A 288,358-nucleotide genomic window follows, 5' to 3' on the forward strand; every position below is an offset into this window, starting at 1 on the left:
ATGCTGAGTGAAGCAACCCAGGCATTGAAGGACAAATACTACATGACCTCAATGATATGAAATAAGCAAGCTGCCTCAGAGAGCTAGAGACTGGAAGATAGGCTTACAGGAAATTGGGGGGGTGGAGGAAGGATGTGAGCCAACATCTGCAGGGGTGGAATCTATGATGAGCTGGCGATAAGTATGAGCACAAAGAAGAGATAAAAAGGGGGCAAGGGGTTGCCTTTGGGTAGGGCTTTGCGGGTTTGAGGGGGGCTGGGATGGGCGGATGGGTAATAGTGCCCAAAAAATGGGGGTGAGGGAGGGGCAACATACGAACATAGGAGAGTATCAGGTGTTGTTTGAGAGTAAAATGCTGAGAAAACCGTATCAAAATATAATTAAGAGGGTTACCTGTTTAGGATGCTGAGAGGGGATGGTCCAACATGGGACGAACTCCGGGGGAATGTCTGAATGCTCATTTTGCCACGGTGGGTTGTACCATTGGATAGAGACCCAAGTAGTGAGAGTGGGGGTGGACCCACATCCTGGGAAGGACTAATGCCATCAAAAAAGAGGGAACTGTATCTCTCGAGAGAAAGGATGGCTCCCAGGGCATTAGGGCAGTTGAGCAAGTAAGGCCCTGAACACTCTTGCAAGTATCTCTGGACATGGCTCCTCGGGAAATGGAGATTGGCTGTCGCTGTAGGCCCCAAGGGGAGGGGATAATGGATGTTAAAGAGATGGAACCAAGGTAAATGTAGGGGTAAGAGAGGAGTTTCGTGAGAGTACACAAGGATGGATACAAAACATGTAATATTACACCATAAACATAGAGGGGATGACAGACTAATAATGTAAACCATAATGTAAAACAGAGGGTAACTAAAAATTTAGAAAACTGTATATCCTAAAGTATGGACCACAATGTAAGCACAGATGTCACCTTGTCTGAAAGCTATTGTCTCAGAGTCTGTACATCAGTTTAAGTAAATATGATATGAATAAGTTATAAGAATATCGCTGTGGAAGGGAAAAGGTTTTATGGTGGATGTGTGGGAGTACTGTATATTGTATATATGAATTACTGTGATCTAGGGCTCTTGTGAAGAGAAGCTCAATAATTAGGAAAAAAGAAAAGAAAAAGATAGGGCATAGAATTTTTCCAAATCAATACGTATTCTATATCTAACCTTTAAACCCATCAATATATTCCATTTTACTAGTAAGGGATCCTGACATTATATTGGGCTTCACTTTTCAGGAAGTTTTGGATCACAGAGTGGTTCAACAATGGCGGCAGAGGAATACTGGTATGGGATGTTATTGACAGGCAATATATGGTTGACAGGGAGTTATACAGAGCATATGTCCAGGGTGCATGGTAATGTTTGGATATACTATAGTGGCAACAATTAAAAACAACAGCTGGGGCTGTACTGGCTTCCTGGCCAGGGGTGCTCTGTTGTGGTCCCTAGGGGTCAGTGGCAGTCCCCCAGGTGCAATGGTAAGGACCAGGAAGGAATGAGGGTCCAACAGTGAGCCCCTGATACTAATGACTATGCTTGTGAGCCTATACACCTGAAATAAGAACAAGGCCTAGAGCAGCACTGTGCCTAGGAGTTTCCTCCTGACAGCCTTCATGTTATTCAAATGTGGCCAGTCTCAAAGCCATACTCAGCATGTAAATGCAATGCATTCCCCCCAGCATGGGGCATGACACCCGGGGATGAGCCTCCCTGGCACTGAGGGATCACTACCAAGTACCAGCTGATGATGCAACTAGAAAATGACCTTGAATTAAAGGTACAACGTGGACCAGCAGAATATCCCTGTCTACACATAATAACAGGAGTTTAAAATGCTGTTTGACCTAATGTAAGGGGGAAATGGAAAAGAGAAATGAGTTTATATGGCTATGAGTCTCTAAAAAAGTCTGGAGGATGTCAGCAGGATTGCCCTTATGCACACCTGAGCAGAGTCTCAGAGACAGATAAAGTAGATACAACCCCAGGTATTGGTTCTTTTGAGGGCTAAAGAGACCCACAGGTTCTATGGTCATGACAGATGCGGTTCACTGCCATGTCAGTTGGCCCTTCTTTGGAGCTGGTGTTTCTGTGTGATGGAGCTGGACACAGATGGGATCTCTTTTCACAAGACTTTCATGCTACTTTACTGGAATTGTAGTCGGTGCTGGGGTTTAAGTTATATCTAGGGGATGTGAATCTCTGGGCTGACAATATGATAGCCAGGCCCTGAGCCTCAACAGACTTCAGCTCCTACACTCTGATTTATTGGACTTACCCCACTCAGCTAACATGGAGTTGAAGAATGTCAACCACCACACCATGGAGCCTAGAGTGCCTACAAGTGAAAGCAGGAGGATTGAATCCAGTATCCATGTGGAATCTAAGCCTCCTCTTGACATAGATGTGCAATGGACACAACCAATCCAAGGTCCACAGAGAAAATGTGGCATTGGTGTGGGAAAAGTGGCCATGGTGGCTGCTTGGTGCGGGGAATGAGAGGAAGAGATGAAATGTGGAGGCGTTTTTGGGACTTGGAGTTGTCCTGGGTTGTGCTTCAGGGACAATTACTGGACATTGTAGATCCTCCCAGGGCCCACTGGATGGAATGTGGGAGAGTATGGGCTATGATGTGGACCATTGGCCATGAGGTGCAGCAATGCCCAGAGATATACTTACCAAATGCAATGGATGTGTCATGATGATGGGAGAGAGTGTTGCTGTGGGGGGAGTGGTGGGGTGGGGGCAGTGGGGTTGAATGGGACCTCATATTTTTTGAATGTAAAATTTTTAAAAAATGAATTAAAAAATTAAAAAAAAATCATTAGGGGGGAAAAAGATGTAGACACTGAGGAATAAATGAAAGAACTGACCTTGCCATGGTACATAGAGGGCAACACCTATTGCAGTGATGAAAGGTGAAATGTCAAAAACAAAGCTTTTTCATTTTTTCATTTTTGATACCCCTATTTATTTTTTCTTAATTCTTCTAAAATTAGTATGTATTCTATATCTAGCCTTTAAACCCATCATTATATTCCATTTTATTATTAATAGAACTTGGCAATATATTAGGCTTCATTTTTTAAGAAGTTGTGGACCACAGAGAGGTTCAACTATGGCAGGATAGGAACACTGGTGTGGGGTGTTATTGGTGGGGGGTACATGGTTGGGAGGGAGTTCTCCAGGGCATGTATACAGGGTATACAAACATGTTTGGATATTTTCATAGTAGTTACAGTTAAAAATGACAACTGAGGGAGTGCTGAGTTCCTATCCAGGGGAACCCTATCACATTGCCCAATGGAACAGCAACAATCCCCCAAATGTAATGGCAAAGAAAGATGGTCCAACAATGAGCCCATGATAAAGATGACTATGCTTATAAGCCTGTGCACCTGAAATATGAACTAGGCCTAGAGCTGCAGTGTGCCTAAGAGTTAATTCCTGAGAGCCTCCATGTTGCTCAAATGTGGCCACTCTGTAAGCCAAACTCAGCAAGTAAATACATTACCTCCCCCCAGCATAGGATACTACTCCCTGGTTCTGAGGGATTGCTACCAAACACCAGCTGATGATGTATCTAGAAAAAGACATTGAATAAAAGGGTCAACTCAAACCAGCAGAATATCTCAGCCTACATGTAATATCAGGTGTTAAAAACTGCTTTTTGTCCTTGAATAAAAGGGGGAAATGGAAAGGAAAAATGAGTTTATATGGCTATGAGTCTCCAAAAAAGAATCAGGAGGTCATCAGAGGGATTGCACTTATGCACATCTCAGCAGGGTCCCAGAGACAGTAAAAGTAGATAAAACCCCAGGTGCTGGTTCTCTTGAGGGCTACAAAGACCCACAGGTTCTATGGCCATGTCAGTTCGCCCTACTTTGGAGTTTGTGTTCCTGAGTGTGATGGAGTTGGACTCAGATGTGACCTTTCTACACATGCCTCTTCTGTCACTTTTACAGGACCTGTGGTTGGTGCTGGGGTTGGTGTGTACTCAGGAGAACTGAACCTTTGGATGGTCCATGTGACAACTGGCCCTAAGCCTCAGCAGACTTGCAACTCCTACCCTCTGGTTTAATGGACTTACCCTGGCCAGCTAACAGGGAGGTGAAGAAGGACAACCACCACACCAGGGAGCCAAGAGTGCCTACAACTGCAAGTAGGCGAATTGCATCCATCATCCATGTGAAATCTAAGTCCCCTCTCAATATAGGGGTGGACATAACCATCCCAGGGTCCACAGGATGGAGAAATAGAGCATGGATTAGAGTGGACATACTGATATTCTACTATGCAACTATTGTGATTAGTAATGGAAGAAATGGTAGCATTAATGTGGAGAAAGTGGCCATGGTAGGTGCTGAGAGTAGGGAGAGAGAAGAAGAGATATGATGTAGGGGCATTTGTAGGACTTTGAGGTGTCCTGGGTGATACTGCAGGGACAGATCCTGGACATTGTACGTCCTGCCATGTCCCACTGTGTGGACTCAGGGAGTGTGTAAACTGCGATGTAAACCATTATCCATGTGGTGCAGCAGTGCTCCAAATTGTATTCACCAAATGTATTCATGATGATGAAAGAGGTTGTTGATGTAGGAGGAGTGGGGTGAAGGGGATGGGGTTTATATAGGGACCTCTTATATTTTGTGAATTTAACATTTAAAAATAAATAGAGAAAAAAAAAAAAAGGAAAGAAGGGCAATCCTGCTTCTCATTTTGTAAGTTAAGCATAACTCTTATAAGTGGGCCCAGCCAATATTGTACCTGAAAACAAATGGTAAATCTTATTTCACTAGCTGATTGAGTTTGTACTGGGATTGCTTTAAGTCTGATTTTTAATGATATTTCATTTTCTAATCCATTAATATGGAATGTTCTTTCATTTATTTAGATATGCTTTGCTTTCTCTTAGCAATGTTTTGCCATTTGCGGTATGCAAATCATTTATATTCTTGTTTAGATTTATTCCTAGATATTTCATTCTTTTAGTTGCCATTGTGAGCAGCATTTTCCCTTGATTTCTTATTCTGATTGTTAATTGCTTGTGTACAGAAATATGCCTGATATTTTGATGTTATTATTGTACCCCACCACTTTGCTGAATTCATTTTTTAGCTCAGTGAATATTTTTGTGGATTTCTCAGGATTTTCTGAAAATAGGATTGTAGCAGTTTGGGATTATTTTCTGCATCCCAAAAAGAGAAAGTGTATGTTTGTAAACTAATCTGTAATCTACATATGTTAAGCTTCATTTGCAGTAAATTCAGTTGAGGGGTCTTTTATTAGACTACCTGTCAAGATTGCTCTAGGGTTTTACTGACCAAGTCAGTAAGGCTTGACTCAGTATGAGTCCCAGTCCCCATGCTGGGTCTGATATAAACAAACTCACATGGACAGAGACACAAGAGACAAGAAGAGAGAGTTCTGTCATTTTTGTTCCTGCTATGTGACAGAAGGAAAAGGCTTAAGTGAGTGAGTCCACAGGGAGAAATGAGCCATTTGCCTGATAGCTTACAGCTGAAATTGGGAAGACAGCAGAACAGTCATGACTGATATAGGAAGCCCAGAAAGAAACAAGCCCTGTGCCAGGTGAGAAAGGATGGAAGGATCATTTAAGCATGAAACCTGAAAGGGATGGGCCCTTGGAGCTCAAGAGGAAAGGGTGAACTGTGGGAAAAGAGAATCCTGGCAGAGATCAGCAGCCATCTTCTTTCATCACATCACAACACACCAGGATAAACAGTAGGTGACTGGTGAGAAAGAAGCTCTGATGGTTCCTCTGGACTTTTTATGGGCTTGGAACTATAAGCTTTTGTCCCCAAATACATCCCCTTTATAAAAGCCAACCGGTTTCCTGTATTTTGCCTCAGCAGCCCTTTGGCAGACCAAGATAAGGATCATGCCATTTGCAAATAGGAAAACTATTACTTCTTCCTTTCCAATTTGGATGTCTTTTTTTTTTCTTTTTCTTGGCTATTTGCTCCATAAAAATCTCACAATGCAGGAGTAAATAACAGTGGTATTAGTAGGCATCCTTTTCTTCTACCTGATCTTAGAGGGAAAGTTTTCTGTCTTTCACAGTTAAATACAATGTTAGCTGTGGGCTTTGCATATATGCCCTTTATCATGTTGAGAAAGTTTCCTTCCGCTCCTAGTGTTCTAAGTGGTCTTTTTTTTTTTAATCAAAAAGAAATCTGGATTTTGTGAAATGAATTTTCTGCATTCTGTATCATTTTGAAATGAATACGTGGGTAATTTCCTCCTTTGTGTTAATGTGGTGTGTTATATTAATTGACTGTTATGTTGAAATAACAATGCATATCAGGGAGAAATCCTACTTAATCATGATTTCTATGTTTTTTTTAATATGCTCTTTGATTTATTTTGGTACTGTGTGATTGAGAATTTTTGCATCTATATTCATAAGAGATATTGGTTTGTAGTTTTCATGTGGTATCTTTATCTGACTTTTGTATTAGGGTGATGTTTGGCCTCATTGAATGAATTAGGGTATGTCCACTCCACTTGTATTTTTTGGAAGAGTTTGAGCAGAATTTGAAATAAGTATTCTTGGAGTGATTGGTGTATTTCCCCTGTGAAATCAACTGGCTCTGGACTTTTATGTGATTGCAGGTTATAATTACTGATTCAATCTCTACTATTTGTTTGTTGAGATCTTCAATTTCTTTTGAAGTCAGTATAGGAAGTTTGTTTTTCTAAGAATTTGTTCATTTCATCTAGGTTATCTATTTTATTGTCACATATTTATTCATTGTATTTTCTCCTATATATATATTTTTTTACTTCTGATGGATCAGTGGTGATGTTCCCATTTTCATTTCTGAATCCTCTCTCTTTTTTCTTTTCAGTCAACTAAAATTTGTCAACTCTATTGATCTTGTCAAGGAACCAACTTTTGGTTATGTTGATTCTCTATTGTTTTTGCTCTGTTTTCTATTTCATTTGTCCCCATTCTAAATTTTGTTATGTCCATCCTTCTGCTGGCTTTGGGTTTAATTTGCCCTTCTTTCTCTTGTTCTTCCAATTTAGAAGTCAGCTCTTTGATTTGATATATTTCCTCTTTTTAACTGGAAGCATTGAGAGCTAAAAATTTCTCTCTCAGTAGTGCCTACTGCTTCAGCCCATAAGTATTGATATGTTGATACTGATTTTCATTCACCTCAAGATATTTTACAATTTTGCTTCTGTTTTTGAGTTTCACCCATTGTTTTTTAAAAATATTTTATTTCTATATATTTGTAAATTTCCATTCGACTCTGTTTTGATTCTAGCTTCATTCCATTGTGATCAGGGCAATTATATTATGTTAATATTTTGAATACATTGCAACTTTTTTTGGTGGCCCAGCATATGGTTAGGTCATTCTCTATCCAGAGAATGATCCATGTGCACTTGAGAAGAGTATGCGCAGTGCTTTTGTTGTGTGAAGTGTTCTATACATGTCTGGTAAGTCTAGTTGATTTAGAATACCACTCAAGTCTTGCATTTCCTTACTGATCTTTCCACTAGATGTTCTATCCATTATTGCAAGTGGTATACTAAAAAGTCTCCTACAATTACTGTAGAATCATCAATTACTCCCTTCAAATCTGAAAATACTTGTTTCATATATTTTGAGGCTGTGCTATTAAGTGCACACATATTTCTAATTGTTGTATCTTCTTACTGAATTGTCTCTTTTATCAGTATATAATGATGGTATTTGTACCTTATAATTGCTTTTGACTTAAAGTGTATTTTATCTGATTTTAGTTTATAAATGTTATGATTTTAGTATAGGCTAATGTGTCAATTTAGCCATCTAACAGTGACCAGTTGTTTGGTCAACTACACATTAGGCTAACAAATTTCCTTGAAATACAAGAACATTTCATAGATTTTAATTATCAGTGAGTTGATTTATCAGTGAATTGATTGCATAGATGGCTGATTACACCTACAATCACCCAAGGAGATTGCCATCAGCAATGTATGATGTCTTTTCCAATCAGTTGAAGGCCTTAAAAGGAGAATTAATTTCAAGATTCAGGCAAAGACTTCCCAGCTCCACTTCAGACAGTCAGTGTCTCTTGGAAACTATTCAAGAACCTCCATTGGAGCCCCAGGTTTGCAGTCTGCCCTGTGGAATTTGGGCTTGTGCATTCCCATGGTCATGTGGGAGAATTTTATAAAATCTCATACTATTTACATATATTCCAGTTGGTTCTGTTTCCCTAGAGAACTCTAATATAGCTTGGTCTCAGGAAAGGTTCTTGAGAAACAGAATCTTAAAAAAGGGATATCTGAAGTGGTTCTGGCATTTCTGCATTTGGCTCTCTACTCAAATTGGATTCAAGTGCACTAATATCATCCTTTCCAATAATTGAGAGGCACTGACAATCCATGGCATGAGCTGGCAATGGAAATACACAAAATATCACCACTGGACTTGACTACTACTATGCTTATAAAAGGCAAGGATCTGGGTTAGAGTGTTTTCAACTCCTTAACAGAGTTATGCAGAGACAAAAGTTACAATGATATTAGCTGGATGTTCCTAAATACTCTGGATACAATTACACAATAAAGGGATGAACTAAAGTTTCAAATTTGCAACTTAAGCACTTCATGAGTGATATGAGAGTTTGTGTACTCTGAAAGAAAATCTTGGATTGTGCAGTCGAAGACTTGAAATCTCTGAAAACCAGACTCAGAGTTTCAGTGTATGAGTAACAGAATTAAAATGGAAACTGAAATCTCAACCTTGCATGGTGTCTTCTGTTAAAGTGAAGGCACTGATTGGAACAGAATGAAACCCTGAGGATTGGGATGTACACAGTGAAACCCTAAATTCTGCTGAGACTTTGCCAGATAAACCTGTAATGGTCTGCCCTATGGAGACCACACAATGTCGAGCTTGTTATCAGTCAGCCTCCAGCCTACCCCAGGAAGTCTAGACTTCCTCCTAGCCCTGAGGTGGGTGCAAGCCAATCTCCAGGCTGCTCTGCCAACCTACACTCTGCTCTGAGGAATCTACAATCCAACCTCCAAATGGAGATTAATCCTGTCTCACCAGACAAAAATGCAAAGGAATGCCCTGAGATCAGTAACTTACAAGGTATTTCTAATCATTCTACTTTTCCACCCTGCCACTCCTCTTTTTCATACCTATTTCCAGACTAATATCACAGCAAACTCCCAAAGGTGAAGTACAAAGTGTGATCCAGAGGAAATATGCTATACTTTAAAAGAACTGCATCAGTTTTCCAATTTATATAGACAGAATTCAGGGGAATATGTGTGGGAACAGATATTAAGGGTATGTGATAAAGGTTGAAGGAACATAAATTTGGATCAGACTGAACTTACTGATATGGGCCCATTAAGCAGAAATTCTGAATTCAGTGCTGTAGCTTGTAGTTTGGATGGCTGACTGCAACATGAACCAAAAGATGGCCCAGAATGTCTGAGGTGGTAGATGCCTGATTTATCCTGGTTTACTGTAAAAGAGGCAATTGAAAGTCTTAGAAAGATTGGAATGCTAGAATGGATTTACCAGTTAAGATCTACACACCCACCCCAGAAATATACAGAGAGCACACCTTTAACCAGAGTTGTGAGGAATAAATTTGTAAGATTAACTTCATCTTCCCTGAAGAGCTCTGGGGTTGCTCTTCTCTGTAGTCCAGTTATTACTGTGGGAACTGCTGTCACGAAACTTGAATCTTTAAACCTTATTGGAATCATAGGGTGTGGGGCTGGTAAAACCCAAGTATCAGCAGTTCATCACCAAAGACAAGGTGGGCATGGCTACCACAGTGAAAAGCAGATTCAAAGCAGAATCAAAAGAGCCAGAGTCCCATTGAGCTATGGCATTAGCTACTAGAATCATGGAGTACTTAGAAGTGAAATAGATGGGCAGTCTACTAAATTCCTACTTGATCTGTATAAATAGAATAGTTCTAGGTAGAATGAACAAAACACTAACTTTAATTAGAGACAAAGAGAATCATGCCCCTTAATCAAGCCCCTGAACTGAGACTGTTTACAGATCCAGAGCCCCTTGAATGTGGAGAAAGCCAGGACCTCTTGGGGGAGGATCCTCTTACACTGTCAAAAATTTATACTGTTAATCTTCCCAGTTTTTCTCAATGAGACCTACAGCCTTTTGTCAGAGTAACTGTGCATTGGGGAAAAGGAAATGATTTTCAGGGATTATTAGACACTGGTTCAGAAGTGTCATTAATTACAGGAGACCCAAAATGTCACTGTGGTCCACCAGTAAGAATGGGGGGCTTTTGGAAGTCAGCTGATTAATGGAATTTGAGCTCAGACCCATCTCACAGTGGGACCAGTTTGTGCCCAGACCCATTTGGTCATTATTTTCCCAGTTACAGAATGAGTAATTGGAATAGACCTACTCAGTAACTGGAAGAATCCCCACATTGGATCTCTGACTTGTGGAGTGAGGGCTATTAGGGTTGGACAGGCCAAGTGGAAGCCACTAGAACTGCCCCTATCTAGCAAAATAGTAAACCAAAAGCAATACTACATTCCTGGAGGTATTGCAGAGATCAATGCCTCCATCAAGGACTTGAAGGATGCAGAGTTGGTGATTCCCACCACATTTCCATTCAACTCTCTTATTTGGCCTGTGCAGAAAACAGGTGTATATTGAAGGATGATAACAGATTATCATAAACTTAACTGGGCAGTGACTCTGATCACAATGCTGTCCTGGACATTGTATCCTTCCTTGAGCAAATCAACCCATCCCCTGGTACCTGGTATGCAGTTAGTTATCTGGCAAATGCTTTTTTCTTGACTGTCATTAGTAAGGACCAGCAGAAATTGTTTATTTTCAGCTGGCAAGGCCAGCAATATATCTTCACTGTCCTGCCTCAGTGTATATCATCTCTCCAGACTTTAAGGTATAATATCCTCAGGGACCTTGATCATCTCTCCCTCCCACAATATATCACACTGGTCCATTACATTGATGATAGCATGTTGTCTGGACCTAGTGAGCAAGAAGTAGCAATGACTCCAGACTTTTTGATAATGCAGTTGCATGATCAAAGAAGGTAGATAAATCCAACACAAATATATGTACCTTCCACCTTGGTGAAATTTCTAGGTGTCCAGTGGTATGTAGTATTTTTCTGTAACATTTATGTTATCTAAGTATCATTTTTTTAAATTATATATATAAAGAGACTAAAAAAAAAAGGAAGAGAAAAAAAATAAAGTGAAGGTTAAGTTGTTGTATCTGGCCCCACCTATGACCAAAAAGGAGGCATAACACTTAGTTGGTCTCTTCATATTTTGGAGAGAGCACATTCCTCCTTTGGGTGTGCTACTCCAGCCCAATTACCAAGTGACCAGAAAAATTGCTAGTTTTGATTGGTGACTAGAACAAGAAGAGACTGCAACAGGTCCATGCTGCTGTGCAAGCTGCACTGCCACGTGGGCCATATGGTCCAGCAGATCTTGGTAGCAATAAGTGTCAGTGTTGGAAGTGTCAGTCACAAATAGAGATACTGTTTGGAGCCTTTGGCAGACCTCTATAAGAGAATCACAAGGCAGCTCCTTAGGATTTTGGAGCAAAGCCATGCCATCCTCTTCAGATAAGAGCTTTTGGCCTGCTCTTAGGTTTTAGTAGAGATTGAACACTTAACCATGGGCCACAAATTTTCCATGAGACCTGAGTTGGCTATCATGAGCTCAGTATTGTCTAAACAACCAAGCCATAAAGTTGGGCATGCACAGCACACTTCATAATAAAGTGAAAGTGGTATATATGAGATAGGGCTTGAGTGCGTCCTGAAGGGACAAGTTAGTTACATGAGGAAGGAACCCAAATGCCTGTGGCAGCAGCTCCACTTCAGGCAGCCAACATCTCCTGTGAACTCATCAGGGACCTTTATTGGAGCCCCTGGTTTGCAGCCTGCCCTGCAGAATTTGAACTTGTGCTTTCCCACAGTTGTGTGAGAGAATTTTTAAAAATCTCATACTATTTACAGATCTTGCTTTTCAGTTCCATTTCCCTAGAGAACACTGACTAATACACAATTCCAGCTCTTTTTTAGTTACTACTTGCATGGTATATTTTTTCCATCCTTTCATTTTCAATGTACTTGTACCTATATTTAAACTGAGTATCTTGACCTCAACATATAGTTGGGTCTTGCATTTCTATCCATCTGCCATTGCTTGCATTTAGACTAGGGAATTTAATCTATTTCCATTTGACATCAGTACTGATAATATGAGACTTGATTCTGCCATTTTGCTCTTTAGTCTTTCTATGTCTTACACTTTTTCTGGCCCTCATTTCTTCTACTAATACCTACTTCTATATTTATTTGAATTTTTGTGTTGTACAACACTGAGTGTCTTTGGTTTTCTATCCTGTGTATTTTTCATCTATTTTCCATGTAGCTTCCATGTGTTAAAATATAACATCCTAAGTATACAAGAATCACATTTGTATTGATACCAACTTAACTTCAATAGCGTATTTTTTTCTAAACACATCATACCCCCATTTTTGTTCGAGTTACCACTTACATCTTTGTACATTGTTTATCCAAAAGCATAGTTATCATTGCTTTCTATGCATTTGTGTTTTATCACCTGAAAAAAGTAATAAGTGGAGTTATATACCAAGCAGTGCACTACAATAATACAGGCATTTATAATTTCCCAAATGGTTAACTTTACCCCACATCATTATTTCCTTATATTGCTTTCGACCAGTGCCTAATGCCCTTCTTTCAGTCTGAAGAAGTGCATTTAGGATTGCTTTTAGGGTAGGCTTAGTGGTGGTGATCTCCCTCAACATTTGTTTATCTAGGAATGTCTTAATCACACTCACATTTTTTCAAATAAATTCTCATTGGATATAAGATTCTTGGTTGGATTTTTTTCCCTTTCAGAACTTTAAGTACTTCAACACAGTGCCTTCTTGTCTCCATGGTTTTTGATGAAAAGTCAGTACTCAGTCTAATTGGACTCACTTTTACATACTCCTGCTATTCTCTTGCAGCTTTTGAAACTCAATTCTTGCCCTTTGAATTTAATATATGTGACATGGTGTATATTTTTTTCCTGTTTGGTGTTCTCTGGACATGTTGGTTGTGCACATTCACATCTTGTGCTAAGTTTGGGAAATGCATTGACCTTATTTGAATATCCCTTGTGCAACTTTCTAACTTTCTTCTCCTCCTGGGACTCCCATAATGTGTATATAGGCATGCTTGGTGGTGTCCCAGAGTTGTCTCAGGGTATTTTTGCTTAATATATTACTTCTTTTTTTTTTTTTTTTAACTTTCTGTTCCTCAGCCTGAATCAGGTGTATTGTCTTCAAGTTCACTGACTCTTCTGCTGACTCCAATCTGCTCTTGAAACCCTCCCTGAAACTTTTTGTTTAAGATACTGGTGGCTTTTTTTGTTTAAGATACTGGTGGCTGTATTTGTCAGTGTGTATACTCTACATTTTGTTTATCCATTCATCAGTTGATGTTCACCTGGGTAGTTTCCAACTATTGGCTATTGTGAATAATGCTGCTATGAACATGCATGTGCAGATGTATATTCATGTCACTGCTCTCAGTTCTGAATATGTACCTCACAATGGTATTGCTGGGTCCTATGTCAAGGTTATATTCAACTTCCTTAGGAACTACCAAACAGTCCTCCATAATGGCTGTACCATTCTACATTCCCAGCAACAATGAGTAAGCATTCCTATCTCTCTACATCTTCTCCAACATTTATAGTTTTCTAATTTTTTAATAGTGGCCAGTCTTTTATAAGTGTGAAATGATAACTCGTAATTTTGATTTGTATTTCCTAATCACTAGTGATGTTGAACTTTTTTTCACATTTCTTTGCCATTTTTATTTTTCCTTTGGATAGTTGTCTTTTTAAGTCTTTTTCCTATTTTTTAATCAGATACTTTGTCTTTTTATTGTTGAGCTGCATGATCATCTCCTTATATATCATGGATATTAAATACTTATCAGATACGTGACTGCCAAATATTTTCCCTCATTGAGTCAGCTGCCTTTTCACCCTTATGACAAAGTTCTTCAGGGTGCAAAAGTACTGAATTTTGAGGAGGTCCCATTGATCTATTTTTTCTTTTGTTTCTCATGCTTTGGACATAAGGTTTAAGATACTACTGCCTACCACAAGATCTTGAAGATGTTTTCCTATATTTTCTTTTAGGAGTTTTAAGATTCTTGTTTACATGTCCTTGACCCATTTTGAGTAAATTTTTTTATAAACTGTGAGATAAGGGTCTTCTTTCTTTGGCTATCTAGCAACATTTTTCAATAGACTGTTCTGGCCCAGCTAATTAGGCTTAAAATCACTTGACTATAGATGTGAGGGTCAAGTTTCTGAGTTCTCGATTCAGTGCCATTGGTCAATCTGTCTGTCATTATTCAAGCACAATGCTGTTTTTACCAATGTAGCTAAGTAATAAGCTTTAATTCAGGAAGTGAGAGTCCTCCACTCTTTAAAAAGTTCTTCTTTTTAAAGACATTTTTGGCTATTTGGGGCTCCTTACACTTCCAAATAAATTTAATTAGCAGCTTTTCAATTTTGGCAAAAAATTGGTGGGATGTTTACTGGGATTGCTTTGAATCTGAAATCATTTTGGGTAGAATTGAAATCTTTGCAATATTTAGTCTTCCAATCCATGAATATGAAATGTCTTTCAATTTATTTAATTCCTCTTTGGTTTCTCTTTGTATCCTTGGTTAAGTTTATTCCTATATATTTCATTGTTTTAGTTGCTATTATAACTGGAGTTTTTTTCTGATTTCCTCCTCAGATTGCACAACAGACGTGTATAGGAACACTATTGATTTTTACATATTAATCTTGGGTGACACCAGTTTGCTGAATTCTATTAATTCTACTAGCTTTCTTGTGGATTTTTCAGGATTTTTTAGATATAGGATCACATCATCAGTGAATAGTGAAAGTTTTACTTCTTCCTTTCCTATTTGAGTGCCTTTTATTTCTTTGTCTAACCTAATTGCTCTAGCTAGAACTTCTAGCACAATATTGAATAATAATGGTGACAATGTGACCCAGCCTGCTGGTCAAACGAACCAGCACCTGAAAGAGGGAGTGGGAATTGGGGGACAAGAGGTGAGAGAAACAGAGACAAGACAGGATTCTGATCAAGTCTCCGTTTATTGAGGGTAGAGCATCAGACTATATACTAAGGGGAGGGTATTAGCAGGGGGTGATAGGCTGATGAAGTGGCTCTTCCATATAAGGCAAGAAAATGCTGTTACACCACTTGCTATAGGTTGCGAGTCTTCAGTGCTGGTCATGGCTTCAACATCTTGTTGCGCATGCACAACACTTTTTGCCCGGGAAACTGGGGAAAGGGGAAGAAGAAGGCAGAAGCACAGGGGTGGAGTAGGCGTACTTATGAAAACCGCCATGTTGCTGGAGACCGCAAATGCACGTAGCTCTGGGCGGCTCCCCACAGGTCCCCCTTCTTTATTATATATTATGAAGCACCCTGAGTTCGGGGGAAACTGTGCCTGTCTTAGGTCGGGGTGTGCAAACGGTTAGGCGGATTGCCTTACCCGTCATGGAGAATGCAACAGTGGCGAAAGGCTGTGTCTCTGTCTTAGGTGGCTCTGCCATGGAACCAATCATGCCCAGTTGCCTGTCATTGGCTATCCAGTTCATCACCTCAGAACCTGACAGGGTTCATATGAGAACCGCTGCCAGCAGTCAGGGTGCTCCCATTTTGGTTATAATGTGTGGAGGCCAGAGGGAGGTGCCGTACACACCACGTTCTCTTACTGCGGTTTCATAATGGAAGTTTGGGGAGGTGAAAGCAAGAGGGGGAGAGAGAAACATGAGGGAGCTGTAGCAAGGATGGGCTCTTCAGTCGCAAGCAGCTGGCGCTGGCGGATGTGGTGTGCAGCGTTGGCCGATACACTCTTAGGTTGTCGGAGTGCCGGCATCACAGAAGGATTCCAGGGGGGCTGTACAGCCGCATGGGTTTTAGCATTGGTTGCTCTCCTGCAAGAAAGCAGAGTTCATCTCAGAGAGAGTTCTCTACCCTGGATAGGTTGTTATTATCTATTTGTTTTACCAATCATTCCGGCAGCCACCTGGCTGTGTCTAGTTCTTTGGAATAGATGCACACTGATCCTCTGCCCCATATTAGGATGGGGATCGGGTCCATGCCAGGTATTATCCATTGGGTCTTTTCATAGTATGGTGGCATGGTTTGTGCTGGTATTAGGGTGCCAGAAGCGGTCAGCCACAGAATGTCCTTTTTGATCTAAGCTTAAAAAATTTAGAATAAAGAGAGAGTGGGATAATAGATTTTTTGGGGATCCTTTGACGGGGTACCACTCCCCCTTTTTAATTTTTTCTATGATGTTTTTTAGAGACATGCGCTCTTTCGACTATACCTTGGCCTTGGGGGTTATATGGAATGCCTGTGATGTGTTTTATGCCCAGATGTTGGCAGAAGGTGGCAAACATGTGACTGGTACAACCGGGGCCATTATCTGTTTTTATTTGTTGTGTGATTCCTAATACTGACATGGCAGTTAACACATGTGAAATAACATTTTTTCCTGCTTCCTCTGTTTGTGGGGTGGCGAAAATAAAGCCGCTAAAGTTATCAACAGTAACATGCACGTATTTTAGATTACCAAATTCAGGAATATGAGTTATGTCCATTTGCCAGAGGGCATTGGGTATGAGACCTCGAGGATTCACTCCTAAATGAGGTGTAGGTAAAAGGGTTACACAGGAAGGACATCCTTTAACAATCTGATGAGCCTGTTCTCTGGTAATTTTGAACATAAGCCTTAAAGTATGTGCATTAATATGATGTAATTGGTGAGCTTTAACAGCCTTGTTAAGGTTATCCGAGTTGTTATGCATGCCCTGGTTAACATACCACAGTAGCCGAGTGGCTTGATCGGCTAAATGGTTTCCTCGGGTAAGGGGACCGGGAAGATTGGAATGAGCTCTAAGGTGACCAATAAAAAAGCGGTGATTTCTTTTTTGAATCAGAGATTGTAGTTGAGTAACTAAGGTTGTCGCTTCTGAGACATTCTTTATTTGAGCGGCAGTTTCAAGCAAAGGGACTGACTGAGCTATATAAGCGCTATCTGTGAAGAGATTGAAAGAAGCATCTCGGAATGCAGAGAATACAGCTATGGCAGCTTGTAGCTCTGTAAGCTGCGCAGATTTGGAGTGGGTTTGAAACCAGACAGTTTTGTTATTAAAGACATAGCAGCCATTCCCGAGGAGGACCTGTGGGTGAATACTGATAGGGCTCCAGTGATGGGTTGGAGAGAAGTGGTGAAGGGGAAAATGAAGTCATGCGTACTCAAAAATTGTAGTAGCTTATCATTGGGGTAATGGTTATCTATTTGTCCGGCATAAGATGCACAAGCAATAGGCCAGCTTGTCTGCAACAGCCAGCTGATTTGTTCCTTAGTATAGGGCTGAATAATGGTATCGGGTTCCTTACCAAAATAACGTTTGCCTTGTTCTCTCCCTAGGCGGACAATATCTGCGACAGCTTGGTAGTAAGGATAAATTACTTTAGCGGGTGACGTGGGTAAGTGCACCCACATTATGGGGGCTGTTTACCAGAATACAGCCGTGGGAGTGAGAGAAGTTTTACATGTGACAAAAAACAAGGGCTGGCTATAGTCCATGGTAGTGACAAATTGTGACTGTATAGCTTGCTCGACTATTTTAAGGGCTTGGCGTCCTTCTGGAGTAAGACTTCTAGGGGAGTTGGGGTTAGAGTCTCCTTGTTATATGTTAAATAGGGGTTTTAAGTCTCCTGTGGTTAATTTTAAGTAGGGATGGAGCCAATTTACGTTGCCTAAGAGCTTTTGGAAGTTGTTTAGGGTTTTTAGTCTAGTCTGAAGTTGGCCTTCTGGGTGGTTATTTTATTTCCTGCCATATGAAACCCCAGGTAGGTATAAGGGTCTTGTAATTGTACTTTATCAGGGGCAATTTGAAGCCCGTGTGCCTTTAAGGCTGTTTTCATATCATGGTAACATGTTAGGACATCTTGTTCCTTTTTACCAGCCATTAAAATGTCATCCATGTAGTGAATAACATAAAGGTCTTTCCACATTGCCCTTACTTCTCTTATGGCGGCAGCCACAAATTTTTGACATAAGGTAGGGCTGTTTGTCATGCCTTGGGGTAAAACCTTCCAGTGATATCTCATGGGTTCTTTGAAATTCACAGAGGGGAGGCTAAATGCAAAGCATTTTTGATCAGCCGGGTGTAATGGGATAGTAAAGAAACAATCTTTTAGATCTATTATAATTTTATAATATCCAAAGGGGATGGCTACAGGGGTTGGAAGACCAGGCTGCAAGGCTCCCATAGGTATCATTGCTTTGTTTACTGCTCTTAAGTCTTGCAATAATCACCATTTTCCAGATTTCTTTTTAATGACAAAAATAGGAGTATTCCAGGGAGAGTCACTTTCTGTAATATGTCCTGCCGCTAGCTGTTCCTGCACTAACCGCTGGGCGGCCTGTAGCTTGTCTGAGGATAAAGGCCATTGATAGACCCATACAGGTTCATCTGAAAGCCAGGTGATTTGGTCTGCATGGGGTACAGGAAGATCAACGACCCTTAGGCTAAATTTCCCAGGCCTTTTTGTGGGTGTGTCCTGTGGCCGGTATGGGTTGAGTAATGCCTGTCTCAAGCTTTCCTAAGCCTTTTCCTGGCTTAAATCCCTGGGAAAGCATTTGAGCTGTGATTATATCATTGGGGCTACCCATACAGAGTCCCATTTGGGCAAGTAAGTCTCGTCCCCACAGATTGACAGGGAGCCCTTGGAGGACATAGGGCTGTATAGTTCCTTGATTTCCCTCCCTATGTTTCCAAGTCAAGAGCTTGGAACTTCTTTCAGGGTTTCGGGTTTGCCCAATGCCCTGTAAGTTGGTTAAGGAGGGAGAAAGGGGCCAGGTGGATGGCCAATCAGCCTTTTTTAAGATGGTAACATCTGCCCCTGTATCTATTAGGCCTTCGAATTGTTTACCGTCAAGCCAAAGAGACATAGTAGGTTTGTGGGTGGTGATGGGGTGTATCCAGTATGCATCAGAGGAGCCGAATGCTCTATCCCTGCGGTCACTATCAATGGCAGTGTTGTTGGTGGGTATTAGGGGGAGTATTAGTAGTTGAGCGACCAGCTGTCTGGCAGGGAAGGAAATAATGCTTTTTGGAGCAGAAGCCATAATTTTTATTTCTCTGGTGAAATCATTATCCACAACTCCAGGGGAAATGTGGAGGCCACTAATAAGGGAGCTGCCTCACCCAATGATGACGCCAAAAGTGCCTTGTGGTAGTGGGCCAAACACGCCTGTAGGCAGGACTTGAACTCCCATAGGCGGTGTTAGTACTGTGTGGGAGGAGGTACAGAGGTCCAATCCTGCGCTCCCTGAGTTGGCTCTACAGAGGTCAGAAATAGATTGCCACTGGCAGGAACAAAGCTGATTGCCCCGTAAGTCTGATTGTTTGTCTGGGCCTGGGGCTGGCCCCTCCTCCCGTTTCCCTGATAAGGAGGGAGTGGGCGACCTGAAGAATGGGTTCTTGATTTGCATTCATTAGCCCAGTGTCTGCCCCTGTGGCAACGGGGGCAGGAGTTGGGAAGGGGGGGTGGCTTTTGGCTAGCAGAGGGGCAGCGATGACAATCTCTGGCTAGATGGCCAGGGTTGCCACAAGAGAAACAGGCCCTAGGTGCACGGGGCACCGGGGATGGAAGCACTTCTCTCAAGGCCACGGCAAAGGCTTAGGCCTGTTCAGAGATGGCCTCCCTTATGGCGGCAGCTATAGCCAGGCCCTGCTGCTTTGTGGGGCCTATGTCTGAGCAAAGCTTAATGTAGCCAGAGAGATTTTTCCCTTTTTCTATAGGGCCGGATAGCCACTTGGCAGGCTGCATTAGCATTTTCAAAGGCAAGTTGTTTTACATAGTCAGCATCAGTATTTGCATCACCAAACATTCTCTCAGCGTGGTGCAAAGTCTACCTACAAAGTCGGAGAATAGTTCCTCGGGGCCGACGGATAGAAGTTAAGGAGATAAGGGATTGTCCCTTGGTAGGCAGTCTTTTCCAGGCCTTAAGGGCTGCAGCACAGACTTGTTCGAAAAGTCTGGCATCATAATGCAACTGATTTGAGTTCTGCTTAAAATCTCCTGCACCGAGAAGCATGTCCTCGGTCCACCCATTCTCAGTTCTGAGATTCCGCTGTGTGGTTTCCTTGCAAAACTCACAATATTCTGACTTCCAGAGGAGATAATCTCCTGCACTGAGAGTGGAGCGGGCAAGGGTGTGCCAGTCATGGGGGGTGAGTCACCCATCAGCAATGTGTTCTAACAGAGAGAGGGTGTGTGGAGCAGTAGGGCCATAGGTGGTGACCGCGGACTTAAGCTCCTTCAAGGTTTTGAAAGGGAAAGGGTTAGAGATGCTCTCCAGCTCAGGTTCAACAACAACCTCGCTCCTCTCACCAGCCTCATTAGGGCTCCCAGGCCTCTTGATAACAGGGAATGAAAAAGGGGTGGTTTGCTGAAGTTGGCAGTTAGGGGATTTTTTAGAGGAGGGGTTAAGTTGAGCTGACGCTGCAGAGTTGTGCATTGAGATTGTAGATCCTTTCTCTCTTTTAAAAGAGAGAGCCATAACTTTAGATCTGCATTGGGGTCTAGGGTAGCAGGGGCGGAAGCGGGGGTGCATCTGGGGGTGGGTGGAAACCAATAGAGCATTCTTCAGCCTCAGGGTTGGAGTTATTGGAATCCGTACACGGGGCGTTAGGGTTTGGATTACTAATAACTCTCCTCCTCTGATTAGGGCCGGCTCTTCCCTTAGAGATATTATTTTTGCAAGGGGAAGGGGCACTCTCATCATTGCTATCTATTTTAATAGACACCGAGTCTGAATGGAGGGGGTATTTAGCAGGACTTTTTGCCCGGGGGGATTTATATCTGTCCTGTGCTAGGAGTTCCTCGCCTTTAGCAACTACTTGTGCAGCCAATACGTTGGTGTGGCGGATTGCGAAGAGGTCATTGATAACATTCCAGTAGAAGAAAGTGGTTACGGGAACTCTCTCAGGGCCAAAGGTTTTATAAAAGTCTTGTAGAGCGTCCCCAACTCTACTCCACCACCTTTCATTTATGGTCCCTTCCTGAGGAAGCCACGGACAGACTTCTCTCAAAAATCAAAAGAATTCTATTAGCTCCTTAAATTTAACCTTTATTCCTCTCACATTTAACGCCTCTTCGAGGCTCTTAATAAAAAGTTCCGTGCTCACTCATTGCTTGTCCCATATTCGCCGATCACTTACCGAGGCTTCGCAACCGGGAGGCAGGTTCCCTCGCGGCGTCCTCTTATTACTCTCTGATTCTCCTTTTTGATTTCTGGACGTTACACTTGGTCTGGCCAGACTGTCTGTTGGCGTTCCTCACTGGATCCCTCGTTTTCAGGTCCCTGTGTTTGGGCGCCAATTGACCCAGCCCGCAGGTCAAATGAACTGGCACCTGAAAGAGGGAGTGGGAATTGGGGGACAAGAGGTGAGAGAAAAGAGACAAGACAGGATTCTGATCAAGTCTCCATTTATTGAGGGTAGAGTATCAGAATATATACTAAGGGGAGGGTATTAGCAGGGGGTGATAGGCTGATGAAGCGGCTCTTCCATATAAGGCAATAAAATGCTGTTACACCACTTGCTATAGGTTGCAAGTCTTCAATGCTGGTCATGGCTTCAACATCTTGTTGCACAGGCGCGACACTTTGTGCCTGGGAAACTGGGGAAAGGGGAAGAAGAAGGTGGAAGCACAGGGGTGGAGTAGGCATACTTATGAAAACCGCCATGTTGCTGGAGACCGCAAATGCATGTAGCTCTGGGTGGCTCCCCACAACAGTGGGCATCCTTGTCTTGTTCCTGATGTGCGTAGGAAAGCTTTCAGTCTTTCGCCATTGAGTACAATGCTAGCTGCAAGTTTCTTATATATGCACTGTACCATATTGAGAAAGCTTCCTTCTATTCCTATCTTTTGGACTGTTTTTATCAAGATAGGGTCCTGTATTTTGTCAAATGCTGTTTCTGCTTCAATAGAGGATCATATGATTTTTTTCTTCCATTTATCGATGTGGTTTATTACACTAATTGATTTTCTTGTGTTGAACCATGCTTGCACCCATGGGATAAAACCCACTCAATCATGGTGTATAATTTTTTAATGTGCTTTTGCATTATGTTTGTGAATATTTTGTTGAGGATTTGTGCATTTTTATTGATTAGAGATATTGGTCTGTAATTTTATTTTATCTGGTTTTGGTTTATCATGATGTTGGCCTCATTGAATGAGTTTGGTAGCATTCTTTCCTATTCAATTTTTGGAAGAGCTTGAGCAAGATCAGTATTACTTCACCTTTGAATGATTAGTAGAATTCCCCTGTGAATCCATCTGGTCCTGGGCTTTTCATCTTTGGCAGGCTTTTTATGACTGTTTCAACCTCTTCACTTGTGACTGGTTTACTGAGGTTTCCTATTTCTTCTAAAGTCAGGGTAGGTGGTTCATGTGTTTATAGGAATTTTTCCATCTCTTCTACATTTTCTAGTTTTGGGCATAAAGTTGTTCAAAATATTCTCATGATCTCTCTTATTTCAATGGGGTCAGAGGTAACACCCCCCTCATATCTGACTTTATACGCTTTTTCCTTTCTTTTTTCTTTTTCAGTCTAGCTAAGTGTTTGTCAATTTTGTCGATCTTCTCAAAGAACCAAATTTTGGTTTGGTTGATTCTCTCTATTGCTTTTTTGCCCTCAGTTTCACTCATTTCTGCTCTGATATTTACTATTTCCTCCCTTCAGCTTGGTTTGGGATTGGTTTGCTGTTCTTTTTCTAGTTCCTCCAGGTGTGCAGTTAGATCATCAATTTTAACTCTTTCTTCTTTTATGAAATAAGCAGTAAGGGTTATAAATTTCCCTCTCAGAACTGCCTTTGCAGTGTCCAATTGTCGGAGTCTTGTTTGGTGACCCGAGGTATTGGGAATGAAAGACAAAGAAAGATTGGGTTCAGGGGATCTGAGAGCATTGATTTCTCAAGCTCATCAGACAAGTTTATTGAGTTGGGGGGCTAGTATATATACCCCTAACCTACGTGACATTCAGCACAAAATCAAGTTACCTATTACCCTTACCTCATACTATATTAACTAGTGATTGATGAAAACCCAACAAACTTTACTGGAACTATTATTATAAGAATCAGTAACTATACTCATAAATCCTGTTACCCAGGTTGTTCTGTTCTATATGTATTGTTCTGCCTGCAGGTGTGCTTACCCAGCCAAGACTGTGCTCTGCACCGATAATCATAAGGGACAGCTTGACTCAGTGGTCAAGGAAGTAACTTGCTTCCATGGAAACAACATGCCTTTGTTTCCCATATTTCCCCCTTTTTGTTTTAGTCAGGGTGACTGTGTCTGTCTTAGGTTGAGGCTACGCGCAATCAGCCTTACCCGTCATGGGGAAGCGTGGCAGCGAAAGGCCACGTCCCTGCCTTAGGTTGACTGAAAGGCTAGCCAAGTTGCCCATCACTGACTACCAGCCAAGTGCACTGACTTCGGGGTACTATTGTAGAGTTTTAGCAAGTACTATGTTGTTTGCTTGTCCCATGGTGTCCACACGGTGCAATCTCTGGCAAACACCTTTTCCCAGGCAAGCGACAACCATGAGCACCAGGATTAATACACATATCCCTATTCCTAAGGCAGATAAGAAATGTTGAGATTTCCACCAATCAACAGGATTAAACTTATTCAAATGTGAAATCAAATCATTAAAGATGTCCTTATCACTATCTACGTATATCTGATTATGAGACATTTCTAAAATCTTTTTCTGCAATTCCTCAATTTCTAATGACATATTTCCTTTATGTCCTAACAAATGATTTCTGATCTTATTCCATTGAAACATAGAAATGTTATAATCCAAAGGAGTAATACAAAAATTACTTTCATTCCAATCACATTTCAATTCTCTTAACAAATTCAAATTATAAACTTGATCTCCTTAGTGTAAAACAGCAGACTCCAAATCACTAACTCTGTTATTAAGTCCTTCATCAATGTGCTCTTGACTATGCCATAAGTCACTTGCATTCTTGTGCCAATCATGCACGTATTGCTGGGTCTGCACCGTCTCATGCAATGCAACAGCAGCAGTGGCAGCGGCAGTGATGACACCAATGAGGCCAAGAATGCCAGCTATGAGAAGACCCAGAAATATCTTAGATCGTTTCAACAGTCCTTTAGCCAGGTGGAAAAGAAGATGACTTTCAGGAGATGACTGCCACATCCGATTCATTTTCACCGGGATCCACACTCCTCGTCTTTGGCGAGCCATGGTGATATCTCCATTCTGTAAAATATTCTCAGACAAGCAAGTATACAAAGTGCCATCCTTATAGAACAAAGCATTTTCAGTAATGGTAGCCTTCCCTACCACAAACACATGTGGGTCTCTGACACATGATTGAAAATGATGAATTTGATCTAATTGTAAATATTGTCTATCCATACTTTTATTACCTTTCCATACAGAATTAGATGCCACTCCTAAGAAGACTTTCCATATTTGTTTTTGATCATGGATTCCAGTGCTATTGCACCATGGAAAAGGAACCCATTTCCCTATATTTTTCCAATCACTATTATTTTTGGTAAAGATTCTTTCTCATCCATATCAAGAGAATCATGAAAAGGATACTGCATATTACTAATTTGTTGTCCCAAGCTATTTATACCATACCAAATAAATCTGCCTTTATATTTGTTGGGATTCCCCATAGGGGCACTTTCCCAAACTATTCCATAGGAATCATTAAAAATGACAGATCCTCTTCCCATATGGCATTCATACCATCTTTGCATATCACCAGCATTCCTCTTAGGACAACTATAACTTGGATACTTATATTCTTGGTATTGATAGGATGGGAATAAAGTTACCACAGATTTAGTATTATTATGGTTAAAATTGATCATATTTCTATTTTTCACAGCCATACATGGTGGGCGATTGCCAATGCAAAGAGGTCGGAAATCAAAAAGATTATAAATCCTTTGTCCTTCTTCTCGTGGCTTAAGTGGTAACCTATCATCCACGGGTCCAGGAAATATAATAGTTTTATTCAAATAGACAGGAAAAGAAGGATCTTTCCAGGTTAACACTCGAAGTAATGGGGGATTAGGGATATAAACCCAATATGTGTAATTACCATTGCCGGTTTCACTCACTTTCAGTAGGATCCACATGTGTAGAAGACTCCACCTCTTCAGTCCTAGGTTTAATCCTTTTTGCCGGAAGCCAGATTTCTTCTCCATTTTCTGAAATGATAAGAGCATAATCTCCCCCCCATACTTTAACCCTGCCTTTTTTTTTTTTCATTCATTACTTAAAACATCTTTCCAAAATACTGATTGATTCTCAGATTCTGCAATTTCTGTGGATTTTTGAGAATGTTCAAAATGACATTCAGCTGGTGTCATAGAATCATAAACGTTAAGAAAATTTAAGGTAAATAAAGCTTTAGCCAATTGGTCTTTAGGTGATAGCATACCATCATCTCCCCCTTTTTGTTTTAAAAGCATAGTCTTGAGAGTATGATGGCATCTTTCAACAATAGCTTGACCTGTAGGATTATGGGGAATGCCGGTAACATGTTCAATAGCATATTTCCTACAAAAGGAAGCAAAGGATTTACTAATGTAAGAAGGTCCATTATCAGTTTTAATCTTTAGAGGGCATCCCATCACAGCAAAAGCAGACCAGAGATGTGAGCGAACATGATGAAACCATTCCCCACTTTGAGCAGTAGCCCACATGAAATGAGAATAAGTGTCAATACAAACATGAACATATTGTAATTTACCGAAGGATGGAATGTGAGTAACATCCATCTGCCGTAATTGATTAGGAGTCAGGCCTCTGGGATTAGTTCCAGCCTGAAAAGGCACTGCTGTCAGTGGTCCACAGGTGGGACAAGTACGAATAATTTCCTGCGCTTGTAGTCTAGTAAGCTTTTGATATTTATTTTACAGGCCTTTAGCATTAATGTGAGTTAAAGCATGGTAATCATGAGCACTTTGTAAACACCCCACTAATAAATCAGCTCGAGCATTACTTGCTGTCATAGGACCAGGCAAAAATGTATGAGAACGTGTATGTGTAATGTAAATAGGATGCTGTCTTAATCTAATGAGATGTTGCAAATCAGCAAAAAGTTGAGATAATTCATCAGTAACAAAGATATGAGCCGTTTCAATATGCTTAACAGTAAGGCATACATATTTAGAATCAGAAACAATATTCAAAGGTTTCTTAAATATTGTTAATACCTTAATGATGGCAGCAAGTTCAGTATGCTGAGCAGACGTGAATGGAGTCTGCAAAGCCTGTTCTTTTTGAGAAGTAACGTATGCTGGTTTTTTATTACTATTACTATAGTAAATACTGTACAAGATAGTTGGGCTATGCACATAGCCCTAAAAAGCACTGCAAAAGTTTATTGTTGGGTTTTTTACAAATAGAGGAATGTAGTTGATACAAATAGAGGAATGTAGCTTGATTTGTCTAAGAAGACACTAAAGAAAGTCTTAGCAAGTTTTAAAACAAAGTGATAGCAACACAGCTGGACATTAATTTTTTACAACAAACTAGCAGTGTTTGGGATTGCTGCATACTACAGTGTTGTTACTTTAATCTATGATAAGAGGTTGTTTCTGTGACACACACTCTTTTATAATAATTAAAACCACAATACTTTCTATAACTTGCCACATGCATTTAAGTTCCAAGAGTTTATGAAAATTAGCCATCCTACTTTAGGGCAAAACACACTTTTTTGCAAAAACTTATTAAATTTCAATTAGCATTCTCACAAACTTTTAACCTTTTTAATATTCATTTAAGTTTTACAACCTTCATATTATCCTGTGAAGAAAAATAAGCTATTCATTTCAATCTAGGCAGGAACAACTTTTTATAAAAAGACTTATAGTAATTTTGTTAATCAAGACTCACAATTTTTATCATTGTAGAGATCTTATTAACATTTAAACTTATGTATTAATATAAGCGCTTATTTAATTTTTGGCCATTTGAATAGAGCTCTTTTATAAATTTTTATTAATTTATATTACCATCCGGAGGTATCAAAATACACACTGACATTGAACGAATAAACACAGAACAATCACAACACAGTAACAGAAACATACAATTTATAATTAACTCATAATTCTTACTTTCTTGGTATAGCTGCTTTTAAGCTCTCCATTATATCACATTTTAAATATCACTTCTTAAGATTTCTTCTGGAATACATGTTACCTGTAACATGCAAGCTTGTGCTTGGAAACATTTTTATTAGTTATCAGCAATCAGTTAAGATAACTTGAGGAGCATAAATGTAGTTAAAACTCTAATTTAGCAGTTTAGACAGACTGTTAACACACATTTTTGGATTATTACTCTGTAAGACTATACTGAGACTTGAAGTTCAGGAGTAAACTATTGATTTAAAACTGAAAATTCCTTTTTAAACCTTGATAAAAATTTTGTACTAATTTTATTATCTTGGTTAAATAAGCCCAATTAGAATTAGCATGGAAATAAAACAGGACACCAATGTTGCCGTGTTTTTCTCTTTTTTCAGTGGCTTAACTATATTAACCCCCACTAGCCCACAGCTACATTGTCCTGTAGACAGCAGGGGGGTTGCAGAGTTGCTGCCTTATCTTAGTTAACACTTTAACAGAGAGTTTTCTTACAAGCCTGATTTCACTAACAAGGACATTATTTAGTATCTTTGCCTGTTTTAAATCTTTCAATAGTTTAAAAGTTTTTGGCTCAGGATGAAACTTGACACCCCCTTGTGGGTGTTAAGCATCAGGAGGAATTTGTTGAATAGTTACAGGAAAAGCTGCTACAGTTTGCATAGCCAGAGGCTCACCTTGACTAGATCCCGATAAAAGACATCTCATTAATGGAGTAACAGGCACAGGATTTGGCTTAAAGCTGCTATGAACATAAGGCATGTCCATAGAGAAAAGTCCACTAGGTACTTTTCCAGGTTCTGGAGGTGCAGAAGGAACCTCATGAGTCAAATTAGGATATATGTTTGCCTTAGAAATATTTAGCTCCGACATGGATTTAGTTAAGAATGGATTTGTGTCTCTAACTTCAAATAGCTCCTCTTCTTCCTGATCCTCCTCCAAATTCCTATCTTTACCTGTATCATTCATAGCCATTTCCTCCCTTGAGAAAAGAACAATCTCTTCCTCTTCGTCAGACTGCAAAGGATCTAATGCAGCAGCAATATGCTGTCCTAAGGCCCAAACTGATACGGCTATATTCTCTCCTTTCTGATATGCTCTCCTCAATTCTTTTATTACTTGCCTCCACTGCTTAACATTCATCAAATTCTTTCCTTGTGGTTGAAACCAATAACAATGCTTTTGAACCAAAACAAACAATTCTAACAAATCTGCAGTCTTAACTGTGGCACCTACACTGTGCAACAGTGTTTTCAAAACCTGTGAATATTCTTCCAAGCATCCTGGTTGATTACCCATACCCTGATGCTAACGGAAAGCAAAACTTAATAATATGAAGCAGCAATTTACCCGGGTTAATTAATTTCGATGCTCCTTACCTTAAAAAAGGCTTTTCAGCTTTCCGCATTCCCAATCCAGGGGTGGAAGATCCTACGCTGCCGTGTCTAGATGAATCCTCTGCCTCGAGCCCCACGTCTGGGCGCCACCTGTCAGAGTCTTGTTTGGTGACCCGAGGTATCGGGAATGAAAGACAAAGAAAGATTGGGTTCAGGGGATCTGAGAGCATTGATTTCTCAAGCTCATCAGACAAGTTTATTGAGTTGGGGGGCCAGTATATATACCACTAACCTATGTGACATTCAGCACAAAATCAAGTTACCTATTACGCTTACCTCATACTATATTAACTAGTGATTGATGAAAACCCAACAAACTTTACTGGAACTATTATTATAAGAATCAGTAACTATACTCATAAATCCTGTTACCCAGGTTGTTCTGTTCTATATGTATTGTTCTGCCTGCAGGTGTGCTTACCCAGCCAAGACTGTGCTCTGCACCGATAATCATAAGGGACAGCTTGACTCAGTGGTCAAGGAAGTAACTTGCTTCCATGGAAACAACATGCCTTTGTTTCCCACATCCAATAGGTTTTTATATGTCGTATTTTATTTTCATTCATCTCAAGATATTAGCTGAATTCTCTTGAAATTTCTTCTTTGACCCATTGCTTGTTTAAGTGCATTGTTTAATCTCCACATATTTATGAATTCCCCCTTTTTCTGTGCATTATTGATTTCCAGCTTCATTCTGTTATGATTAGTGAAAGTGTTTTGTATGATTTCAATTATTTTAAATTTATTGAGTCTTGTCTTGTGACCCAACATATGGTCTGTCTTGGAGAAGGATCCAGGAAGCCTTGAAAAGAATATATATTCTGTTGTTTTGTAGTGCAGTACTCTATAAATGTCTATTAGGTCTAGTCCATTTATTATATTATTCAAGCTCTCTGTTTCTTTATTTATCCTCTGTCCACATGTTCTATCCAATACTGTGCATATCATATTGAAGTCTCCAACTATTATTGTAGAGACAGCTTTTCCAGTGTGTGCCTCTTATATCTTGGGGCACTGAGGTTGGGTGCATATTTTGATTAGTTATTTCTTCTTATTGAATTGCCTCTTTTATTAATATGTAATGACCTTCTTCATCCCTTAAACAATTTTTAATTTAAAATCTATTTTGTCCAATTTGATTATTGCTGCTACAGCTCTTATTTGGTTACTATTTTTGTGGAATATCTTTTTCCATCCTTTCACTTTTAACCTGTTCATGTCCTTACATCTGAAGTGAGTCATCTGTGAACAATATATAGCTAGCTCATATTTTTTCATCCATTCTATCAGTCTATGTCTTTTGATTGGGTAGTTCAAGCCATTAATATTCAATATTATTACTGTAAAGGCATTACTTACTTGATCCATTTTGACCTTTGGCTTTCTGTTGTCATATTATAATATTGTCTTTCTAGCCTTTAATTTATCCTTTCTAATAATCATCATTTCTACACTCTACTCCAAGTCTCTTACCCTTGTTGTTGTTTTTTTTTTTTTCTTTTCAGGCTGCAGCAATCTCTTTAGTATCTCTTACAATTCTGGTCTTTCAGTAACATATTCTATCAATTTTTGTTTGTCTGTGAAGACTGAACTCCCCTTCATTTTGAAGGACAGCTTTGCCAGCTATAGATTTCCTGGTAGGCAGTTTTTCTCTTTCAATACCTTAAATACAGCATACCACTTTCTTCACTCCTCCCATGGTTTCTGATAAGAGGTCAGCACTTAATCTTACTGAGTTTCCCTTGCATGTAATGGTTTGCTTTTATCTTACTGCTTTCAAAAACTTCTCTTTATTGCTGATATTTGTCATTCTGAATAGTAGGAGTCTCAGGGTAGGTCTATTCAGTTTTATTCTATTTGGTATGTCTTATCCTTCTGGAATAATCATTTTTATCTTTCATAAGGGAAGGGAAGTTTTCAGTCATTATTTCCTCAAATATTTTTTTCTCTTTTCCATTTTCTTCTCCTTCTGGAACATGTGTATGTGTTTTTGTATTTTGCATCGTCATTCAATTCCTTGTAACCCTATTCCATTTTCCCCATTCTTTTCTCTTTCTGTTCTCCTGTCTTTTCCAGTCAGATGTTCTTTCTTTGAAATCACTAACTCTGATTTCAAGCAATTCAAAACTGTTTTCATGTGCCTCTAATGTGTTTTTTTTAATTATTGAAGAATATCACTCATACATAAACATACATAAACAATAAGTATAAGGTAATAGTTGTGAACTTACAAAACAAACATATATAACACCATACAGTGTTCTGGGAAAGCAGTAGGAACATGGTTTGAAGTTGAAACCTTTCCAAAATGCAGACAAAAAGTGCAAGTTTAGGAACACCTGGCCTTGACTAGATGGAACACTGTCTGGTCAGCACAAAAAGATGTTTGCATAAGAAGGCATTTGAACTTTGTATGACCTATACCTTATTATTGTAAATGTTGCATCTGTCCCTTACTATAGGAAATAAAAAACAGTTACTTGTTGGTACCTAAATAAGTATGATGTGGAAACTAGGGTTGGGGCTCTCAGTTTCAGAAGCTGTGAGTCCCTGGTCCCATCTTTATCTCCTCTCTTGTGTCTCTCTCTGTCCTTTATTTTGTAGTTTTTTCGTTGCCTTCCCTTCCAGTCAAACTATTGTGAGCTGATTGCAGCAATTGGAGCCCAACGTGAGGCCTGAAGGAAGAAGGATCACTTGGAGCAAAACCAAAATGTGGTATTATGGCATAAAGCCCCAAGTAGTACAGAAAGCCTTCCAAGTCCTCAATAAGTAAGGACACTCTTGGGTGTTTTTGCAGGGTTGTGATGAGAAACAGAGGCAGTTCAATGAAACATTGCCCATACATCTGTCTTTTGAAACAACTCCTCAAAGCTGGAGGAGTTAAGGTCGCTGAACCTTGTATTTTAGAACTCTTACAGATTATAGAAAAATATTGCTCATGATTCCCAGCAATAGGAAATTTAGAATCAGAAGACTGGGAAAAAGTAGGAAATGAGTTAGAAAAATTACTTGTACAAGGTATTCCACTCCCTGCTACTATTTGGCCCACTTTAATCATAATTAAATCTATTTTGGACCCTTGCAAACAGAAAAGGGTGAATATAAAGAATGTGAGGAAATTCCTTCCATTGAATCTTTTGATGATAACAAATCTAAAGTTGTTTTGCCTTCAGCCCCTTCATTAACTGACTTTAGAAAGTCATTTTCCCCTCCACCAACATCCCCTCCCCCTCCCATATCTGGAGATGCTCAGCCAAAGTTGTCAGCTTTACAACAGGGCATCTTACAGGGTAAAAGGGAGGGTGATTCGGAGGCAATTCAAATGGCCTTTCCAGTTAACATATGAGAATGAATAGCTCCCGGGGTAGAACCTCAAAACCCAAATGGGGTTTATGAGTTCACCCACAAACCTTTCCCATTTAAAATTTTGAAAGCGTTAAAAGCAGTCATGCAACAATATAGTCCAAATTCTCCTTTTACCTACTGAATGGTGCAAAGTCTTGCTGAAGGCTCTAGGCTGATCCCTGTTGACTGGTCCACCATTGGCATGCATCACCCTAGGGCCTGCAGAATTTTTACAATTCAAAAGCTGGTGGACAGATCATGCAGAGACTTAGGCTGCTCACAATAGAGCGCATAATATCCCCATTTCCTTGGATCAGTTAACTGGGGGTGGGGAATTGGGTGGGAGCAGATCAGCAATTAACAATGAAGGACCAAGTCATTGCACAGGTTAGTCACTGTTGCTTAAGGGGCTGGGGAAAAATTGAGGCTAAAGGCCAGCCTCCAGTGTCATTTCAAAAAATATTACAAGGACCTAAATGTTCTTTATCACTCAGCTACAAGATGCTATCAAAAAACAGGTCAATAATTGAGAACCTGCTGATACTATTTTGCAGCTAATGGCTTATGAAAATGCCAATCAAGATTGTCAGAAAGCTTTTGGGATTATGGAAAATAAAGTGGATTTGACTGGATATATTAAATTGTGCCAGAATGTAGAGATGGAGGGCCACTGTGCCACAGTGATGGCTCAGGCTATGGCAGGAATGAAAATCAATAAGAGGTTCTCTGGAAAATGTTTCAATTGTGGAAAAATTGATCACATGAGAAAAGATTGCTGGAAAGTCTGAGAGAAAAACAATCCTGCCTGGACAGAATATTTCTGCTCAGAAACCATTTGAGCCCTGCCCCTGCTTTGGTAAAGAAAATCCTTGGGCTAGCCACTGTTGGTCTAATTACCATAAGAATGAAACTCCCTTTTTGGGAAACTTCCAGGGGGACCTGCCTCTGGCCCTGTTCCAAAAGGGGGTTTCCTGGTTCAGCAGAGCAATCTCGGCACTCCCCTATAAAATTCCACCAGGGAATTGTTAAACCAATCAATTCCACAGCTCATGATAATCATACTGTAATGGCCACTGCTCAGTCTAGCCTCCTTGGATCACCCAAACCCATCCCTCTCAAGTGGACTACAACTTCTCCAGTTTGGGTTGAACAGTGGCCATTAACTCAAGACAAATTGGAGGCACTTAATAAATTAGTTAAGGAACAGACAAGGGGCATATTGAAGAATCTTTTAGTCCTTGAAACTCTCCAGTGTTTCCTATTAAGAAAAAAATCAGGCAAATGGAGGCTTGTAACAGACCTCCAAGCAGTAAGTGCAGTCATTCAACCGATGGGTGCACTGCAGCCAGGTTTGCCCGCACCAGCTATGATCCCTGGTAGCTGGCCACGTGTTATTGATTTAAAGGATTGTTTCTTTACAATACCTGTGGCTCCCCAGCTCTGTGAGAAATTTGCATTCTCAGTGCCTTCTTTCAATAACAACCCATGAAATGGTTTCAATGGAAATACCTTCCTCAAGAATGCTTAATAGCTCTATTATATGTCAAAATTTTGTGGCTAAAGCTTTAGATCCAGTCAGATTGCCTTTTCCTTCTTGTTATAGTATATATTACATGAATGATATATTGTGTGCTCCTCCCTCTTCCCAGACTCTAGTCTTAGCATATCAGGCCTTAGAAAAGAGCTTAACTGTAGCAGGGTTAAAACTTGTCCCTGAGAAAATTCAAAAAGTTACTCCCATTTCTTATCTTGGGACTACTGTTGATAAAATTACAATTAAGCCTCAGAAGGTTCAGATTCATATGGACTCTATTAAAACTTTGAATGATCTGCAGAAATTATTAGGAGATATAAATTGGCTGAGGCCCAAAGTGGGCATTTCCACAAATGAACTCTCTAAACTTTTTTCACTATTACAAGGAGATCCTCAATTAAACAGCCCCCAGGGTCTAACAAGAGAAGCAGAACAAGAATTAAAACTCATAGAGAAAAAAATTCAAACTGCCCAAGTTGAGTGCATTAAACTGAAACAACCTCTGCAATTGCTTATTTTGCCTTCCTTACACTCCCCCACGGGAATCCTTATGCAAAAGATCATATTGTAGAATGGATATTTTTACTTAACAATGTTGTTAAAATTTTATCTCCTTATGTGGATTTTATGGCCCAAATTATACTTAAAGGCCATGAATGCATTTGTGCCCTTCACGGCCAGGACCCTTCTCATATCATTCTTCCACTTTTGTGCAAGGAAGTTGAGGCTTGCCTACAAAATCACTTATAATGGCAAATAGCCTTTGCTGATTTTATTGGACAGATAGATAATCATTACCCTAGATATCATATATTACAATTCATTTTAAGCATTACCTCGCATAACTAAGTTTCAACCAATACTTCACACCCCTACAATCTTTACTAATGGGTCTGGAAATGGCACAGCAGGGTATACTGGTATAAGACTAGGAAAATTACTACTCCTGGATTTTTGGCTCAGCAAGCTGAATTAACAGTAGTTACTGGTTTCCAAGACATACCAGAGTCCATAAACATCCTTTCAGACTCGGCGTATATTGTCCAGGTTACTCAATTGATTGAAACAGCTCTTAGCAAACCTAACGTAAATCAATTTCTTTTCTTTTTTTTTCAAATTCTACTCAATTTATTCATTTTTTTAAAAAAATATTACATTCAAAAAATATGAGGTCCCCATTCACCCCCAATGCCCACACCCTACTATTCCCCCCACAGTAACACTCTCCCCCATCATCATGACACATCCATTGCATCTGGTGAGTACATCTCTGGGCATCACTGCACCCCATGGCCTGTGGTCCATACCATAGCCCACACTCTCCCACGTTCCATCCAGTGGGCCATGGGAGGACATACAATGTCTGGCAATTGTCCCTGGAGCACCACCCAGGACAACTCCAAGTCCCGAAAATGCCTCCACATCTCATCTCCTCCTCCCATTCCCCACACCCAGCAGCCACCATGGCCACTTTTTCCACACCAATGCCACATTTTCTTGATTATTAACCACAATAGTTCATGAATAGACTATCATTAAGTCCACTCTAATCCTTACTGTATTCCTCGTTCCTGTGGACCTTGGTTTGGTTGTGCCCATTCCACATCTATGTCAAGAGGGGACTTAGATTCCACATGGATACTGAATGCAATCCTCCCGCTTTCACTTGTAGGCACTCTAGGCTCCATGGTGTGGTAGTTGACATTCTTCAACTCCATGTTAGCTGAGTGGGGTAAGTCCAATAAATCAGAGTATAGGAGATGAAGTCTGTTGAGGTTCAGGGCCTGGCTATCATATTGTCAGTCCAGAGATTCACATCCCCTAGATATATCTTAAACCCCAGCACCAACTACAATTCCAGCAAAGTAGCATGAAAGGCTTGTGAAAACAAATAACATCTGAGTCCAACTCCATCACAGAGAAACACCAGCTCCAAAGAAGGACCAACTGACATGACAGTGAACCCCATCTGCCATGACCATAGAACCTGTGGGTCTCTTTAGCCCTCAAAAGAACCAATACCTGGGGTTGCATCTACTTTATCTGTCTCTGGGGCTCTGCTCAGGTGTGCAAAAGGGCAATCCTTCTGACAACCTCCAGACTCTTTTTTAGAGACTCATAGCCATATAAACTCATTTGTCCTTTCCATTTCCCCCTTACTTTAGGTCAAACAGCATTTTTAACTCCTGTTATTATATGTAGACAGGGATATTCTGCTGGTCCATGTTGAACCTTTAATTCAAGGTCATTTTCTAGTTATGTCATCAGCTGGTACTTGGTAGTGATCCCTCAGTGCCAGGGAGGCTCATCCCTGGGTGTCATGTCCCATGCTGGGGGAAAGCATTGCATTTACATGCTGAATTTGGCTTTGAGACAGGCCACATTTGAGTAACACGGAGGCTGTCAGGAGGGAACTCTTAGTCACAGTGCTGCTCTAGGCCTTGTTCTTATTTCAGGTGTATAGGCTCACAAGCATAGTCATTAGTATCATGGGCTCACTGTTGGACCCTCATTCCTTACTGGTCCTTACCGTTGCACCCGGGGGACTACCGCTGCTCCCCTAGGGACCATGACAGAGCCCCCCCCCAGCCAGGACCCAGTACCCCCCAGCTGTTGTTTTTAATTGTTTCCTCTATTAGTATAACCAAACATTTCCATGCACCCTGGACACATGCCTTGTATAACTCCCTGTCAACCATATATCACCTGTCAATAACATCCCATACCAGTATTCCTCCACTGCCATTGTTGAACCACTCTGTGATCCAAAACTTCCTGAAAAGTGAAGCCCAATATAATGTCAGGTTCCCTTACTAGTAAAATGGAATACAGCAATGAGTTTAAAGGTTAGATATAGAATACGTATTGATTTGGAAAAATTCTACATCTTATCTTTTTCTTTTCTTTTTTCTTAATTATTGAGCTTCTCTTCACAAGAGCCTTAGATCACAGTAATTCGTCTATACAATATACAGTACTCCCACATATCCATTATAAAACCTTTTCCCTTCCACAGCGATAATCTTTTAACTTATTCATATCATATTTACTGAAACTGTTGTACAGATATTGAGACAACAGCTTTCAAACAAGGTAACATTTGTGTTTACATTGTGGTTTATACTTTAGGCTACACAGTTTTCTAAATTTTTTAGTTATCCTATGTTTTACATTATGGTTTACATTATTAGTCTGTTGTCCCCTATATATTTTTGGTGTAATATTACATGTTTTACATCCATCCTTGTGTACTCTTGTGAAATACTTCTTTTGCCCTCACATTTATTTGGTTCCATCTATTCAATATCTATTTCCCCCTCCCCTTGGGGCCCACAGTGACAGTCAATCTTCATTTCTTGAGGAGCCATGTTCAGAGATACTTGCAACAGTGTTGTGGGCTTGACATGCTCAACTGCCCTAATGCCCTGGGAGCCACCCTTTCTCTTGAGAGATACAGTTCCCTCTATTTGATGGCATTAGTCATCCCCAGGATGTGGGTCTACCTTCACTCTCATTATATGGGTCTCTACCCAATGGTACAACCCACTCTGGCAAAATGAGCATTCAGATATTCCCTAGGAATCTGTCCTGTGTCAGATTATCCCCTTTGATTATCTCAAACAGGTAACTTTCCTAATTATATTTTGAAAAGGTTTTCTCAGCATTATACTCTCAACCAACACCTGACAATCTCCTATGTTCATATGTTGCCCCACCCTCCCCCCAATTTCTTGGGCAATATTACCCATCTGCCCATCCCTAGCCCCCCTCAAACCCGCAAAGCCCCACCCAAAGGTAACCCTATGCCCCATTTTATCTCTTCCTTGTGCACATACTTACCTCCAGCTTATCATAGATTTCACCCATGTAGATGTCAGCTTATATCCTTCCTCTACCCCCTGATTTCCTGTAAGCCTATCTTCCAGTCTCTAGCTCTCTGAGGCAGCTTGTTTATTTCATATCATTGAGGTCATGTAGTATTTGTCCTTAAATGCCTGGGTTGCTTTACTCAACATATGGGTCTCAAGATTCATCCATGTTATCACGTGCATTTGTGGTGTATTTGTTCTTAAAGCCGAGTAGTATTCCATTGTATGTATATACCACATTTTATTGATCCACTCATCTGTTGATGGGCATTTGGGTTGATTCCAAACTTTTGGCTATAGTGAACAATGCTGCTATGAACATTGGTGTGCATATATCGGTTTGTGTCCTTGTTTTCAGTTCTGCTGGGTATATACCCAGCAGTGGTATTGCTGGGTCATACGGTAAATCTATGGTTATTTTTTGAGAAACCGCCAAACTGTACTCCAGAATGGTTGGATCCTTCTGCATTCCCACCAGCAGTGGATGAGTGTTCCCATTTCTTCACAACCTCTCCAGCATTTGTATTCTTCTGTTTCTTTCCTACCTGCCAATCTTATGGGAGTAAGATGGTATCTCATTGTAGTTTTGATTTGCATTTCCCTGATAGCTAAAGATTTGGAGCATTTTTTCATGTGCTTTTTAGCCATTTGTATTTCTTCTTTAGAGAAGTGTCTGCTTAAATCTTTTTCCCATTTTTTAATGGGTTGTTTATCTTTTAATTTTCAAGATATAGGAGTTCTTTATATATGCAAGTTATAAGTCTCTTATTGGATATATGGTTGCCAAATACTTTCTCCCATTGTGTAGGTTCCCTTTTTGCTTTCTTGACAAACTCCTTTGAGGTGCAGAAGGCTTTAATTTTGAGGAAGTCCCATTTATCTATTTGTTCTTTTGCTGCTTGTGCTTTTGGTGTGATGTTCATGAAGCCATTTTCTATTACAAGGTCTTGTAGATGTTTCCCTACACTGCTTTCCAAGGTCTTTATGTTCTTGGCTCTTATATTTAGGTCTTTGATCCATCTTGAGTTGATCTTTGTATAAGGTGTGAGATGGTAATCCTCTTTCATTCTTCTACATATGGCTATCCAGTTCTCCAGGCACCATTTGTTGAATAGGCCATTCTCTCCCAGTTGAGAGGGTTTGGTGGCTTTATCGAATATTATATGGCTATATATATGAGGTTCTATATCCGAACTTTCAATTCGATTCCACTGGTCTGTGTGTCTCTCCTTGTGCCAATACCATGCTGTTTTCACTACTGTAGCTTTGTAGTATGTTTTGAAGTCAGGTAGTGTGATTCCTCCAATTTCATTTTTCTTTTTCATTATGTCTTTGGCTATTCGGGGCCTCTTTCCTTTCCAAATAAATTTCATAGTTAGTTTTTCTAGTTCGTTAAAGAAGGCTGTGTTGATTTTTATTGGGATTGCATTGAATGTGTAGATCAGCTTTGGTAGGATAGACATTTTAATAATATTTAGTCTGCCTATCCATAAACAGAGAATATTTTTCCATTTATTTAAGTCTTCTTTGATTTCCTTGAACAGTCTTGTATAGTTCTTGGTGTATAAGGTTTTTACATCTTTTGTTAAATTTATTTCTAAAAATTTGATTATTTTATTTACTATTGTGAATGGTATTTGTTTCTTGATTTCATACTGATCTTGCTCATTGTTGGTGTACAGAAATGCTACTGATTTTTGCGCATTGATCTTATAACCTGCGACTTTACTAAACTCATTTATGAGTTCTAGAAGCTTTGTTGTAGACCTCTCAGGGTTTTTATGTATAGGATCATGTCATCTGCAAATAATGAAATTTTGACTTCTTCCTTTCCAATCTGAATGCCTTTATATCTGGTTCTTGCCTCAGTGCTCGAGCAAGTACTTCTAAGACAATGTTAAATAGAAGGGGAGAGAGTGGGCATTCTTGTCTTGTTCCTGACTGTAGAGGGAAGGATTTTAGGATTGCTCCATTGTAAATGATGTTGGCTGTAGGTTTCCCATATATAGTCTTTATCATGTTCAAAAATTTTCCTTGTATTCCGATCTTTTGGAGTGTTTTTATCAAGAAAGGGTGCTGTATTTTGTCAAATGCTTTTTCTGCATCTGTGGATATAATCATGTGAGTTTTTTCCTTCAATCTGTTTATATGGTGTATTACATTCATTGATTTTCTTATGTTGAACCATCCTTGCATACCTGGAATAATCCCACTTGGTCGTGGTGTATAATTCATTTAATGTGTAGTTGAATACAATTAGCAAATATTTTGTTAAGTATTTTTGTGTCATTAGAGAAATTGGTCTGTAATTTTCCTTTCTTGTGGTGTCTTTGTTTGGCTTTGGTACTAGGGTAATGTTGGCATCATAGAAGGAGTTAGGCAATGTTCCTTCTGTTTTGATTTTATGGAAGAGTTTCAGCAGGATTGGTGTTAATTCTTTCCAGAATGTTTTGTAAAATTCACCTGTGAAGCCGTCTGGCCCTGGGCCCTCTTAGTTGGGAGGTTTTTAATGACTGATTCTATCTCTTTACTTGTGATTGGTTTGTTGAAATCATCAATTTCTTCTTTCGTCAATATAGGCTGCTTATGTGTTTCTAGGAATTTGTCCATTTCCTCTGAATTGTCATTTTTGTTGGAATATAGTTTTTCAGAGTATCCTCTTATGATCGTCTTTATTTCTGTGGGGTCAGTGGTGATATCTCCTTTCTCATTTCTTATTTTGTGTATTTGCATCTTCTCTCTTTTTTTCTTTGTTAGTCTCGCTAAAGGCTTGTCAATTTTATTGATCTTCTCAAAAAACCATCTCTTGGTCTTGTTTATCTTTTCAAGTTCTTTCTTATTTTCTATTTCATTTAGTTCTGCTCTTATCTTTGTTATTTCCTTCCTTCTTCTCCCTGTGGGATTACTTTGTTGTTGTTTTTTTTTCTAATTCCTCCAAATGTGCAGTTAGTTCTTCAATTTTTGCTCTTTCTTCTTTTTTGATGTATGAATTTATGGCTATAAATTTCCCTCTCAGTACTGCTTTTGCTGCATCCCATAAATTTTGGTATGTTGTGTTATCATTATCATTTGTTTCAAGGTAGTCATTTATTTCTTTTGAGATTTCCTCTTTGACCCACTTCTTTTCTAAGAGTGTGCTGTTTAATTTCCATATCTTGGTGTGAGATCTGGGCCTCTGGCCCTTGCAGATTTCTAGCTTCACTCCACTGTGGTCAGAGATATTATTTTGTATGATTTTGATCTTTCTGAATTCATTAAACCTTTCTTTGTGGCCTAGCATATGGTCTGTCCTGGAAAATGATCCATGTGCACTTGAGAAAAATGTATATCCTGCTGTGTTTGGGTGTAATGATCTGTATATGTCTATTAGATCCAGCTCCTCTAATATACTGTTCAAATATTTCATTTCTTTAGTAATTCTCTTTTGAGATGTTCTGTCCAGAGTTGATAGTGGTGTATTAAAATCCCCCACTATAATTGTAGCTGCATCTATTCTTTCACTTAGTTTTTCCAGTGTTTGCCTCACGTATTTAGACGCACCCTTGTTAGGAGCATAAATATTTATGATTGTTCATTCTTCTTGAGAGATTGTCCCTTTCACTAAAATGTAGTATCCTTCTTTGTCTCTCACAATTGTTTCGCATTTAAAGTCTATTTTGTCTGATATTAATATAGCTACTCCTGCCTTTTTTTGGTTATTGTTTGCTTGTAAGATTGTTTTCCAACCGTTCACTTTCAGCCTCCATGAAAATCTGGGTCTAAGATGTGTTTCTTGTAGACAGCATATAGATGGTTTGTATTTCCTTATCCAATGTCCCAGTCTGAATCTTTTGGTAGGTGAGTTTAATCCATTGACATTCAGTGTTATTACTTTCAAGGAATTATTTATGTTAGCCATATTTTGATTGGACTTGTGTTTGTCACATTTTGTTTGTTTTTCTTCTCTTTTTGTCTTTTTTGTTGCTCTTACACTCTCCTTCAACTCGGCCTGTCCTGTTTCTTCATTTCTTCCTGCAGAACTCCCTTTAGAATTTCATGACGGGGAGGTTTATTGTTGGCATACTCTTTCAATTTCTGTTTATCAGTGAATATTTTGAACTCTCCATCATTTTTGAATGCTAGTTTATCTGGATAGAGTATTCTTGGTTGGAAATTGTTTTCTTTTAGTACCTTGACTATATCATACCACTGCCTTCTTGCCTCCATGGTTTCAGATGAGAAATCAGCACTTAATCTTATGGAGCTTCCCTTGTATGTGATGGTTTTCTTTTCTCTTGCTGCTTTTAGAATTTTCTCTTTGTCTTGAGCATTGGATAATTTGACAAGTATATGTCTTGGGGTTGGCCTGTTGGGGTTTATGACAATTAGAGTGTGCTGTGTTTCTTGGATATGTACATCTGTCTCTTTCAGTAGATTTGGGAAGTTTTTAGCCATTATTTCCTGCAACACTCCTTCTGACCCCTTTCCCTTCTCTTCTCCTTCTGGAATGCCTATAATACGTATGTTTGAGCGTTTTGCATTATCATTCAAGTCCCTAATTCGTAGCTGGATTTTTTCTATTTTTATCGTCCAATTCTACTATCTGTTTGATTTTTGATGTACTGTCTTCCACATCACTAATTCTGTGCTCTGCCCCTCCTATTCTGCTGATATTTGCTGCAAGTGTATTTTTGATTTCTTGAACTCTGGTGTTCATTCCCATCATATCTGTTATTTTTTTACGTATGTCTGCAATTTCCCCTCCAAGTATTGTCTTCATGTTGTTAACCTCTTCCTTTACTTCATGAAATTTGTCTGTGATATATGTTCTGAGATCTTTCATTACTTGTGCGAAGTTCTGCTCCCCTTCCTGGTTTTTAGTTTGTTCATTGGATTCAGCCATGTTTTCCTGATTACTGGTTTGGTTTGTAGATTTTTGTTGCTGTTTGGTCATCATTTTATCTTGATGCATTTTATCAGTTCCTTAGCTTCTTTGTCTAGTCTTGGGGATTAAGTAGCTGTTGTTTTTGCGTCAGTGTTATATCTTCTCTTTGTCACTTTGTTCTTCTTATTCTAATTTCTTGTTGCTGCATGAGTTCACTTTAAAGGAAAGTATTAGGGCCAGGGAAAGGCAATTGTGTAAGAAAGGAAAATGTGTAAAGTAGTATTGGTAATAAATGTTAACAGAGCAACAATATGAGATCTGGGAGGATGGATATTAGATTCATGTAAGTTTTGTAGAGTTATAGCAGTAAGTAGAGTTCCTATAATGAGGTAGTCGCCTGAATATGGGAGGAATATGGTATGAATTAAAAAGCTAGTGTTTTCATGAGATAGGGATAGAGAAAAGAAAGGCAATAGTTTTGAGAGTGGATAAAAGACAGAAAACAAAACAAAGGTATTAGAAATTAAGTGTTCGACAATTTGGGGATCAAAGAAAGGGAACTGGAATATAGGAAAGACAGTAGATGATGGAGGATATCAAGATGTGGGGGATAGTGTAGGTAGCCAAAATCAACTCACACAGAAATGAGGCAATGGAGGATGAGGAAACCCAGCAAATGTGAGGTGTTTCCTGCAGCACCTATTGTATAATTAAGATAAAATAAAATAAGAAGAAAATGAGGGACAAGAGAGAAAGGAAAAAAAGAAAAAGATAAAAAGGTCTTGGGGGATATAATGGGAGAAAAGACTAGGAGATAATGCAATGTTAATATTCAAGGACAATAAAAAATAAAAAATTTAAAAAAGCAAAACAAAAGAAAACAAAAAAGAAAAAACGCAGACGTTGAGGGTTAGGACATTCAATGACCTCAGATGAACCTCAAGGCATGGTGGATTCAGGGATGGAAAGTCTGTGATATTGCAGACTCAAGAGGTGTGAGTCTTTGGGGTGAGGGCCACCATGGTTTAGGGGACACAGACCTGGCAACCTCAAATCTGGTTAACAGGGAGCCTGGGAGCACCACAGTGCAACACAGTCTTCAGGGATCCCCGCAGCTGGGTGGCGGCCCTATGGGGGACCTATGTGTCAGAATCCCACAATTCACCCTCTCACTAGGGTCTGCTCTGTGGCTGTATCACCAATTCCACTTCAGGACACCTCCCGCCCTGCAATCACCTGAAACAGCCACCTGGGAGCGCCTCTACAGTGTAGCCAATTTAATGATCCTGCAGATCAGCAGCCAGGCGCAGGGGGCGGGGCTCCAGCTGGAAGCACCGATATCAGTGTCTGAACCCGAAATTCCCACGCTTCGCAAAATATTCCCCTAATCGGCTTCCAGATGTCTCCCACCCTGCCAGCTCCTGAAACAGCCTCCTGGTGATGTCTCTTTATTGTGAATGATTTAAGGCCGCTGCAGATCAGCAGCCGGCCTTGGGGGCAGGGCTCTAGCTGGAAGCGCTATTATATGTATCAGAAATAAAAAATTTCCTCACCTCACACAAAACTCCCGTCTGTCTCCCCAAATCGGTCTGTGAAGGCATCCTGCCCTGTTAGCCCCCTAATAGCCCACTCAGGGCTTATGAATTCCCCAGTACCGCAGAGCCTCTAGGAATTGCCACCGTGGTGCCGGTGCCCGCTCCGCCCACCCCAGGAGGGAGCGTCCTGCATGCAGCCCCCACCTCCATGTAAGAGAGCCTCAATTTTATCTTATACACGAATTTTCTCTGTTACCCTCCCACCAAATCGATGTCCAGACACCTCCTGCCCTGCAAAATCCCGAAACACCCTGGTCCTGAAGAATTTCCAACGCTGCCCAGCCGCTTCTTTGCAGGAGAGACACTCAAGTGCGCTCACTCAACCACCATCTTGCTCCGCCCCCTAATAAGCCCCCCTTGATGTAGTGGGGAACTAGACATAACCATCTCAGGGTCCATAGGATGGAATAATAGAGTATGGATTAGAGTGGACTTACTGGTGTTCTGCTGTGGAACTATTGTGATTAGTAATGGAAGAAATTATAGCACTGATGTGGAGAAAGTGGCCATGGTAGCTGCGGACGGTAGGGAGAGGGACGAAGAGATACGATGTGGGGGCATTTTCAGGACTTGGAGTTGTCCTGGGTGGTGGTACAGGGACAGATGCTGGACATTGTTTGTCCTGCCATGGCCCACTGGTTGGACAGAGGGAGAGTGTATACTACAATGTAGAACACTGTCCATGTGGTGTAGCAGTGCTCAAAAATGTATTCACCAGGTGCAATGAATGTGCCATGATGATTGAAGAGGTTGTTAATGTGGGAGGAGTGGGGTGAGGGGGATTGGGAGTATATGGGGACCTCATATTTATTTTTGGAATGTAACATTTAAAAGAAAATAAAGAAGAAAAAAATTGAAAAAAAAAGAGAAAGGAATGAAGAAGGAAATGCATGTGGCTCAAGTGATTGAGCTCTTGCCTACCACATGGGAGGGCCAGATTCAATTCCCCTTGCCTTCTAAAGAAGATGAGCAAGACAGCAAGCTGATGTGGTGGGCTGGCCTGGTGAGCTGACACAAGATGACACAACAAGAGACATAAGGAGGAAAAAATAAGGAGAGATAAAACAAAGCAGGGAGTGGAGGTGCTTAAGCAACTACATGTCTCCCTCCCACATGGGAGGTCCTGGGTTCAGTTTCCAGTGTCTCCTAAAAGGAAGACAAGCACACAATGAACAGACACCCCAAGTGAAAATAAGGTGGGGTGTGGGGGGAGCAGAAATAAATAAATCTATCTTTAAAAATATAGAATGAAGTCTGATTCATGCAACAGTATGGGTGATCCTTGAACACATCATATTGAGAAAAATAGGCCAGATATAAAAGGAAAATATTATTTATGACTTAACTTATATGAAATAATTAGAATACACAAATTCATAGAGTCAGAATCTAGAATAAACATTACCAGGGGCTAAGTTAGAGATAGGGAATGGAGTTAATACTTAAATTGTACAGAATTTCTATTTCAGGTAACTGTAAAGTTTTGGTAATGGATGGTGGTGACTGTAGCACAACATTGTGAATGTAACTAACAGCATTGAATTATATATGTGAATGTGGTTAATAGGGGAACCTCTAGTTCATATGTATACTATTAGAATAAAAATTAAAAGATAAAATGTAGAACTGTACAACACAGTGAATGAGTTCTATTTGTAAATAATGGAATATAGTTAATAATATAATTATTAAAATGTTCTTTCAGGAATTATAACAAATGTACTGCATTAATGCAAGATGTTAATAATAGGATGATAGAAGGAAGCTGTATTTTATATATTTTACACATGATAGTTCTGTAAACCTACTTTTCTAACAAAAATTATTAATAAAAATATCATGATAGAAAAGAATTCAATGTAACTGTAATCACAATCAATATAAACAACCTAAACTTTCCAGTCAAAGATAATGATTATCAAATTGAATTAAACAAAATGCACGATATTCTATTCACTAGAGACTTACCTAAAGCAAAAGAAGGTTGAAGATAAAAGAACGGAAAACCAGAACAGTCAAATACACATCATTAAGGCACTTGCCTCCCAAGAGCCATAGAGCAGCTCTCCCCTTAAAAAAGAGAGAAAGAAAGAAAAATCCTAAGATAAGGTGATCCCTGACTCTTTAGGGGCAGAAGGATTCATAAAGTTTAGGGTGCCTCTTGTTGGGGAAACCAGAGTAGCAGTGAGCTACTGAACTTTGTGTCTTAAACTCCACTGGGCTCTTTTGGGTCTCTTCAAATGCCTCCTTGACTTTCTGCACAACTGCATTAGCAGCTACTGATTTCTAGAAAATATAAGTAGATGAAAACAAAACAAGGAAAATATTGCCATAGAGTATCCATCTCTAGGTACGCCCCACACACAATCACAGGCATCTAGCCAGTTAAGAAATTTAATGCCTATTTTCTTTCTTTTGAGAAAAAAAGGAAATTAGCTTCCAAGATTATCAATTAATAACATCCTTTTATTTACTATAAGGATGATTTTGCCTTCCTTGAAGTTTGAACATTAATTTTACTAATTTATAGATGAGGTTTTGAGAAGGAACAAAGGTCGAGTCTTATAATGGAGTCTGTGTCTTAAACAAGTTTGGGGCTACATATTTATGCTTACAAAATTACCTATGCTTTACATCTATAAAAGAAGATCCTTCACTTTATGAGGTATGATAGCATTTCAATTCATACTTTGAGTTGCAAAAATTCTGTTTATAAACAACTTTCCAAGACCCCACAGGCTGCATAAAACAAGGCATACCTGCATTACTGTCTCATGGCTGTCCAACTCTCAGCTTTAAGAATCCTTATTTAGACCGTTCCCTGCATTGAACTGGACCTACCAGCTGTCAGATTACAGAGCCAGCTCTAACAGGAAGTTACATATCATGGGCGACTGCTTTAGGGGCCAGCGACCTCCTAGCACTTGAACAGCTCAGTGGGCCCCAGCAGCGAGGCCAGGCAGAGCTCAACTCCACTGAGTCAGACGGAGTTTCTGTGTGTGCTGAACGCGACTGCTTCACGTTCCACAGGACGCTTACTTATTCCTAAACAGCTCTGGAGAAGTTTTAAGAAGAGAGCACCACTCATCTATGAGTAAAAATACCCTTAAAACAAAAGTCTCTGCTTGGCATAGTATTTATCTCTAAACCCAGCCATTGTCCTACTTGGTCAATCAAAATTCTACACAATAAAATTTCAGGGCAACAAAGGCATTTGGATGTTCCCTTGGAGTGTACAACCATATTTGGCCTGCATATACTCACTATATAGGAACTGAAGCTTAAACATATTATAATATGAAAAACAGATGCTTTTAAGGGGGATAATGGCTTGCTTAACTCAATGGTTCAGTGGAAGGAATCAGTCTTCAAAGAATGTTTTGAAATTCTCGAATTTGAAATAATTTTTTCTGATTCACCTTTTGTTAATTAAAGAAAGGGAAGCAACATTTATTGAACAACCCATATTTGCAAAGGACTGTTAGCCACTTAACATTCATTTCTACATTTAATAAATGTCCCCAACCTTATGAAGGAGGTATTAGTCTCATTTTCCAAATGAAGAAACTGAGGCTCAGAAGGTTTAGGTGATTTCTCTGAGGTCACAGGGCTTATTATAGACCTGGGATTAAAACCCTTTCCTCCAATTACTACCAGTCACTAACTGGTGGTGCAACTAGAAAGAGACCTTGAGTAAAAGGGTCAACTCAGACCAGCAGAATATCTCAGCCTACATAGTGGATCAAATGTTAAAAATTGCTTTTTGACTTGGAATAAAAGGGGGAAATGGCAAAGACAAATGAGTTTATATGGCTAAGAGTATTCCAAAAAGAGTCAGGAGGTCATCAGAGGGGTCACGCTTATGCACACCTCAGCAGGACCCCAGAAAGAGCCAAAGTAGACACAACCCTGGGTGCTGGTTCTCCTGAAGTCTGTGGAGATCCAAAGGGTATATGGTCATGGTAGATGGACTTGGAGTTCTGTGCCATTTGGAGGGCCCTACTTTGGAATTTGTGCTCCTGAGTGGGATGGAGCTGGACTCAGATGTGACCTTCCTACACACACCTCTTGTCACTTTTACTGAACCTCTGGGTGGTGCTAGGGATGGTGCATACTCAGGGGACTTGAATCTCTGGACTGCCCATGTGCCAGCTGGGCCCTGAGCTTCAGCAGAGTGGCAACTCCTACTCTCTGGTTCATTGGATTTACTCAGGTTTGCTAACAGGGAGGTGAAAAAGTTCAACACCACACCAGGGAATCAAGAGTACCAACAACTACAAGCAGAGGAATTGCATCCATCATCCCATGTGGAATTGAAGCCCCCTCTTGATCTAGAGGTGGAGTGGACATCACCATCCCAGGGACCACAGAATGGAGGAATAAAATATGAATTAGAGTGGACTTACTGATATTCTACTATAAACTATTGTGACTAGTAATAGAAGAAATTGTAGCATTGAGGAGGAGAAAGTGACCCCAGTAGTTTCTGAGGGCAGGGAGAGGGAAGAAGTTGTCCTAAATGATATTGCAGGTCAGATTATGGACTTTATCTATCCTGCCTTAATCTACTGAATGTTCTGGGGGAGAGTGTGAACTACTGGGTAAACTATTATCGATGTGGTGCCCCAGTGCTCCAGAATGTGTCCACTGATTGCAATGAGAGTGCCACAATGGTGGCGGAGGTTGTTGGTGTGGGAGGAGTGGGGTGGGGGGGGTATACAGGAACCTCATATTTTTTAATGTAACATTTTTTTGTGATGTATATATCTTCAAAAACTACAACTTACAAAAATGATGGGGTTGGGGGTGGGGAGCAGGGTATATGGGAACCTCTTATGTTTTTTATGGTTTTTGCTTGTGTTTTTTAATGTATCATTCTCTGTGATCTATTAACTTTAATTAAAAAGTATAAAAAATAAAATAAAATTGAGTATATCTTCACTAAAAAAAAAACCAAAATACCTTTTCTCCCTGAGTCACTACAGAACTTTCATAAAGAATAATGGTGTCCTTTAAAGACATAATAATAAATACCCACACACAGGGTCAAGCAGTTATAGGGGATGAGAAACTACTATGTTATGAAAAAAAAATCCACGTCACATTTTTTCATCCTTCAAAATGGCCCCATGACATACATCATCAATAATGGAACCAAATTAAGGTTTCCAACTTGTCCATGAAGCAGTTCCAAAGATATTTCACTGCCCAAAGCCCAACAGAGTTGAGGCTTTTTTTTTTTTCTTTAAACAAGAACCTTCTGGTAATTTGTAAAAGAATACCTAAATTGTGTTCCATCCACTTTCCCAAACTCTTATCCCCTATATCCCCCATGATTGGACAAAAATGCTAATAATGCATTTCCTTCCCTAAATCCTTGTACAGCACATCTCTCCCTGTGAAGACCCGGCCGAGGGCCACACCTGAGCTGCAGTCTTTTCTCCCAGTGTCTGATGACGTCAGACACACTGAGTTCTGTGGGAAAGTGGGGTGAACCGCCAGAGACAACCCCTGAACCACAGAACCAGACGGCCACCCCCAGGAGCTCACCCCTCTTCAGGATACCTTATGCCCTGGGCTTGGGGAGTCAGACTTCTCAAGATTCTGAAATTGGGCATACGATAAGGCTAGAATTGCTGAAAAACATTCTTTCCACAGCAGTGGTTCAAACGTGAAATTGGCAAGGGGAGGTTTTCTGCAGGAAATCATGTAGCATTACCCACCGTTCCACCCACAGATGTAGGACTGTGTTCTGGCATTTCCGAGGACTCCCAAGCAGGTCATAGCTATGACATAGAACTTTCCATTCCCCTGATTTATAACTCACTATAATTAGTGAATGCCAAAGGAAACAATAATGATAAAATGGAATAATTCATATCTATTTGGTGATAAAAGGAAAATAATACATGAACAGGTTTTGGGTAAAATCAGACACAGGAGAAATAGTCGCAAATATAACCTGCTTTCTTTTTAAACTGGGTAACCTTACATTTCCAAATAAAGAAATGCACAATATTAAGCATAGCATAATTATGGATACAAATAACAGTACAGGAATGTCACCCTGAACTGATGATTTTTAAAATTATTATGTGAAATGACATGACAGTCAATTAAGTGAGCAAGTGAAGATCCTACCAGAGCTGCTTAAAGAAATGGTTCATAATTGAATTAATATGATCAGAAAGTGTACTTAAAAAGTTATTTACCAAATGCCTGAAACCAGATTTCCCTCTGCTAGGAACTCGGCCACTTATAGAACCTCCCACCCAGGATTGCCTGGAGGATGAAATGACTTAAAACATATTAATCATGTAGAATAGGATGTGGCACATACTAAGCATTTATGGTCATGTATGTATAAACTCAAATAAACACTTTAGTAAAACCAATGTTAGGTATAGACTACCATTGTGTGTGAGCATAAAAATCTTACAGATGGAAAATCTATGGGTTCATCCCACCTTAAATCATGCAACAAATAATCTACCAGTGCTAAAACTATCCTATTTCTCCCAGTACTATGTATTTGCCAACTGACAATTATTCGATTTGGTTTTTTTTAGTCCAATTACATAATTCCCAGTTATAAGCAAACTTTTCTGATATAATCTTTCATTAATCATTCATGAAAGATTTAAATACATGTGGAAAAGGTTGAGTATTGGAGGAGGTAGAGCTCATTCTCTGCAGATATAAAGGTCCCATATCAGATGCAGAAAAACAGCTCTTCAAAATTTAAGTTTGCAAAAGAATGCTCTGGTGACAGAAGAAACTGTGTTCCTTAAACATTTAGATATTATTTTCAGTTAAAGATTAAAAAACCACGAAATTTTAGTCATATAAAAAAAAGATGAATGAGTAAATTTAACTCAACTCCTAATGCAGCGAAAGGTCCCCTAACAAGGCAGCTATTTCGAGACACCAGTGTGCATTTCAAAATCAATATGCAAGCTGCAGCAATACCTCTGTCCAAAAAATCTATCAAAAATAGCCCCAACACTAAATCTCTAGTAGATTAGATATGGAACGGAGAATCTTCATTCTCTACCCACAGGGAGATGGGTAAAATGTCGGGACAGGGAAGCGGATAATCAGATTACTTTTTAAATCGTTTTTCTTTGAAAACACAGATTTTTAAAATTCCATTTTGGAGCCACGGGCTGAGATCATCTCAGGTGTAGAATAATCTGATTAAACACCCGCCCGTGAAACACTGAGATTTGGGGGCGCTCAGGTTTGCCGAGCAGAGCAAGCGCATCAGCACAGGAGAAGCCAGGCTGCGCTGCTGCTCAGAGCTGACCCGCCCCTGAGATCCCCGCGCAGCAGAGGCCGCGCTGAGCTCCACGACGAGCGCCTCCCCCCGCAGAGGCCGCGCTGAGCACCACGACGAGCGCCTCCCCGGCCCCGGATCCTCACCACGCCCGGCGGCAGAAGGACCCACACGGCTGCGGGGACCGCCCAGCTCCCGCCCACCCCCGCGCCCTGGGGCTGCCTCCCCGGGGAAGTGCCCCCGGCCGCGCCCTAATCTGCCCTGTAGGCCCCCAGCTTTCCCTGGTTGGATAAAGGAAAATAAAGGACAGACGCCCTACTCGGGAGCCGGAGCCGGGATCTGGGAGGCGGCTTGGGAAAGGCTGGGTCTGCGTCTCCCCGGGTCGCTGTGGGTGGGGGGAAAGGGGGGTGACCTCTGCGAGTCTCCTCCGAAGGCAGGACCTGCCCCGCGCCCCCACCAGCAGCCTAAAGGAAGGCTGGCTGGAGGGAGAGGTGGGGGCCCCGAAACCGCGGCGGGAGCGGAGAGAGGCAGCTGCGCGCCAGCCGGGCCTGGGGGCGCAGAGCGGAGGAGCCACCTGTGCGCCTGCGCCAGGAGGGGTGTACGCAAAGGGGCCCGGGGACAGCGACCACCACCGCCACCAGGCCTGGCAAGCGAGGGAGCCGTGGCTGCCCACGGGAGTCGTGGCTGCCCACGGGAGTCATGTCCCTTGGGGGGGGGGCGGGGGAGGTAATGCATTTACATGCTGAGTTTGGCTTAGAGAGTGGCCACATTTGAGCAACATGGAGGCGGTCAGGAGGTAACTCTTAGGCACCTGCAGCTCTAGGCCTAGTCCCATCAGGCACCCAGGGGCATAAGCATAGTCATCAGTATCAGGGGCTCATCATTGGACCATCCTTCTTCACTGTTCTTTGCCCTTGCTCTTGGGGGGTTGTTGCTGTTCCATTGGGGAACGTAATAGAGCTCCCCTGGGTAGGAACTCAGCATTCCCTCAGTTGTCATTTGTAACTGTAACTGATATGAAAATACCCAAGATATATCTGAATATTTTAATGTACCCTATATACATGCCCTAGAGAACTCCTTTCTGACCATGTGTCCCCCATCAATAACACCCCACACCAGTGTTCCTCCCCTGCCATAGTTGAACCTCTCTGTGGTCCAAAACTTCTTCAAAAATGAAGCCTAATATATTGCCAAATTCAACTATTAGGAAAACGAAAAATAGTGATGGGTTTAAATATTAGAAATAGAATACATACTAATTTAGGAAAACTAAAATAAAGTAAGGATAAATTGGGGTATTTAAAAAATGAAAAATATTATAAAGCTTTGTTTTTGGCATTTTGCCTTTCATCACTGCAATAGGTGTTGCCCTATATGGACAGTGACAAGACAATTTCTTTCCTTTTTCCTCAGTGTCTACATCCTTTTTTCTTCTTCTGATTTTTCATTTTGTCTTCTCCAGAAGTTTTAGATCCCTGTAATTCAGATATGCAGTATAGGGGACACCCATATATCCAGCATCAAACCCTTTACCCCTTCCCCAGCAATGATCTTTTTACATGTCCATGTTACATTTGCTGCAGCTGATGTACAGATGTTGAGGCATAGCTTTCAAACATGGTTCCATTTTGGTTCACATTATGGTTTATATTTTAGACTATAATTTTCTAAATTTTTAGTTACATTATGTTTTACATTATGGTTTACATTTTAACCTATAGACTTTATACATTTTTTGTGTAATTTAACATGTCCTATAACTATCATTGCATGATCCTGTGGAACACTTCCATTACCCCCCAGTTACCCTGATTCCATCTATTCTACACCTCTCTCTGCCTCCCCTCAGGGCCCACAGTGACAATCAGTCTTCAAAATTGAAGGACCATATTCACAGAAACTTGCAACAGTGATGAGGGCTTGGCATACTCGACTGCCCTAAACCACTGGGAGCCACCAATTCTCTCGAGAATCACAATTTCCTCTGTTTGAGAACATCTGGCCTCCCCAGGTTGTGGGTACACCTTCACACTCACTGTATGGGTCTCCACCCAATGATATAATACAGTATGACAAAAGGGGCCCTCACACACTCCCTAGAAGCCTGACCCTATGCCAGATGCACCCCCCTTATGCACCTTAAACAGGCAATCCTTCCTTATATTTTCTAAAGAGTTTTCTCAACATTATAGTTTCAATCACATACCTGACAATCTGCCATGTTCAACTGTTCCCCCCAACCCTCCGCCCAATTCCTTTAGCCATCTGACCCATCCTCCCAACCCTAGCCCTGCTCAAGCCTGCAAAGCCCCAACCAAAGATATCCCTATGCCCCCATCTTATCCCTTCCCTGTACAAATAATTACTACCAGCTTATAGATTTCACCCATGTAGGTATCAGCTCACAACCTTCCTCTCCCCCAGCTTCCTTTAAGCCCATCATCCAGTCTTTAGCTCTCTGAGACAGCTTGGTTTGCTTGTTTCATATCATTGAGGTCATGTAGTATTTGTTCCTCAATGCCTGGCTTGCTTCACTCAACGTAAGGTCCTCAAGATTCATCCATGTTATCACATGTGTTTGTAGTGTATTTGTTCTTAAAGCTGAGTAGTATTCCATTGTATGTCTATACCACATTTTATTTATCCATTCATCTGTTGATGGGCCTTTGGGTTGATTCCAATTTTTGGTGATAGTGAACAATGCTGCTGTGAACATTGGTGTGCATATATCAGTTTGTGTCCTTGTTTCCAGTTCTTCTGGTATAATCCCACCAGTGGGATTGCTGGGTCATATGGCAAATCTAGTTAGATTTTTGAGAAACTGCTAAACTCTCCTCCAGAATGACTGGATCCTCCTGCATTCCCACCAGCACTGGATGAGTGTTCCCATTCCTCCACATCCTTTCCAACGCTAGTAGCGTTCTGTTTTTTTGCTGCCTGTGTATTGGGTATGAAGTTCATGAAGCCATTTCCTATTACAAGGCCCTGTAGATGCTTCCCTACATTGTTTTCCAAGGTCTTTATAGTCTTGGTTTTTATATTTAAGTCTCTGATGCATCTTGCATTGATTTTTGTGTACAGTGTGAGATGTTAATCCTCTTTCATTCTTTTGCACATGGATATCCAGTTGTCGAAGCACCATTTGTTGATGAGGCCATTCTCTCCCAGTCTAGTGTGTTTGGTGGCCTTGTCAAATACCATATGACTGTATATATGAGGATGTATATCAGAACTCTCAATTTGGTTCCATTGGACAGTGTGTCTATCCTTGTGCCAATACTATGCCATTTATAGTACTGTTGTTTTGTAGTGTGTTTTGAAGTCAGGTAGTGTTATTCCTCCAATTTCATTTTTCTTTTTCAATATGTCTTTGGCTATTCAGGGCCTCTTTCCTTCCCAGTTAAATTTCATAGTTAGTTTTTCTAGTTCATTAAAAACTGCTGTGTTGGTTTTTATTGGGATTGCATTGAATGTGTAGATGAGTTTTGGTAGGATAGACGTCTTAATAATATTTAGTCTTTGTATCCATGAACAGGGAATATTCTTCCATGTATTTCAGTCTTCTTTGATTTCCTTGAACAGTGTTGTGTAGTATTTTGTGTATAAGTCTTTCACATCTTTAGTTAAATTTATTCCTAGGTATTTGATTTTTTAAATTTACTATTCTAAATCATATTTGTTTCTTGATTTCCCCCACATATTGATCATTATTGTTGTACAGAAATGCTATTGATTTTTGCACATTAATCTTATAACCTGCGACTTTACTGAGGTAATTTATAAGTTCTAGAAGCTTTCTTGTAGACTTCTCAGGGTTTTCTATGTATAGGATCATGTTGTCTGCAAATAGTGAAATTTTGACTTTTTCCTTTCCAATTTGGATGCCTTTTAATGTCTGGTTCTTGCCTCAGAGCTCGAGTAAGTATTTCTATCAAAATGGTAAATAGAAGGGGTGATAGTGGACATCCTTGTCTTGTTCCTGATCTTAGAGAGAAAGACTTTAGAATTTCACCATTGTAAATGATGTTAGTTGTGTGTTTTTCATATATAAATAACTTATCAAGTTCAGAAAGTTTCCTTCTATTCCTATCTTTTGCAGTGTTTTTAATCAAGAAAGGGTGCTGTATTTTGTCAAATGCTTTTTCTGCATCTATAGATATGATCACGTGATTTTTTTCCTTCAATCTGTTTATGTGGTGTATTACATTAATTGATTTTCTTATGTTGAACCACTTGGCCATGGTGTATAATTTGTTTAATGTGTTGTTGAATATGATTAGCAAGTATTTTGTTGAGGATTTTTGCATAGGTTCATTAGAGAGATTGGTCTGTAATTTTCCTATCTTTGGCTTTGGTATTAAGGTAATGTTGGCATCATAGAATGAGTTAGGCAATTTTCCTGCTCTTTTGATATTTTGGAAGAGTTTAAGCAAGATTGGTATTAGTTCTTTCTGGAATGTTTTGTAGAATTCACCTGTGAAGCCATCTGGCCCAGGGCTCTTCTTAGTTGGGAGGGTTTTAATGACTGAGTCTATCTCTTTACTGTGATTCATTTGTTGAGATCATCGATTTCTTCTTTCATCATTGTAGGCTGCTTATGTGTTTGTAGGAATGTGTCCATTTCCTCTAAATTGTCCTTCTTGTTGGAATATAGTTTTTCAAAGTATCCTCTTATGATAGTCTTTATTTCTGTGGGATCAGTGGTGATATCTCCTTTCTTATTTCTTATTTTGTGTATTTGAATCTTCTCTATTTTTTTCTTTGTTAGTCTAGCTAAGGGTTTGTCAATTTTATTGATCTTCTCAAAGAACCCGCTCTTGGTTTTGTTTATCTTTTCAAGTGCTTTCTTACTTTCTATTTTATTTAGTTCTGTTCTTATCTTTGTTCCCTTCCTTCCTTCCTTCCTTCCTTCCTTCCTTCCTTCCTTCCTTCCTTCCTTCCTTCCTTCCTTCCTTCCTTCCTTCCTTCCGTCCGGGTTGCTTTGTTGTTTTTTTACTAATTCCTCCAAGTGTGCAGTTAGTTTTCAATTTTAGCTCTTTCTTCTTTTTTGATGAATGAATTTATGGCTATAAATTTCCCTCTCAGTACTGCTTTTGCTGCATCCCATAAGTTTTGGTATGTTGTTTTATCATTTTCATTAGTTTTAAGGTAGTTATTAATTTCTTTTGAGATTTCCTCCTTGACCCACTGTTTTTCTAAGAGTGTGCTGTTTAATTTCCACATCTTGTTGTGAAATCTGGGCCTCTGGCCCTTGCAGATTTCCAGCTTCACTCCACTGTAGTCAGAGAAATTATTTGTATGATTTCTATCTTTCTGAATTCATTGAGTCTTTCTTTGTGGCCTAGCATATGGCCTATCTTTGAGAATGATCTATGAGAATGATTCAGGATGCACATGGGTGTATTTGAGTGTAATGTTCTGTATATGTTTATTAGGGCCAGCTTCTGTAATATATTGTTCAAAGTCTTTGTTTCTTTATTGATTCTCTTTTGAGATGTTCTGTCCAAAGTTGATAGTAGTGTATTAAAGTCCCCTACTATAACTGTAGAGGCATCTATTCTTTCACTTAGTTTTTCCACTGTTTGCCTCACGTATTTGGAGGTGCCCTTGTTAGGAATATAATTGTTTATGATTGTTCATTCTTCTTGAAAGAATATCCCTTTCACTAATATGTAGCGTCCATCTTTGTCTCTCACAATTGTTTTGCCTTTAAAGTCTATTTTGTCTGATATTAATATAGCTACTCCTGTCCTTTTTTGGTTATTGTTTGCTTGTAAGATTGTTTTCCAGCCATTCACTTTCAACCTCCTTGAATCCCTGGGCTTAAGATGAGTTTCTTGTAGACAACATATAGATGGGTCATATTTCCTTATCCAATCTTCCAATCTGTGTCTCTTAACAGGTAAGTTTAATCCATTGACATTTAGCGTTATTACTTTCAAGGAATTACTTATATTAGCCATATTTTCTTTGGATTTGGATTTTTCTTATGTTGTTTGAATTTTTTTTCTCTTTTTGTAGTTTTAGTTGTTCTTACACTCTCCTGCAACTCTGTCTCTCCTGTTTGTTTCTTTCCTACTGCAGAACTCCCTTTAATATTTCTTGAAGGGCAGGTTTCTTGTTGGCCTATTCTCTTAGATTCTCTTAATCTGTGAATACTTTGAACTGTCCATCATTTTTGAATGCTAGCTTTGCTGGATAAAGTGTTCTTGACTGGAAATTCTTTTCTTTTAGTACCTTGACTATGTCATACCACTGCCTTCTTGACTCCATGGTTTCAGATGAGAAATCAGCACTTAATCTTATGGAACCTCCCTTTTATGTGATGGTTCTCTTTTCTCTTGCTGCTTTTAGGATTTTCTCTTTCTCTTACACAAGTATATGTCTTGGGGTAGGCCTGTTGTGATTTATGCTGTTTGGGGTGCATTGTGCTTCCAGGACATGGACATCCATCTCCCTCAATAGATTTGGGAAGTTTTCAGCCATTATTTCATCCTTCTGGGATGCCTAGAATGCATATGTTTGTGCGTTTTGCATTGTCATTCAGGTCCCTAAATCCCTGCTGGATTTTTTCTACCTTTTTTATCAATTAATTCTACTATCTATTTGATTTCAGATGTACTCTCTTCCACATCACTGATTCTTTCCTCTGCCTCTTCAAATCTGCTATTATTTGCTGAGAGTGTATTTTTGATTTCTTGGATTGTGCTATTGATCCCCATCATCTCTGTGATCTTTTTGTGCATGATCACAATTTCTTCTGTATGCTCTCCAAGTGTTTTCTTAATATGCTTAATCTCTTCCATCACTTCATTGAATTGGTCCATAATACATGTTTTGAGAGCTTTAATTACTTGTTCGGTGTTCCACTTCTCTTCCTGGTTTTTAGTTTGTTCATTGCATTGGGCCGTGTTTTCCTGATTATTGGTATGGTCTGTAGTTTTTTGTTGCTGTCTGGTCATCATTTTATCTTGTTGGGTTTATTCTGTTGATTATCTTCTTATTCTAGCATTGGGGTTTAATTAGTTGTTTTCGTGTACATGTTAAGTCTTCTCTTTGTCACTTTTTTCTTCTTATTTTATTTCCTTGTTGTTGGCTAAGTTCCCTCAAAGGAAAATATTAGGTCCAGAGAAAGCAAAAGCAGTAAGAAAAGAAAAATATAATGGTAGTATTGATAGTGATTGTTAGCAGAAGAACCATGTGAGATCTAGGAGAATGTATATAGAACTCATGGAAGCTGTGTATAGTTAAAACCGTAAAAAAGTGGAGTACCTATAATGAGCTATTAAACTGAATTTGGGGAGCAATATACTATGAATTAAAAGGTCAGTGTTGTCAGGAGAAAGGGAAAAAGAAAACAATTACATAGAGAGTGAATAGATGATAGAAAAACAGATTAGAGGTATTAGAGATTAAAAAGTCAGAAATATTGGGGATTAAACAGAGAGAGGTAGAATGTAAGAGAAACAATAAATGATGGAGGAGAGAATGATGTAAAGGAAAAGGGATAGCATTGGTAGCCACAATCAGTACACATAGAAAAGAGAAAATTGAGGATGAGGAAGCACAGCAAATAAGAAATGTTGCCTGCAGCACTAATATAAAAAAAGAAAAAGGGGAAAATAAAAGGAGAAAGAGAGAAGAAGAAAAAGCAGAGAGAGGGGAAAAAAAAGAAAAAAAAACGGGTGGTGGGGGGATAAAGAGGAAGAAAAAACAAGAAAACAGACCAAGAGAAAAGACCAGATAAGGCCCCAGGAAAAGAATCCTCTTTGCAATTGAATAAACTGCTTAGGAGTATGACCTTCCCCCTTTCTCCCTTCCTCACTTCCTTCTCTCCAAGGCAGCAGGAAGGCTACATGAGGGCTCCTGTAGGAAATTCAAATGGGTTCCTGGTGAACCAGCTCACCTGAGAAAATAATGACTCTTAATTTCTTGAGAGAGCACCCACTCCTTGCCAGGAACCCTAAATATGCTATTGGAAGCTTGTCAAGCACGTCCTACTGTCCCTCTCCCTTAGGTGTGCTACAAGGGGGCTGGTTAATTTTCTGACTCCACCTTCTCCCAGACCAAGTTTCCTATCCCAGAGCGTTTAGGTAAATTGGGCTCTCTCACCAGATTTGCCTCTTTTCTATTCCTAGGCTCTCCCCAAGTCAGCTAATATCTCCTCCAAAGTCAATAAAAAGGGGAGGGGGGTTCCAGAAACTTGAACCTGCACTCCTTGGCCCCTCTTCACCTCCCACCTAAACTCTCTCACTTCCAGAGTTAGACCGCGTCCAGAGGGGTAGGACAATGCCAGATTTCCGGGAGTGCTGGGTTCAGGAAAGAGAGGCCTGGAAGAATGTGGACTCGGGGTATTTAGTGTGGGCTGTGGGGGTTCAGGGAACACAGGCTTCAGGTTCACGCGTTTGGGGGACACAGGGTTTGGAAACTCTGTCCCATGACTGGCAGTTCTCAGTGAACTCCGGGGCTCTTAGCCCTACGGGGGCCTTCCCACGGCTTCTGCGTTCAGTGTTAGAAACCGGCAGTTCTACCTTGAGCAAACACCAATTCTGCTGCAGTTTCTCCAGATTGATGTCCAGACACCTCCTGCCCTGTCGGTTCCCGAAACAGCCTGCTCTGCTAGGACTCTGTCACCACACAGCCGGTCTCTTGTAGGAGGGATGACGACGGTGAACTTACTCAGACACCATCTTGCCCTGCCTCCTCTCCATCATTTTTGAATGCCGGTTTTTCTGAATGGAGTATTCATGGCTGGAAATTTTTTTCTTTTAGCACCTTGACTATATCATACCACTGCCTTCTTGCCTCCATGGTTTCAGATGAGAAATCAGCACTTAATCTTATGGAACCTCCTTTGTATGTGATGGTTCTCTTTTCTCTTGCTTCCTTCCATATTTTCCTTTGTCTAGAGCATTGGATAATTTGACAAGTATATGTCTTGGGGTAGGCCTGTTGGGATTTATGCTGTTTGGAGTGTTGTGCTTTCTGGACATGTACATCCATCTCCCTCAATAGGTTTGGGAAGTTTTCAGCTATTATTTCCTCCAACATTCATTCTGTCCCCTTTTCCTTTTCTTCTCCTTCTGGGATGCCTATTTGTTGAAGAGGTCATTCTCTCCCAGTTGAGTGGGCTTGGTGTCCTTGTAGAAAATGAGGGACTCTATATGTGAGGATCTGTATCAGGACTCTAAATTCAATTCTTTTGGTCAGTATGTCTATCCTTGTGACAACACCATGCAGTTTTTACCTCTGTAGCTTTTTAGCATGCTTTATGGTCAACTAGTATGATTCCTCTGATTGGATTTTCTGTTTTCAATATGTCTTTGGCTATTCTGGTCAACTAGTATGATTCCTCTGATTGGATTTTCTGTTTTCAATATGTCTTTGGCTATTCAGTGCCTCTTGCCCTTCCAAATAAATCCCATAGGTAGTTTTTCTAGTTTATTAAAAAGTGCTGTGTTGATTTTTTGGGGGATTGTATTAAGTCTGTAGATTTGTTTGGGTAGGATAGACATCTTAATGATATTTATCTTCCTTTCCATGAACAGGGAATATTCTTCCATTTATTTACGTCTCGATTTCCTTTAACAGTGTTATGTAGTTTTCTGTTTATAAGTCATTTACATCTTTAGTTAAATTTATTCCTATGTATGTGATTTTTTAAATTAGTATTTAAATGTTATATTTTTTCTTGATTTCCTCCTCAGATTGATCATTATTGATATACGAGTTTGATTTTTGCGAGCATGTCGGACAGCACGTGATTGGGTGCCTCCATCTGTCCCTCAAGGGTACGGCTCCTCCCCCTTAGGGGCGTGGAGACCCTGAGTGGGCAGGACCTCATTGGCCCAGGCGCTGGTGTAGAAGTCCGCCCCTTAAGTCCCGCCCAGTTCACGTCGTGGGGGCTCCTCTAAGACTCGCGGTGTTTGGGGAGCTCGCGAGAACCTGGTGGTGTGTTCCGGTCAGGAGAGACGTGTAGGCCGGCGTGGGACTGCGGGAGAGCTCAGCCCGCGCCCAGGGACCCCGCCTGTGGACCCACCCCACGGTAATGGTAGCTTTGGGCACCCAACTTGGCGTCGAGGCGGGGCGCAGGTGGGCGGGGACCCCCAGAGGCGCGGAAAAGCGGGCGAGTGAGCCTCCCCTTGCTGCGTCGAGGGGGCGCCCGTGCCGTGACCCCTAAAGTTCCTGCTGGCTCGCCTGCGGGGGGCGGGGGGCGGAAAGTTGTGCGCGGCTCCCGGTGCCGGAAAGTTGTAAGGGGCGCCCGGGTCCTGCGCGCCCTCAGGGCCTGTAGGGGACCAGGCAGGGCCGCGCCGGGTGGGGGCGCTGCTGCCGAGGGCGGCGCCGGGCGGGGGGCGCAGGGTGCAGTCGGGGGTCCCGGCCCAGCCCGACTGGCCTGCGGCGCGGGGCCCCGTGTCAGAATAAGGGGCCCACGGCCCACGGAAGGGTGGCCCGCCCCTCCCTCCCTCAGTCCCTCCCTCCCTCAGTCCCTCCTTTCCCCCACCATGGTCATCTTCTCCCCCACTGTCCCCCTTTCCCCCCCACGGTCCTCCTGCCCTCACCACGGTCCCTCTTGTCCTCCTCATGGCCCTTCCTGCTCCTCCACCTACTGTCACTCCTCTCCACCACGGTTCCTGTTCCCCCAAGGTTCCTCCTATCCTCCAGGATCCCCCTACCCCCATGGTCTCTCCCCCCCACGGACCCTCCTGCCTCCTCCAAGTTCCCTCTTCACCCCAAAGGTGCCCTCCTGCCTCCCCATAATCTGTCCCGCCTTCCCCCCCCCCCCCCCCCCCCGTGTTCCCTCCTGCCCCTCTGGTCCCTCCTCTCCCCCCACTCTCCCTCCTCTCCCACCGCCATGTTCCCTCCTGCCACCCATGCTCCTTTTAACCTCATGGTCACTCGCACTTCCCCAAGGTCCCTCCTCACCAAGGTCCCTCCTCATCTTCAAGGTCTTTCCTGCCCCTTCAAAGTCCCTCCTCTACAGCTTCTTACCCTCCTCCACCATAGTCCCTCCTGGGTTCCCCAAGGTCCCTCCTGCCCTCCCGAAGTCCCTCCTCCTCTCCAAAGGTCCATCCCTCCACAATTACTTTTGCCCATGGTCCACCCCCCCCCCCCAAAGGCCATCCTCCTCTATGGTCCCTCCTTCCCATGATCCTTCCCACCCACACTCCTCCCCCACGGTCCCTCCTGCCCCCTACCATCCTTCCTCTCTCTCACTGCTCTCTTGTCCCCCCATGGCCCCTCTTCCCCCCCATATCCCTTCCTGTCCCCCAACAGTCCCTCTTGCCCTTCCAAAGTCCCTCCTCCTCTTTGAAGGTCCCTCCCCCCCATGATATCCCTGCTCTCTGTCTCCTCCTCATTGGTCCCTCCCTCTCATGATCCCCCTACCCCTGTTCCCCCCATGGTCCCTCCTCCCTCCACACTCACTCCTCCCCCCCACAGTCCCTCCTGCCCCCACCATTTTTCCTACTGCCTCCCCTTGGTCTCTCCTGCCCCCCACAGCCCTTCCTGCCACCCCATGACCCCTCCTCCACCCCTGTGGTCCCTCCTCCTGTCCATGGTCCCTTTTCCCCCTCCACAGTGCCCCTTCCCTCCCTGCATTTCCCAAGGTCCCTCCATGGTCTACCCCTTTGCCCCTCCCTCCACCCTCCTGGCCCTCCCAGGTGCCTGGGGTCCTTCCCCTTTCAGCATCCCCTTCCCAGGCCCTACACTTTGAATTTTCCTCTGACCAGGCAGAGGCTGCTTGGCTTTCTTTTCCCACCTGGGAAGGTCAGGCTCAGGGCGTGGCCTGCAGCAGTGGCTCTTAAAGGGGTTACTGCTGAGGGGAATTGATCGCTCCCAGGGGAAGGGTTCTTGGGAAGGCCCAGGGGGAGCATGACTGACACCTGGTGTGTGCCTGCAGGGAGCACAGTGAATGGGGACCCCTCCCAGGAGGGGCCTCTGGGTGCAGGTTTGTGTCCAGCCTGAGAGTTTTGCAGGGATCACAGCAGTTTGCAACTAAAAGTGTGTATCCTTCCCCAGCAGTCTGCAGGTGTGGGCCCCTCCTCCTCTTAGGCACTTGCATTCTTTGGGTCAAAGCCCTGGTGAGTCACTTGAGCCTTTAATTGTCTGTCTTTCCTGTTTCACTCCTTTCTGCTCTCCAAGATTACACAGGGCAGGTGAGGTCTGGGTTCTAGGGGCTCACTCCCACTGTGTCCCCTCCTGGCTGGGGCTGCACTAGAAGCCCTGGGACAGCTTCAGCCTTGGCTTCCCTCAGAGCTCCCCATGGTCCCAGGGACACTCTTTTCCTTTTGGTAGTGGTTACAGCTTTTGTTAAAAGTTTGACTTCTTGGAGTCATGCTGGGTGGAAATGGTTGGTGAACTCTTGCTAAGGTGGTAGCTTGCTAGGGCTGGAGGAGGGCAGCTGGCCAGCGGGGGCCACTGGATTTGGGTGCCTGCTAGGACCCTCTGCACAGACTGGGGAAGGGCGCCTGCTGGTCAGGCCACCTGCCCGAGGCTGCTGAGGGAGCCCAGGGGTGTGCTGAGCATTTCCAGGAGCTCCAGGGAGCCTCTCCTTGGCAGGGGGTGACCTGGGTGACTTGGGGACACCATTCTTGCCCTGCTTTGTCTGCCAAGAGCAGTCACCCAGCCGGCCTTAAAGGAGCCGGGCTGCAGAGGAAGCCTCTGTGTTTACTGTTCTCAGCCTCTTAGAAGAGTTTTTCCCATTCTAGGGGAGCAGTTGAGGGCTGTGAAGCAGCTGCTCTTAGGACAGATGGGCTGGACATTCTCAACCCCCAGCCCCTTCTTTTGTCCCCTGCCCTTCCCCCTGAACTTCTGCAGGTGGTTTTCACAGTGTTGCCACCCTGGAGGGGGTTTGCCAGGCAGGGCTGCTGGGTGCCCTGTCACTTCCATGCAGATGCCCACACTGTTCTCCTAATGCACTGTCACTCAGCAGATCCTAAGCATGACCAGGAAGAATATAATGCTATTCTCAGTGGAAAAATCCGGGAAAGTTTTATACCAAAACCTTAGCAATGACATTTTTGGATGAGGATTAGCAGTCTTTTTTTTTTAATTTTTCAAAGAAATTAATTTTATTGATACACCTATATTTTTTAACAAATCAGTTTTATTGATAAATGTTAATAAAGCATACAATTCATTTCAAAGTGTCCAGTGCATGGCATTTGTATAATCACATAGATGTGCATTCATTACCTCAGTCATCGGAATATTTTTTTTATTTCAATAATAAGAAAAATAAACTAATAAACTTCTTCACCCCTCTATCTGTTTTCCCTGCTGGAAATAGTTTCTATTTCTGCCTTTTCTAGCACAATTATTTATACTTTAAGCAGTTTTATTGAGATATATTCACATACCATACAGTCTATCCAAAGTGTATAACCAGTGGATTTTAGTATTATCACAATGTTGTGCATCCATCATCATAAAATACTTTAGAACATTTTCAGTACTCTAACAAGAAAAACCCCATGCCTCTTAGCAGTCCTTCCCCAGCCCTACATAACCACAAATCTAACTTCATTTTTATAAACTGATTTGCATTTTCTATAAATGGAATCATGCAATATGTTGTACTTTGTGTCAGGTTTTTTTCACTTAGCATAAGTGATATTATATTGACATTTTGTAGTGTGAACATACATTTGTTCAGTTTCATATACAGATTATCTCTTTTGTTACCTCTTTTTCTTGAGTAACAAATCACATTTTAAGTCTCCAATTCTCAACTCTTCAATGTAACCTCACTTTTTTCTTTTTTAACTTTATTTTGTACATGTAATAATTGACTATATAAATAATAGTTTCTTAAAAAAGAAAACATGAATAAAAACATACATTTCTAAATTACATATATTGGATACATATAAATTTTTTTTCAGTCGTACAATATATTACACGATATATTTGGTTCATAGTAACGCAGTCATATAGTCCTTTTGTGTCTGGCTTGCTTCCCTCAACATAATGTCCTTTAGAGTCATCCATGTTGTCACATGCTTTCTGACTTCATTTCTTCTTACTGCTGCATAATGTTCCATCACGTGAATACACCACAGTTTGTTTATCTATTCATCAGTTGATGGACATCTGGGTTCCCAACTTTTGGCAATTGCGAATAACGCTGCTATGAACATCCGTGTGCAGATGTCTGTGTCCCTGCTACAGATTTTCTGGCTATGTTCCAAGTAGTGATATTGCAGCTTCATGTGGGAAGTTTATATTCAACTTCTTTGGGAACTGCCAAACAGTCCTCCACAGTGGCTGTATCATTCTACATTCCCACTAACAGTGAATAAGTGTTCCTATCTCTCCACGTCCTCTCCAGCACTTTTGGTTCTCTGTCTGTGGCAGGGGAGGATCATTGGGCCAGGTGTCAGTGATGGGATAACATGGAGGAAGCTCACCTGGGCTTACATATAAGGCATATAAATGTGTGTTTATGGAGCATTGCCACGGTGGATGGAGATACATACAATAACCGAAGGAATATCAAATTCCCATCCTGGGGAACTCTGCCACTTTTTCTAAGGTCAGCAAGAATTCCCCGAGTACAGGAGCAGTGACTAGTGAAGGAGGATGTTCTACTGATGGACACTTGATATTGATGACTGTGCTTATGAACCTTTACACTCGAAACTGAAACTTAGCCTAGCGTTACAGGGTGCCTGAGAATTGCCTCCTGGTAGCTCCTTGTTGTTCACATGTGGCCTTTCTCTAAGCCACATATAGTATAAATACTATACCTTCCCCCCAGTGTGGGACATGACTCCAGGGTATGAGACTCCTTGGCACCGAAGGATTACTACCAAGCACCAACCAGCAATGCAACTGGAAAAAGACCTTGATCAAAATGGGGAAAAGATAAAGACAAATGAGTTTATATGGCTAAGGTACTTCCGAGTGAGGTGAGTCCAGAGGTCATCCCAGAAGTAATGTTTATGTATGTCTCAGCAGGATCTCTTTGACTGCCAAAGTAGATTCTACCCCAAATAGCTGGGCTCCTGAGGGTTCTGGAGGCATCCAGACACTTGAGTGAGGGCAGATAGCTCAGGAGTTTGGTGCCTTGCCAGTGGTCCCTACTTTGGAATTTATGTTCCCCAGAGTGACAGAACTGGAATCAGTTGTGGTTTCCCTACACATGGCTCTTCTGTCCTTCTATTTGAGTCTATAATCAGTACTAAAGTTAGTCCTGTAGAGGCCTGCGTACTCTTCAGGTAGGGTGCGGACAGGCCCTGTGGGGTTACTTTCAAGGATAGCATGGAGCGGGGGTATGTGCTTGAAATTAGATAGTTGAAGGTGCAGATCTATTTATGGATGTACCATCTTTTGTTATCCATGCACCAGCTAATAGAGATTTGTGGGGGTTTTTTTTCCAGTTTTGGCTGCCATGCTCTTGCCCTAGGAATCATTGCATGGATATGATTTCATTTGTCTTGGGTAGTTTTTTTTGAAGTGGAATTAGCAAGAATTATGGTGTTTATATTTTTAAGAAACTGATAAAATCTTTCCCAAAGTGGCAGCACCATTTTGCATTCTCACCAGCAATGTATGAGGGCTCCACTTTTTCCACGTCTTCTTTAACAGTTGCTATTATGTCTCTTGATTTTAGCCATTCTAGTAAATATAGCAGATTTTAATGTGTATTTCCCTTGTGATTAAAAGAATGGAACGTTTGTTCTTTTGCAAATGTGTATTCACATATTTTCCCATTTTTAAGCGCTGTTTGTCTTTTTTTGTTTTTTTTTTAAAGCATACAGTTCACCCACAGTGCACAATCAGTGGTATTCGGCACTGTCACATAGTTGTGCTTTGATCACCTCAGTCATCATTAGAGCATTTTCATTATTTCAATAATAATAATAATAAATGAAATATCAAATAAGAAAATCCATCACCTGTCTATCTCTCTATGCTTCTGCTGTCTAGAGATCCCATAGCTATTTTTGCACAAATACATTTTTTCTTCTATAAATTGATTTATATTGACATTTCATATAAATGGAATCCTACATTATGTTACACAATACATGCAGGCCATAGTAATGCAAGGTTCTTGTATTTGTCCTTTGGGTGTGGCTTGCTTCACTCACCATACTGTCCTCTAGGGTCATCCATGTTGTCACATGGTTTATGACTTCATTTCTTCGTACCGCTGCCTAATATTCCATCATGTGAATACATCATAGTTTGTTTATCCATTCATTGGCTGATGGACACGTAGGTTGTTTCCATGTTTTGGCAATTGTGAATAACGCCACTATGAATGTAGGTGTGCAGATGTCTGTTCATGTCACTGTTCTCATATTTCTGGGTGTATACCCAGTAGTGGTGTTGCAGGGTCACGTAACAAATCTATATTCAACTTCTTTAGGAACTGCCAAATAGTCCTTCACCATGGCTGTACCATTCTGCATTCCTATTGAAGTGAATAAGTGTTCCTATTTTTCCACATCCTCTCCAACACTTGTAGTTCTCTGACTTTTTAATAGTGGCCATTCTGATAGCTGTGAAATGATATCTAGTTTTGATTTGCATTTCCCTAATCATTAATGACATTGCATATTTTTTCATGTGTTTTTTGCCATTTGTATTTCTTCTTTGGACAAATATCTATTCATGTCATTTGCCATTTTATAATTGGATCATTTGTTTTTTTATTGTTGAGTTGTAACATCTCTCTATATATCCTGTATATTAAACCCTTATTGGACATGTAATTTCTAAGTATTTTCTCCCATTGAATTAGCTGTCTTTTTACCCTTTTGACAAAGTCCTGGGAAGTGCAAAAATGTTTAATTTTGAAGAGGACCCATTTATCTAATTTTTCTTTATTGTTTGTGCTTTGGATGTTAAGGTCTAAGAAACTTCACATACCACAAAGACTTTAAGATGCTTCCCTACATTTTCTTCTAGTAGTTTCATGGTCTTTGCTTTTATATTTAGGTCCTTGATCCAATTTGAGTTGATTCTTGTATAGAGAGTGAGATAGGGGTCCTCTTTAATTCATTTAATTATAGACAACCTGTTCTCCCAGCAGCATTTGTTGAAGAGTGTTTTTCTCCTATTAACACAGACTTCGTAGGCTCGTCAAAAACTAGTTGACTATAGATGTGTGAGGGTTTATTCCTGTACTCTCAGTTCTTTTCCACTGATGATGTCTCTCTCTCTATGGCAGTATCATGCTGATTTGTCCACTGTAGCTTTATAATATTTTTCAAGATCAGGCAGTGAAATTCCTCCTATGTCGCTCTTCATTTTAGAATGCTTTTGGGTGTTCATATGCACTTTCCCTTCCAAATGATTTTGTAATTGTCTTTTTTGATTCTTTAAAGTAGGTTGTTGGAATTTGGATTGATATTGTAGTGAATCTATCAATCAGTTTGGGTAGGATTCACAACTTTATGAGGTTTAGTTTTCTAGTCCATGAACATGGAACTTCTTTCCAATGATTTACGTCATTTTAACTTTATTTTGGCATTGTTTGGTAATATTCTCTATATAGGTCCTGTACTTCTTTTGTTAAATTGATTGCTATGTATTTGAGTCTTTTTCTTGCTATTGTAAATGGAATTTTCCCCTGGTTTCCTCCTCAGATTGTGCAATACTAGTGTAGAAAAATATTACTGATGTCTTCATGTCGATCTTGTTGCCTGCACTCCAGTAGCTTCATTGCAGACATTTCAGAATTTTCTAAATATAAGATCATGTTATCCACAAGTAGAGTTTTACTACTTCTTTTCTTATTTGGATGCCTTTATTTATTTTTTGTTTTCTAATTGCTTTACCTAGAGCTTTTGTTACAATGTTGAATAACAGTGGTGGTAGTGGGCATCCTTGTCTTACTCCGGTCTTAAGGGGAAAGCTTTCAGCCATTCCCCACTGGGTAAGGTGTTAGCTGTGGGTTTTTCATCTGTCCTTTTAATCATATTCAGGAATTTTCCTTCTATTCATCTCTTTTGAAATGTTTTTGTAAGAAAGGATGCTGGATTTTGACAAATGCTTTTTTTGCCTCGATTGAGGTGATCATGTTTTTTTCCCCTCAGTTTATTAACATGGTGCATTACATTGATTGATTTTATGTTGAACCAGCCTTCCCTAACAGGAATAAATCCCACTGAGTTGTGATGTATGTCTTTTTTTTTTTTTTTTTAAGATTTATTTATTCATTTCTCTCTCCTTCCCCCCACCCCCCCACCCTCCACCCCGGTTGTCTGTTCTCTGTCTATTTGCTGCGTTATCTTCTTTGTCTGCTTCTGTTGTTGTCAGTGGCACGGGAATCTGTGTTTCTTTTGGTTGCGTCATCTTGTTGTGTCAGCTCTCCGTGTGTGTGGCATCATTCCTGGGCAGGCTGCACTTTCTTTCGCGCTGGGTGGCTCTCCTTATAGGGAGCACTCCTTGCGCATGGGGCTCCCCTACGTGGGGGACACCCCTGCATGGCAGGGCACTCCTTGCGTGCATCAGCACTGTGTATGGGCCAGCTCCACACGGGTCAAGGAGGCCCGGAGTTTGAACCGTGGACCTCCCATATGGTAGACAGACGCCCTAACTGCTGGGCGAAGTCCGTCGCCAGTATAAGTCTTCTGATATGCTGCTGGATTTAATTTATAATTATTTTGCTTAGAATTTTTGCATCAGTATTCATTAGAGAGATTTGCCTGTAATTTTATTTTCCCTACAGTGTTCATATTTGGCTTTGGTATTACGGTGGTGTTGGCTTCCTAAAAAGTGTTGGGTTATTTTCCGTCTTCTTCAATTTTTGGGAAGAGTTTAAACAGGATTGGTGTTAATTCTTTTTGAACTGTTTGGTAGAATTCACCTGTGAAGCCAAATGATCCTGGAGTTTACTTTGTTGGGAGATTTTTGAAGACAGTTTCAGTGTCTTTAAATGTGATTGGTTTGTTAAGTTCTTGTATTTCTTCTTGTAGCATCATTGTAGTGTTCTTGTAGTCAATGAAGGTTGTGCATTTCCAGGAATTTGCCCGTTTCATCTAAGTTGTTTAGTTTCTTGGCATACAGTTTCTCAGAATATCATTTTATGATCCTTTTTAGTTCTGTGGGGTCAGTCATAACTTCCCCCTGTCATTGGAAATTGTATTTATTCGGTTCTTTTTTTTTCTTTGTTAATCTTGCTAGGGGTTTGTGAATTTTACTGATCTTCTTGAAGAACCAGGTTTTGGTTTTGATTTTCTATATTTTATTTTTCTCAATTTCATTTATTTCAAATCTAATCTTTATTATTTCTTCTGTTTGCTTTGAGGGTTGGTTTGCTGTTCTTTCCTAGTTTCCCTTATTCATTTTATTCATTTAATTCTTTGAGTTTAGCTCTTTCTTTTTTAATATAGACTTCTAGGAGTATAAATTTCCCTCTCAAGATTGCTGTTTTAGTCAGCCAAAGGGGTGCTGATGCAAAATACCTGAAACTGGTTGGTTTTTGTAAAGAGTATTTATTTGTGTTAGGAGCTTACAGATACCAGGCCATAAAGCATAAGTAACTTCCCTCAGCAAAGTCTATTTTTATGTGTTGGAGCAAGATGGCTGCTGATGTTTGCGAGGGTTTAGGCTTCCTGGGTTCCTCTGGGCTCAGGTCCTCTGTTTTCTCCACAAGGTCAGCTGTAGACTGTGAGGCTCTCTAGCCTTTGCCTCCCTCCACAAGGTAAGCTCTATTCTATCAGATGAATGGCTCTGTCTCTGTACCTGGGGCTCCAGCTTCAGCATCAATCTCTACCATCAAAACTCGAATAATAAAAACCCCCAAGTCTGTCCTTTTCCATGCCTTTCATCTGTGAGTTCCCATCCCCTGGGTGGGGGCCATGCCTAATGACATGGCCAAATCAAAGCCCTAGTCATAACTTAATCATGTCCAGGTACAGACCAGATTACAAATATAATCCAATATCTATTTTGGAATCCGTAACTGTTGGAGAAAACAGCGCTTACTGGGACATGGAGACTGATATGACCATAGGCAGAGAAAGAATTTACTGGAAATCTCTCCCAACAGAGGGGGTCTGAAGAACAGACTTCAGTCCCCCACCAGCATGGTGGAGTTCTGAAGAGAGACTTCAACCCACACCTGGAAGGGGGGACTTGAATTTATACAGACCTTTTCCAGGTGGGGACATGGTAGTTGGTGGGAGGGGGTTGAGGGTCGGAGTGAAGTGCAGGGATCAATAGGAAGCCTTAGAGGTGAAACTTTTCCCTGATAGTGACTAGGAGATAGTGGGTTAGGGAGTTATGGTTTCTTGGCATGCTGCAGGAGCAGATGTTTCTTTGATCTGTAGGGATTTTATCTCCCTCTGATATGCAAGTTGGAAAGGTTTCATTTCCCTTTACTCCTGTCTCTGCTTTCTTCGTTTAACCTGTGGGGAAATGCCATGCCCTTAGATACATAAGCTTATGGGGGATGGGGCTAGCCTTTCCCCAGTGCATATCAGGGGAAACTGAGCTATAGCTTGCTAATTATTGGAAGCCTCTAACGTTTCTAACTCTTTATATATATATATATATATATATATATATATATATGTAGGGGAACCTCGGTTTTGGGGTATGTGGTACTGGGCAGGATGGGAGGGTGAGGGGATTTGGGGTGTCGGCTTGATCTGGCTACTTCCTGCTGTCAAGGGGTGGAGAAAAGACGTTCCCTTCCATCTTGTATAGTGGGCTGTTGTTTCACGTCCCGTAGGGGTTGATATTGTTCATGCAGCAGAAAGACACCATTTACGTATTCCTGGGTTGTTGGCTGTATGATTCAGGGTATGAATCGGAGAAGAAGATGATCATGGGTGACATCTTGGATGGCTGTCTGGATAAACTGAGTTATTGCATGGAAGATGTATGGATCTGCTGATAGGAGGAGTATGAGAGTTAAAATTGTGGAAAGGTTAGGAATTAATTAGGAAATTTGGGTGGTCTGTGAGATTATTGCCTCCAGGAGTCTGAGGAGAAGGAATAATAAGATTATACTTTCAGCATTAAACATTAGTGGCAGTAATGGTTGACAGTGAAATTACATGGTTTGATGGGCTTATACATATAGAGTTTTAGTTGGAATAAAAGACTTCTGATTATTAACTGTGGTTTCATAACAGTGTTTTTGAGTGATTTTTTTTTTATGGATTTAAGAGTCCTAGCCAGCAAGCTGCATAGACCAGTACGGTGATCAAAATTACTACATTTCCCCCAGTTTATATAGTTTGAAGCATAGGCAACAACAACAATTATTACTTTCCCTTTTGGGCTTGGAGCAGCTGGCACTTTAACTTGTAGGTTAGACTTAGTTGATTGCTGTAAGGATCTGGTTACAGGAGTCCTGTTGCAGGGTTTGCAGCACTGAAAGCATATCTTGTGCCTTCTGAGAGGAAGGGGACGGATGTCATCCACTTGCCATCGTGGTGCTGGAGTCTGTGCTCAGCCAGTATGTTTCATCCAGTGAGGTGATTGTTACAGTCATTGGAGTGAGCGCGATGGACACTCATGGGTGATGTTCATGAGCTGCTGGCAACTGACAGGCACTGCCAGGTCTGGTATCCATGATACTTGTTTTTTTTGGTGGATTCACTCTGCTGCCTTTGGGTTTCAGTGGTATGGCTCTGGATTTTCACGAGGGCATCTGCCTTAACAGTCTCATGAGATGTTAGAGGAGGGGCAGGGACATGGTAGACAGTTGCCTGTTACTGCTGGCAGGTGTTCCAGATGTTTTTTCACAGATTTTTCTTTTCCACAGAGGCAGTTTACAACAGTTCATTGTTCTTGTTTTGTGCTTTGTTTTCTTCTCGTAATTGTGACTAAAACTCAAGTGGTATTTGTTTAGAAAGTTGCCTTTGCCACAAACCCCACCCAAAGCCAATATTGGTACTGGCTCCATCCAGTTCACAGGGTAGGGTAAGATCTACCCCCTTGCTGCTTGAGCCTCTGTGATTGTTTTAAAAGCAGCCTGCTGAGGAAGGGGCGGGCTTTCATTTCCATGCACAACTTTTTCTGATTAACACATATAATGGTTTTAATATCTGAGCTGAATGAGGGATGAATTATTTTCAGTACCTTAATAATACGAGAAAACATTGTACTTCATCAGTTACAACAGAGGGTACAGTTTTTTTGTTTTATTTAACTAAACAGCATTTAAGAATGTGATAGACAGTCAGGACTTTGTAGTTTGTTTTAATTGTTTGCCTATTTAAGGCTCTGAAGAGCCTTAATAATAAAATACATTCTATACACCCTACTTATATAAGTTACTAAATGATTTTGGAAACTGTTTTAAAGTAAATTTTTTAGAACATCTAATTATCATGATTACATTAATAGATATTTTATCAGTGCAGAAAAAAACTCCTTTTTTATTTTATGAAAACTTAAGATTTTTAATGGAATTAAAATTATTTTTCCCTATTACCACTGTAATATGCAGATTGAGGTGGCTTTTAATCATCAATTTAGTTTCTGTTTAATAATGATTTTTGTAATTAGCCATTTGAATATTTCAGTTTTAGCAATGCTTTTACAAACTTTTATAATTATTTATAACTGCATAGAGTATAGTTACTTCATTTCAAGACAAACTCTGCCTTTACAGAACACATTATTTTACTTAATGCTACCACAATACCTTCTACAACTTGCCTTGTGCATTCAAGTTTTGTCTTATGTACTTCCATTCTGACTTCATGAAAACCAGCCATCTTATCTTAGGACAAAACACACTTTCTTGAATAAGCTTATTAAATTTCAGTCAGCATTCCTACAAACTTTTTACTTCTTTTAATACCTTACATTTTATTCTTTGAAGAAAAATAAACTTCCTTTTAATTTATGTGAGAACCATTTTTCATGAAGAGACTTGTAGCAGTTTTATCAGTTAAGGCTTAGAATTTTCATTACTTATACCTGGATATTAATATAAGTGCTTGTTTAATTTTTGGCCATTTGAATAGAGTTTTTTTTTTTTGTTTTTTAAAGATTTATTTATTTTATTTAATTTCCCCCCCTCCCCTGGTTGTCTGTTCTTGGTGTCTATTTGTTGCGTCTTGTTTCTTTGTCCGGTTGTCGTCAGCGGCACGGGAAGTGTGGGCGGCGCCATTCCTGGGCAGGCTGCACTTTCTTTTCACGCTGGGCGGCTTTTCCTCACGGGCGCACTCCTTGCGCGTGGGGGCTCCCCCACGCGGGGGACACCCTTGCGTGGCACGGCACTCCTTGCGCGCATCAGCACTACGCATGGCCAGCTCCACACGGGTCGAGGAGGCCCGGGGTTTGAACTGCGGACCTCCCATATGGTAGACGGACGCCCTAACCACTGGGCCAAAGTCCGTTTCCCATGAATAGAGTTTTTTTAGGAATTAACATTACCATCCAGAGGTATTAAAATATATACTGCCAGTGAACAAACAGACAAACACAAAAAGAGTTATGGCATGCAGACAGGAACATAGTGGTCATTAATTTGACTCATAATTTTTACTCCTTTGGTATGGCTATTTTTATTGCTTTCAAGATTTTTTTGGAATCAGTGTTCCTTGTAATATGCAATCTTATTTTTGTAAACATGTTTATTAGTAATCAGCAACAGTTAGGAATATTTGAGCACAATAAATGCAGTTGTCTGCTCTCTCTGTCCATTTGTTGTATGTTCTTCTGTGACCTCTATCCTTATCAGTGGCACCGGGAATCTGTGTTTCTTTTTTGTTGTTGTTGCATCATCTTGTTGTGTCAGCTCTCCGTGTGTGCAGCACCATTCCTGGGCAGGCTGCACTTTCTTTCGCTCTGGGTGGCTCTCCTTATGGGGTGTACTCCTTGTGCGTGGGGCTCCCCTACGCGGGGGACACCCCTGCGTGGCCGGGCACTCCTTGCGCGCATCAGCACTGCTCGTGGGCCAGCTCCACCCGGGTCAAGGAGGCCCGGGGTTTGAACTGCGGACCTCCCATGTGTTAGGCGGATGCCCTATCCATTAGGCCAAGTCCGCTTTCCTAGACAGTTATTTAGCACATATATTTTGGTTTATTACTTTTTTAGGAGGGCACTTAGATTTAAAGTTCAGGAGTAATCTAGAGGTTTATTTGTAAGAGGTGAGTAATTGTAGGTTTGATACTTTGCAGGGTATCACGAGGGACAGAATATTGGGGTTTGAATGGGATGTGGGTAGAATTTCTTAGTTGAACTGTGACTGGTTTGTGATGGGCAGCAATGGTAGGAACTTTAGTATTTTAGATTTTAGGACTGACAGTTTGATGGAAAAAAGGGGAGCAGAGGAGGGAGTGAGTGGGTGAACAGGTGACTTTTTACTGGATTCAATAAAAGATGGGTTGTGAAACTATTGACTTTCACCATTGAGATTGAGGAGCAAGTTAAGGGTTTAGGGATTTTGGGAAGGGCAGAGTAAGTGGTTTTCATATTAATAAGAAATGAAATTGGCTTACCTGCTACCACCAGAGTTACCTGTAGTTCTGCTGTGGAGATGGGTGTGGGGGTCTGCACAGTTTCTAGGGTACCTTTAATCATCTGTTGCTGGTTCCAGAAGGTCTGGGAGGGTGAAGCCAGGGGTTGGTTTTGACTGGGTAACTGATGCCCTTTTGCCTTGAGAGGCCTGGGGACAGTCAGACTGTCGGTGGATTTCTTGCTTGCACAGTGGGAACGGCCTTGGAGGAGGCTGTGGTTTGGGCACTGCTTGGCTCAGTGCCCAAGCTTTTTGCCTTTGAAGCATGGCCTTGGTGGGTTTTTTGGTACTTGCCTTGAGAGGGGTGTGTGTCAGGAACTCTGGAGGGTGGAGGATTTACAGCTAGGTTTTCTGGGGAGACTACTGTGGCTCTGACAGGGCTGTTGGCAGCATTTTGTTGGTTTAGGGTATTTGCAAGGGTTTGGGCTACAAATCAAATGCGTCCTTTTTTCTGGGGATACACAGGTAGAAAGAATGATGTAGAGGTTGCAAGACAAAGATATTAACGGGCTCTGTATCAGGTCTTAAATCTGAGAGTGAGAAAGGATCATGTATTCTGGGTATTCTTTCACCTCCCAGAGGGATAAGAGAGGAGCTGGCGTCTGTGTGGAGTTAGGAGCCTGCGTGCTGATGGAGGTGGAGGGCTGCGATGCAGAATAAGGGGAGATATTCTCTGCAAGCACCTATGAGGAGGGGAGAAGGCAGCATCGACGAAGGGAGGGTAGGAAGAAGGGGTGCAGGGTGAGTCCAGACATAACCCTGGAGGATTATATGGAGGCGGTAGGGGGCTTGTGATCTAAGGGATCAAAGTTGGAGTTTTCAGAAGTTTTAGTGGTTGGAAGTGATGAGGAAGATTTCTGAGGAGTTTTCTGGTATAAAAGAAGAATTTGGTAGGAAGAACAGTATTGGCAGAAGAAGGGAAAGAAGGAAAAGGAATGTCTGAATGTAAGGGATATCTGACCATCTGTCAGTGCACTGGATAAAGTTCTCTAAGTCTAGGAGAACTTGGAAATTGAAAGTGCCATTTTTTTTTGGCCATTGACTTTCATTGTCCAATTTGTAGTGTGGCCACACAGAGGTTGAATAGAAAATGAGTTTTTAAGTCTGATGTCTCCTTCCAGGTACAGAGTTTTAAGGTTATAAAGGAGACAGCCCACAGGCGTGGATTTTGGGGGGGCCGAAATTGAATTCCCCAGTTTAGGTGGCTGGGATGAGACTAAGGGTCTCTAGGACAGGGGAGATACTGAGTGAGACAGGCGTCCCTGAATCAGTCAGGTATCTCCAAGGAAACGAGGAACCGCACTTGGAGCCAGACGTCTCCAGAGCCAAGGGGTTTCTTCCCACAAGGATGCAGGCATACTGCCTGCTGTGGCCCTTAGGAAATGGTGAGGATCCTGACCTAGCACTAGGTTTTCCCACTGGGTTGTCCTGGACAGTGGAAAAGGAGAGAGAGAGATAGCAGGATCCTCCAGTGGACAAATCCTTAACTCACCTAGCTGAGATTCGATGTCCGGTGTTGGATGAGCGTTCAGCCATGGCAGAGGGGAGATTCCTCACCAGTCATTCGGTCTCAACATGACCCCAGTCCCGGGCTTTCGGCACCCAATGTTGGAGAAAAATGGCGGTTACTGGGACGCAGAGACTGATAAGACCGTAGGCAGAGAAAGAATTTATCGGGAAGCTCTCCCAACAGAGGGGTTCTGAAGAACAGACTTCAGTCCCCACACCAGCATGGAAGGGGGACACTTGAATTTATACAGAACTTTTCTAGGCGGGGAAATGACAGTTGATGGGAGGGGGTTGAGGGTCCAAGTGAGGTGCAGGGACTAATGGGAAGCCCTAGAGGTGAAACTTTTCCCTGATAGTGACTAGGAGGAGATAATGGGTTAGGGAGTTATGTTTTCTTGGCATGCTGCAGGAGCAGATGTTTCTTTGATCTGTAGGGATTTTATCTCCCTCTGATATGCAGGTAGGGAAGGTTTCCATTTCCCCTTACTGCTGTCTGTATGTGGTGTCTTTGTTTATCCTGTGGGGTAGTGCTGTGCCCTTAGACACGTAGGCTTATGGGGGATGGGGTTAGCCTTTCCCCAGTGCATATCAGGGGAAACCGAGCTATAGCTTGCTAACTATTGCAAGCCTGTAACAATAACCATATCAAACTGCTACAGGTGCCTTGGCTGTATCCCATAAGTTTAGATAAGTTGTGATCTCCTTTTCATTTGTTTGAATACATTTACTGATTTAACTTGTAATTTCTTCTTTGACCCACTGATTTATTTAGGAGTGTGATTATTTAGGAGTGTGTTGTTTAGCCTCCACACATTTGCCAATTTACCTTTTTCCTGTCTGTTATTGGTTTTCAGTTTCATTCCCTTATGATCGGAGAAGATGCTTTGCATGATTTCAATCTTCTTATATTTATTGAGAGCTATATTGTGCCCTGACATGTGGTCTGTTCTACAGGAGGATCCATGGGCACGTGAAAAGAATGTATAACCCACTGAGTTTGGATGCTGTGTTCTGTATATGTCTGTTAGGTCTAACTTATCCTATTGTTTAAGTTCTCTATTTCCTTGTTGATCTTCTCTCTAGTTCTACCTTATGATGTGAGAGGTATGTTGAAGTCTCCAATGATTATTATAGGGATACCTATTTCTCCCTTCAGTTTTCCCAGAGTTTGTTTCATGTATTTTGAGGGCCCTTGGTTAGGTGCACAGATTTTTTTTTTTCCTCTCCTCTTCCCCTCCCCAGTTGTTTATTCTCTGTGTCCATTTGCTGCGTGTTCTTCTTTGTCCACTTCTGTTGTTGTCAGTGGCATGGGAATCTGTGTTTCTTTTTGTTGCGTCATCTTGCTGCGCCAACTCTCCGTATGGGCGGCGCCATTCCTGGACAGGCCACACTTTCTTTCCCGCTCGGCGGCTCTCCCTATGGGGCGCACTCCTTGTGCGTGGGGCTCCCCTACGCGGGGACACCCCTGCATGGCAGGGCACTCCTTGTGCGCATCAGCACTGTGTGTGGACCAGCTCCACATGGGTCAAGGAGGCCCGGGGTTTGAACTGTGGACATCTCATGTGGTAGACAGATGCTCCATCCACTGGGCCAAGTCCGCTTCCCTGATTTTACTTTAAATGCATTATTTATTTCTACCATTTTCTTCTTTGGTTATCATATGTCATGTCAGATTTCAGTCTGTCTTTTTACTCTTGTTATCCTTTCTGCTATTCTTTCTTCTCTACTCTCTTCCGAGCCTCTCTCTCCTGTCTTTTCTTTCAGGTTCTAGGGCTTCGTTTAATATATCCTTTGAGATGAATTCTTTATTATGAACTGTCTTAGGTTCTCTTTGCTTGTGAATATTTTATACCCACATTCCTATGTGAAGGACAGTTTTGCTGGATGCAGAATTCTTGGTCGCCAGTTTTTCTCTTTCAGTCTCATAATTGTGTCATTCTACTGTCTTCTCACCTCCATGGTTTCTCATGAAGAATCTGTATGAAGTTTTACTGGGTGTCCCTTGTAAGTGATGGTTGCCTTCTCTCTTACTGCTCTCAGAATTTTCTTTTTATCTCTGACCTTTGTGACCTTCTGAGTAGAATAGACTAGGTCTATTTGGATTTCTTCTGATTGGGGTACAATGGGCTTCTTGGACGTGTAGGTTCATTTCTTTCATGAGAGTTGGGAAATTTTCAACTATTTTTTTCCTCAAAGATTTCTTTTCCCCCTTTTCCTTTCTCTTCTCCTTTTTGAACTCTTATGACATGCTTTTTGAGTTATCATTCCACTCCCTGATCTCATGCTCACTTTTTCCCTTTTTCTCTCTCTTCAGTTTCACCTGTTCTGTCTTCAGTATCACTATTCTTTCTTCTGTCATTTCAAGTTTGTTGTTGTGTGTCTTTAATGTGTTTTTGATCTCACCTATTATGTCTTTCATTCACAGCAACTCTTTTTTTTTAAGATTTCTATTTATTTTTATTTATTTCTCTCCCCTCCCCCCCCGTTGTCTGTTCTCTGTGTCTAGTTGCTGCATCTTGTTTGTCCGCTTCTGTTGTTGTCAGCGGCATGGGAATCTGTGTTTCTTTTTGTCGCGTCATCTTGTTGTGTCAGCACTCCGTGTGTGTGACACCATTCCTGGGCAGGCTGCACTTTCTTTCACGCTGGGTGGCTCTCCCTATGGGGCGCACTCCTTGCAAGTGGGGCATCCCTACTCAGGGGACACCCCTGCGTGGCAGGGCACTCCTTGTGCGCATCAGTACTGCGCGTGGGCCAGCACCACATGGGTCAAGGAGGCCCGGGGTTTGAACCACAGACCTCCCATGTGGCAGACAGACGCCCTAACCACTGGGCCAAGTCTGCCTCCCACATGAGCTCTTGTTACTTTTTTTCCCTGTATTTCAAATATTTCTCTGTGCTTGTTCAGTATCTTCTTGATCTCATTCATTTCTTTACCCATATTGTCTTTCATCTCATTAATTTCAGAATTTGTACACATCTTGGTAACAGTTATCTCAAATTCTGCGTCTCTTTTGGGGCTTTGATATATTCCTTTCCTGGGCCATTCTTCCATTTTCTTAGTCTGGCTTGAAAAGTTTTGCTGATGTCTAGGCATCTGGTTAGGATGCAGTTTATTCAAATGTTCAATTTCTTTCTCGTTTTGGGATTTAGTGGCACGAGGCTGTGAGTTAGTCCTGCTCTTTGATTCTTGGTTCAACCTGGATCGTTAGGGTTGTCCAAGTTAGTTGTCAAAACTAGGGTCTGGACCCAGTGTATTAGTCATCCAAAGGGGTGCTAATGTAAAATACCAGCGATGTATTGGACTTTATAAAGGATATTTATTTGGGGTGTAAGCTTAGTTACCAGGCCATAAACTGTAAGCTACTTTCCTCATCAAAGTCTTTTCCAACATGTTGGAGCAAGATGTTTGCTGATGTCTGCCAGTGTTCAAGCTTCCTGGGTTCCTCTCTTCCCATGGTTCATTTCTGTCCAGGATCAGCTCCTCTGTTTTCATGAGAAGGTCAGCTGTAGACTCTGAGGCTCTCTAGGCTTTGCCTCTTTCCACAAGGTCAGCTGTAGACTATCAGGCAAACAGCTCTGTCCTCTCCTTGGGGCTTCTGCTGTGTCTAAGGGGCTGTCTCTATTCCTTTGGTGGTGTTCTCCTGTGTGTTCATTTCCTGGGCTCCAGCTCAAAACTCCAGCCATCTTTTCTGCCATGTTGTTTTCTCTGTGAGTCCCCGCCCCAATGGGGCAGGGATGCAACGTCCTTCTGATGTGGCCCAATCAAAGCCTTGATCATTATTTAATCATGTAAACCTCTGAATCCAATATAATCTAATATGCCCAGAGGAAAAGACCAGTTTACTAACATAATCCAATATATTTTTTTGGAATTCATCAATAATATCCAAGTGGTACACCCAGTAATGGGTTGCAGACTTGCTTCCTAGGGCCTTGGGAGGGAAGCTATAAAGGCCAATAAAAGCCTCTCTAACATGCTTATTTTCATTTTCTCCTGTGTACTACCTAGTTCTGCTAGCAGATGGCACTCTTTGGCAGCTCTTTCAGTTCAGTGCCTAGTTGGAGTGTTCTTGCTGTAACACAGACTGGATCAATGTGATAAAAGTTCCTGCCTGGAGATTTTTCCTCAGAAACAGTTCTCCAGCCTTCTCTGGCAGCCCCCTCCCTTTTCCTGGGTAGGAAATGATTCCACTCCCCTCTGTGTCCTCAACAGTCATTCCTGTTTAGTAGAGAAGTAGATTGAGAGGGTCAGATCTCTTTAGTCCTTTGCTGGCTTCCAAGGCAAATGATGGGATGGCTTCTCCAGCCAGGTGGGGCTCATGGGACAGTGCAGACCAAATTTGTGGGCCAAAAGCTGAGTTAGCCTTAGGCTGTGTCCCTTTCTCTCGTTTCCTGCAGATGTGCCTCCTCAACAATCAGTCCTGGCCATAAGAGGGAGACTGAGTGTCAGATTTCTCCATTTCACTTGGGGTCCCAAGGTAAACAATGGGCCTTTCTCACCCAGCCTGGAAAGGGTGGTGGGACACAGCAGACCAGATTTGCGGGTGAGAAGCTGTCAGCCCTAGGCTGTGTCCTTCTCTCTCTCTTCCAGGGGTGGTAGATCCCTGGAGACCCCTTTGTGTGTGGCCAGCTCAGAGCCTGAGTATTCTGGTGTCTTTAGTGTGGGGAGGGTGTCAGCAGTAGTAGCCCCTCCTTCGTCCCTCTCTGTTCTGGGTGGTGCCTGGCCTTCACCTGCTGTCCTAAACCCTGGAAGATCTTTTTCTAGTGCATTTCACTCTGTCCTCCACCTAATTTTCTGGAGGAGGAGAGAGTCCCATGTCTTTATAATCCACCATGTTCCCAGAAGTCCTCAGTAGTATCTTCTTTTTTTCCCCCCTCCCCTGCTCCCACCCTGCTGTTTTTGCTGTATGTGTCCATTTTCTGTGTGATCTTCTGTGTCTGTTTCTGTTTTTGTCTTCCTTTCTCATTTTCTCTTCTAGGCTTCACCAGAATTCAATACTGGGTACCTTGGATGTGGAGAGAGGTTCCCTGTCACTTGCACCACTTCAGTTCCTGGTTTCTTTTGTGTCTCACCTTGACTCTCCCCTTCATCTTTCTTTCCTTGCATCATCATCTTGCTGCGTGACTCACTTGCTCAGGCCCTTGGCTTGCTGTGTCAACCCTGGCTCACCACACGGGCACTTGGCTGGCTGCATGGGTGCTTGAATTGCCACGCAGGTACTGGCTTAATGCACAGGCACTTGGCTCCAAGCACTGGCACTCCTTTCCCAGGAGGCCTTGGGGATTGATCCCAGGTTCTACCATACGTTAGGGAGAAGCCCTATCACTTGAGCCACATCTGCTTCCTGTTAGTATCTTCTTGACATCGTCAGTGAATTCATTCTCCATGGATCTGTGTAAACTGACACTGCATTTACCATATTACTACAGGAATTTCTATTTGATTGGAAACAACCTTTTTTTGGTGGAATCAGTTCAATCCTAGGCAATGCGTTCTAACACATTTATTCACTAATGTTTGTATTAAATATAATAATTACAGGTATGAAAAGATACCTTCATTTAAAAATGGTCACTTAATAATAGTGTATTTTTCCATCCAGTCTTCCTTTTCTCCACCATGTGTGTTTGTTCATTGAATTACTGGCCATTAACGGTGGGACAATCATTATGGAGGGATGCAGAGGGTCAATGCTGACTCCCTCTGAAGTTGCTCTTTAGTTGTATTTCAACCAAGGTTTTGGACACTATCTTAAGAACTGAGTGGAGGGAAGCAGACTTGGCCCAGTGGTTAGGGCATCCATCTACCACATGGGAGGTCTGTGGTTCAAACCCCGGGCCTTCTTGACGTGTGTGGAGCTGACCCATGCACAGTGCTGATGTGCGCAAGGAGTGCCGTGCCACATAGGGGTGTCCCCCACATAGGGGAGCCCCATGCACAAGGAGTGCACTCTGTAAGGAGAGCCGCCCAGCGTGAAAGAAAGTGCAGCCTGCCTAAGAATGGCGCCGCCCACACGGAGAGCTGACACAAGATGATGCAACAAAAAGAAACACAGATTCCCATTTCGCTGACAACAACAGAAATGAACAAAAGAAGAGACACAGCAAATAGACACAGAGAACAGACAACTGGGTTGGGGGGGGAAGGGGAGAGAAATAAATAAAATACATAAAATCTTAAAAAAAAAAAAAAGAGCTGAGTGTAATCAAAGTTCTTATTTGCCACAGACCCTACTGTGTGACTCATAGGATTTTAGCATCTAGAGGATCCGTGGCAATGATATAATCCAGTGCACTAACTTTTCTTTCCAATACCTATGTGCTGTGGCAGAGCTCCTGGCTGTGACGTCAGCATGAGGGTTGACAGGTCATTCTGTGTGATGCTTCACAACTCTCAGGATTTTGATGTAACCCAGAGTCCTATGAGCTTTCTTTTCATTTTGGACATCAGAAACTATGCTAGAGTCTGAGGTGATCTGCTCAGCTAGCTTCCCTAGGCCCTGTGATCCTGGATGGACAGTTTGGTCTCTGTAGACTCAGGTAATTGTAAGCACATGCACAGATGGTGGAACTCCCTTGCATGGTTTCTTTTTTTGTTGTGGTTGTTTTAATGGTTTTTTGGTTTCTTTTTGGTGATTTTTAAAAAAATTTCTTTTCATTCATTTATTTCTCCCCACCCCCTCATTGTTTACACTTGCCGTCTCTATGTGTCTTCTGTTGTTTATTTAGGAGGCACTGGGAACTGAACCTGGGATCTCTGATGTGGCTGGGAGGCATCTAATTGCTTAAGCCACCTCCATTCCTTGCCATTGTTGTGTCTCTCATTATGTTTTTCCTTTTGTGTCTTTTGTTGCATTGTCTTGTTGTGTAAGCTTGCCATGCCTGCCCAATGTGCCAGCTCACTATCTTTTTTAGGAGGCACTGGGAACCAAACCATGAACCTCCCATATCATAGGTGGGAGCTCAGTCCCTTGAGCCACCTCCACTTTCCTGGGTGGTTGCTAATAGTCCCATGACTGAGTGATAACTGCAGGTCTGTAGTGCAGAGCATTGGAGCCACATGCCTGCGTTCACATTAAGGCCAGTCCCCTTGGAGCACAAGAGCTTGAGCAGTCCATCTCACCTGGGAGAAATGTACACAGTCACCCCACAAGCGCACACACAGTCTCACAGTCACACCACAGAGACCACACATGGATTCCCTTAAGCCTCCACACAGCCTAACCTGTAACTCCCAAAAGGAACAGATCCACTCCTGGGGACTGTTAGGAAGGACAGACGTCCTTAATAGAAAACCTTTCATCATATCCGTATCCCCATTTTACAGTGAGGATGGGATCAGGCTAGGTCTACACCTTAAGGCTTGCAGGAAGCCCCCTATTTTATGTCAGTTTTTCCCACATTATTTGGATAAGCCCAGAATACCTACCATTTTCATTTGCTCTCAAGGTTACCTGCAAAGGCAGAAGAGAAAAAACTGAGGATAGGATCATGTTGTGTTGTGTGTTTTCAAGTCTTCATGATTTTAAAAAACAGATGGGAAGCAGTGGTAAATTCAAAGACCCCATGAATAAGCTTGGAAACACCTGTGGGAAAGGCTCAAGCTCTTCCTGGAGGATGTGATTTCCAAAATAGGCCATTACAAAAGTCTAAGTCAAATAAGGGAAAATGTTGTTCTGATAATTAAAACAACCTTTCTATTTGGTTTATAACCAGATGCTGCCATTTTTAAAGCCCTCTTGTGTCAGGGATCTGTTCATAGGATTCTCCCTTTCAGTTCTTCCTTCCCCAAAACAGCAGCTAATGTCTATAGGTACAACATATAGTAAGATCTCTACTCAATGTGAAAAGGAATGTGAGAAAGAAACATTTCTGTCTTAGACAAAACCAGGTGGCCTTACCTCAGCATTAGAGGGAGTCTCCTCATCTGCTCTGTCACTAGCAGCCCCTCCATCAGGTCTTCCATGGGAGCTAGAGGGACACAGAGGAGCCGTCAGTACACTGGGTGCAGTTCATGCATTACCTGGGGAACTTTAACTAGGACAAGGGGCTACAGTGATCAGGGCTGGTTGGGTGGAAAGCACACGTGATGCTACTCAGACTACCTTTGTGCAAGAAAGAGAGACTAATGAGAACAGGAAAATTAGAAGTAGAGTCCTTGGCTTTGGAGCTTAAAGGCAATCTAAATTAATGTGAAATAGTTCATCTAATATTGGTTCTAAATTACACACTGACTCAAACACAGAGCCCCTACCCTTCTGCCCATTTTGAAGCCCAACTAAATTTCCTGAATCTCCTTGACATCAAGTTCATTACTGATTTGCCTGTCCCATGTATTTTATAAGATATTGTTAAATTTCATAGGTTGACATGAGCATAATGAAAATTCCCATTTTAACCATTTTCTACTGGTACAATTAACTCATTCACCTTAATTACATTAACTATTTTTTAATATCACCATTAATCTCCAAAATTTCTTCATGACCTGAAACAGAAGCTCTTTATCTATTAAATATTAATCTCATTGCCTTTTCCCCAAATTCCTATTAATAATCCTTAATCACCTTCCTTCTTCTGTTTTCTTTTTGTAGATGTTTCACATATGCAGAATCATACACTCTTTGTCTTCTGTGCCATCTAATTTCACTGAGTATAACCATGTGGATGTCATCCATACAGTAGGAAATCTCAGATCTTCCATTGCTTGCTATGGCTGAATTCCCTTGTATGGATGTAGCAGTTTTTCCTTTTTTATCCATTCATCTGTTGATGGACACTTGCGTAGTTGTGAGCATTGTCTGTTGTGAATAATGCTGCTATGAACATTGGATTGCAAGTTATGTGTGGTCCTGTTTTCCAATACGTAAATATATATCTATGTGTATATATGTATGTATATAGATTTGTTAAATGCTGGTTATATGGTTACTCTATATTTCACTTTTTGAGGGATTGCTCAAACTGTTTTCCACAGTACAGGACAGTATGCCTTGGTCAAAGCCTGCAGAGCTTTTCAACAGATATTGAACCTTCATAGGGATGTATTGATACTGGCCCTTGAATTGTGCTTCCAACTAAACAATTAATGCAGTATGCTGAGCAAGAAGAGGAAAGATAGGAGGGGAGGATGCAGGAACTTTAGAACTATCTTTTCATTTTTATGTGAATCTAAAACTGCTCTACATAAAGTCTGTTAATTTTTTCAAAGTAAGCATTATTTCAGGACGTGTTTTAGTCAAAGGGTTGCTGAAGCAAAGTGCCAGGAATCTGTTGGCTTTTATAAAGGATCTTTATTTGGGGTAGAAGCTTACAGTCAGAAGGCCCTGAAGAGTCCCTCTCAAGTTACTCTAGAAGTACTTTGCCACTCAAAAGTCATTTGTCATGCGTTGAAACAAGATGGTGGGCACGTCTTCAAGGGTTGAGCCTCCCTCCTTCCCCTAAGGCTCCATGATCCCAGCTTCCTCCCATCTCACCTGTAGGCTGGCATGAGGCTGAGCTCACAGGGCTTCTCAGCTGCTCTCTTCTCTTCAGTTCCAACTATCAGGCTCATCTCTGTATTCTTCTTTTCTGCATTTTATTCTGTGTTCTCCCAGAGCGAGCATCTACCTAATCTTGATTTAATAAAGTAAAAGTGAAACCTTTGAATTTAATATAGTCAGAAGGCTATCTGGGAAGCAGATTTTGCTCAACTGACAGAGCATCTGCCTACCATAGAGGAGGTCCAGGATTCAAACCCAAGGCCTCCTGACCCATGTGGTGAGCTGGCCCATGCTCCGTGCTGATGCGCGCAAGGCATGCCGTTGTATGCAGGGGTGTCCCCTGCGTAGGGGAGCCCCACGTGCAAGGAGAGCTGCCCCATGCAAAAAAAAAGTGCAGCCCACCCAGGAGTGGCGCCACACACATGAAGAGCTGATGCAGCGAGATGATGCAACAAAAAGAGACAGAGATTCCCGGTGCCTCTGATAAGGATGCAAGCAGACACAAAAGAATGCATAACAAATGGACACAGAGAGGAGAGAATGAGGGAGGTTGGGTGGGGGTAAGGGAAGAGAAATAAAAAATACATCTTAAAAAAAGGAGGAACAGACCAATTTACAACCATGATCAGTATCTCTTTTGGAATTCATAAATAATATCAAACTGCCACAGGAGTGATGTATTTCATCTAATGTTCAAAAATAAACTAATGGGGGGCGGACTTGGCCCAGTGGTTAGGGCATCCGTCTACCACATGGGAGGTCCGCGGTTCAAACCCTGGGCCTCCTTGACCCATGTGGAGCTGGCCCATGTGCAGTGCTGATGCGCGCAAGGAGTACCCTGCCACACAGGGTGTCCCTCGCATAGGGGAGCCCCACGCGCAAGGAGTGCACCCCATAAGGAGAGCCACCCAGTGCGAAAGAAAGGTCAGCCTGCCCAGGAATGGCGCTGCACACATGGAGAACTGACACAAGATGACGCAATAAAAAGAGACACAGATTCCCGTGCTACTGACAACAGAAACGGAAAAGAAGATGCAGCAAATAGACACAGAGAACAGACAACCGGGGTGGGGGGGAGGAAGGGGAGAGAAATAAATAAATAAATAAATCTTTAAAAACAAACAAAGAAAAAAATCTAATGGCCAAACTTTAATTTAAAACCGTGTCCATTATTAGATGTGAACCAATCTTGAGTTGTAGATGCATCCTTAATTCTGTGATTGTGGTGCTTCTGATTTAATTAGTAAATTAAAATGTTCACAGGTGAAAGAACAATATGGCTTATGCATTTTATGGATTTTCCCTATATGTAGGACTGAATAAATTATAGTCATTATTCTTGAATCAGTGTATTGCATTTCCACATTACCATCTGTATTAGTCAGCCAAAGGGGTGCCGATGCAAAATACCAGAAATTGTTTAATTTTTATAAAGGGTATATATTTGGGGTAGGAGCTTACAGATACTACGCCGTAAAGCATAAGTTACTTCCCTCAGCAAAGTCTATTTGAAGCAAGATGGCTGCTGACGTCTGTGAGGGTTCAGACTTCCTGGGTTTCTACGTTCCTGGGGCTTGCTTTTCTCTGGGTTCAAGATTCCTTTCTTCCTGGGGCTGGCTTCTCTTTCCTCTGGGAGCTTACGTCCTGGGTCTCCAGCTTAACATCTTCAGCATCAAACTCCAACATAAGAAAACCCTTGCATCAAAAGCTCCAACTCTATCCTTTGCCATGCCTATTATCTGTGAGTCCCCACCCACCAAGGTGTGGAGACTCAACACCCTAATGACATGGCCCAATTAAAGCCCTAATCATAACTCAATCATGCCCAGATATAGATCAGATTATAAGCATAATCAAATATTTCTTTTTGGAATTCACCAATTATATCAAACTGCTACAGTGTCCATAGGGCAGTTGCTTGGTGATATCTTCCCGAGCTCCCTCTTCTTGAGCAGATAGTGATTTTCATGCTACTGAGGGTCTGGGTGTCATGGGCAGTAGGTTTTTTGACTAAGAAACAAATTTTCGGTTTTTAACCCTGAGACAAAAACCTGGGAAAATCATTCATAATTGAAAGAACTGTTGACAGCTTACTCACAGTAAAAGGTAGGAATATTGCTAATACTTTTTTTTATAGTTCAAACTTTTGATCCCCTTATTCATAAGTTTCCTAGTAGATCCATGTTCAATTAAAGTTGGGTTTCAAGAAAATCTTGTGATTTTATGTTTACTTAAAACAACCAACAGACAGATATGAAGGCATGTGAAAGTTGCAATAGGTGAAATGACTTAGCTTACGTTATAATTTGGAAACTGTAGGCTTGGGAAATTTCAGCAATATGCACAGATGCTAGATCTCCCTTGTATAGTATCTAATATTCCTATTTCACAGTTTAAGGGTAGGCTTGTTGTATCAACATTGAGGTTACTTGAGGTTACATATTAGGCTCTTCCATATGAGATTGGAAACATTTTTCTCTATGCCTGGGATCCTCTTTCTGAGTTGTGTGTATAATAAGCAAACCTATTACATATGGCTGTGATAAGGACTGAATGAGTCCTATATGTAAACTTTGCAGTGGTAAGATGAGATTATATTTTTGACATCATTGACAGTGGCAATTGCCCTGTGTAAATAAGAACTATGTCTAGGATAAATGCACAGTAGCCCATGTAGACACAAACATGTACAATAGACTTACACACTGACAAACTGCAACTCCACTTTATGTTAAGCCAGACCACCCAATGGGAACCCAGGTGATTTCCAGGAAGTGTAGAAACATAATCCAAGATCTTTTCCTGGAAATGAGTTTCTCTCACCACACCCATAATCCTTGTTCCCACGTGGGATGCAGAATCATTGTGCTATCCAATTTAAAACCAACATGGAAACCCCATCATAGTCAACTAGATTTCTTTCCTCAGCCAGAAATATCAGAATACACACCTTTTTCTCTTGTACTTGGGCCACCTGTAGTGAAGGAAAGGAAATGCTGTGAGTTTGTATGATGGTGGGTTCTGTTTGCTCTGTTTTTTGCTCCTGAAAACCAGATGGAAAACAGTGGTCATATCAAAGAACACAAAAGCAAGATTGGTAATTTATAGAAGAGGCTTGAGGAATTTTATTTGAAGTCCATCTGGTTGACAATTACAAAATTCTTAATCAAAAGAGGACAAATATCACCAATTAAAAGTCTTACCATGCACTTTCCTGTCTGGTGCTATCAACATTAAATACCCTTGGAACCAGGCATCAGCTAGTAAGAGATTCTACTCTCACACACACACATATGTACACACTACACACACAAGAGGAAGGTACCTAAATTCTGTCATCTACATGATATTTTCAAGTCTGAACTTGACTGAAAACACAAAAACCAAGAAAGCAACAAAACTATTTCAAGCAAAGAAAGGCAATCTTGCCTTGGTGTTGGATGGGTTTTCCTCCTTTGCCTGGCATTAGGAAGCTCCTCCAATTAGTCGCCAGGTGAAGGTGAGAGGTGAGAGGACACAGAATAATTGTCAGTACGTGGTTCTGCTCATGAATTACTCAGGGAAACTTTCTTGTTGCACAAAGGGCCTCTATTTATCACTGTTGTTTAGCAAGTATGAATTGAGCATTTTGTCTTCAAAGAAGCTTTAGGTTACAGAAAAGTCATGTACAGAATAGAGTGGATTCCCATATACCCAACATTGTCCCCCATTCCCCATTCCCCTTTTAATAACATTTTACTTGTGAATGTTACATTTGTTACAACTGATGTACAAATATTGAAATATTCATACTAAACGTTGTCAGTGACTTACATTATGGTTTATATTTTAGCCCATACACTTAGATAAAATTTGATGAAATTTAACATGGCCTGTATCCATCATTGTAAGATCCTATAGAGAAAAATATTAAAAACAATAAAAAAAATAGAAAGGAAAAGAAAAAGATCATAATGGACACTTCCATTGCCCCCAAAATGCCCCATGTTCCATCTATTCTATTCCCCCTTCCCCCGCCCCTCGGGACCTATGGCAACCACCAAGCTTCACTCATAGTTACTTGCAACAACATTTAGAGCTTGACATACTGACATGTCCTCCACTATTGGGCACTGCCTATGCTCTCAAGAGTCTCCCACCCCTCTCTTGGAGAACATAGCAGGACTCCTCAGGATGGGAGTCCAACACTTTCCCACTCACTATTTGGGTCTCAACCTAGTGATACAACATACTATGACAAGGTGAACACTTGCACACTCCCTGAAAGTCTGCCCCAGGGGTGTATTCTCCCAAATGTCCCCCACAACCAACACCCTAAACCAGTAACCCTCCCCTACCATGTTGCCAAAAGAACATTCTGAACTCTATAGTTTCAAGCAGGTATCTCCAAATACTCAGATGGTATGTGGTCCCTCCTCAAATGACTCCCATTGCATGGATAGTCCAACCCACCCTCTTCACTCTACTCTGCCCACAGACCAACCCCATGTATCACTTTACTACTGTCATGCCCATCTGCTGCACAACTGCATACTTCCACCTTATCCTAGATTTTTCCTGTATGGGCATTTGCTCATAACCTTCTTCTCCCTGTCTCCTGTAAACCTGTTTTCCAGATTTTAGATCTGTGAGTCTGCTCAATTTATTTAATTCCTCTCACTGAGGTCATGTAATATTTGTCCTTCAGTGCCTAGCCTGCTTAATGCAATGTAAGGTCTTCAAAATTTATCCATGTTATCCTATGTGTTCTTACTGAATTCCTTCTTACAGCTGAGTCATATTCCATTGTATGTATATAGCACAATTTGTTTATCCATTCGTAGGTTGATGGACATTTGGGTTGTTTCCAACTTTTGGCAATGGTGAATAATGCCACTCTCGACATTGGTGTACATATATCTGTTTGTCCCTGCTTTCATATCTTCTGTATATATACCCAGAAGTGGGATTGTTGGATCATATGTTTGTTCTATAGTTAGCTTTCTGTGGAACAGCCAAAATGTATTCCACAATGGCCGCACTATTCTACATTCCCACCTGCAGTGGATGATAGTTCCCATTCCTTCACATCCTCTGCAATATTTGTAATCCATTGTTTTTTAAATTGCTGCCAGTCTAATGGGTGTAAGATGATATCTCATTGTAGTTTTTTTCTGATTTAAATATTTTTTTCTCTATTTTTTTAAAATGTTACATTCCAAAAATATGAGGTCCCCATATACCCCCTACCCACCTCACCCTACTGCTCCCACATCAACAACCTTTTTCATCATCATGGGACATTCATTTCATTTGGTGAATACATTTTGGAAAACTGCTGCACCACATGGATAATGGTTTACATTGTGGTTTACACTCTCCCCCAGTCCACCCAGTGGGCCATGGCAGGATATATAAAGTCCAGCATCTGACCCTGTGATATCATTTCACACAACTCAAATTCCCAAAATTGCCCCCACATCACATCTCTTCTTCCTTCTCCATGCCTTCAGCAACTACCGTGGCCACTTTCTCCACCTCAATGCTACAATTTCTTCTATTACTAGGTCACAATTGTTTTATAGTAGAATATCAGTAAGAATATCAGTAAATCCATATTTTATTCCTCCATACTCTGGACCCTGGGATGGTGATGTCCACTCCACCTCTGTATCAAGAGGGGGCATAGATTCCACATGGATGATGGATACAGTTCTCCTGCTTGCAGTTGCAGGCATTCTTGATTCCCTGGTGTGGTGGTTGACCATCTTCCCCTCCCTGTTAGCTGGCCTGGGTAAGTCCAATAAACGAGAGAGTAGGAGTTGCAACCCTGCTGTGGCTCAGGGCCCAGCTGGCACATGGCCAGTCCAGAGATTGAAGTCCCCTGAGTATACACCATCTCCAGCGCCAACCTGCTGTGGGTAGTATTGATATTAGAAAAATACAGTGTTATCAGCCTTGAACAATGGATATCTTGCCATACGTTTATGTCTTCTTCAGTTGCATTCAGGTATGTTTGTTAGTGTTCAAGTGTTTCATCCTTTCATTAAATTCATTCTTAGGTATTTTATTTGTTAGCAACTAATTGAATATACTTTTAAAAGAATCCATTTCAGTTGTGGTTTTTTTGCTGTACTATATAAACAAAACAGACTTTTGTGTGTATATTTCATACAATGCAAGTTTGCTTAAAGTCTTTATTGTTGCATTAGTTATGTTGTGGATTCTTTGGAATTATGTGTTTAAAAGATTATGTCAGCTGTGTATAAGGATAGCTTTACTTCTTTCATTCCAATTTGGATGACTTTATTTCTTTTTCTTACCCAATTGCTTGGCTAGAACTTCTAGCACAATGATGAAAAGCAGTGATGAAAGTGAGCTACCTTACCTTGTTCGTGATCTCTTGGGAGAGACTTTCAGTATTTCACTATGAGTATGATTAGCCATGGGTTTTTTAGATCCAGCTATGAACAGAGTAAAATGACTTCCACAAATGACCATTCACTTCGTGAGCAGCAGAAAGTCCCCAGGTTATAGGCTTCCTGTGGGTGCATTTCTGAAATCCTGGAATGTGAGTTAATTGTAGGATATCTCCATTTTTATGGTTTTGAAGAACTTAATTCTTACTAATGTCCACACATTCAGGTTTTAATAATAAGATCATGGTAGACTATGCCTGAAATATTTTGATGTGTTCTTAAATTTTAAAAATTCAGTAAACCCTATTAAATGAATTTTTCTTTTTAGAGGTTATTTAAAAATAGTACTTTTACTGGTGCAAGGGCAAGTATTAAGCACAATCCTCAGGGACCATGGGAAATATAAAGATTACCTTGGGGGGTGTTGGTGTGTGTGCCTGATGATAGATTTTAAGCCATACAGTGGTAATATTGTAGTTCAGATATAAATGACTCTGAACCTATGTGATTGAATCTAAAGCAGGAGAAATTTTAAAGAATTTGCTGAATATGAACTGTGATTGCTAACCCCAAATATGTATAATAGATTGATATAAAACTAAATAGAAAATTAATAACTCTTTAGTATTATAAAATATGAGAAACTAAAATGTAATGATTGTAGGAATACAATGCATATAAATACACAATATTAAGGTAATTCACAAATGAAATACATTGTAAGTTATTCAAATAACTTATCGATAATTGATTTTTAAAACATTTAGACATTTATGGATAAATGATTTTGAAAATCGATAGACATTTATAGGGAATGATTAGATTTTGGTAAATGTAGTAATGTTTTTCTTCAATAGAGGAGTACATGTAACAGGAATATTTGGTAGTCTGATGGAGTAAGAAAATAGACAAAAAAGATTCAACAGAGGTAGTGAGAGTGAAGACTCAGTTTTAAGAGTGGTAGAAGTACAGAATCCAGAAATAGCAGCAAGGAAGTTTTCATACCTTAAAATATTTCATAAAAAATGTAAAGAGAGAAGCAGATCAGTGTTGTTGGGAAAGCTGTTTTCAGTCTCACTTCTGTGTATAAAATTTTTTTAATCATAGGAAAACTAACAAAATTCATCTTATTTTCAAGAGTAAAGGAGTAAATGCAGAGGAATTCACAAAAATGAATGAAGGCTCATCATTGTGATCTACATTATGTACTGAAATACGCTTTTCCTTTTGGGAGGTTTTTGCTTTTATAGGTCTGCTAAGCTCTTTTATTTCTTCATGAGTCAGTGTAGGTTATTTTTATGTTTCTAGGAATTTGTTCATGTCCTCTAGACTGTCTAGTTAGTTTGCATATGATTGTTCACAGTATTCTCTTATAACCCTTTTAATTTCTGCCAGATCAGTGGAAATGTTCTCACTTTCATTCCTTACATAATTACTTGCTTCTCTCTCCTTTCTCTTTGTTTGTCTGGATAAAGGTTTGTCATTTTTATCAATCTTTTCAAAGAACCAAATTTCGGTTTCATTGATCCTTTCAATTGTTTTTCTATTCTTTATTTCACTTATCTCCACTCTAATCTTTATTATTTCTAGTAATGTTAAGTTTGGCTTAGTCTTCTTTCCTCGAGATACGAAGTTAGGTTATTGATTTGATATAATTCTTTCTTAATGTAGCAATTTATACTATATGTTTCCCAGTGAGCAGTGCCTTGCTCCTTCCCATAGTTCTTGGCATGTTTCTTTTTTTTTTTCCTCTAAGAATTTTCTGATTTCCCTTGTAGGTGAATTTCAGAAAATTATCCTATTGTTTATTTAAAATGGGTCATATATTTTCCACTTAATAGTACAATTCCAGTTTTCCTTCTGTTATTTTTATATCATTCAGTTGTGGTAGGAGGGAAACTTTGTGTGATTTTAATCTTTTAATTTTTATTGTCTTGTTCCCTAACATATTGTCTAGCCTGGAGAAGGACCCATGGACACTTTAGAAGAATGTGTATTATACTGTTGTTGAGTGATATTCTGTATATGTTTTTTAGGTGCCATTTTTTTTTCTTTTGTATTATTGTTCACACCCTTATTTTCCCTCCTGATATTCTGTCTTGATAATTGATTCATTCTTGAAAGTGGTGTTTTGAAGTCTTCAACTGTTATTGTACAAGTATTTCTTCTTTCAGTTTTGCCAGTGTTTCATGTATTTTGTGGCTCTGTGCATATGTGTTGATTGTTTTACTTTCTTGGTGGATTGACCCTTTTATTAATACATAATTTCCTCCATTTTCTTTTTTTGTAGTTTCATACTTCAAGGTTATTTTTTTCTGATATAGCCACCCCAGCTCTCTTCTAGTTACTCTTAATATGTAATATTTTTATTCATCTTGAAACTGTTTGTTTCTTTGGATCTAAAGTGAATCTCTTTAAAATAACATAGGTGTTCCAAATAATTTTTAATATGTTCTGTCAATATCTGTCTTTTAATTTGTGAGTGTAATCTATTTTTTAAAAGATATTTAGATTACGTGATATATAAAAAACATAGCAAATTGCCATATGCCCTGCTCTAAATCTTGCACCTTTTCTCACACTAATGAAGATGCATTTGTTAATGTGGTGCATTTGTTACAATTGATGAACATACTTTGGTGTGTTCCCTCTAAGCATGGAATATTAGTTCACATTGTAGTTCATGCTCTCTCCTGCACAATTTTGTAGGTTATGGCAAGATACATACTGGCCGGTATCTGTCATTGGAGTGTTATTCAGAGCAATTCCATGTCCCAAGAATGCCCCCCCCCCCCCATATTACACCTATTTTCCCCTCTCCCTTCCCTCAGAACCTCCAGTGGCCACTGCCTCAACATCAGTGACACAAGTTCTTCAATTGCTTAGAATCATAATAATTCTATAGTAGAATAACAGTAAGTCTACTTTAATCCATAGTTCATTCCCCAGTCCTGAGGATTCTGGGGTGGTGATTCCCAATCCACCTCTTGTTAAGAGGGGGCTTCGATCCCATAGAGCAGGTGGATGGGACTATCTTGTTTGCAGTTGCAGACTCTCTCTGTTCCTTGGGATGGGCATTGTCCATCATCATCTCCTTGTTATTCGTCCTGGGTGAGTCCAATGAACTGGAGAGTAGGTGTTGCAACTCTGATAAGATTCAAAGCCCAGCTGGCACATGGACAGCCCAAAGATTTAAGTGCTTGTATGTACCCCTTTAATCTATTTATTTCCACGCAATTACTTTGAACATCAGGATTTATTTAACCATTTTAATATTCATTTCCTGTTTATCTTTTTAACCCTCTTTTCCTCCATTGCTGCCTACCTTTGTGTATCGTTGACCTTTTGTCATAAAACAGTTTGTGATTCCATCCTTATTTCTTTCTCTGTATATTTTTTAGATATTTTCTTTGTGGGGTTATATTGTAGTTTATATTTAACATTAGAAATTCATAATAATCTTGCTTGTGTTGACACAAACTTACCCTCAATTTCAACACTAACAATAGAAGCTAAAAGTTAATAATTCTTAGATAAAATACTTATAAACAAAATTTAATTCAGAGATGAATTACATTTTAAGATAAGTGAAAGTACCTTTAAAGCTAATGTATTCTGAAAATACATGTGCATTTAAAGGCAATGACTAGATTTTGTCAAGGTGGTGGTATTTTTTTCCTTTTGTAACAGAAACTTAGGGGTAAAATAATCAAATGCAGAATGAAAAAAGAAAAGGACACGTAAAATAGAGGTAATGTGAATAAAGACCCATATTTAAGGTTGGGAGAGGTACAGAACCAGGACATACCCAGAACTAAGTGGCCATATTTTTGAGCATTTTACAGAAAGAACAGGAGAGTCAGCTTTGTGAGGTTGGGAACGCGCTTCTGAGTCATAGTATTACCTACAAATTCAAGGAAAAAAAAATCATATAAAATAACCAATAGAAAAAATACTGATATCAATTGGCAGAAGGCAAAAATGGAGTAAGTGCAGAGTAACAGCACCACAAAGAAATGAAAAATCACCATTTTGATGTACTTTTATGCTCTACCTTTTCAAAAATAAGGTATAAGGTATTCAGAAAATGAAGCTAGATGTGAAAAGACATCAGATAAGAAATACTCAATGAAGGGACAGGAATGAGGAAAGCATATGAAAAAAAAAATAGGAAAAATCACTTCAAAATATAATGTAAGACTAGAAGAAACACAGTGACTGATAATGCTTTATAAGAAATAGAAGTTGAAAAAAGAAAAAAATATTCAAGAGAAATTAACAAAGATTGAAAAGATTTGAGGAAAAGTGTCAGAAGTTAATGATAGGTACAGAAGAGCCAATATGTAAATAACTGGAGTGTATCTAAAGACAAAACCAAAGCAGAGACCTCAAAGAAATTTCAAAGTTATCCTTTTTTTCTGGAAGTGGGAGGAATGCGTTGAAGCCATTTAGGAAAAGTGCAAACTGAGCACTGGAAGAGAATGATTATAAGGGCAATATATATTCTAGTCAAATCAATGGGCTTTAAGGAAAAAGAGAAATCCTTTGTGCATTTAGGAAAAAGCAAGTGGCATAAACAGAACATCAGAATCTCATCAAGGATTTTGAAACAATGCATCATGTCAAAGGAAAATGGAGTCATTAGTTTTGTATCAAAAAAATTGACCTGCAAGTATAAAAGTCATGGAAGTTCCAAGTTTTATAATCAGACCATGGGCCATGTGTAGTATTGTTCCAATGTTCCCTTCCATGTGAGTGAGCGGAGTTCAGTAAAGGAAGTGTTTTAACTATGACTAAATGAGGGTTCTATGAGAGAGGGAGTGTCCTTGGTGGAAGCCACTAGGAAGACTGACTCAGGATAATTCAGGAAGTTCTAACTCTCTTTAGGGTGCTTATCTGTATATGTGTTTATTTTATTGATAAATATTAAGAAAAACAACTAGTAGGGCCTATTTCTAAAACTCACTTTAACCTATCAGACTAAAAACTAAACTTTCACTGAATTGGCTGGTTAGAGAAAGGGTTTAAGGGGTTGAGTCACGAGACATCTCCATTTCTTTGCTTTTATGCCTTCTTTCAGTCTCCAAACACCAGCTCCTCTGAGGCTCCCACAAAGACTTTCAGTTCATGCATGGTTTTTGTAGCTGTCAGTACTAGGACCTGCAACACAAACACAGGTTCTGGAATCTGAGAAGGCAGAGAGATGACGGGAGGAGGAAGCTGTGCAAGTTGACCCTATAGACACTTATAAGCCCTCGTCTCTATATTGAGGAGCTCTTGGATGGATGACCGAGCACCCTAGGGGCTTGCATGGAAAGGGTTTCTATCCCCTGGGTAGAAGAAGAAGGTTGGACATCCTTCAATTCCTGTGCCTGTTTTTACCAGCTAGTTCTTATCTCCACTTGCATGTTCACATAAAATATTAATAGCAGCTACCCTTGGGTCCCCCTCAGTTTTGCTGAATTTCCTGAAGTACCAAAAAGAGAGCTAGAAGAGCACTGGATTCCATATGCACTTGTTTCCCTTCCCCTCTTCTGACCTGCTCCACATTTCCTCTTCTTTCTCTTCAGCTCTTTTTACTTCCCAGATCTCTTCTCTTGAACCTAGTACAGGATAATTTCTGCAACCACACTTGTTCTGGAAAAGTGTTGACAGCTGGGGGAGGGAGGGAAGGAAACATTTATGCGTGTCCCAGTGACCCAGGGCAGGAAAACACCCAGTGGCCTGAGGAAAGTTCACAGGGAGGGGCATGAGTAGAGTTTGGGGGACAGGGCAGACTGTCTCACTGGAGCTGTGGGTTCTGAGAGAGCAGGGGGCCCTCAGCCCTGTGGTCCAGAGATGCTGTGGTGGGCCCGGTTGATTCCAGGAGACCAGGTCAGCAGTGTTGTGGAGCCAGTGTGTGAAACAAGCCAGTCAGTAGCTCCTTCACCAAGTCCTCCAGAAACCCTGCCAGGCCTTGGAAAGTACTGAGGGGCAGCTGGACAGCAACCTCTCTCAAATGGGAGCCAATTCAGGTTTTATTCCTAACCCTGGAATTTTGGATTTGGGAGAAGAGTGGAGGCTAGAAGTGAGTTCAAGGATATGCATCCCCCTGTCCTGTACCAGGACACACACTCACACCCCTCCCCTGCCCTGCACACTCACCAGCACACCACACAGACTTAGGCAGACTCCCCAGTCCCTGCACACAGAATCCATGCCACCTTAGGGAAACACTGATGCTTACAAGAACTGTAGTTCATTACCTGGAAAATGACTTTCTTTAACCATACTGGAATCATTGTTTCTTCCAGGAGATGGAACCGGAATGATTGTCCAGACAAAGCCAGCAAGAATTCTCTGATTTTCTTATGCAGAATTTTCCTCAAAAGTGAGTGATTTCAGAAAATGTACTGTTTTTGCTTGTTCTTAAGTCATGCCAAATTACAGAAATGAAAACTCCATGTCAGATCATGCTGTGTAGTTTTTGCTCAGGTACTTTGTTTTCTTGGTGCTTTAGAAGAACAGATGGGAAACGGTGGTCAAGTCAAAGGCCCAATAAGGAAGTATAGGGACATCTGTGGAAGGGCACATGCTTTGCTTGAAAATAAATCTCTCAAGTTCGTTTTGCTTTGCAATTGCAAAATTGTTAAGCAGTGGAGAAACTAATGCTGCTGAGGTAACGATCCTTACCATGTAGTTAATAATCTACTGTTGCCTTTTGTGGATGCCCTTTGCAAAAAGGGGTCAATTTGAAAATGACCCCACTCAACATTTATCTCTCCTACAAAATTGCTTATATCAAAATAAGACATATGATTAGATATTCTTATCTGAAGTAAATGGAAAGAGAAAGAAAGAAAAAAGGTAAAATTTATCTTAGAAAAGAATAGCGACCCCACCTCAGCATTAAATGGTGCTGCCTCATCTTCTCAGTCATTGGGAAGCTCCACCATCATTTATTCCTTGGGAGCTAGGAGGACACAGAGTTTCTCCAAGCACATTAGGGTTTTAGCCATGAATTACTCAGGGAGTATTCTGGCCTTGGACAAGAGGGTAGACTGGAGTGTGTGGTTTAACAAGTACAATATAAGCTACTGCTGGGCCATCCTTCTTACTATAAGAAGAATAGCAAAGACAGTAGGATGAAAGAATTGTGAATCAGAGTGCTTGGTTTTGTAGTTAATGGCAACCTAAAGTAACTTGTAATAATCAGGTTACAAATGGTACTAAAATTCAATGACAGTATCCCTTGGTGCCTTCCATTTTTTCTGTATCTCACCTAAATTTCCAAAATTGCCAGTGTTTTCTTGACATCTTTCAGATCATTTCAATCTCCATGTATCCACATATGCTGACCACGCATTTACCATATGTTCTGCCATTTTGGTGGACTGCATTCAATCCTGGGCAACATAAATGCTCTGGATTTGAAATCATCTCGTTTTTTTCCCTCAAAACTGAGTGGTTCCATAGTATGTACTGATTTTGCTTGCTCTTGAGGCACCTGCATTTACATAGAAGAAAATGCTGTGAGAGTTCATTCTGTATAGTGTTTGCTCAGATCTTGGTGATTTTGGAAAACCAGATTTTGGTGATTTTAGAAATCGTGGTAAAGTCAAAGACCAGAAAAATAAATGTAGAGCTGTTTCTGTCCATTTGGTGGTAATTATAAAAGTCTTATTCAAGGAAGAAAAATTACTTCTGAGGAAAAGGCTCCTTACCATACAGTTTATAAGCTGAGGCTGCCTGTTTTATTAGGAGTCCCCTCTCCAAAATTTCTCCTCCCCAAAAATGGTAACTAGCATCTGTAGTGTACGTAGTCATATTTTCACGTCTGTACTCAATTGAAAAAGAGTGAATCCAAGGAAGGAACATATCTATCTTAGAGAAAAACAGGTGACTTTATCTTGGCATTAGATATGGCCTCCTCATCTGCCCTGTTAGCCCAAAGCTCCTCTAACATGCCTGCCAAGAGAGCTGGGAGGCAAAGAAACTGTTACCTTGCTCAGAGAACTTGACTTGATTTGGGCAAGGAAGGAGCTAGAGTGTGTGGAAGCTGTTGGTTAACAAACATGGACCGACGTCCTACTCAACCTTCCATCGTAGAAGAAAGAGACCAAGGAGAGGAGCAGGAAAGAAATAAGAAATAGACTTCCTAGCTTTGTAGTTAAAGACAATTCGTATTAGTGTAAAACAGTCAGCAAATAGTGCTGTGGTGCTGTGCTACACTATGATTCAATGACAGAGTCCTGTTACTCCTGCCCATTTTGAAACCCAGCTAAATTGCCAGTATCTTTTTTATTCCATCTAAGACGGTTTCTGCCAACATTGCATTTCTCATATATTATATAGATTTTTAAGAATTACAAAGGTAGCATTTAAATAACATGAAATTTGCCATTTCAACCACCTTTTTAAGATTTATTTTATTTCATTTATTTCTCTATTCCCCTCCCCCGCATTGTCTGGTCTCTGTGTCCATTCACAGTGTGTTCTTCTGTATCTGCTTGTATTCTCATCAGGCGTCTGTGGGAACAGGTCCTGGGACCTTCAAGAGTGGGAGAGAGAAAATCATTCTCTTGCTCCACCTCAGCTCCCTGATCTGCTGTGCCTCTTATTGTCTCTTCTCCGTGTCTCATTTTGTTGCATCATCTTGGTGCGCCACTCTCCACATGGGCCAGCATTCCTGCCTGGGGCTGCACTCTGCTCAGGCCAGCACTCCGCTCCGGCCAGCACACTCTACCTGGGCCAGCTCACCACATAGGTGAGCTTGCCTTCACCAGGAGGCTCTGGGTACTGAACCCTGGACCTCCTATATGGTAGACGGGAACCCAGTTGCTTGAGCCACATCCGCTTCCCTCAACCATTTTTATGCATGTAATTCAATGGGATTAATTACATTTACACATTGTGTTTCCATCACTACTGTCCAATACTAAAGCTTTTTCATCACCCATACATGAACTCCTTATATAGCATGCCATTCCCCCTGACCCAAGAACTTCAGTCTGCTTAGAAGTCTTTGTGAATTTGTTTATTCTAGAAATTTCATATAAGTGGAATCATACAATATTTGTCATTTTGAGTCTACCTTATTTTACTTAGTATAATGTTTTCAGGTTCATTCTTGTATTAGCATGTATTAGAACTTGATTATTTTCAAAGACTGAGTAACGTTCTATTATATGTATAGAACACACTTGGGCTGCTTCAACTGTTTGGCTGTTGTGAATAATGCTTCTAGGGATATTGGTGTACAAATATTGTTTGGGTCTCTGTTTTCAATTCTAATATACCTTAGTAGGGTTGTAGGTCATATGGTAATCCTTTTAAGTTTTTGAGGAAGCGCTATGCTGTTTCCAGAGTGGCTATAAAATTTTTCATTCCCACCAGCAATGTATGAGGACTCTTAGTTATTCACATCCTAGCACTTGTTATTTTCCTTTCATTTTTTTTTATTGGCTATCATAGTATCACACATTTTCATTTTTGTTTCTCTAATGTATAACGTCTTTGAATATCTTTTCATGTCCTTATTAGTCATTGGTGTATCCTCTGGAGAATTATCTATTCAAGTCCTTTGCCCATTTTTAATTGCGTTGTTTTTCTTTAAGTTGTTGTGTTTTTTTTTAAATTTTTATTCTCTTTTTTTTAAAGATACATAGATTACACAAAATGTCATATTAAAAAATATGAGGTTCCCATATACCCTCACTTTCCATCCCCCCCATTCCTCCCACGTCAACACATTCATTGCATTTGATGAATACATTTTTGAGCACTGCTACATAGCATGGGTTATAGTTTACATTGTAGTTTACACTCTTTTCCAGTGCATTCAGTGGATTATGGCAGGATATATAACATCCTGCATCTGTCCCTGCAGTGTCATTCAGGACATCTCCAAGTCTGAAAAATGCCCCATGTCACACCTCCTTTTCCTTTTCCCTGCTGGTAGAGTCACAATAATTCTATAATAGAATACCAGTTAAGTCCACTCTAGTCCATATTTTATTCCTCTATCCTGAGGACCCTAGGATGGCGATGCCAACTCCTCTTGATTGAGAAGGGGCTTCTTTCCCACGTGGCTGGTGGATGTGACTCTCATGCCTGCAGGTGTATGCTCTCTTGGTTCCTGGGTGTAGTGGTTGTCCATCCTCACCTTCGTTTCAACTGACATGGGTAATTCCAATGAACTGGAATGTGGGTCCTCCAACACTACTGATGCTCAGGGCCCAGTTGGCACATGGACAGCCCAGAGATCCAAGTCCCCTGGGCATAGAGCATTCCCAACCCCAAGCAGAGGTTCAATAAAAGGGACAGAAAAGGCATGTGTAGAAAGTCACATCTGAGTCCAACTCCATCACACTTAGGAGGACAAGTTCCCAATTAGGGCCCACTGTTGAGGCACTGATCTCTTGAGCTATCTGCCATGACCATAGGACCAGGGTGTCTTCATAGCCCTCAGGAGCACCACTACTTCAGGTTGTCTAGTATCATCTTTTGCTGTCTATGAGCCCTGCTGAGACATGCATAAGCACAATCCCTCCGATGACCTCTTAACTCATTTTATAGTCTCTTAGCCATATAAACTCATTTGTCTTTACCATTTCCCCCTTTTAATCAAGGTCTTTTTCCAGTTACATCACCAACCTATGCTTGGTTGCAAGCCCTCGGTGCCAGGGAGCCTCATCCCCAGGAGTCATGTCCTACACTGAGGAGAAGGTAATGCATTTATATGCTGTTTGGTCAGAGAGTGGCCATATTGGAGCAACATGGAAGCTCTTAGAAGGTAAGTCTTAGGCACCCTGCAACACTAGACCAGGTTGAAATTTCGATGACAAGAGGTCCACAAGCATAGGCATCAGTATCAAGGTCCCATCATTGGACCATCCTTCTCTACTGGTCATTGCCTTTGCCCTGTGGGGATTGTTGGAGTTCCACTGGGGAATGTGTCAGAGCTCTCCAGATGGGAACCCAGCACTCCCTCACTTGTCGTGTGAAACTACCCACTGTGTCAATACTCAATGAACATACAAACATATCTATACCCCCTATATCCATGCCAAGGTGAGCTGCCTCCCATACATTCCCCATCAATGACACCCAGCACCAGTGCTCCTCCCCTGCCATAGTTGAACCCTCTGTGATCCAAAAGTTCTTCAAAATGAAGCCTAATATATGGCCAAATTCAATTAATAGGAAAATGAAATAGTAATTCTTAGTTTAAACATTAGAAAGGAAATACATATTAATTTAGAAAAACTAAAAAAGCTTAGAATTTGGGGTATTAAAAAACGGAAAATATTGCAAAAAATATTTTTTGACATTTTGCCTTTTATCACTGTAATAATAGGTGTTGTCTTATATGTACAGTGGCAAGGCTATCTCTTCCATTTCTTCCTCAGTGTCTTACCTCTTTTTTATATTTTTTTCATTATATCTTCAAAGAAATTTTAGGTTACATTAAAGTCACATACAGAATATAAGGGACTCCCATATACCCAACATTCTCCCTCTTCTCTCCCTTCCCCACCAATGATATTTTTACATGTGGATGTTCCATTTGCTACAATTGATGTATAAATATTGAAACGTAGCTACTAAGCATGGTCAGTAGTTTACATTATGGGCTACATTTTAGAATGTACACTCTTTATAAGTTTTTAGTGAAATTCAACATGGCCTTTATCCATCGCTGAATGATCATGCAGAACACTTCCATTGCCCCCCAACTGCCCCTCTTCCATCTAGTCTGTTCCTCTCTTCCCCTCCCCTCCTGGCCCACAGTGCCAACCAAGCTTCAGTGCTTGAAGAACAAGATTCATAGATACTTGTGACAATGCTGAGGGCTTGACATACTAGCCTGTCCTCCCCCGTTAGGAGCCACCCCTGTTCTTGAGAGACACCATCCCCTCTGAAAACATCAGCCTCCCCAGGATCAGGGTACAACAACTTCCTACTCATTGTGTGGCTCTCCATCCATTGATATAACACACTGTGACAAAATGAGCACTCACACACGCCCTAGAAGCCTGCTCCAGGTGCATCCTTTTTCAGATGTTCCCCTTCCAAACCCCTAAACCAGTAACCCTTCATTGTCATATTGCTAAAAGGTTTTCTGAACATAGTAGTTTGAACCACAGACCTGCCAATCTCCTGTGTTCACCTGTTCCCTCCCCCAACATTCCCTCTAGTTCCGTGGACTTCTGACCCATCCTCCCCAACTTAGCCCCTGTCAAGCTTGCATTGCCCAACCCGATAGTATCCCTACGCCCATCATATCCCTTCATTGCCCAACTACTCACTTCCTCTTTATCTAGATTTTGCCTGTGTGGGTATTTGCTCACAACCACCTTCTACCTTTCTATTTCCTGTAAGCCTGTCTTCCAGACTCTAGCTCTCTGAGTTGGCTGGATTTGCTTAATTCACATCAGAGAGGTCATGTAATATTTCTCCTTTAATACCTGGCTTCCTTCACTTAACATAAGGATCTCAAGATTCATCCATGTTATCCCGTGTGTTCATACTGTATTCCTTCTTACAGCTGAATAGCATTCCATTGTATGTGTATACCACATTTTGTTTGTCCATTCGTCTGTTGAAGGGCATTTGGGTTGATTCCAACTTTTGGCAGAAGTGAATAATACCACTACGAACATTAGTGTGCATGTATCTGTTCATGCCCTTGTTTTCAGTTCTTCTGGTACTGGACAATTCTGCATTCCCACCAGCAGTGGAAGAGGGTTTCCATTCCTCCACATCCTTTACAACACTTGTAGTCCTCTGTTTTTTTAATAGCCGCCAGTCTATTGTGTGTAAGATGGCATCTCATTGTAGTAGCATTTCTGTAATTGTGATGTTCAGCATCTTTTCATGTGCTTTTTAGTCTTTTATATTTTTTGTTTGGAGAAGTGTTTGTTCAAATCTCTTGCCCATTTTAAAATCATTTTGTTAATCTCTTTATTTTTGAGATATAACTTTTCTTTATATTTGCTGGATATTAGGCTCCTTTCAGATATATGGTTACTGAATATTTTCTTTCATTGAGTAGGCTGTCTTTTCACTTCCTTGACAAAAGTCCTTTGAGGTGCAAAAGGTTTTTATTTTGAAGAGGTCCCTTTCATCTGTTTTTTTCTTTTTTCTTTTTCCCACTTTTAATGTGAAGTTGATGAAGCCATTTCCTATTACAAGTTCCTGTCGATGCTTTCCTATATTACCCTCCAAGGTCCTTATGGTCTTGGCTTTTATATTTAGATCTGTGATCCATCTTGAGTTGATTTTTCTATAAAGTTTGAAATGGTGTTCGTCTCTCATTCTTTTGCATATGGATATCCAGTTCTCCAAGCACCATTTGTTGAAGAGGCCATTCTCTCCCAGTTGAGTGGGCTTGGTGGCCTTGTCAAGTATCAGGTGACTGTATATGTGAGGATCTGTATCAGATCTCTCAATTCGGTTCCATTGGTCAGTATGTCTATTCTTGTGCCAATACCATGCAGTTTTGTAGCTTTGTGTAGTATATTTTAAAGTCAGGTAGTGTGATTCCTCTGATTTGATTTTCCTTTTTCAGTATGTCTTTGAGTGTTCAGGACCTCTTCCCCTTCCAAATAAATTTCATAGGTAGTTTTTCCAATTCAATAAAAAGTGCTGTGTCGATTTTTATTGGGATTGCATTAAATCTGTAGATTAGTTTGGATAGGATAGACATCTTAATGATATTATTCTTCCTTTGCATGAACAAGGAGTATTCTTCCATTTATTTACGTCTTCTTTGATTTCCTGAAAGTGTTGTGTAGTTTCCTGTGTATGTCATTTACATCATTAAATTCATTCCTAGCTATGTGATTTTTTAAGTTACTACTATAAATGGTAGTTTTTTCTTGATTTTCTCCTCAGTGATCTTTACTGGTACATGTGTTAGAATTTTGCACAAGTGGTGTTCCGCTGGCCAGTCTGAGAGCACGTGATTGGGTGCCTGGCGCTGTCCATCAAGAGTAGGGCCCCTCCCTCTTAGGGGCGTGGAGACCCTGAGTGGGGTGGGCCCTCATTGGCCTACGCGCAGGCGCAGAAGCTCCGGCCCCTCAAGTCCCGCCCAGTCCGCCACGCGGCCCCTCCTTTAAGAGCTCGCGGTGTTTGGGGAGCGCACGAGGACCTGCCGGCTTGTTCGGGGGTGCAGCTAGGGACCCCGAGTGCAGGAGGGACATGTGTATGCCGGTGTGGGGGCTGCGGGAGCGCTCGGCCCCGCGTCCAGGGACCCCTCCTGTATCCCCGGCCCGCGGTAGCGGTAGTGGTAAGTTTGGGGACCCGATTTGGCGTCGGGGCGGGGCGCAGGCGGGCGGGGACCCCAGAGGCGCGGAAAAGCGGGCGAGCGAGCCTCCCCTTGCTGCGTCGAGGGGGCGCCCGTGCCGTGACCCCTAAAGTTCCTGCTGGCTCGCCTGCGGGGTGCGGGGGGCGGAAATTTGTGCGCATCACCCGGGTCCTGCGCGCCCTCAGGGCCTGTTGGGGGCCACGCAGGGCCGCGCCGGGTGGGGGCGCTGCTTCCGCGGGCGGCGCGGGGCAGGGCTCGCAGGTTCCAGTCGGGGGTCCCGGCCCAGCCCGACTGGCCTGCGGCGTGGGACCCCCGTGTCAGAATAAGGGTCCCGCCCCTCCCGCCCACAGTCCCACCTTTCCCCCACCATGGCCCTCTTTCCCCCCTGTCCCCTCTGCCCCCCCATGGTCCTTCCTCCCCCCTCACAGTCCTCCTGCCCCCCCCAGCATCCTCCTGTACTCCACATGGTCCCTCCTACACTCTCCCCCTCCCGCCGCAGGTTTCCTCCCCCCCCAACAGTCCCTCCCATCCCCGGAAAGTCCCTCCCCCATAGTTCTTCCAACCCCAAGGCCCCTCCTACTCCCACACAGTCTCTCCTGCTTCCCCATAGTCCCACCCCCTGCAATGTCCCTGCCCCCCCACCTTTCCTCCCCCCCCCCACGCTTCCTTTCCCCGCACACTGTCCCTCCTGCCCCAACAAAATACCTCTCCCTTCCCTAAGGTCCCTCCCTGCAAATTGTTCCTTCTCCCCCCCAAAGTTCCTCCTCCTCGCTTACTGTCCCTCCCCCACATGATCACCCCTCCCACTGTCCCCACCCATGGTTCTCCCCCCTTTGGCCTTTCTGCCCCCCCTTGGTCCCTGCCCCTCCGAAGTCTGCCCTTTCCCCCTACATTCCCCCCGCACCATGATCCCTCACCCGCACAATCTTTTCTGCCCCCCCATGGCCCTTCCTGCCCCCCCACTCCTGTTCCTGGATGGTCCCTCCTGCTCCACCATGCTACCTCCACCCCCACAGTTCCTCCCACCTCCGCAATGTCCTTCGTGCCCCCCCAAAGTCCCTCTTCCATCCCCACAGTCCCTGCTGGCTCCCCGTCCCTCCTGCCCTCATGGTCACTCCCACCTCTGGAAGGTCCTTCCCACCCAGGTCTCACCCTCAAGGTCTCTCCTGCTCTTACAAAGTCCCTCCTTCCCCCTTACCTTCCCTCTTCCCCCACAGTCCCTCCTGCTTCCCCAGGGTCCCTCCCCCCCTCGGTCCTTCCTCCTCCCCATGGTCCCTTCACCCCACTGTCCCCCCTTCCTCCCCATAGTCCCTCCTGCTCCCCCCACAGCCTCTGCCTCTTGTCCCTCCTCTCCCCCAGTCCCTTCCCCCCAAGGTTCTTCTGGTCCTTTCCAGCATCCCTTTTGTTCCCCCCCCCCAATAGTACCTTCCTCTTCCCCCCAAGGTCCTTCCTGCTCTGCCATGCTACCTCCAACCCCCACAGTTCCTCCTGCCTCCCCAGGGTCCCTCCTTGCCCCAAAGGTCCCTCCTGCCCCCCCTAAAGTCCCTCCTCCACCCCCATAGTCCCTGTCTCCCATGGCCCTTTCTGCCCCGCATGGTCTCTATTCTCCCCCACAAACCCTTCAGCCCCCCTCCCCAGTACCTTCTCCCTGCCAAGGTTCCTCCTGTTCCTCCAAGGTCCCTCCTGTTCCCACAGGATACCTCCTGCTCTGCCATTCTCCCTCCACTCCCACAGTTCCTCCCGCCTCCCCAGGGCTCCTCCCCCCACGGTTCCTCCTTACTGCCCCATGCTCCCTCTTCCACCCACCCTGCATCGCCTCCTGTCCCCCGGGTTCCTCCCCTCCACTGTCCCTCCTGTCATCTCACAGTCCCTCCTCGCCACCATGGTCTCTCCTGTCCCTCCTTGTCCCCTCCTGCCCCCCTCTGCCCCCCTCTACATTCCCTCCTGCCTCCCCTTGGTCTCTCCTGCCCAACACAGCCCTTTCTGCCCCCCCCATGACCCCTTCTTCACCCCTGTGGTCCCTGCTCCCCTACATGGTCCCTTCTCTCCCTCCGCAGTCCCCCCTCCCTCCCTGCATTCCCCTGGGTCCCCCCCATGGTCCACCCCTTTGCCCTGCCCTCTGCCCTCCTGATCCTCTGAGGTCCCTGGGGTGCTTCCCTTTCAGCGCCCTCTTCCCAGCCCCTGCACTTCATATTTGGCTTTCTCCTCCCACCTGGAAAGGTGAGGCTCAGGGTGTGGCCTGCAGCAGTGGCTCTTAAAGGGGTTACTGCTGAGGGGGAATTGATCGCTCCCAGGGAACGGGCTCCTGGGAAGGCCCAGGGGGAGTGTGACTGACACCCGGTGTGTGCCTGCAGGGAGCCCAGGGAATGGGCACCCCTCCCAGGAGGGGCCTCTGGGTGCAGATTTGTGTCCAGCCCAGGAATTTTTTAGGGACCATAACAGTTTGCAACTAAAAGTGTGTATCCTGCCTCAGGTCTGCAGGTGTGGGCCCCTCCTCATCGTAGGGACTTTGCCTTCTTTGGGTCAAAGTCTGGTGGGTCACTTGGGCCTTTCAGGCCTTTCATTTTCTGACTTCCTCCCCTGTTTTACTGCGTTCTGCTTTCTGGGAGTACACAGGGCAGGTGAGGTCTGGGTTCTAGGGGCCCACTCCCACTGTGTCCCCTCCTGGCTGTGGCTGCACTAGAAGCCCTGGGACAGCTTCAGCCTTGGCTTCCCTCAGAGCTCCCCATGGTCCCAGGGACACTCTTTTCCTTTTGGTAGTGGTTACATACCATATGATCTCTCCAAAGTGTATGATCCGTGGCTTTTAGTATAATCACAGTATTGTGCATTCATCACCACAAAAATTTGAAGACATTTTCAGTACTCTAAAGAGAAAACCCCCACGCTCCTTAGCAGTCCTTCCCCAGCCCTACATAACCACTGATCCAACTTCATCTTTATAAACTGATTTAATTTACATTTTATGTAAATGAAATTATATAATATGTAGTACTTTGTGTCAGGTTTCTTTTACTTAACATAAATGATATTATGATATTATTTTTTGTGTTAACATACATTCGTCCAATTTCAAAGAAAACAGTCATATGCAGTTTTTTCCATATTTAAATAATTTTTATTCGCTTCTTTAAAGATAAATAGATCACAAAATGTTACATTCAAAAACATAAGAGGTTCCCATGCCACTCCCCATCCCCCGCCCCCACTTCTCCCACATCAACATCCCCTTTCATCAGTAAGAAACATTCATTGCATTTGGTGAATACACCCAGTGAATGCCCCATATCACAGCTTTTCCTCCCTCTTCTTGCCATCAGCAACTCCCATGACCATCGTCTCCCTATCAATGATATATTTCCTTCCATTTCTATAGTCACAACAGTTATATAGTAGAATACCAGCAAATCCACTCTAATCCTTAATATATTCCTCCATCCTGTGGACCCTGGGATGGTGATGTCCACTCCACCTCTAAATCGAGAGGGGGTTAGATCCCACATGGCCAGTGGATGCGATTCTCCTGCTTGCAGTTGTAGACACACTCGGTTCCCTGGTGTGGTTGTTGACCATTCTCATTTCCCTGTCAGCTGACCTGGGTAAGTCCAACGAACCAGAGAGTAGGTATTTCAACTCTGCTGAGGCTCAGGGCCCAGCTGACACATGGATAGACCAGAGATTCAAGTCTCCTGAGCATACACCAAGCTCAGCTACGACCACAGGTTCAGTAAAAGTGACAGAAGAGGCATGTGTAGAGAGGTCACATCTGAGTCCAGCTCCATCACACTGAGGCCTGCTGGCAAGGCAGTGAACTCTAGAGCCAGCTGTCATGACTGTAGAACCTGTGTGTTTCTGTAGCCCTCAGGAGCACCAGTACCTGGGGTTGTATTTACTTTGGCTGTCCCTGGGATTCTGCTGAGATGTGTGTAAGCATGACCCCGCTAATGAACCCCTGGCTCATTTTGAAGTCTCCTGGCCATGTAAACTCATTTGTCTTTACCATTTACCCTTTTTATTCAAGGTCTTTCTCTAGTTGAATCAGCAGCTGGTAGTGATAGTAATCCCTCCCTGCCAGGGAGGCTCAGGGTGCCTGAAATTAGGTAGTTAAAGGTGCATATGTATTTATGGATGTACCACCTTTTATCCATACACCAGCTAATAGACATTCGCATTTTTTTTCCAGTTTTGGCTGCCATGCAGTTACCCTAGGAATCATTGCATGGATGCACTTTCATTTGTCTTGGATATATTTCTTGGAGTGGAATTAGCAAGAATTACGGTAAGCTTATAGTTTTAAGAAACTGACAAAATGTTTCCCAAAGGGCAACAACATTTTGCATTCTCACCAGAAATGTAATTAGGGCTCCAGGTTTGCCACATCTTCTTTAACAATTGGTATTATGTCTCTTGGTTTTAACCATTCTAGTATGTATAGCAGATTTTTTTTCTTAAAGATTTGTTTATTTATTTATCCCCCCGCCTTGTGGCTTGTTTTTTTATTTTTTTGCTATCCTCTGTGTCAGTTCACTGAGCTTTTTTTTTTTTCTGTCTGCTTGTCTCCCTTTGTTGCGTCACCTTTCTGTGTCAGCTCTCCATGGCGCACGGGCTGTCATCTCTCCGTGGCACATGGGCCAGCTCACCTTCATAAAGAGGCCCTGGAATGGGAACCCAGGACCTCCCATATGGTAGATGGGAGACGGGAGCCCAACTGATTGAGCCACAGCCGCTGCCCTGTATGGCAGATTTTGACATGTATTTTTCTAGTGATGAAAAGAATCAAATGTTTCTTCTTTGGTAAATGTGTATTTACATGCTTTCCCATTTTTAGGAGCTGTTTGTCCTTTTTTAAAAAAAAAAACAAAAAAACAAAACCAAAACATATAATTCATCCAAAATGGTCAGTCAGTGGTATTTGGCACAATCACATAGTTCACTGATCACCTCAGTCATCATTAGAGTATTTTCATTATTTCAGTAATAATAATAAGAAATGAAAAACAAACAAGAATTCCTCACCTCTTGATCTCTCTATGCTTCCCCTGGCATCAACAGATCTCATTTCTGAATACTTTTTATTTCCTCTAAAAATTAATTCATGGTTTACATTTTATATAAGTGGAATCATACATTATGTTACACTATATTTAGGTCATAGTAAAGCAAGATTCCTGTATTTGTCCCTTTGTGTCTGGCTTGCTTCACTCAACATGCTGTTCTCTAGGTTAATCCATGTTGTCATATGCTTTACGACTTCATTTCTTTTTACTGCTGCGTGATTTTCTATTGTGTGAATACACCACAGTTTCTTTATCCATTCATTGGCTTATGGACACTTGGGTTGTTTCCAGCTTTTGGCAATTGTGAGTATGCCATTATGAATGTAGTTGTGCAGACGTCCATTCATGTTACTTCTCTCAGTTCTTCTAGGTATATACCCAATAAAGTGGTATTTCAGGGTCACGTGGCAAATCTATATTCAACTTCTTTAGGAACTGCCAAGCAGTTATCCACAGTGGCTGTGCCATAATGGTCCTACCAATAGTGAATAAGTGTTCCTATCTCTCCACCTCCTCTCCAACACTTGTAGTTCTCTGACTTTTTAATAGTGGCCATTCTGATAGCTGTGAAATTCTATCTTGTTTTGATTTGCATTTCCCTAATCATTATTGGGGTTGGATATTTCTTCATGTGTTTTTTGCCGTTTGTGTTTCTTCTTTGGATAAATGTCTACTCATGACTTTCGCCCTTTTATTTTTTATTCCCCCCCCCCCCCGCCTTGTGGCTTTTTGCATGCTGTCTGTTCTCTGTGTCCATTTGCTGTGCTTTCTTCTGTGTCTGTATTTATTTTATTTATTCCGTCCCACCTTGTGACTTGCTTGCTGTTAGCCCTCTGTCCATTTGCTGCTCGCAGCGATTGCGGGCCGGGTGGCACTCTGCAGCACCCGGGCTGGTGGCTCTGCACAAAGTGTGGGCGAGCCTGCTTTCACCAGGAGGCCCCGGGACGTGAACCCAGGGCTTCCCATATGGCAGATGGGAGCCCAACTGATTGAGCTTCAGCCGCTTCCATTTTGCCCATTTTTCCATTGGGTCATTTGTCTTTTTATTGAGTTGTAACATCTTTCTTTATATCCTGAATATTAAGCCCTTATGGAACATGTACATTTCTAAATATCTTCTCCCATTGAGTCAGCTGCCTTTTCACCCTTTTGACAAAGTGCTGGGAGGTGCAAAAATTTTAAATTTTGAGGAAGTCCCATTTATTTTAATTTTTCATTTGTTGTTTGTGCTTTGGGTGTAAGGTCCAAGAAACTACCATGTACCACAAGGTCTTTAAAATGTTTCCCTACTTTTTCTTCTAGTAGTTGTATGGTATTTGCTTTTATATTTAGGTCTTTGATCCATTTTTAGTTGATTGTTGTATAGAGCGTGAGATAGGGGTCCTCCTTAATTCTTTTGGTTATAGATAACCTGTTCTCCAGCAGCATTTGTTGAAGAGTCTGTTTTTGTCTGATTAGCACAGACTTGGTAGGCTTGTCAGAAACTAGTTGACCATGGAAATGAGGGTTTATTTCTGTACTCAGTTCAATTCCACTGATCGTTGTCTCTCTTTATGGCAGTATCATGGTGATTTGTCCACTGTAGCTTTGTAATATGTTTTGACATCAGGCAGTGAAATTCCTCCTATGTCGCTCTTCTTTTTTAGAATACTTTGGTCTATTCATGTGTACTTGCCATTCAAAATGATTTCGTAATTGTCTTTTCTATTTTTGTAAAGTTGACTGTTTTAATTTTGATTGGTGTTGCTGTGACTCTATAAATCAGTGAGGGTAGGATTCACATCTTCCTGACATTCAGTCTTCCAGTCCATGAACATGGAATGTCTTTCCAGTTGTTTAAGTCTTTTAAAATTTCTTTTAGCACTGTTTTGTAATTTTCTCCATGTAGGTCCTGTACTTCTTTTTTTAAATTGATTCCTAGGAATTTGTTTTTTTTGTTGCTATTGTAAATGGAATTTTCCCCTGATTTCCTCCTCAGATTTGTGCACTACTGGTGTATAAAAACATTACTGATTTCTCCATGTTGGCTTTGCTGCCTGCCACTTTGCTGAACTCATTTATTAGCTCTAGTAGCTTTGTTGTAGACCTTTCAGAATTTTCTAAGTATAAGATCATGTCATCCGCAAACAGAGTTGTACTTCCTCTTTTCTTAATTCTTTTAATTCTTTTTTCTTATTGCTCTACCTAGAGCTTCTATTAGAGTGCTAAATAACAATGGTGCTAGTGGGCATCCTTGTCTTCTTTCTGGTCTTAAAAGGAAAGCTTTCAGCCTTTCCCCAGTGGTTATGATGTTATATGTGGGGTTTTTCATATGTGTCTTTTATCATATTAAGGAATTTTCCTTCTTTTCATCTCTTTTGAAATGTTTTTATGAGAAAGGATGCTGGATTTTGTCAAATACTGCCTCGATTGGGGTGATCATATGTTCTTTTTTTTTTCCTTTCTTCAGTTTGTTAATGTGGTGTATTACTTTGATTGATTTTCTTATATTGAACCAGCCTTGCCTACCAGGAATAAATCCCACTTGGTTGTGATATATAAGTCTTTCGATATGCTGCTGGATTCAATTTCTAAATATTTTGTTGGGAATTTTTGCATCAATGTTCCTTAGAGAGATTGGTCTGTCATTTTCTTTTCCTTGCAGTGTCCTTATTTGGCTTTGGTATCATGGTGATACTGGCTTCTTAAAAAGCGTTGGGTTATTTTCCTTCCTCTTCAACTTTTTCTAAGAGTTTAAAGAGGATTGATTTGATTCTTTTGAAGTGTTTGGTAGAATTCCCCTGTGAAGCCACATGGTCCTGGAGTTTTCTTTGTTGGAAGATTTTTGAAGACAGAATCGGTGTCTTTAAATGTAACTGGTTTACGTTCTTGTATTTCTCGTAGTGTCAATGTAGGTTGGTTGTGCATTTCTAGGAATTTTCCCATTTCATCTAGGTTGTCTCGTTTGTTTGGCATACAGTTTCTCAGAATATCCTGTCATGATCCTTTTCATTTCTGTGGGGTCATTCATAACTTCCCCCCTTTAATTTCAAATTTTATTTATTTGTTTCCTTTTTTTCTCTCTCTTAATCTTGCTAAGGGTTTGTGAATTTTACTTATGTTCTCGAACCAGCTTTTGGTTTTGATTTTCCCTGTATTTTTAATTCTCAGTTTCATTTATTTCTTCTCTAATCTTTACTATTTTTTTCTGCTTGCTTTTTGAGGATTAGTTTGCTGTTCTATTTCTAGTTTCTCTTGTTGTTCAGTAAATTCTTTGAGTTTAGCTTTCTTCTTTTTTAATATAGGCTTTTTGGTCTATAAATTTCCCTCTCAAGACTGCCTTTCCCGTATCCCATAAGTTTTGATAAGTTGTAATCTTGTTTTCATTTGTCTGAATACATTTACCAATTTCACTTGCAATTTCTTTGACCTACTGATTATATAGGGGTGTGTTGTTCAGCCTCCACACATTTGTGAATTCACCTTTATCCTGTCTGTCTTTGTTTTTCAGTTTTATTCCCTTATGATCTGAGAAGGTGCTTTTTATAATTTCAGTCTTTTTATTTCTTGAGAGTTGTATTGTGCCCTAGGCTATGGTTTATCCTGGGGAAGGATAAATGTGCATGGGAAAAGAATTAATAACCCACTGAGTTTGCCTGCTGCATTCTGTATATGTCTGTTAGGTCTAACTCATTTATTATATTGTTTAAGTTCTTTATTTCCTTGTTGATCTTTTGTCTCATTCTATCTAATGATGTGAGCGGTGTGTTGACGTCTCTAATGATTAAAGTAGAGATGCCTATTTCTCCCTTTAGTTTTCCCAGAATTAGTTTCATGTATTTTGGGGGACCCTGGGGACCCTGGTTAGGTGCATAGATATTTATGTCTGTTATATCTTCCTGGTTGATTGTCCCTTTTATTAATATTTAATGTCCTTCTGCATCTCTTATGACTTTTTTGCATTTATAATGTTTTGTCCAGTATTAGTATAACTACCCCTGCTTTTTTTTTGGTTACTTTTTGCATGGAGTATCTTTTTCTAGGCTTTTACTTTGAGACAGTTTGTATACCTGGGTCTAAGGTGTTTCTCTGATAAGCAGCATATGATGGCTCATGCTTTTTCTTTAATACATCCTGTCAGCCTGTATCTTTTGGTTGGTGAATTTAATCCATTCACATTCAGTGGTATTACTGTAAATGCATTGTTTATTTCCACCATTTTCTTCTTTGGTCATTATGTGCCATATCAGATTTTGGTCTTTTTATTTTCTTGGTTATCCTTTCTTCTATTCTTCCATTCTCTCTTCCAAGCCTCTCTCTCCTGTCTTTTTCTTTCAGTTTCTAAGGCTTCCTTTAATATATCCTTCAAGATGGATTCTTTATTAAGAACTGTCTTAGTTTCTCTTTGCTTGTGACTATTTTATACACACCTTTATATTTGAAGGAGAGTTTTGCTGGATGCAGAATTCTTGGCTGGTAGTTTTTCTTTTTCAGTATCCCAATTGTATCATACTACTGTCTTCTCACCTCCATGGGTTCTTTTTTTTTTTTTTTTAAAGATTTATTTATTCATTTTATTTCTCTCCCTTTCCCCACCCCCACCCCAGTTGTCTGTTCTCTGTGTCTTTTTGCTGCGTGTTCTTCTTTGTCTGCTTCTGTTGTTGTCAGCGGCACAGGAATCTGTGTTTCTTTTTGTTGTGTCATCTTGTTGTGTCAGCTCTCTGTGTGTGCGGCACCATTCCTGGGCAGGCTGAACTTTTGCCCTGGGTGGCTCTCCTTATGGGGTGCACTCCTTGTGCATGGGGCTCCCCTATGCGGGGACACCCCTGCGTGGCACGGCACTCCTTGAGCACATCAGCACTGCGCTTGGGCCAGTTGCACACGAGTCAGGGAGGCCCAGGATTTGAACCGCAGACCTCCCATGTGGTAGGCGGATGCCCTAACTACTGGGCCAAGTCCGCTTCCCTCCATGGTTTCTTATGAGGCTTCCGTACTAAGTCTTACTCGGTGTCCCTTGTAAGTGATGGTTCCCATGTACTGTTCTCAGAATTTTCTCTTTATCTCTGACATTTGACCTTTTGAGTAGTATGTGTCTTGGAATAGGTCTGCTTGCGTTTATTCCGTTTGGGATATGGTTGGCTTCTTGGAAATGTAGGTTCATTTCTTTCATGAGAGTTGTGAAATTTTCAGCTATTATTTCCTCAAATATTCTTCCCCCCCCCCCCTTTCCATTCTTTTCACCTTCTGGAACTCTTATGACATGTATGTTGTTGCTTTTTGTGTTGTCATTCCACTCCTTGAGCTCCTGCTCATTTTTCTCCATTCTTCTCTCTCCAATTTTAGCTCTTCTGTCTTTGGAATCACTCATTCTTCTATCATTTCAAGTTTGCTGTTTTATGACTTTAATGTGTTTTCTTAACCTCACCTATTGTGTCTTTCATTCCCATTAGCTCTGTTACTTTTTTACTTTGGATTTCCAATTTTCCTTTGTGCTTGTTCAGTATCTTCTTGGTGTCGTTCATTTCTTTAGCTGTGATTTTTTCATCTCATTAATTTGATTTCAGAATCTGCACGCATCTTGTTAATCAGTTTTCTCAAATCCTGTATCTCTTTAGGGGCTTTGATATATTCCTTTTCCTGGGCCATGTCTTCCATTTTCTTAGTCTGGCTTGTAAATTTTTGCTCATAAGAGGCATCTGATTAGGATGCAGGTTACTCAGATGTTCATTTTCTTGCCCTTTTCTTGGGAATTTGGTGGCGGGATTCTGTGTGTCACTGCTGCTGTTTGATTCTTGGTTCAACATGGATCATAAGGCTTGTCCCTCTTAGTTGCTCAAAACTGGGCTCTGGACCCACTGTTTTTGCCAAAGCAGTGCTGATGCAAAAAGCAGAAGTCTGTTGACCTTTATAAAGGGTATTTATTTGGGGTAGAATCTTATTTATCAGGCCATGAAGTGTAAGTTACTTCCCTCACCAAAGTCTTACCATGTGTTAGAGCAAGGTGACTGCTGATGTCTGCAAGGGTTCAGGCTTCTTGGGTTCCTCTTCTCTTGGTTCATTTCCAGGATCAGCTCTTCCGTTTTCATCACAAGGTCAGCTCTAGACTATGAGGCTCTCTAAGCTTTGCCTCTCTCCACAAGGTCAGCTTTTAGACTATCAGGCAAACAGCTCTGTCCTCATACCAGGGCTTCTCCTGTGTCTAAGGAGCTGTCTGTCTTCCTCTGGTGATGTTCTCCTGTGTGTTCACCTCCTGGGCTCAAGCTCAAAAGCTCCAACCATGTTTTATGCCATATCGTTTTCTCTGTGAGTCCCACCTACCAAGGGGCAGGGATGCAACATTCTTAATGTGGCCTGGCCAAATCTTTGATCATTATTTCATCATGTACATCTATGAATCTTATATAATCTAATTGCCCAGAGGAAAAGACCAGTTTACATGCATAATCCAGTATTTCTTTTTGGAATTCATCAGTAATGTCCAACTGCTATACCCAGTAATGGTTTGCAGACCTGCTTCCTAGGACCTTGAGAGGGAGGGTAGAAAGGCCAGCAAAAGCCTCTCTAACTTACTTATTTTTAATTTTCTCATATGTACAATCTAGTTCTGCTAGCAGATGCACTCCTTGACAGACCTTTCAGTTTAGTGCCTGGTTGGAGTGTTTTTGCTCTGAGACAGACTGGATCTGTGTGGTAGAGGTTCTTGCCTAGAGATAAAGAGACTTGTAATTTAAACTTTCTCAGAAACAGTTCTTCAGCCTTCTGTCAGCCTGCTCCCTTTTCCTGGGTAGTAAATGATTCCATGCCCCTCTGTGTCTTCAGTGATCATTCCCACTTAGTAGAGAAGTAGATCGAGAGGGTCATGATCTCTTTAGTCCTTTGCTGGCTACCAAGGGAAACGATGACATGACCCCATCCTGCTTGGTAGAACTCATGGGGCACAGCAGACTAAATTTGTGGGTCAAAAGCTGTCCGCCTTAGGCTGTGTCCCTCTCCCTCCCCTTTCTGGGGGTGGTGGGTCCCTGGAGACCCCTTTTTCCAAAGTTGGTCAGAGGCTTGAGTGTTCTAAAGTCCTTAGTGTGGGGGAGGGTGCCAGCAGCAAGAGCTGCTGCTTTCAACTCACGGTTTTGCTGTCGCGATTCCCCTCCTTTGTCCGTCTCTGTCCTGGGTGGTGTTCAGCCTTACCCTGCTGTCCTAAACCCTAGAAGGTCTTTTTCCAGTCCATTTCAGTCTGTTCTCCAGCTGTTTTTCTGAAGGAGGAGAGAGTCCCATGTCTTCCTAGTCTGCCATCTTCCTGGAAGTCCTCACAGGTGTCTTTTGACATCTCCAATGAATTCAGCCTCCATGGATCTGCATAAACTGAAACTACATTTACCAAATATGCTACAGGAATTTCTACTTGATTAGAGGCAACCTTTTTTGGTGGAATCAATTCAATTCTCGGCAATGCATTCTGTCATGTTTCTTCACTCATCTTTGTGGTATAAGATAATAATTATAATATGAAAACATCGATAGCTTACCATTTAAAAATGATAATTTAATAATACTGTATTTTTCCATCAGTCTTCCTTTTCTCCACCAGGTGTGTTTATTCATTGAATTACTGGCTCTCCATTTTCAGTCTTTGACAGTGGGACCGTCATTATGGAGGGACACAGAGGGTCAATGCTGACTCCCTCCAATGTTGCTCTCTAATTGCATTTCAACAAAGGTTTTGGACACCAGGTTAAAAACCAAGTGGAATCTGAGTTCTTATTTGTCAAAGACCCTCATAGGATTTGAGCATCTAGAGGGTCCAAGGTAATGATATAATGCGGTGCACTAACTCTTCTTCCCAATGCCTGTGTGCTGTGTCCAAGCTCCCGGCTATGATATCATTATGAGGGTTGACAGGTCATTCTATGTGATGCCTCACAACTCTCACAATTTTGATCTAATGAAGAGTCATATGGGCTTTCCTTTAGTTTTGAACACCAGGAACTATGCCAGCGTCTGAGGTTATCCACACAGCTAGCTTCCCTGGGCGCTGTGATCTGGAGGCCACCTTGTAAAGATGGACAGTTTGGTTTCTCTGTAGACTCAATTGTAAGCACGTGTGCAGATGGTGCAACTCCATTGCATAGTTTCTTTTTTATTGTTGTTGTAGTTGTTTTTTTAAAAGATTTGTTTTCATTTCTTTATTTCTCCCTACTCCCGCATTGTTTATACTTGCCGTCTCTGTCTATCTTCTTTCATTTCTTTAGGAGGCACTGGGAACTGAACCTGGGACCTCTGATGTGAGAGGTAGGTGCCTAGTCACCTAAGCCGCCTCTCTTCACTGCCTTTGTTGTTTCTTTCATTGTTTTTCCTCTTGTGTCTCTTGTTGCATCATGTGGTGGTGTCAGGTTGCCATGCCTGCCTATCATGCAGGCTCACTGTCTTCTTTAGGATGCACGAAGAACCAAACCATGAACTTCCCGTATGATAGGCAGGAGCTCAATCTTATGAGCCACATCCTGGGTTCACATTAAAGCCACTCCCCTTGGAGCACCAGAGCTTGAGCAGTCCATCTCACTGGGGGAAGTGCGCACAGTCATCTCCACAAGCTCATACAGTCTCACAGTCACACCACAGAGACTCACACATGGAGTCCCTTAATCCTCCACACAGCCTAACCTGTAACCCCCAAATGAACAGATCCACCCCTGGGGACTGTGGAAGGAAGGACAGAACTCCTTAATAGAAAACCTTTCATCATATCCCATATCTGCATTTTACAGTGAGGCTGGGATCAGGCTAGGTCAACAGCCTACAGCTTGTAGGAAGCCCCCTATTTCATCTCACTTTTTCCCACAATATTTTGATGAGGCCAGAATACCTACCATTTTCATTTGCTCTCAAGGTCACCTGCAATGCAGAAAAGAAAATAGAATGATGATAGGATCATGTTTTGTTGTGTTTTTTCAGGTCTTGGTGATTTTCAGAAAGAGATGGGAACCAGTGGTAAATTCAAAGGCCCCATGAATAAGCTTGGGAGACACCTGTGGGAAAGGCTCCAGCTCTTCCTGGAGCAAGTGATTTTCAAGTCTATTTTCCAAAATAGGCCATTACAAAAGTCTGAGTTAAAGGAAGGAAAATGGTGCTGAGATAATTAACACAACCTTTCTATTTGGTTTATAACCAGATGCTGCCATTTTTTTTTTTTTGATTTTTTTTAAAAATTTTATTGACTTTGTAATAATATTACATTAAAAATATATATGTGAGGTCCCATTCAACCCCACCCCCCCACCCCACCTCTCCCCCCCCCCCACCCCAGCAACACTCCCTCCCATCATCATGACACATCCATTGGATTTGGTAAGTACATCTTTGGGCACCTCTGCACCTCATAGTCAGTGGTCCACATCATGGCCCATACTCTCCCCCATTCCATCCAGTGGGCCCTGTGAGGATATACAATGTCCGGTGATTGCCTCTGAAGCACCATCCAGGGCAGCTCCATGTCCCAAAGACGCCTCCACCTCTCATCTCTTCCTGCCTTTCCCCATACCCATCAGCCACCATGTCCACTTTTCCCAATCCAATGCCACCTCTTCTATGTGGACATTGGATTGGTTGGGTCCATTGCACCTCTATGTCAAGAGGAGGCTCAGATTCCACATGGATGCTGGATGCAATCCTCCCACTTTCAGTTGTAATCACTCTAGGCTCCATGGTGTGGTGGTTGTCCTTCTTCAACTCCATCTTAGCTGAGTGTGGTAAGTCCAATAAAACAGATTGTAGGTGCTGGAGTCTATTGAGGCTCAGGACCTGGCTATCACATTGTCAGTCCAGAGATTCAAATCCCCTAAATATATCTTAAACCCCAACATTAACTGCACCTCCAGCACATTAGCATGAAAGTCTTATGAAGGGAGATCCCATCTGAGTCCAGATTCATCACACATAAACACCATTTCCAAAGAGGGGCCATCTGACCTGGTAGATGCTGCCATTTTAAAAGCACTCTTGTGTCAGGGATCTGTTCATAGGATTCTTAGTTTCAGTTCTTCCTTCCACAAAACAGCGGCGAATGTCTATAGGTATAACATAATAAGATCTGTACTCAATGTGAAAAGGAATGTGAGAAAGAAACATTTCTGTCTTAGACAAAAACAGGTGGCCTTACCTCAGCATTAGAGGGGGTCTTCTCATCTGCTCTGTCACTAGCAGGCCCTCCATCAGGTCTTCCAAGGGAGCTAGAGGGACACAGAGCAGCCGTCAGTACACTGGTGCAGTTCATGCATTACCTGGGGAACTTTAACTGGGATGAGGGGCAACAGTGATCAGGGCTGGTTGGGTGGAAAGCACACGTGATGCTACTCAGACTTCCTTTGTGCAAGAAAGAGAGATTAATGAGAACAGGAAAATAATCAGAAGTAGAGTCCTTGGCTTTGGAGCTTAAAGGCAGTTTAAATTAATGTGAAGTAGTTCATCTAATATTGGTTCTAAATTACACACTGACTCAAACACAGAGCCCCTACCCTTTTGCCCATTTTGAAGCCCAACTAAATTTCCTGAATCTCCTTGACATCAAGTTCATTACGGATTCGCCAGTTCCATGTATTTTATGAGATTTTGTTAAATTTCATAAGTTGACATGAGCATAATGAAAATTTTAACCATTTTTATTGGTACTTAACTCATTGGCATTAATTACCTTAACAATCTTTAACATCACCATTGATCTCCAAAATTTCTTCATGACCTGAGACAGATACTCTTTGTAACTCTTAATCTCATTGTCCTTTTCCCCTAATTCTTACTGATAATCCTTAATCTCCTTCCTTCCTGTTTTCTTTTTCTAGATGTTTCACATATGCAGAATCATACACTCTTTGTCTTTTGTGTCATATGATTTCACTCAGTATATAATCATGTTGATGTCATTCATGTATTAGGATGTCTCAGAACTTCCATTGCTTTCTATGGCTGAATTCTGTTTTATGGATGTAGCAGTTTTTCTTTTTGTATCTGTTCATCTGTGGATGGACACTTGCATAGTTGTGACCATTGGCTATTGTGAATAATGCTCCTATGAACAGTGGTTTGCAAGTATGTGTAGTCCCGTTTTCTAGTACATAGATATATATCTATTTGTATATATGTATGTATATAGATTTGTTGGACTGCTGGTCCTATGGTTACTGTGTTTCACTTTTTGAGGGATTGCTCAACTGTTTTCCCCAGTACAGGACAGTATGCATTGGTCATAGCCTTCAGAGCTTTTCAACAGATACTGAGCCTTCATAGGGATGAATTGATGCTGGCCCTTGAATTGTGCAAACTAATCGACTACTGTAGTATGCTGAGCAAAGAGGGGAGAGATGGGAGGGGAAGATGCCCGAACTTTAGAAGTATCTAAAGTATTCATTTGTGAATCTAAAACTGCTCTGAATAAAGGGTGTTAATTTTTTTAAAATGTGGAAGCATCATTATGTCAGGTGTATTAGCCAAAGAGGTGCAGATGCAAAGTACCAGGAATCTGTTGGCTTTTATAAAAGGTATTTATTTGGGGGAGAAGCATATAGTCAGAAGGCCCTACCTAAAGATCCCTCTCAAGGTACTCTAAGAAGTAATTGGTCACCCGAAGTCATTTACCACGCATTGAAACAAGATGGTGGGCATTCTGCAAGGGTTGAGCCTTCCTTCTTCCCTTAAGGCTCCGTGATCCCAGCTTCCTCCCATCTCACCTGTAGGCTGGCATGAGGCTGAGCTCACAGGGCTTCTCAGCTGCTCTTTTCTCTTGAGCTCCAACTATCAGACTCATCTCTGTATTCTTCTCTGCATTTTATTCTGTGTTCTCCCTGAGTGAACATCTGCCTATTCTTGATTTAATAAAGTGAAAGTGAAGTTTCGAATTTAATATAATCAGAGGGGTATCATGTCCACAGGAATAGACCAGTTTACAACCATGATCAATATCTCTTTTTGGAATTCATAAACCATTTTAAACTGCCACAGGAATGATGTTTTTCATGTAATGTTCAAAATTAAACTAATGGCCAAACTTTAGGTTGAGACACTGGCCACTATTAGATGTGAACCAATCTTGTGTTGTAAATGTATCCTTAATTCTGTGATTGTGGCACTTCTGAGTTAATTAGTAAATTAAAATGTTCACATGTTAAAAAAAAGAATATGGCTTAGGCATTTTATGAATTTCCCTATATATGGGACTGAATAAACTGCAGTCATTATTCTTGAACCGACATGATTGCATTTCCATATTACCATCGGTAGGGCAGTTCCTCGGTGATATCTTCCGTGCTACCTCTTCTTGGGCAGGTAGTGATTTTCATGCTGCTGATGGACTGGGTGTCATGGCAGTAGGTTTTTTGAGTAAGAAACAAATTTTCACTTTCTAACCTTGAGACAAAAAGCTGGGAAAATCATTCAGGATTGAAAGAGCTGTTGACAAGTTACAGTCAAAGGTAGGAACGTTATTAATACTTTATTTACAGTTGAAACTTCTGATCCCCTTATTCATAAGGTGCCTAGTGGACACATGTGAATTAAAGTCAGAGTTCAAGAAAATCTTGTCATTTTATTTTTACATAAAACACCCAACAGATCGATTTGAAGGCATGTGAAATTTGCAATAGGTAATATGCCAACTTAGCTTACCTTATAATTTTGGGCAGTATTTGGAAACTGTAGGCTTGGGAAATTTCAGCAATATGCACAGATGCTAGATCTCCCTTGTACAATATCTACTACTCCCATTTCACAGTTTAAGGGGAGGCTCATTGTATCAACATTGAGCTTACTTGATAGGTGTATGTTAGACTCTTCACATGAGATTGGGAACATTTGTCTCTACGCCTGGGATCCTCCTTCTGAGTTGTGTGTATAGTAAACAACCCTACTACATATGGCTGATGAGGACTGAATGAGTTCCTGTATGTAAACTTTGCAGTGGAAAGATTATATTTTGACGTAGTCAAAAGTGGCAGTTGTCCTGTGTAAATAAGACCTATGTTTAGGATAAATACACAGTAACACATACACAGCATACATGTGTAATTATACGACTTAGACTTAAACATTGACAAACTGCAACTCCAATTTATGGTAAGCTAGACCCCCCCAAAGGGGATCCAGCTTATTCCAGGAACTGTAGTAATGTGATCAAAGATCTCTTCCTGAAAATCAATTTCTCTCACCACATCCATAATCCTCACTCTACAAGTGAAACGTTATCACTGTGATATCCACTCTAAAGCCAACAAGGAAACCCCATCATAGTCCTCTGGATTTCTTTCCACAGCCAAGAGATAAAAGAATTTCGTCTGTACTTGAGGCTACCTGTAATGAAGGAAAAGAAATGCTGTGAGGTTTGTATCCTGGTGGGTTCAGTTTCCATGGATTTTTTTGCTCTCTTCCTTGCTCCAGAAAACCAAATGGAAAGCAGCGGTCGTGTCAGAGAACACAAAAGCAAGATTAGAAGAAGTCTCTAGAAGAGACCTTGAGGAATTTTATTTCAAGTCCATCTGGTTGACAATTACAAAATTTTTAATTGAAAGAGGATAAGTGTCACCCATTAAAAGTCCTTATACCATATGCTTTCCTGTCTGGTCCTATCGACATTGAATGCCCTTGGAACCAAACATCAGCTAGTAAGGGATTCCACTCACACACACACACATGTACACACTACACACACAAGAGGATAGTACCTAAATTCTATGATCTACAACATGTTTTCAAATCTGAACTTGACTGAAAACACAAAACAAGAAAGCAACGTAAGTATTTGAAGCAAAGAAAGTAATCCTTATCTAAGAATTGGATGGGTTTTCTTTTGCCTGGCAATCGGAAGCTTCTGCAATGTGTCCCCAGCGGTAACTGAGAGGACACAAAATAACTGTTAGTACATTGGTGGTTGTGCTCTTGAATTACTCAGGGAACCTTTCTTGTTGAGAAAAGGGCCTCTGTTTATCACTGTTGTTTAACAAGTATGAATTGAGCATTTTATCTTCAAAGAAGCTTTAGGTTACAGAGAAGTCATGTACAGAATAGAATGGATTCCCATATACCCAACATTCTTCTCCATTACCCTTTCCCCTTTTAATAACATTTTACTTGTGTATGGTATATTTGTTACAATTGATGTACAAATATTACAACATTTGTCAATGATTTATATTATGGTTTACATTGTAGACCATACACTAATATAAGTTTGATGAAATTTAACATAGCCTGTATACATCATTGCAAGATCATGTAGAGAAAAAGAATAAAAGCACAAAAAATAAAAAGGAAAAGAAAAAAAGATCATGTAGAACACTTCCATTGCCCACAAAATGCCCCATGTTCCATCTAGTCTGTTCTCCTTCCCCGCCCCTAGGTACCCATGGCAACCACCAAGCTTCACTCCTTGAAGCACAAGAGTCATAGTTACTTGCAGCAATGTTGAGAGCTTGACATACTGGCGTGTCCTACACTATTAGGCACTGCCTATGCTCTCAAGAGTCTCCCTCCCCACTATTTGAGAACATAGCAGTACTCCTCAGGATGGGAGTCCATCACTTTCCCGCTCATTATGTGAGTCCCACCCACTGACACAACACACTGTGACAAGGCACTTACTCCCTAGAAGCCTGCCTCAGGTGTGCATTCTCCCAAATGCTCTCCAGAACACCCTAAACCAGTAACTCTCCCCTACCTTATGGTCAAAACAACATTCTGAACTTTGTAGTTTCAAGCAGGTACCTTCAGATACCCAGATGTTACCTGGTCCCTCTCCAAATGCCCCCCCATTCCGCGGATCGTCCAACCCACCCTCCTCACTCTACCTCACACACAGACCGTCCCTGTAGTGTCACTTCACCACTGACATGCCCATCCACTGAACAGCTACATACTTCTACCTTATCATAGATTTTTTTCCCCATGTGGGCATTTGTTCACAACTTTATTCTCCCTGTCTCTTGTAAACCTGTCTTCCAAATTCTAGCTCAATTTATTTAGTTCACTGAACTAAACTTTATTTAGTTCACTTATTACACTGAGATCATATAATAATTGTCCTTCAGTGCCTGGCTTAGTTCACGCAACATAATGTCTTCAAAATTCACCCATATCATCCCATGTGTTCTTACAGCATTCCTTCTTACAGCTGAGTAATATTCCATTGTATGTATATACCACAATTTGTTTATCCATTCATTGGTTGATGGACTTTGGGTTGTTTCCAAATTTGGCAATAGTGAATGATGCCACTCTCAACATTGGTGTGCATATATCTGTTTGTGTCCTGCTTTCAGTTCTTCTGGGTATATACCCAGCAGTGGGATTGTTGGATCATATGGTTGTTGTATAGTTAGCTTCCTGTGGAACAGCCAAAATGTCCTCCACCGTGGCTGTACCATTCCACATACCCACCAGCACTGGATGACAGTTCCCATTCCTCCATGTCCTCTCCAACATTTGTAATCCACTGTTTTTTTAATCACTGCCCGTCTAATGGGTGTAGATGATATCTCATTGTACTTTTGATTTGCATTTCCTTAATAGTTAGTGATGTTGAACATCTCTTCAAGTGCTTTTTAGCCATTTGTATTTCTTCTTTAGAGATGTGTCTGTTCAAATCACTTGCCCATTTTTAAAACGGGTTGTTAATTTTTCTATTTTTGAGGTGTAAGTCCTTTATATATGCTGGATACTAGGCCTCTATCAGATACATGGTTACCAAATATTTTCTCATTGTATAGACTGCCTTTTCACTTTCTTGACAAACTCCTCTCAGGCATGTAAGTTTTTTTTTTTTTTTTTTAAGGAGGTGTAGGATTCCTTTATATATGCTGGATATTAGTCTTCTTTGATGTCCTTTAACAGTGTTGTGTAGTTTTCTGTGCGTAAGTCATTTCTATCTTGGGCTGTTCAGTTCATCTTTCTTCTTTCATCAGTGTAGGCTGCCTGTCTGTTTCTAGGAATTTGCCCATTCCCTCTGAATATCCTTTTGGTTGGCATAAAAGTTTTCAAAGTATCCTCTTATGATACACTTTATTTCTGTGGCGTCAGTGGTGATATCTCCTTCCTCATTCTTATTTTATGTATTTGCATCTTTTTTCTTTTTTTATTAGCATAGCTAAGGGTTTGTCAATTTTATATATTTTCAAGAACCAGCTTTGCTTTTGTGTATTGTTTCTAGTGTTTTTTTCTAGTGTTTTCTTATTTTTTATTTCATTTATTTCTGCACTAATCTTTGTTATTTCCTTCTTTCTACATCATTTGGGGTTAGTTTGTTGTTCTTTTCTAGTTTCTCCAGGTGCGTAGTTAGGTCTTTGATTTTAGCACTTGTCTTTTAATATAGTCATTTAAGGCTGTGAATTTCCTTCTCAGTACATCTTTTGCTGCGTACCATAGGGTGTGATACTTTGTTGTAATTTTCATTTGTTTCAAGGTAGTTATTGATTTCTTTTGGAATTTCCTCCTTGACCTATTGATTGTCTAAGAGTGTGTTGTTTAATTTCCATATCTTTGTTCCTAATCTGCTTCTGTGCCCCTTGCTGATTTCCAGTTTCATTCCATTGTTGTCAGATAAATTATTTTGTGTAATTGCAGTCTTTTGGAATTCATTGAGGGTTGTTCTGTGGCCTAGCATGGTGTCTATCCTAGAGAGTGATCCGTGTGCACTTGGGAAGAATGTACATTCCAGCGTATTTGGGTGTAATGTTCTGTATATGTCTATCAGGTCCAGATCCTCTAATGTATTATTCAAGGCCTTTGTATATTTATTGATTCTCTGTTGAGATGTTCTGTCTAATGGTGTTAATGGTGTATTAAAGTCCCCCACAATAATTGTAGAGCCATCTGTTTCTCTACTTGGTTTTTCCAGTGTTTGCCTCATGGCTTTTGAGGCACCCTGGTTAGGTGTGTAAATGTTTATGATTATTCTTTCTTTTTTATTGATTTCTCCCTTTATTAATATATGTGTCCTTTTTTCTCCCTTACAATAGTTTTGAATTTAAAGTCTATTTTATGTGCTATTAGTACAGCTATTCTTTGCCCTTTTCTGATTGTTTGTATGTAAAATTGTTTTCTAACCATTCACTTTTAATCTCCTTGTGTCCCTGGATCTAAGGTGAGATTCTTGTAGGCAGCATCTGTACCATATGTGTTTATTTCTCTTTTTATCTTTTCAGTTATTCTTATACTGTCTTCTACCTCTTTCTCTCCTGTTTTTTCCTTTCATCCTGCAGAACTCCGTTAGTATTTCTTGAAGGGCAGGTGTGTTATGGACAAACTCTCTTAGTTTCTGTTTATCTATTAATATATTGAATTCTCCCTCATTTTTGAATGCCCTTTTTCTGGATAGAGAAATCTTAGCTGGAAGTTTTTTCATTTTAGCACCTTAACCATGTCATACCACTGCCTTCTTGCCTCCGTGGCTTCAGATAATGTAGCAGTTTCATATAATTGATGAATTCCAAAAAGAAATATTGGATTATGTTTGCAATCTGATCTGTACCTGGGCATGATTGGGTTATGATTAGGGCGTTGAGTCAGATGAGAAATCAGTACCTAATCTTATCGAGCTTCCCTTGTATGTGATGGATCTCTTTTCTATTGCTGCTTTTAGTATTCTTTCTTTGTCTTGAGCATTAGACAGTTTGACGAGTACATGTCTTGTGTTATGATTTATATGTTTGCATGTGCTGCACTTCCTGGGCATGTACATCTATGTCCCTCAATAGAGTTGGGAAATTGTCAGCCATTATTTCCTCCAACACTCTTTCTGTCCCCTCTCCCTTCTTTTCTCCCTCTGAGATGCCTGTAATGGATATGTTGTGGATTTTGTGTTGCCTTTCAAATCCTTAAGTCCCTCCTGGAGTTTTAAAATCTTTTTATCTATTTGTTCTACTATCTGATTTCAGATGTACAGTCTTCCACAACACTGTCTCTCTTCTCTGCCTTTTCAAATCTCCTGTTACATGCTACTGGTATATTTTTGATTTCCTGCATTATGCCATTTGCCACCCTTGTATATGGTATCTTTTTAGGTATGTTTACAATTTCTTTAGTATGTTCCTTCAATGTTTTCTTAATATCCTTAATCTCTTCTTGCACTTCATAAAGTTGATTCATGATATTTGTTTGCTCATCCATGTTCTGTATCTCCTCCTGTTTTTTAGTTTGCCATTAGACTGGGTCATGTCTTGTTTCTTAGTATGACTTACAATTTTTGTTGCTTTCTGGGCATCTCTTCATCTTGATGGGTTTATTCATTTGGTTAGCTTCTCTTTTCTAGGGTTATATTTTGTTCTTTTTGTGCATTGTAAGGTTTCATTTTGATTCTTCATTTCATTTACTCTGTTTTGTTTTATGTTGTCTGTTTCTTTGAAAAAAAATATGACCAGAGAAAAGGAAAGATACAAGAATAGAAAAAGAAAAATAGTAGTACTAATAATAAAAGGTAGCAGGGGTGCTGTAGAAGACCTAGGAAAATAATTGATATGAGTAAAAAATCATAAGTACAGAAGAATAAGGTTTAAAAAGTGGAATATAAAAAATGAAATGAGAAATAAAATAGAGAAAAATATATAGAATGAATTAAAAGCCTGGGATGATGAAAAGAGAGGGAAAAAAATAGAAAAGGAAAAAAAAAAGGAAGTAAAAATATAAGGAAAGGAAAAGAAAAAAGAGAAATAAAAATTGAGAACTATTGAAGCCCAAACAAAAAGTGGTGGGATGAATGAAAACAATGGTAAACAAAAGATAGAAAAAGGAAGGAAAGAAAAGAAACAACGTAGATAGACAAAAATAAGTAAAAGTGAAAAAAGAGGGGACAAAGAAAGGGGAAACACAACAAACGAAAAAAAACAGCAGCAACAACAAAACAACGGAGGAAACACTGCCTTCCATTTGGGCCCCTAAGGAGCTCCTCAGGCTGCTGGTGTTCATCATTCACCCTACAGCCTGCCCTCTGAGGGTGATGTCTTGGGTTTTTGCAATTACAGTTTAAAAAGTTAAAATTGGAAAAAGTTTTGTTTTTGTTTTTTAAAGAAATAAAAGATCCAAGAAAGCCTAAAACAAAAAGAATGTATGTTCCTTGTCATAAAGTACAAGCTGGATGCCTGTCACCCAGGTGGCTCATGCTCTTGACTGACCTGGGAATGAAACCTGGGGCCTCCTGTATGCAAGTCAGGAATTCCTCAACTGAGCTGCCTTGTCTCCTTAGGTTAACTGGTCTTTAGAGAGCTAGCTGCCACCTTTCCCAGGTGTGTTTAGACTTGTGTAGCTTGCTAGAGTCCTGCTGATGAGGTGCCTGTGCCCCACCCCTCTCCACTGTCATTGCTTTCTCGCTCCAGGTGGGCGGCTGGGTGTTCCAGCCGGCCTGAGGGGAACCCCCATCCCTTCTCCCAGTCAGGTCCGGGTACCCTATGAGATTCAAAGGTGCCGTTGCTAGACCAAGTCCCCACAAAGAAACCACCTGGCTGTGCCAGACCCCTCTTCCTCCCAGGACACTCCCCCTCCCTGTCTCTTGGCAGCAGCAAGCAGGGCCATGCTGTTACTTGCTGTGATTTTGGGGTATATGTGCTGTTTCCAGCCACAGGGGTAAGCAGCTTAGTTTTCTTTATCTTTCTAGTAACTTCCTAGATGACTCAGGGCACCTTCCTGTTCTGTGTAACTCCAAAGCGGCTCCTCTAGATAGGTCCCTGTCTTCTCCCCTTTTTTTCTTAGAGGATATGTCTGGATTTTCATGCTGCCCCCACCCTCTGCCACCACAGAACTCATGCTTCATCCTTAACTCTCCAATCTTTCCTTATTTAGAAATCTATGAATACTCTTAGGCTAAAATCACCTTGTTTCCACAAACCTTAGATGAGATTTTTGTGTCATGGTCATCTGCGGTTTGTGGAATTAAAGCCTTCAAACATGGATATCTATTTTCTACCTTGTAAATTTCTAATATTCTAAATAAGAAATTTTCTAAATTTCTACCATCTAATTTCTAAATTTGGAGTTCAGAAATAGAGCCTCATGTCTATAGATGCATGGCAGGAATAATAGTCTTTAATAAATTGGGAAAGAATGGTCTTTAACAAATTGCTTGGAAGAACTGGCTATTCATAGGCAAAGGAAAGAAGGGGACACCTGTCTCTCACCCCATATTCAAAAAATTAACTCAAAATGCTTAAAAAACCTAAATATATGAACCAGGACTATAAAATAAGAAGAAAAATAAAACATAAAGAAGCATCTTCAGATCACTATATTCGGCAATGTTTTCTTAGACTTGACACCTAAAGCACAAGGAACAAAAGAAGGAAGAGCTCAGTGAGACCTTATAAAAACTAAAAATTTTGTGCATCAAAAGACCTTATCATGAAAGTAAGAAAGAAAATTTATTAGTGTAAGAAAATACTTGGAAATCACATATCTTGTAAGAGTTTAATATCTAAATTATATAAAGAAATCCTACAAATCTGAAATAAAAAGACAAGCAACCCATTTTAAAAAGGGCAAAAGTCTTGGATAGACATTTCTCCAAAGAAGATATATAAATGTCCCAAAAGTACATGAAAAGATCCTAGAAATCATTAGCTATTAAGGAAATGCAAATCAGAACTACAATCTGATTCCAGTTCATACCCATTAAAAAGACAACTACTAAGAAAATGGACAGTTACAAGGGTTGGAGAGGATGTGGATAAATAGGAATATTCACCCATTGGTGGTGGTAAAAAAAAAAAATAGTTGTAGTTGCTGTGGAAGACTAACAGTTCCTCAGAAAACTAAGTATAGAATTACCATATGAACCAGCAATCCCACCAGGATGGAACCAGGATCTGAAAGCAGTTCCCACTCTAAGCCTTAGGCCTCTTGGCATTTGCACCACAGCTTTGAAGAACTCCGTGGTACTGGCCTTCTCTGGCTGAAGTTCCTTTAGATTCACATGGTCAGAGTCTGAGTCACCATTTTAACATTTTTTGTTCTTAGAAAAATAAAATATTTTATGTAACCGTCATTACTCCAGCACTGATGCCCCAACTTTCATTCAGAAGATGAAATTATCTCACTTTATCTTTTTCCTTCTCCCTGACAATTTTTGAAGGTTTCTTTTAGGACGTGGCTGTTAGCAATAGGCTTCTACATTTTTTTTTTACCTAGGAAAGTATTTATTCTTAAGATTTGATGCGTAATGTCTCTAAATACGGAGAACTTGAATATATAGTGTTGGAATTTTTTAACATTATATATTACAAGTAACCGTCTTCTTAGACTCTTCAGGATTTTTTTCCTGTAATTCTGTCATTGTTTTTATAGAGGTAATTTATTTGTTTATTTAACTTTCTTTCAAGTCTTTGAAAACTTATACAGGTTGAATATAATTTGCTTAGATAGCACTTTTTTTTTTTAATGCATTTCAGTTTTTTTTTTTTTAAAGATTTATTTGCTTATTTAATTCCCGGTCCCCCCCCCCCCCCCCCCCCCGCCCCATTGTTTGTTCTGTGTCTATTTGCTGCTGTCTTGTTTCTTTGTCGGCTTCTGTTGTGGCTTCTGTTGTCGTCAGCGGCATGGGAAGTGTGGGCGGCGCCATTCCTGGGCAGGCTGCACTTTCTTTCGCGCTGGGCGGCTCTCCTTAACGGGCGCACTCCTTGCGCGTGGGGCTCCCCTACGCGAGGGACACCCCTGCGTGGCAGGGCACTCCTTGCGCGCATCAGCACTGCGCATGGGCCAGCTCCGCACGGGTCAAGGAGGCCCAGGGTTTGAACCGCGGACCTCCCATGTGGTAGACAGACACCCTATCCACTGGGCCAAGTCCGTTTCCCTAGATAATACTTTTAAAAATATTTTTTATTTACTTTTCAAAGACACATAGATCACACAAAAAAACATTACATTAAAAAATATAGGAGGGGGAAGCGGCTGTGGCTTGCTTAAACAGTTGGGCTCCCATCTACCATATGGGGGCCCTGTATGGGCATTCTGGGGCTTTCTTGTGAAAGCAGGCTTGCTGGCAACCTGGGATGTGCTGCCAGTCCGGGTGCCGCAGCCTGCTGCCCAGCCCACATGGCCACGGAGTGCGACTGGCCCCCAAGCACCACAGAGAGCTGACTTAGCAAGGGGACACAAAAAAAAGGGAGACAAGCAAAAAAACCGAAAAACCAAAACACAGAAGAACTTGCAGCGAATGCACAGAGAGGAGACAGCAAACAAGCCACAAGGGAAGGGGAATAAATAATTAAAAAAAAAAATTAAATACCGACACAGAAGTACACACAGTGAATGGACACAGAGCAGACAGCACACAAAATGACACGGGGGGTGGGGATTAAAAAAATACATTATTCTAAAAAAAAAATAGGAGGTTCCCAGATGCCCCAACTCCCCACTCCCCCCACTTTTCCCACATGAGGAGGTTCTTTCATTAGTGTGGTACATGCATTACATTTGATGGATACATTTTGAAGCTCTGCCACACAGCATGGACTATTATTTTACAGTGTAGTTTACACTCTTTTCCAGTACATTCACTGTGTTATGGCAGGATTCATAATGTCCTGCATCTGTCCCTGCAGTATCATTCAGGACATCTCAAAGTCCTCAAAAATGCCCGAGTCCAGTCAGTGATATAATTGTTTCCGTTGCTAGAGTCACGATGATTCTATAGTAGAATATCAGTTCCACTCTAGTCCATATTTTATTCCTCTATCCTGAGGACCTTGGGGATGGCGATGCCATGTCCTTCTCTTGATTGAGAAGGGGCTTCTTTCCCACATAGCTGGTGAATGTGACTGTCATGACCACAGCTATAGGCTCTCTTGGTTCCTTGGTATGGTGGTTATCCATCCTCACCTCCGTTTCAACTGACCTGGGTAATTCCATTGAACTGGAGTGTAGGTGCTGCAACACCACAGAGGCTCAGGGTCCAGCTGGCACATGGGCAGCCCAGAAATCAAGTCTGTACATACTGCAATCCCAGCACCAACCACAGTTCAGAAGAGGCATGTGTAGAAAGTCACATTTGAATCCAACATCATCACACTTAGGAGTACAAATTCCAAATTAGGGCCCACCATTAAGGCACTGATCTCTCGAGCTATCTGTGATGACCGTAGGACCAGGGTGTCTTCTTAGCCCTCAGGAGCACTACTACCTGGGGTTCTCTAGTATCATCTTTGGCTGTCTATGAGATCCTGCTGAGACGTGCATAAGACATGACCCCTCTGATGACCTCACAACTCAGTTTGAAGCCTCTTAGGTCTCTCCAACCTATCTTCCAGACTCTAGCTCTCTGAGTTGGCTCGATTTGCTTAACTCATATCAGAGAGGTCATGTAATATTTGTCCTTTAATACTTGCCTTGCTTCACTCAACATAAGGTTCTCAAGATTAATCCATGTTATCCTGTGTTTCTGTACTGTATTCGTTCTTGGAGCTGGGTAGCATTCCTTTGTATGTGTATAGCATATTTTGTTTATGCACTCATTTGTTGAGGGGATTTAGGTTGAATCCATCTTTTGGCAATAGTGAATAATGCTCCCGTGAAACATTGGTGTTCGTATATCCGTTGATATCCTTGTTTTCAATTCTTCTGGTTATATACCCAGCAGTGGAGTGCTGGGTCATATGACAGATCTATAGTTAGTTTTTTGAGGAACAGCCAGTCTCTCCTCTACAATGGATGGACCATTCTACATTCCCACTGTCAGTGGATGAGGGTTCCCATTCCTCCACATCCTCTCCAACACTTGTAGTCCCTCTGGCCTTTAATAGCCATCAGTATATTGGGTCTAAGATGGTATCTCATTGTAGTTTTGATCCCTTATAGTTAGTGATGTTGAGCATTTTTTTCATGCGCCCTTTAGTCATTTGTATTCCTTCTTTGGAGAAGTTCAAATCTCTTGTCATTTTTTAGAATGCGTTGTCTCCTTATTTTTGAGATAAAGGATTCTTTACATATGCTAGATATCAGGCTCCCATCAGATATATGGTTACCAAGTATTTTCTTTTATTGGGTAGCTTGTCTTTTCACTTTGTTGACAAACTTCTTTGAAGTGCAAAAGGTTTAATTTTGAGGACTTCCCTTTTCTGCTCCTGCCTTGAATGTGAAGTTCATGAACGGATTTTCTGTTACAAGTCCCTGTAGATGTTTCCTTACATTGTCTTCCAAGGTCTTCATGGTCTTGGCTTTTGTGTTTAGAACTTTGATCCATCTAGAGTTGATTTTTTAATAAGATTTGAGATGGTGTTGCTCTTTCAGTCTTTTGCATATGGATATACAATTTTCCAATCACCAATTTTTGAAGAGGTCGTTCTCTCTCAGTGAGTAGGCTTGGTGGCCTTGTCGAATACCAGGTGATTCCATTGGTCAGTCTGTCTATCCTTGTGAGAATACCATGCAGTTTTTGACCCCTGTTGCTTTGTAGTATGTTTTAAAGTCAGGTAATGTGAGTCCATTGATTTGATTTTCCTTTTTCAATATGTCTTTTACTGTTCTGGGCCTTTTGCCCTTCCAAATACATTTCATAGGTAGTTTTCCCAATTCAGTAAAAAATGCCGTTTTGATTTTTATTGGGATTGCATTGTCTGTAGTTTAGTTTGGGTAGGATAGCCGTGCTAATGATATTTATTCTTCCTTTCCATGAACAGGGAATATTCTTCCATTTATTTACATCTTCTTTGATTTCCTTGAACAGTGTTGTGTAGTTTTCTGTGTACGTCGTTTACAGCTGTAGTTAAACTTATTCCGAAGTATGTGATTTTTAAAATTTACTATTTTAAATCATAGTTTTTTCCTTCATTTCCTCCTGAGATTGGTCATTATTGGTGTACATAACTGTTGTGATTTTTGCACAGGGTGGTGTCCCGCGGGCAAGTTCGGCAGTAACTATCGTTGGGTGCCTGACGCTGTCCGTCAAGGGTAGGGCCCCCTCCCCTTTAGGGGCGTGGAGTCCCGGAGCGGGGCGGAACCCTCATTGGCCCAGGCGCAGGCGCAGAAGCTCCGCCCTTCAAGTCCCGCCCAGTCCACGTTGGTGCGGCTCCTCTAAGAGCTCGCGGTGTTTGGGGAGCGCGTGAGGAAGTACTGGCGTGTTCCGGGGGTGTCCGCCGGGACCCCCGAGGGCTGGAGGGACACGTGTAGGCCCGCGTGGGGAGCTGTGGCAGCGCTTCAGGGCCCCGCCTGTGTACCCGGACCCACAGTAGCGGTAAGTTTGGGGACCCGACTTGGCGTCGGGGCGGGGCGCAGGCGGCGGGGACCCCCAGAGGCGCGGAAAAGCGGGCGAGCGAGCCTCCCCTTGCTGCATCGAGGGGGCGCCCGTGCCGCACCCCCTAAAGTTCCTGCTGGCTCGCCTGCGGGGCACGGGTCCCGGAAAGTTGTGCGCAGTAAACCCTCAGACCCTGTTGGGGACCAGGCCGGGCCGCGCCGGGTGGGGCGCTGCTTTGCGGGCTGGGGGGCGCAGGGTGCAGTCGGGGGTCCCGGCCCAGCCCGGCTGGCCTGTGTCGCGGGGCGCCGTGTCTGAATAAGGGTCCCACGTCCCACGGCAACGGCGGCCCGCTCCTTCCCCGTGCTCCTTCCTGTCCCCCCCACAGACCCTCCTCACCCCCTTCTTCCCCTGGCCCCTCCTACAACCCCCCCCCTACTGTACTCCCCCCCCCCCCCCGAAAAGGTTCCTGTTCTCCCAAGGTCCCTCCTCCCTTCCAGGGTCCTTCCCCACCTCCAAGGTCCCGTCCCCCCTCAGACCGTCCTGCCTTCCCCATGGTCCCTCCTCACCCCCAAAGTCTCTCCTGTCCCTCCAAGGTCCCTTCTCTTCCCCCCACAGTGTCTCCTGTTCTGGATGGTCCCCTCCTGCTCTGCCATGCTACCTCCACCCCCACAGTTCCTCCTGTCACCCCCCACAGTTCCTCTGTCACCCCCACAGTTCCTCCTGTCACCCCCCACAGTTCCTCCTGTCTTCGCCACTAAGGTCCTACTCGCTCAGAGGTCCCTCCTGCCTCCCCGCAGTCCTGTCCGCACCCCCCCCAGTCGTCCCTCCTTACCACCCACTGTCCCCCCTCCCCCCTTCCCTCCTGCCTCCCAGGCTCCCCTCCACCCTCATGGTCACTCCCACCTCCCCAAGGTCCCTTCCCACCAAGGTCTTTCCTCACCCTGGAGGTCTTTCCTGCCCCTTCCAAGTTCCTCCTCCACCCCTACCTTTTCTCCTCCCCTCAGTCCCTCCTGCTTCCCCAGGGTCCCTCCTGCTCCTCCACCATCTCTTCTCTTGCCTCATGGTCCCTCCTTCCCCTCATGGTCCCCCCCCCCCATTGTCCCATCTGCCCCCCACAGTCCCTTTGTTCCCCCAAGGTTCCTCTCCAACATCCCTTTGTCCACCCGCCCCCGTCCCTCTTGCTCCCCCAAGATCCTCCCTGTTCTGCCAGGCTTCTTCCACCCCCAAAGTTCCTCCCACCTCCCTAGGCCCCTCCCTCACCCCCATGGTCCCTCGTCCAGCCCACATTCCCTCCCACCAAGGTCCCTCCTGCCACCCCATGGTCTCTACTCCCCCCGACCAACCCCACAGTATCTCCAACCCCCCAAGGTCCCTCTTGTCCCCCACCGGTCCCCACCTGCTCTGCTGCACTCCCTTTATTCCCAGAGTTCCTCTCACCTCCCCATGGATCCCTCCCCCTCAAGGCCCCTCCTACCACCTCTATGCTCCCTCCTTCCCCCCATGCTCCCTCTTGCCCCCCATGCTCCCTCTTAAACTCACCCCACGGCCCCTACTGCCCCCCCACGACCCTCCCCACCATGGTCCCTCCCGTCCCCCCCTGCCCCCCATGCTCTCTCCACTCTCACATTCACTCCCTGCCTCCCCACAGTCCCTCCCCTACATGGTCCCTCTTCTCCCCCAGTGTCCCCTCTCCCCTTCCAAAGTCCCTCTCCCTCTCTTGTGGTTCCCCTCCTCCATGATTCCCCCACCCATGGTCTCTCCCCCCAAAGTGTGTCCCCCACATTCCCTCCTGCCTCCCCTTGGTCTCTCCTGCCCCCCACAGCCCTTCCAGCCACCCCATGACCCCTTCTCCACACCTATGGTCCCTCCTCCCCTCCATTGTCCCTTCTCCCCCTCCACAGTTCCCCCTCCCTCCCTGCATTCCCCTGGGTCCCCCCATTGTCTACTCCTTTGCCCCTCCTTCCGTCCTTCCATCCTTCTGACCCTCCCAGGTGCCTGGGGTCCTTCCCCTTTCAGCGACCCCTTCCCAGCCCTACACTTTGAATTTTCCTTTGGAGCCAGGTGGAGGCTGCTTGGCTTTCTTCTCCTCCACCTGGAAAGGTCAGGCCAGGGCCCTGGCCTGCAGCTGTGGCTCTTAAAGGGGTTACTGCTGAGGGGAATTGATCGCTCCCAGAGGAAGGCCCCCCTGGGAAGGCCAGGGGGAGCGTGACTGACACCCTGTGTGTGCCTGCAGGGAGCACAGTTAATGGGGACCCCTCCAAGGAGGGAGCTCTGGGTGCAGGTTTGTGTCCTGCCTGCGAGTTTTGCAGGGATCACAACAGTTTGCAACTAAAAGTGTGTATCCTTTCCCCATTGGTCTGCAGGTGTGGGCCCCTCCTCCTCTTAGGTGCTTTGCATTCTTTGGTCAAAGCCCTGGTGGGTCACTTGAGCCTTTAATTATCTGCCTTTCCTGTTTTACTACTTTCTGCTCTCTAAGATTACACAGGGCAGGTGAGATCTGGGTTTTAGGGGCCCACTCCCACTGTGTCCCCTCCTGGCTGGGGCTGCGCTAGAAGTCCTGGGACAGCTTCAGCTTGGCTTCCCTCAGAGCTCCGCATGGTCCCAGGGACACGCTTTTCCTTTTGGTAGTGGTTACAGCTTTTCTTAAGAGTTTGATTTCTTGGAGTCATGCTGGGTGGAAAATGGTTGGTGAACTCTTGCTAAGGTGGTAGCTTGCTAGGGCTGGAGGAGGGCAGCTGGCCAGCGGGGGCCACTGGATTTGGGTGCTTACTAGTACCCTCTGCACAGACTGGGGAAGGGCGCCTGCTGGTCACCTGCCCGAGGCTGCTGAGGGAGCCCAGGGGTGTGCTGAGTATTTCCAGGAGCTCCAGGAGCCTCTCCTTGGCAAGGGGGTGACCTGGGTGACTTGGGGACACCATTCTTGCCCTGCTTTGTCTGCCAAGAGCAGTCACCCAGCCGACCTTAAAGGGAGCCGGGCTGCAGACGAGGAAGCCTCTGTGTTTACTGTTCTCAGCCTCTTAGAAGAGTTGGTCCCATTTTAGGGAAGCAGTTTAGGACTGTGGAGCTACTGCTCTTAGGAGAAGATGGGCTGGACCTTCTCAACCCCCAGCCCCCTCTTTTGTCCCCTGCCCTTCCCTCGGAACTTCTGAAGGGTGGTTTTCACAGGGTTGCCACCCTGGAAGGTGGGGAGCCAGGCAGGGCTGCTGGGTGCCCTGTCACTTCCATGCAGATGACCACACTGTTTCTCCCAATGCACTGTCCCTCAGCAGACCCTAAGTATGACGGAGGAAGATAATGCTACTCTGAATGGGAAAATCTGGGAAGGTTTTATACCAAAACCTTAGCAATGATATGTTTGGATGAGGATTAGCAGTCCTTTTTTTTTTTTAATTAAACAAAACAATTTAATGATATATGTATATATTTTTAACATCGGTTTTATAGATACATATTAATAAAGCATACAATTCTTTCAAAGTATACCATCCATGGTATTTGGTATAATAACATAGATGTGCATTCATTACCTCAGTCATCATTAGAATATTTTCATTATTTCAATAAGAAAAATAAACTAATAAGACAGTTCTTCAGCCCTGTATCTGTTTACCCTGCTAGAAATCACTTCTTTTTCTGGCTGTTCTAACACAATTATTTATGTATTAAGCAGTTTTATTGAGATATATTCACATACCATACAATCTATCCAAAGTGTATAATCAGTGGCCTTTAGTATAATCACAATGTTGTGCCTTCATCACCATAAAATTTTTTAGAACATTTTCAGTACTCTAAAAAGAAAAACCGCACGCCCCCTTAGCAGTCCTTCCCCAGCCCTCCATAACCGGAAATCTAACTTCATCCTTCTAAACATATTTACATTTTCTGTAAATGGAATCATGTAATATATAGTACTTTGTGTCAGGTTTCTTTCCCTTAGCATAAGTGATATTAACATTTTGTAGTGTTAACATTACATTTGTTCAATTTCAAAAAATAGAGTCTTGTATCTGCAGTTTTATCCATATTCATATTTCACACGTGGTTTTTGCAATGCTGAAAAATAACATTTTGGTTACTCTTATCTCTTTTTTGTTACCTCTTTTCTTGAGTAACAGATCACATGTTAAGGCTCCAATTCTCAAATCTTCAGTGTAACCTCACTTTTTTTTTTAATACTTTATTTTGTACATTTAATAATTGAATATGTAAGCAATAGTTTCTTAAAAAAGAAAATACTGTTGAATGAAGATACACATTTCTAAATTAAATATATTGGATACATATAAGTTTTTTTCAGTCATACATTACAATATATTAGTTTCATAGTAATCCAGTCATATAGTATTTATCCTTTTGTGTCTGGCTTGCTTCCCTCAACATAATAGCCTCTAGATTCATTCATGTTGTCACACGCTTTCCGACTTCATTTCCTCTTATTGCTGCATAATGCTCCATCATGTGAATACCTCAATTTGTGTATCTGTTCATCAGTTGATGGACACCTGGGGTGTTCCCAACTTTTCACAATCGTGAATAATGCTTCTGTGAACATCTGTGTGCAGATGTCTGTGTCCCTGCTACAGTTTTTCTGGATATGTACCCAGTAGTAGTAGTGATATTGCAGTGTCATGTGGGAAGTTTATATTCAACTTCTTTAGGAACCACCAATCAGTCCTCCACAGTGGCTGTACCATTCTATATTCCAACCAGCAGTGAATAAGTGTTCTATCTCTCCACGTCCTCTGCAGTACTTGTGCTTCTCTTTCTGTGGCAGGGGAGGATCACTGGAGTGGGATGTCAGTGACAGGGGATAACATGGCAGGAAGCTCACCTGGGCATACATATAAGGCATGTAAATTTATGTTCATGGGGCATTGCCATGGTGGATGGAGATTCATAAAGTAACTGAAGGAATATCAAATTCCCATCCTGGGGAGCTCTGCCACATTCTCTAAGACATCAGCCTGAATCCCCCAAGTACAGGGGCAGTGACTAGTGAAGGAGGATGTTCTACTAATGGACACTTGATATTGATGACTGTGCTCATGAACTTTTACACTCGAAATCGAAACTTAGCCTAGTATTACAGGGTGTCTAAGAATTGCCTCCTGGGAGCCTCCTTGTTGCTCAAATGTGGCCTCTCTCTAAGCCAAACTCAGCATATAAATACATTACCTTTCCCCCAGTGTGGGACATGACTCCAGGGTATGAGACTCCCTGGCACAAAGGGATTACTACCAAGCTAGCAATGCAACTGGAAAAAGACGTTGGCCTAAATGGGGAAAAGATAAAGATAAATGAATTTATGTGGCTAAGAGATTTCAGAGTGAGGTGAATCCAGAGGTCATCCCAGAGGTAATGCTTATGTATGTATCAGCAGGATCTCTTTGACTGCCAAAGTAGATACTACCCCAAACAGCTGGGCTCCTGAGGGTTCTGGAGGCATCTAGACACTTGAGTGAGGGCAGATAGCTCAGGCGTTTGGTGCCCTGCCAGTGGTCCCTACTTTGGAATGTATGTTCTCCAGAGTGACAGAATTGGACTCAGTTGTGGTTTCCCTACACATGGCTCTTTTGGCCTTGTATTTGAATCTATAATCAGTACTAAAATTAGTCCTGTAGAGGCCTGTGTACCCTCCAGGTTGGTTGTGGACAGGCCCGTTGGGCTGCCTCCAATGGCGGCTTGGGGGGACGGCAGGTTGCCTGAAATTAAATGTTTAAAGATGCAGATCTTTTTATGTACCACCTTTTCTTATCCATGCAACAGTTAGTAGACATTCGTATTTTTTTTTCTAGTTTTGGCTGTCATGTACTTGCCGTAGGAATCATTGCACAAACACAATTTTGTTTGTCTTAGATAGATTTTTAGAGTGGAGTTAGCAAGAATTATGGTAAGTTTATATTTTGAAGAATCTGACAAAATGTTTCCCAAAGTGGCAGCACCATTTTGCATTCTCACCAGAAATGTAGGAGGGCTCCAGTTTTTCCACATCTTCTTTAACAGTTAGTATTATGTCTCTTGATTTTAACCATTCTAGTATATAAAGCAGATTTTAATGTATGTTTCTCTAGTGATGAAAAGAATCATTCGTTTCTTCTTTGGTAAGTATGTATTCACATTTTTTCCCATTTTTAAGTGCACTTTGCCTTTTTTTTAAAAAAGGCATGCAATTCATCCACAGTGCACAATCAGTGGTATTTGGCACAATCACGTAGTTACGCTTTGATCACCTCAGTCTTCATTAGCGCATTTTTATTATCTCAATAATAATAAATGAAAAAACAAATAAGAAAATCCATCACCTCTTGATTTCTCTGTGCTGCTTCTGCTGTCCACAGATCCCATTTCTAGCTATTTTTGCACAAATACTTTTTTCCCTTTATAAATTGATTTATATTTACATTTTATATAATGGAATCATACATTATGTTACACAATATATTTAGGTCAGAGTAATGCAAGCCTTCTGTATTTGTCCTTTTGTGTCTGGCTTGCTTCACCGTACTGTCCCCCAGGTTCATTCACGTTGTCAAATGGTTTATGACTTTATTTCTTCTTAGCACTGCATGAGATTCCATCATGTGAATACATCACCGTTTGTTTATCCATTTACTGACTGATGGACACTTGGGTTGTTTCCAGCTTTGCAATTGTGAATAACACCACTATGAATGTAGGTGTGCAGATGTTTATTCATGTCACTGCTTTCAGTTCTTCTGGGTGTTTAGCCAGTCGTGGTATTGCAGCATCACATGGCAAATCTATATTCAACTTCTTTAGGAACTGCCAAACAGTCCTCCACAGTGGCTGTACCATTCTGCATTCCTACTGACAGTGAATAAGTGTTCCTACCTTTCCACATCCTCTCCAACACTTGTAGTTCTCTGACTTTTTAATAGTGACCATTCTGATAGCTATGAGATGATATCTCGTTTGATTTGCATTTCCCTAATCATTAATGATGTCGAATATTTTTTCATATATTTTTTTCATTTGCATTTTTGGACAAATGTCTATTCATGTCTTTTGCCCATTCTATACCTGGACAGTTTGTCTTTTTATTGTTGAGTTGTAACATCTCTCTCTATATCTTATATATTAAACCCTTATCAGACATGTGATTTCTAAGTTTTTCTCCCGTTGAATTGACAACCTTTTCACCCTTTTGACAAAGTCCTGGAAGGTGAAAGTGTTTATTTTTCAGGAGGTCCCACTTACCTAATTTTTCATTTGTTTGTTCTTTGGATGTAAAGTCCAAGAAACCACCATGACAAGGTCTTATGTTTCCCTACATTTTATTCTAGTAGTTTTATGGTACTTGCTTTTATATTTAGGTCTTTGATCCATTTTGAGTTGATTCTTGTATAGAGAGTGAGATAGGGGTCCTCCTTAATTATTTTCGTTATAGGTAGCCTGTTCTCCCAGCAGCATTTGTTGAAGCGTCTGTTTTTGTCTGATTAACACAGACTTGGTAGGCTTGTCAAAAACTAGTTGACCGTAGAGCTAAGGATTTATTCCTGTACTCTCTATTCAATTCCACTGATTGATGTATCTCTCTTTATGGCAGTATCATGATGATTTGTCCACTGTAGCTTTGTAGTATGTTTCAAGATCTGGCAGTGAAATTCCTTCTATGTTGCTCTTTTTTTTTAAGAATACTTTTGGCTGTTCACGTGCACTTTCCCTTCCAAATGGTTTCTTAATTTTCTTTTCCATTTCTGTAAAGTAGGCTGTTGGAATTTGGATTAGTATTGCAGTGAAATCTATAATATAATCAGTTTGGGTAGGATTCACATCTTTATGCTATGTAGACTTCCAGTCCATGAACATGGAATGTCTTTCCAATTGTTTAGGTCTTTTAAAATTTCTTTTAGCATTGTTTTGTCATTTTCTCCATATAAGTCCTGTACTTCTTTTGTTAAATTGATTGGTAGGTATTTGAGTCTTTTTGTTGCTCTTGTAAATGGTATTTTCCCCTGATTTCTTCCTCAGATTGTGCAACGCTACTGCACAAAAACATTACTGATCTCTCCGTGTTGATCTTGCTGCCTGCCACTTTGCTGAACTCATTTATTAGTTCAAGTAGCTTCGTTGTAGACATTTCAGAATTTTCTAAATATTAGAGCATGTCATCCACAAATAGAGTTTCACTTCTTTTCTTACTTGGATGCCTTTAATGTTTTTCTTCTCTAATTGCTGTACCTAGAGCTTCTATTAAAAGTTGAATAACAATCGTGTCCAGGTCTTAGAAGGAAAACTTTCATCCTTTCCCCACTGGGTAAGATGTTAGCTCTAGGTTTTTCATATGTGCCTCTTTTATCATATTCAGGAATTTTCCTTGTCTTCATCTCTTTTGAAATGTTTTTATAAGAAAGGAAGCTCGATTTGGTCAGATGCTTTTTCTGTCTTGATTGAGATGATCATTTTTTTTTTCCTTTAGTTTGTTAATGTGGTGTATTACATCAATTGATTTTCTTATGTTGAACCAGCTTTGCCTACCAGGAATAAATCCCCTTTGCTTGTGATGTAGAAGTCATTTGATGTGCTGCTGGATTTGATTTATAAGTATTTTGTTGAGAATTTTGCATCAATGTTCATTAGAGAAATTGGTCTGTAAGTTTCTTTTCCTTACAGAGTCTTCATTTGATTCTGGTATTATGGTGATGTTGGCTTTCTTAAAAGTGTGGGTTATTTTCCCACCTCTTCAATTTTTTTGGAACATTTTAAACAGGATTGCTGTTAATTCTTTTTGAACTGTTTGGTAGAATTCACCTGTGAAGCCATATGGTCCTGGAGTTTTCTCTGTTGGGAGATTTTTGAAGACAGATTGAGTGTCTTTAAATGTGATTGGTTTGTTAAGTGGTTGTATTTCTTGTAGTGTCAATGTTGGTTGGTTGTGCATTTCTACGAAGTTGCTTCTTTCATTTAGGTTTTTTTGTTTGTTGGCATACAGTTTCTCAGAATATCCTCTTATGATGCTTTTTAGTTCTGTGGGGTCAGTCATAACTTCCCCCCTTTCATTTCAAATTGTATTTATTAGGTTCTTTTTTTTTTTTCTTTGTTAATCTTGCTGGGGGTTTGTGAATTTTATTGAACTCAAATGATCAGCTTTTTAAAAAAATTTTTATTTTTTTAATTCTTATTTTTTTAATTTTTCACTACCCCCTTGCTGGCTTACTGTCTGCTCTTTCTGTCCATTTGCTGCATTCTCTTCTCTGTTTTTGCTAGTCTCCCTTTTTTTTGTTGTCACCTTGCTGAGTCTCCGCTCCATGGTGTCTTTGTGCCGGGCAGCGCACCGTGGTGTCTGTGGGCTGGGTAGCTCTCCTCCGCACTTGGGGGCCTGGCGGCTCTCCACAGCATGCAGGGGAGCCCGCCGCCACAAGGAGGCCCTGGGACGCGATCTGAGGGCCTCCCATATGGTGGACGGGAGCTCATCTGATTGAGCCACAGCTGCTTCCCTCAAATAACCAGCTTTTGGCTTTGATTTTCTCTATTTTTTTCTTCTCAATTTCATTTATTTCTAGTCTAATCTTTATTATTTCTTCTGTTTGCTTTGAGGATTGCTCTGCTGTTCTTTTTCTAGTTTCTCTTGTTCAGTCAATTCTTGGAGTTTAGCTTTTTCTTCTTTTTTACTATAGGCTTTTAGGTCTATAAATGTCCCTCTCAAGACTGCCTTTGCTGTATCCCATAAGTTTTGACAAGTTGTGATCTTGTTTATTTGTCTGAATACATTTACTGATTACACTTGCAATTTCTTTTTTTTTTTTTTTTAATTTTTAAGGATTTATTTATTTCTGTCTCCTTTCTCTGCTTCCCCCGTTGTCTACTCTCTCTGTCCATTCGTTGTGTGTTCTTCTGTGTGCACTTGTATTCTCATCAGGCTGCACTGGGGTCTGTGTCTCCCTTAGTGGGCCAGCACTCCTTGTGCGCAGCAGCACTATGTGTGGGCCAGTTCACCCTATGAGCCAAGAGGCCCTGGACATCGAACCCTTGGACCTCCTGTATGGTAGGTGGACCCTCTATCAGTTGAGCCCCATCCGCTTCCCATATGTCGTCTTCAACCCACTGATTATTTAGGAGTGTGTTGTTTAGCCTCCACACATTTGTCAGTTTACCTTTTTCATGTCTGTTACTGATTTTCAGTTTCATTCCCCTATGATCTAAGAAGATGCTTTGTGTAATTTCAATCTTTTTATATTTATCAAGAGCTGTATTATGCCCTAACATGTGGTCTGTCCTGGAAAAGGATCCATGGGCAAGTGAAAAGAATGTATAACCCACCAGTTTGGATGCTGCTTTCTGCATATGTCTGTTAGGTCTAACTTATTGGGCATATTGTTTCAGTTCCCTATTTACTTGTTGATCTTCTGTCTAATGATGTGAGAGGTGTGTTGAAGTCTCCAGTGATTATTGTAGAGATGACTATTTCTCCCTTCATTTTTCCCAGAATTTGTTTCATGTATTTTGAGGGACCTTGGTTAGGTACATAGATATTTATGTCTGTTTTATCTTCCTGGTTGATTGTCCCTTTTATTAATATTTAATGGCCTTCTGTATCTCTTCTCACTTCTTTGGATTTATAGTCTGTTTTGTCTAGTATTACTCTTCGGTTATCCTTTCTGTTATTCTTGTTTCTCTACTCTCCTCCAAGCCTCTCTCTCCTGTCTTTTTCTTTCAGATTCTAAAGTTTCCTCTAATATATCTTTCAAGATAGATTCTTTATTACGAACTGTCTTAGTTTCTCTTTGCTTGTGAATATTTTTTACCCACTTTCATATGTGAAGGACAGTTTTGCTAGATGCAGAATTCTTGGTTGGGAGTTCTTCTCTTTCAGTCTCCAAATTGTATCATACTACTGTCTTCTCATCTCCATGGTTTCTCTTGAGGAATGTGCACTCAGTCTTACTGGGTGTCCCTTGTAAGTGATGGTTCTCTTCTCTTATTGCTCTCAGAATTTTCTCTTTATCTCTGACGTTTGACCTTCTGAGTAGTATGTGTCTTGGAATAGGTCTATTTGGATTTATTTTTTTTTAAGATTTATTTTTTATTTATTTCTCTCCTCTTGCTGCCCCTCAGTTGTCTGCTCTCTGTGTCCGTTTGCTGTGTGTTCTTCTGTGACCGCTTCTATCCTTATCAGCAGCACCGGGAATCTGTATTTCTCTTTGTTGCGTCATCTTGTTGTGTCAGCTCTCCGTGTATGCGGCACCATTCTTGGGCAGGCTGCACTTTCTTTCACACTGGGTGACTCTCCTTTTGGGGCGCACTCCTTGGGCGTGGGGCTCCCCAACCCTGAGTGGCAGAGCACACCTTGCGCACATCACTGCACATGTGCAAGCTCCACACGGGTCAAGGAGGCCCGGGGTTTGAACCGCAGACCTCCCATGTGATATGCAGACCCCCAGTCTATTGGGCCAAGACCACTTCCCTGGATTTATTCTGATTGGGGTTTGGTGGGCTTCTTGGCATGTAGGTTCATTTCATGAGAGCTAGGACATTTTCACTTACTATTTCCTCAAATACTCTTTTTTTCCCCCTTTTCCCTTCTCATCTCCTTCTGGAACTCTTATGACATATATGTTGTTGCTTTTTGTGTTGTCAATCCGCTCCCTGAGCACTTGCTCATTTTTTTCCCTTTTTTTCCTCTCAATTTCAGCTGTTATGTCTTCCTTATCACTTCTTCTATCATTTCAGATTTGCTGTTGTATGACTTTAATGTTTTGTTTTTTTTAAAGATTTATTTCCCCCTCCCCCATTGTCTGCACATTCTGTCCATTCGGTGTGCATTCTTCTTTGTCTGCTTCTGTGTCATTAGGCAGCTCTTGGAATCTGAGTTTCTTTTTGTTGCATCATCTTGCCATGTGTGCTTTCCGTGTGGGTGGCACCACTCCTGGTGGGGCTGTACCTTTGCACAGGGTGGCTCTTCTTGCGTGGGGAGACACTCCTTTGGGGGGCACCACTGTGCCAGGCAGCACTGCTTGAGCGCAATAGCACCCCACGTGGGCCAGCAGGCCTTAGGTATCCAACTTTGGACCTCCCATATAGTAGGCGGAAGCTATCAATTGAGCCACATCTGCTTCCCTTTAATTTGTTTTTGATCTCACCTATTGTGTCCTTCATTCCCATTAGCTCTGTTACTTTTCTTTTTCTAGTTTCACATTTTTCTTTGTGCTTATTCCGTAAGTCCTTGTTCTCGGTCATTTCTTTAGCCATATTGTCTTTCATCTCATTAATTTGACTTTGGGAATTTATATATCTCGTTAATTACTTCTCTCAATCCTGCATGTCTTTTGGGGCTTTGGTATATTCCTTCTTAGTATGGCTTGTAAATGTTCACTGATGCTAAGCATCTGATTGGGATGCAATTTACTCAGATGCTCAATTTCTTTCTCTTTTATTGGGATTTGGTGATGGGAGGCTGTGTGTTACTCCTGCTCTTTGATTCTTGATTCAACCTGGATCGTTAGGGTTCTTCCTGTTAGTTGCTCAAAACTGGGTTCTGGACCCAGTATATTCGTCAGTCAAAGTGGTGCTGATGCCCAATACCAGAAATCTGTTAGCCTTTCTAAAGGGTATTTATTTGGGATAGTTGCTTATGTACCAGGCCATGAAGTATAAGTTACTTCCTTCACCATGCCATGTGATGGAGCATGATGGATACCAGTGTCTGCCAGGGTTCAGACTTCCTGGGTTCCTCTCTTCCCAGGGTTCCTTTCTCTCCAGGATCAGCTCCTCTGTTTTCTCCACAAGGTGAGCTCTTGAATGTGAGGATCTCTAGGCTTTTCTCTTTCTACAAGGTTGGTTATAGACGATCCGGCAAACAGTTCTGTCCTCTCCCTTGGGCTACTGCTGTGTCTGAGGAGCTGTCTCTAATCTCTGGTGATGTTCTTCTGTGTGTTCACTTCTGGGCTCTAGCTCAAAACTCCAACCATCTCTTCTGTCATATTGTTTTTTCTGTGAGTCCCCACTCACCAAGGAGTCGGGAATGCAACGTCCTAAAGATGTGACCCTATCAAAACGCCTTGATCATTATTTAATCATGTAAACCTCTGAATAAAATATAATTTAATATGCCCAGAGGAAAAGACCAATTTACAAACATAAGCCAATATTTCTTTTTGGAATTCATCGCTAATATCAAACTGCTAATATCAAAACCAGTAATGGGTTGTAGACTTGCTTCCTAGGGCATTGGGAGGGAAGCTATAAAGGCCAGCAAAAGCTAATCGAACTTATTTTTAATTTTCTCATGTGTACTACCTAGTTCTGCTAGGAGGTGGCATTCTTTGCAGCCCTGTCAGTTCAGTGCCTGGTTGGAGTGTTCTTGCTGTGACACAGACTGGATCAGTGTGGGTAGAGGTTCTTGCCTAGAGATTAAGAGCCTTGTAATTTAAACTTTCTTAGAAAGTTATTCAGTTTTCTCTGGCAGCCCCCTCCCTTTTCCTGGGTTGGAAATGATTCCACTCCCCTCTGTGTCCTCAATATTCATTCTGTTTAGTAGAGAAGATTGAGAGGGTCAGATCTCTTTAATCCTTTACAGGCAAATAATGGCTCGGCCCCGGGCTCATGTGATGCAGCAGACCAAATCTGTGGACCAAAAGCTGAATCAACCTTAGGCTGTGTCCCTCTCTCTCCTGTTTCCTGCAGAGGTCAGTCTTTGACAATCAGTCCTAAGTGTAAGAGAAGGAGATTGAGCCTGGAAAGGCTGGTTGGAGACACAGCAGACCAGATTTGTGGGTCAGAAGCGTCAGCCTTAGGCTGTGTCCCTCTCCCTCCCCTTTCCAGGGGCAATGGATCTCTGGAGACCTCTTTGTGTAAATTTGGCTCAGAGGCCTGAGTATTCTAAAGTCTTCAGTGTGGGGGGAGGGTGCCAGCAGTAGCAGCCTCTGCTTTCAACTCACGGTTTTGCTGTCAGGATTCCTCTCCTTTGCTCTCTGTTCTGGGTGCTGTCCAGCCTTCACCTGCTGTCCCAATGCCTAGAAGATCTTTTTCCAGTCCATTTCAGCCTGTGCTCCAGCTACTTTTCTGGAGGAGGAGAGAGTCCCATGTCTTCCTAGTTTGCCATCTTCCTGGAAGTCTTCACCAGTGTCATCTCCAATGAATTCAGCCTCCATGGATCTGCATAAACTGACATTGCATTTACCAAATATACTGCAGGACCTTTTGATTGATGAGAGGCAACCTTTTTTTGGTGAAATCAATTCAATTCTAGGCAATTCATTCTATCACATTTATTCACTAATCTTTGTGGTAAATATAATTATAGGTATGAACATATTGGTATCTTACCATTTAACAATGATCACTTAATAATAGTGTATTTTTCCACCTAGTCTTCTTTTTCTCCATCATGTTTGTTTATTCCTTGAATTACTGGCCCTTAACAATGGGACAGTCATTATGGAGGGATGTAGAGGGTCAGTGCTGACTCCCTTTAAGGTTGCTCTCTAGTTGGATTACAACAAAGGTTGTGGACACCAGGTTCAGTACCAAGTGGAATCTGAGTTCATAGTTGTCAGAGACCTTACTATGTGACTCATAGGATTTTTTTTTTAATTTATTTTTACTTATCCTCTCCCCCTTGCTGCTTGCTTGCTGTCTGCTCCCTGTGTCCATTCCCTGCGCGTTCTTCTGTGTCTGCTTGTATTCCTTTGTTGCATCATCTTCCTGTGCCAGCTCTCCATGGACACAGGCTGTCAGCTCTGTGCAGGTGCGGGTCAGCTTGCCTTCTCAAGGAGGCTTTGGGAAGCAAACCCAGGGCCTCCCATATGGTAGACGGGAGCCCAATTGATTCTCATCTTCTTCCCTAACTCATAGGATTTTAGCATCTGGAGGGTCCGTGGTAACGATATAATCGAGTGCACTAACTTTTCTTCCCAATGCCTATGTGTCGTGGCAGAGCTCCTGGCTGTGACATCAACGTGAGGGTTGACAGATGATTCTATGTGATGTCTCACAACTCTCAGGATTTTGATCTAAATCAGAGTCAAAAGGCCTTTCCTTTAGTATTGGACGTCAGAAACTATGCCAGAGTCTGAGGTTATCTGCACAGCTAGCTTCCCTAGACCCTGTGATTTGGAGGCCACCTTATAAAGATGGACAGTTTGGTCTCTCTGTAGACTCAGGTAATTGTAAGCACATACACAGATGATGGAAGCTCCCTTGCATGGCTTCTTTTTTTGTTATTGTGGTTGTTTTTTTGGTTCCCTTTTAGTTGTTTGTTTGTTTTAAGATTTATGTATATTTCTTTATTTCTCCTTATCCCCTCACTGTTTACATTTGCTGTGTCTGTCTTTTGTTTTTTTAATCAGAAGGACCTCTAATATGACAGGGAGGCGCTTGATTGCTTAAGCCACCTCTCTTCCCTGCTTTGTTTTTTCTCTCATTGTTTTTCCTTGTGTCTCTTGTTGCATCATCTTGTTTTGTCAGCTTGGTGTGGCTGCCTGCTGTGCCAGCTTGCTGTCTTCTTCAGGAGACACTGGAAACCTCTTCTCTCTGCTTTGTTGTGTCTCTTGTTGCATCATCTTATTGTGTCAGCTTCCCGTGTCTGCCCATAGTGCCATCTCACTGTGTTCTTTAGGAGACACTGGGAACCAAACCACGGATCTCCCGTAAGGTAGGCAGGACCTCAGTGTAATGAGCCACATCCGTTTCCTTGTGTGGTTTCTCCTGGTCCCATGACTGAGTGATACCTGCAGGTCTGTAGTGCAGAGCATTGGAGCCACATGCCTGGGTTCACATTAAGGGCCCTCCCCTTGGAGCACCAGAGCTTGAGCAGTCCCTGTCACCTGGGGGAAATTCATACAGTCACCCCCCCACAAGCTCACACACAGTCTCACAGTCACCCCACAGAGACTCACACATTGATTCTCGTAAGCCTCCACTCAGCCTACCCTGTAACCCCCAATTGAGCAGATCCATCCCTCGGGACTGTGGAAGGAAGGACAGAACTCCTTAATGGAAAACCTTTCATCATATCCTCATTCTACTTTGAGCCTGGGACCAGGCTACGTCTCCAGCCTACAGCTTGCTGGAAGCCTCCTATTTTATCTGTTTTTCCTGTTAAATGCTTTGATGAGCCTAGAATAGCTACCATTTTCATTTACTTTCAAGGTCTACTACAATGGCAGAAAAGAAAATACAGTAAGGATTGAACCATGTTGTGTTGTGTTTGTTCATGGCTTGGTGATTTTAAAACACAGATGGGAAACAGTGATAAAGTCAAAGTCCCCCTGAATAAGCATGACAGATACCTGTGGGTAGTATTGGTATTAGAATAATATTGAGTCTTACCACCCATGAACAGTGGATGTCTAGACATACGTTTAGGTCTTGTAAAATTTCATTCACCTATGTTTGCTAGTTGTTGAATTGCTTCACCCTTTCATTAAATTCATTCTTAGGTGTTTTGTTTGTTAGAGCCTAAATGAGTGGATTTTCTTTAAAAAATCCATTTCATATTATTTTTGGCTATATAAACAAAACTGACTTTTGAGTGTATGTGTAGTACAATTCAAGTTTATTTAATGTCTTCACTTGTTCCAGTAGTGTTGTGGATTCTTTGGGATTGAGTATTTAAAACTCTATGTCATCTGTGTATTAGGACAGTTTACTTCTTCCATTCCAATTTGGATGACTATTTCTTTTTCTTGCCCATTTGCTCTGGCTGTAACTTCCAGTATAATGTTGAATAACAGTGATGAAAGTGAGCTAACATCTTGTTCCTGACCTAATGGGAAAGACTTTCAGTCTTCCGCTTTTGAGTGTGTTAGCAGTGGGTTATGTCGATGCAGCTGTGAACAGAGTGGAATGTGTTCCCCCAATGACTGTCCACTCAGAGAGCAGCAGAAAGCCCCCAGGATGTGGGGTGCCTGTGAGTGCATTTCTAAAATCCTGGAATATGAGCTAATTGTCTAAGACCTACATTTTTGTGGTTTTGAATTACATATTTCTTACTAATATGCATGTGTTCAAGTTTTAATAATAAGATAATGATAGTATGCCTGAAATGTTTGTGTTCTTAAACTTTAAAAATTCCGAAAACCCTATTAAATGAACTTTTCTTTCTACAGGTTATTTATAAAATAGTACTTTAACTGGAGCAAGAACCAAGTACTCACCGGAATCCTTGAGGTCCATGAGAAGTACAAAGATTATTTTGCAGGATATTGGTGTATGTTCCTGATGATAGATATAAAGCCATAAGGTGGAAATATTTTATTCTAGATATTAATGACACTGAACCTATGTGATAGTGAATCTAAGGCAATGGAAATTTTTTAAACATTTGCTGAATATGAACTGCCATTGCAAACACTAAGTATGTATGAAAAGATTAATATAAAATTAAATAGAAAATAACTCTGTAGGCAAATGACTCAAAGTATAAAAACAAAAAATTTCATCATAAAATAAATATAAGAAACTAAAATCTAATGATTGTAGGAATACAGTACATATAAATTTACAAAAAGAACATAATTTAGAAATGAAATCCAGTGTAACTCATTGAAACAACTTACTGATAATTGATTTTGAAAATATATGGACCTTTATAGAAAATGACTAGATTTTGGTGATGTGGTAATGTTCTCTTCAAGAGAGGAGTACATGTAAAAGAATATTCAGTAGTCAGTTGGAGAAAGAAAAAATAGATAACAAAGGGTGCAATAGAAGTAATGAGAGTGAGGGCCCATTTATAAGAATGATAGAAGTACAGAATCCAGAAATATCAGCAAGAAAGCTTTCATCCTTTCAAAAATTTCATGAAATATCCAGAAAGAGAAATCTGTGTTGTTGAGAAAGCTGTTTTGAATCTCACTTTCATCCACAATTTTTTTAAAGTGTACGAATACCAACAGAAAAAAATGCATGATACTTTCAAGTACCTATGTAATACAGGGAGAAAGGGAGTAAGTGAAGAGTATCCTACCACAGTGAAAGCTCTTTGTCATGACTACATGATGTTCTGAAATATACTTTCTGAAAAGGAGATAAAAGGCATTAATAAAATGAAACAATGTATGGTAAGACATCATAAGTTGAAAAAACTCAAAGTCAATGAGAATAAGATAATAAGAATAATGGGAAAATAGTTCAAAAGTGAAATGTAATCTCTAAGAAATAGGGCGACAAGATGATGCTTAAGTAGAAAGCTAAGGTTAAAAGAGTATAGAAAGGGCTAACAACAAATTAAATGGAGAATGTTAAAATTTGTAAAAAAAGCAAAAACAAAAAAAAACCTTTCTGTAAAGATGAGGAATGGTACAGATGGTTCAGTGTCTGCACCCTGGAGTGCCTGGACCAGGAGGTGGGCGGGGCCATCCCAGTCCCTAGGCCCTGGCTGGGCCCTGTGGTCTGGGTGGGCCTGCATGTGGGTGGTCCTGGAAGCTGCCCCCCCCCCCCCATGATGCTCAGCTGCAGGCTGCAGGCCTTGGCAGGTGGTGTCCAGGCTTCAGCGGCCAGGCCTTGGGTGATGGCTGTGGCTCCTCAGGTGCCAGGCCACCTTGAACTCTGCAGCCTGGGGATGTTTGTGGGAGGTGTTAGTCCTGTGCACTGGGGAGGGAGCCGACCCTTCTGCTGAGTTTCTTGTCCTTTACTGCACTGAACGTCCCCGCGGCTGGAGTGGGAGGTGGTGTATTTGTCTGCCGTGGACCTGAGGGGACTCGAGAGCACCAATTTCTAAATTAACGTGGTGTGATCCTGCTTGTCCAGGGCAGTCCTGGTTTATGTCTGTTGTCCTACCTTTTCATGTCACCCCTCTCACTAAGTATCCTGATGTGACTTTATGTTATACGGTCATGTTATTGGGTGTATAATGAAATTTACTTAAGAAAATTCGACTTAATGACTGAATAACTTAATAATTTAGGTAAAAGTTTAAAAATGCACACAAAAACGGGATGTACAATTAACCACAGACATACATGCTTGTACCTGGCTGGCCTATTCATTCAAGGAGGTGAGAGAAATTGTGAGAGAAATTGTAAGTGGGTGTCTAGGAGGGGGTCGAACTGAGGGAACAGACTGGAGAGAGGGAGGCTTACCTTTAATTGTGTACTTGTTTCAACATTTGATTTGTTTTTTATTAATATGAGCATGTGTTTCTTTTCCACAAAATACAAAATAATAATAAATATAGATTATGGGGAGGGGTCACTATAGGCATTTGAAGTATGTCCTGTTGTGTGCATTTTCCTTCCAGGAGGCCCCTAGCAGCTAAACATTCCCAGACAATAGGACAAAATTTTGGTTTTATGTTCATGTCCTTTGTTTTTTGAAATGTCATTAATTATTGATTGAGAAATTTAAGGACTATAGAGTTATTCTAATTACACTTTTGTTCCTGTATGAGTTTTGATAATTTGTATCTTTGAAGGAGTTTTGGGTCATTACATGTAAGTTATCAGACTCTTGGACGTAGGGTTGTTCATAGTCTTGTTTGAGTATCCTTTCAGTGTTTGGGGAACTACTAGTGATGACCCCTCTTCCATTCCTGGTATTGGTAATTTGTATCTTCTCTATTTTATGTTTGGTTAGCCTAGAGGTTTATCAGTTTGATCTTTTCAAAGAACAAACTAATGCTTGATTTGGGCTTAGTTTTCCTTTTTTGTGAGTAATGTGCGGGAGTGCACTTGCTGGGCTGTATGATAAGTGTATATTTAGTTTTAAAGAAACTGCTAACTAGTTTTCAAAGTGACTGTACCATTTTTGAGCAATATGTGAGAGATCCACCTTCTCTGCATTCGCAACAGCATTTGGTATTGTTCACTTTACATTGTCTTAATAACATGTAGTTATACCTCATAATGGTGTAATTTGCATTTCCCTGATTGTTAATTATATCATGCATCTCTTCATGTACTTATTTCCTATCCGTGTATCTACTGTGGTGAAATGTTTGTTCATGTATTTTGCCCACTTTCTAATAGTAATGTTTTTATGTTTGAATTTTGGAAATTCTTTTAATATATTCTAGATAGTAGTTCTTTTTTTTCCCTAGAACCATGTCTGGAGTTTGAACCTGGGATCTCAAAAGTGGGAAGCCAGCATTCAACCATTGAGCCAAATTGGCTTCCTCGAGTTGTTTTTTTTTGTTTGTTTGTTTGTTTGCTGGTTCTCTGTTGTTGTTGTTTTAAAAAGAGGTATTGGAACTGAAGCTGGAACCTCCCATATGGGAAACAAGCACTCTCGCTTGAAACACATCCACTCCCAATTTTCTAGATATGTGTTCTTTCTTTGTTATAAGTTTGCAAATATTTTTCCCCATCAGTAGTTTGCCTTTATAATTTATCTTTTGCAGATCAATATTTTAAAGTTTGTTGAAGACCGATGTGTCATTTTTGTTTTTTATGGATCTCTCATTCAGTGCACTCTTCCTTAGGATTCTGTCTCCGTGTTTTCAAATGTCAAATAGTTTCGATGATGCCCCAGTATTTCTATTGCCTATTCTGACCACTCCACTGATTCTGCTTCTATGTCAAAATTAAAAAAAAAAAAAACCTTTTGTTTTTCAAGTAGTTTTAGATGACATAAATGTTTCATCAGAAATATAGGGGATTCCCATATGCTCTACCCCTTCCCCCTATCACACTTTACCCCATGAACAACATCTTTCATTAGTGTGGTCCATTTGTTACACAGCTACTGCTTTGTCTAATCCACCATGTATCTTGCCTGGACTACTGTGATAGCTGCCTACCTGGTCTGCATTTTGATCTGCTTGCCACTGTGGTCCGTTCTTATCTTGTAGCCAGAATGATCCTGTTAAAGCCTGAGTCAGGTCCTGTCCCTTGTTATTCTTTACTGAACCCCCCATATATTCCCAGCTACAGTAAAATATGAAGTTCTTATACTGGACTACAAGGACCCTCCACAATGTGTGCACCAAGTTTTAAAAACCGTTTTATTGAGAGATATTCACATACCATACAATCTGTGAAAAGTGTCCACAGTTACTTTTAGTATAATCAAAGAGCTGTGCACTCATCACCACAATCAGGTTTAGAACATTTTCTCACTCCAAGAAGAAAAGCCCCATATCCCTTAGCAGTCACCTCTCGATCCCTGTCATCCCTCAACCCCAGCCTTAGCCAACAACTAATCTTACTCCATCTCTATAAATTTATTTATCCTGACATTTTATATTAATGATATAGTAGAATATGTTAGTACTTTATGTCTGGTTTCTTTCACTTAGCCTATTGCTTTCTTAAATTGTTGAAAAGTTTTAATAGTGAAGTTGTATGTTTATAGAAAATTCATGTGAAAAATACAGTGTTCCCATATATCTCTCTGTTGACACTTTGCATTAGTGTGGTACCTTTGTTAGGATTGATGAAGGAAAATAAGATATTACTGATACCTGTAGTCCATAGTTTTCATTAGGTGTTTTTTTTCGATATAGCATCCTATTATTAACAACATATAATAGTGTCATACATTTGATATAATTCATGAAAGAATAGTCTTATATTTGTACTATTAACCCCAGTCCATCATCCACAACAGTGTTCACTTAAACAGTCCCATGTTTTGGCTTCTAACTTTCCTTTCTAGTAATGCACATGACCTTAAACTCCTCCTCTCAACCACACTCATAAACATAATTCTGCACAGTTAACTACATTCCCAATAATGTGCTACTATCATCACTATCCATTCCCAAATATTTACAATCACCCTAAATAGAAATTGTGCACAATATAAGCATCAACTCTACATTTGCTACACCCATTCTGTCCCTTGGTAAGTTATATTCTAGATTCTAAATCTCTTGAGTTTTCTTATTATATTATTATAATTAGTTAATATCAGTGAGATCATACTGAGATTATTTGTCCTTTAGTGTCTGGCTTATTTCACTGAATATAATATCCTCAAGGTTCATCCATGTTGTCACATGCATCTGGACTTCATTCTTTCTTAAAGCTGAATAATATTCTGTTGTGTGTATTTACCACATTTTGTTTATCCATTCCTCTCTTGGTGGATATTTGCTGTTATCTTTTGTCTTTTGTGCATTAACATTGGTACAGAAATACTTGTCTTAAATCCTGCTTTCATTTGTTTTGGATATATATCTAGAATTGGGATTGCCAGGTCATATGTTAATTCTAATTTAACTTTTTGAGTTACTGCCCAACTGTTTTCCATACTTGGATCCATTATTTATATTCCTGCCACCAGTGTATAAGGTTTGCTATTTATATACATCCTCACTAGCACTTGCTATTTTCCAGTTTTTAAAATAATAGCCATTTTAATGGGTGTGATGTGATAACTCATCATACTTTTAATGTGCCTTTCCCTAATGGCTAATGAACGAGCATCTTTTCATATGTTTATTGGCCTTTTTATGTCTTCTTTGAAGAAATGTCTGTTTAACTACTTTGCCCATTCCTAATGGGTTTGTTTGCCATGCCCCCTCCCTTGGAGGTTAGCTGGTGACTGTCTTCCTTGTCCACTTGTCACTGGCTATTTCTTTGATGTGGAAATAGCCCCTCACCACTTGGCTGCTTCCTCCTCCTTTGATCCCCAGCTCCAGTCTTGTCTCCTCTGACTTAGGTAAAAAAAAAATTCTTTTGCGATACCAGGGCTCGACATTGAATCTGGGACCTTGTTTGTGGGAAGCTGGCACTGAACCACTGAGTCAGTTGGTTTATTCATTTGCTTGTTTGTTTTTAGGAGGCACCAGGAACTAAACTTGGGACATCCCGTATGGGAAGCAGGCATTCAACTGCTTGAACCACATCCACTCCCAACATCTTTCTTACCTGCTCTGTTATCCTACCACTGACCCCTCACGTTGTATTTGCTGATTTTTTATCTCTTGGTCACTGGATTGTAAATGACTTCCTATAAGGTTTACATTCCTCTCTCCCTGCCCTGGGCCTCGCACAGGGTCACATACACAGTCCTCACTCACTCACCATTTAGTAGAGTGGAAAGAGTGGAGGACAGTGCCTGGTGCCTGAATCTTTCCACCATCTGTACGATGCCTCTCCTGGCAGGGGAGGTGCTTTCAGACCATCACATTTGCAGGACTTGGATGTAGTTGAGACTCGCCGTGGACTGTGAGGTCAGCCCAGCTAGGGTGGAATTGTGACTCCTGTGAAGTCATATTCACAGGGTGTAGCCTAACGTTAGACTTCCCTGTACCTAGATCCTGACATGTACTTGCTGGGTCACTTCGGGGAGAGTACTTGAGATCTTTGTGCCTATCCCTCATCTGTTAAATGGTGATTAATAAACATACCTAAGTTTTAGACTTTGTTTTATAATTAAAATCTAACATTAACTTGCCTGCCTCCTCAAGCAGCCTCCTTTCATCCTTATTCCTTCGAAAGGAGAGTCATGGATTCAGTGGGTCCTATGTGTATTTTAAGATAAATTGTCCAGAAATATGTCATATCTTAGACCTATGCATTATACTGTTTACAGAGCGGAGGTGACTTTCCATCCTTTGTTCAGTCTGGTCCTAGGGCCTTGATGTCAGTCCCACACTCTCTAGGTGAGCTGTGATTTGTCTAAACCTTAATTAAAAGCAAAAATAATCACCAGCTTCAAAGCACTAGATATATCAGATGTGTTTTATTGTGTGTACTAGCGATGACCCAGCCCATTCCACTGTCAGACTCCCCTTCCCTGGGCCCACCCTCTTCACCCCAGGCTCCCCATCTACCAGTACCTTCCCCCAGGCCGCTTTTACCCTGGGCACCCCATCTGTCCTTTCCCTGAATCCACTATATCTTTTTTCTTTTTTTTAAGATTTACATTTGATTTCTCTCCCCTTCCCTCCCACCCTTGTCTGCTCTCTGTGTCCATTCACTGTGTGTCCTTCTGTGTCCGCTTGCATTCTTGTCAGCAGCACCAGGAATCTGTCTCTTTGTGTTGAATCATCTTGCTGTGTTAGCTCTCCGTGTGTGTGGCGCTGCTCCTGGGCAGGCTGTGCTTTTCTCATGCGGGGCAGCTCTCCTTGCAGGGTCGCACTCCTTGTCCATGGGGCTTCCCTACATGGGGGACAGCCTGTGTGGCAGGGCACTTCTTGCATGCATCAGCACTGCACATGGGCCAGCTCCACACGGGTCAGGAGGCCCTGGGTTTGAATCCTGGACCTCCCGTGTGGTAGGCAGGTGCTCTATCTGTTGAGCTAAGTCCCTTCCCAATCTTGAATTCCCATTCCTTAAAGTCAAAACACGTTTTTAATATTTCTGGGTCAGGTTTCTACTCAGGTTTCATCTGCTGTGCTGCTTTCCCCACCATATTAACTGGGACATCAGAACTTTAAAGAGTTAAGTCTGGCTTCATCTGTCTCCAAGTCTACACATCAGTGGCTTCTCTATACTTGATTTACAGAGGATAGATAAATTATATAAAAGAAAAAGAACCAGGTTTTTAAATTTTATTTCTCTCCCCTGCCCACCCCCCCCCCCACCACCACATAGTCTGCTCTGTTTCCATTTGCTGTGTGTGCTTCTGTGACCACTTATATCCTTATCAGCGGCACCGGGAATCTGTGTTTCTTTTTTTTGTTGCATCATCTTGCTGTGTCAGCTCTCCGTGTGTGCAGCGCCATTCTTGGGCAGGTTGAACTTTCTTTCGCGCTGGGCAGCTCTCCTTACGGGGCGCACTCCTTGCACGTGGGGCTCCCTTACACGGGGGACACCCCTGCGTGGCCGGGCACTCCTTGCGCGCATCAGCACTGCGCGTGGGCCAGCTCTATACGGGTCAGGGAGACCCGGGGTTTGAACTGTGGACCTCCCATGTAGTAGGCGGATGCCCTATCCATTAGGCCAAGTCGCTTCCCAGAATCAGGTTTTATTTATAAAACATCTGGAAGACTGACAAGAAAAATGGGAAGGGCAGGAGGCACCCATGGGTAGAGTGGGCTCTGCTGGCTCCACTTCTGGAAGGAACAGGCCGAGGCTTCCTCTCCTGTCTGAGTAATCTGACTGCTGGGATCCTGTCAGATGACAGCCCCAACCTCCAACTTCTGGAACAAAACAGCAGGAAACACAGAGGAGATGGAAACCTTTGTCTTTGGGGCTCCATTTGGCTCTAGGAGTGCAGAGAACAGGCGTTGATTTGTATAACACTTTTAAAGTTGACAACCCCTGGTCCAGCCTGCAGGAAAGTGGACAAGGCTGCTTCTTGAGGTTCCGCTGCCTCAGGCCAGCATTTGCCTCAAAACTTGTCATGGTAGAGCCGCACCTGGAGAGAAGTGAACGGGCTGATGGCCCAAACAGTTCTCTCTCCTGCAAAGCCCTGGCTTGTGGTGACAGAACCCTGAAGGCAAGGCTCCTCCTGGTGGGTTCATGAAATTAAAGGCTGGGATGGACGTGAATGTAAATCCAGTATGTCTCTGAGAGGCGCCAGGTCCTCCACAGGAAATAAGGGGGCCCAGCCGGGGCAGACCCCTGGGTGTTGGGCAGCATGTCGGGCATTAGTGCCTTCATCCACAGGGTTACTCTTCAGGGTGCTGGCCCCTATGTTGGCCATAGGGTGCCACAGGTCTTTAGGCCTAAGCTTACCCCAAAGTGATACGTGGTGTGGGGGCTCCACTCCTTTCTCCTCTTACACTAAGTGCATCAGTGTTGGAGCTCAGATCTGTGACCTCCACTTGGCTCCCAAAGCTCTTATGTGCTGGTGAAACCCCCGACCTGGAGACGACTGGGGTGCTGCTGCCAGATGCTGAGCATCGCTGCCTCGTGCTGGGGTTGAACTTGGTCACAGCACAGGGCATGTTGGTGGTGGCTGCAAAGCCAGAGGCATTGCCTGTGCTGGAGGAGGACATGGTGGGGGTGGACCCAGAGGCCAGCTGGAGCCTGGCCTGGCTGCCCAAGGTGAAACCTCTAGGTATCCACCCACCAAAGCTAGCAGTGGTGATGCGCAGGGGTGCCTGGCCTTCAGCAGAGTTGAGGTGGGAGTTGCCAGGTTTTCAAATTGGAAAGAATGGTCAAAGCCGAGGTTTCCAGGAAGCTGCCCACCAGGGACTCCACATAGGAGCTGGGGCGCTGCTGCAGGGTTAAAGGGGAGTTTACACTTTGGGGTCGGGCTGCAGAACCCACGTGTGTGCAGGCTGGGGGTGTCTGTGGCTGAGGCAGCGCTGCTGCTGGATGTGCCTGAAGGGCCTGGTCAGATGGGAAGAAGCTGGCACTGCAGCCAGCAGGAGGCCCACAGAGCAGTGGAGGGGGGAGTGATGTGGTATTCATCAGGTGACCCGAAGGCCAGAGGAAGGTGGGAAGTCAAGGCTGCAGGTGTGCTGGTTGAGGGGCTGGAAGTGGCTGCAGAAGCAGCCTCTGGAAGGCCCGTGGAGTGAGGGTCCCCAGGCCCAGTGGTGGAAGGGGTGTCCATGAGAAGGAGTCAGGAGAGTCCACACACACCGGAATCGCTGAGCTCATTCTGAATGTGATGAGATAACTGGGGAGGAAGGAGGTGCTGGGAGCTGTTGGGAAGGCAGAACCAGCATCAGGCATCAGCTGCAGCCATCACAGAGACTCGGGGATGCAGAGGGACTCCTCCCTCCCTATTCAGGGGTCTCCCCGAAATGGGTTTTACCATGAAGGAGGAGGACCCTCAGCAGCAGCTGCAGGAGCAGGCTCTGGGCTTCTCCTTTCACAGTTCCCATCCCCTGTGGGGCCAGGATCCAGGGCAGAAGAGAGTCTAGCACACAGCCTGGCCTGGTTGGTATCTGATGATGGGTGGCAGCAGTGCTCAGCGAGGTGGAAGAGGCTGAGGGGAGAGGGTGTGCCAGCACATCAGGTGGGGCTGGGACAGTGAGGAGAGGACGGGTCTGCTGAGCAGCGTTTCTTCTGAGGCAAAGGACCCACCGAGGTGGCCACTGCAGTGGATCCCAGGATGAGCCCTGGGCCTGGGGAGTCCTTCCCACACCTCCTCAGCTGTGAATTATTGTGGGGGATGCAGAGGCAGCTGGTGGAGGAGCAGTCCAGGAGCAGGCCAGGGGATGTACTAGAAGGCTCTGAGGTGCTGCATTCTGGGGTGCTTCAGTCTTACCTACCACCTGGGAACTGTTGAGTCATCCAGCGCACTGCTTCGTTTTGCTGGGTCTAGATCCTCAACAGTGATCAGAACCCTAGCTGGTGTGTGTGTGTGTGAGAGAGAGAGTGTGATGGCAGCCACAGGTGGGCCCCTCACCTGTGTGACAGCAGAGGAATCTTGCGTTAATGGTGCCTGGAAATGTCAGATGTGGGTGAGCCTAAGTTTTTTCTGCTCTGAGGTAACTGGAAGCCTGGTTAATTTGGATCTTTCTCGGGGTTTTCATGGAGGCCGAGGAGATCCGAAGATGCCCATCCTTGCTCACATTCTTTGTGTATCTGTAGAGCAGCTGGGAGACAGACAGGCCTGGATCTCTCTCCTTCTCAGGGGCAGCAGACCTGGAATGGAGCTCTCTGAGCTCCTGACAGCATTCCCTGTGTGCATGGTTCAGAGAGATCCAGGAGTTCTGGGTGGAGCTGCTTTCTGTGCTTTGGCAGGGAGTTTTCTCTTAAGGTCCAGGTCTGGGCAGGAGGGAGGCCAGGCCTTCCCTGACCCTCAAAGGCCTAATGCAGACTCTGCAGTCCCAGAGCCATCGGAACCCTTTTTTCATTGTCCTGAGAGGTCTTTCGCCTTGTGAGGAGTACAGCTTGCCCAGGAAACTGCACCCCTAGGATTAGGAATGCCTGAGAATTCAAACTAGGGGGCCCTGAAATGGAAAGTCATAGGTAGGTTCCTCCAAGAAACCCAGACGCCAGTGACGACCACAACCAAAATCTCTTTAAGTTGTGTCTAGTTCAGGGACATCGTTTGTTTGTCATTGGTTAGGATTCCTCTCTAGGCCACTAGAATTAGCAACATATTGTCAACCATAGCTATTTATGTTCTTTTTCTTTTTTGTAAACTTTAACCTCTGAGTACTTAGTGTGTGATTTCGAAATATGTTCTATGACTGAAAGTACGAAAAGAAAAAAACAAAACCAATCTCATGCTCTAGCCAAGAGAAACGAATATTTTTGTTCACATAAAAACCCTGTGTGCCACTCTTTTAGCTTCTTAATTGTGTCTCCTAGATAAAGGCTGTTATGGTTCTCCTCTTTTTTTACTTTGTTTGGAATTGTTTTCAGTGTTTGTTCTGGGGATAACTTCTCACATACTAATCAGTTAATGTTTTAACAATTCAAGTAAAACGTAGATTCCTCACAGTCGTATAGAGTATTTAAACCCCTACTCTTGGTTATACTTGTCATATGCGTTCTCTGTACATGTGGTATGGCCATCTACCCCCAAAATCGTCTAATTTCTGCCAAATATTCATTCATATATTAACGAATTTAATGGTGTCTGTTCCTGAAGATGTTCCTTTCGCATCTTTATAGAGCAAGTTGTTTAGTGATGAATTTAGATTTCTCTGTCCTCTCCATCTTCTGTTTTGCCTTGAATCCTTGGACAGTTTTTGGTGTATGTAGTATTCTGGGTTGATATTATTTTATTTCAGCACTTCAAAGATCCTGTTTTACTCTCTTCTGGCCTCTATTGGGTCTGAGGAGAAATGACAGGCCTTCAAATTGTTATTCTCCTATAATGTGTCATTTTTCTTAGGGTCCTTTCAGAATTTTTCATCTTTGATTATCAGTGGATATCTTTAATGATGTGTCAGGGTGTGGTTTTCTGAGCTTCTCAGATCTGTGTATCACAAGGTGGGGTAGTGTTCAGGCTGTTTTAGCCCATATTTATTCTGAACCATTCTGTGTCATCTACCTTCAGCATTTAGCATGAATATTTACTGTGCTACAGGTTTCTGAGGTTCTGTTAACTTTAGTTTAACCTTTTTGCCCTCTCTGTGTTCTTCATTATATCACGTTACTGCTCTAAGTTCCATGTCACTGATTCTTTCCTCTGTTACCTCCATTCTCTTATTTACCCCACCCAGGGAACTTCTGAATTGTGGATTGTTGTGAACTTAGAAAACGAACATACATAGCATCATACAGGGCTCTCAACCTCACCCTACCACCAGTGCCTTACAATGTTGTCAGACGTTTTTAATCATTAAAGAGCATCCTCAGAATATTACTAGTAATCAAAATACCTTATGATGGTGTATTTTTCCCCAAACCCACCCTATTACCATTATTTTTATATGATTTATATGTGAATATGCATAAACAATAAGTGTGTAGTGAAAGTTGTGAACTTAACAAAGCAAACATGCATAACATCATAAAGGTGTCCCATACATCATCCCACCACCAGCAGTGTTCATTTGTAACAAAATATGAAAGAATGTCATCAAAATCTTACTACTAACTGTAGTCCTTATCTTACATTTGGTGTGTTTTTCCTCCACCCTACCCTATTATTATTTTTAAAATATATTTTTTTGACAGAAGTTGTAAACTTAGGAAACAATCATGCACATGTGTAGAATTCCCATACAACACCCCTCTATCAACATGCCACTGTGTGGTGGCACATTTGTTAAAGATTATGAAATAATATTGGGTTATTACCAGGTTCATAGCTTATATTTGGCACATTTTTTTCCATACTAGCACATTATCAACACAGTACATCTTTGGCATATAAGCATTAATATTACGCTATTATTGATAACCACAGCCCATAGGTCATTTCAGTTGTATTTTTCTCATGCTTCTCCACATTCCCACCCCCCCTGCAACAGTGCTGTATATCTCCTCTAGATCACAAAGGACACTATGTCCTCTGTGCCATCAACCGAAATTCTACTCCACCTCTGTGTTTACTGTGTTAGTCCCTAGATTATTCCCTAGCTTTCTGTCAATTTGCCTTTATATCCCTAGACTACACTTTTCACATTCCCATTTATATAACAAATGTTAATCACTCTAACGTATTACCATCAGCTATATATGTTTCTACCCTTTTACAGTACAGTTAACTAAAACTTCTACATAAATTAAATATCAGTAGTCCATGTCAGTCCTGCTCTTATCTCCTTTAAGCATCCACTACCTACTACTGAGTCTTCAAGATACTTTACTACATTTTTTCCTAGAAGCTTTATGGTTTTTGCTTTTATATTTAGGGTTTGGTTCTCTTTTGAATTAATTTTTGTATAAGGTGTGAGGTAGGGGTCCTTTTTCTTTCTTCTGGCTGTGGATATCCAGTTCTCCCAGCACCATTTGTTGAATTGACTGTTCTCCCTGAACTGGGTGCATCTGACAGGCTTGTCAAAAATCTCTTGACCCTTGATGTGAAGAATTGTTTGTGTTCCTTGAGAGAATCAGTCACTCTCAATAGTTTGGGAAGTCTAGTATTCAAGCCCTTCAGCATTGCTGCAAGTATCTGTAAATATGGTCCCTGAAGTAGTGAAAATTGATTGTCACTATGGGCCTTGAGGAGAAGGGGGGAGAGGTATAGAATAGATGGAATCAGGGTAACTAGGGGGCAATGAAAGTGCTCCACAAAATCATGTAACGATGGATATAGGACATATTAATGTACACCAAAAATGTATACAAGTCTATAAACTAAAGTGTAAACCATAATGTAAACATAGGGAAACTAAAAATTTAGAAATTTTACAGTCTGAAATGTAAACCGTAATGTAAACCAAAATGGAACCAGGTTTGAAAGCTATGTTTCAAAATCTATACATCAGCTGCAACAAATGTAACATGAACATCTAAAAAGATCATTGCCAGGGAAGGGGGAAAGGGTTTGATATTGAATATATGGGAGTCCCCTCTATTGTGTATGTGTGATCTAAAACTTTTTTGAAGACAAGGTTAAAAATTAGAAAAAAAATTTTAAAAAGGAATGAATGTAGACACTGAGGAAGAAATGAAAGAAAGTGCCTTGCCACTGTACATACAGAGCAACACTTCTTACAGTGATGAAAGGCAAAAAGTTAAAAAACAAAGCTTTATGATTTTTTTATTTTTATTAATACACCAGTTTATTTTTTCTTTATCTTCATATTTCTAAATTAGTATGTGTATTTCTAATCTTTAAACCCATCACTATATTTCATTTTCCTATTGATTGCATTTGGCAATATATTAGACTTCGTTGTTGAAGACATTTTGGACCAGAGAGAGTTTCACCTATGGGGAGGGGAGGAGCATGCGGGTTGCATGGTTGGGAGGGTGTTCTCCACGGCATGTATATAGGGGCCATAAAAATGTTCTGATATGTGTTGGGTATTTTTATAGTAGTTACAGTTACCAGCGACAACTGAGGGAGTACAGAGTTCCTACTCAGGGGAGCGCTGTAACATTCCCCAGTGGAACACCAGTAATCCCCTAAGTGCGACAGCAAAGACCAACAAGGAAGGATGGTCTAACGATGAGCTCTTGATAATGATGACTATGCTTTTGAGGCTGTGTGCCTGAAATGTGAACTAGGCCTAGAGCTGCAGGGTGCCTAAGCGTTACCTCTTGAGAGCCTCCATGTTGCTCAAATGTGGCCAATATCTAAACTAAACTCAGCACGTAAATGCAATACCTTCCCCCCAGCTTGGGACATGACTCCCAGAGATGAGCCTCCCGGGTGTCGATGGATTCTTACCAGTCACCAACTGGTGATGCAGCTAGAAAGAGCCCTTGAATGAAAGGTCAACTAAGACCAGCAGAAATCTCAGCCTACATATGGGATCATGTGTTAAAAACTGCTGTTTTACCTTGAATAAAAGGGGGAAATGGCAAAGAGAAATGAATATATATGGATGACGGTCTTCAAAAAAGAGTTAGAAGGTCATCAGAGGGGTCGTGCTTATGCACGCCTCAGCAGGACCCCAGAAACAGCTTAAGGAGATACAACCCTAGGTACTGGTTCTCCTGAAGGCTATGGAGACCCACAGAGTATATGGTCATGGCAGATGGATTTTGAGTTCTGTGTCATGTCAATAGGCCCTACTTTGGAATTTGTGCTCCTGAGAGTGATGGAGCTGGACTCAGATATGACCTGTCTACACATGCCTCTTCTGTCACTTTTACTGAACCTGTGGTTCATATTATGGATGGTGTATACTGAGGGGACTTGAATCTCTGAACTGCCCATGTACCAGCTGGGCCCTGAGCCTCAGCAGAGTTGGCAATCCCTACTCTCTGGTTCATTGGACTTACCCAGGTCAGCTAACAGGGAGGTGAAGATGGTCAACCACACCAGGGAACGAAGAGTACCTACAAGTGCAAGCAGGAGAATTGCATCCATCAGTTATGAGGAATCTATGCCCCTTCTTTATATAGAGGTAGAGTGGACATCACCATCCCCAGGGTCCACAGAATGGGGGAATAAAACATGGATTAGAGTGGACTTACTGATATTGTACTATAAAACTATTGTGACTAGTAATAGAAGAAATTGTATCATTGATGTGAAGAATGTGGCCACAGTAGTTGCTGAGGGCAGGGAGAGGGAAGAAGAGATGTGATGAGGGGGCATTTTTGGGACTTGGGATTTTCTTAAATGATATTGCAGGGTCAGATGCTGGACATTATATATCCTGCCTTAACCCACTGAATGTACTGGGGGAGAGTGTGAACTACAGGGTAAACTATTATCCACGTGGTGCTGCAGTGCTCCAAAATGTGTTCACCAAATGTGATGAGTGTGGCACAATGATGGGGGAGGTTGTTAGTGTGGGAGGAGTGGGGTGGGGGGATGGGGGGTATATGGGAACCTGTTTTTTAATAATATAACCTTTTCTTGTGATGTATCTTCAGAAAAATACAGATTACAAAAATGATGGAGTTGGAAGTTGGGGACTGCATTATATTGGCACCTCTTACATTTTTTTAATGTAACAATCTATGTCATCTATTAACTTTAATAAAAAGAAATTTGTTAATAAAATAAAAACTGATGCTTTGCGAAACCATCACTTCATTTCCATTGGGCTGTGTATCTGTCTTTATTTCAGTACCATGGTGTTTTCACCAGTATACCTTGGCAATATGATTTAAAGTCCAGAAGTGAGAGTCCTCCAACTTCACTTTTCTTCTTTAAGGTGTTCCTGGTATTCAGGACCCCTTAACCTTCCAAATAAATTTGATAATCATTCTTTCCAATTATTTTTAAAATGCTTTTCGAAGTTCTATCAGAATTGCATAGAATCTGTATATCAATTTGAGTAGAATTTACATCTTAATGATATTTAGTCTTATAATATGTGAGCATGACATGTTCTTCCAATTATTTACATGTTTTTAAATTTCTTTTAACAATGAGTTGTGGTTTTCTGAATACAAGTTCTGTATAATGTTCGTTAAGTTGATTCTTAATATTGGTGTTTTATCTGTCATATTTTATTTTCACCACTCTTTTGACACTTTCCGTTACTTTTTCTTACATACTCTATATTTCTATACTCTCTCCTGATTTTTCTTTTCAGGCTGTATCATACCCTTTAATATTTCCTGCAAAGCTGGTCTCCTGGTTAGAACTCTCTCAGTTTCTGTTTATCTGTGAATATTCTAAACTCACCCTCAATTTTGAAAGACAGACTTACTGGATATAAGATTCTTAACTTGAAATTTTTCCCTCACAGTATCTTAAATATATCATACCAATGTTGTCTTCTTTTTATGTTTTTTAAGAATACCCAGTTTATTAAGGCGAACTTAACTTTATTGTTAAATATGGGGAATGTGGGAAGCACATGTGACTCATGTGGTAGGGGCTCTGCCTACCATAGGGGAAGTCCCAGGTTTGGTCCCTAGTGTCTCCTGGTGAAAAAGAAGAAGAGAAAGTGTGCCTGTATGGTGAGCCATTGTCCACGAGCCAAATGTCTGCAGTGAGCCAAGTGCTCGTATGGTGAGACGAGTGCCCTCTATAAAGTGAGCTTAGTGTCCACATGGCAAACTGAGTCCCCACTTGGTGAGCCAAGTGCACACGTGAGTGCCTGGGTGGCATACTGAATGCCCACACGAGTGCCTGTATGTCGAGCCAGTGCCTGCATGTTGAGCTGAGTGCCCACACAGTGAGTCAGCACCTGTGTGAGTCATGCAGCAAGATGATGATGCATTGAAAAAGAGACAAGGGAAGAGTCAAGGTGAAGCGCAGCAAGAGACCAGGAACTGAGGTAGTAGAATTGACAGGGAACCTCTCTTCACATTAGAGTTCCCCAGGATGGAATCCTAAAGGAGAAAGATGAGAAGACAAAAAAGAAATTGATAAAGAAGATCACACAGCAAATGGACACAGCAATAACAGCAGGGCAGGGGATGGAAAGAAAAAAAAATATGGGGAAAGTAAGGGTCTTCCAGCAAGAGCCAGAAGACCTACTGAGCAAATTCTAAAAGACCTGTAACACTCACCACTCTCTCTTGCCTCCATGGGAACTCTGTACTTAATCTTAGTGGGTGTCCCTTACATGTTAAGCATTGGCGCTCTCTTGCTCAGAATTCTCTGTCTTTGGTATTTGACATTATAATTAATATGTCTTGGGGTTGTACTCTTTGAAATTATACGTAAGGGAGTACATTGTGCTTGGATATGGATATCCATATCCTTTAATAGGGTTGTGAAATTTTCTACCATTATTTCTTAAAACATTCCTATTGCTCTTTTCCCCTTTTCTCCTTCTTGGACATCTTTTACACATATGTTTGCATGTCTTTTGTTGTCATTTAGTTCTCTGAGACCTTGTTCAATTTTTTCCATTCTTTCTTCCACTGTTCTTTTTTACTTTTGCTTTCAGAAGCTATTTCTTCAAGCTCACCAGTCCTTTTTTCTGCCTCCTCAAATCTGCTGTTATATGGCTCCAGTATTTTTTAAATTTCATTTATTGCACCTTTAATTCCCATAAGATCTCCAGTTTTTCTGTGTGTACTTTCAAATTTGTGCTCTTCCAGTGTCATCTTTTTTTAATTTTTTATTAAGTTGTCTTCTTTTTTAAAAGATACATAGATCACAAAAAATGTTATATTAAAAAATATAAGAGGTTCCCACATACTCTACACCCCATCTGCCCACTAGTCCCACATCAACAACCTCTTTCATGATTGTCGCACATTCATTGCATTTGGTGAATACATTTTGGAGCACTGCTGCACTGCATAGATTATAGGTTACATTGTAGTTTACACTCTTCCCAGGCCACTCAGTGGTTTATGGTAAGATACATAATATCTAGCATCTGTCCCTGCAGTATCATTTAGGATAACTCCAAGTCCGAAAATGTCCCCACATCTCATCTCCTCTTCCCTCTTCCTACCCTCAGCAGCTACCGTGGCCACTTTCTCCAGATCAATGCTCCAGTTCCTACCATTAGTAGTCACAATAGTTCTGTAGTAGAATACCTCTAAATTCACTGTAATCCATATTTTCTTCCTCCATGCTGTGGACCCTGGTTTGGTGATATCCACTCCACCTCTATATCGAGAAGGAGCTTAGATCCCACATGGTTGATGGGTGTGATTCTCCTGCTTGGAGTTATGGGCACTCTCGGCTCCCTGGTGTGGTGGTTGACCATCTTTACCTCCTAGCTGACCTGCGTGGTAAGTCCAACAAACTGGAGAGTACAATTTGCAGCTCTGCTGAGACTCAGGGCTAGGCTGGCACATGCCCGGTCCAGAGATTTAAGTTCCTTAGTATATACCAACCCCAGCCAACCACAGGTTCAGTAAAAGTGATGTAAGGTCACATCTGAGTCCCAATCCATTAGACTCAGGAACACAAATTCCAAAGTAAGGCCCATTGGCAAGGCAATGAATATATTAGGCTTTATTTTTGAAGTAGTTTTGTACCATAGAGGGGTTCAAGTATGGCAGGCGAGGAGCATCAGTGTTGTCTTAATATACCTAATCTCTTTAGTCATCTCATTGAATCTGTTAAGGTGATTTGTTTGAACATCTGTGATTAGTTGTCTCAACTCCTTTATGTCATCAGGAGGCTTACCTTGTTCCTTTACCTGGGTGATATCTTCCTGTTCTTTGTATGGATTGCAGTTTTTGTTGGTGTCTTGCCATCTGGCTTACTAGGTGTACTTATTCTGGGTGCAGTTTCTCTCTTTAGTTTAGGGTTTTTTTGCCCTTTCTGCCTTGCCAGTTGTGTAGTAGGAGCCAAGGATATAGTTGGTGTTGAACACAGTGGAGACTCAAGCTGCCCTTGTTTCCCAAGGACTGACGAATCTCCTCCTTTCTCCTTTGCAGGGTATGGATAGTGCCACAGCTGTGTGGAATGATCCAGGGTGTGCAGACCTAGACTGTAGTCACCTAGAGATTCTGAGGAAGCTTAAAGTCCCTTTCTCCCCTGCATTGGCAGGGATAGAGCTGCAGGTGTGGGCAACATGCTATGCTGTACATGTGCAAAAATGACCGTAGTTGCCCTGGTAGTCTTCCCACTATTCAGTCTGCCAGCCGAATGTTCCTGCAGTTACCCAGAGAGGCTGGTGCAGGGCCCGCCAGCTTCCTCCCTGGTAGAGGTGGGGCTGATGCCTAGGCTAGGGCTGCAGGCTGATCTCAGTACAAGAAGCCAGTCCCTATGATCACTATGATTTTTAGCCAGCCCAGCTTCCCCTCATGCTGGGGGTAAAGTCAAAATGGTGTCTACTGGCCTCTTTCTGACTTGGACAGGTTCAAACTTTACCTGTTCTTAGGGTTATATTTCAGCCAGCCATATTTACTAACCACTAGTTGCAATTGGTGGCCAACCATCCCTTCCTTTCCTGTTTTTTGGGAAATGGAGCTTCCAAATCCAGAATAGCTCCTGAGGCAGCCAGAGTAGAATGATTACAGTCCTCTGAGGCATGGCCTGTATTTTCCTGGAGAGGCTGGTGCAGGGCCCCACAGCCTCCTCCCTGCTGGAGGTGGGGCTGGGGCTTAGCCTAGAGCTACAATCTGATAAGGATGGAAAGAAGCCTGACCTTACCATCACTGGAATTTTCTCCTTATGCCAGGGGCAGAGTTAAAATAGTGGTTACCAGCCTCTTTCTGACTTGGATGGGTTCAAATTTTAGCCATTCTAAACATTATACTTTAGACTGCCTAATTTACTTTACTAATCAGTATCTGAAGCTGGTGCCCAGTCTTCTCTTCCTTTGCCATTTTTGGGAAGTGGAACTTCTGATTGCAGCTGAGGAATAGCTCCAAGATGTCTTGTGCTGCCTCTGGAAGATGGGCGCCAGCCTCTGGGGTGTGGAGTGTTCTACTTAGAAATCTTCTCTGCAGATGGGCATTGTCCTCCTTCCATGCTTTCAGGGATGTTGCAGCATGCTCTTTGGGTCTCTTGGAGCCCCCAAACAGGTGCTTTAGTCGATAGCTCAGTGTGATTACTAACTGTCCTGTAGCATGAACTGACTCTCGGAACTCCTTCCTCTGGCCACCATCTTGCTGGTTTGTCCTTGAATTTAGATGTTTTATATCTAGGTCTAAAGTTTCCCTTTTACATCTTTTTGTTGTTTGTTTCTTTGTTTTGAACTATCTTCTCTTTCACTCCAAGAAGAGTATTTACCTTTCTCATTGAGCAGAGACTTAATAACTGCTTTGTCTCATCATTCTTTCTGTGGTTCCTTTGGGGCTGTATCTGCTGATTGTTTTTTTCCCCTGGAGAGCAGACCAGATTTTTCTAGTTCTTTATATGTCATGTATGATATGGCATGATATCCTGGTTGCATGTGCTTGTTATATAGTTGTGAGACTTCTGAAAGAATGATTTTGCTAGTTGGGGCCTCTTGCTATTCCATATGAATTTGAGGGTGAACTCTCCATTTCTCAAAAAAAAAAAAAAGACTGTAGAGATTTTGAGAAGTATTGCATTTAATCCGTAGATCACTTTAGGTAATATCTTGCCATTTATTAGGTCTTCTTTTATTTCTTTCAGTAGTGTTTTGTAGTTGTCATTGTACAGGTCGTTCATCTCTTTGTTTAAATTTATTCTCAGGTATTTTTTTTTTTCTTTTAGGTTCTGTAGTGAATAGAATTGCTTTTTTCTTAAATATATTTTTTATTTTTTTAGAAGATAAATAGATGACACAAAATTTTATACAGAAATATAAGGGGTACCCAAATGCCCCACTCACCACACCTCCCACCCTTCTCCACATTTAACAACTTCTTTCATTAGTGTGGTAAATTCACTGCAGTTGATGAACCCATTTGGAGCATTGCCACTAAGCATGGTTTGTAGTTTATATTTAGTTTACACTCTCCCACTCAATTCTGTAGGTTATGGCAGGGTATTAATGTCCTATATGTGTCATTGCAATGTGATTCAGGACTATTTCATGTCCCAACAATGACCCCATATTTTACACCTCCTTTTCCCTCTCCCTGCCTTTTGCTCCTATAGTGGCCAGTGTTTCCACATCAATGATATAATTTCTTCCATTGCTTGAATACCAGTATGTCTGTAGTAGAATACCAGTAAGTCCCCTCAATTCCATATTTTATTTCCCAATCCTGAAGATTCTGGGATGGGTGATGACCACTCAACCTCTAATTGAGGGGAGGCTTCAATCTTATATGGCCAGTGAACTGGAGGGTAGGTGTTGCAATTAATGGAAATGGTGTTTTTTTCCCTTAATTTTTAAAAAATTTATTGAAGTATATCACTCATACAGAAACATATATAAGCAATAAGTGTATGTTAATAGTTTTGAGCTTACAAAGCAAACATATATAACATCAAAAGGACTCTTATACCTACCCTGCCACCAATACCTTGCATTCTTGTTAAACATTTTCGAGTAATGATTAAAGGGCAACATCAAAATATTTCTACTAACCAAAGTATTTTTCCCCCAACCGACCTTATTTTGTTGTCTTTATCTCATTTATATATGAACATACATAAACAAGTGTGTAATAAAAATTGTGAACTTACAAAGCAAACATGCATATCATCATACGGGATCTCATATATCGGCCCTCCATCAATACCTTTCATTATTGTGAGACATTTTTTATAGATTATGAAAGAATATCGGGGAAATTTTACTGCTAATTATAGTCCTTTTCTTATATTTGGTAGGTTTTCCCCCAACCCACCCTATTATTATTTCTTAATGTATTTTTATGACAGAAGTTGTAAATGTACAAGACAATTGTGCACATGTGCAGAATTCCCAAACAAATCCCCTCTATCAACATACCACACTGTGGTGGAATATTGTTTACAGATTATATGATAATATCATCCAGTTGTTACCATATCCACAGTGTACATATGGCACATATTTTCCATACTGCACCATTACCTACACAGTACATCTTTGGCATAAATGCAAGAATACTACATTATTACTGCTAATCACAGTCCATCTACCACTCCAGTTGTGCTTTTCCCATGTTTGTCCTCTCCCACCGTATTGTATATGATCAAATAGTGATGTGCCTTTGCTCCTCCTGACAAAGGACACTTGAATCTGTACCATCAACCACAATTCTCATCCACCTCTTAGTTTTCTGTGCTATTCAGTTCCTAGTTTATTCTTTAGGCATTTATAAATGTAGACTGTTGAACGAGGGGCTTGTTGGGTTAAGGATGACGGAGACAGACTCACTCCAGAGATGGGTTCATGATGCACGTCTGCTTTATTGAGGAAGTTGCAGAGTTTATATAGCGGTTTGGCTTACGGGGCATAGCTGATAGGTGGAGGGCTCACGGGAGGAGGGTGAGGCGGGGCTGGAGACATTTGGCTCAGTGCTGGTGCGCCATCTTTTGGGTGTGCCCAAAAGCGTGTGGACTAGAGAGAGTGCTCATCTAGTCGCTCGCAACACAGCCAGGCTGAATGTCTCTGCCGCTCTACCTACATCTCTCCCTCTGTTATTAATTAGAGCCAATTGTACTAATTTCAGTTCTTCAGTTTTTTGGGATAAAGCTTGAAGGTTTATGTTGATACATCAATAGACAATACATATGACAACAATTAAGATTCCTGTTATAAGCCATAGCAGAAGGTTGGGAGGTGATAGGAGGGATAGCATTGCAGCTAGTAAAGAGGTGTCTACTCCAGAGGCTTGGGAGTTGTTAATCGATAAGATTTGGGATGTTAATAGTTGGATGAGGTTGAGGAACTGTGGAGCGTCCATGTCCACGGGCATAAGAAGAGGTGGATGTCGTACTGTGGTCCAGAGCAGCTGTCCGCGAGCGGAGTTTGCTGTGAGGATCGAGCAAATGAGGAGGAAGAGGGTTTCGGGTGTTGCAGGGGCAGGTGCCATATGTTGGGCTTCTGTGCATAATGATTTGATGTTTCCCCGTGTGATGCGACGTGTGGGATGGGCAGGAGTACGGTGTTGATGGCGTCGTCTCACAGGGCCACCTCCTTCTCGCTAGGGACAAGTTATTTATGTCGCCTGCGAGTTGAGTGACTGTATGGGGGGTCATCTTTGGCGGTGGAGGATTGGCCATCTCGTTTTTGGGGGGCACGACAGGCCGTATCAATCTGCTGGGCACCCAGATGGGCTGGTCTGCATTTTCTGGAAAGACACAAGCAAACCCTCACCCCTGTGTTAGTAGGGGATGGGGCCCGTTCCATTGTTGCATTAGGGGGTCTTTCCAGCGCTTCAAGGGCACTGGTGTGGGTATAGAGCGGCCTCCCCAGTGCTTGTTGGTGGGAGAGAGACCTTCAGAATTGAAAGAAAAGTAATTTAGTGTGATTAGGGCTTTTGTTAAGATGTTTTTGGGTATATCCCTAGGGTCTTCCCCATTTTGTTTTATTATATGTTGTTTCAGGGTGGCATGAATGCGCTCAACGATGGCTTGACCCTGTGGGTTGTGTAGGATGCCTGTAGTGTTTGACCCGTCATTCAGAACAGAAGGATTGGGAGGATCGGGAGGTATAACAGGGCCCGTTGTCTGTTTTTATGGCCCACGGGACTCCCATTTGTAAAATGGCTTGCAGTATGGCAGAACTAGCATGACGGGCACACTCACCAGAGAGAGCGGTGGCAAACACAAATCCGGAATATGAGTCAATAATTACATGAACATATTTCAGTGTCCCAAAAGAGGGGACGTGGGTGACATCCATTTGCCATAAGCTGTTAGGACGTAACCCCCTTGGGTTGACTCCTTGGGGTTGAAGTGGTCCTAGTGGTAACAGGGGACCGCATTGGGCGCAGGTGCGAGTCAGATGCTTACATTGTTGTTGAGAGAGTGAGGGGGAAAGCCGCTTGAGTGCGTGTGCAGACATATGGAATTTGGCATGTAAGGTGCGTACTTGATCAATAGCAGGTGCAATGAGTATTAAGCGAATTGATTCGTCTGCTTGTTGGTTCCCTCGTGCTAGAGGGCCAGGCAAACCACTAATGTGCTCTAATGTGTTGTATGTACCATGGCTGTGCTCCATTTTCTAGGATAGCCTTGGTTTCGGTTAACAGGTCACCTAGTTGGGTTTTTCTTGAGCGGAAGACTGCATGTGGAAGGCTACGTAGGGTTTGTACCACATAAGCACTGCCGGAGAAGGTATTTATAGGGATATTCTGACAATGATATAGCACAAGGAAGAGTGCATATAGTTCTCCGAACTGTACTGAGCTGTCATGGGGGCTTTATAATCCAATCCATTTGTTTTTGTTGTTTTATGAGTACTACACGGAATGCCTTATTGGTGTCCGTAAATACAGGGGTTTCATTTGGGAGTGGCTTGGACCGCGGGTAAGCGTTCTCATGGAAACTGCTCGGCAGTTGCTTGAGGGTGGAGAGAAGTTTGTGAGTGGGCCGATGATTATCTATTTGCCCAGGAAATCCTGCTACAAGCGTTTGCATTTCGAGGTTGGTTTGGAGGAGGCGAGTGATAAGCTGTCCTGTAAGAGGCAAGATTAGGTTGTCTGGCTCCTGGCCATAGATGCTTTTTGCTGTGTGTCGTAATTTTCTCCCCAGTAGGCAAAAGGCCATTAATTGGGGTGTGATTTTGCTGAGACTATTGAAGGAGAGGTGCACCCAGTATAGGGGCTCATTTTGACATAGAACTCCAGTGGGTGTTCCTTGGGTTGCTAATACTATGGCAAGGAGAGGTTTATGAGGATTAAATTTGGCCAGTTCTGTATTTTGCATTTGGGAATTGATATATTTTATGACGTTTTCAGCTTTAGAAGTGAGGACCCGATGATTCGTGGGATTGGGGTCTCCCTCTAAAAGGGAAAAGTGGGGGGCTAATTTATGTGATGAGAGGATAGATGTAGTTGGATCCAGTTTATGTCCCCACAGATTTTCTGCAGTTCATTCAACGTGCAGTTTTGTGGTATTGTTAGAGACGGTGACAAGGGCTTGATGCCCATATTGATCTGATATCTTAGAAAGCTGAAGGGCGATTTAGTTTGCACTTTTTCGGGGCAATTTGTAGTTTTAATTGTTCTAGATTATGGAGTAACACTTTAAAACAGTTTGTTAGATGATTCTGATCAGGGTGTGCTATGAGAATGTTACTTATGTAGTGGATGATTTGGCAGTAAGTTTGCAATGGTAATGTGGCATTGCCTATGAAATTCTGACATACAGTGGGACTGTTTTTCATGCCCTGGGGGAGGATTTTTTATTGGTACCGCTCAGCTGGTAGAGCATGGTTAATTGCCGGAACTGTGAAGGTGAAATATGGGCGATTTTGTCCATGCAATGGGATGGAAAAGAAACAATCTTTTATGTTTATTATAAAAATATAACTCTTTTCGTGTATAGCTGAGGGATGAGGGAGACCTGGTTGTGGTGAGCCCATCTTTTCCATATGAGAGTTGACGGCTCCTAAGTCATGAAGAAAGCTCCATTTGCCTGTCTTTTTCTTTTGTATAACAAATACAGGGGTATTATGAGGGCTAGTAGTGGGCTCTAGGTGCCCGAGGTCTAGCTGTTGTTGGACAAGGATTTTGAGTTGAGTGAGTTTTTCATGAGGCAGGGGCCACTGGTTCACCCAGGTGGGTTGTTTAGTATCCCATTTTAGGGTGACTGGTAGGGGTTTTATGATTGTCATTAGTGGTGAAGCAGTGGCCTTTAGGATTGGGGGGACTGGTCGGTTGTTAGGACGGTCCTGAGCTGAGGCATTATGTTTTTGCCCCATAGTGTATTGGGGAGTTGTGTTAACACCAGGGGGTTGAATTGTCCTGTAGTACCATCTGGGTCTGTTCAAGTGAAGGGCTTTGCGACCTGATGAGAGGTTTTTAGGCTATTTATTCCCTGAATAATGGGCCCAATTTGCAGGGGCCATTCTGGGTTTAGATTTTTGCTACTTAGGACGGAGATGTCTGCTCCCATATCAAGTTGACCTATTATAGATTTCTCATTGACATCCAGTGTTAACCACGCTTTCTTTTGGGTGGTGGGGATTGTCCAATATACGCCTGGATTTAATGGAGTTTCCTCTCTCATTGGCGGGCTGAGAGGTGCCCCGCTTCTCGTTTAAAGGCGGTAGGGTTTCTCCATAGGCATTGGTGTGAGATCTACAGTCGCGTTTCCAATGGAGCCCCCTGTGGCACCTAGGACAGATTGAATTTGGCTTGCCTAGAGAGGGTTTTTGTGACTGTTTTTGCGGACATTCTCTCCCATAGTACCCTGGAGAGTGGCATTGGAAACAACTCCGGGTTTTACTTTGGAGGACTTTTTGAGGTGTTGGGCTAGGGCGGCAGCCAACACATTGGTAGAGATAGAGCCGACATCACGACAGGCTAGTACCCAGTTTTCCGGTGTACTGTTGTGCAAAGGAGCAGTGGCTCTTCGACATTCACCATTGGCCCCCTCCCATAAAAGGTCTTTTATAAGCGCTTCTGCTGCCGCAGCATGAGCGACTTTTCGCTTTACTGTTTCTTTAACTCAGCCATAAAAATCTGCAAAGCCTTCATTAGCCCCTTGTATAAGTTTAGACATTTGGATGGGTTTTCCTTTTGGATTTATTTTTTGAAATGCCCTTTTAGCGCATAACCGGCATTGGTCAAAGTATTGGGGGGGCCCTGTGGCCTGAAGAGTGGGGGATGCGAATTGGCCCTCTCCCTGTAGGGATTCAGCTGGAATGTTAACTCCAGCTACCACATTTCTTTCTCCCAGTATTTTAGCTTCATTATAATAGAGTGCTTTCCATTGGATATAATCTCCAGTGGGTAGTATAGCACATGCTAGGTTTTTCCCATCAGTGGCACAATTAAGGTTTACACTGAGGTTTTCTAATAACATTTGTGTATATGGGCTGTTAAGGCCATCCTCTTGCACGGCAGGGCGTAAAGTGGTGATTGTTTTGTGTTCGTGGGGATTCCATTGTGCCGGGCAGGCAGCAGTGGGGTTTATATTAACAGGATAGAAGTGGGACCGTGATTCTGCTCCTGTGTTAGAATGGGTATCCCTTTGCCTGCAAAGCTGGGAGTAGTCAGTTAACCATGGATTGTTGGTAGGAGAATCTGAGGGGTTGCAGGGCGTGCCCATAGCCCAGGCTTCCCGGGGAGCTGGGTTTTGCGGAGGGGTCGTCGCGATGTGGAAAGTGCTGACGCGGGGAGCTCTGCAGCTGAGAGTTCCGTTGGGGCGGGGACTCTCACAGTGAAGTTTTTCGACCGACACGGGAAGCTCTGCGGAAGAAAGTTCCTAGGTAGCGAGCCTCTTATTGGGTGGCTCTGCTTCAGTTTTAGCGTCAAGTGGTGCTGGGGGGTTGGTAGCACTGGTGTTTGAGCTGATGGCCCCAACAAATTCTGATAGAGGAGGGTATAGGACGTTAGTATCGGGCAGTGTAGTCGAGCCCCGTAAGGCACCGCTGCCGGGGAGCAGTCTGCAGACATTATATCAGGGATAGGGGCTGGTTAGTCTACCGGAGCCCCCTTAAGGCAAGTATGAATAGCTAGTAGTGCAGGGATAAGGCTGAGAGGGAACGTTTTATTTTCATGAACCTCTGCAGAGCACACGTGCTTTAACAGTTTAGCCCAGGTCTGAGGGTCCCATAGAGACGTGGTAGAGAGCCAGGGATTAAAGCGGACTATTATATCTCAGTACTGGTTAAGTTCTTTTTCTGATACTTTAATATGCCTGCTTGCCAAGAGAGTGAAGAGCCCGCGCCTGCAGAGTCCGAGCAGAGGAGGGCTGGTTTCCCATGGCAAGGACCACTTACCTGAGTGGTAGACAGTAGTAGCGTGGCTGCATCGAGTCCCTGTTTGGCGCCACCTGTTGAACAAAGAGCTCGTTGGGATAAGGACGACAGAGATACACTCACTCCGGAGATGGGTTCATGATGCACGTCTGCTTTATTCAGGAAGTTGCAGTGTTTATATAGCAGTTTGGCTTATGGGGCATAGCTGATAGGTGGAGGGCTTGTGGGAGGAGGGTGAGGAGGGGCTGGAGACATTTGGCTCAGTGCCGGTGCACCATCTTTTGGGTGTGCCCAAAAGCATGTGGACTAGAGAGTGTGCTCATCTAGGCACTCGTGACACTGCCAGGCTGAATGTCTCTGCCGCTCTGCCTACATGAATTCAGTTAAAAACAACAACTGAGGAAGTGCTGAGTTCCTAGCCAATGGGTCTCTATGACATTCCCCAATGGAACAGCAACAATGCACCAAGTACAGTAAAGATGGATGGTCCAATAATGAGCCGTTGATACTGATAGCTACAATGATGAGCCTGTGTGCTTGAAATATGAACTAGGCCTAGAGCTGCAGGGTGCCTAAGAGTTACCTCCTGAGAGCCTCCATGTTGCTCAAATGTGGCCACTCTTTAAGCCAAACTCAGCGTGTAAATGCATTACCTTCCCCCCAGTGTGGAACATGACTCCCAGGGATGAGCCTCCCTGCCACCGAGGGTTTACTACCAAGCACCAGCTGATGATATACCTAGAAAAAGACCTTGAATAAAAGGGTCAACTCAGACCAGCAGAATATCTCAGTCTACATGTAATATCAGTGTTAAAAACTGCTTTTTGACTTTGGAAAAAGGGGGAAAATGGAAAAGACAAATGAGTTTATATGGCTATGAGTCTCCAAAAAAGAGTTGGGAGGTCATCAGAGCAGTAACACTTACGCATGCCTCAGCAGGGTATCAGAGACAGCCAAAGTATATAAAAACCCAGGTACTGGTTCTCTTGAGGGCTGTGGAGACCCACCGGTTCTGTGGTCATGGCAGATGACTCTGGAGTTCCGAGCCATGTCAGCTGGCCCTACTTTGGAGTTTGTGTTCCTGAGTGTGATGGAGTTGGACTCAGAAATGACCTTCGTACACATGCCTTCTCTGTTACTTTTACCGGACTTGTGGTTTGAGTTGGCGTTGGCGTATACTCAGGAGACCTGAATCTCTGGACTGTCCGTGTGACAGCCAGTCCTTGAGCCTCAGCAGACTTGTAACTCCTACCCTCTCGTTTATTGAATTTACCCTGGCCAGCTAAGAGAAGTGAACGTCAGCCACCACACCAGGGAGCCAAGAGTGCCTACAACTGCATGCAGGAGAATTACATCCATCATCCATGTGGAATATAAGGCCCCTCTTGATGTAGTGGGAAACTGGACATAACCATCCCAGGGTCCACAGGATGGAACAATAGAGTATGGATTAGAGTGGATTTACTGGTGTTCTTCTATGGAACTATTGTGATTAGTAATGGAAGAAATTATAGCACTGATGTGGAGAAAGTGGCCACGGTAGCTGCTGATGGTAGGGAGATGGAAGAAGAGATAATGTGGGGGCATTTTCAGGACTTGGAGTTGTCCTGGGTAGTGCTGCAGGGACAGATGCTGGACATTGTGTGTCCTGGCATGGCCCACTGGTTGGACTGAGGGAGAGTGTAGACTACATTGTAGACCGCTGTCCATGGGGTGCAGCAGTGCTCCAGAATGTATTCACCAGGTGCAGTGAATGTGCCACAATGATGGAAGAGGTTGTTGATGTGGGAGGAGTGGGGTGAGGAGGCCTGGGGGTATATTGGGACCTCATATTTATTTTTTGAATGTAACATTTAAAAGAAAATCAAGAAGAAAAACATTGAAAAAAAAAAGAAAGGAATGAAGAAGGAAGTGCATGTGGCTCAAGTGCTTGAGCTCTAGCCTATCACATGGGAGGGCCCAGGTTCAACTCCCCTTGCCTTCTAAAGAAGATGAGCAAGACAGCAAGCTGATGTGGTGGGCTGGCCTGGTGAGCTGACACAGGATGACCCAACAATAGACATAAGGAGGAAAAAATAACGAGAGATACAACAAAGCAGGGGGCAGAGGTGGTTTAAGCAATTTCGTGCCTCCCTCCCACATGGGAGGTCCTGGGTTCAGTTTCCAGTGTCTCCTAAAAGGAAGACAAGCACACAAAGAACAGACACACCAAGTGAAAATAAGGCGGGGTGTGGGTATTCTATTTACTAGAGACTTACCTAGAGCAAAAGAAGGTTGAAGATAAAAGAATGGAAAACAAGAACAGTCAAATACACATCATTAAGGCACTTGCCTCCCAACAGCCAGAGAGCAGCTCTCTCCTTAAAAAAGAGAGAAAGAAAGAAAAATCCTAAGATAAGGTGATCCCTGACTCTTTTGGGGCAGAAGAATTCATAAAGTTTAGGGTGCCTCTTGTTGGGGAAACCAGAGTAGCAATGAGCTACTGAACTTTGTGTCTTAAACTCCGCTGAGCTCTTTTGGGTCTCTTCAGATGCCTCCTTTCACTTTCTGTACAACTGCATTAGCAGCAACTGATTTCTAAAAAATATAAGTAGATGAAAACAAAACAAGGAAAATACTGCCATAGAGTATCCATCCCTAGGTACACCCCCACACATTCACAGGCATCTAGTCAGTTAAGAAATTTAATGCCTATTTTCTTTCTTTTGAGAATAAAAGGAAATTAGTTTCCAAGACTATCAATTAATAGCATCCTTTTATTTACTGTAAGGATGAATTTGCCTTCCTTGAAGTTTGTACTTTAATTTTACTAATGTATATATGAGGTTTTGAAAAGGAACAAAGGTTGAGTCTTATAATGGAGTCTGTGTCTTAAACAAGTTTGGGGCTACATATTTATGCTTACAAAATTACCTATGCTGTACATCTGTAAAAGAAGATCCTTCACTTTATGAGGTATGATAGTGTTTCAATTCATACTTTGAATTCATACTTTGAATTGCAAAAAAATTCTGTTTATAAACAACTTTCCAAGACCCCACAGGCTGCATAAAACAAGGCATACCTGCATTACTGTCTCATGGCTGTCCAACTCTCAGCTTTAAGAATCCTTATTTAGACTGTTCCCTGCATTGAACTGGACCTACCAGCTGTCAGATTACAGAGCCAGCTCTAACAGGAAGTTACATACCATGGACGACTGCTTTAGGGGCCAGCAACCTCCTAGCACTTGAACAGCTCAGTGGGCCCCAGCAGCGAGGCCAGGCAGAGCTCAACTCCACTGAGTCAGACGGAGTTTCTGTGTGTGCTGAACGCCACTGCTTCACATTCCACAGGATGCTTACTTATTCCTAAACAGCTCTGGAGAAGTTTTAAGAAGAGAGCACCACTCATCTATGAGTAAAAATACCCTTAAAACAAAAGTCTCTGCTTGGCATAGTATTTATCTCTAAACCCAGCCATTGTCCTACTTGGTCAATCAAAATTCTACACAATAAAATTTCAGGGCAACAAAGGCATTTGGCTGTTCCCTTGGAGTTTACAACCATATTTGGCCTGCATATACTCACTCTATCGGAACTGAAGCTTAAACATATTATAATGTGAAAAACAGGTGCTTTTAAGGGGATAATGGCTTGCTTAAATCACTGGGTTAGTGGAGTGAATTCAGTCTTCAAAGAATGTTTTGAAATTCTCGAATTTGAAATAATTTTTTCTGATTCACCTTTTATTTAATTAGAGAAAAGAAAGGGAAGTAACATTTATTGAACAACCCATATTTGCCAAGGACTGCTAGCCACTTAACATTCATTTCTACATTTAAATAAATGTCCCCAACCTTATGAAGGAGGTATTAGTCTCATTTTCCAAATGAAGAAACTGAGGCTCAGAAGGTTTAGGTGATTTCTCTGAGGTCACAGGGCTTATTATAGACCTGGGATTAAAACCCTGTCCTCCAATTACTACCAGTCACTAACTGGTGATGCAACTAGAAAGAGACCTTGAATAAAAGAGTCAACTCAGACCAGCAGAATATCTCAGCCTACATAGTGGATAAAGTGTTAAAAACTGCTTTTTGACTTGGAATAAAAGGGGGAAATGGCAAAGACAAATGAGTTTATATGGCTAAGAGTATTCCAAAAAGAGTCAGGAGGTCATCAGAGGTGTCACGCTTACACACACCTCAGCAGGACCCCAGAAAGAGCCAAAGTAGACACAACCCTGGGTTCTGGTTCTCCTGAAGGCTGTGGAGGTCCACAGGGTATATGGTCATGGCAGATGGGCTTGGAGTTCTGTGCCATGTTGGAGGGCCCTACTTTGGAATTTGTGCTCCTGAGTGTGATGGTGTTGGACTCAGATGTGACCTTCCTACACACACCTCTTGTCACTTTTAGTGAACCTCTGGTTGGTGCTAGGGATGGTGCATACTCAGGGGAGTTGAATCTATGGACTGCCCATGTGCCAGCTGGGCCCTGAGCTTCAGCAGAGTGGCAACTCCTACTCTCTGGTTCATTGGACTTAACCCAGGTCAGCTAACAGGGAGGTGAAGATGGTCAAACACCACACCAGGGAATCAAGAGTGCCAACAACTACAAGCAGAGGAATTGCATCCATCATCCCATGTGGAATCGAAGCCCCTCTTGATCTAGAGGTAGAGTGGACATCACCATCCCAGGGACCACAGAATGGAGGAATAAAATATGGATTAGAGTGGACTTCAAATTTAATTTTACCATGTTATTTTCCATCCAGTTTTTACTTTACCAGTTGTATCAATAACAGTTCAATCAGGGAAAGAGACACACAGATTTTGGAAATAATGTGGTTAGTGTAAAAAGAAATAGAGCTTACTTGACTGTGGGGAGTTGAGAAGGGAAGGCTTGGGGGAGAAAATCAGAGGGTCAGAGAATAATCTCTAGCCATTGTACCTGGAACACTAGTGAAGGGGTCAGTCAGAGCTTGGAGAAGACTAAGAATCCTGGTGTGGCCCGCTGCCACTGTGGGATTGCAAAGAAGCAGCTCCTAGAGGTGTTTGCTGGAGACACCACCTGCTGGAAGTGGCTGCCTCTGCAGGTCTGCAGCCAGGTGCATGCAGACATCTCACATAGAACCAGGGCATGCCTATCACACTGGGAAATACTGGCTTGTAGGGGGAAGCCCAGACCCAGCAGCTGGACAAAGGGCACCCTTCATGACAGCTCCTCTCGATCTTGCTGGCCTCATCCTACCACAGCTTTATCACATTTTTCTTCAGCAGTGCAAATCGTACTGCATTGTGTGTGTGTGTGGGGGGGGGGGTGAGAATCTGGTGAGATAAAGAATGAGACAGGGTCTAGGATAAAGCTTGCCACAAAATAGGTGATCAATTATCACTCTGGACCTAAGTTGCAAACAGCAAAACTTACCTCACTACTTGAAGCAGAATATATGTTTATAACACATTATTTGGTAACTCAGATAATTTCCTGGATGACCAGATAAGCTTGGGGGCATAAGGACAAAAGTAGTATCCAAACTCCCTCTTGGGTCTGTCCCAGCAGCAACCCTGCTGCAGCCACCACTAAGCACAGGCATCACAGCAGGCACTGGGAAACTTGTCCCCTTGGAAACTTGGCTCACACAGACCCCCCCCTGTAGGCTCCTCCTAGAAAATCAGTTGGTCTCCTGCAAAACCAGATGAATCTGGTAACTGTCAGTGCTCAAGGCAATTGACCTTGGCCAGTCTTGAACCTTGGAACCCACACCTTGATGATAATAGAAGGGCTGGCACTTCCTCAGTCATGATGGATGATTGGGATGCTGGGGTTCAAGTCAGCAGCTTGCCACATCACACTTCTGCCACTGCAGCTTTGCTCCCCAGCTCATCATCCCAGGGCAAGTCATGATGTTTCCCCCAAACCATGAAAGTTGAGGCCGACGTGCTGCTATGTCATATTACTATGGGTCCCTGACCCCTGATGATCCCATGGAAAGGCCCGGTGCTACCCTAATCATGTTGCCTATAAGCTGTGTGGCCCAAGTTCAAGGTCTCTCTCCAGGAATCTGCTGTTTGGTCCTGATTGTTCTCTGTGCACTACCCTAGAAAGCAATGGAAAGTAGGAGCCTCACTGCCTGCTGTAGCTACTGCCTCTGTGAGGGCTCCTCACTGAGCACTGCCCAACAGCCCTGCTGAGTGGTTTGAGGGGCATTTTCCCTTTTTGTACAATGGCAAGTGTCTGGTTTCCTCTTCCAAGAAAATTACCCAAAGATGGGATAGATGTCCTGCCATGGCCCCCTGGGTGGACTGGGAGAGAGTGGAAACTGCAATGTAAACCATTATCCATGTGGTGCAGCTGTGCTCCAAAATGTATTCACCAAATGCATTGAATGTCCCATGATGATGAAAGCGGTTTTGATCTGGGAGATTTGGGGTGAGGGGGGTGGGGGATATGTGGGGACCTCATATTTTTTTAATGTAACATTAAAAAAAAATGAGAAAAAAACAAAAAAAAACAAAAAAACATGCTGGGTGGCCATAACACCGATAGATACCTACTACATCCAATAAAGGTTAATTCCTAATTAATTTTCCCTCCCTCTTCCCTACTGATCTAATCTTGATGGACTCCATTGCCTTAAAAGAGTGGATTTTGGTTTCAAGTGGCCTAGGCAGGCTTGAGTTCCAGTTCTGCTACTACTAAACAGGTAATCCAGGGAAATGTATTATCTCTTATGACTTCCAGTTCTTCATTTGTGAAACAAGCACACTAGCTGTACTTATCTCAAAAGCTAGTTGTGATGAATAAATGAAATAAAGTATGCAAAAAAACCGGCCACCATGTCAAGCACATAAAACACCTAAAAAATGCAAACAGAACTTACAGGAAGACTTCAAAAATTGAGTTCTGTCCTGGCCTTGTTTTGGGGGGCTCAGTCTGGTTACAGTTCTCTTACTAACATGCACCCTAAAACCCAGTGCAGGCTCAGCTGCTCTGCTCTCTCCACAAGCCCTCTGCTGTGTCTAATGGAGCCTTCTCTCTTTCCCACATATCTGCTTCTCTTTGTATTTACTTCCTGGGACTCCAGCATAAAAAAACTCCAGCTCTCTACTCTGCCATGTCATTTTCTCTGAGAGTCCCCACCAGCCAAGGGGGCAGGGACTCAATGTCCAATAACATCCAAAACCTTAATCATAATTTAATCAAGTAAAGGTGAAACCTCTAAGGATAAGAAAATCTATTACAGCCAGAGGAACAGACCATTTTACAAACACAATCCAATACCTGTTTTTGGAATTCGTAAACAATGCCAAACTGCTACAGGACTTTTGGCTCTACACTTTACTTATTTTAATGTCATTCATATTCATTCATCTGCTCAGTCAATAAATGTTTGTTTATCACCTATTCTGGGTGAGGCTGTGGCATACTGTGAGTGATACAGAGAACTCGGGGGAGCCAGATATGATGACACGTACTCAGGATTCACAGTGAAAGATGTAACAATAGAGGTATTTAGAAGATACAGCAATGGCACAGAACCAGAAGAGCTCAATTATTCCTGGGTAGAGGGGAAGAGGGAGGAAATGTTGTATACAGTAGGCAGTGTTGCAGTTGGAAGACACAGTAGGGCCTTTCAAGGCAGAAAAGTGAAGAAAGAGCATTCTAGACAGGAGGAAAAATTTTGCACCTTAAACAGATTAACCCTGACCTTCCATTAGTCAGAGGCCTGAGATGATGAAGAATCAGAAGTTTTTTAGTGGGGAAACTTTCAAAAACAAAAGCCTCACCACCACCAATGAAGCACAAATAGAGCTATTAAGTTCAGGGTCACAGGCCTGGCCTGGGGATAGGGGGGTTTCTATATTTAGTGAAATTCACTCCAGAAGAGGCTATTGAGACACTTGCCTAAGTGTCTGGAATTATCACACCCTACTGTTAAAGCTATAATCTTAATGAACATTATATTTCCTGGGTCTCTAGAAAGGGCAAGATTTCTACAGCAGAAAGGCCGGAGAGTGTGGTAAGGTAATAACTCTATTACAATTAAATCAGAAGGGAAGGCGGAGCAAAAATGGGTGACATGAACTAACAAGATGAGATAGAGTGTTGGTGTGGTAGTAGTGTAGGTGTGTTTTTTTACTTAATAATATTATACCAAAGGTTAGTTCCTGCTTTAGATAATTGTACTGTAGTTATATAAGATGCTAACTTTAGGGGAAACTGAGTGTGGGTTATATAGGAAGTTTCTGTAAATATTTTTTTTGGATAAGCTATTTTATAATTTTATTTGATAGCTGTTAGTTTTCATCTATGCTGTCTGTAGGTTTTTTAAAAATATATTTTTATTAGGGAACTTGTGAACTTATAAAACTATCATGCTTCTGGGTGGAATTCCCATACCACACCCTTCCACCAACATACTACATTGTTGTGGAACGTTGTTATACATTATGAGATAGTATCAGACTATCGCCACTAACTATAGTCTATAGCATACATTTGGTATATTTTTCCCATAACTCCCTATTATTAACACAGTACTTCTTTGACATTGATGTAAGAATTTTACAGTACTGCTGGCAACTATACTCCACAGGTTACATGAATTGCATTTTTCCCGGGCTTCTCCACATTCTTACATCCTTGCAATAGTGATATACATTTATTCTAGTTCATAGAAAGATATTCTTGTATTTGTACCATGTAAATGTGGTTACAATTCTTATCCACCTCTGGGTTCACTATTATTCAGTCCCTAGATTATTTTCTAGCTTCCTTTCAATTGACATTTACACCCGAAGACTACCCTTTTCAACCTTAATCCCATTTATACACAAACTGCATTAGTTCTAGTCACTATAATGTATTACCATCAACTCTATCCATTTCCACACATTGGCAGTCAAATTAATTAAAACTCCTACATGCATTAAGCATCAGTACCATTTCTCAGCCCTCCTCTTATCACTTAATAACCTATACTCTATGTTTTAACTCCGTGCATTTTTCTTTGTATTTAGTTCATATTAGTGAGACCATGCAATATTAATCCTTTGGCATCTGGCTTATTTCACTTAGCATATTGTCTTCAAGATTCATCCATGCCATCATATGCATCCTAATTTAGTTTCTTCTTATTACAGCATACGTATTTCGTTGTATGTATATACGATTTTTGTTTATCCATTCATCAGTTGATGGACATTTGGGTTGTTTCCATATTTTGGCAATTGTAAATAATGCCTCAATGTACATTGGTGTGCAAATGTCTATTTATGTCAGTTTTCAGTTCCTCTGGATATATTCTTAGTGGAGGAATTGCTGGATCATATGGAATTTCTATATTTAGCTTTCTGAGGAAATGTCAAATTGTCTTGCACAGAAGCTGCATCATTTTACATTCCCACTAACAGTGCAGGAGGGTTCCTATTTCTCCACATACTCTCCAACACTTATTTACTGTTTTTTTTTTTTTAAAGAATTTAATGGCCATTCTACTGTAGTGTGATATATCTCATTCATTGTCATTTTGATTTGCATTTCCATAACAGCTATTGACATTGAACATATTTTCTTGTGCTTTTTGGCCATTTGTATTTCCTCTTTGGAGGAATGTCTATTGAAATCTTTTGCCCAGTTTTTAACTGTATTGCTTGCTCTTTTATTGTTATGATCTCTTTATGTAGACTAGAAATCAAACCCTTTTTGGATACGTGGTTTCCAAATATTTTCTTCCATTGAGTAGGTTGCCTTTTCACCTTCTTGAAGAAGTCCTTTGAATCACAAAAGTTTTTCAGTTTGAGGAGGTCCCATTTATCCATGTTTTCTTACATTACTCATGATTTAGGTGTAAGGTTTAAGAATGTACCACCACTAAAATAACAATGTCTATAGTGGAATAATACTAAGTCTGCTGTAGTCCATTGTTCATTCCCCAGTCTTGAGTATTTGGGGATGGTGATGCCCACTCTTCCTCTAATTGAGAGGGGGCTTAGATACCATGGGGTAGATTGATGGAACTCTCTTGCATACAGTTGCTGACTCTCTCTGTTCCTTGGGATGGGCCTTGTCTATCATCATCAACTTGTTATTTGTTCTGGGTGAGTCCAATACACTGGCTAGAAGATGTTGTGCTTTTGCTGAGATTCAGAGCCCACCTGAACATGGACAGACCAAAGATTTAAGTCTCTTGGACATATACCTTTCAAGTATAGGTTCAAATAGAAGGGGCAGAAGAGCCATGCATAGGGAAAACAAATGAATCCAATTCTGTCACACTGAGGAACTCTGGCAATGGAAGAACTTGTATCATTGATGTGAAGGCAGTGACCGCTGGAAGTTTTGAGGGGAGGGAGAGGGAAAAATAGGTATAATATGGGGGCATTTTCTAGACATTGGAATTGTCCTGCATGACATTGAAAGGATAGATACAGGCCATTATATATTTTGCCATAACTTACAAAATTACATGGGACGGGATTTAAAATATGTAAACTATTTCATGGTTAATGACAGTGCTTCAATATGCATTCATCAATTACAACAAATGTACCACACTTATGAAGGATGTTGAAATATGAGAGAGGGAGGAAGTAAGACATATGGGAATCTCCTATGTTTTTTATGTAACATTTATGAAACCTAAATATTCTTTAAAATAAATAGACAAACAAATTAATTAAATTTTAAAAATAAATGTACACCTACCACCAGGTCTTGAAGATGTTTTCCTACATTTTCTCCTAGAAACTTTATGGTTCTAAATTTTGTATATAGGGCTTTGATCTATTTTGAGTTAATTTTTGTATAAGGTGTGAGATAGGGGTCCTCTTTCTTTTGGATAGGGATATCTAGTTCTCCCAGCACCATTTGTTGAATAGGCTATTCTTCCCCAGCAGGGTTTTGACAGCTTTGTAAAAAATCACTTGATCATACATGTCAGGGTTTGTTTCTGAATGATTAATTTAGTTCTGTTACTCTATGTATCTATCTTTATGCCAGCACCATGCTATTTTTAGCAAAGTAGCTAGGTAATATGATTTAAAATCTGGAGTGAGAGTCCTCCAACTTTGCTTTTCCTTCTTTTTTTATATTTCTCACCCCCCTTGTTGTTTTTGTGCTTTCTGTCTGCTTTCTGTGTCCATTCACTGTGTGTTCTTCTGTGTCTCCTTGTCTTCTCTTTAGGTGGCTGTGAGAACTGATCCTAGGACCTTCCAGATCAGGAGAGAGGCACTCAATCTCTTGTACAACCTCAGCTCCCTGGTCTGCTGCATCTCTTATTGTCTCTTCTGTATGTCTTTTTTTTGTTGTGTCATCTTGCTGTGCCAGCTCTCCACCAGGCCAGCTGGAAATGCTGTCCAGCTTACCTTCACCAGGAGACCCTAGAAATCGAACCCTGAACTTCCCATATGGTAAATGGGAGCCCAGTCATTTGAGTCACATCTGCTTCCCATCTCTCTTCCTTTTAAGATGTTTCTATCTATTTGGGAACCATTACCCTTCCAAATAAATTTGATAATTTTGTTTTCCATTTCTTTTAAAAAAAGCTCATGGAATTTTTATCAGGATTGCATTGAATCTGTTTATCAATTTGGGTAGAATTGACATCTTAACAATTTCTTTAGCAATGCATTGTATTTTTCTGAATACAAATGCTTTACATCTTGGTAAAGTTTATTCCTAAATTTAATTCTTTCAGTCACTATTGTAAATGGAATTTTTTTCTGACTTCCTCCTCAGGTTGCACGTTACTAGTGTATAGAAACAGCTCTGATTTTTGCATTTTAATCTAGTATCCTGCCAATCTGCTGAAATTGTTTATTAGCTCTAGCAGCTTTGTTGTAGATTTTGGGGACTTTCTAGGTATAGGATCATATCATCTGTGAATAGCAAAATTTTACTTCTTCCTTTCCATTTTGGATGCCTTTTATTTCTTTTTCTTGCCTGATTGTTCTATCTAGAATGTTTAGCACTATATTGGACAACAATGGTGAGAGTGTTCATCCTTGTATTGTCCTGATCTCAATAGGAAAGCTTTCAGTTTCACCTCTGAGTACATTAGCAGTTAGTGGGTTTTTCACAATTGGCCTTTATCATGTTAACAAAGTATCCTTCAATTCCTATCTTTTGTAGTATTTTTATCAAGAAAGGATGCTGTATTTTGTCAAATGCTTTTTCTGTGTCAATCAATAGAATTATGTGATTTTTCTTCTTTGATTTATTAATATGGTGTATATGCTGTTTCATTTTCCTGTGTTGAGCCAGCCTTGCATGCCTGGTATAAAACCCACTTGATCATGATAAATAATTCTTTTAATGTGTTGTTTCATTTGATTAGCAACTAATTTGTTGAGAATTTTCACATACATATTCATTAGGGAAATTGGTCTGTAATTTTCTTTTTTCATAATACCTTTATCTGGCTTTGGTAGTAGGTTCATATTGCCATCACAAATGTGTTTGGTAGCTTTCCTTCTTGTTCAATTTTTTGGAAGAGTTTAAGACTGGGGTTAAATCTTCTTTGAATGCTTAATAGAACTCACCTGTGAAACCATCTGATCCTGGGCTATCCATTTTGGGGAGTTGTTTGATGAGTGTTTCAATCTCTTAACTTGTGATTGTTTTGTTGAGATCCTCTATTCTTTCTCCTGTCAGTGTAGCTTATTCATACATTCCTAGAAAAATTTCCATTTCACCTACATTGTCTGGTTTGTTGGCATAGAGTTGTTCATAGTATCCTCTTATGGTCCCCTTTTTTTTAAGTTACGTTTTTTCTAAGATTTCTTTCTTCCCTCCTTCCCCATTTTCTGCTCTCTGTGTCCATTCTTGGTGTGTTCTTCTGTGTCTGCTTTTATTCTCATTAGGCAGCTCTGGGAACCCATCCTGGGACCTTCCAGAGTGGGAGAGACGTGATCACTCTCTTGTGCCACATCAGCTCCCTAGTTCATTGCATCTCATATTGTCTCTTCTCTGTGTCTCTCTTTTTTTCTCTGTTGCATTATCTTGCTGCGTCAGCTCTCTGTGTGGGTGTCACCACTCCTGGGCAGGCTGCACTCCTGTGTGGGGTGGCACCTCTTGCACGGAGGGCACCCCTTGTGTGGGGGACTCTCCTTGTGCGGGGGGGCACTCCTGTGTGGGGCAGCAGTCATTGCACGGGGCAGCACTCCACGTAGGCCAACTCGCCATGCAGGTCAGGAAGCCCTGGGTATTGAACACTGGACCTACTATATGTTAGATGGGAACCCAATTACTTGAGCCACATCCATTTTCCTATGCTCTCTTTTATTTTTCTGGATTCAATAGGAATGTCTCCATTTTCATTTTTTTATTTTATTATTTGCATCTTCTCTCTTTTTTTCTTTGTCAGTCTAGCTAAATATTTGATGATTCTGTTAATCTTTGCAAAGAACCAAATTGTGGTTGGTTAATTCTCTGTTGTTTGTTGTTCTTGTTGTCCTTAATTTCATTTATTTATTCTCTGATATTTGCTATTTCATTTCTTCTGCTTCCTTTGGAAATAGTTTGCTGTTCTTTTACTAGTTACTCAAGCTAATAGAACTGCACAACTACTGCTGTGTAGTTTGGTCACCGATTTTTAGCTCACTCTTCTTTTTTAATGTAAAAGCATTGAAAGCTATAAATTTCTTTTCAGTACTGTCTTCATAGCATGTAGCAGTTTGATATAATTGATGACTTCCAAAAAGAAATGTTGGATTATGTTTGTAATCTGATCTGTACCTGGGCATGATTAAGTTGTGATTAGGGCGTAGAGTCCCCACCCAGTCTCCACCCTTGGTGGGTGGGGACTCACAGATTAAAGGTCTGGCAAAGGACAGAGTTGGAGCTTTTGATGTGGGGTTTTTAATGTTGGAGTTTTGATTTTCGAGTTTGATGCTGAGGACTTAAGTTGGAGCCCTGGGAAGTCAACACACAGAATTTCCTGGGAGCCAGTCCCAGGAAGGAAGGAACCTTGATGCCAGAGTAAAGCAAGCCTCAGAAACATAGGAACCCAGGAAGCCTGAACCCTCGCAGACGTCAGCAGCCATCTTGCTCCATATAGACTTTGGTGAGGGAAGTAACTTCTGCTTTATGGCCTGGAATTTGTAAGCTTCTACTCCAAATAAATTCCCTAAAAACCAACCAATTTCTGGTATTTTTATCAGCACCCCTTTGACTGACTAATACACAGCATCCCACAGGTTTTGATATTTTGTGTTCTTGGTTTCATTCATCTCTAGATATTTATTGATTTACCTATAATTTCTTCTATGACCCACTGACTATTTCAAAGTGTATTTTTTTATCTCAATATATTTGAGAAGTTTCCCTTTTTCTGCCTATTGCTGATTTCCAACTTTATTCCATTATGATCAGAGAAAGTGCTTTCTTTAAATTCAATCTAGTTGAATTAGTTGAGATCTTCCTTGTGACCCAACTTATGGGCTATCCTGGAGAAAAATCCATAAGCACTTGAGAAGAACATATATCCTGCTATTTCGAGGTGCAGTGTTCTGTATATGTCCATTAGATTTAGTCCATTTATGATCTTTGATCAATCTTTCTTTGATTCTCTGCCCAGATGTTCTATTCAATGCTGTGAGTAGGATATTGACATCTCCAACTATTATTGTAGAGACATCTATTTTCCCTTCAGTTTTGCCAGTGTTTGCCTCATTGGATTTGGAGCAACCTGGTTAGGTACATATTGTGTTTGTTATTTCTTCCTGGTGAGTTGCCTGATTTGTTAATATACAATGCTCTTCCTTGTCTCTAATTTTAAAAAATTGTTTTTAAAGTCTTATTTCATTTGATATAAGTTTAGCTGCTCCACCTTTTTTTCAGTTAGTGCCTGCATGGAATATCATTTTCTAGCCTTTCACTTTAATCTATTGGTATCCTTGGGTCTAAGGTGAGTCTCTTGTAGACAGCATATAGATAGCTTGTATTTTCTTATCCATTCCACTGGTCTGTGTCTTTTAATTGGGGAGTTTAATCCATTAACATTTAATATTATTACTGTAAAGGCAGTACTTACCTCACCCTTTTTGACCTTTGGGTTTCATATGTCATATTTTATTTTCACCATTATTTTTTACACTTTTAGTTACTTTTACTGATATAATCTTCATTTCTAGACTCTCTTCCAAGCCTTTCTCTTATGTCTCTTATTTTCAGGTTGTAGCACACCCTTTAGTATTTTCCGCAGAGCTGCTCTCTTGGTTACAAACTCTCTCACTTTCTGTTTATCTGTGAATTTTCTAAATTTGCCCTCATTTTTGAAAGACAATCATGCCAGATATAACATTCATGGGTGGCAGTTTTTCTCTCACTGTGTCTTAAATATATGAAACCACTTTCTTGCCCCCATGTTTCTGATGAGAAATAAGAGCTTAATCTTATGGGGTATCCCTTGTATGTGACACATTGCTTTTTTCTTTTGCTCTCAAAATTCCCTTTGTGTTTGGCATTTGACATTCTAATCAGTATTTGTCTCAGATTTTTTAGGATACTTCTTAGATACAGATATCTATATCGTTTGATAGGATTGGGCTATTTTCTACCATTATTTCTTCAAATATTCCTTTTCCACTTTTTTCCTTCTCTTCTCCTTCTAAGACATCCATGACACATGTCTGCATGTCTTTTGTTGTCCTTTATTCCCTAACACCTATTCAATTTTTTCCATTCTTTTCTTTATCTGTTCTTTTGTATGTTTACTTTCAAATGCCATGTCTTCAAGCTTACTGATCCTTTCTTTTGTCTCTTCTAATCTGTTGTTATAAGTCTCCAGTATATATTTTATTTTATTTATTGTGCCTTTCCTTACCATAAGATCTGTTATTTTCCTACCTATGCTTTCAGGTTCTATTGTTTGTTCACACTCAGTGTTTTCTTAATATCCTTACCTCTTTAAACATCTCACTGAATTCATTAAGGAAATTTGTTTGAACATCTGTTGTGGGAAATAAAGGCATCTTGTTTCCAGATAAGTAAGTCATTTCCTGGACTGGCCAGTCAGGCTGTCCCCTATAATTATTGGTGTGGATCATAATCATGGCTGGGTAAAGTACACCTTCAGGTGGAACAAGAACATTTAGGACAGAACGACCTGAGTAACAGGATTATATGAGTATATTTACTGATTTTTATAATAATAGTTCCAGTAAAGTTTGTTGGTGTTCATCAATCATTAGTTAATAGAGAATGAGGTAAGGGTAATAGCTAACTTGATTTACTGATGAATGTAACGTATGTTAGGGTTATAAATACTAGCCCCTCGACTCAATAAAGTTGTCTGATGAGCTTGAGAAATCAATGCTGTCAGATCCCCTGAACCCAATCTTTCTTTGTCTTTCATTCCGATACCCTCTGGTCTTCGACTCCGACAATCTGTGATTAGTTGTCTCTTTTAGTTGTCTCGACTACTTTATGTTATCTGGAGGCTTATCATGTTCCTTTGACTGGGCCGTTATCTTCCTGTTTCTTGGCATGGATTGTAACTTTTTGTTGCTGTCTTGGCATCTGGCTAACTAGATGCATTTATTTTGGGTGCAGTGTCTCTCTTTACTTTAGGGATTTTGCTGGCTTTGTAGTAGGAACCAAGGATGTAGTTGGTTCTGTAAGCTGTGGAGGCTGAAGCTGCCCATTATGTCCTAGGAACTAAAGGACCTACTCCCACCTTTCTTCTCAACCAGGGATATGGACAGAGCAGTAGCCATGTGTAGTGATCCAAGCAGTACAGCATAAGACTGTCTGCAGTTGCCTGGAAAGACTAATAAAGTTTCATCCCCTTCATCCTCTTCCTGAGGTGAGGGTGGAGGTGGAGGTGTGGGAAGAAACTAGGTTGTACCAGCCAAAACAGGCCACAGTTGCCCAGGTAGACTGACATAGCACCTACAGCCCTCCTCCCTTTCCAGGGGTGGGGATGGACCCTCCAGAGGGCCCAACAATCTAATCCATGTGGGTCAAAGTGCCTGCAGTCACCCTGATAGGCTGAGGGTGTAATGTCCCTTCTGCCTTTTAAGGGGTTGTAGATGGAACCAAAGGTGCCCAATAAAGGAATCCATATTTGCCACAAGCACTTGCAGTTGCCCACAAAGGTTGAGGAAACAAAGCTCCTTTCCTACCCTATTTGGGGGATGGAGCTACAGGTCCTCCAAAGTCCAGTCTTTGCAGGCCAAATGTGCCTGCAGTTGCCCAGGGAGGCTGAGGAAACACCAGCCCCTTCCTATCTTATTGGGAGGGAAGAGGGTGGAGCCCCCAGTGCTAAACAAACCAGTCCATGTGGGCCAAAAGTATCTGCAGTTACCCAAAGAGACTGAGGAACCACCAGCCCCCTCTTATCCTTTGAGGGACAGGATGGAATCAAAGTCACTCAACATACCAGTCTGTGCAGGCTGAAAGCACCTGCAGTTGCCCAGAGAGGCTGAGGAAATACAGCTCCTCTCCTATCCTATTGGGAGTAGGGCTGGAGCCCCAGATGTCTGACTATCTAGTCTGTGCCAGCCAAAAGCCCCTGCAGTTGCCCACAGAGGCTGGTGTAGATGCCCCCAACATCCTCCCTACCAGAGTTGCAGGCCTAGTCTAGGGTTGCAGTCTGATCTGGAGGAAAAGAAGCCAGTTCCTACTGTCACAGTAATTTTTAATCAGTCCTGTTTCCCCTCAAGCTGGGGGCAAAGTTAAAATGGTGGCTAAAGGCCTCTTTCCAATTTGTACAGTTTCAAGCTTTAGCTGTTCTTAGGGTTATACTTCAGCCAACTAATTTTTCTAATCAGTAGCTGAAGTCATTTCTCAACCATCTCTTCCTCCCTGATTTTAAGAAATGGAGCTTCCAAGTCAAGCCACAGAATAGTTCTTGAGGTGGTTGCACCATGAGTGGAGGATGGTCACTGGCCTCCACTGTTTGTAGTGTTATACTCACAAATATTCACTGCAGATGGGCAGTCTCCTCCTTCCATTCTTTTAAGGATGTTGCAAGATATTCTTCTGGTCTCCTGGTTCCCCCAACAGGTGCATTAGGTAGCCATGGATGCTTAATAATGGCCCTGTAGGATGAGCTGACTCTTGGAGCTCCTTACTCTGTAGCCATCTTAGATATAGTTTTTGATATAGGAAGCAAAGCTCTGTAATTTTATTTCCTCCCTAAATCACCTTCCCTTGCAGCCTTCCAAATCCATGGCTGTGCAGTGAGGCTCATGGTCCAAGTTGCCTAAGAAAAAGGGTCATTGAGTCTTAAGATCTGTAGCAAGTCTTGAAAATCAGTCTTTTTTTAATTAAGAGTTTCTTAACTTCTGTGGAACTCAATTATGTTCAAAGAAGCATAACTCAGGACATGACAGAAAGGAAATGGGAAGTCCTGCTCTTCTGGTTCAGGGGGCTGCAGCAGTAAGTGAGACAGAGGTAGAACCAGCAGGGAGACACATTATGATTCTGTTTCCTCCTTCCTGAGGCTGCACTCTGAATTGGGGGAAGGAGAGCTTACAAATATATAAGTAGAGTAAAATTGTGGTGATTAGAGGTGGATGGCTTCCCACATTTAGTTGAAAGTCCCACATGTGACCTGCCAATATGGCACAAGAAGATGGCATGAAAGTGGTGGACAGAAGTTTGGTAGGTGAGTGTGAGGCTACACTCTGCTCCCCATGCTTTGTATAGTGTACAAGGATCCCAGATACATCCTAGTGCATAGATGCAGTTACATTGAGAAGATCAGAAGGTCAGACCTCAGTTACACTGAGAGGATCAGAAAAGGCTTTGTAACCAAGAGAAGATGCCTGTGACCCTCAGTGTTAGTAATAAGGGCCAGCAAGTGGCACAAAATATCTAATGGATAAGTCATATTTCAGACATTCCAGTCTAGAAGTGGAACACACCAAGCATGTTGTACAGAGAACAGCAGGAATCTGGCCTTGCTGCTGTGCATTGTGTCCTAGGACTAGCAGCATCAGCATCACCTGGAACTTTGCTAGATATGCAGGATCTTTGGTACAACCTGACCCAATGAATCAGAATCTGCATTACACAACACCCACAGGCAATCACATCACATGTAATTTTAGAAGCACTGATCTAGACAACACTGTGTGGATCCAAGGGCTCTGCCTCTCCCCTACCACCACCTAGAGACTGCATATCACAGCCACAGTCCAGGTGTCCTCTTAAAGGAAAGCAAAAGAAAGGGGGGAAAATGTGAAAGATGAACAGTATCCAAAAGTCACCTAAAGAGGCCATTAAGGGAAGCAGACTTGGCCCAATGTATAGGGCATCCACCTACTGCATGGGAGGTCTGCAGTTCAAACCCCAGGCCTCCTTGACCCATGTGGAACTGGCCCACATGCAGTGCTGATGCGCGCAAGGAATGCCCTGCCACACAGGGGTGTCCCCCGTGTAGGGGAGCCGCACATGCAAGGAGTGTGCCCTGTAAGGAGAGCCGCCCAGCGCTAAACAAAGTACAGCCTGCCCAAGAATGGCACTGCACACACGGAGAGCTGACACAACAAGATGACACAATGTGCTGCTGATAAAGATAGAAGTGTTCACAGAATAACACACAGGAATGAACACAGAGAGCAGAAATAAATAATAAATAAATAAATAATAGGTCATTAGAATTCTTGAATTAGACTGTGTTTACTGGATAGACCAAAATTGTCCCCAAAGTTTAAATTACAGGTGGAAAATACTGAAACTGCATTTTCTTTGCCCATTTGAACATAGTAGGGTTAAATTATAAGGCCTGCAATAGAATGATCAGTGCATTTGGGGGGGGGGGGCCAGAGGGGATTTTCTTGTTTCTGTTTTTCCTTGGTCATGATTCTCAGTCAAACAAGATGAATATTGCATACATTGTGTGATTTCTTTTTGCCACTTCATATCACTCACCTCTTTTTTTTATAGCAATCCTGGTGTTCTGTGCATCTTAATGCATGAATTCACAGGTTTATGACATGAAGCATTGTTGTAGAATTTGAGAGAAGTTCAATTACTTGAGTATAGAGAGGCCAGGACTCAGGAATGATTTTGAGAAGGAAAAATGGTTTATTGACGGCCGGCCGGACTCGGGAACTTTCTGTTTGAATCCCGAGCCCTGAGCAAGATTTTTTAGTCCCTTTTATACAGAGAGGAAAGGCCAAATGGTCCTTTTGTTTCAGTTCTCAATAGGCTTGAATTAGCATTTATTTCCACATCTTAGTAAGCTTTTAGCATGGACCTCAGGCATTTCAATAAGCTTTTAGCATATTTGCTTTGCATTTCCCCTGAATACTTAAAGTTTATAGACTTTGCATTGTTAAACTGTCTCCTGCTCACCAAGGGCAGGACTGCAACCTTTCATCATCCCACACCCACAAGTTACAGTTTAGGTTATCTCTGAAGAGACAAAGAGCCTACCACCCATAGCCCACATCATTTCCCCCCTTTGCCAAAGTTTAACTTGTTAAGCTTTGGCATAATTTTTGTTGGAGCTATGAGGTGGATGGTGTTTGTTGTTTTGATTGATTATTTATCAATCTTTAGTGTAGCATCCAGGACTGTTTTTACGTGTTTAGAAGTTTTCATTTTGAACATCAGAATCCTGGGGCGGGGGCCTCCTGCAGTCATTCTGTGGCCACCGGCGTTCACATGGATTTCCAGTCAGGTTCCAGATCCATCTATTAATTTTATTTTACCCTTGAAGAGTTTACACCTTTAATTTAAAAGGGGTGCTGAAGGGAGATGGATCTTTTTTCTATAACTGCTTCCTGCTGGCCATGGGCTGTAGTCATTGCCTAATAAGGTGTAAAACTTAATTTATTCTAAGTGGAGGAAGATGGATCTGGCATTCTGTACGAAGTTAGATGAAGTTTTTATATGGTTAATAAGATGTTCACTCTGAAAGAAACAAACTTAATTAAAAATTTGGAATACCTATTTTTAAAAGAGGACACATTGGATTACAGAGTTAGACAAGGTTAGGTGCCTATAAAGAAGGCACTCCTTCAAAGCTGGTGGGAACAGCATATATATTCTTTTTTAAGTTATTCATCTTTAGAGAGAAATTGCAACAGACACTTAGCTTTGTCTGAAGACACATTCCAAGCTGTTCAATGATTGGCACTCATTCGCTCTGTCAGATGCTCCTGGTGAACTGGCACTCCTTGGGCAACTGGCTTCACTCAGGATTAGAACACTAAGTTGGAAATTTTCTTCGTTTTCACCTGTAGAAGTGATCAGAACTACAGAATAAAGGTTTTTTTTACACCTTGGTTTTAATTGTACAATTTCTAGCAATTTTGACTTGTTCAATAGGTGACTCACCATCAGCAAGCAAGCCTCACCTTTGCTACACAGCAGAGTACAGTAGAATGTAGAAGTTGACTGAGACTGGCTGAGACTGCCACCTTATTCTATAGACATGTTTATTAACTGTTTAGAAAATGATTTTACCAGGAATTTAACATGTCTAATATACTTCTGCACTTGATTCAAAATAGAAAAGGTAATGTTATAATTATTAGGCATATATTTAGTACAGGATAAAAGTACAGCACTTAATATTAACTAATGTATTACTTAATGCATAAGGATTCAGAGTTGCAATTATTAGTTTTGAGTTTCAGGTTTGTAATACTTTACATGCTCCATGAGAGCAGGCCATAATGCCAATTGTGTTTAAGTTTCACTTACAGTATCCTGGTATCATGGCTCCACTTAGCATGTTCTTCAACGCAGTGTGCAAGTCGCAGCATCCTTGATCTTAGAGAGATTTTCCAGTATTCTACTAGCCTGGTGCATAGTGCTTTCTGGCACCATGGAACAGTGCCAGTCTGGAGGCGATATCCATTGTACACTTGGCTGTACCAAGTCATTATTGGCTTCTGCAGGAGCTTGAAACTGCAACGTAGTTTCCATCGACTTCAGGAGCAGAACCAGAGGCTGATATAGCAAATATTTTTAATTGAGGGGTCAGTGAGCAGCCTAGCCAATAACTCGCATGGAGAGGCAAAATGCAATGCATACAAGGCCTGGTTTGAATGCACAAGAGTTTGATAATGTTAACATTTATTCCTTGTTTTTATATATATATTTTAAACAATTTAATGCAACACATCATATATCAAATGACTGTTTCCTTACACAATTTTACCATGAAGATACCAGTAGGTACTTTACTTTAGTAATAGAGGAAAAAAATATTTTTCATTGTTAAAGTGAAAACAGAATATTTCCAATAGAATCAAGATAACTTTTTATTACCATTTACTTCAATATGTACCTTGTGGTGGCCTTCAGACAGGTTTTATTATCACGAAGTTATTTTTTGCAACTAATACCAGTCTAAGTTTTAGTTAACAATGACTTTTAGAACTAGAACTATTTAAACATTTTTAGTTTGGAAGATGTTTTACAAACGCTTCATAATTGACTATAACCACATTGACTAGCCACCTCATGTTTAAATAAACTTATTAAATTACAATTACCAAAGAAATTTATTTATTTAAGAGAGCATATCTACAGTCTTTTTCCTTTAGCCTAATTTCACCAATGTGAACTTACAATTTTCATTACTCTAAAGATTTTGTATATATAATGTTAATTTAGTTTATAAATTAACTATGGGAGATTACACTCAAGTTAAATAAAATTGAAACCATAATAGTTTATGCAAGGAATGTTCTCTTTTTCCCTTACAGGAAGCTAAAAACTTCTTTTCTTTAAGTTATGAAAATTAATAATTTAAAAGCATACTGACTACCAGGTTTTAAAACACATTACACAATTACTTAATTTTTTAAATCATAACCCAGGAAAGATCTCTCCATAGTTTTTATGGACCTTACTTACTGAAATTTGTTAATAGAACCACTAATTACCTTTATTTTGTTGGAAAGAAATCTTCTGGAAGAAAATAAGGCTCACCAGATTGTGGAGAAGAATTTATTCTCAGTCTTGCAAGAAGGGGCGCAGAGCCAGATGTGGCTGGTGCCCCGAACAAAGAAAAATGACACAATTTATACCCCTAAGCCTAGCATGCAAGCCTTTTCTCTTTTTTCCATAGATTGGATACTTCAGAAGTTACATCTTATCTGAGATTTAACTTTCCCATGCAAATTTTGTGATTTAACTGCTTCCTCTATCACATTCCAACCATTTTAGTTTTTACCTGCTCCCCTTTGTCAAATAAGGAATAGAATTTAGTGCTGAAATGGCACCGATTTAGCTCCTTCTTGGGCATCCTTCCACTGCCCATAGGACTGGCCTAAACTGGTCTCCTCCACTGCTGTCCAACCCGGGAGTGGGAGACTGAGGCAGCAGGCCGCCAGGTTACATCAACATTTTTCTTATGTGAAAATTAACCTAATCTTTGTTTTTTACATTTTGTGGCTGACAAAAGGTTTAAACTGGGAAATTACCAGGCAAACTGATTCTTAATTCCCTAGCCTAGTAGATAGCTTTAATCTGCTACACCTAGTCTTGCCTTTAAAGCTCTTGCAAAGAGGAGGCCCTTTCCCAATTGTTTCTATAATCAGATTTCTATGACTTTTTCATCCTGCTTAGTTTAATTTGGGCTTTAAGAATATTTATTTACATATATAACTGCATATTTAATTAACAATTTGAATAGAGCTCTTTTAAGAATTTTCATTTGTTAATTTGATATTATAATCCTGATGTATGAAGACATACACTGAGCAAATGGGCAGACACAAAGTTAGACACAGAAACAAAACTCATTGATATTATTTATAATTTGCATTATTTTATATACTGTTTAGCTTAATTTGGGGTTCTGAAATATATATTACTTATAACTGCATATTTAACCCCAACAATTTGAGCAAATAGGCAGACATAAATAGTTTGACACAACAACATAACTTTAGTTACTTTAAACTTCTAATTCTTACAAAACAAGTGTGACTGCAAAACATTTCAAAGACCTTTGAAACTCTTTTTTTGCACTATGCACTGTGCAGTTTTATACTATGACTATGCAGTTTTACACAAGAATTTTCTTTCTTAATGGATTGTAACCAAAATGTTCTCAATGCTTTAGCACTATTTTTTTGTTTCAGAACTTTATATTTTACTTTGAATTTAGCAGAATTTTGGATAAGCAACAAGATTAATTTTATATATATTTACTGAAGCTATTTGAAGCCTAAGGGAGACAGACTGGTTTTTCTCATGAATTACCACTCTTGGGAACACTGACTGTCAAGGCAGAAGACTTCTCCCCCTCCACCCCCCTTTTTGATTTTTGGAGATAATAAAACTCCAGTGGTCATTTAACCTTATTCCATCAGGCAGCAATTTATTTAGTTTACATTTGAATTCATGAGAGGGTTACTAATACCAGGAGAGGAGACTGTAATGTCCCAGCTCTTCTCAATTATGAAATAACCATAGGAAAAGGCAAAGGGTGAGGTTAGGCTTGAAGTAACCATAAACAAAGGAAAGGTTAGTTTAGAATTTACTCTTAAATAATAGTTTCAGGCTAAATTCACCCAGCTATAATTTCAGTTATTGTCTTTCCACTGTTTTATAATATAAATGAATTTATAAATGATTTTAACTCTTAGTTACACTTTTTATTAATTTTTTAAAAAACCTATTAATTTTATAACACCTTTAAATACTTTTCATTCTACTTATAACATATTAAATGAACTTAACCATTACTTTAATTTTTCCTATAAAGTAAAAGAATAAATTTCTTGCAGTTAGTTTGAAATAAAAAGCTACTTTTCAGGATTTGATTTCTAGAACATAAATGTTCTTTTAAAAGAAGTAAGACTCTTCTTCAAACAATGAGGAAATGAGGTTAAAGCACAAGAAGCTATTTGATAAAAGATTTTCTTTGTATATTGATCTTACTCAATTTTAATCATGAAAATTTTCCTTCCACAAACCTACACTTTCAGTATTCATTTAGGTTTTGTCCCACACTCTACTCTTTCCAATAATCAATCATTTTATTTTAGGACAAAATCATCTTCTGTTTCCTTAACAATAAAAACACACTCCATATATCCCACATACTAAGTTACCAGGCAAACTTCTTACAACATATAATTGCCATTAATACTAAACAAGCTTGTTAAAATAATGAACTTTTCTTCACTTTTAATACTTAGTAGCATGTGATACCAGAAACAGTTTTTTTTTGGAAGCAAGTTGGCAGGGAAGACTGGCTGCCGAATGAATAAGTTTGTTGTAAAATTGCCTTTTATTATTATTATCATCAATTCAGTTTTTGTTAAATAATGACTTTCTGCAATTAGCCATTTAAATACCTTAATTTAAACAATGCTTTGTAAAACTTTTATAATTATTTATACCCTTAAGACAAATTTTACCTTCACAGAACACATTCTCTTACTTAAAGTTACTACAATACCCTCTAAGAACCTGGGCAGAATGCAAAGGTATTTTGGCTTTGACACCCTAGGGAGGGAACTTAACTGCATTTATTCTGATTCTACTTTTTACCCCCTTCATGGCAGTCGGGTGCACAACAATCAAACAGGAATGCAGCTTATGAATAGAAGGTGTGGACTCACTGGAAAGGGGCAAGCCGCTCCCCCCTTTCTAGCTTTCAGGCCAAAATGGGCAGACAGAACCTACTCAAATTCAGCAACTCTCCAGGGGACCCAGCCACCCTGACTGGGGCAGCCCCAACAAACTTGGGTGCACGGCGCAGACACAGATGGCCTCCAAGTCCTGGCAAAGGGCGAGACCAGAGACAAGACAGCAGAGCATGCACAAACATCTAGAGTCCGCAAACATCCAGACTCCTCAGTTTTGCCCCATAATCATTTCACCCCCTTGCCAATGGCAAGGGAGGGCTCCAGCTCAGCTGTAATTCTACTTTACATAAGGACACAACTCCAACACTAGCATTGAGCTGACACAGACAGAGGCACAAAGGTCACTAATCTGACCCACAAGTTTATATATATTTTCACCATGGCTGCCCGCACAGCCATCACAAACCTCAGAACACTTAACATTTGGTATAAAGCGAATTCATTCACAATTTAGCACCATAACAAAAGATTTCAGCTAGACTTTTTCCACTGTTTAAACTTTACACCCAGACCAAGCTCCACCAGAAAAGCCGATCCATTTTCCTGTAACCAAGTTCTGCTTTTTTTTTTTTTAAATCTAGACCAATTTCCAGGACATTAGGACTTGAACCTATAAATAGCCCTTTTTACTAAAATCAAGACTCCACTCCTTTAGTGGATATAAGACTAGTACCAGATTCTAACATGCAGTTAGACAAACCCAAAACACCAGGGCTTTTTCCCGGTTTTTCTCCTTTTCCCAAGCCTAGAGAGAACGGCTTCCCCCCAACTTTCTGGGGCTACTAGGGTTCTCTTGGGAGGTGATCACCCTCCCCTTCCTAGCAATTAAAGCTAGGGCCTTCCAGACTGTGCTCACCTGGGGAGTCTTACCTTCTTCCATGTTCGGAGTTCTTTTTTGTTCCCAGAATCCTTCTCTTCAGACCTTCCATTGCCCTCAACTTTTGTCGGGAAGATTCTGGTGGAGCCCACATCTTTTCTGGATTAAATTTAATCCAGGGGCGCCCAGATTTGGGGTTCACCCGAGTCCTCCTGGCTTCCTCAGGGATTTGGAAGGGGCAGCAAAATGCTACCGTCTCTGGCCTTCGTTTGTTGTCCTGCCGCGGTCGCCAAAAATGTTGTAAAATTTGAGAGAAGTTCAATTACTTGAGTATAGAGAGGCCAGGACTCAGGAATGATTTTGAGAAGGAAAAATGGTTTATTGACGGCCAGCAGGACTCAGGAACTTTCTGTTTGAATCCCAAGCCCTGAGCAAGATTTTTTAGTCCCTTTTATACGGAGAGGAAAGGCCAAATGGTCCCTTTGTTTCAGTTCTCAATAGGCTTGAATTAGCATATATTTCCACATCTTAGTAAGCTTTTAGCATGGACCTCAGGCATTTCGATAAGCTTTTAGCATATTTGCTTTGCATTTCCCCTGAATACTTAAAGTTTATAGGCCTTGCATTGTTAAACTGTCTCCTGCTCACCAAGGGCAGGACTGCAACCTTTCATCATCCCACACCCACAAGTTACAGTTTAGGTTATCTCTGAAGAGACAAAGAGCCTGTCACCCATAGCCCACATCAGTATTGCTGCAGGAATGAGAGACTCACAAACCAAAACTCATCTGCAGGGAGGGCCCTGTGTGCTTTATTTCTCTTGCATATATATTACGTATTTTTTAATTCATGACTGTGGTTAAGGTTAAATTTCTCAAGGAGGTCTTGTCTTGGAAAAGAAAGCTTGTCTCTAGACTCACATCCTATCTATCAGCAGAAAGGCAAGAAGAAGTGTCTTTAAACATCAAGTGAAAAGTGATAGCTTGTGCAGAGATGAGCAAGAACAGAGCTATTTTTGCTCTGAATCAAGAACAGATGAGCTTTTACAAATCATTTAACCATGCCCTTGCTGAGGTGGTGGAACTAATCCCCACAAAATATTTTTGTAAATTTGGTTAGCAGGGGATCAAGCTAAAAGACAAGTGGCTTTTGTGTGTTTGTTTGCCTGGGATTTAGGCAAGTCTGGGCATGTCTGCAGTGTTGGTGGATGTTGGCAGGTTCTACTTACCTGAGGGACTAAGCCCCTCTTGGGAAAGAACTCATCCTAAGTGCTCACAGGAACAGACACTGATCTAGGTGCTGAGGATACTGTAGGAATAAAACAGATTCAGTCTCTGTGCTGGAATGTAGCTTCTAGGATCTCCACCCCTGTCTAGCTCCCATCCAATCTCATTGTAGAGTAATCTGCACTTTCCTTCTCCTTTTGCTCACTTGTAATTCAGTTTACACCCCACTGCAATCTGGCACCTGCCCTACCTCTTTCTTGAAACAGCTCTTGCTGCCTTCAATACTCACTGACTCCTGTGGACATTGTCCAGCCCTTACCCTCGTCTCCATTTGACACTCGTTAATCACTTCTTGACACCTTCATCTCATTTGTACTTTTAACACCACCACAGTCTTCTGATCCTTCACCTACTTCCCTGACTACTCCTTTTCTGTCTCTTTTTAGGACTCCTTTTCTTCTGCCTGCTTCTTCTCACCCTATACATGGCCCCTTTGTAAACTCATCACAACTCTCAGTGTTTCAGCTATGCTTTATATCCTGATATCTCTGAAGTCTAAGTCACCATCCTGCACCTCTTTCCCACAAGTTTCAGAGATATTATATACATGCACACACAGACACATATCACCGGTGAAAAATCCCTTTCTGCTCTTCCTCCAATAATGTCTTCTGAAGTTAGTACCCTTGTGGCAGTTTGAGATTATTTATGAATCCCCCCAAAAAGAGAAACTGTAATCTGGTCTGTTCCTCTAGGTATGACACCCTTTGATTTTATTAAATTCAAAGGTTTTAAGTTTACTTCATTAAAACAATTTAGGGCTTTTGATTTGACTCTGGTGGGGCCCCCACCACTTTGTGGGTCCACGTAAATGGACACTCACTCAGAAAGACACACAGGAAGAGAGCTCCAAAGACATGGAAAGAAAGAGACAACTTGTTTTTTTCATTCCTGCTATGTGACAGAAAGAAGGTTTAAATGTCTAAAGCCCTATAGAGAGATCAGTTATTTGCTTGATACTTTGCAGCTGAAGAGAACAGAACAGCCAAGCAGCTAAGGTGGCTGCTGATGGTAGGAAGAGGGAAGAAGAGATGTGATATGGGGGAATTCAGAACTTGGAGCTGTCGTGGGTGGTACTGCAGGGACAGGAGCTGGACATTGTATGTCCTGCCATGACCCGCTGGGTGGACTAGGGAAAGTGTAAATTACAATGTAAACCATTATCCATGTGGTACAGCAGTGCTCTGGGGTGTATTCATCAAATGCAATGAACGTCCTACAATGATGGGAGAGGTTGTTGATGTGAGAGGAGTGGGGTGAGGGGAGTGTGAGGTATATGGGGACCTCATATATTTTAATGTAACATTTAAAAATAAATAGAAAAAAAGAAGACCCAGAAAGAAATGAGCCCTATGCATACCTACACTGAGATCAGAAGAAGCTGGAACTACAGAGCCTTAAGAGGAAGGAGAGACCAGGCAAAAATCACCTGCCATCTGGCTTCAACATGTGGTAACTGACTTTGGTGAGAAACAACCTTGAGTTGGACTCTTTGGGGCTTTGTAACTGTAAGCTTTTACCCCAAGTAAACACCCTCTGTAAAAGCCGATGGATTTCTGGTACTTTGCATCTGCACCCTTTTGGCAGACTAATACAGCCATCTCATTATCCAAACCAGAAACCTAGAGATTCATCTCAGTTTCCTCTTGCTCCTTCACCCCACAAATTACCAAATTCAGATGATTTTATCTAAATATTTTTCAAACAGTTCCTCTCCTCTGCACCTTGGTATCGTGTTTCTAGACTGGCCCTGCTCACCTCTTGCTCATCAGGGATCCTTGTCACTGCTATTCCTGCCTCTGGCTTCAGTTCCATTTAAGCTGCCTTCCTGAAGGGGCTCAGAGAGCACTCCTGGGCTTATAAGCCTCCCAGACTCTCCGTCTCTAAGAGAAGAAAGTCCACGTAGGTCACTGCCTGTGTCTCTGGCCTCACCTCCTGTGAGCTTTGACTCCCTTTCTGCTTGCAGGTCTCCACACACAGCAGTCACTGTATGTACATGTGCTTGATCTCATAGTAACTACGTGGAAAACCCTTTCTTGGCTCTTCATCCCAGGGACACCTGGCTCTATCTACCTGCAGATGTTCCTAGCTCCATTCTTTCAGGATCAGCTTACTGTAACCTACTGTCAAAAGCCTTCCCTTATAGCCCTCCTCATGGAGGGGAGAATGAGTGACTGTCCTCTGTGCTCCATAGTGGGCTGTGTGTCTAACCATCACTATCCTTGTATATCACTTTAAAACTGTCTCTTCTGCCTTTCCCACTGGGCTATGAACTCCTTTTGGAAAGTGCTTGCTACAGGACAGATTCGCCATAAGTGTTTGTGGAATGAGGCACCCGTCCAAGATTTTCAATGACTTGAGATTCCCAGGGCTATTGATATGAAAGCCAGACCTAACTGTGATTTTATCCCAAAGTGCCCTCAGAAAGCCAGCTTCTCCTCCTGGAGATGAGATGTTAATGGCACTGCCTTAGGCTTCCACTCAGGCCCCATTAAACATATCCTATGGTGAGAAATCCACTTGACCCAAGACTGCGATGCAGGGTCATTATCACTTATTTTTAATACCAGTCTAGATCTTACAACAGCACACTGGCTTCTATTCCCACGTTAGACTGAAATAAGACATTTCAGGGTGAACTTAAGGGTTAAGCAAACAGATATGGATAAATTTGAAATGAGACCATGATAGATCTATGTAACATCTCACTGAGCATTTCAGGGTTTGAGACCTAAAGTTTTATTTGGCCAATTTACCTGACTAATTTTATGCAAATATGGGTTTACATTGTAAGCATCCTTTAAATGCTACCACATAGCTTCGCTATGACCACAGAGTGAGGATTCTTGATGAAAGGGTATCACAAAAGTTTTCAAATCCCTGAGCAGGGACTGAGGACAGCAGGTAGATGTTGGGCAAACTTTCTGCTGAGTCACATGTTCTTACATGAGCATTTATACAGATGTTAGGGTGGGAAATCTCATTTCAGAGATGCAGACACTGAGGCTAGTACATGTTTAAGTCAGTGTTGTCAGAAGTCAGCACAAGGACTGTACTGGACAGCATTTAAATCTCCTGGAAAAATGGATGCAAGTATAAATTTCCTGTTCTTATCCCATCGTCAGGGATTTGAATCTGGTAAGGGTTGTACATCTTCAGTTTCAGTATTTGCAAAGTTTTCCTGTCACAATCAAGCATAGAATGTGGGTTCTCTGGTGGTGTACATCATTCTATTAACTTGTGTCCCTCTGGGATTCTTCTTTCACCTAATTAATAACCCTCCCATCTGAACTACATCCAGCCCTCATTTTTCGATTTTGTCCCAAAATAATGTCATGAAATATATTATCAAGTGCCTAGCTGACATCCATAAACACTATATTTAACTTTTTCCTTGCAAGCTTTTGGAACTATCAAGTGTTTTTTTTTTTAAATAAGACGAATCTCTTCTCTATTTCTTAAAATTCCCTCCTTCCTTAAAATCTGTGGCTCTTCTCTTCTTTTTTTTTTTTTTTTTTCATATCTCTCTGACAATTCCTTCTCTAATTCATTGGCTGTTTCCCTCTCAGTTTCCTGAAGGCCAGTTTCCATCACTTCTAAATATTCTCATAATTCTGCTTTCCCCAGGTTGTCTCATCTAATCCTAATTTCCACCACCACATATCTGCTAATGACACCAAGATCTATTGCCTCTCTATTCAAAATGCAGGTCTCGTATTCTCAGCTACACCTGGATGTTTGCTCAAAGCCTTATGTCAGAAATGCTGGTTACATTTTCTCTGCCAACACTCCCTTCTTAGAAGAATGTATCTGCACAAAAGAACACTGTGTGATCTCATTCCCCAGGCCAGAACTGAGTTGACCAAAGTGGCCACCTGATCCAGCTAGGTCAATTGGATCCCCTTGCTTGGGAATCCCCTGTCAGCAGGTAATGCAATTTTATGGTGATATTGATGCAGAGTTTGGGACCTGATGATGAAGGGTAAGTACGGGAAGCCAGGATATAGGGAGAATCTGGAGAATGGGGAATAAATGCATAGAAAAACAAAGTAAAGGGTGGTGGACTTGGCCCAGTGGTTAGGGCATCCGTCTACCACATGGGAGGTCCAAGGTTCAAACCCCCGGCCTCTTTGACCCATGTGGAGCTGGCCCATGCGCAGTGCTGATGCACGCAAGGAGTGCCCTGCCACTCAGGGGTGTCCCCCGCGTAGGGGAACCCCACTTGCAATGAGTGTGCCCTGGAAGGAGAGCTGCCCAGCACAAAAGAAAGTGCAGCCTGCCCAGGAATGGGGCTGCACACATGGAGAGCAGACACAACAAGATGACGCAACCAAACGAAACACAGATTCCCATGCCGCTAACAACAGAAGCGGACAACGAAGACGCAGCAAATAGACACAGAGAACAGACAACTGGGGTGGGTGGGGAAGGGGAGAGAAATAAATAAATACATCTTAAAAAAAAAAAAAAAAAAGGAATAGAAAAGCAAAGTAAAGCATAGTAGGATTTCAGAGAAACTGCGACATAGAGGTTGGATGCCTGATGATTTTTCAGGACTGGAAAGTCTTAATTCTGGTTCCTTCCATTGTATTACATGAAATTTAATATTAATTTTTCCAATATTGTTTAACAGCCTACTTTTTTATATACATACTTTTAATTTTTTTAAAGATACCTAGATTACATAAATGATACATAAAAATTATAGGGGATACACAAATGTCCTGCTCCATACCTCCCACATTTTCCCACATTAACAACATCCTTCATTAGTGTTGTACATGTGTTTCAATTGATGAACACATTTTGGAGCATTGCCACAAAGTGTGGATTGTAGTTTACACTATCTCCTACACAATTTTGTAAATTATGACAAGATGTATAATGGTCTGCATCTGTCATTGCAATCCCTGAGTTGTGAAAGTGCCCCCATATTACACCTATTTTTACCTCTCCCTCCCTACAGAACGTCGAGTGGCCACTGCCTCCACATCGGTGATAGAAGTTCTATCCATAAATCTACAGTAGAATAATGGTAAGTCTTCTGTAGTCCATTTTTCATTCCCAAATGCTGAGGATTCTGGGATAGTAATGCCCACTTTGCCTCTAATTGAGAGAGGGCTTAGATCCCATGGGCAGATGATGGGATTATCTTGCTTGCAGTTTCAGACTCTCTCTGTTCCATAGAATGTGTGTTGTCCATCATCATCTCCTTGTTAGTTGTCCTGGGTGAGTCCAATGAACTGGAGAGAAGGTGTTTCAACTCTGTTGAGATTCAGGGCCCAACTGACAAATGGACAGCCTAAAGATTTAAGTCTCTTGGACATGCACCTATCAACTCTTGCACTAACAGTAGATTCAAATAGAAGAGGCAGAAGAGCCAAGTGTAGGGAAACTACTTTATGTCAGGAGATTTGATAGATGCAAGAGGTATTTTGTTAAATAAGAAATGTATGCTTCCTGCCCTCAGAAATCTTACTTTTGGTTACCCTCTTACAGTATATTCTTTTTTAATGTGTATATTTGAGTGGTTGTATTTCTTGCAATCCAATAATCCTTTATATGTACTTTCCTATATTAATAACATATCCCAAATCAAACATATATTTCTCACCATGCCTGGTCCTCCAGAAAGCCTGAAGGAATCCCTTTAACATTTCTGGTAAGACAGGTACACTAGTAACAAACTCCCTTAAGTTTTTGCTTGTCTGGATTGGGTTTGTGAATGCACTAAGCCAGGGCATCCTTCTTTCAAGGAATGTCTCCATACCCCCAGGTGGGAGGCAGCTAAGAAGCATAAAGTCACAGCCAGGGCCAGACTCAGCTGCACCCATTGCTAGGATCCCAGCTACTCGCAGAGGGTCCTCCCAGGGCCATTCTGACAACTGTGCTGATACTAAGGGGTCTTGGCTTGCCTTGATTCTTCATTAGTTCTGGGCATGATCCTCACCTGGTTGGGAAGGCTCCAGCCTTGTGCCCAGATACCTATTATACATAACCCAGATATATCTGTCTCCATATCTGTCTCTTTCTCACTCCTGTCCAAATGGTTTGAACACCTCTCTCTCTTTGTCATTATCCCCTCCCCTCCCCCCCCCCCATCATCGGCATAATCACACATCAACTTCTCTTTCCTGCCATCTGTTTTGGCTGGGATAGAGAAGATGATGGGGCCAGAAGGACACAAGGCCTTGTGTGGGGCGGGACCTGGGAATCTGAGGTTTTAGCACAGGGACAGAGAAATCAGAACAGGCGCTTTTGAAATCCACTCCCCATGAAAGCCTTGGGCAAGCTTCATGGTCACCTGGTGAGAATATAAGCCATTTGGTATGACTGCATTTTCCTGGTGTGAGGGTCTGTCAGAGATTGAATCATGTACTCTACAGAAGAATCAGCATACCTATGGTTGACCCCATTAAATAAGAGGACCTTTTGAAGGTCCTATTATTAGTTAAAGTGTGGACTCATTTGTGAGTAGGCTCTTTAAAAATCCCGTTTAGGTGAGTTCAAATTAAATTAGGGTGGGCCTTAATCCATATGATGGAGGTCCTTATAGACAAAGGAACTTGGACATAGAGACAAAAGTCAGAAACCAGGAGAAACCAGAGAGAGAGAAAAAAGGATTGTCATGTGATGGAGACAGAAATGCATCTACAAACCAAAGCAGAATATTACAGACTCTAGGAGAAGACAAGAACTGCCTACACCTTGAATTTAGACTTATAGCCTCCAAACCTGTGAGCCAAAACAGTTCTGTAATTTAAGCCCACCAGTGCTCTCGGGGCAGAATCCCAGCTGGGACATCTCAGCCCTGCCCCAAGAGCATCACGTCTGAAGTTTCTGTAAATACAGGTGTCAGAAGATGGGAATTTTGTGGGCAGTGAAGTTTTAACATTTGGGAGATACCACCTTAATGAACATGTACAGATGCCTGCAACCCCACTTGCCATAGGCAAGTGCATCTTAATCTTCACAACCAACCTTAATTGTCAAGGTGTCCTTCCCCTCACATTGCAGTCCAACAACACCCACAGTGTGACCATTTGAAATGATTTTATGAATCCTAAAAAGAGCAAGATTATGTTTTTAAACTAATCTACTCCTGTGGGTGTGACACCTTTTGATTGCATTAAATTCTACTAAGGGCCCTTAGATTAGATTACTTGGTAAGATTGCTTCAGTGCTTTTGATTGGACTATTTCAGTGAGGTCTGACTCAGTTTGCATCTCTGCCCCCTTCCTGAGTCTGATATGAATGGAAACAGAGAGATAGAGTCACAGACATAGGATAAGTACTTTGCATTATTTGATCCTGCCATGAGAGACTGAGGGAGGAGGTCCAGGAAGAGACAAGCCCTATACCAGGTTTGCCTGTAGCTGCAGAAAGGCAGAGACCGTGGCAGAGATCAGGGGCCTTCATGTTTCACCTCTTGGCAGCTGACTTTGGTGAGAAAGCACCTGATATGGTGCCTCAAGATGGACTTTTCATGGACTTGTAAGCTTTTCACCCAAATAAATTCTCTAATAAAATCCAGTCCATTTCTGATACTTTGCATTGGCAGCTCTTTGGTAAAGCAAGACATGCAGCCTATGGGCCTGGCCCAGCCCCGTGCTCATGCTGTCCACCAGTCTGGCTGCTCTCCCCACCACCCCTCTCCCGCCACCTGCACAATTCCCAGTGCCTCGCTGTGCTGTCATCTCCTCCAGGAAGCCTGCCTTGATGTGTCCCTTCTGGAGCGGGTGACTTTCTTTGTTCCCATAACACCTTCTCCTGTCTCTGTGTCAGCATTTACCATATTGTTATGCCCAACTCTGCCCCTCCCCCGCTGTCAGCTCCAACAGCACAGACAGTACCTGACACCCTGTTCCCTGGTGCCAGGCACCCAGGAGGCACTCAGTGAAGGTTTGTTGAGTGACTGCAAAACTTTGAGGCAGTGGAAAGTAAACAGATTTAGAAGGTGTACCCAGCACCACCTTTGAGTTGTAGACCATCAGGCTGATCACTGCATGCCTTAAACAGGCCAAGGCCTTGCCCACTTCAGGGCCCTCTGCCTGCAGAGCTATTCCCTGTAGCTCACCCACCTCCTCAGGCTCTTCTGTAAGGCACAGACCTTGGGGGGTCAGAGTGCCTGAGGTTGAAACCCACAGCTGGAGCACATCACAGTCCTGTGTCAGGATCCAGCCCCTGTTTTCTTGAAGGCAAGAGGAAGCCAGTGATTCCAATCAGGAGCATGTGTTGGGGGATAAAAAAGGGGAGCTGAAAGCTCCTAAAGAGCTTTGACTAGGGAGGTCCCCTCCCCCAGTGAGCAGGCCAGGGGACAAGGCCTTGCTTGGGAAGAGGAATGGGGCAGAGCAGTGAGCTTGAGCCCACATCGCAGGCTGGGCCTGCTCCCTTAGAGCCATAGGACTTGATGCTGCTGCTGCCTGCTCACCCATCAATGTGCAGCAAGGTCAGGGAGGGCACACATGACACCCCAGTTGTGGACTGTGGGGCTGGGGTCAGAGGAGGAGAGGACACCAGGGGGGTGAGCAGGTGGAACTGAGGAAGATGCTGAAGGCAGCTCTGCTGCTGCGCAGTAGCACCCACTCTTCTCACCACCTGCCCACGGACTCATATATGGACACAGGGAAGATGCCAAGCTGATGGCAAGGGATCCCCAAGTTTCCACGACCATGCATGGCTGGGGACAGCCCAGCACCACCTTGAAAAGACAAGCCTGGGGTCAGAGAGGCTCTGGGCATCTGGAAATGGGCTGAGCACCTCCCTGGAGTAGAAACAAACAAGGAGAGAGGCCTCAGTCTCCTCAGCACTTTGGGGTGTTTAGAGTGTGTGATCCACAATGGTAGCACAGACTCAAGGAAGTGCTCATTCAGCCTGGTCCTTCTGTGATGACCCACTGCTCTTCCAGGGGCCCAGGAGACCTGCTGCCTTGAGGAGTGTCAAAGTATGGGATCACTTTTGTGGATATCCCACCAGGAGCTGCAGTGCTAATGCTAGCCAGCAGGGGTCAGGCAGCCTCATCACCAGCTGTGCCCACTGTGCCTGCTGAGACCCTGGAGACTGAGAGAGTCAACCAGAGGACTTTCTAGCCATCCACCTGCCTCAGACACAACATGTACCTCCTGTCATTAGCATCTATCCTCAAATTCTAAGCTGGCAGTCTGGTAAATGGCTCCAGAGGTCCTCTGAGGTATTCATTCAGCAACCGTGCACCAAGCACTCATGCTACAACAAGATCTGTGCTTGGTCCTGGCTGTGGATGAAAAGAACCCCTGAGGCCCCCACCCAGCAGGAGGTGGACAGAAGCATGAAAGCAAACACAAGTGCATGAAAAGAGCAAGTGCTATAGAGAAGGCTAAGCAGGGTGCTGCGAGGAGGGCTATGGGACCACCAGGTGGGAGTGCCTGGAAGGACACACTGCGGTGACATTTACACTGTGACCAGAATGCCATGAGGGAGCCAGCCCTGCACAGGTGTGGGAAGAGGGTGCCTGGGAGAAAGCACAGCAGGGGAGAGTGGGAGGCAGAGGGAGTTTGGCCAGAGAGGAGGCTGGGAAGGCAGCTGCTGGGGGCAGAGCCTCCACTGAGGCTCAGCTGGGGGAGGAGCTGCTTCCCAGCCCTGCTGTGCTGATCTGCAGGATTCATGTTAAGTGGGAGAGAGACCAAGGGAGGGAGAGTTCACTCACAGGGAGAGCAGTGAAGACAGACAGCCTTTTGTGTAAGTTATAGGAGGGACATCCTGATACTTAGCCATTTTATTTTGTTTAGCAGCAAATAACTCAGCCAAGACTCAGTGCAAGGGGAATATAAGAGGCTGCTTGTACTTGGAAGCAGAGATGGCAGGACCCAGGGCACAGGCAGCCCCCACAGAGGTTGAGAGGAGGCACTTGCACCTGACTCTAAATATAAAGGGAAGCCTCTGGAAGGATTCTGGCCCAGCAACAATGGCTGAATTTCATCTCACTACAACCACATCATGGTACAGGCTGAGGCAGCAATCCAGGAGTGAAGGTGAGTGTTCTAAGATCACACAGCCCTCCCCAGCCCTGTTTTGAGTTGTATTCTTGTTATGTCCATCCCCTTCCTGTTTATTCCATGTCTGTCTGTGTATTAGATACAGGGGAAACAAGACTATGGGGTTTGCAGTGTTCTCCCCACAGACTTGATGATGTCCCCAGGAAGCAGATGCTAGAATGAGTCCCACTGCATCAGTGAGGAGACTGGGGAGGTCTCAGTGGTTATTCTGGGGTCACAAAACCAAAAGGAAGGAGTAGCCAGGTCTGAACTCAGCTGGGTCTCCTCATATCTGGGACCCCAGGTGCACACAGGCCTTCCCAGGTAGCTGTGGGGAGGGGCATGTTGGCAGAAGTGTGTCCAGTTACAAGGTGATCTAAGTGAGGAGGATAGACAGACAGACATGCAGAGGGACTTTTGTGGAGTTCTTACAGTTGAGGGGCCAGGGAAGGAGAACAAAGGCGGTGACCTCACTTCCTGGGTGAGAGGTCACAGCAGAACTTGGAACTCTGGTAACCAGGCACCCAGATTCCACAGGAAGCCCCTTCCCAGCTCACTTGGCAGGAGACACCCAAGAGGGAACTATGTTCTCCTGCTGCATTCCCAATTCACGAGGCTCCAGCCTCAACCAGACCAGGAATGAGTCCTTTAGCCATTGCTTTCGAAACTGGCTCAGGCCTCAGCCACAAGGCTTCTGGTCTTCATCCAGGAGGTCCCCAAAGGTAACGTGGGGTGGCCCAGGGCCAGCCAATTCAGCACATGCCCCTACTGTGCTCCTGCCTGGGCAGCCCCACTTCCCATCCAAATCCCAGCGAGTGGGAGTCATGAGCATTGGGCCACCCTGGGAAGGAGCAGGAAGTCAGGGGTGGGAGCCCAGTAGGTGCTTCCCTGTCACCTGCCGGGTCATGACTGGAAGGGTGGGAAGGCTCATCTTCGGGGTGGCACCCGTGTGGACCAGTGTTAACCCTGAGTGCTCAGCTGTCATCTGCTCTCCAGTGGGGCTGGAGGGGAAGGCAGATGCCCATCTGGACCTGATCTTGGTCCCAGCCCAAACAGGGTACAGCTTCCCTTGTGGAGAGGGCAGGCCACTTGCTCACTTCCTTGGCCTGGCTCCTGGGCAATGTCTTCCCAGAGCTCTATGCAGGTGGGCAGCGAGGAGCTGGAGGATGGCCTCATCTACAGCGTCTCTCTGCAGAAGACAGAGGCCTCTCATGGCCCAAGCAAGAGCCAGCGCTGGTTCCAGGTAGGAACAGGTGCCAGTTGGGGCCCTGAAACAGTGCTCCCCCACTGAATGGCCTGTCTCCCACCCTGGCCATTCCCTTGCTCTCTCTCCCAGGGCTTTAACCCCTAAGTGGCCCAATACCCCACTTCCTGAGGAATCTGGGCCCCCACCAATCACCCACCACACTGCCATTCCATAGGCCAGAGGGCAGGTCACTTCAAATGGTTAAAGGAACAGCAGAGAGGAGTCTTTCCCATGGGTTTCCCTTCAGGGTAGGCTGAGGGGTGGGCTCACCTCACACATGTATGCTTTTTGCTGCTGTATTTCTGTTTCCACTCCCTGGTCCCATGTCCCCAGCAGCAGTCATCATGACTGTCCTTTAAAACCTGCGTCAAGCCTGACAGCTCCTCTCACTTAGAAGGGTTCTTGCCATGTCGGGTATCTGTCTCCTTCACCTTCCCAGGTCAGGTGCTGAGGCCTGACTTGGCTGCCCAATATTCCAGAAAGGAGGCAGCGTCAAGCAGTGATTTGGCCTTTGGTGCTGCTGGACCTTGAATGGTCCTTCCCTGTGGCCCTGTCAGCACCTCCCACGTGCCCCAAGGCACTGATCCCTCCTGCCCCTGGCAGAGGTTCCCAGGAAAGGGATGGGTGAACAGAGGACACACAGACATCACTCTCAAGCACAAGGGCCAGAAAACTTCCCTAAGGGTAGAGGAGTTCAGTTACCACCTGCTGTCTGTGTAGGCAGGAGCGTCCCTGCACCCTGCCTGGAACTGGGTCTTTTCATTTTCCTTCATTTTCCTGATCTGGGGTCAGGTGGCAAATGGCATAGCCTTGTGACTGATCCTATGAGCAGCGGAGTCCTGAAAGTCAATTACTGACCAGGTGGGTCTGCTGATCCCTGAGGCATCTGTTGAGATCCTCGGGCCTGCAGGGGTCTTTCTCCCCCAGGGACACTCCAGGCATCTGCCCTTTGCTGTGTCTAGGATCTCATCTTTCAGTTATTTCCTCACTTCAACTTCAATTTCAAGGCCAAGGACCTTTCTCTGCTAGAAGCTCCCATGACCCCTCAGCCTCAAGTCACTCAGGGCTTGGGGACAGCAGGTCTGCCCACAGCCCCAGCCCCACCTAAGGGTCCACAGTTCTCACTCTGACCCCACGTGCCTCCTCTGGCGCTCCCTAGAGGAAGAACAACTCGACCCTCACGAGGGAGGAGAACCCCGTGGTACGCACAGTCAAGGCAGGCCATTGGGAGAAGCTGGTGGAGCACCTGGTGCCCGCCTTCCAGGAGGGCGACCTCATGTACGTCAACATCTTCCTCGGAACATACCGGGTCTTCACCACCACCAAGCAGGTCCTGGACTGCTTGTTCCACAGGTGAGAGCCAGCCCCATCCCTGGCCACTTGACTGCTCTGCCCCGACATGCTTGTGTCTCAGAAATGCCATTTCACCCACTGGCCTCAGTTTCCTCCTTGGGAATGGGAGCAGTTAAAGGAAAAGCCTTCAAGGTTGATGGTAAGGACTAATGGGGAGAACCCATGGAAAGTGCTTCCCCGAGCCTGGCTCAGTGGACAGGGAGGCTGGAGGGGCAGTGCTGTTCTTAGGCAGGACTTTCCTCTTCCCAGTGAAGAAGCTCACAGCCACTCCCCCTTACCCACCCCAGTTTTCTCATTTCTAAAGGAGGTTTGAAACACTTTCAGTGCCTCCTTCCTTGGTGTTGTCAGAGCAGGGACCATTGTAGGCCACCAGAGGGGTCCAGAATCACCCTAGGTCTGAGAAGGTGCTGCTTAGGACTAAGTCCTTTACCAAGTATACATCAAGTGTCTACTAGGTGCAGACACTTTCTGAAGCATGTAGCTTCATGCAGTGAATAAAGCAGACAGATTTCCTTGCTCTTCTGGGTTCCATTTGAGTTGGGGCTGCAGGCAGTAACACGAGTCATCTTAAGCAGGGAGTACACTCAGTAAGTTAGCTGTGACATGCTCACGGTCTCTCCTAGATATGGATGTAAATGCCATGGCAGTGGCGAGCATGACATTTGTCTTGAAATTAAAAAGTGAGTGCACTTTGGGAAAGGGGGAGGGGTTCTCCTCACCTGAAACCAGTGTGGGGAGTTGGGTGGTTGGTGGCAGGGAAGGGCTGGGCAGGACACTGGGCCCTACTCATTCTATGACCCCCCTGGAGGGCTGTGTCAAGAGGGCTTTCCTCCCAGCTGGAAAGGAGTCAAAGGAAGCTGTGGGTGGTGTGCTGGGGCACTGGTTGCAAAGGACCCTGTGGGATCATTGTTGGTCCCTGAGAGGGCCCTTCTCCACCACAGCCCCAAGACCCTAAAACACCATTTCATGCAGACCTGTGACAGGAGGTGGTGAGCAGCCTGCTCTAAATCTGCCATGGACCTCAGTCCTGTCTGCTTCCTGCAGGGATGGCAGGGCCAGCTGTGCCCCTGTCATTTGGAAGGGCAGTGTCAGTGGGAAGAGTAGACACATGACACATGGCAGAAGATGAGGCAGCTCCTTAGGCCAGAAGTTACTGGGTGGGGGCCAGGAGGGCCCAGCACAGGACAGACCCTGTCCCCTCCTCACTCACGTATTGATGAAGCTCCTACTGTATGTCAGTGCCAGACTAATACCAAACCAGTCAAAACCCTTCCCTGTCTTTATGGGTTTTATGTCCCAGTGGGAGAGTCCCAGGGGCAGTGTGGCAGACAGGCCACTTTCTGACTCTACTGCCCACACACCTGCCCTCAGCACCCTCTCATCCCTGCTGGGTACCTGGCTGGACAAGTACCCTGAAGATTTCATACAACCGGCAGCCTCTCCCTGCCTCAAGCTGCTGGTGGGCTATGCCCAGGTGCATTTACCTGACTCTGCCCTGGAGTACTACGCGGAGATTCTACTGTCACAGATGAGTCATCCTGAACCCACTGAGGCAGACCCAAAGGGTGAGGAGGCCCGGGGTGGTAGCGTGTGAGCTTGTTGGCTGGGGGCCAGGCCTTGATCACATAGGCAGGACCTCCCAGAGATTGCTCTTGGGCCAGGAGCAAGGAAGACTCTCAGAGTAGTCACCTGGGAGACTGCAGTCTGGGCACAGTTTCTTGGGCTGGATATTCCCCTAGAGGTTGTGGGATCTTCTCTGTATTTGAAAGATACTTGGAGTCATTCATAGGGCAGAACCTACCTCTTCTTCAGCTCATTTGTCAGCTCCAGAGCTCCAGATGCCTCCAGAGCAAACTATGGCACCAATTCCACCATCTGCAGCAGACACAGGGGAGATTCCAAAGGCTGATTTGGCTCCATCACCACCTCCACCACTGCCTATGGAAGTAGCACATATAACCACTCTGAAGGTAGAACCAGATCCATCCCCAGATGGAGCCCCTGCTGCCAGACTGGAGGAAGTCACATCACCATCTGCAGCACAACTTCCTGAGCTGGAGGCAATCTCACCACTGCCTCCAGTGCCACCTACACCGTCTGCACCAGTGTCCATTCTGGAGGCACAGCCTATTTCTTCACCTTCACCAGTTCCACCTGCCAAGGGGAAGGCATGTCTGGCAGAACCACCAGAACCACTGCCAGAGCTAAAGTCAGCAGCAGGGCAGGTTACACCATCGGAACCTTCCAGCCCCTGTCCTGAGACCTCAGAGAACCTGCCAAGTGAGGAGAAGGCTAACCTCCTGGCTTTCCCTCCTGAACTGGTGGCACAGCAATTGACAATGATGGATGCGGTGAGCAGCTAGGAATGGCAGGGTGGATCTGGGTGGATCTTCCTCCCAGGATCTGCTGCGCCAGCCTTAGCATACCCTGACCAGAATCGTATGATCTTGTTCCAAAGCCTGGTTCCACTCCCAACATTGTAACCTGAGCAAGTTTATTAATCCCAAACCTGCACTTCTCCTCTCTAGAGAGTAGATAGAAGACACTAAACATACCTGCCATACACATGGACTGGGAAGATTACATGGGAGCAAAGAAATAGAAAGCCTGGGGGAGGGGGGTCTTGGCCATTGGGCATTGAAGGGAGCTCATAGAGGTGCAACCAGCTCCATGGGTGGCCTCTCTGTGCAGGGGGCCTCCACAGCATTGATACTAAGACCCTGATATGCACTGGATCTTTGGCAGGCACCCAAAGCCTATGGCCCCCACAGGGACCATGCTCGTGACTGCTAGCTGGCCCAGGAGGCATTACCGGGAGGAGCCATGGTACCACCTGGGCCTGAGGAGGCTTGAGGCACCGCCCATGCTGGAATTTGTGAGAGGGACTTTAAAGTGCAGCTCTGTTTTCCCCTCCAGGCTTGGGCCCTGGGTCACTTGAGTGCTAGGTCCCCTCAGGGACAGAGGACACACTCTGTCCTTATCCTGCTGAAATCCAGCTGAGACCACTGGATCCTGGCCTGGGTCCTGAGGGCCTTCAGGATTTAAGGTGCATGGGTGTGGGGTTGGCTGACATCTCCTCTCCCTAGGAGCTCTTCAAGAAAGTGGTGCCCTATCATTGTCTGGGCGCCACCTGGTCCCAGCACAATAGAAAGGGCCAGGAGCATGTAGCACCCACCGTCTGTGCTGTCATCACCCAGTTCAACCATGTGACCAACTGCGTCATCACAACCTGCCTTGGAGACCAGAGCATGAAGGCTCAGGACAGGGCCAGGGTGGTGGAGCACTGGATCGAGGTGGCCAGGGTATGCTCAGGGGACCCTCTCTGTAGTTCTGGAGCCCCCTCTATGCTCTTACCGACTCTCAGTCTTTGAGGCCCTCCCTGGCCTGTAGCACAGCCCTACGATATCCTCACCTCCCACCCATGCTACTCCCTCAGGTTGAGTGTGGGTGTCCCTGTCTGGGTCCATGGCATGCCCTCAGGGTCACCCTGTGTCTTTCTCATTCTAGAGGGGAGATGTCAGCTGAGGGTCTGAAACTGGAGCCGGGGGGCGCCCATACCACATCTCACTGCTCATTCTTTCTCCCTTCCCAGGAGTGCCAAGTCCTCAAGAACTTCTCCTCACTCTATGCTATCCTCTCTGCTCTTGAAAGCCAATCAATTCACCGTCTTAAGAAGACATGGGAGGAAGTTTCCAGGTGGGCAGGCCACTTGTGGGACACCAGGTTGGACCAGGGACCTTGTGAGGGCTGCACACTGCCCTTCAGGGGGCTTGGGAGGCAGTGGCTCCTGGGCAATGGCCAGGTGGGTTGAGGCTCTAGGTTGAGGAGATCAACTGTTCTACCTCAGCACTGGTTGCTTCCTCTGCCGGTTACAGAGTTGAACCAAATGGGAGCATGTTAAATGCTTGCTTGTCAGCACCACCCTCTATCCATTGACATTTACACATATCAGAACCAGATGCTCATGAAATGGGATGGGGGACCCCATTGTGCCCACCTCCGAGCCCAGCTCCCAAGTCCCATGATGTCTTGTAACAGTCAGAGCTGCCCAGGTTCAGCACCACCCACCCAGGCAGTCTGAGTCCCAGCTGGCTAAACTAAAATGGATTAGCCTTTAAAGCCTCCTACCCACTCCTATCTTTCTGCTTCCTTCTTGCCCTCCCCCAGGGACAGCTTCCACCTCTTTCAGATGCTATCTGAGATTGTCTCCAATGAGAACAACCTCTCACAGAGCTGTGAGTTCATCACCAAGGTAAAGAGGAGGCTGGAGGGTCAGGGCTCAGGTGGTGGGGATGTTAGTTTTTTATTAAAAGTTTCTTTGAACAAATTCAGTCTGGCCTATTCTGAAGATGTAGAGGAATATGCCTGCTCTGTGGGCTGGTGAGAGGCCATTGTAGTGCAGTAGGCTGTCGTTCAGTGACGTTCCAGGAGGAGATGATGAACTGGCAGGATGAGAAGACTCCATCTCAGTGGGAGAGTTTCATAACTGCCTTGTGATGAATGACATGTGTGCCAGAGATCTAAGAGAAATATTTAGGAGACTGGAAACCATGGCCATCCTTCCTGAGCGTAACTAGAAGCTTCCACATTAAAGAGGAAGCAAAATTTCAATGCTAAGTACTACTGGCAGCATCCACCCTACCTGGATAATCAGACCTGGAACCATGGAGACCCATTCCTGAGTAGATGCCAGACTTGTCTGCACACAGAATGTCCTGAGTGGACCTCTGGAGAGGGGATGCCTTTGGTATGGCTTCAGGTAGACTTTGGGGTCTCCACTTCTCTTGGCTGGAGCAGGTAGGTGCTGCTCAACTCAGCCTCTGGAGATATTCCATCCTCAAGCTCCAAGGCTGGGATGTTATGAGGCCGAAACCCACACTCAGAGGCTGGGAGAACCAGACACCGATTAGTGGTGGTTGGTGGTGGGGAGAGGTCAGCTCAGACGTGGCCTCCATCTGGGGAACAGATGGTGTCCTCTGATGCCCTGAGTGAATCAGTCCAGGTTGACACACGCGTGGGGCTCTGTGTCCTCATGTGGAAATGAGGCATGACCATTTAGTGGTGCCACCCTCACAGTGAGGTGGTGAAGATCAAGGGAGAAAAGAAAAGGAACATGGTTGAGCATTCTCAAGACTCTGAGGGGTAAAGCATGATGGCCAGAGCATCCTTGCTGCTAGCATGCAACTCTAAGCCCTCTGGACTCCTGCTGAGGGCATTCAGGTCTCTGTCCTTACAACAGAGATAGAGGCCCAGGGAGGCCAGTCCTCTTACACAAGGTCATGCAGGGGATATCAGGCATATGATGGCAGCAGATGTCCACTTTCCCACTGGATTTGGGTGTCCAAGACCCCAGGGACAATAGTTGAGGGATGGCGGGCCTCACTGACCTAGTCCTCAATCCTGGCAGGAGGAGGTCTCCAAGTTTTCAACCCTGGAGGTGAAACCCGAAAGAACCCAGAAGAAGGAGCAGCAGGGAGAGATGGTGAGCATGCATGAGGCTGGGATGGCCAGGGAGGGGTGGCCTCAAAGTCAGCATGGGGTCTCTCCTCGAGTCCTTCCCTCTGGACCCCTACACCTGGAAAGCCTCCCTTCAATGTCCCTGGAACCTTTAGGACTGTGAGCAGTGGGAATCCTGGGGGACTAGTTGCAGCCAGTCAGGATAAGGACCTGTAAGACCTGACACAGAGTGGATTGGGGGCGTGCGGGGTAATTAAACTTGGTGACTTAAGAAAAGCCTGTGCTGGGAAGGGATTACAAGGGAGTTTGGGGTCCTTGGAGTCTGGAAGTGAAATTAGGGGGTGTGAGTTAAGTGTCCAACACTGTCCAGGGAAGGTTGTGTGGTCCTAGAAGTCTGAGACTAAGTAGTGTTTAGGACATGGTCTGGGGCACACCTCAGAGTCTGTGTTCATCCCCACCCTACCCATTGCCACAGGGTATCATCGAGGGCATTGTCCCATGCCTGGGGACATTTCTCACCCAATTTTTGATGGTGGACAATGCAATGCAGGAGTATTTAGAAGTAAGTGAGCCTGGGGGCAGGGGCAGGGTGGGAAAGGGACCCTGAGCCTTGGAAGGAGAGGCCATTCCCTGAGCCCTGAGTTCTCACCATTGGGCATACAGGGTCCCCTGAACCCTCCCAGCCTCCCTGGGGCTGGAGTGCCATGGCCTTCTTGCAGATAAGTAAAAGGAGGCTGGTCCAAGAGCCCATCTCTCCACTGTCATCAGAGCCTGGGACTAGAAGTTCTCTCTGTCTCCACTCCTGGTGCCCAGAGTCTGCCTGGTTCCATCCCTTGTCTGGACTGCCCTGTTCATGTTGAACCCTGCAGTAATGCAGAGTGACAGGGGCTCAGGTGTGGTGATGAGCATGGCAATGAATGTGGGCCCCTTCATGATGGATGCAACTCTGTCTTTCAGGGAAGGATGGTCAATTTTGAAAAAAGGAGGAAGGTGAGTAGCTGTGGCCATCACTGCTGGGGTGGGCTGGGGTGGGGTATGGGATGGAACACAGAGACCCTCCTGGGCAAGACACCCCCAAACTGCATGCAGCTTCCTCTTAGTGCAATGGGGAGATTTTGAGGAGAAAAGACAGGACCCTAAGGCCTTCTTCTCAAGGGTGAAGGATATAGTTGGATGAAGGACAACTTCATGAAGGATCAGCTGTGTGAACTCAGCTCTGAGGGCAGTTAGAGACTGGAAGGGAGTAGAGGGATTGGGGAAGCCACAGGAGCAAAACAGCCGCTGGCCCCTCTCCCACCCAGGAAGACCACCCAGGCCTCGGCAGTGACTGTTCCTTCCCTCTGGCCCTAGGAATACCAGGTGATTGCTGAGCTCCAGCAGCTCCAGGCAGGCTGCTGCTATGACTCCCTTATGCCCAGTGAGAAATTTGGGGCCTGGTTTGGAGACATGAAGCAACTCAGCAAGGAAGAGAGGTGAGGCCAAGACAGCATCAGGTCACTATAGCTGTGAGATCAACGCGGAGGATACTGGGTCAGCATAGGACCTGTTGCCTGAGGACAGCTGGGTACCCAAATGCCAACTGCTGTCCAAACACTGGGAGGGAGACCTGAGGTGTGGCTCCTGGGACCTTACAGCCACCATTCTGCCCTGCAGCTTCCACCTGTCTTGTGAGCTGGAGCCCCCATCCCAGTTGGCCAGTAAGAACTTTCAGGACAAACACCACCTGGAAGGCATCAAGCCTTGGAGTGAAGAGTGAGTTCCCCATCAAGGGTGGGCTAGTATGGGCTGGCTCAGGACTCATGGAAGCTTCAGGCTAAGTGTGGGTTTGGGGAGCCTGACAGTTTAGCCTAGGGATCCCAGCTCTACTCCCATCCAAGCCTGTGAGTTGGGTGAGTTGCCCCATCCCTGGGCCAGTTTCCTCTTCTGTGAAATGGGGTGATGCTGCATGATCTCCAAGTGAATCAGAGTCCCTATCTACTATTAATGGAATAACCCCTTAGCAAGGTGCAGTGGTAGCAGGGGACAAATTTGGTTGCATTCCAGGGGAGGCCCCCAAGGTAAGCCGACCTATCCTTCTAGATGCCAGGCCCCCGACACTGAATCCAGTGGCAGCAGCAACCCCTACTCGAGTTTCCAGCTCCAGTGTGGCCCTGTCTTCAGCAGTGGGGATGCAGCTGATTCACCCCCCACACACGAGGCTGGCTTCTCCAGCTCGAAGGTGACTATCCACCTGGACCATGTCCTAGAGTCCCAAGATGACCATGAAATGAAGGTGAGTGACCACCTCTTCCCACGTCAGCCCTTGTCCTCACTCTTCTCCTTTGCCTGCTTGGCCTTGTCTGGGTCCAGAAAGAGGCCAAGAATTGTTGACTCCTACAGAATTTCTAGACCCTCCTAGAGATTCTAGAGCAGTCCTAGGGAGCCCCAAGGCTCCAGGCCTTCTGCTAATCTTGCTGTCACCCACAGTTGGGGCAGTCAACCTCTGAATCAACACGGAACTCTGTTGTCACCTCGGCATCCAGAGAAACATCCTCTTCCTCCTCCTCCCTCAAATGCTGGGTCAGATGGTTCATCCCCAGGCGCCGCAACCCACAGCCACGCTATAAGTGGCATGTGATTGACTACTGCATTGTCCGTGTCAGCCTGGAGGAGGACAATGGCCAGCATTACAAAAGCATCAAGGTGAGCCAGATGTGTAACTCTCCCCTGGAGCCCATCACTGGTTCATGCAGTAGACACATGAGAAATGGCATGTTCCCTCTTTGCCATGCTGGAGTAGACTTCCCAGTTGGTGTCAGTGGATAGATAGCTACCTCAAGAGACAGGAAGAGTGTGAGTTTGATGGCAGTCAGGGCTCAGATAGTGGACATAGGGGCCGAGTCTGACATGCTGAGGAAGCCATAGCAAAGGCCCTCTAAGGCAGCCCCAAAGAGGAGGATGGAGGGTACAGCCTGCCAGACCTATGGGGGGACATGTGCTTGGCCAGTCTGAGGAACAGCCTGGAGCCAGGTTGAAGGAGCAGGGGTCAAGGGGAAGAGTTGAGGTCAGAGAGGTTGTGGGAGCTGGGTCCCATCAGGCCCTGTGAGCTGCTGAATGGAGCTTGACTTTCTCATGGGGGAGATGGGAGACACTGGAGGATTAGAGCAGAACAGGGACAGCAGTGGCATTTGGCTTCAGAATGGAGGTTGGACCTGTGTGTGGAGACACAGGCCAATGAGGGGCTGATGCCATGACCCTGGAGGGATTATGGAGTCTGTCCCAGGGCCAAAAAGATGTGAGCAGGAGTCAGATCCTGGATGGCATGTGCAGATGGAGCCATCCCAGCCTCCACTGCACAGAGGCTGGCTGAGTTACCAATGTTGCACACCTGCCCCAGGTTGCACTTCTCTTTTGGCAAGGAGCAGGTGTGGTTTTACTAAGCTGTCATTTGATTGATCCTTGTCCTAAACCCTGCCTATTGCTGGGCCCTCATGGTCAAGGTAACTGTGCCTGGACTTGCTGATCACAGCTACATCCTGGAGGCTGGGGCAGTTCTGGTGTGCTGTAGGTTGTCATCAGCCCCTCCTCCTTTCTGATATCTGAGCTTGGACTAGATGTTGTGTGCTCTGCCCTGGGGGAGTCCTGGAGGGCCAGGGCTGGAGCAGTGGCACTCCCTGAGGGCAAGCCACCTCCTGTGATTGGGAGGCATGAGGAAATAGAGTGAGGCCCAGATTTTACTTCTCATTTCCCACCCTCTGCTGCGCGGTCATCCTTTGTCGCCAGGGCCCTGGAAGTCCATAGCAGTTGTGCAGACTGAGGACCCAGGGGACAGGGTTCAGCCTACAGGGCAGGGGTTTGGACCCACCCTGAGAAATAGCCACAAGACAAAGGTGAAGGTTCTTGTAGGAGATGGGGTTCTGGATGAATGGAAAGAACCCCTTCATTCCATGGAGGTCTCCCCAGAAGAGCAAGAGAAGATGGTGAGGCCCCTTAGACCCAGTCCTGACCAGAGGTGGCTCCATAGGGTCTCTGGAAGCTGCACTGTGGGGGAACTGTCTCCAGGACCCATGCCCTGAGTGCCTGTCCTGTGATCCACCACAGGTGTCCAACCAGGAAATGGCTCCAGCTGTGATCCACAAGGCCATGGAAGAACTCAACATGGATGGGGAAAACCCAGAGGATTACAAGCTGGTGCAAATCATTTCAGAGGATCAAAGTAAGTCAGGGAGCAAGAAGGAGAGGGCAGTGGTTGGAAGAAGCACCATGTCCCCAGCCTGAAGTGCCAAGGCCCTCTCACACCAGTGTACCTGACAGCAGTGCAGGCAGGCACCCTGCCCACAAACCAGGCTTCCCAGAGCAGCCCTCAGTGCCCACAGCCTCTTCTCCCTACCTGCTCCTTCTCCCTTTGTGTCCCTTTTCCTGGACATGACCAGGCATTGGGAAACCCAGTTCAAAGCTAACAATATTGAGGTACCCAGAGAAAATGCTTTTCACCTTGGATCAAGAGAAAGATGGCCAAGCAGAGGGGCTCAACTTGAAGGAAGTCTTCTGGACAGCAGGGCGTGACTGCACCATGACTGGTGGACACAAGCACCAAACATGCTACAGGCCATGCCTTTATGATAGGGAAAACTGGACTAAATCTCCTTGATCCCCTTTGGAGGCTCTCGGGAACTGACTCATTATTCTAGAAAGTGGAAAAATGAAAGATCTTCACAACACAGACCCAGAGCCAGGTGTCGTGGACACTGAACCCTTAGATAGGTTTCCTAAGCACCTGGGCTGGCTTCTCATTCCCAAAGGGGAGAGAAAATTAACCAATGTCTGCACACATGGTGTGTCTGTGCACAATAAAGTTAACTGGATTCTTGTCGGTGAGCTGGTCCTGTCTCCCAGCCACTAACCTAGCCATATTAAAATGACTCCCACCATTCCCAGAAGTTGGTTCTAAATCCTCCCTTGTCTTTTGAATGGAAATGGGAGCTGTGGGGTGTGAAATAGGCAGAATGACTTGTCCTACAGAACAGGAAGACCTAGGCCTGGAGAGGTTAAGAAAGGAGATGAGCAGCCGCACCACTGAGGCTGGAGCAGGAGTTCAGCCCAGGGTTTCTGTCTAGCTGGCTCTAGGCCAGGAAGACAGGAGAAGATGGGATCAGTGTAAATCCTCACTGGGTGGCAGGCACTGCGTGGTCCTGGAGGCCTTCAGGGACCCTGCTCGGGAGACCTGGGCCAGTGCTGCCCTTCCCTGGGCCCCAGTGTCTTGTCCTGGGTAGTGCTGGATTTGGGGGCCCTTCACTGTGTTCCAGAAATCCAATCCAGCTCTGAGGTCCTGAGTAGTGAAGGCAGCAGGGGGTGCAGTGAGTGGGGAAATAGATGAAATCTTATCAGCTCCATTCTGAGGTTGCAGGGATGAGTCAGAGTCACTTTAAAAACAAGAGTTCCTCATTTTCAGCTGTGCCTTTGCAGAGTCTTTCCTGCAGGCAGGCATCATTCAGAGGCTCCTTTTTGGTCCTGGAGTTGGGTTGCGGGATTCAGGTCCCCGGCAGAGGCCCGCTCTCCTGGGGGCACAAAGGGTTGGGGTGTCCTGTGGTCCCTCAGAGCACAGCTGACCACCCCTCTGCCCCACTCTCCAGTGCTGCAGATCCCAGACAGCGCTAAAGTGTATTACGCGATGCATCCCTCGCCCAAGTATGAATTAATGCTTATGAAGCGGACCTCACCCATGGACACCAAGCTCAAGAAGAGCGCTATCTCAGCCTTTCTGGGGAAGAAGCTGAAGGGACTCAAGTTCTGAAAGGGGAAAATCTAACTGGGCCCTGGTACCTGTCAGCCTCAGGGTTCCGCTGCCCAGGTCTGCCTGGCCAAGCAGTTCTGCTGACCCCCAACCACAGTGGGCAGGCCAGGCAGTCACCTCCCTCCCCACCAGACAGTCTGGGCTGTTTATTATTGTAAATAGTAAATGTTAGATGTGAATATTTTATTATTAAAATCTTGTTTCAACTACAGCCTCAGAGTTGGCGACTGGTTCTTTCATTTACAGTGTTAATTGAAACGAGGTACAGCCTGTCACATTGTTCATTCAAATAAGACATCATGCAGTCATCAGTTTATTTTAGAAGGGAAAAGCAAAAAGAGCCAGCCACCCTTCCCTGGCTTATTGAAGCAAACACAGAAGTCCCCTTTCACAGAGCAAAGTGCACTTCAGTATCAATACACCTAGAAGGAGCAGAGCCCACCCATGGGGACTACTGGATTTAGAAGTTGGAGGTACTTCCATTTGCCAGGACCATTTCTGACCCTGGGCAGGGAAGTGGCTGCCTTTCTACCACTTTGGAGGAAGAACATTTTCTCCTTCTTGACTAAGGCTTTGTTTGAGCCCCAAATAAGAACTTGTCATTTTCAAGAGCAAACTCTAGATTTACATGAGCACTAGATACAGAAAAAAATAGAACAATTCTAACAATGTGGAAAGGAAAAGGACAGAGGAAGATGAGCACATGGTCCAAGGGCAGGCAGAACTTTGCATCCTCAGGTTCCCTCTATGCCCAGTGGTCAAATCTTTACATTAGATTTCATGCTTTTGGGATCCCTATCCCTGACATACAAGAATTCTCTCCTTTTGAGGGGACTGGGGGGATTGAAATGCAGCTTTTCAGTCTCCAGCTGGGCCTTTTTTCATAAACACTACTGCTTCCTAAGAACTAGTGCTTCCCACTGCCTTGCCATTCATTGTGCAATTTCTTAATCCGGAAAATCCCTGGCAGACCTTGGCCTGTGATCGGTACCTGGTGGCCTCTGCTGCCTGGCTGGGGCCTGAGGCATCAGCCATGGGCTCTGAATGCCAAGAGAAGAATACTTACCCATTGTAAGCTAGAGAAACCCCACAGTCTTTTCTGTGGGTCAAGGTGAGGGCTTGGATGGTGTGGTTGGAGGTCCACCATCTGGGGATCTCCAGTTAACACTCTGTTGTGTTGCTACTGATGGTCCTCAAGAGGAGTCAGCGCTGAGCCCTTAGAACTTGTCAAACAGCAGGTGCAGGTGCTGACACTGCTCACGTCCCCTGGGATGACTGCACCCATTGTCCAAAATTTGTGCTTAGCTTTGGTCATTGGAGTGTGGACAATTCCTAGGGGGAGGGGTTGAGAGGGCCTGAGGGGGAAGGGAATGCCACCAGGATTGAGGACCACAGTCCTGCAGAGACACACCTCCTCACAAAGTAAAGTACTGAATGGCTTCCTCTCTGGGTGGGACAGGCCCTGTCCTGAGCCCTCCCCTGGTTTCCCCAATGTTCAGGAGCTAAAGGTTTAACCCTGACAACACAAAGCCCCAGGACCCTGCCCCAGCCTCCTGCCTGCCCCAGCTGTGGGCTTTGGGGCCACTTCAGAAGGTTTATCAGGGAATGAAAACACTGTAACCTTACATTTTAATTAGCAAATATATGTCTGAACTAATCCATGTTCTCTGTAAATAACAGTTTCTAGCTCTCTTTATTGAGCAGACCTATAAGTAAGTAAAATCTGGTAGCTGATGCCAGATTGTGGTCCCAAAATACTATTTTGCATGAAAAGAGAAGAGGGCACCTAGGAGGTATGTGTGAGTCCAGGTCTTGGCCAGGAAATGTGAGAGGAACCTAATGACTATGGCCTACTGGAGAGCAGGGAAGGCACCAAAGTCCACAGGGTGGAGTCAACACATGACAGGAGCCAACTGGAAGGCCTTCTGGCCACCTCTGGGGCAAGTTTATTATTATAATAGCCAAAAAGTACAAGCAACTCAACACAAATGCCCATCAAATGATGAAGGGACAAAGAAAATGAGATGTTAGCAGCCATAAGACATGATGAAGTACAGATATATGCTAGAAGGTGAGGGACCTGAAGAGCATTACGCTGCGTGAGAGAAGCTGGACACTAGAGGCCACTTACAGAACTCCATTCGTACAAAGGGTCCACACTCAGCAAATCCAGACAGAAGATAGATTAGTGGCTGGTAAGTGATGTGTGGAGGGTCATTGGGGGAATGTGACTGCTACTGCTCCAGGATTTCATTTGGAATTAATGAAAATATTCTGGGATTAGATAGTGGTTATTGTTTTACAGCCTTATGAATATACTAAAAAGCACTGAATATGACACTTTCACAGGCTGAAGTTATGCCATGTTAATTATAGCTCAATCAAAAATAAGTTGTTGATACTGGAAGTCCATAGTATTGTTTGCCTTTCGTGGGGCTGGGACAGCTTGTGAAATAGACAAACTCCTGAACATTCACTGATGGCCTTAGAAAGCTCAGTGGTTTTCAGAGATTAGAGGAATTTGGGGGTGGTCAGGGGAGTTGTTGTGTCCCTGGCTCAGGCCTTTCCCCTTGTCCAAATCTGTCCCTATCCCCCACCCTGCCGTGCCCCCTGGGAATGGCATCTCCCCTTATGTATTTTTGAGGGAGCTCAGAGAGTGTCTTCTCATTACCCTGAGCTTTATGCAAACTGCTTGATGTCCTTAGTCCTCCACAGGTAAGAAAAAGTCTCTGTGGGAACTTGTAAAACAGCAGGTGCAGGTGCTACACTGCTGAAGCGCTGCTGTGCTGGCTGGTAACCTGCCATGGCCTTGAGACCCCAGGCTCCACCCTAGACTCCCTGGCCCTTTCTTTGGGCCCCAGGACCTCTCCATGATCTGGCACCTAAAGGATTCATGCCTCATGGCAGAGGCCTCAGGACCCCGACCAAGACTGGTTTTCTTTCTCTTGACCAAACTGCCAGCCTCGCTCCTCAGGTGCCCTCCCACTCTCCCCCATCCCGACTACCTCAAAACTAATCTTGTAGCTGTGGGACTGCAGAGAAAAGCCTCTCAGAATGCAGGAAATCAATGGAAAAACGACACTCTCAGACCCTAACAATCCTAAATCTCACACTCCCAACTTTCCCCTCCCAGCTCCCCCTCACTCAAGCCTTTGGGCTGCCCTGGGGCTGAGAGGCCCCTCTCCAGGCAGTTCCTTCTCTGCCTCTTCCTCTCCTCCAGCCTTCCAGAACTCCAGGTGGCCTCAGCACAGCCCCTTGGCTGTCTGGGAAAAGCCTGCCCACATGGCCCTTGAGCCCCCTCTGCTGGCCAAAGCAGAACAGCCTTTTCCTGCTCCTTGTCTAGGAGCCACCAAGGCCTCCTAGGGTTGATGGGTGGTTTTTTTTAATGACCCCAGGAGAAGAGCCCTGTATCCAGGAAAGGGAAGAGAGGTAACATAGGAGAGGAGCTTTCCATGAGCAGGTGGAAGAAAAAGCAGCTGTATGTGTTTTGGAGATGGATTCAGTGGTGTATGGGCTGGGGTCCACGACAGATGCCCCGAGACTTTTGAAGGGGTGTGGGAAGAAACAATGACCACTTCCACTGTAAGAATGTTTAAATGTAACATTTTAAACATGTAAAGGAAGGGCATGTCAAGTCAACATGGCCTGCTAGTTGAAGTGATGAGGGAGCAGAACTGAGTAGTAAGCTGAGAAAATCAGACAACACAGAGAGAGCAGAGCTGAGGCCCAGAGAGAGAGATAGGGAGGAGAAGGTTATGACTGGGAGTGAGGAGAGAGGAGGTGAGCTGGGGACCATGGGAAAGGGCGAAAGAGAGAGCTGCCAGGCACCAGTCCCCTTGTCCCACTGTCTGAGAACTAGTCTGCCTGGGCCACTGCTTCTTGCAACCCTATTACCGAAAAACACAGAATTGGCTGAGAGCAGGGACCCAGGGACTGTTAAAACCTATGCTTGGGCAGCGGACTTGGCCCAGTGGTTAGGGCGTCCGTCTACCATATGGTAGGTCCATGGTTCAAACCCGGGCCTCCTTGACTCATGTGGAGCTGGCCCATGCGCAGTGCTGATATGCACAAGGAGTGCCATGCCACGCAGGGGTGTCCCCTGTGTAGGGGAGCCCCACGCGCAAGGAGTGCACCCCATAAGGAGAGCCACCCAGCGCAAAAGAAAGTGCAGCCTGCCCAGGAATGGTGCCGCACACAGGGAGAGCTGACACAACAAGATGACGCAACAAAAAGAAACACAGATTCCCATGCTGCTGACAACAACAGAAGTGGACAAAGAAGACCCAGCAAATAGACACAGAGAACAGACAACCAGGTTTGGAGGGAAGGGGAGAGAAATAAAAGGTACATGAACTTTCAGATGATTTTATCTCTTGAGTGTCTGGAAGGCCATTGCTGACAATAAGGCTACAGTGGCTTCTGAGGTTCAGGAGTAGTGATCCAAGGGAGGCCTGCATCCTGGAGGAACCCAGGGCCTCCACAACAGCCCTAGTGCCATGTCTGAACCTGGATGCAAGAGGCATGAGCTTGGGGCACAGAACAGGTACCTGGCTCTCCACCTGCTGAGATTTAGACAGTTGTTTGAAATGTCATCATGCTTGTCTTTATCCACTACATGTCTGCACTTGTCTGGATCCCTGGAAAGCTGTGAGGCTGTTGGCACTGAGATGAGCTTCCTCCTTGGTGAGTGTCTACCCTAATATGATCCTCGATAACCAGAATCACTGAATGCCGGTGTTGGAAGGACTGACTTGCCCTCTGTCCCTAATATGATCCTCACACACCCAGAATCACTGATTGCCAGCACTGGAATTTTGCCTTGTCCTTCATCCATGTGGGGTAAGGAGTGTTGTTCAGAACATCCTACTGAGCACAGCTCACATGTCACCTCTTCTAGGAAGTCTACTCCGGTGTTCCCCAAGTTCACAGAGAACTTGTCAGGCCCATTTCTACACTCATGAGCTTGAGTCACAGATAGTTCTTTTCCTATTATCCCTCCTTCCTGTGGATTTCCAAGGGTACTCAAGTTTTATCCATTTAAGCCCCTCCTAGCCCTTCTGTGCAGCAGGCACCAGCTGTGCTCTTGGACTCAGAGCTGAATGGGACTGGATCCTGTTCTTGCAGAGCTTAGAAGCCATTTGGGGGGAGATGCTGATGGAAGATTACAGCAAGGTTCTGAGTGAGGTCTCTGCCACATGCTGGGGCGGGACCAGGCCTTGACGGCCATCCTGCATTGGTGCAGAGGAGCCTGCATGAAGCAGGAGCTCAGTCATCTCTTGCTGAGTACAAATGAAGAGAATTGGTGGCAGTGGTAGCCCTAGCGCATGTTTAGGGAAACTGAGATGCAAGTTAGTGGCAGGGATCAGACTAGAACCCAGTGCTCCTGAACCCCTGTCTATTGGTTGCTTAAGCAGGATTTATATCAGTAAATGAAGTTATGGCTAAATAACTCATTCATCATTCCCTCATTTCCTTATGCCTTCCAGGGGTCTACCATGTTACAGCCTGGAGATGGGGAGCAAAACCTGAGAGGGCACTTTCTCCATGGTGCTGATAGCTTGGGGGGAATTTGAGTGCATTATGGGAAGCTTTGATTAGGTTACTTGATTAGGTTAGGTCACTTCAGGGCCTTTGCTTCCACTAGTCAGTGAGGTGTGACCCCGGTTGGGTCTCCACTCTCTTGCCTGGGTCTTACATAAATAGAGAACTGGAAACAGAACACAGAAAAAATTAGATGCCATTTTTGCACCGTCATGTGAAAGAGGACTCCAGGACCAGCTACAGCTGACAGAGAGGCCAAGAGAAACCCCTGGGGGCTGAGAGAAATGCCAGAGGCTGGACTCAGTGGCGCAGGCCTAAACTGAGGGAAAGCTACAATGTTGCTTTCCCATGTGGCAGGAACCCAGGATTGACCAGCAGATGAGCCTTGATGAGAAAGCATCTGTGATGATGTTGTAGAAGTCAAGAGAGGTTCAATTATTTGCATATTAGAAAGGCCAGGACTCAGCAATAATTTTGGGAAGGAAAAAGCTTTATTTACTGCCGGCCAGACTCAGGAGCCTTCTGTTCACAACACGAGCCCAGAACAAGATTTTCAAGTTCCTTTTATAAGGGGTTGGGAGTCAAATGGTGTTTTTATCAAAGAAAATGACTTCCTTTGTTGGTTAAGTGTTTGTCTGAGTACGTGTAGGTTTGAATCAACATGTTGTCCACATTCCGTCTGGATGCAACCTTGAATACATATCCTTTCTGAACATTCAAAGTCTGAAGGGTCTCTAGTACTTAATTGAATTTCTAGGCACACTGGGACACAGAATTAGATAATTTTGAATTCATGAACAAGCTATATTATATTTCCCCATTCAAGGCCAAATTTAAGTTTATTTAAGCTTCGGCATCACTATTATCAGAGTCTGTCTGGACTGACTGGTGTGTATATAGAGTTTGCATTGTTAAATTGCTTCCCAGGACTGGAGTCTTTGCCACGGTCACCAAGGGCACGACTGCAGCCTCTCACTGTCCCCCACACTCTGCTCAGGATACAGACAGCTCAGGTTATCTACGAAGAGATGAACAGCCTCCCACCCATAGCCCACATCCATGATACCTGGATTTGTACATTTTAGCAGCTTTGGAACTGTAAGCTTTTACCCTAGTAAATCCTCATTTTAAATGCCAAGAAACTTTTGGTATATTGTATAGGAAGCCTTGGCATACTAAAATAAATGGATTCCTAATAAAAGGTAAATGAGAAAAGCTCATGAGGTTTCTGTTTTCATATGTTTCTATGTTTTTATTTCTGACTCATGGCTGGAAAATTTTAAACTGAAGCTCTAAACTCTATTTGCATTTGTCTATATGTTTGAGATATGAGATTTTCCTTCCTCCAGATGGTAATACCAAATTAACTTATAAAACACCCTAAAATTTTAATTTGCTATTAGACAAATAAATGCTTATATATAAATTAATCTTATAGTCTTAGAAATTAAGTAAACCAAACTTCTAATATTTCCAAAGAAAAAAAGAATATTTGCAAATTATACCAAAATTTAAAAATAAAATAAATCTACAGAATTCAGATAAACATTTCACAAATGGGATTAATGAGCTCAGTGGGAAAAAAAAAAGATTAGCTATGTCTTCTGTAATGGCATGTACAATATAAGCATACATTTTTTGGGGGGTATGTTCTCAATTTTTTGTAGGTTTACTGATCAAATAAGCTAACATTATATCTATGAGCTCTTTATTATGATGAAAAATGTAAATCTATATTTATACAAATTGAATTATTAGTCCGACAAACTTTCTTTTTTAGTATTTTTCGTAAGCTATTGGTCTGAAGAAATTTCCAATATATTTTTGGTAATTTAAATATGTAGGTTATGAAGGATGTGTTTTGTTAAGGGAAAAGAGAAGTTTTCTCCTAAAGTAAAATGATTGGTTGTGGCAGAGTGAGAAACTGCAAAGTGTAGGACAAAGTCGGGTATAGTATAGAAACTTGTAGAATGTGTGTGGAAAAGGAATTTTATTTGTCATGTTCAATGTTGATTAAGATTTGACAGGTTTATGAGAGTTTTAAGAGTTCTTATCAAAAAGCATGCTAATACAAAATTAGAATTCTGGTGCTCATGTAATCCAAATTAGTTATGCACTTAAGATATGTAAAGCAATCATTATGATAAATTCCGGAACTGAGAATTGCTTAATAAAATCTTGTTGCTTTTCAAAATGTGTTGGTCAGGATAACTACAGAAAGTCAGAAAAAAAACAAATTAGGACAAATTACTGATAATATCATCAGTTATTATGATCGTTTTAATTTTATCAAATTTAAATGTTAAGTACTGCTATAAAATTCTGAATTAAAAATATTTGATAACAAGTGAAATGGGATTATTTTATTTTGTATTATCTTTCATGTATCTTATTCCTGAATTTTATATTTTGCCCTTTCTAAATATTTCCTATATGCCAAACAGTTTAAAATTTAGATTTTAAACACAAACACAGGAAAATCTAGATTTCATTAATTAAATTATATATTTTAATGTGCTTATTAATTTTGGTTATAGTGTGATATCAAATCAATACTGTGAGTATATCTGGACAATATCATTGTGGTCATCAGGAAAATATAAACCCAATCCTCAAAATTAAAATTCCCTGCTCTTTTCTGTTTTCCTGTGCATATTTCACAAATAACCCAATTTATACGTACGGAATTCATTAATTTATGTATGATATCTGGCTGATGGCGTATAAGTATATTTATGACACACATTCATATCGAGTTCAGTATATGTGGCATTATATTTCTGTGAAGATGTACCTTTGCAGTTTTTAAAAAAGTATTTCGCAGCTATGATCAACCAGATCTGTTGATTTATTTTTTCAAGCCCCTTGGCGCTAATCAGCCCTGCTCTCCTGTTCTGAAGGCTCCTTGTTCTGCCCCAGGGCTGCCCCCCAGGGGCGCAGGCAGCGCACAGACCTGGCTGCAGGGGTGCGGCCACCCTGGTTCAGTCCCTGCAGCCCCCACCCCAGGCCCGCCCGAGGGTGGCGCCTCAAGTGCGTGCCCTGGGCAGCTGCAGGCCCGCAGGGGGCTAAGGGCAGGGGCGCAGGCCGCTCCCGCGGGGCCAGAAACCCGGGCACCCGGACCGCCTGCAACGCCACGCGGGTGCACCCCGCCCCGCTTCCTGCCGGGGGGGGGGCACCCAAGCTCGTCTTGGGGCGGGAAACGGGGCCCGCGGGTCAGAGGAAGAAAGCCGCCTCCCTCCCCGCCCTCCCGGCAGAATAAAACCCCAGGAAATAACAGAAATGGGGAGCCAAGCGGACTAGGTCAGCAGAGCCCAGAAAGCTGAGCAGCCCCTTTGGGGGGCGGAGGGCAGCCCCGCCCTGGGGGCTGGAGAGGCGCGGGCCAGGCAGGAGGTGGGGGTGGGGGGGGGCCCCAAACCCAGAGCCGCGATCCCGCCTCAGTGGCGCGGCGGATCGGGACAGACGATGAGTTCCAGCCCAGCCCCTCACTCCTGGGCTCCCCCAGTCTGCGGGGGCGCCGGGCCCTGCGTCCTCCCCACCGCGCGCCCTTCCCGGGCCCCCGCCTCCCGCGAGGCGCCCGCGGCGCAGGAGAAGGGGTGCGGGCGCCCTCCCCGCGCCTCCGGGCCTAGCCAGAGACCCCCCACCTCCGGCCGGTCGCGCTGCGGGGCTGGGACGAAACCCAGAAGCGCTGCAGCCCCAGGCGGCTTGAAGAGGGGAGGCTGCGGATGCGGCTCACCCCTCCGCCGCCGCCGGGAACAAATGCGGATCCAGATTTGTTGACTTTTAAAAAAATATAATTTATTCCAGTTTGTGAAAACCTCAACTTTAAAAAGTTTGTTTTCAAAATATAAACAGTATTTTCTTAATTTTAATGACCTGTCCACTACTATAGTTTCTATGTTGTATATAAAAATGAAATTGCATCTTTTTTGAAATAAAATTTATAGATTTTAAAAAAATCTATCTTACTGCGTTTGAAAAGGTAAAGTTCATGTAATAAAGTATCAATGCTAGCTTATTTCCAAGTTTATGTTCTATTTTCCCTACTTCAGGCCTGAATCAGCTGATTCTCCAAAGAATCCCGTAATCTTTTTGTGTGTAACGTGCCTTAGAAACCAAGATTTAGCTTTCAAGAATATTGTTGCAGTTGGAAGGCCAATCCTTTTAGGCCCTTTCAGGATGTATTTTATATAGGCATATACATTCATAAGCAGCATCATATCTTCAAAATATACAAAGCGTAAATTAAGTCAAAACTAAAAGACCAGAAATACACAATAATAACAAGAAACCTTAAACCTACTTTCATTCGTAGCATGTGGAACACACAAAAACTGAGTATATGGAAGGTGTGAAAGGTATGCCTAATATGCATTTTATCTACTTGGCATAAATATAACACTGCACCTAATAATGTTGTAATTGTCACTTTTTCAAAATCACTTGGAAGATTTATGAAAAGTATGCTTGTTGAAGGTTTCCCAGTGAACACTGTTTTTCTCCAACAATACTTTTGCTGGAGGTTAAAGAAATCACCGACAAATTTCAAAATATTCAAAAGTTCAGTGTATCTATAAATTACAATTAAATGAAGCTAGATGTCTATAACATGTGATAGTTACAGAACTCCAGCTTCATGAGTATTCCCTATCAATTTGGACAGAATTCTCTATAGAGTAGTAAAAGAGGAAGCTAACTCCCTGAAGGGAAACTAAGGGAACCTTCTTTGGAATGGACATGGAAGCAAACTCCACAACAAACTGTGACTGCAACCTAGAGAAATATTAAATGGATACTACTTCGTAAAAAGTAGAATCAATCATGTACATGATGTTTTACTTTTGTAAAAGCATTCAATGTAGCTCACTACATTAACAGAAATGAAAGAGAAAAACCTGTTACCTCAATAGATGTGGAAAAGCACTTGACGAAATCCAGCCCACTCAATGAAAAACCATTTTAAAAACCTAGAAATAGACTCGGTTTCTCACAAAGAATACTGTTACTCACAAGGAATACAAAGATTTTATCCAGGTTCTTGGCTATGCTGCAAAAATAAATTTCAAGAGTAGGAAGGGTGAGTTAGGTCAGTAATTTATACAGGTGGGGAGGGAAGAGAAATGGGAGAAAATAACAGAGCAGGAGTCCCAGGTAGAGAGGAAGGGGGTGAAAAGGGATAAACAGGGCTGATTTACAAGCTGTAATTCCCCTTTATAGATGATAAATCCCCAGGTTTACTTGCGTGGCCACATGGCAGAGGAAAAATGGTGAGAGCATTGCAGAGAGCAGGAGGAGAGTGAGCTCAGGCCTGTGGTTTGCTTTATAAACTATTAATTATTCCACCCCTTTGCTAATGGGGGCAGGGGTTCCAGCTGTTGGCTGTTTTGCTTGATTACCCCACCCATCAATCCCTTAGTGAGCACCCAATGATAAAGTCCCTAGGGAACATCCTGGGCTTTTCTGTGCACCCAGGAGAAGTCTCTGTTCTGGACAGCAGAATCCTGGGGGTGGGGGCCCTCCAGCAGCCATCTTGGGGGTTATTATTGTCCACATGGATGGACTCTCTGCCAAGTTCCGGGTCAGTCTATTAATTTATTAGTTTCCTATCTTACTAGCCTGCTTCAATGCCTATAATAAAACTTGTTAACAACATTACAAGCAATGTTGGAATTTTGAAAACTTTCCACCTGATATCCTATATAGGAATGACTACTACCATCATTGCTATTTAATTTGTTCAATTGCACAAGAACTTAACACAAGTAATAAATGCATATAAAAAGGAAGACATAAAATTGTCATTATTACCAAATAATCATATATCTAGAAATTTCAAAGTAATCTATAGTCTATTAGATTTAATAACTCATTACAAATTGACTGGAAGGTCAATAACATAATTTGCATCTCCATATTCTGTAAACAAAGATAAAATTTAAAGAAGGTACAATTTATAACACCAATGAAACTATCAAATAACAGTTATAAAATGTGTTTAAAACCCTTACATTAACAACTACAAAGCATTCTTGAAAGAAGTGAAATAAAACTTAACAAATGGTGGCACATATCATATAGAATATAATTGTTAAAATTCCATTAACTCCAAATTTTTCCAAGTATTAAATTAAACATAATTCCTCTTAAGATTGTAGGGTTTATTAATGTGAGTAATTCACAAACAAATTCTAAGCTCATAAGCAATGACCCAAGGAGGGTGAAAGTCAACTTCAATTAGAAGAACCAAGTGGGAGGACTTAAGTCACCAAGTATGAAGAACTCTTATGGGGTCTATTTATTAGAGACTATGTTAGTAGCTCAAGGGTAAATGAAATAATTAGCATAACAGTTTAAGGAGTGTGAAAGCATACCCAAATTATGCAACCATCTGACTGACAAAAAAAGCAGACATGTGGTGCAGTGGGTCAAATGATGGCCTTTTTAATAAATAGTAATTTGTGAAGAGGCTGCCCATAATGAAAAAAAAAATCAGGATTCCAGTCTCAAATCAACATCAATTCCAAATAGATCGAAGGTGTAAAAGTTATAGGTAAAAATAGAGGAATTAATTAAAACTACAGATTTTTAAAAAGATAAAACGTAATTTCTGTTTCAGAATGGTAAGAATTTTGTAAACAAGTCAAATCAAGCTTTATTATTAAAACTTAATAAACGGGCTTTTGTCTTTCCCCCCATCCTCCCTCTCGCCCTCCCTCCCCCAGGGGGCGGGCTGCGCCTGCTGCGGGACGGCTCCTGCCTCAGCGCCCTGCCCAGCTCCCGCTCCTCCTCTGCTCTCTCAGGCTCTTTCTCGGGTTCCGACTCTTCGCCCTCGGCCTTGGCCTCCCTCCCGACCCCCTCCTCGTGGTCCCCGGGTGCCCCCGCGCTCGCCCCCTGCTCGCCCCCGCGCAGCTCAGCCCCGCTCGGCTTCCACGACCCCCGCCGCGTGCAGGGGAGTTTGGGGGAATCTCTGTGACGTCGCGTCACTCCGCGCCCGGAGTCGGAGCTAAGGAAAGAGAGAGCGAGAGGGAGGGAGGGAGGGACGGGACAGAGAGGGGGAGGCCGAGGGGACGCTGGGGAGGGGCAGGAAGACCCCCAGCGACGGCTGGGTTCGCAGTCCCCGGGGCGCCCGCGCACTCCCGGCACTCGGCACCCCCGGAGCCCGCGCTCCCCTCGGCCCGGCTTTCGGCACCTGCGGCCCAGCCCGCTCCTCGCTCGCTGGAAACCTTCCCGGGAAGCGGGGGGACGGGACGCCCCCTCTCGCTGGGGTGAGTGAAGGCCGTCTCTCCTGCGGGGATGGAGATAAGGCGAGTCTGGAAACGTCTTCCACGTTGGAGAAGCTTCGCCGGAGGGGATTTGTGGCTCCCGGGGCCGCGGTTTCCCCGGGTGACGCAGCTGGCAGAGACCTCCAAAGCCCTTTTCCCTTCGTCCCCTCAGACCCTAACGCTCTGGTGTGTGGAAGTCGAGTGGGAAGTAAAACTGTAGATGGCGTTTAAAACTAGGCATCTTCCCTTAAGTCTCGGTGTCAACGCGGCAGAGACAGATCTTCAGGCCGAGAATGGCCTTCTCAAGAGAAAGGGCGGGTACAAAGTTTCCTAACTGAAAGATTCGCCCCTTCCCATTTTTGCCCACTGGAAGAAAAACACTAAAAACTCCCATTTTAACTGGAAGTTTGTGACCTCTCAGGCCAAGCAATTACCTGGGAGTCAGGCCTCCATGCCAAGCATGCAGTTATTTTGGATTATAAATCCTTTAAACTGATCTCCAGTCAACTCCAGTCTTGCACTTCAGGAGATACTTTTTAAAAGGGTGCAGGGGAGAGAGCTGTTTTCCAACTGGCTACGAAAAAATTGCAATTGTAAACCTGAGAAATATGCCACTCTTTTTATTCCAATTTAATCACTTGAGTTTCCAAAAGTGGCATGGGGTAGCGTAACTTTCACTCTCTTTTGTGCGAGCATTATCTTTTACTAAAAAACGAACTAAATTGGAAAAACGTTTACAATTATGGATTAAAATAACAGAATTCATAAATTCTAAAATATTTTAATGAAAAAGAAAACCTGCTTTAGAGAGATTTCTATGCACTATTCCTGACATTAATAAGAATTAAAGGTACTTTTTATCACACAAACTATCCGTTTGGAGGAAATCCATCTAAAATCCAATACCAATAATATCAAGGAAAGAAAGCATTTAAGCAAAAATAGACTGAATTTTGTTGATATAACGCAAAGCAAGCACACAAAATTTCAATGATCAAAGTTTCCCTAAAAATTAAATAGCAACTTCATTTTTGGACTGCTACTTCACAAAACTATACTTAAACTCCTCAGGTGCTTTATTCCTTAAATTAAGTATGTTTGTCTTCAAATATTCCTATAGCATCAATATTAATTGGTTTTTAAAAAGGCTTAAACATGGTAAAAATCAAAACTGCATTAAGTACCATTTCAATTTCCTTATATAATTACCAACTGCAAATTACTTTACTGGTTAATGTCACCAGTTTAGTTCATTTACAGCTTGTGTTCTTGTGCTGTATATATAAACTTTCTATTAATGATGTTGTTCTGAGTAACAAAGTAAATGGAAAAGGGAGAAATGTGAAAGGACTTGGAATTCTCAAAACTATGTATTTTTCCTGCAGTGTTAGTCTTACGGCTGTTGTCAGAAATTATTTTTAAGCAAGTTGTTTCATTTCTTGGTGTTTGCCTACCTGCCTTGGCCAGTGTGAGTCAGTGTGCTCCATTTGCTGTGCAATGCTTTTTAGCATGCTCACAGCATAAAAGTCAAGTTGATCAAAACAAGAGTGCCTTGCACTCTTTAATAACATTCCAAACTCAGGATTTGAGCTTTTGGTGTAGGGAACAACTGCCCATCAAGTACAGTTGTGCATCTCAATTTGAGAGATCAGTTAGCCATTGAAGCCTGCCCAGAAGCCTGACAACCTAATTTGTCCAGCAGGATTTGCCTTGACAGGGCAGTTTAAGGATGGGCAGGCAGGGTTTGGAGGTCTTCTTTTAAAAACTATCCCCCCCAGGTGTTTCCACTCAATTCATCTACTAGGTCTGGTCATTATATGAGCTTGATATGCATGTCTCAGGGCTTATTTTGACTGCAAAATAAATTCCCAAATCACAAGGATACGTAGGCGTGAGCTAAGGAAGACTCCTTGTCCTTCTTTTCAATCCTTAGAGCCCAGCCCTCTGAGTTCTTGAAGAATTGCTTTGTGTTGCTTTGTTTGGTCTTCAGCACTGAAGCACTGGGGTGTGGGGAGAATGTGTCATAATTGACTTCACACCCAGGGATCCCATCTTTTTCTTTCGTATAGTTCATTCTTTTAAAAAATAAACAGAATTTGCAGTTAAAAAATTATTAAATGGGACTCTATCAAGATTAAGAATTCTTTTTCTTCATAAGAAAAAGAAAAAGTAAGGTGGGAAGTCATAGTCCATAACGTGGAAGAATGTATAAAGTCTCCTACCAAAAAAATGAGAACAAGATAGGTGACCAACCTAAAAATTACTCAAAAGCTTGAACACATAATTCACAGAAGGGGATGTACATGAGGCTAATAAATATACAAAAGGATGCTCTATATATCCAAGCATCAGAGAAATGCAAACAAGTCCATTATGAGACATTACCACTTACAAAACTGGCTAATGTTTACCTGACCTATACCATCAAAATTGTTGGTTAAAATGTAAAGCAACAACCAATGAATACCTTGCAAAGCAAAGTGTTTGGAGACATTTTTGCAAGCTCCTTGGAAGTTTGGGAGCAGTTCCAATAAAGACTGAACTTATTTTCAGTTTATAACCCAGCAATCCCCCCATACCAACAATTTATATTCTGCAAATTTAGATATGCATTACCAAAAGATCCATACTCATTTATATGTGCACAATTTAAAACAAACAAGCAAACAAATGAAAAAGAAACTACCTGAGCATCACCAAACCTAACATCGACAAATACATTTTGGAATGTTCACACAGTGAAACAAAATACAGGAAGTAGCATAAACTAAATATAGCTATGATAAACAAAGGAGATAAATAGCACCAATATTCTGTAATAGGAGAGACAAAAAGAAGTAACACAGACAATTTCATTTATATGAATTACGAAAATGTGAAAATAATATTTTCTGATGGACATCAGGAAAATCTTTATCATTTGATATGGTGTTGACTAGAGTGGGGCATAAGCGGACCTCTGGGGTTCTAGAACATTTCTTAATCTGGGTGCCAGTTACACAAGTGTTCTTGATTTGCAAAAATTCATGAAGTTATTTTAATGAGAACATATTTTAGAATTTTAATAAACTCAATGCAAGTGGCATGAAGAGTTTTACTACTATGACAGTAATTTCCAAAAGAGAAGTGCATTTATAAAGGTGAGAGGATTAAGCATGAACTGTTTGATCTCACCCCTGCCATTTTAGCAGGAAATTGTTGACAGCATCTGAGAAGACCTCCCAAAACACAGAAGAGGGATGGGTGGGTGGAGGTCAGCAAAACACAGCCCAAACAAGATCCTTACCCTCTTTCCTTAATCCCAGCTTTTCCATTACTTCTCACCACTCTCTCGCAGGACAGGATGCTGGGAAATGGCTTTTAAAAAAGAAAATTAGCTTGAAATCAAAGACATTAATTTAGACTTGGGCAGTTTGGCGGCACTTATGAAAAGAAACAGCTTATGAGCAGGAGAAGGAGGCATATAAATGGAACTTAAGTCAGTCCCCAAATAGTTTCAGTGTACAATTTTTCAGGAAGTCTCTCCCATTATCCTTTCAGTGGAAGCTAGTTTCAACACCTGAGTCAACCAAATGTGCTGAATGTCATCTTTTCCTTGCAGAATGTGCACAAAAAACAGGTCCTACCTGGTTGGATACTAGATACAGCCTTTCCAGAATCATAGAAAAGAATAAACAAAGTTTCCCAGCTGAAATATGGCTGAGCCAGGGCATAAAAATGATTTCTAATTCTGGAGGTCTGATAACAAATAGTTTCTTAATATAACCATTCATGACATAATCATGCTGTCAATTCATCCTTAGTAAAGATCTATTGAAGTGAGTGGGTGGATAATACAGGCTCTGAATTGGCAATGTCTAGGTTTTGGCAAGGAAGTCTGACATTATATTCAAAGACTATTTTAGTAGTTTGGGTTGTTTACTTATTCACCAGAAAATATACTTATCTAATTCAGTCTCCATGCCTTCTTTACAGGTGTGGGAATTGGGTAAGTTTGCACAAATTTTTTTTTAAATATATTTTTGTTAGAGATGTAAATTTACAGAACAGTCATGCACATGTGTGGAATTTCCATACAACCCCCCTCCACCAACACTACATTTTTGCAAAACACTTCTTACAGGTTATACGATAATATCATCGTACTATTACCACTAACTATGGCCTATAGCATGCATTCCGTATATTTCTCCACACACCCCTATTATTATCGCAGTACATCTTTGGCATTGATACAAGAATATTACAGTATTGCTGTTAACTATGGGCCATAGGTTACCTTCCTTTGTTTCTTCACATTCTTACCACCTTGCAATTGGGATGTACATTTGTTCTAGTTGATAGAAGGACATTCTTGTATTTGCACCATTAACCTCAATTCTCATCCACCTCTGGGTTCACTATGTTATTGACTTACCAGATTATTCTCTAGCTTTCTTTCAATTGACATTTACATCCCTAGACTACCCTTTTCAGCCACAATCTCATTTATGATCTAGCTGCATTAGTCACTATAATATATTACCATCAACTTTATCCATTTCCACACTTTTACAGTCAAGTTAGTTAAAAGTTCTACATATGTTAAGCATCAGTTTCCCTTCTCATCCTTTTTCTTGCAAAATTTTAATTAACACATTAGTATGACACATAACATCTGGAATGTAAGTTATACATTTTATTTAATTTCTCGTATTATTTTGAGTTACTGAATTTTCATCACTCAGTAGGTGTTTGAGTCCAATTGGGGCTCAAGATTTAATAGTGTAACTTTCACAATATTGACTCAACAAAGAAGTTGATAGATTAAAACATGTTTTCCTAGAAGTCAGAAATATAATTCTAGATTGCCGTGTATCTTCTATTGGCATAACTTACATATGAAGTGGGATGGACTGTGAGAAAGTGAGTCAACTGCATAGTGGGAACAGTCCAAATGATACCTCATTTTTAAAAAATAAATTGCAAATTTGAGAGTTCCAAGGGCCACCATCAAGGTTTCATGACTTGCTAGAAGGACTCTGAGAACTCACTGAGAGCTGTTATATTCACAGTTATAGTCTATTAACTGGAAGAGGACACAGATTAAAGTCAGTCAAGGGAAGACACACATAGGGCAGAGTTGAGAAAAAGAAGCAGATACAGAGGTTCCTGTTATCCTCTCCCCGAGGAGTGAAGAGAGTGTTATTTCCATGCATGAATGTGTGAGAACACATATTGCAAACAAATGGAAGTTCATGACAGCCTTGGGGTCCATAGTTTGTGGGGTTCCATCACATAAACATGATTGATCCCAATTTATATTCACTAACCTATCGGGAGGCTAATACTGTATCACCCAAGCCACTAACCTAAATCACATTTTTATCACCTTTCTTACCAAAGTCCGCAGGTCAGCAAGGATACTTCTATTTGCTATGGCATTCCAAGGGCCTAGATAATACCTCTCAGTAGCCAAGGGTAAAACTCAGGCTTTTCTTTGGGTACGGCTTAACTGTTTAGTAAAAGATGGTATGAATTAGATTCAATTAATTTTTCCATATTCTACCTGTTATTAACATATTTTATTAGCATAATATCTTTGCTATAATTCATGAAAGAGCAAGTCTTATACTTGTGCTATTTACTATAATCCATCTCTATAAAAGGGTTCACTGTGTTACAGTCTTATGGTTTATCTTTTTTATTTATTTATTTATTTATTTATTTAATTTCCCCCCCTCCCCTGGTGGTCTGTTCTTGGTGTCTATTTGCTGCGTCTTGTTTCTTTGTCCGCGTCTCTTGTCGTCAGTGGCACGGGAAGTGTGGGCGGCGCCATTCCTGGGCAGGCTGCACTTTCTTTTCGCGCTGGGTGGCTCTCCTCACGGGCGCACTCCTTGCGGGTGGGGCTCCCCCACGCGGGGGACACCCTTGCGTGGCACGGCCCTTCTTGCGCGCATCAGCACTGCGCATGGCCAGCTCCACACGGGTCAAGGAGGCCCGGGGTTTGAACCTTGGACCTCCCATATGGTAGACAGACGCCCTAACCACTGGGCCAAAGTCCGTTTCCCTTATGGTTTATCTTTAAAGTAATATTCTAGTGACATATATGACCTAAGGTTATCCCTTTTAACAATATTCACCTATATAATTTGGTGCTGTTAATTACTCTCAAGATAATGGGCTACCAATACCACCATCCGTTTCCAAACACTTATAATAAACATAAATACAAATTTTTTAAAAGGTTAAGCATCAACCCCCCATTCTCTAACCACAGTCTATCCCCTTATAACCTATATACTACATTCTAACTCTATGAGTTTGCTGATTATAATTCATTCATAACAAGAGAGATAACACAATAGTTGTCCTTTTCTTTCTGGCTTGTTTCAGTTAGCGTAATGTCCTCAAGATTCATGCAAGTTTAGCATGCATTAGGACTTCGTTCCTTAATTTGGCTGAAAAAGAATCCATTATATGTACTTAACAGCATTTTTTGTTTATTCATTCATCTGTTGATGGACACTGAGTTTGCTTCCATCTTTTGGAAATTCTACAATTGTGAAAAATGCCTCTACGAACATTACTGTGCAAATATCTGTTTGAATTCCCACTTTCAATTCTTCTGAGTATATTCCTAGAAGTGAGATTATCAGGTCTATGGTAATTCTCTATTTCCCATGCTGAGGAATTATCAACCCTGTTTCACAGCGGCCACACCATTTTACATTGCCAGCAACAATGAATGAGTGTTCTATTTCCCCACAAGTTCTCCAAAACTTGTAGTTTCCCTTTTTATTTTCATAATAGCCATTCTAGGAGATGTGAGATGATATCTCACTAGGGCTTTTAATTTCATTTCCCTAATAGCTAGTGAGGTTGAGCATTTTTTCATGTGCTTTCTAGTGAAATATATATCCTCTTCAGAGGAATGTCTATTTAAGTCTTTGCCCATTTTTAGTTATTTTTTGTCTTTTTAGTGTTGAGTTGTAGGATTTCCTTATATATTCTTGATATTAAAACCTTAATGGATAAGTGGTTTCCAAATATTCTCTCTATTGAGTTTGTTTTTTCAATTTCATAACAAAGTCTTTTGATACACAAAAGTTTTTCATTTTCAGGAGGCCCCATTTTTTTCTTTTTTCTTTTCTTGCATGAGCTGTGGCTTTAAAGGCCAAGAAACCAATGTTCAATGCAAGATCCCACAGATACTCTGCTCTGTTTTCTTCTAGGAGTTTTATAGTCCTTGTTTTTACATTTTGTTATTTATATATTACTTTTTTATATGTTATGAGATGGGGCCCTCTTCATTCTTTTCACGTGGATTGCCAATTCTCCTGTTTCTTTCTGTTGATGAATCTATTTTTTTCCCAGTTGAATGGACTGGACAGTCTTTTACAAAATCAGTGGTCATACCATTACCTTCTTGCCTCCATTCTTCCAGATGTGAAGTCATCTGAGTCCTGGTTTCGGGTGAGAAATCAACTCTTAATCGTATGGAGCTACCCTTATACGTGGTGGATCTCTTTTCTCATGTGCTTTTATGATTCTGTTTGTCTTGATCTTTTGACAAGTTGATAAGTATGTGTCTCAGAGTAGGTCTGCCAGGATTTATTGGGCTTAGAGTATACTGTGCTTTCTGTTTCCTCATACAGTCCTACTGCCCCACTCTGCCTTCTCTTCTCCCTCTGGACTGCCCATAATGCATTTTGTGGTTTCATTTTGTCATTCAATTCCTTGAGTCCCTGCTGAATTTTTTCCATTTTTTATTGGTCTTTTCTATCTACACAATTCCAGATGTCCTATTTTTGATGTCACTAATTCTTTTCTTTGCCTGTTCAAATCTGCTGTTATGTGCTTCTAGTGTATTTTTTTTTAAGATTTATTTATTTATTGTTTTTATTTATTTCTCTCTCCTTCCCCCCCCTCCCATTGTCTGTTCTCTTGTGTCCATTTGCTGTGTGTTCTTCTGTGTCTGCTTGCATTGTCAGCAGCACTTGGAATCTGTGTCTCTTTATGTTGCGCATCTTGCTGTGTCAGCTCTCTGTGGACAGGCTTGGTTTTATTCCTGTGGAACGGCTCTCCTTGTGGGGTGCACTCCTTCTGTGTGTGGCTCCCCTACATGGGGGATACCCCTTCATGGCACAGGACTCCTTGTGTGTGGCAGCACTGTGCATAGGCCACTCACAAGATGGGTCAAGAGGCCCTAGGTTTGAACCCTGGACCTTGTATATGGTAGGTGGACGCTCTATCAGCTGAGCCAAATCCGTTTCCCTCTAGTGTATTTTTTCTTTAAGATTTATTTATTTATTTCTCTCCCCTTCTCACACCCCATCCCGGTTGTCTGTTCTCTGTGTCTATTTGCTGCGTCTTCTTTGTCTGCTTCTGTTGTTGTCAGCAGCACGGGAAGTGTGGGCAGCGCCATTCCTGGGCAGGCTGCACTTTCTTTCACGCTGGGCGGCTCTCCTCACAGGCTCACTCCTTGCGCGTGGGGCTCCCCTATGCGGGGAACACCCCTGTGTGGCAGGGCACTCCTTGCGCGCATCAGCACTGCGCATGGGCCAGCTCTACCTGGGTCAAGGAGGCCTGGAATTTGAACCGCAGACCTCCCGTGTGGTAGGCGGATGCCCTAACCACTGGGCGAAGTCTGCCGCCCCCTCTAGTGTATTTTTAACTTCTTGCACTATGTCTTTCATCACTATGAGATCTGTTATCTTTTTACATATTTTTACAATTTCTTCTTTACGTTCCCCAAGCCTCTTCTTGTTATCCTTTATCTGTTCCTTCATTTTACTGAGTTGATGAAGGATATTTCTTTGGACATCCTTGATTAGTTGTTCAACATTGCATATTTCCTCCTGCTTTTTTTCAGAGAATTTGTAAACGAGAGTCATGCCCTTCAAGAAATACTAAAGTGGGGTAGCTGATTTGGCTCAAGCAGTTGAGCTCCTGCCTCCCACATGGGAGGTCTTGGGTTCAGTTCCCAGAAAAAACAGACAACAAGCAAGAACAACAAGCAAAAACATGAGCAAAGAGTCAAGAGAGTCATCTTCAGGGGAGGGAGAAGAAATACTGAAGGCACTTCTGCAGGTCAAAAGGAGGAAACAAAAGCTACAGGGTTGGAGCAGAGTGTAGAAAGGAAGATGATTGGTTAGATAACTAAAAAGATAGGAAAGAAATAAAAATAAAATATGACATGTAAAAAATGACTAAAATAAGTATTGCCTTTACAGTAATAACTTGAATTTTAATGGAATAAACTCTCCAATCGAAAGACACAGGTTTGGGAATCGGATGTGACTCAAGTAATAGAGCTTCCACCTACCATATGGGAGGACCTGGGTTCAATCCCTGGGGCCTCCTGGTGAAAAGAAGAGAAAGCGTGCCTGCATGGCAAGTCAGTGCCCACGCAAGTGCCTGCATAGTGAGCCAGTGCCCCATGCAAGTGAGTCATGTAGCAAGATTATAACGCATCCAAAGAGAGACAAGGGAAGAGTCAAGGTGTGAAGTGTAGTAAAAACCAGGAACTGAAGTGGGCACAATTGACAGGGAGCCTCTCTCCTCATCAGAGGTCTCCAGGATCGAATTCCAGTGAATCTTAGAGGAGAGAAATTGAGAAGAGAAAACAACACAGACAGCAAAAACAGCAGGGCGCGACGAGGTGAAGGGCAAAAAAAAAAAATCTTAAAAAAAAAAAAGACACAGATTTGCAGAATGGATAAGAAAATATGATCCATGCATATTCTGTTAGGAAGAAACTCACCTTAGCAAAGGGATACAAACAGGTTGCAGGTAAATGGCTGGGAAACTATTTTACATGCAAACAGTAACCAAAATGGGCAGATGTAACTATATAAATATCAAACAAAAATGACTTTAAATGCAAAACTGAGACAAAGAAAGTCATTATAAATAAAAGGGATAGTATACCAAGAAGAAAGAACAATAAAATATTTATGCACCTAAGCAGAGTGCCCCAAAATACCTGAGGCAATACAGAGCACTCTGAGCAGGAAATCAAGAAACAAATTCCATTTACAACAGCAAACTTAAGAATCAATTATTCAGGAATATACCTGAGAATGTAAAAGACTTGCACAAAGAAAACTACAGTCCATTGCTAAAGAATATTTCATGTTCATGGATAATCTCTACTATTGTGACATTCATGCTCATAATTTGTTTCTTTTTATACTTTCAGTTTCTTCGTTATGCTGACACATTGCTTTCTTAATATCATTTTTATCTCTTTTTTGTTGCTAGAGACTTTGTGAGTTTATAGATCCATCATGCATAAAATACTGATTTCCTATACACCACCCACCACCAACACCTTGATTGGTATGCAACATTTTTTATAATTGATGATAGCACTTTTTAATAATTATAAGCTTTTAAATGGTAATTACATTATTGCCAATGATTAAAAATTATTAAAATGGTACTATTAATTATCACCTATAGTTTACATTTGCTGTAGTTTTTCGTATACCGTCCTGTTTTTCCATATACCACTCCTGTATGCTGGGAAGACGGTAGTGCATTTATATGCTGAGTTTGCTTAGAGTGGTGCCATTTGAGCAACAAGGAGGCTTTCAGGAGGTAACGCTTAGGCAATATATAATACTAGGCTAAATGTCAAGAACAAGGTTCAGAAGAACAAATATCATTATCAAGGGTCTGCCGCATCGTTCTCTCCTTTTTCCCTAGGCACTGCCTATGTACTCTAGGATTCTTGCACTTTATTACAGAATGTAGCACAACTCCCCAGGTTGGAAGCCAATACTCTTTTTATTATGTACCATTGTATATATTTTAAGTACAAATTTATTAACTGAAATTTGGTAAAAAAAAAAAAAAAGGTAAATTAAGCTATGGCTTTCCAAGTTGTGTCATTATACTTTACACCATTAGAAAATCCCATTTTTATTCTGATAATATAAAGGCAAGTGATGTCAAATGTATGTGTATTGGACAAATATTATATCTCTGATATGAAATATTTAGAATAAACAAATTCTTAGTCATAAAGTACAATATAAGTTCCCAGGGTTTTGGTAAGGGTAGGAAATGAGGAGTTAATCATTACACTCTAGAATTTCTGTTTGGATTGATCGAAAAGTTTCAGTAATGAATGGTGGAAATGGAAACAAAATATTGTGAATATAATTAACAAGACTGAATTACATATTTGAATGTGGTTAAAAGGAGAAATTTTGCATTGTATATGTTGTTAAAATAAAAATAAAAAATATAGCCCTGTACAACACAAACAGTGAACCCTAATATAACCTATGGAGTACAGTTAATAGTACAACTATAAATCAATAAGAACAAATGTACCACAGTAAGGCAATGTGTTAATACTAGTAGGGTGATATATGGGAACACTGTGTTTTATGAATAATTCCTCTATAAATATACTTCTCTAATAATTTTTTAAAAATTCTAATAGATATATAGAAAATCAGTGTAGATGACTAATAAAAATTGTGTATATGTCTCTGTAGGTATATGAATTATGACTGTGATAGAGGATAGAATGAGCATGGCCTGCTGCCTTTCTCTGTGACCCCAAATAAAGCCTGTACTCAGTATTAGATTTGTTACTCTTGCTCCTGATATAGGTTGATAAATGTGGGGTGCCTGTAGAAATCTCTTTTCTGGCTGCAAATCAAGAACTGCTGGCCATGGGGACCTATGTTCACTATTGAAGTTATCCTTGCTCTCTCCCTTCTCTCTTTGGGAGTGTTGGTCCATCCAGTGTCTGTGTAAAATGTGACTTTCTTGGCACATCAGATACTTGTTTTGACGTCTCATTGCTGTCTTCCATGTGGTAGGACTCCACCCCAGGAGGTGGTAGCAGGTGTCTTTCCTTACAATTACTGTTTTCTGAAAGGAAATTGATATTGGTAAAGTGAAGAATATCAGTGTGTTTCATTCACATATTTACATCTTGGGAGTGTTACTAGAGTATAGATCTTCATTTTGAAATATGATATTTATGGATTTTTCAGTCAAAAGTATAGACCATGCTCTTAGTTGTTTTGGAATTACTACAGAAGAAGTAGTGGGCATGTTTTCTATGATTTATATCAATATGCACTACTAAGTATGGGTCATTCCATTGTCATCAGATATATATAATAGTTGAAATGTTAGTTCATTGTTAACAGGGCCCTCCAAAATTAAGGTTATTGGATAGCAAATGTTGATTATTTCTGAAAATGTGCACATGGGACTGGAAGTAATATATCCCAGAGACTACATTGGTCCTTAGAGAGCTTGGAGAATTTATTAAACAATAAGTTTGAGTTTGGGCCTCTATTAACAATTGTTTTAATTAATTTGAGTGGCCTCTTAGAAGAACTGATTTAGTCATTTATAAATTAAAGTAAATAAATACATGAGAGTGTTTTAATCCATTGCTTTTCAGCACAGGATTTTGAGAATCTAAAATCTTATATTTTAGGTATAGGGACTCTGGGTAAAGTAATTAAAACAGTCACCAAAGTACTCATGAATCTTACACTCACAGTCACAAATAAATCTCATAAATGCATTATCATAATTATAATACCATGAAATGATAAGTTCTATAAAATAAAATAAGGCAGAATAAAATAAAGAATAACCCAAAATACCAATATTGATAAAATAGTCAAGGAAAGTTTCTCTGAGACAGAAATATTTGAGTAGAGACTTAGAGAAAATGAGAATGCAGGTACTCAAGAGAGAATTTTATTCAGGCAGAAAGGCAGAACATGTAATAAACGTAAGTAATAAATGAATTTATTTCACGAATAAATGAAAGCAAGGTGGAAAGAAGGAAAAAGGAAGAGGCCAGGCTGTAGAGGCTGCAGAGCAAATGAAACACAAATGCTCTTACAGGCTCTGATTTCAGATTTTGTTTCGTTTCGTGAGAAGTAAGGTGAAAGACTTTAAGAGAATGAATTGCATGTCAGAAAGACGCTGCCTTCTAACAGAAAGGGTGTGCTGAGGCTCCAGGCCGCACTGCGTTTGCGCGGAGGCGGCGCTCTAGCCCCTGGGGAGGCCTGTCTCCCTGGAAGCGCTGGCGCTGCGGCGGGGGCGCAGGCGCAGAGCGGAGAGCGGGCCCATTTTGCCCCGGTCCAAGACTTGGTCGGAAGGACCCCTGATGGGGAGGTTGGTTTTAAGAGACCCCTCTCTTCTTTGGGGCCCTTGCCCACCTTGGCCCACCCGTCCGCCGTGGACCTCGCGGAGACCTGCTCAGCCTCCACTTGGACCCAGACTCCTGCCCGGACTGTGGCCGGTCCTGCCCTGCAGTACAGGATTCGGGCATCTAGTCTCTGTGGCTTCTCCATGAACGTGCGGGACTAAGAAGGGAAGGTGGTAAAGCCCTCCTTTGTGTTCCACAAACTGCGAACAGCCGTGCTTGTGGGGGTGGGATAGGGACCCCAGTCCCAGCGGCCCATGGTTGACAGACGCTACCCTCGATGTGGTGCTGAAGGAATGGCGGCGCACACCAGAGAGATGGCCCAGCGGATGAAGGGTGGACTGTCCTCTACACCTGTACACTGCAGGTTCCAGGAGAGGGAAGACTCTTGATCTGAGATACTCGGCCATGCCTTCCTCTCCTCTCCTTGGAAGGTGGAGGATACTGGGTCTTCAAATCTCCTGTCCATCGCCTCTGGTCACAATGTCCTGCTCCCAGAAGGAGTATCAGAACCTCGAGTGGAGACTGCCATTGTCCTCAACTCTCTCCTAAAGTTATATTTCTCTGTAAAAAAAAAAAAAAAAAATATATATATATATATATATATATATATATATATAAGAAATGTTGGGAATCAAGACAGGAATTCAAGGTACCACTTGGAATCACATTAGATATGATCTTAAAATCAGTGTGCTAAAGCAAAATGCACTAGCTGAGAGTATTGAAGATAAAGAGATGTCAGAGGCACTGAAATATAGAGCAGGGACTAGGAAGGATAAGGGCTGGTCAAGAGACTCAGGAAAGTTGCAGCCAAGGTACCAGAAAAAGAAAATGATCCTGGGTAAATGTCCTTCCAATAATGGTTATATAGATGATGGAGACAAGTGTTTCATTTCAAACAAAGAGAAAAATTAGACAAAATACAAAAAATGCTCTTGAAAACCTCAGAGCAAAAAATTCCATTGGAAACAATTGGGAAACAGATTTGGGATTAGGACATTGAGGAAAGTGTATCAGGAAATGGAAGCTTTCCCCCAAGCATCTGACTCTTCAGAACTGGGAATGGAGGTGCAGAGTATCTAGGCAAGCATTTGAGGAGACACTGAGAGCTTGTGGAAAAAACACTGGTCTTCAAGATTTAGACCTTAAGATTGATCCCAAAATGTCTTTACCCTAAGAATAAGCCAAAACCAAATGTACACCTGTGATTCCAGGGCCTGAGTCATGTGTTTGAAATTTCTCAGTCCAATTAGGCTACATGAAATAATGTCCCTAGTTGAATTAAAGGAGTAAAAGTGCATCACCCAAAGAAGAAGAAAACAGTATTCTAGTTGTCACTTCATCTCTTAATTATTTCATGCTCAGCATCCAGCACGTGTACACACAAAACTAACCCTACAGGAAAATGATACCATGTGCTGAAAATCAAGAAAAAAAAGAGATCTGTTGGGAGTGGAAGATAGTGAAGTTTTCAGACTCAGATTTATATAACAATGTTTAAAATGTTCAAAGAAGTAAAAGTAAGGATTGAGAATGTTGGCATAGAGCAGAAAATATAAGAAAATAAACAAATGATATTCCTAAATGGAAAAATTAAAAACTGAAATTAAGCACTCACTTGTTGCTTATAAGAGCATTTAATAGCAGCATAGGACATAAGTCAGAAGAATATATGCAGAATTAAACACAAAGTAAACTATGGAAAATACAGGAAAGTCCATGAGTGTAAAAGGGAAACAGTAGAATATAGCAGAGAGGAAAGAGAGGATGTGGCATAACAAATAATTAAGGAAGTAGAGTGGTGGACTTGGCCCAGTGATTAGGGCACCCGTCTACCATATGGGAGGTCCGTGGTTCAAACCCCGGGCCTCCTTGACCCATGTGGAGCTGGCCCATGTGCAGTGCTGATGCACGCAAGGAGTGCCGTGCCACGCAGGGGTGACCCCTGCGTAGGGGAGCCCCATGTGCAAGGAGTGCTCCCCGTAAGGAGAGCCACCCAGCGCAAAAGAAAGTGCAGCCTGCCCAGGAATGGTGCTGCACACATGGAGAGCTGACACAACAAGATGACGCAACAAAAAGAAACACAGATTCCTGTGTCGCTGACAACAACAGAAGCGGGCAAAGAAGAACAAGCAGCGAATAGACACAGAGAACAGACAACTGGGGCAGGAAGAGGGGAGAGAAATAAATAAATAAATCTTAAAAAAAAAAAGAATGGCTAACAATTTTCTAATATATTCAATTTCTTCTGCAATTTTCATATATAATGCCTGAAAAAAATAATATGCATTACATGAAAAGACAGGATGAGGCAAAAAAATTGTGAGATATGGAAAATGGAGTTGTTCAAAATGTAATTCATTAAGGAAAGGTCTTTCATTTCCCATTGCTCTGTATTTTCACATTTATCATGAATTAGGTCTCCATTATATGTTTTGGTCTCCATCTACACTCTCAATTTCTTATACTGTTCACAAAAAGACACTGGCTTATTTACATAGAAAGTTGCTGTGGAAGGAATGGCTTCTTTCCTACTTTCTTCACAAATTCCCTTGATATTCTTTTCCTTTGGAATTTCCATACCTAGTTTAGAATCAGTGTCATTGATTGAATATTGAGTATTCTAATTCAGGAATCACATATAATTGGGTATTGATCTGACTTGAGTGGTTTTTGACAAATCAGATTCAAATGGACATATCTTTTCATGTGTACCTGTGGTATTTCAAGATATAACTCAATATTTCAGTCTGTGTATAAATGCACACGTTTTACCTTATCTTCTTTGAAACAAAACTTCACCTGAATGTTTACACACCATGGGAAAGTAGTTCCTCTAAACTGGCAAAGAAAACCTCTTCCTCCTCATACAGTTTGGGAAAACCCACTATGGTGGGCATCAGTCTTCACAATGAAATGAAGCAACATTGAATTATTCTTTAATGACCACTCACTGTTACATGCTTTATTTCATGGATTAATTCTGTAGACTGAAGATGAAGGGATTCAGGAGAGATGTGATGACACTAGAGAGGATAAAAAGGATCTTGTTGAGATGGAGGCTGCTCTGCTGTGAGGGATGGGCATAAACAAAGATGGAGATCCCATAGCCCATGGAGACCTCAGTGAAGTGAGAGGCACAAGTGGCAAAGGCTTTGCATTGTCCTTGTCCTGAGGGTATCTTCAGAATGGTGGAGATGATATAAACATAGTAGACCACTGTAAGTGAGAGGGAACTGATTAGCAGGACAAGGGAGCTGAGGAAATCCATGAGCTCAATGGCGTGTATGTCAGCACAGGTCAAGTGGAGAAGGGGAGCACTGTCAGAGAAAAAGTGATCAATCACATTGGGGCCACAGTATGGCAGTGTTGCTTTAAGGGTGGAGGATGGGATGATGAAAAAACCATCAACCCAGGTGAGGATGACAAGATGGATGCAAAGTGAGCTCGCCATAAGTGTAGGGTACTGAAGGGGCCTGCTGATGGCCACATAGCAGTCATAGGACATGACAGTAAAGAGGATAAACTCAGTGCATCCAGAGCAGAAGTAGAAATAGGACTGAGTGAAACATTCACTAAATGAGAGTCTATTCTTTTCTGACAGGAATCCTGCCAGGATCTTGGGAACAGCATAGGGAACAGAAAGAAAGGTTGCTGAGGAAGAATTACATGGGTGAGTGGAGCTTGTAATCCACAAAGATCAGTGTAATGAGGGTGTTTCCAAGGACAGTCACCAAATAAGCCAATAAAAAAATGAGGAATAAGATGCCCCTTAGTGCTCCAGTGGTAGGTATCCCATTAAGAGTAACCTCTGTCACCATGGTCCAATTCCCTCTTTCCATGCTGGGTAGGGATTCTCTTCTCTTAGGAGAACCAAGAAAGAGAAAGATGCTTGATTCATCATTCATTAAAACAGTTTTCTAAGATAAAGGGAGTTAGGCATTTTATTACTTGTATTTCTAACAAGTTACATGAATGAAAAATATGGTCATGTTTAATTTTTCTTATAACTTCCAGATAATAACATATAAAAGTCAATGTTCTCAATAATGATATGTAAAAATCAATTTGCCTAAGAGTTATGTTAAATCCCCATAACCTTATTTTTATCCCAAATTTAATAATCCAGTAAGTACAATTTCCTTATTTTCATACACACACACGCAAATAAATAGATATACTCAAATATATAAGTAAGAATTTGAGTTAAGTGGGAATGAAAGCAATAAATTTTTATTGTTTAATTTTGCAGTTGATAATACTTTCAAGTGAAATGACTTGCATTAAATATTTCAGATATTATCTGGTTAACACAAGACCTCACTTAAATCTACAAGGCATAGAGTAAATTGTGTGCTGCAGCTATACCTCCATGTTTAACTATTTAGAGTAAATACTATACTACAAAAAATGCTGGTTGCTGGATTATAGAAATAAAATTAATTCACTTTTCATCATTTAGATACTCTAAGTGGATCCCTATGTAAATTTAAGCTTCTGTAATATTTTCTTTCATTTTTATTGTAGGCAATGGAGGTTAATCTCTTATGGTAGAATTTTTAAATGAAAAATTAAAATTTAGCTAAGGGGAACAGATAAAAAGTGTATTAAACTGTAAATCATTAGAGATATTTTGAAGCACATTCTAGAAAAACCTACTAGTATTTTATTGATGTTTTAGAAAGTGTTCATAAATGTTCATCAGGCGTTAATTTCCAGCCTTAGGCAGAAATGTCTGTGACAACACTTCTCTACATATAAGTTAATGCAAGAATTGTTCTTACTTTATGTAATTAAAATAATTTGGGAAAATACACTGGGAGAATTCCACATTTGGAGGTGACATTAATAGATTTACCATTTTAAATGAAAAATTTAACAATAGAATGTGATTTTAAGAGGAGAGGAAAACATCAGAAGAGATCCTCAAACAAAAAAAAAAAAAATAGAGGAAAATCAAAAAGAAAGTTTCTGAAAAATAAAGGAAACAAAAGTAAGAACAAATAATCTTCAGAATAACAAATCATATAATTAAAAACCAATATATAATAATATTTGAAAAAGCAATAACAGCTAACTATAACTATCAGAATGAAATAAAAACACAATTTTACTGTATGTCATTTGCATGAAACATAAATATAATGTATCAAAAATTTAAAAAAGTATTATCATATATGTCAGCAGACTTAAAAAATGTATAAGAAGAACCAGCAAGATGGTGGCAGAGTAAGGAGCTCCTGAGGTCTGCCCCTGTTACAGGGCAGTTCATAAATACCCAGAGCTATCTGAACCACCTGTTTGGGGACTCCAGGAGACCAGAAGAGCATCCTGCAATATACTTAAAGGGATGGAAGGAGGACACTGCCCACTTGCAGAGAAGATTCATAAGTAGAGCACTCCACACCATGCAGGCCAGGCACAAGCCATCTCAGGAGCTATTCCTTGGCTGGAATTGGAAGCTCCACTTCCCAGAAATGGGGAAGGAACAGAGGGTTGGGCACCAACTTCAGCTACTGATTAGTAAATTTGGCAGGCTAAATATAATCCTAAGAATAGGTAAAGTTTGAACCTGTCCAATTCAGAAAGAGACCAGTAGCTGCCATCTTAACTCTGCCCCTGGCACAGGGGGAAGTGGGGTGGACTGAAAATTACAGTGCTGGTGAGGACCAGCTTCTTTTCATCCAGGTCAGATTGCAGCTCTAGCATAAGCCTCAGCCCCACCTCCAGCAGGGAGGAAGCTGGGGGGACCTACAGCAGCCTCTCTGGGAAATTATGCTGTGGAGGCTGGTGATCATCCTACTTTGGCAGCATAAGTCACCTCAGGAGTTATTCTGTAGCTGGAATTGGAAGCTCTATTTCCCAAAAACAGGGGAAGATGAGATGGTTGACTACCAGTTTCAGCTACTGATGAGTAAATTCAGTTGGCTAAGGTATAACCCTAAGAACAGCTAAAGTTTGAACTTGCCCAAGTCAGAAAGAGGCCAGTAGCTGCCATTGTGACTCCACATCCAACATGAGGGGAAGCCAAGCTGACTGAAAATCACAGTGACAGTAGGGACCTGTTTCACCCAGACTGGCCTGCAGCCCTAGCCTAGGCTTCAGCTCCAACTATGGCAGGGAGGAAGCTGGTGGGCCCTGCACCAGCCTATTCAGGTAACTGCTGGTACATTTGACTGGCACAAATTGAAAAATCAGAAGTCTACTGGGGTAACTGCAGTAATCTTGGACTTGTACAGCATAGATTGCTGCCCATGCCCGCAGCTCCATCCCTGCCCCAGGCAGGGGAGGGAGTGTGAAGTTTCATCAGTTTCTCTGGGCAACTACAGTGTAGGCCTGCACAACTTGGATTATTCCACAACAGCTGTGACTCTACCACCCCTGGCAAAGGAGAAAGTTGGGAGAAGCATCGTCGGTCCCTGGGGCAATGAGGGAAGCTTGAACCTCCACATCTTATAGCACCAACTACATCCTTGGCTCCTACTGCACAGCCAGCAAGGGAGAAAGGGCAGGAAGCACTCAACTAAAGAGAAAATACTCTAGTAAACCAGATACAGACACCAACAAAAAATTATAATCCACATCAAGAAATAGGAAGATACGGCCCAGTTTATAGAACAAGATATAATAAGCCTCCAGATAACATAAAGGATTAGAGACAATAAACCATAGATGTTCAAGCAGATCTCAATAAATTTGGTGAGATGGCTAAGGAGATTAACGGTATTAAGATATTGGATGAGCTCAAAGAAGAATTTGAAAGTGTATATAGAAAAATAGAAAAACCCCAATGAATTTTTAATTTCATTATTGCACCTTTCATTCCCATAAGATCTGCTATTTTTCTATTCTTCTTCTTAAGAGGTTGTTGGGGAGGAGTGGGGTGGTGAGGTATGGGGTATATGGGAAACTTTAATATTTTTTAATGTAACATTTTCTGTGACCTATGTATCTTCAAAAAATATAATAAAAATCCTTAAAAAATACATTGGAATCATATAATAGCAGATTTTAGGAGCAAGAAGAAAGGATTGGTGATCTTAAAGATGTGGCATCTGAAAGTGAACATACAAAAGAACAGATGAAGAAAAGAATAAAAAAATTAAAGAAGGTTTCAGGGAAGTGAATGATAGCAGGAGATGTGCAAACATACATGTCATGGGTGTCCCAGAAAGAAAAGAAAAGGGGGAAGGGGTAGAAGTAATATTTGAAGAAATAATGGTAGAAAATTTCCCAACCCTGTTGAAGAAAAAGATATCCATGTCCAAGAAGCACAACATACTCCCATCTGAAATGATCTGAATAGACCACATCTGATACACATACTTATCAAAATATCAAATGCCAAACACAAAGAGAGAATTCTGAAAACAGCAAGAGAAAAGCAGTCCATAACATATAGGGGACACCCAATAAGATTAAATGCTGATTTCTCACCAGAAACCATGGAGACAAGACAGTGATATGACATATTTAAGACACTATGAGAGAAAAATTTCCAGCCAAGAACCTTATGTCTGGTAAGATTGTCTTTCAAAAATGAAGGATAGTTTTGAATATTCACAGATATATAGAAACAGAGAATTTCTAACCAAGAGACTGAATTTTCAGAAAATACTAGAGTATGAAAAGAAGAGACAGGAGAGAGACGTCTGAAAGAGAATTCAAAATGAATATTGTATCAATAAGAGTAACTAAAAGTGTCAAAAGTGTGGTGAAAATAAAATATGACAGATAAAACCCAAGTATTCAGGAATAAACTTAACCAATGATATAAAGCACTTGTATTCAGAAAACTACAACTCAATGTTAAATCAAAAGAGGTCTAAATATTGGAAGAACATTCCATGCTCACAGATTGGAAGACTAAATATCATTTTAAGATTGCAATTCTAATCAAATTGATATACAGAATCAGTGAAAACCTGATAAATATTCCACCAGCATTTAAAAAATAAACTGACACGATTATCAAATTTATTTGGAAGAGGAATGGGTCCTGAATAGTCAGAAATATCTTAAAAAGGAAAGTGAAGTTGGAGGACTCTCATTTCCAGACTTTAAATCATATAACCTAGTGACAGTGTTAAGAACAGCATGGCACTGGTATAAAGACAGACACACAGACCAGTGGAACCAAATTGATGGCTCAGAAACAGACCCTTACATGTAGTCAAGTGATTTTTGACTAGCCTGTCAAATCAACCCTAGCTCAGGCAGAACAGTCCATTCAACAGATGGTGCTGAGAGAACTGGATATCCATAGCCAAAAGAAGGAAAGAGGACCCCTATCTTACACATTATAAAAAAAATTAAAATGGATAAAAACCCATAAAGCTTCCAAAAGAAAATGTAGGAAAATATCTTCAAGACCTGGTGGTAGGTGGTAGGTGGTAGGTTCTTAAAGGAGATAAGAGAAGGACTAAGATGGACTACCTATGTTTAATGTGTAAGAAGATCCTTCCCTGAGGGCTCTTGGCTTTTTCCTCATACAAGGGGCTCTGGATCTGTAAACAGTCTCAATTCAGGGACTTGACTAAGGGGCCATTATTCTTTTCGTCTAATTAAAAGTTAGTGTTTTGTTCACTCAACTAGAACTCTTCTGCTTATACAGATCAAGTAGGAATTTAGTAGACTGCCCATCTATTTCACTTCTAGGTACCCCGTGATCTATTAGCCAGTGCCATAACTCTATGGGACTCTGGCTCTTTTGATTCTGCTTTGAATCTGCTTTTCACTGTGGTAGCCATGCCCACCTTGTCTTTGGTGATGAACTGCTGATACTTGGGTTTTACCAGCCCCACACCCTATGATCCCAATAAAGTTTAAGGATTCAAGTTTCATGACAGCAGTTCCCACAGTAATAACTGGGCTACAGAGAAGAGCAACCACAGAGCTCTTCAGGGAAGATAAAGTTAGTCTTACAAATTTATTCCTCACAGCCCTGGTTAAAGGTGTGTTCTCTGGACATTCCTGGGGTGGGTGGGTATATCTTAACTGGTAAATCCATTCTAGCATTCCAATCTTTCAAAGCCTTTGAATTCCCTCTTTTACAGTAAACCAGGATAAATCAGGCATCTACACCTCAGGCCATCTTTTGGTCCATGTTGCAGTCAGCCACCCAAACTACAAGCTACAGCACTGAATTCAGAATTTCTGCTTAATGGGTCCATATCAGTAAGTTCAGTTGGATCCAACTTTATGTTCCTCCCGCCCTTATCCCATACCCTTAATATCCATTCCCACACATATTTCCCTGAATTCTGTCTATATAAATTGGGAAACTAATGCAGTTCTTTTAGAGTACAGCATACTTCCTCTGGATCACACTTTGTACTTCACATTTGGGAGTTTGCTGTGATATTAGTCTAGAAATAGGTATAAAATAGAAGAGGAGTGGCAGGGTGGAAAATAGAATGATTAGAAATACCTTGCCAGTTACTGATCTCAGGGCATTCCTTTGCATTTTTGTCTGGTGAGACAGGATTAATCTCCATTTGGAGGTTGGATTGCAGATTCCTCAGAGCAGAGTGTAGGTTGGGCAGAGCAGCCTGGAGATTGGCTTGCACCCACCTCAGGGCTAGGAGGAAGTCTAGACTTCTGGGGTAGGCTGGAGGCTGACTAATAACAAGCTTGACATTGTGTGGTCTCCATAGGGCAGACCATTACAGGTTTATCTGGCAAAGTCTCAGCAGAATTTAGGGTTTCACTGTGTACATCCCAGTCCTTAGGGTTTCATTCTGTTCCAATCAGTGCCTTCACTTTAACAGAAGACACCATTCAAGGTTGAGATTTCAGTTTCCATTTTAATTCTGTTACTCATACACTGAAACTCTGAGTCTGGTTTTCAGAGATTTCAAGTCTTCAACTGCACAAACCAAGATTTTCTTTCAGAGTACACATAGAAACTCTCACATCACTCAAGAATTGCTTAAGTTGCAAATTTGAAGCGTTAGTTCATCCCTTTATTGCATAACTGTATCTAGAGTATTTAGGAACATCCAGCTAATATCATCGTAACTTTTATCTCTGCAAAACTCTGTTAAGGAGTTGAAAACACTCTAACCCAGATCCTTACCTCTTATAAGCATAGTAGTCAAGTCCAGTGGTGATATTTTGTGTATTTCCGTTGCCAACTCATGCCATGGGTTGTCACTGGCCTCTCAAATATTGGAAGGGGGTCATTAGTACACTTGAATCCAATTTGAGTAGAGAGCCAAATGCATAAATGCCAGAACCACTTCAGATATCCCTTTTTTAAGATTCTGTTTCTCAAGAACTTTTCCTGAGACCAAGCTGTATTAGAGTTCTCTAGGGAAACAGAACCAACTGGAGATAATAAGTAAATAGTATGAGATTTTATAAAATTCTCCCACATGAACATGGGAATACACAAGACCAAATTCCACAAGGCAGGCTGCAAACCTGGGGCTCCAATGGAGGTCCTTGATTAGTTTCCAGGAGACACTGTCTGAAGTGGAGCTGGGAATTCTCTGAAACCTGAAATCACTTCTCCTTTTAAGGCCTTCAACTGACTGGAAAGGCATCACACATTGCTGATGGCAATCTCCTTGGGTGACTGTAGGTGCAATCAGCCATCTGTGCAATCAACTCACTGATAATTAAAGTCTATGAAATGTCCTTTTATTTCAAGGAAATTTGTTAGCCTAGTGTGTGACTGACCAAACAACTGGGCACTGTTGACACATTAGCCTATACTAAAATCATAATATTTATAAACTAAAATCAGATAAAATAGACTTTAAGTCAAAAGCATTTATGAGGTACAAATACCATCACTATGTAGTGATAAAAGAGACAATTCCAGCAAGAAGATACAACAATTAAAAATATGCATGTACTTAATAGCACAGCTTCAAAATACATGAAACATTTTCAGATTTGAAGGGAGTAATTGATCATTCTACAGTAATTATAGGAGACTTTAGTATACCATTTGTAATAATGGATAGAACATCTAGTGGAAAGATCAATAAGGAAATGCAAGACTTGAGTGGTATTCTAAATCAACTAGACTTACCAGACATGTACAGAACACTTTACACAACAAAAGCAGTGTGCATATTCTTCTCAGGTGCACATGGATCATTCTCTAGGATAGAGAATGACCTAACCATGTGTTACATCACCAAAAAATAGTTGCAATGTATTCAAAATATTAACACAATATATTTGTCCTGAGCACAGTGGAATGAAGCTAGAATCAACAAAACAGAGTGGAATAGAAAATTTACAAATATGTCAAAATAAAATATTTTTAAACAAACAGTGGGTTAAACTGGAAAACAGAAGCAAAATTATAAAATATCTTGAGGTGAGTGAAAATCAGTATCAATATACAGATGCTTAGGGGCTGAAGCAGTAGGCACTACTGAGAAGAAAATTCATAGCTCTAAATACTTCCAGTTAAAAAGAGGAAACATATCAAATCAAAGAGCTGGCCTCAAAATTGGAAGAATAAGAAAAAGAAGGACAAATTAAACCCAAAGCTAGCAGAAAGATGGACATAACAAATTTTACAATGGAGAGAAATGAAATAGAAAACAAAACAAAAACAATAGAAAATCAACAAACCAAAAGTTAATTCTTTGACAAGATCAACATAATTGACAAATTTTAGTTGACTGAACAGGAAAAGAGAGGATTCATATAAATAAAATCAGAAATGAAAATGGGAACATTACCACTTACCCATCAGAAATAAAAAATATATATAGGAGAAAATACTATGAATATGTGACAATAAAGTAGATAACTTAGATGAAATGGACAAATTCTTAGAAAAACAAACTACCTATACTGACTTCAAAACAAATTGAAGATATCAACAAATAAATAGTAGAGATTGAATCAGTAATCATAACCTCCAATCAAATAAAAGTCTAGAGCCAGATGATTTCACAAGGGAAATATACCAAACACTCCAAGAATACTTATTTCAAATTCTGCTCAAACTCTTCCAAAAAATAGAAGTGGGATGGACACCCCCCTAATTCATTCAATGAGGCCAAACATCACCCTAATACAAAAGCCAGATAAAGATACCAACATGAAAAACTACATCTCTTATGAATATAGATGCAAAATCCCTCAATCACACAGTACCAATATAAATCAAACAGTATGTTTAAAAAATCATATAAATCATGATTAAGTAGGATTTCTCCCTGATATGCACTGTTATTTCAACATAACATAGCCAATTAATATAACACACCACATTAACACAAAGGAGGGAAAAAAAAAACCCACATATTCATCTCAAAATGATGCAGAATGCAGAAAATTGATTTGACAAAATCCAGACTTCTTTTTTGATTAAAAAAAAAAATCACTTGGAACACTAGGAGTGGAAGGAAACTTACTCAACATGATAAAGGGCATATATGCAAAGCCCAGAGCTACTATCCTGTTTAATTGTGAAAGACTGAAAACTTTCCCTTTAAGATCAGGTAAAAGAAAAAGATGCCTCCTAACACTACTGTTATTTACTCCAGCATTGTACGGCTTTTCTGGAGCAATTATCCAAGAAAAAAAAAAAAAGAAGATCCAAATTGGAAAGGAAGAAGTAGTACTTTTCCTATTTGCAAATGACATGATCCTTATCTTGGTCTGCCAAAGGGTTGCTGATGCAAAATACAAAAAATCAGACAGCTTTTATAAAGGGGATGTATTTGGGGGCAAAAGCTTACAGTTCCAAGGCCATAAAAAGTCCAGAGGAACCATCAGAGCTTCTTTCTCACCAAAGTCTCCTACTGTTGATCCTGGTGTGTTGCGATGTGATGAAACAAGATGGCTGCTGATATCTGCCCAGGATTCTCTTTTCCCTCAGTTCACCCTTTCCTCTTGAGCTCCAAGGGCCCAGCCTTTTGAACCTTCATGCTTAAATGATCCTGCCATCCTTTCTCTCCTGGCACAGGGCTTGTTTCTTTCTGGGCCTCCTGTATCTGTCATGGCTGTTCTGCTCTCTTCCCAATTTCAGCTGTAAGCTATCAGGCAAATGGCTCATTTACCCCTGGAGACTCACTTACTTAAGCCTTTTCCTTCTGTCACGTAGAAGGACCAAAAATGACAGAACTCTCTCTTCTTGTCTCTTGTGTCTTTCTGTCCATGTGAGTCCATTTATATCAGACCCTGCAAGGGGGGCTGGGAGTCATCATGAGTCAAACCTTACTGGCTTGGTCAGTAAAACCCTAGAGCAATCTTGACAGTAGTCTAATCAAAGACTCCTCGACTGAATTTACTGCAATTAAAGCTTATCATATGCAGATTATAGATAAATTTACAAACATTCTCTTTCTCTTTTGGGGATGCAGAAAATAATCCCAAACTGCTACAATCCTATTTTCAGAAAATCCTAAGAAATAAAAAAAAAATGTTCACTGAGCAAAAAATTAATTCAACAAAGTGTAGAGTATAATAATAACACCAAAATATCAGGCATATTTCTGTACACAAGCAATTAACAATCAGAATAAGAATCAAGAGAAAAGTGCCATTGACAATGGCAACTAAAAGAATAAAATACCTAGGAATAAATGTAAACAAGGATGTAAATGATTTGCATACTGAAAATGGCAAAACATTGCTAAGAGAAAGCAAAGAATACCTAAATAAATGAATGAACATTCCGTATTCATGGATTGGAAAACTAAATATCATTAAGTCACTCCTACCTAAAGACTTAAGGCAATCCCAATAAAAACTCCATCAACTACTGAGATAAGATTTACCATTTGCATTCAGGTACAATATAGGCTGGACCCATTTATAAGAGTTATGCCTAACTTACAAAATGAGAAGCAGGATTGCCCTTTTTCTTTTCTTTTTTTTTCTTTTTTCTTTTCCTCTTTCTTTACTTTTTAAAAATGTTACATTCAAAAACTATAAGAGATCCCCATACACCCCCCAACCCCTCACCCCACTCCTTCCACATCAACAACCTCTTTCATCATCATGGCACATTTGGTGAATACATTTAGGAGCACTGCTGCACCACATGGATAATGGTTTACATGGTAACTTACACTCGCCCCCATTCTACCCTGTGGGCCATGGGAGGACATACAATATCCAGCATCTGGGAAACGGACTTGGCCCAGTGGTTAGGGCGTCTGTCTACCACATGGGAGGTCCAAGGTTCAAACCCCGGGCCTCCTTGACCCGTGTAGAGCTGGCCCACGCGCAGTGCTGATGCATGCAAGGAGTGCCCTGCCACGCAGGGGTGTCCCCCGCGTAGGGGAGCCCCACGCGCAAGGAGTGCGCCCCATAAGGAGAGCTGCCCAGCACGAAAGAAAGTGCAGCCTGCCCAGGAATGGCCCCGCCCACACTTCCCGTGCCGCTGACGACAACAGAAGCAGACAGAGAAACAAGACGCAGCAAACAGACACAGAGAACAGACAACTGGGGGAGGAAGGGGGAATTAAATAAATAAATAAATAAATCTTAAAAAAAAAAAAATATCCAGCATCTGTCCCTGCAGTACCACCCAGGACAACTCCAAGTCCTGAAAATGCCCCCACATCTCATCTCTTCTTCCCTCTTCCTACACTCAGCAGCTACAGTGTCCACGTTCTCCACATCACTGCTACAATTTCTTCCATTACTAATCACAATAGCTCCATAGTAGAATATCAGTAAGTCCACTCTAATCCATACTGTATTGCTCCATCCTGTGGACCCTGGAATGGTTATGTCCACTCCACCTCTATATTAAGAGGGAGTTTAGATTCCACATGCATAATTGATGCAGTTCTCCTACTTGCATTTGTAGGCACTCTCGGCTCCCTGGTGTGGTGGTTGATCTTCACCTCCCTCTTAGTTGGCCAGGGTAAGTCCAATAAACCAGAGGGTAGAAGTTGCAAGTGTGCTGAGGCTCAGGGCCTGGCTGTCACATGGACAGTCCAGAGATTCAGACAGTCCAGAGATTCAGGTCTCCTGAGTATACACCAACTGCAGCACCAATCACAGGTCCAATAAAAGTGACAAAAGAGGCATGTGTAAGAAGGGCACATCTGAGTCCAACTCCATCTCACTCAGGAACACAAACTCCAAAGTAGAGCCAACTGACATGGCACTGAATTCCAGAGTCATCTGCCATACCATAGAATCTGTGGGTCTCTGTAACCCTCAGGAGAACCAGTATCTGGGGTTGTATCTACTTTGACTGTCTCTGAGACTCTGCTGAGGCATGTGTAAGTGCAACTCCTCTGATGACCTCCTGACTCTTTTTGGAGAACAATAGCCATATAGTGTCTTTTGTCCTTTCCATTTCCCCCTGTCAAAAAGAAGTTTTTAACACCTGATATTACATGTAGGCTGAGATATTCTACAGGTCTGAGTTGACCCTTTTATTCAAGGTCTTTTTCTAGTTACATCATCAGCTGGTGCTGGTTAGTAATGCCTTGGTGTCAGGGAGGCTCATCCCCAGGAGTCATGTCCCACGCTGGGGAGAAGGTAATGCATTTACATGCTGAGTTTGGATTAGAGAATGACCACATTTGAGCAATATGGGGACTCTCAGAAGGTAACTCTTGGGCACCCTGCAGCTCTAGGCCTAGTTCATATTTTCAGTGCACAGGATCATAAGCATAGTCATCAGTATCAAGGGCTCATTGTTGGACCATCCTTCTTTATTGGCCTTTGCCATTGCATTGGGGGATTGTTGCTGGTCCATTAGGGAATGTGATAGCGCTCCCCTGGCATGCTCCCCTGGCTAAGAACTCAGCATTCCCTCAGTTGTCATTTTTAACTCTTAACTACTATGAAAATATCCAAATATTTTTATATACCCTGTATACATGCCCTGGAAAACTCCCTCCCAACAACGTGTCCCCCATCAATAACACCCCACACCAGTGTTCCTCCCCTGCCATAGTTGAACCTCTCTGTGGTCCATAACTTCTTCAAAAATGAAGCCTAATATATTGCCAAGTTCCATTAGTAATAACATGGAATATAGTGATGGGTTTAAAGGGTCGATGTAGAATACATACTAACTTAGAAAAATTAAAGAAAAAATAAATTGGGGCATCAAGAAATGAAAAAATGAGAAAGCTTTGCTTTTGACATTTTGCCTTTCATCACTGCAGTAGGTGTTGCCCTGTATGTACAAGTGGCAAGGCAGTTTCTTTCATTTCTTCCTTAGTGTCTACATCCTTTTTTTTTCTTTCCTACTTATTTTGTCTTCACAAAAGTTTTAGATCACAGTAATTCATATGTACAATATGGGGTACTTCCACATATCCAACATCAAATATTTTGTCCCTTCCCCATCAATGATCTTTTTACATGTTCATATTATATTTGCTGCACCTGATATACAGATATTGAAGCATAGCTTTCAAAAATGGTTTCATTTGGGTTAACAGTATGGTTTATATTTTAGACTATATAATTTTCTAAATAGTTACTTTATGTTTTACATTTTAGCCTATAGACTTTCATACATTTTTAGTTTAATTTAACATGTCCTATGTTCATCATTGCATGATCTTGTGGAACACTACCATTGTGCCACATTTACACTGATTCCATCTATTCAATACCTCTCTCCCCCTCCCATCAGGGCCCACAGTGACAACCAATCTTCATTACTTGAAGGACCATATTCACAGATACTTGGAATAATGTTGAGGGCTTGACATACTCGACTGCCCTCACCCATTGGGAGCCACCAGTTCTCTTGAGAGATACAATTCCCTCTGTTTGAGAACACCAGTCCTCCCCAGAATGTGGGTATACCTTCACTCATTGTATGGGTCTCCGCCTAATGATATAACCCACTATGACAAAATGGGCATTCACATACTCCCTAGAAGTCTGCTTTGTGGCAGATGCCCCCCCCCCCCCCGCCCAAGCATCTTAAACCGGTAATCTTCCTTATTATATTTTCTAAATACTTTTCTCAACATTATAGTTTCAATCACATCCCTGACAATCTCCTATGTTCAGTCTTGACAGGTAGTCTAATCAAAGACCCCTCAACTGAATTACCCCCTCCCTCCCCCCAGTTTCTTGGGTCACATCTGACCCATCATCCCATACTTAGCCCTCCTCAAGCTCGCAAAGCCCCACCCAAATGTATCCCTCTGCCCCCATTTTATCCCTTACCTATACAAATACTTACGTCCAGCTTATCATAGATTTCACCCATATAGGTGTCAGCTAACAACCTTCCTCTCCTCCCAGCTCCCTTTAGGCCTACCGTTCAGTCTCTAGCTCTCTGAGACTGCTTGGTTTACTTATTTCATATCAGAGAGATCATGTAGTATTTGTCCTTCAATGCCTGGGTTGCTTCACTCAGCATAAGGTCCTCAAGATTCATCCATGTTATCACATGTGTTTGTACTGTATTCTGTCTTATAGCTGAGTAGTATTCCATTTTATATATATACCACGTTTTATTTTTCCATTCATCTGTTGATGGGCACTTGGGTTGATTCCAGCTTTTGGCAATAGTGAATAGTGCTGCTATGAACATGTTGTGCATATAATGGTTTGTGTCCTTGTTTTCAGTTCCCCTGGGTATATACCCAGCAGTGGAATTGCTGGGTCATATGGCAAATCTATAGCTAATTTTTTGAGGAATTGCCAAACTGTCCTCCAGAATGCCTGTATCCTTTTGCATTCCCACCAGCAGTGGATGAGTGCTCCCATTCCTCCACATCCTCTCCAGCACTTGTAGTCTTCTGTTTTTTTTTTAATTCCTGCCAGTCTCATGGGAGTAAGATGGAATCTCATTGTAGTTTTGATTTGCACTTTCCCTAACAGCTAGTGATTTTGAGCATTTTTTCATGTGTTTTGTAGCCATTTTTATTTCTTTGGAGAAGTGTCTTTTTAAATCTCTTCCCCATTTTAAAAATGGGTTGTTTATCTTTTTACTTTCAAGATATAGGAGTTCTTTATATATGCAGGATATTAGTCTCTTATCAGATATATGGTTACCAAATATTTTCTCCTGTTGGGTAGGGTTGTCTTTTCACTTTCTTGTCACACTCCTTTGAGGAGCAAAGGCTTTAATTTTAAGGAAGTCCCATTTATCTATTTATTCTTTTGCAGCTCGTGCATTGGGTGTGAAGTTCATTAAGCCATTTCCTATAACAAGGTCCTGTAGAGGCTTCCCTACATTGCTTTCCAAGGTCTTTATGGCCTTGGCTATTACATTTAGGTCTTCTATCCATCTTGAGTTGATTTTTGTATAAGATGTGAGTTGGTAATCTTCTTTCATTCTTTTACATATGGATATCCATTTCTCCAGGCACATTTGTTAAAGAGAGCATTCTCTCCCAGTTGAGTGGGTTTGGTTACCTTGTCAAATATCATATGACTGTATATATGAGGATCTATATCAAAACTCTCAATTCCATTCCGATAGCCAGTGTGTGTATTGTTGTGGCAATACCTTGCTGTTTTCACTATTGTAGCTTTGTAGTATGTTTTGAAGTTGGGTAGTGTGATTCCTCCATGTCATTTTTCTCTTTCAATATGTCTTTGGCTATTTGGAGTCTCTTTCCTTTCCAAATAAATTTTGTAGTTTTTCTAGTTCATTAAAGAATGCTGTGTTGATTTTTATTGGGGTGGCATTGAATCTGTAGATCAGTTTTGGTAGGATATAAATTTTTATAATATTTAGTCTTCCTATCCATGAACAGGAAATATTCTTCCATTTATTTAGGTGGTCTTTGGATTTTCTTGAACAGTTTTGGGTAGTTTTCCATGTATAATTCTTTTACATCTTTGGTTAAATGTATTCCTAGGTATTTGATTTTTTAATTTACTATTGTAAATGGTATTTTTTTTCTTGATTTCCTACTCAGATTGCTCACTATTACTGTACAGAAATGCTACTGTTTTTTGTGCATTGGTCTTATAATCTGCGATTTTACTGAACTCAATTGTAAGTTCTAGGAGCTTTGTTGTAGACTTCTCAGGGTTTTCTATGTATAGGATCATGTCATCTGCAAATAGTGAAATTTTGACTTCTTTCTTTCCAATTTGGATGTCTTTTATGTGTCATTCTTCCCTCAGTGCTTGAGCAAGTACTTCTAACACAATGTTAAATAGACGGGATGATAGAGGGCATCCTTGCTTTGTTCTTGATCTTAGAGGGAAAGATTTTAGAATTTCAACATTGTAAATGATGTTAGCTATGGATTTTTCATATATACCCTTTATCATTTTCAGAAAGTTTCCTTCTATTCTGATCTTTGCAGTGTTTTTATCAAGAAAGGGTGCTGTATTTTTCTGCATCTGTAGATATGACCATGCGATTTTTTTCTCTTCAATCTGTTTATATGGTGTATTACATTAATTGATTTTCTTATGTTCAACCATCCTTGCATACCAGGAATGAATCTCACTTGGTCATGGTGTATAATTTGTTTAATGTGTTGTTGGATATGATTAACAGGTGTTTTGTTGAGGACTTTCATGTTTAGGTCCATTAGCGAGATTGGTCTGTAATTTTCCTTTCTTGTGTTGTCTTTGGCTTTGGTATTAGGGAAATGTTGGCATCATAGAGTGAGTTAGGCAATGTTCTTTCTGTTTCAGTTTTTTGGAAGAGTTTAAGCAAGATTAGTGTTAGTTCTTTCCAGAATGTTTGGTAGAATTGACCTGTGACGCCATCTTGCCCAGGGCTCTTTTTTAGTTGGGAGGTTTTTAATGATAGATTCTATCTCTTGTGATTGGATTGTTGAGATCATCAGTATCTTCTTTCATCAATGTAGTTTGCTTATATGTTTCTAGGAATTTGTCTATTTCCTCCAAATTGTCCTTCTTGTTGGAATATAGTTTTTCAAAATATCCTTTTATGATAGTCTTTATTTCTGTGCAGTCAGTGGTGATACCCCTTTCTCATCTCTTAATTTCTGTATTTGCATTTTCCTTCTTTTTCTCTTTTTTAGTCTAGCTAAGGGTTTGTCAATTTTGTTGATCTTTCCAAACCAGCTCTTTGTTTTATTTTTTCAAGTGCTTTCTTATTTTTAATTTCATTTAGTTCTGCTCTGGTCTTTGTTATTTCTTTCTTTCTTCTTCCTTTGGGTTTAGTTTGTTGTTTTTTAAATAATTCCTCCAACTATGCAGTTCTTCAATTTTAGCTCTTTCTTCTTTTTTGATGTATGAATTTATAGCTGTAAATTTCCCTCTCATTACTGCTTTTGTTGTATCCCATAAATTTTGATGTGTTGTTATCATTTTCCTTAGTTTCATGGTAGTTATTAATTTCTTTTGAGATTTCCTCTTCACCCACTGTTTTCTAAGAGTGTGTTGTTTAACTTCCATATCTTGTTGCCAAATCTGGGTCTCTGGCCCTTGCAGGTTTCCACCCTCATTCCATTGTGGTCAGAGAAATTATTTTGTATGATTTTGATCTTTCTGAATTCATTGAAACTTTCTCTGTGGTCTAGCATGTGGTCAGTATTGGAGAATGATCCATGTGCACTTGAGAAGAATGTATATCCTGCTGTATTTGGGTGTAATGTTCTGTATATACCTATTAGATCCAGCTCCTCTCATGTATTGTTCAAAGTCTTTGCTTCTTTACTGATTCACTTTTGAGCTGTTCTGTCCAAAGATGATAGTGGTGTATTAAAATCCCCAGCTATAATTGTAGAGGCATCTGTTCCTTCACTTAGTTTTTCCAATGTTTGCCTCATGTATTTGGAGGCACCCTTGTTAGGAGCATAAATGTTTACAATTGTTCTTTCTTCTTGAAAGATTATCCCTTTCACTAATATGTAGTGTCCATCTTTCTCTCTTAGAATTGTTTTGCATTTAAAGTCTATTTTGTCTTATATAAATAGAGCTGCTCCTGCCCTTTTGGTTAGTTTGCTTGTAAGATTGTTTTCCAGCCATTCACTTCCATCTTCCTTGAATCCCTGGGTCTAAGATGTGTTTCTTGTAGATTGTATATAGATGGATTCTATTTCCCTATCCAGTATTCCAATCTGAGTCTCTTGACAGGTGTGTTTAATCCATGGACATTCAGTGTTATTACTTTCAAGGTATTACTTATATTAGCCATATTTTCTTTGAAATTTTTGGTCATATTTGTTTGATTTTTTTTTTTTCGTCTTTTTAGTTGCTCTTACACTCTCCTCCAAATCTGTCTCTTCTGTTTTTTTCTTTCTTCCTGCAGAACTACCTTTAGTGTTTCTTGAAGTGCAGGATTCTTGTTGGCATATTTTCTTAGTTTCTGTTTATCTGTAAATATTTTGAACTCCCCATCATTTTTGCATGCTAGCTTACCTGAACAGAGTATTCTTGGCTGGAAATTTTTTTTCTTTAAACACCTTGACTATGTCATACCACTGCCTTCTTGCCTCCATGGTTATAGATGAGAAATCAGCATTTAATCTAATGGAGCCTCCATTGTATGTGATTTTTCTCTTTTCTCTAGCTGCTTTTAGTATTTTCTCTTGGTCTTGAACATTGGATATTTTGACAAGTATATATCTTGGGGAAAGCCTGTTGGGATTTGTGCTGTTTGGGGTGCATTGTGCTTTCTGGACATGTACATTCATCTCCCTCAATAGGTTTGGGAAGTTTTCAGCCATGATTTTCTCCAACACCTCTTTTGTCCCCTTTCCTTTCTCTTCTCCTTCTCAATGTCTATCATGCATATGTTTGTGTTTTTCATTGTCATTCATGTCCCCGGTTGTGGGCATGCCCCTGGGCTGTTAGCTAGATGGCTGGCCTGGCCATTAGCTAGACAGCTTTCACCTCAGTGAGGCGAACTTCTCGAACAGGTTGTGAGTGACGATGGGGCCCCGGTATCACACAGCCAGGTTAAACACACAGTAACAACCCTGGAGATGCAGGCTCATGGTGCAGGTCTAGTTTATTGGGGAAGCGGTACAGCTTACATAGACAGGGGTGGGGGCTTGAGGTGATGTGTCAATTATAGATAGGCTAAGGGGATTGGGATAATATGAAGCAGCTACTTGATTGGATGAGGTAGTTTTGAAGTTGGCGTGTGCGGGCTTCTCTGGCAGGAAACTGGCTAGGAAGAAGGGCGGTGCTGTTTGTGATAGCCATTGTGTATGCTTAGTGGCCATTTTGGTTACCTGTTGTTTACCAGCAAGCTCACCAACACCTGGTCCCTGCTGGATTTTTTCTGTCGTTTTATTGATCAGTTCTACTATCTGTTTGATTTCAAGTGCACTGTCTTCCACATCACTAATTCTTTACTCTGCCTCTTTGAGTCTGCTGTTATTTGCTGAGAGTGTATTTTTGCTTTCTTGAATTATACTGTTCATCACCATCATATCTGTTATTTTTTGTGTATGATTGCAATTTCTTATGTATTCTCTCCTAGTGTTTTTTTCATATTTCTAATCTCTTCCTTCACTTCATCAAATTGCTCCCTAATATATGTTTTGAGAGCTTTTATTACTTGTTCGATGTTCTGCTCCTCTTCTTAGTTTTTAGTTTGTTCTTTGGATTGGGGCATGTTTTCCTGATAATTGGTTTGGTTTGTAGTTTTTTGTTGCTGTCTGGTCATCATTTTACCTTGATGGGTTTATTCAGTTGCTTATCTTTTTTGTCTAGTCTTGGGGTTTAATTGTGTATTTTTGGGTGCATGTTAAGTCTTCTCTTTGTCACCTTGTTCTTTTTCTATTTCCTTGTTGTTGGTTAAGTGCACTTGAAGGAAAATATTAGGGCCAGAGGAAGCAAAAGGAATAAGGAAAGAAAAAGTATTATAGTAGTATTGATAGTAAATGTTAACAGAAGAACCGTGCAAGATCTAGGAGAATGGATATTAGACTCATATAAGCTATGTAGAGTTATAACAGTAAGAAAAGTAGAGTACCTATAAAGAGACAGTAAACTGAATATGGGGAGGAATACACTATGAATTAAAAAGCCAGTGTGGTCAGGAGAGAGAGAAAGAGAAAAGGAAGGGCAATAAAAAAAACTGAATAAAAGACAGAAAACAGAACAAAGGTATTAGCAATAAAAAGTCAGGAAAATTGGGGGCCAAACAGAGGTGGAATGTAAGAGAAACAATAAATCATGGAGAATAGAAAGATGTAGAGGAAAGGGGATAGTGTTGGTAGTCAAAATCAGTACACATAGAAAAGAGGAAATCGAGGATGAGGAAAAAGAGCAAATGTGAAGTGCTCCCTGCAGCGCCTAATATAAATAAAATAAAAAAGGAAGAGAAAGAAAGAAAAAAAAATGGCACCAAAGGGGGGGAGAGGAAGCAAGCAAGAGAAGGAAAAAGAGAAAAAAAAAGAAAAAGAAAAAGAAAAAAGGGCTGTGGGGGGATAAAGAGGAAGGAAAAACAAGAAAACAAACCTCCAAATAAGATCAAAGTTTAAAGCAAGGAATCCTCATTGCAGTTAAATAAAATGCTTAGGAGTGTGACCTTCCCCCTTTCCCCCTTTCTCACTTCTCTCTCTCCCAGGACAGCAGGAAAGCTGTGTGAGGTGTCTGGTAGGAAATTCTAGAGGGTCCTTGGTGAACCAGCTCTGCACAGAAAGCAGTGACTCTTAATTTCCAGAGCGAGAGCACCCACACCTCACCAGGAGCCCCAAATACATTATTAGAAGGTTGGAAAGAATATCCTACTGTCCATCTCCCTTAGGTGTGGTACAGGAGGGCTAGCTGATTTTCTGACTACACCTTCTCCCAGATAAACTTTCCAATGCCAGGGTGTTTAGGTAAATTGGGCTGTCTCAGCAGATTTGCCTCTCCCTTCTTCCCAGGCTCTCCCCAAGCCAGCTGGTATGGTCCTCTAAGCTCAAAAAAAAAAAAAAAAAAGGGGGGGGGGACCAAAAAATTGAGCCAGCACTCATTTGTCCCCTCTGCCCTTCCCACCAAATCCCTCCCACTCATGGAGTCAGTGCAATTCTACAGGGCTAGGGTAATCCTGGACCTCAGGGCACGCTGGATTCGGGAAAGGGAAGTCTGGGATATTGCAGACTCAGGTTATGTGAGTCTGTGGAACATGGGCTACCAGGGTTTGGGGACACAGACCTGGGACTAAGCATCTGGGGAACATAGTGTTTGGGAACCCCACTGCACAACTGACAGTTTTCAGGGAACACCGTGGCCACCAGCCCTAGGAGGAAGGGTCCTGCCTCCTCACAACTTCCAACCTCTGTGCTAGAAACCCACAATTCTACCATTAGCAAGCACTACTTCTTCACAGTCTCTCCAGATCAACGTCCATACACCTCCTGCCTTACAAGCCCCCAAAACAGCCTGCTCCAGCAAGATCCAACCCTACTCAGCCAGTCCTTCACAGGAGAGATTATGAAGTGCCCTCACTCAGATGCCATCTTGCCCTGCCTCTCTGCCCTTCTTTTCGAATCTCTAAAATTCATTTGTGTTTATAGACCAGATGTTCTTCTATCAAGTTACTTCAAAAGTAGTTTTCATATAGGAAATGCTAAAAACAATGGCTTCCAAATTCTCATAATTAACACTTTGGCCAATAAATGGGATTCATGATATATTTATACATTGAAGAAAAAATGAAGTCAATATTGTCTCAAGACATTGCAGGCAAATATGTCAACAGAGGTAGACATGAAATTCAGTAACTTTTAACCAGGCTCTTTACATAATTCATTTCACTATCTAGGATGTTTGAGAAATTGGTGGAGCCTAAAGGAAGATTATTTGTTTTACTGCTCAAGATGTAGTATTGTGGCAGCGATTACCCAGTAGTTATTCAAGATTCTTGCATTTCTGGAAAACAATGCAGAAAAATCCAGGTTAGTTTTGCATATTTCACCCCAACAATTTGAGCAAATAGGCAGACATGAATAGTTTGACACAGAAACATAATTTAGTTACTTAAAACTTTCATTTTTTACAAAAGAAGTGTGACTGCAAAACATTTGAAAGACTTCTGAAAGTTGTTTTTTTCCCTTAATTTGCACTATGACCATGCAGTTTTGCACAAGAATTTTGTTTAACTAAGAACCAAAATGTTCTTAATGCTTTAATACAATTTTATTTTCTTTCAGAACTTTATATTTTACCTTGACTTTAGCAGATTTTGGATGAGCAAGATTAATTTTATGTATATTCACTGAGGCTATTGAAGCCTCAGGGAGATTGGTTTCTCTCATGAATTGCCACTCTTATGAACCCTGATAGTTAAGGCAGGAGGTTTCTTTTATTTCCCAGTTCTTGGATAGAAGAAGACTGCAGTGGGTGTTTAACTCTGAGGGTTAAGAATTTTACCAGGCAGCAATTTAGTTTACACTTGGAATCATGAGAGAAAGCAGGGTTAATAATACCAGGAGGACAGGAGACAGGGATGTCTCACTTCTGCTTTTCCCTGAGCTTAGGGGCAGAAGCTATTATGAAATAACCATAAGAAAGGCAAGGGGGTGAGGCTAGGCTTTAAGTGACCATAAACAAAAGTACGGTTAGTTTAGAATTTACACTTACAAAAAAGCCAAACACAGATTTTAAAGTTAAGTTTTATCCTTCGTTTTTTTTTTTTCAATTTTATGACCCTTACTGCTGACATTCCCAGACAGACCATTAAAAGGGCTATTAAGTGATTAGAGGTCTGTTGTTTTCAAGCAATAGCCTCCTTTCTTTAGACATGGACACAGACAATCCCTGAGTTCCAGCAAATGGGTCCAACCCAGAGAGGCAAGACAGCAGAGCATGCACACACACACATTCAGGGTGGTTTTGCTTTATAAACATTCTTAAGCATTTTTTACATAGACTCACAGGGAGACAGATTCAGAAAAGCAGAACCTGGGCAGAATGCAAATTTATTTTGGCCTTTGACACCTTAGGGAGGGAACTTTATTGCACGTGTTTTGATCCTGTTCTGCATCCCCTTCACACCTTCCCCCTTCCAGGCAGTCAGGTGCATAGTGATTAAATAGGAATGTGGCTTATGAATAGAACCATGGACTCACTGGAAAGGGGCAAGCTGTTCCCCCTTTCCAGCTTTCCACTAAAATGGTCTGAAAGAACTTTTCAAATTCAGCACCTTTTCTGGGTCCACCTGTCCTGGCAGGGCTGTGATTCAAGTTACTAGCTCCACCAGCCATCCTGACTGGGCCAGCTCCAGCAAACTTGGGTGTGTGAGGCGGACATGGACACAGACAATCCCTGAGTTCCAGCAAATGGGTCCGACCCAGAGAGGCAAGACAGCAGAGCATGCACACACACACATTCATGGTGGTTTTGCTTTATAAACTACAATTAATTTACTTCTTTGCCAATGGCAAGGGAGGGTTGCAGTTTAACCAAATTTTACCACTTTATATAATTACTCAATTCTAACAGTAGCATTGAGCTGATGCAGAAAGAAACACAAAATTTATTAATCTGACTTAGAAGTTCTATGTATATTTTCTTTGGCACAGTTGCCCCTGCAACCATTACAAACTTTAGAAAGAGAGAACACTTAACATTAACATTTGATGTAAAGCAAATTCATTTGCAGTTTAGCACCATAACAAAAGATTCCAGCTAGACCCTTTTACTGTTTAACTTTACACCCAGACCAAGCTTTAGTAGGAAGTCAATTCATTCTGTAGCCTAGTTTTTCAAAATCCAGACCAATTTTTTAGGACGTTAGGACTTGAACCTGTAAACATCCTTTTTTAAAATTATAATCAAGCTTTTACTATTTTAGTGGAGACAAGACCAGTACCAAGTTCTAACATGCAGTTAGACAAACCCCAAAACCCCAAACACCAGACTTTTTCCCTTTATTATCCTTTTTTTTATCAGACCTAAAGAGAATGGCTACTGCCTCTGAATTTTTGGAGGTACTCAGGCTCTCTAGGGAGGTGATCGGGCCCCAGTTCCTAGCAATTAAAGCTAGGATTTTTGTGACTGTGCTCCCTGGGGTGTCTTACCTTCTTCTGTGTTTGGAGTCTTTTTTGTTCCCAGAATTTTTTTTTCAGACCTTTCATTACCCTTGATTTTTGTTGGGAAGATTCCGGTGAATCCCACATCTTTTCTGGATTAAATGTAATCCAGGGGCACCCAGATTGGGGTTTACCTGAGTCCTCCCAGCTTCATCAGAGATCCAGAAGGCATAGTGAAATGTTACCTTCTCTGGCCTTCATTTGCATATCCCAGGACAGCCCCCCAAAATGCTGTAGAAGTCAGGAGAGTTTCAATTATTTGCATATAGAAAGGCCAGGACTCAGGAATAATTTTGGGAAGGAAAAAAAGATTTATTTGCCACCAGTTGGCCTTGGAGCTTCTCATTCCAAAATCCAAGCCCTGAACAAGATTTTTGAGTTTTTTTAATACAGAGGAAGGGCCAAATGGTTCTTTGTTTCAGTGTTCAATAAGCTTGAATTAACGTATATTTTTTACATCCTAAGTAAGCTTTTAGCAAGGACTTCATACATTCTAGATAGGCTTTTAGCACATTTGGTTTGCATTTTCCCTGAATACTTAAAGTTCATAGAGTTTGCATTCCTGAACTGTTTTTCTGGGACTGGAGTTGTTGTCATGTTTACCAAGGGAGGGCTGCAGTTCTCACTGTCCCACACAGCTCAGGACACATACAGCTCAGGTTATGAAGAGATGAACAGCCCCCTCCACCCATAGCTTCCATCCATATGAGCTTGGGATAGGAAGTGATTTTGAAAGAAAAAAATGTTTGGTGTTTTCAGTGGAAGAGGGAATTTCAACAAACAGGGCTCCATTTGATGGGAGTTTAAACAAAGGTAACTTCCACTAATTTTGCCATTGCAGTACTTCTTAAAAAGGAGGTACATATTTCAGTTCATGAAGGAAAAACTGTGATATCCAGTGGATATATGATTGGCCTTATAATTACAGGCTGAAATTCAAGTTTTTGGCTACCCTACTTATGTAAAAAGAGAATGAAAAATACTTTTAAATTGTAAATCCAATTATATAAGGATTCTGTTTAGTAGCTGTTGTAGTTTTTCCAAAGGGCTGCTAATGCAAAGTACCAGCAAAGGGTTGACTTTTATAATGGGGATTTTATTTAGGGTAAAAGCTAACAGTTCTGAGGTCATAAAATGACCAAGTCAAAGCACCATCAGAGATGCTTTCTCATCAAAGTCAGCTGCTTTTGATTCCAGCTTCCTGCCATGTGGCAATCAAGCAAGACAGCAGTCTGCCTATCTCTAGCTCCTATCTCCTTGAATTTAACTGTGCCTTAGTCATCTTTTCTTAGTCTTTGGCTCCTTGAACGTCTAAGGGCTTCTCTTCCTGAGCTTAACTGTAGGCACACTTGGAGTCCTTTCTTTCACATGGCTGGATCAAAATAGTAGCTTCCTTTTTCTCTCTGTGTGTGTGTTCCCCACCCCCT

At 42.1% G+C, this 288,358-nt stretch overlaps 2 protein-coding genes and 1 non-coding gene across 11 annotated transcripts; 1 reads left to right on the forward strand and 2 right to left on the reverse strand.

The window, feature by feature from the left end:
* Positions 1-15,205: 15,205 nt before the first annotated feature.
* LOC131275262 (endogenous retrovirus group K member 113 Gag polyprotein-like) lies at positions 15,206-29,008 on the reverse strand. Of its 4 annotated transcripts, XM_071210937.1 has the most exons (4): positions 28,056-28,751; positions 25,339-25,428; positions 21,378-21,570; positions 15,206-16,067 (listed from the first exon to the last, which is right to left on the reverse strand). In XM_071210937.1, exons 1-3 carry the CDS (start codon positions 28,675-28,677, stop codon positions 21,458-21,460), a joined length of 825 nt encoding a protein of 274 aa, XP_071067038.1. In that variant the 5' UTR covers positions 28,678-28,751; the 3' UTR covers positions 15,206-16,067; positions 21,378-21,457. The 4 variants fall into 4 exon arrangements, 1 of the variants encoding a protein (XP_071067038.1); XR_011647018.1 differs by lacking the exons at positions 15,206-16,067; positions 21,378-21,570; positions 28,056-28,751 and adding an exon at positions 28,758-29,008 and having other exon boundaries at positions 24,040-25,428; XR_009182707.2 differs by lacking the exons at positions 15,206-16,067; positions 21,378-21,570; positions 28,056-28,751 and adding an exon at positions 27,349-28,049 and having other exon boundaries at positions 24,040-25,428.
* A 78,127-nt stretch (positions 29,009-107,135) lies between these two features.
* Positions 107,136-234,283, forward strand: LOC101443821 (ral guanine nucleotide dissociation stimulator-like). Of its 6 annotated transcripts, none has more exons than XM_071210939.1 (21): positions 107,191-107,358; positions 111,560-111,655; positions 215,197-215,265; positions 220,001-220,240; positions 221,376-221,486; positions 222,649-222,842; positions 223,466-223,522; positions 224,214-224,407; positions 224,655-225,193; positions 225,929-226,144; positions 226,435-226,538; positions 227,010-227,094; positions 228,250-228,324; positions 228,775-228,861; positions 229,257-229,289; positions 229,650-229,771; positions 229,953-230,051; positions 230,379-230,571; positions 230,766-230,981; positions 232,380-232,494; positions 233,912-234,283. In XM_071210939.1, exons 5-21 carry the CDS (start codon positions 221,382-221,384, stop codon positions 234,070-234,072), a joined length of 2,595 nt encoding a protein of 864 aa, XP_071067040.1. In that variant the 5' UTR covers positions 107,191-107,358; positions 111,560-111,655; positions 215,197-215,265; positions 220,001-220,240; positions 221,376-221,381; the 3' UTR covers positions 234,073-234,283. The 6 variants fall into 6 exon arrangements, with proteins under 6 accessions (XP_071067041.1, XP_071067040.1, XP_071067042.1 ...); XM_071210941.1 differs by having other exon boundaries at positions 107,204-107,358; positions 221,388-221,486; XM_071210940.1 differs by lacking the exon at positions 223,466-223,522 and having other exon boundaries at positions 107,136-107,358.
* LOC131275393 (U7 small nuclear RNA) lies at positions 171,830-171,891 on the reverse strand. The gene has a single exon (XR_009182857.1). It is a non-coding gene; the product is annotated as a U7 small nuclear RNA (small nuclear RNA).
* Positions 234,284-288,358: the final 54,075 nt, after the last annotated feature.

The sequence above is a fragment of the Dasypus novemcinctus genome, chromosome 22 (assembly GCF_030445035.2).
Source record: "Dasypus novemcinctus isolate mDasNov1 chromosome 22, mDasNov1.1.hap2, whole genome shotgun sequence".
In the NCBI taxonomy this organism is placed as follows: Eukaryota; Metazoa; Chordata; class Mammalia; order Cingulata; family Dasypodidae; genus Dasypus; species Dasypus novemcinctus.

What these genes read in the sequence shown, in the direction of transcription:
- LOC101443821 (XM_058285074.2), top strand. Translation starts at nt 220,828, where the DNA reads ATGTTCTCCTGCTGCATTCCCAATTCACGAGGCTCCAGCCTCAACCAG. An exon ending in CACTGAGGCAGACCCAAAGG is followed by an intron (nt 224,408 to 224,654) that starts GTGAGGAGGCCC and finishes CCTCTTCTTCAG; the next exon opens with CTCATTTGTCAGCTCCAGAG. An exon ending in AATCATTTCAGAGGATCAAA is followed by an intron (nt 232,495 to 233,911) that starts GTAAGTCAGGGA and finishes CCCACTCTCCAG; the next exon opens with TGCTGCAGATCCCAGACAGC.
- LOC131275262 (XM_071210937.1), bottom strand. Translation starts at nt 28,677, where the DNA reads ATGGGTAATCAACCAGGATGCTTGGAAGAATATTCACAGGTTTTGAAA. An exon ending in TTTATCGGGATCTAGTCAAG is followed by an intron (nt 25,429 to 28,055) that starts GTGAGCCTCTGG and finishes TTATCATTTCAG; the next exon opens with AAAATGGAGAAGAAATCTGG. An exon ending in ACATGTGGATCCTACTGAAA is followed by an intron (nt 21,571 to 25,338) that starts GTGAGTGAAACC and finishes TCCCTCTTTCAG; the next exon opens with GTGCCAGTTCATTTGACCTG.